This window comes from Bos grunniens, chromosome 23 (genome assembly GCF_055505025.1).
Source record: "Bos grunniens cultivar Pamir isolate PY7600 chromosome 23, Bosgru_T2T1.0, whole genome shotgun sequence".
Classification (NCBI taxonomy): domain Eukaryota; kingdom Metazoa; phylum Chordata; class Mammalia; order Artiodactyla; family Bovidae; genus Bos; species Bos grunniens.
The window spans coordinates 43,638,033-43,926,390 of record NC_141187.1 but is presented as its reverse complement, the minus strand read 5'-3'; the positions used below and the strand labels follow the sequence as shown (position 1 = coordinate 43,926,390).

At 44.7% G+C, this 288,358-nt stretch overlaps 3 long non-coding RNA genes and 1 pseudogene across 4 annotated transcripts; 1 reads left to right on the top strand and 3 right to left on the bottom strand.

Annotated features, from left to right (window-relative positions):
* The first annotated feature begins 8,127 nt into the window (after window positions 1-8,127).
* LOC147347723 (uncharacterized) lies at window positions 8,128-23,141 on the top strand. Its single transcript, XR_015152773.1, has 2 exons — window positions 8,128-8,263; window positions 22,318-23,141. It is a non-coding gene; the product is annotated as an uncharacterized LOC147347723 (long non-coding RNA).
* LOC147347724 (tumor suppressor candidate 2 pseudogene) lies at window positions 17,951-18,262 on the bottom strand (annotated as a pseudogene).
* A 106,387-nt stretch (window positions 23,142-129,528) lies between the features above and the next one.
* On the bottom strand, window positions 129,529-242,723 carry LOC147347721 (uncharacterized). Of its 2 annotated transcripts, XR_015152771.1 has the most exons (8): window positions 242,591-242,723; window positions 232,414-232,534; window positions 160,018-160,180; window positions 158,957-159,036; window positions 158,253-158,317; window positions 157,412-157,521; window positions 156,270-156,524; window positions 129,529-130,665 (listed from the first exon to the last, which is right to left on the bottom strand). It is a non-coding gene; the product is annotated as an uncharacterized LOC147347721 (long non-coding RNA). The 2 variants fall into 2 exon arrangements; XR_015152770.1 differs by lacking the exon at window positions 129,529-130,665 and having other exon boundaries at window positions 155,795-156,524.
* LOC147347722 (uncharacterized) lies at window positions 191,133-192,544 on the bottom strand. Its single transcript, XR_015152772.1, has 3 exons — window positions 192,189-192,544; window positions 191,827-192,084; window positions 191,133-191,428 (listed from the first exon to the last, which is right to left on the bottom strand). It is a non-coding gene; the product is annotated as an uncharacterized LOC147347722 (long non-coding RNA).
* Window positions 242,724-288,358: the final 45,635 nt, after the last annotated feature.

Genomic DNA, 288,358 nt, shown 5'->3' with positions numbered 1-288,358 from the left:
TTCATGTATGGTGAAATCTATCAAAATGTAAAAGGTGGACATAACTTCTTTGTCCCCCAAGAAAACAGTAGGGTCACTCAGGATCCAGCTGTTTTGTTGTTGTATTTCAGTTGCTCAGTCATGTCTGACTCTCTGTGACCCCGTGGACTGCAGCACGCCAGGCTCCCATCTCCTCCTGCCCTCAATCTTTTCCGGCATTGGGGTCTTTTCCAGTGAGTCGGCTCTTTGCATCAGGTGGCCAAAGTATTAGAGCTTCAGCTTCAGCATCAGTCCTTTCAGTGAATAGTCAGGGTTGAATATCATCTAATAATCAATGGCCCAGACTCCAGGGTCAGAAAGCTCACGATCTGTGAGAGACTTAGGCTGCTTCCCTATCCTGTGTCTCAGTTTCTGCATCCGTCACAGTGGTCCCTGTGTGAGTTTCCTTGCGCCTTAACAAATGATTACACATTTGCTTACTTAAAACAACAGACACTTATCCTCTCACAGGTCTGGTGGCTAGAAGTCCAAAGTCAGTCTATTAGCAAGTCTGTGCTCCTTCTGAAGGCTCTAAGCGACGACTCTTCCTTGTCTCTTCCCCAGCTTCTAAGTGTTGGCCAGACACCCTTGGTGCTTCCTGGCTGTAGGCTGTCTCCACTTCTGATCTCTTTTTCTAAGGACCGCCTTACAAGGCCCGCCCTAATCGCATATGACCTCGTCTTAACCAACTGCTTCTGCAAAGACTTGATTTCCAAATCAAATCACATTCATAGGTGTCTGAGGGTAGAAGTTCAACATATCTGTTTGGGAGACACAATTCAACTTGCAATAGTACCTCATGGGGTTGGCTTTGAGGATTAAATGAGATAATGTGAAGAGTTTACACTAGTGCCTGGCAAAGAGTAATACAAACTATAAATCATTGGTATTTCTAAATTTATAGCAGGCTTATAAGGGTGGGCATTATTGTTCTTCTTTGACAAAAGAGGAAGCCCTGGCTGGAGGTTAGGGCCAATGGCCTAAGGTTACCTAGTCAGTGAGTATAAGAGCCAGAACACATGAACTTTTTTTAGTCCATTAGGCACATTCATTCTAGAGCAGCTTGATTTCCCATCATGACCTAGTTCCCTCTTACTATACTTGTAAGACTTGCTTTCTAATCAACACTGAATGTTCATTGGAAGGGCTGATGCTGAAGCTGAAGCTGAAGCTCCAGTACTTTGGCCAAGAGCCTACTCATTGGAAAAGACCCTGAGGCTGGGAAAGATTGAGGACAGGAGGAGAAGGGGACGACAGAGGATGAAATGGTAGGATGGCACCACCAACTCAATGGACATGAGTTTCAGCAAACTCCAGGAGATAGTGAAGGACAGGGAAGCCTGGCATGTTGCAGTCCATGAGGTCACAAAAAGTCGGACATGACTGAGAGATTAAACCACAAGAAATCAGCTAGATCCTGAGTGACCTCACTGCTTTATTGGGGGAAGTGAACTTTAAATAAAATAATCTAAATTTTATTCACTACTTCAGAACCTAAAATTTAGAAGGAATGAGCTAGAATAGTACTGATTCTTACATTACACAGGTCATTAGTCCTTCACCGCTGTAAGTACCATGCTAGGTCTGAGCACCAGGTAACTCAGTGAAGGAAGTACTAGCTCATTTCCATTTTTACAGAATAGAATATGTAGGCAGAGAGAGGCTAAGATGGGAAAGCTGGAAATGTGCCAGAATGGTCCAGAACTTGGACTTGACCCGGGCCGTCCGACTTTAGGCTCCAGAGTCTGTGCTTCTTCGTGTGGTATCCCGTGTGAAATGGATATATTTAAACCTTCTTTGGACATTGTGTGTGCTCAGTCACTTCAGTCGTGTCCGATTCTTTGTGACCCTATGGACTATAACCCACCAAGCTCCAGTGTCCATGGGATTCTCCAGGCAAGAATACTGGAATGGGTTGCCATGCCCTCCTCCAGGGCATCTTCCTGACCCAGGGATTGAACCCGCATCTCTTACATCTCCTGCATTGGCAGGTGGGCTCTTTACCACTAGCGCCACCTAGGAAGCCCTCTTTGGACATTAGCTTACTTTTAACTTTTTGACATTAGAGACAATACTGCAATAAACAAGCTCAAGCTAAATTTTTATGTGCATCCTGAGTTGTTTTTTTCTTGTAGGAGATGGGCTGTGTCAGAGAGTAGGCATGCTATTAAGGCTTTGGTATATAACGTCAAATTGCAAGAATGAGGGAAGGAGTTCTCAGGAAGAGAAAATGTGATCAAGCAAAAGTATGAAATGGAAAATGGCAACCCCTCCAATCTGAGTGGAATGTAGAGTGCTTGAAGACAGAGACTGAAGCACTGCCTCTAAAGTGGTCTAGAGCCAACTTGCAGAGAGGTTTGAATGTCACACTGTGGAATGTAGACTTTTGCCCAGCAGCACTCCAAAACCAGCCTCAGCTTCTGAATGGGGCAGTGAAATGATCAGATTCTGTCTAAACTAATTTCAAAAATAACTTCCTCTGTCTTCCAAAAGGAGGGTCATTTATCACAATTCAGTGCAGATCGATTGAGGGAGGAGGTTACTAGGAGGTAGTAAATATGATATTTTACTTGTTTTTCAACAAAGTACATTCTTGAAATCATCTATTTTGACATATAGAAATTATAGGGAATAATACGAAAAATAATATGATGTATTAATGATATATAGTAATTCTATATCATATACTTTTGTGTGTTAGTCGCTCAGTCATGTCCAACTCTTTGTGACCCCCATGGACTGTAGCCCGCCAGGCTCCTCTGTCCATGGGGATTCTCCAGGCAAGAATACTGAAGTGGGTAGTCATTCACTTCTCCAGGGGATCTTCTGGACCCAGGGATCAAACGCAGGTCTCCAGTTGCAGGTAGATTCTTTACTGTCTGAGACACTAGGGAAACCCCAGGGAAGCCCATATATTTATGTGTAGTCTATGATATAAAATATAATATGTAATATATATAATTATATATTTTGGCATAGTAATCATGTTATAAAGAATAAAGGATAGCCACTCTTCTGACTCTGGAGTTTATCATCCTCATGCATTTTTTATACTTTAACTATGTAAGTCTATATGAGCAATAGATAATGGTTTGTTGAGTATTTTAAAACTTCATAGAAATAGAAATATACTCTGTGAATTTTACTGCAATTTGAGTGTTCATTCAAAATGAATTTGTTTATATTTGCCTTTGTTAATTAATATATGTGGCTCTAGATTGTTTTCCCCACTGTTGTACTACAATATTCCATTGCAAGAACATACCAGGTTTCATGCTTTTTCTCTTCCTGATGGATATTTAGGTTGTTTGAGATTTTTTTCTTTTATAAACAATGTCTGTTTATATGTCTTCTTGCGTACCTGCCAAGTGGACAGCCCTTCTCAATCAGGGTTCCTCCTCTGAACTGCAAGACAGAAGCGGTAATCAGAGTAATTCTTAAGTTCCCATGGCTAGTGTGCAACTAGCACCATTCTAGATTCATAAATGAGAAGTTAATTTCTTTCATACGCCAATGCCTGAGAACATAAGTTTAATTCTATGCAAGTGGTTGAGATGTCTTAGGAGAGGAACTGCTGCTCAGTTTGAACAATTTCAGTTTTATCTGATGGTGCCAAATTGCTCTTCGAAGTGGTTCTACCAGTTTACACTCACACCAACAAAGGAAGAGATGCACTGCTCCATAGCGTTGCCAGCCAATGGTACAGTTGGGTTTTTTATATGCTTGTTACTCCTAAAGGAGTGAAACAGTATCTCAGTGTTTTGAACTTGCATGATTACTTGCATGCAAGTAATCACTTCCATGATTACTTGTAAGGAAAAGCTTTCTTTTTTATTTTCATGGATCATTTGGGTTTCCTCCTTTGTGAACTTTCTTTTCAAATGTTAATCCATCCATCCATTTCTCAATGAAATTGTCTATCATTTTGTAGACCTTCTTTACATATTCTGATAGTAATCCTTTATGAGTGATACACATCATGGCAAGTATTAATTAAAGTAATCCTTTATGGTGAATTTTAGGAGGTTCTGAGTTCTGCTATAAGGCTAATACATGGCAGAAAGAGAGGTTTCCCAGAGGGACGGTCAACATGTGGATCACGACTCATTCAGTTCAAATATTGCATATTTTAGATGGATGAGGCTCTGTGGTGGAAGGTCTGGGAACATGAAAATAACCAACAAAGTATTTCTTCATAGTCCCAGAACTGAATTAGAAGTTTCAAGCCTCATTCAATTTTTTTTGAAGACCAGTAAGATAATAAGCTTTCTAGCCTTTTAGCAGTAATACTAGATGCCAGAATAAATGGAGCTATGTCAAAGCTGTGAATGAATATAAATTAGAACTCTAGCATTCTATTCGGATTGGGATGGAGTTCCAGGGATGGACGATGATGGTGGCACAACACGGGGAAAGGGCTTAATCCTCTGAAGTGTACACTTAGAAACGGTTAGGATGCTGCTTTCATGTTATGTGTATTTTACCACAATAAACACTTCAAAAAGAAAGAAGGAAAACAAACAAGACAGAATCTCTGCCTTTAAGGAATCTGCAGTCTTAGAGCACGCAGACAAATAGCCATCTAAATTCTGTTACAACCTCGTCAGCACCATCCTGGTTACCAAAACAGTGCTGCAGGTCTTACCACAGTGATGTCACTGGAGGTTAAAAAGGATAAAAATGCTTCTGCTGGCCATTATCCCATGACTGAAGGAAGAAGAGCTCAGAGGGGAAGGCTTCTCGCCGGGGTGTCGGGTCCCATCTCCCGGGGTAGGGGCAGGCGGCCAGTTCAGGGGTAGGGGCCGTACCTGGCATCCTCTAGAGCTAACACAGCTGGCGGGACCGAAGGCCTGCTTAAAATTACATGCTCTCAAGAATATACGTGTTCTTTGTTCCCGCGCACCTCTGTAAACAAGGCTTTTTGCTCCTGTCCCGATCAAGCTGCTCCCTGTGACTGTGTCTGTAGAAAGACTGTCACAACAGCACTTGTCAGGAGCTGCAGCGGAGCAGGCCGTGACAGCTGGTGGCACGAGGGGGCCAGCTTTCCTCTCTCTGCCAGGCCTCCCTGAATAATGTGAGGTCTTGTGTACACAAGAATGATGCTATTGATCTGCCAACAGTGCGCCCCAAGCTCTGTGTCAGGTTTGTGTTTTTTTCCTTAAATAGCTGGGGGTTGCATTTACACTGGCCGGCTCACACACTGTCACTTCATTCTCCCTGGGATCCAAGGAGCACATTTGCACTTAGTTATAAGTGCAAAGAGCCCCAGAGTGCTTATTGAGAGGATGCGGGGGCTTGATGGTGGCCCTGTCACATACTAGCTGGGTGGCCCTGGGGAAGTCATTCGGCCTTTCCGAATCTCTTTCCTCACGTGGAAAAGAGGACAATAATACCTGTTCTGTCTCTCTCAGTATATACATCTAAAATTACTTTTTAACGGCTTTGTGTGCTTTAGAGTGTGAAGCAAATATGAGGGATTTAAAAGTATTTGCAAAGATAGAGCAGCTCTGCACTTGACTGTGGAAGGCGCCATTCTAAGGGGTCCATCAATTGCATCTTGTGGTTTCTGAGCCCACATACATGTGACTGATACACACGGGCACAAAAATCTCTCCTTGGACAGCCGATGCACTCAGTCCTAGTGTGGGAGTTTAAGGAAGACAACTGAGAAGGTGCCTCAAATACATATAATCGTGGACTATTAGATGCAAAAAGCCCTTCCCATCACCAGGGGAATGACTGGGTGGGGTTATATCTGTGACCTCCAAACTTTCTGTTCAGTTAAAGCATTTTTCAGCATGCTTTTTTAGTAACATGCATGTGTGTTCACTTATAAATGGTAGACATGTGCTTGATGATGTTCAGTCACTCAGTCGTGTACGACACTTTGCAGCCCCATGGACGGCAGCACGCCAGGCCTCCCTATCCCCTGTCCCGTTAGACATGTACCAGTGATTGCAGCCATGAAATTAAAATACGCTTACTCCTTGGAAGGAAAGTTATGACCAACCTAGATAGCATATTCAAAAGCAGAGACATTACTTTGCCAACAAAGGTCCGTCTAGTCAAGGCTATGGTTTTTCCAGTGGTCATGTATGGATGCGAGAGTTGGACTGTGAAGAAGGCTGAGCACCGAAGAATTGATGCTTTTGAACTGTGATATTTGAGAGTCCCTTGGACTGCAAGGAGATCCAACCAGTCCATTCTGAAGGAGATCACCCCTGGGATTTCTTTGGAGGGAATGATGCTGAAACTGAAACCCCAGTACTTTGGCCACCTCATGCGAAGAGTTGACTCATTGGAAAAGACTCTGATGCTGGGAGGGATTGGGGGCAGGAGGAGAAGGGGACGACAGAGGATGAGATGGCTGGATGGCATCAGTGACTCGATGGATGTGAGTCTGAGTGAAGTCCGGGAGTTGGTGATGGACAGGGAGGCCTGGCGTGCTGCGATTCATGGGGTCGCAAAGAGCCAGACACGACTGAGCGACTGAACTGAACTGAACTGATGCTGGTATATAACATGCACTGTAAAAACATAAACACACTAAGAAATTTAGAAAGCTCTAACGTGGTCTTCCTGAAGCACAGAGTGGATCCATCGTGCCCACTCCATGAAAGGGCAGGTCTGTAACTTAGGAGTCCGTGAGACAGAAGAAGAGATGGAGACCCAGAGAGGTGACATGATTTATTCAAAGTCACACAGCGGTCTGAGTGAGACAGCTGCTTGCTGACGACATGCGGGATCCTGGAGTTGACCTTCCATTGCAAATTGAAATTGTCACACTCATCACACTTTGTTCCTAGTTTATTCCTGATGCATTGAGAGGTGTTTTTTTTTTTTTTTTTTCCCCCTATCTTAAAGTTCTTTTTGTTTTTCTTTTAATTTCTGGACACAGACCTGAAAGAGTGGGGTATAGATTTCTTTCATGTAACAATGTGAGAAATAATAGAGCAGGATTGTATGTCACAGATGAAAATGCTGTATTTATGCCTCATTGTAATCCATTCATTGCTTTATGGATCCGAAGTCCCCTCGGGAGTGTCACAAATCCACATAATGTTCCCGAGTGCCGGATTTGGCATTTGGATCTCTGATTTAGCTGTCAGATATGTAAAATCACATGTAGCCAGACAACTCCCCAGGGACTCCACAGCTGCGGAGGCTGAAGCACGCCGGTTATCCCAACAAGGTCGGCATTCATTTACGCCCGCATCACACTCCCCCCAGCTGCCCTCTTGCTGCCCCCTCTGACTTTAAGTGGGGCTCAGAGGGCGGGGTGGCACGAGTCTACAAGAACTCTCTCCTCCAGCCCCACAGGCGTCACTTTCAAAGGAGACGCTTGCCCATAAGAGAGACAACAGCCAACCTAAGATTGCTGGACATCTGAGCTCTGCTTACAACCGACGCGCTCCCTCACCTGCCTTTCAGTGTCCCAGGCACCTTCACGCGGTGACTCCCCTCTCAGGACCCCGCACAGGCTGTGTAAACAGCTGGGAGGGCGGTTCTCCACCTGGACCAGGTAACGGTCAGCATGCTCTCCCTTGTCTGTGCCATGCTCCATGCTCAGTTGCTTCAGTCGTGTCCTACTCTTTGCGACCCCATGGACTGTAGCCTACCAGGCTCCCCTGTCCATGGGATTCTCCAGGCAGGAGTACTGGAGTGGGTTGCCATAGCTTCCTCCAGAGGATCTCCCTGACCCAGGGATCAAACCCATGTCTGTTGTGTCTCCTGCACTGGCAGATGGGTTCTTTACGTTAGCGCCACCTGGGAACCCCTACAACGCACCATGCACGTGTGCATGCCAAGTCGCCTCAGTCCTGTCCAACTCTTCGCAACCCTACAGGCTGGAGCCCACCAGGCTCCTCTGTCCATGGGATTCTCCAGGCAAGAACACTGAAGTGGGTTGCCAAGCCCTCCTCCAGGGGATCTTCCCTACTCAGGGACCAAACCCACGTCTCTTATGTCTCCGGCAGGATTCTAAGTGCCACCCGGGAAACCCAACAGTCCACCATAGCTGACTTTAAACTGACCAGAGTCCTGATTCTGCATCCTTCCTCTTCCCCTCCTTTTTGTGGGAACTCTGTCTTCTCCCACCCTCAGGCTTCCAGTTCCTCCCTGGAGCTCCAAAGGAAAAGTGGCTCCCCTGAGCCCTCTCATTTACTACACAGTGAAGGAACCCCACCCGCTCTAACACGCTGGGCTCAAACCTGATCTCTGCTCCCCAGAAGGCACTCGGCCGTGGGTAAGTCACTTCTCCTTTCTGAACTTGAGTCTTCATTTGTCAACCAGGGATAATGCGCCCAAACTCACAGGGCTTTCTGAGACTCTGGGGACCAGGTGTGTGAAGTGCTTGGCACAGAGTGAGATTACTGTTGTTCAGTTGCCAAGTTGTGTCTGAGTCTTTGTGACCCCCTGGACTGCAGCACGCCAGGCTTCTCTGTCCTCCACTATCTCTCTGAGTTTGCTCAAATTCATGTCCATCCAAGTCAGTGATGCTATCCAGCCATCTCATCCTCTGCCATCCCCTTCTCTTTTTGCCTTCAATCTTTCCCAGCATCAGGGTCTTTTCCAATGAGTCGACTCTGGGATTATAGCAAATATAAATTGGTCTCTGCCCTCAGCTCCTGGCACAAAGCTTCTAAAACCCTTGTCATTTCCTCAGTGATAAGAGCACTGAGACGTCTTTTGTTCTGAGACAAAGCTGGGAGGATCCTGGATGGAGTTAGTCACCAAAACTAGAGATTAGGGAATTTTCACCTCCACCCTCCCACTGTGCTTTGTCCAGAGAGGAAAGAAGGGCTATAAATGGAGTTAATAACCAATCAAGCCTACATGAGGAAGCCTCCATACAATTCCAATCGTATGAGGTTCAGAGAGCTTACAGGTAGGCAAACACACCCACAGCGGGAGGGGGACACACCCCAGCTTCACGGGGATAGAAGCTCCTGCACTCAGGACCCTCCCACGTCTTACCCTCCCCCTGAGTATCTCTTATGGATATTCACCTATGTCCTTTATCATATCCTTTGATAAACTGTAGATGTAAGTGGGCAATTCCGAGTTCTATGAGCTACTCTGGCAAATTAACCAAACCCAAAGGGGTATGCGGGAACCTCAGCTTCACAGCCAGTTGGTCTAAAGCACGGGGGAAGCCTGGCCTTGTGACTGGCATCTGAAGAGGGATGGGAGCAGAGCTGTGGGACTGAGCCCTAGGCCGAGGGATCTGGCACTACTTCCAGGCAGAGAGGGTTAGAACCGAGTTAAACAGTAGGATGCGAAGAGCCGACTCATTAGAAAAGACCCTGATGCTGGGAAAGACTGAAAGCAGTAGAAGAAGGGGATGGCAGAGGATGAGATGGTTGGATGGCATCACTGACTCAATGGACAGGAGTTTGAGCAAACTCTTCTCAAGTGATGAGTTGGTGATGGACAGGAAAGCCTGGTGTGCTGCAGTCCATGGAGTCGCAAAGAGTTGGACACGACTGAGTGACTGACAAGAAAATTGTAGGACACCGAGCTGGTGTTGCAGAAAACTGCTCTGTATGAGGGGAAGATTTCTATGCATTTGGGGATCAGAAGTGTGAGTGTTTTGCGTGAATTGTAAAGGAGACACAGGAGAAAGACTCATAGGAGGAAAGAAGTAGGTCTTTCTAATACAGCACCCAACAAATCACAGACCTGTCTCCCTCACTCCTGAGTGTCACCTGAGCCAGGTCTTGTCAATTTTAACTGGAGTCAGTTCCTTGAACTAAAGGGAGCAAGCACTAATGATCAGTCCTTCCCCTGGATCTCCACGGGGAGGCCAACACCCTTATTTTATAACCCAAGGCGCTATGTATCTCTCCACCGAGCACTTGCAGAATTTTTTAATTATGTGTTTATTGCTACAATCCTGCAGTTAATATCTGCCTCTTCACTAGCCTGTATATGTTTCATGGGGGCTGGGATCAGGCGTCTTTCTATCATATCCCCAGCTGTGTAATGCAGGAAGGAAGGAAGGGAAGTGGGATGCCAAGTGTTAGCAACCAGTTGTGGGAAGGGGATATTTTTGGATATCGTCTTTCTCAGGACCCAGGGCTCTGGTAATGCTGGGACTTGCAGAGAGAAGGGGTCAAGATCTTTAATTCCCTTCTCCCCTCCTCCATCCTGTTCAGCTCCTAGCCTCACTGCATCTCCATCTCTACTGGTTAAAGATAATCTGTGGGGATATTTGTGAAAACAATGGCGTGCGTTTCCAAAGCCCCAGGCATGGGAAAACTAGGAGCTAGGAAGGCACAACAGCAGCTGAGGCCCTCCTCTACCCATGCTCCGCTGTTCTTGAGAGCAGGAGAAGGAATGGACTTTGGTCTTCAAGGGTCTAGACAAACTCAGAGGACGTCTCAGATTTTTTTTTTTTTTTTCAAACTCTGGATATTACACATAGATAGACCCAATTCACAGATAACAGATACCCTCACAGGCACCCTCCAGAACACAGATAGCAACATTCCACCTGGGTTTCTCTCACTCCTCCAGGGGGCTAGACCTGATATTCGGATTCTCACTCAATCCAGATTGTCAAGCCTATGCCCCTGGCACCACTCTGCAAGCTCAACAACTAGTTGGCTTCTCACAACACTAGCCTTCACAGAGGTTTTGCCAAGTACCATCCTGAAGTCTCTTGAGCCTGAAGCTTCTCAAGGCCAAGTCCAGGCAGAAGAAGGTATGTCATCAGTTGGAACCCACGGCCTATACTAGCTCTTCTAGAACAGTTGATTCTGTTGTAAATGCTTTATGGAGGCAGGTTTTTTCTTTTTAAAGGGCAGGAGAATGAAAAGATTGCCCCAATAAATAACTCACTGGTGTCATAAAAGTAAAAAGAAAAAAAGAAGAAGAAGAATTGCTTATATCTCTAAACCAAGGTTTACAGAAGGCTAAGAATTGCCCCAGTGCACCTTCCTCCTCACAACGCAGCACAATTTTCTAGCATCAGAATCAGAACAGTTACCGGAGTCTGAATAGTCACATCAGCTCCCAGAAGCCAGCCTCCCAATGGACCACACTGCACAGGCACACCATGCTCACTTCTATTTTACATTACAACTTGGGATTTTCACTTGAGGTTTATCTATTACACAGGCCCTGATGCTGGGAAAGATTGAAGGCAAAAGGAGAAGAAGTTGGCAGAGGGTGAGACGGTTAGATAGCATCACCGATTCAGTGGATGTGAATTTAAGCAAACTCCAGGATATATTGAAGGACAGGGAAGCCTGGGGTACTGTAGTCCCAGGGGTTGCAAAGAGTTGGACACGACTTAGTGATTGAACAACTGAACAACAAAAATTACACAGGCTAGTGTTCTGTCTATTGCTGTTGCCGTGCACGAGCATTGACATATTGATGAAGACTGAGACAGAAAAGCGAGGCCTGGTCCTCTTTTAGGACACATAGTCTGGCAGATACAGAATCAACCAAGAGATGAAGAGCAACCCAGGAGCAGGGACTGAGTTCCAAAAGGGCGGAAGAACAGAAACCATTGTCAAGGAAAACATGACTCTTCTATTAGTTACTGCACTGAGGCAAAGCTACAAATGGGAAGACAACACTCCGTCAAACCTTCTCCATACCAAGTATCTCCATACCAAGAGTCCCCATACCAAGCACAGAAGCCAAAGCTGAGTATAGCCTGTGGTTGAATGAGTGCTAATGAGCATAATCCAGGGCCCCTTTCAAAGTGTCCCTTTATAATACTATGCAAACATTTGAAGAGTAATTAGAATGTCTTACAGAAATTTTACAAAAACCTTGTGATCACCTCTCTGAACCACCAATTTCCTCATCTATAAAATAAAGAGACCAAACTGGACAAACCCAATGATGTTTCAGAGACGTGAATAAGGTTTTCCTTTTGTTTCTGACAATAAAAGTAAGGTGGATTCTTATTGTAAAATAATTAAGGTGATAAAGAAAAATGCAAAGAAAAAAGCAAAATTCTTCCAAGATCCCATCATCTGGAAATAACCACTATTAACTTTCATATGCATACTCTTTGAGATATTTTTGCTAATAGTTTTTTCTCCTTTTTATAAATATGTGATTGTATACTGCATAATGTGTTAACCTTTCAAAATCACATATATTGTGGACATATGTCCAGGCAAGTGTAGCTATCTTGATGTTTTGTTTTCAAAGACTGCATATCTTTCTACCAAGCAAATCCATTTAGAGGCTTTCTATTTTCACTATCAAAAATGAGACAGCAATAAATATCATTTGACATGTATCTTTGTCCACTTGTATCTTTACGATTTATTTTTAGAAATGGGATTCCTGGGCCAAATTTATGTGCATTTTTTTCTTTATTTATTTTAAATTGAAGGATAATTACAATATTGTGTTGATTTCTTCCATACATCAACATGAATCAGCCATAGGTATATATATATGTCCCCTCCCTCTTGAACCTCCCTCCCAACTCCCACCCCATCCCACCCCTCCAGGTTGTCACGAGTCCCAGTTTGAGTTCCCTGAGACATACAGAGAATTCCCGTTGCTATCCATTTTACATATGTTAGGGTATACATGTCCATACTACTGTCTCCATTAGCCCCACTGTCTCCTTCCTACCAATCGCCCTGAACCCACAAATCTGTTACCTATGTCTGCATCTCCATGATGCAAGATGGTACCCAGCCCTCCAGCAAGGCTGCGGTACCCTCCCACCCCGGGAGTTGAGCCTGAGAACACCCATTTTCCTCGCATCACTCTAGGTGTTAACCATTCTTCTTTATCTTTGCCAGTCAAATAGTTGAAAAGGAGAAACCTTTGTTTTCGTAATAGACTTTTTATAACTCAAATGTCATTCATTGTTTAGCATGATGCCCAGCAAATAACTGATACACAATAGGTCCTCATTCATTTCCATGGGCTCTCGGGTGAAATTAAGTTGTGTGTCCATTAAATGTCTCCATACCAACTCCAGGGTAACTTGATATGACGGAATGACTAATAAATGGACTTGGTAGAGTGTCAGTGAGGTAGAGCTCTCCCCATCACTGGAAGTATTCAAGTATCCTATAGACTAGGGAGAATAATAAAGAATCTGTCAGGACTCCTGTATTAAGAGAAGCGCTTCCTGCATTCCTAGCTGCCAAAGGTATTTTTCATTACCTTAGACGCTGTCGCTATTTGATCAGTCAATTCAGCTCAACAATTAAGTAGGAAGAAAAAGACTCAAACTGATTGTTTTACTTTTTGTAAGAATTGATTGTTCAACTCGGACAAAAATGTTGATCCCATTTTGCATGTGGAGATAGTCAATTTAGAAGAATTGTTCTTGCTGGCCTAAGCCTGGGGAGACAAATTAAATCTGACACTGCAGCAGAGGCTGGCAAGTGGGAGAAGGTGAATAAATCACTAAATCCTTAGAGTTTTTCTCTCTGGTTCCTCAGCGTTTTGCAATCTGGTGGCTGTGGTGGAATAGTGTTACTTATTGACAATTCAATAAGCATTAAACAAACATTTGCAACTGGTGGTAATTTGACGGGGCAAAATCACCAGGTGGTCTTCTGACCAGGGGACCTGTGGGAGTTATCGGACGATGGGGTGACTAAAAAAGTAGTCCTGAGAGCATGGTGTTCCAGAGTCTGGGATGGATATTCTTCCTGTTGGACTCTCAACCCTAACTGGGAAGGGTAGAAGCCACAGGAACTAGACTTGTGACCTGCACTGCGCTGGTGGGAGATGCTTGCAAGGGGAAGCATTCGCTGTAAATGCAGACCACTGTTCAGAACTGACAGCCAGTGAAGGGCATGAGGACTGTCTCTATGGATGTTACATGTTTGGGATAATCTTGAAGAAAACGCAAAGGATAATGCAAAAAGAAAACAAGGAAGTTCAGAATGTGTTGGGTGGGGAGGGGGTTGGGGAGTTAAAACTGGAATCAGGAGAAAGAGATTAAGAAAATGTGACATAGGAAAAGCCAAGGGAAAGAAATTCTTCACTCTCAGAGCTTTGCAGGTGATTTGAGAATGGCCCAGGAAAGGTGAAGCCCAAACTTCTGGAGAAAAAAAGTACAATGATGAGGAGTGTGATCAATCCTTAGTGTAAGGGAACTCCCTAAGAACTTCAGACAAGAGGGGCATGCCATGGCATTGGGACTCTTGGTTGAGGAGTGGAGGGAAGTCCTTCTAGAATAACTGTGATTGACTTTCCGGGATCAAGTATTTGGGATGTAACAGGAGGTCCTTCAGATTAATTAGTTATAAACCACATCCATCTTTACAACTCAGTTCAGTAGCTCAGTTGTGTCCAACTCTTTGTGACCCCATGAACTGCACCATGCCAGGCCTCCCTGTCCATCACCAACTCTCAGAGTCCACCCAAACCCATGTCCATCGAGTCGGTGATGCCATCCAACCATCTCATCCTCTGTCGTCCCCTTCTCCCCTTCTCCTCCCACCCTCAATCATTCCCAGCATCAGGGTCTTTTCAAGTGAGTCAACTCTCCGCATCAGGTGGCCAAAGTACTGGAGTTTCAGCTTCAACATCAGTCCCTCCAATGAACACCCAAGACTAATCTCCTTTAGGATGGGCTGGTTGGATCTCCCTGCGGTCCAAGGGACTCTCAAGAGTCTTCTCCAACACCACAGTTCAAAAGCATCAATTCTTCGGTGCCCAGCTTTCTTTATAGTCCAACTCTCACATCCATACATGACCACTGGACAAAGTAATGTCTCTGCTTTTTAATATGCTGTCTAGGTTGGTCATTACTTTCCTTCCAAGGAGCAAGCATCTTTTAATTTCATGGCTGCAATCACCATCTTAGGGGTACAAATAATACCATTTGAAGTGATCAGAAATAACTTTTTAAGGATTATAAAATTTGAAGCAAGAAACTGAAGGATTTGGAAGCCCAGGTGCTATTTTCACTGATCCTTCAGATCAACACCTAGGATTTAGGAAGAGAGACAGAAGTCAAGAACATGAGCAATGGACTCTGCAGGTGGTACTGGGGCAGGATCTAGACTGCTGGGCCACGGTTTTAGATAGCAACACGATAGGATCCTGGCTGAGAATAGAATGCATTTCATGAGGACAGGAAAGAAAGAATTTGCCCGGAAACTCACTGATCCAATCAGGAGTGTTTTAATAATTCAAGACTTGGAAAATGTTGATGATGATCTTTTTAGAGTAGACATGGAGATTTACTGGTTGCCTCTAAGAAAGGCTGCTTGGCCCAGCTGCAAAGAGAGTGGTTAGAGACAGCCTTCCCTTGTTAACTCCTTCAGGTCAACTTCAGCTTTTGAGTCAAGGCCACATTCTTCTCAGTGTAGTCACAGCCAGTGACTAAGGAAAACTGTGGTCCAAGGGTTTAGCCATTTAAACCCAATGCAGGACTCCTTTAATGGGTAATTTTTGCTCCAGACCTCTCCACTGGGCTGGCAGAAGGGAACACGGGTGGAGCCAGGAGATCCACTTGGGTGCTTCTTGGGCCAAACTTGCTCAATTGCAATTATGAATAGAAAAGTGCAGCAAGTTTAGAGCTGTGTGGCTAGCAGACATCTTTTAGTGGTTAATTCCTTCAAGGGTACTAGAAGTCACAGTCTTCTCAAGATGGCTCTAGCAATAACCGAGTAAGACTGTGACCCAAGGGCCCAGCCATTTCTGCCAATATAAGGCTCCTCCAAAGACAATCGATCCAGGGCCTCCTTGTTGAACTGTGATGAACTTTGCCTGCCTTGCATCACCCTCTAAAGGCTCCCCTTGCTCCATCCTGCTTCCTCCCATTTCCTTCTGTGGGTGTCACTCCCCAATAAGATGTATGCTCTCCTAACTCCATCTTAGCATGCTTTCTGAAGGATTCAACTGGCATACAGCTGAAGCCAAGAGAGGTACCTTAAACTTCATTATATTAGTCCCTATACTTTGAAGTATTTTTTAGCCTTTTCACAATAAAATGTTTTTTGAAAGGAAAGAGAACTGAAAGGGGAAGAATGCCTTAAACATAAAGTACAGACGACAAATAAAATGTCCAGATAAATCCATAAAACTTATTGCTGTGAAAATCAGAAGATATTACATACAGCAAATATGTAAGAATGAATAAAGTGTCTGGTGATGTTTTTTTAACTAGAAAGCAACTGAGCAGGGGGCAGAAAAAAATTGTTCTAATCTGAGAAGTCTTATTTTATGCTGTCAGCAAAGCATGAGTAACAAAATAAATTGGGGATAATTTGAAAGAAATTCTTAGAAGATAGGGCAATAAATATGAACTTGTTTCATTCACCAGGCTTGGGAAAGAAGAGATACAGAACTGAAATAGGCTGATGGAAGCATATGCTCTATTTAAGACAAATAGGCCGGTTACAGGAAGAGACTGACCAGACACTGTGCCAAGAAGACAGACATCTTTGTGGAAATTCATGGGCCTGTGGATGGATACGAGCTGAAGAGCCAAGAGATAAGGGGACAAGAATAGAAGTGATGTTGTTGTGGTACAGGTCAGGGCTTATTAAATCTGGCCCATTATCAACATTGTTCAGGGGACTCTTCTTTTTCAGGGTCTACAAATAATTTTATTGAACAAATAACACAACAGCCTTCCTAGATTGAGGAGTACCCTCCCCAAACCATTTCTCAGATACTTAAAGCACAGAGTTTGCACAGTAAGGAATTTAAAAAAAATAATAATTTCTATGTAGAAATCAGACTGTACCCCAACAACATCATGGACTGGACTATACAAGCTTTCACATTTTAAATGTTTTCTCTCCTTTCTGCCCTCATCCCAAGGGCTCCAGTACTTTTCTCTTGACTGATCCTGAAGGGATGGGTATACTGTAGGGAAAGGGGTGGTGGGTTCCTCAGAGCTACTGGCACCAGCCCTAGGGTGCTGTGCCTTACCACAGGGTGGTGGATGTGTAAGGGCAAGGGGGATTAGATACAGTAGGTGGGATGGGGCACAGGCATCCGGAGCCCTTCCTGCTCCCCATCGTATGTGCTCTCAACTTGGGGTGGAGGGGCAGCAACTGGTTACAGTGGGGAGGGATCAGGCCAGCCCTGGGTAGAGGGAGAAACCTCCCACACCCCAGTCCCTACTCCTAATAACAGACAGCAAATTGTCCATCCTGGGAACAAATGGGCAGGTAGGGAGGAAGAATCAGGCTTGTTCTGCCCCAGCCTCTGTCCAACACAGGAGGAATCAAGGTAGCAAACGGCTGGTAAAGGAAGGGAGGGAAAGGACGTTCCCACTTTTGTAGAGCTCCGGTTGCCCTGGGGAGGGAAGAAGGCAGACCCGGCTTGTAAAGTGCTGTAGCCTCTAGCAGGGCTGGGCCCTGGGCAAGCTTGGAAGAATGTAGGCCAGGCAAGGGCACAGGAAGCAGGCATTTCTGACCGGCAGGTGCCCGGCCATGCTCCTTGTTAGGGAAGTTGGACTGGTAACTCTGCCATCAGGCCTTGCCAGCTACCCGTCCATCTCTGCTGCTGCTGCTGCTAAGTCGCTTCAGTCGTGTCCGACTCTGTGTGACCCCATAGACGGCAGCCCACCAGGCTCCCCCGTCCCTGGGATTCTCCAGGCAAGAACACTGGAGTGGGTTGCCATTTCCTTCTCCAATGCATGAAAGTGAAAATGAAGTCGCTCAGTTGTGTCCGACTCTTAGCGACCCCATGGACTGCAGCCCACCAGGCTCCTCCGTCCATGGGATTTTCCAGGCAAGAGTACTGGAGTGGGGTGCCATTGCCTTCTCAACCAGTCATCTCTAGTCCACTTACAAACCAACACCCAACCAGCGCTGTAGGACTGCCTGGCTCACAGCTGAAGGTTCCAGGCCAGTGGAGTTTATTCACGGCTGTGGCCGCAGCCTCGGTTCCTCAAAGGCGGCCACACCTTGAGCCTGGGGGTGTCTTGCTGCAGCAGGGGGTGTTTATGCCTGCCACTCCCGCCCCAGTCTCATACCTCATAGAGAATCACAGGGAAATCCAGGTGGGCCCAGCTTCACGGTGCCCTGAGGAATCAGGTTCTGATGCACCCGCCTCAGCTTGGCCCGTTCTTGGTGACGACTGTCTCCTCAGAGACTTCGTGAGGCAGATCTTCATCCTCGTCATCGAACATGGAGCCGCGGGGCATGAATGCGAAGGTGGGGCACGACTCGGCCTGGCTGTCGCACCAGAGCTTGCGCAGCGACCACCGCCTCTGGGCCACCGCCCCTGAGGCTGAGGTCAAGGGCCACAGGCCCCGAGCTTTGGAGCCGCTGGCGCTCATGTCAGGGCTGCCATAGCGGGCCCCGCGGTAATTTGGCTCTGACAGGGCCGTCGGCGCCGCCATGCCCTGACTGGACTCTGGCTCACAGATGCCGCCGCCGCCGCCTTCCAAAGGCTCCTGCAAGGGGCTTTTAAAATGAAATTTCTTGTTACGATTTCTACTAAATCATACATTCTGGGATTGGATCCTAAAATTTGTATTTTTACCACTCTCTGAGCAGCTCTAAGGAAAAATTAGGTTTGTCTGGTGGCTTAGATGGTAAAGAATTCACCTGGAATGCGGAAGACCTGGGTTCGGAAGATCCCCTGGATGAGGGCATGGCAACCCACTCCAGTGTTCTTGCCTGGAGAATCCTACAGACAGAGGAGCCTGGAGGGCTCCAGCCCATGGGGCTACAAAGAGTCTGATATGACTGAGCGACTAAGCACAGAACAGCACGTGCAAAATATGCAGATCGGCTTCCCCGTGGCTCAGCAGGAAAGAATCCGCCAGCAGTGCAGGAGGTTCTAATTTGATCCTTGGGTCGGAAGATCTTTTGAAGAAGGAAATGGCAAGCCATTCCAGTATTCTTGCCTGGAGAATTCCATGGGCGGAGGAGTCTGGAGGGTTACAGTCCATGGGGTCGCAACAGTTGGACATGATTTAGCCACTAAACCACCACCAATGTATAGACTGGACCAATGTGCCAAATAAATAAAAAGTGTAATAGGTTCCCAATACATTTAAAAAAAATGACTACAAGCATGATTTGGTAATGATGGGGAATTTCAACTCTATAAACATCTACTAAAAGCCTCATTTGGCCCAAAGCAGAGCAGCCTAAAACTTGCCTTGCCCAAGTTTCCAAAAAGATTAAGCAGACAAATGGAAAAACTACTGTCCTAGATTTAATTCTGACCTACGAGGATAAAGTAATGTTTATCAAAGACGACGAAAAAGGAGTCTTAGGGCAAAGGTCACCGAGCTCACAGACTGGGAGCCAACAGACATGGCGACAGTGTGATTCCCAGATAAGATTCATAGGTAAAGAAAAGCAAAATTCCGAGGCATAGAGAATGAAGGTCCATTGCACTCAAAATGTTTCCGAAATTTCTCAAATGGTCAAATCTCACAATGCAGATACAGGTAAGGTCAATGATAAAGAGAGAGAGAGAAAAAAAATCGAAAACGAATAACAAAAACCTGCACACAAAACCAGAAACAAACAAAACTAATATCACTCCGTTACAGTCCCAGCTTTGGCTGTCTGTTGGGGGACTTAAAAAAAGAATACAAACGCTTGCATCACTCTCTGAAGTTTTGATTCAATTTGTCTAGGGTAAGAAATCAGCATAACTTTTTAATCTCCCTGAGTAACCCCAATATTCACTTACAATTGCAATACAGTGCTCTGGAAGCTCTGATTTTAAAGGACAGGATAGGAAGAAGGACACACATTTAAGAGGCATGTAAGAAAGTGACAGAGACAGTATTTTAGCAAAATGACCTCAGGCTGACAAAAAGGCAACAGCAAAAACAAAATGCCTCTCAGTTCTATTTGGGACGAGTTGGGAGATCAGGGACAGGATAGGCATGCTGTTTGGGAAGAAGTCAAGAGATCTTAGAAGGCTGGAAATGAGTAAATAGCCTTCCAATTTTCTAAAATGGAGAGAAAATGGATTCTGTAAACTACGGATGATTGAGCTTGATATGGATCTCAGACAAGATTCCAGAATGTATTACTAAAGCGCTGTTATAATGGGCACCCAAATGACAAAGCAGTGATTATAGAACCCAGCATGGGTTCACAGGAACACACCCCGTTAGTCCAGCCCATTTCCATCCCTCAGTGGGAGGTTGGCAGATAAAGACAATGTTCACACATTCCCATTCAGGCATCTGGACACTAGCAAAACACTTGGTGATGTCTCTAATGATATACTTGTGCTTAACGTAGAGAAAAAATGGGTCTGGTGCTAGAACATGTGAGTGGGTTATTAACTGTTCAGAAATCATATCCAGAGAATACTCATTAATGGAGTTATGTCAAACCTAGTGAGGGCTTTCTAGTCTTCCGGAATCTGTCAGAGAAATGGTTCACAGGCCCTATATACGCTTGAATACTTCTGATGGGCTGGAATGATAAGCAGAATTTAAAAATAATTAGATTTAATAAAGTTAATAGTCCAGGATCTGAGTGCTAAAATCTTACAGTACATGTAGAGGAGAAATTCGATGTAAAGGCAGCTGACACTTTTAAAGAGCCTTGAGAGTGTTAGTCAACAATTGATCCAATATCAGTTGAAAGCAACGTGGCTGCAAAATATTGAAAGTGACCAAAGCTGACTCTAATAAAAGTAAAGAATTGATAATGGAGGGCAGCATTTCCATCCTGTACTATGTGCTACTCAAAACATACCCGGAATTTTGCATTCATTTCTGGGTTCCACATTTTAAAAGTGAGGCATACAATCTGAAGTGCATTTCAGGGAGAACGGCCAGCAAGGTGAAGAAAACTAAAACCAAGCTATACATAGAACAAACGAAGGAATCATCTTGCTTATTAAGAGAAGACATAGAGGGATAGGATGCCTGTCTTCAAATAATTGAAAGATTGCCTTATGGAAAAGAAATTAAACTTACCTTATGTGTTCCAAAGTGCTTAAACCAGAAGAGTACCTGCAAGCTTTGGGAAGGCAGAAAGACTTTCCATGTGTAGAGCCAGACATCAGCAATAAGCTATCTGAAAATAGAAACAGAATCCTAAGGAAACCGAGTTCTCCATCACTGGCTATATTAGGGCAGAAGCTGGGTGCTCACTACAAGGGATGCTGTACAGGAAAATCAGGTGGCAGATGAAACTGGGTGCCTCTGAAGGACGTTTAGACCCTGACACATCATGTCACTAAGAATGCAGAATAGACTTGGACAGCACACCTCTGTCTCTCGGGGAAGATGGGAGGTGTCTCTGCCTACAACGAGGGTAGGGGCAGAGTCTTACCATCTCCTTGGATGGGAAACTGGTCATCCATTGATTGGCAGTCCTCTCTACCCAGCTATCTAAAATAGGACAGCCCTTTGCCCACCAGGTGGTTTTGGAATAGGAGTTACGCTTTTCCACCAGGTCCATGTGCCCAGATTAAATACATACTGAAAACCAACGGAGAACTGTAACTATCGTTAAGAAATATTCAACCTGAGAAGTTATTATAAACCTGGAGAAATTTTTAAGGCATGCAGGCTTGAGAATAAATTGTAACTTGTGCATTATAATTATATTACTAATTATAGCTTCCGTTTACATTGAAAGCAGAAAACCAGCAAATGGGAGTAACGATTATAGACGATAATGATGGTGATGATGGTGACAAATACTCTTTTGGCACTTATTATGTTCCTGGCACTGTTCTAAGGGCTTTACTTGTAACAGTTTAACCCTCACAACAACCCTATGAAGTAAGCACATGACCCCCATTTTACAGAGCAGGAAACTGACACAGAGAGTTGTTAAGCCACTTGCCTGTGGTCACATGGCTAATAAGTGGTAGATCTTGTGCTCAGATTCAGGCAGTCTCTTGACCACTATGGCACACCGCCTCTCCCAAGCTTCTGGGGGCACATTCTCAACCTCAGGAAGGGAACACCAGATTAGGCTCAACCCTGAATATTCACTGGAAGGACTGATGCTGGAGCCAAAGTTTCAATACTTTGGCCACCTGATGCAAAGAACTGACTCACTGGAAAAGACCCTGATGCTGGGAAAGATTGAGGGCAGGAGGGAGAGGGGGCAACAGAGGATGAGATGGTTGGATGGCATCACTGACTCAATGGACACGAATTTGAGCCAACTCTGGGAGATGGTGAAGGACAGGGAAGCCTGGAGTGCTGCAGTCCACGGGGTCAAAAAGAGTTAGACATGACTTAGCGACTGAACAACGACAGCATATTGATGGAGAAGTTGATCCTCAGGGGCAGGGTCCCTAGGGGAAGGGTCTTGGTGTGGTCCAGGGAGGGCAGATCTCACATGCCTTTGCCCTTCCTCACAGTCTATATCTTTTCTTCTTTTATACCCCCAGAAAATCCTTCCACAGGAGGAAAGAGGCTGGTCAGACAAGAAGATACAGGAGTGAAGAGCAATGCATCGGATACCCGACTCTTCTGGCCTCTATCCTATCCCTCCAGACCCAAATCTAGTTCGATGACAAATCTCAGGGCTATTCTGAGACTTGAATCTCACTTGTCTTCCCAACTCTGTGTCCAGTGACATCACAGTGATACCTTGAAATCAGCCTCTGGGGGAGTATTGACACCATGAAGTCAGCAGATGCTACAAACTAAGGCATGTGTGTGTGTGTGCATGCATGTGTGTGTGTGTGTGTGTGTGTGTGTGGAGCAGTTTACCAGCCCACCACTCCACACACTACTGGCTGCCTCCCCTAGAGACAGAATGACAAGCCTCGCATCCTCCCGCTCTCTCCAGTAACTGCGTCAGGATAATGCACAGCACACACTTGTCTTCCCTCGTGAATCCCTCCAGAGCCTTTATCATCTGTCAAGCAGAACTTTCATTATGAACATTTTTACTCCAAAGAGGCACCAACCACCAGAGTCAGCCCCTCACGACTTTCTCTGGTCATGTCCTTGTGCGCAGACCCGGAATTTCTTCACATCTGCCAGCTCCTTCCTCAAATCCCCAGCTCCCAGGCTCTTTCACCCAACTCAGCCCTCCTGAATTCTCCACTCCTGATGTCAGTTAGAGTCAGCCCTGCATTCAAATCCTAGTTTCCTCCCTGTCGATCCCTTTTGGCCTCAGTTTCATCAACTGTAAAATGGGGATTATGGTAATGCTTGACCTCACAGACTCAGTTTGAAGAATAAACTTGTAAACGTATGCAGAGCACACAGGAGTCTCTGGTGGAGATGGCTATTGTTACACACTCTCTCATAGGCACCTCTGGGCACTGACTCTCGTGGGCTGCTGTCCCACCCAGGGATATTATAGACAGGGCACCTGTGCCACCCACTTTCCCACCCCCTTGACTTGTTCCCATTGCCCCCTTATTCTGGAGGGCCTTTCCCCATCTATTGAAATCCTTCACGTCCCTCAAAACGCTACACAACGCCCCTGCTGTAGGAAGTCTTTGCTCTCCTCCCAGTTGTACTCTTGGCTCCCCAGGAGGCCAAAGGTGACTCAGATGGCAGCCTCCACCCCATCTTTTTCATTTGGCTGAGAGGCTGATGAAACCCCACTTCTTTGGGCTAAGGTGAGCAAAAGCTTTGCTCAAAAGGTGAATGTGTGCAGGTAGGGAGCCTCCCATTCCTACACTGGTGTGTTGTCAGGAGATCCTTAGCACCCACCCAGCCCCCAGCCGCAGGGCATCTAGTGCTGGAAGGTCTCCCAGAGGTCATGGTCTGCCTCCACATTTCACAGATGAAGGCACGGAGGCCTAGGGAGCCGCCTGGCCGATGTCGCGCAGCTGGACTTGGAACTGGCATGCTATGCCTCCCCACCCCCCCTGATGCTCTGGCCATCCTGCCAGGCTCCTGGATGATCAGGACAAAGCCTGACGGAAGCAGGTTGAGGGATAACAGTCTGAGCATGGAGCTTCCAAAGAAGGCTGGTGGAGCCGCCAGGAGGGCCAGAGAGCCAGGGCAACATGAGGCCGTGGGCCTCAGGGAGAGGAGAGACTCGGACATAAAGGCTCATAAGAGTTTCTGGAGCCAAAGTCCTGGAGACCCCTTATCTAACCTGCATCATCCTGTTGTCCAAATTTTTGCAGCCTGCTTACCCACAACCTTGGCCCGGCCACAAATGGCTGCGTGCAGAAGGCATCAGGCTGGGAGCTCATTCCGACTCTATTACTTAGGATGTGGGCTTTTTCCATTTCCTAATGGCGGCATGAGTTCCTGTCCTTGGAAGAATCCTGAAGTCTAAAATAGCCACCACCAACTCGCCCTCTCTCCTGGGTCTCTGCTGCTTTACACTGCTGCATGTTCTTCAAGTTCAATGTGCTTCTCTCCTCTTGTAATTGTTATTCATTCATTCATTTTCTTATGTACCATCTGGTCCCAAGAAGAAAAGCTTGAGGGTTAGGATTTCGTCTTTTCCTAGTACATATTAGATCATGCTAAGTTGCTTCGTTGTGTCTGACTCTTTGTGACCCTTTGGACTGTAGCCCATTAGGCTCCTCTGTCTATTGGATTCTCCAGGCAAGAATACTGGAGTGAGTTGCCATGCCCTCCTCCAAGGGATCTTCCTAACCCAGGGATCGAACTAGGGTCTCCTGCATCTCTTGCATTGGCAGGCAGGTTCTTTACCACTTGTACCATCTGGGAAGCTCTCATTTAACATATCATTTGTATCTTTATTTGTGGTTTGAGACCACAATATGGGTGAGTACAATCTTTTGAAATCCAGTTTTATGGCCTAGCATTCCAACAATCTGCATTACTATTTCATATGCTTTGGGGGAAAAGGACATTTTCTCCTACAGTTGGGTGCAATGCTCTACACAGATCCATTTGGTCAGGGTCACTAATTGTGCTGATTCAATCTGCATCCATTCCTTTTTATGGATCGGTGATTATTTATTTCTTTTCCTATTCCACTTTGTATGAAAGTTAAAGGCTTTGGTCTACTCTTTAGCGTTTACTTTTCCAGTTAAATAAGATAAGGACCTCATATCTCTTTAACTGTGGTCAAGGTTTTTCCAGCTTACATGCTGTTATTCTATAATACATTAGCTTTTCTGATCTAGATTTCCACACAAACTAGACATTATTTTTATAGTTTTACACAGTCATTACTTTGGTTTACCTAAATCTTTGCTGTTTATTTCTACTTGTATCTCAGAATGCTCACCTTGAATGATTTTCCTTCTTTGTTTATTTATTTATTATTTTTTTTATGATTTTCCTTCTTAAAATGATCTTTTGAAATTTTCTAAGGTGGTAGTCTTTCCATGGGAAGCGCCACCAGATATGGTTTGTCTGTAGAAGTCTTTATTGTGGCTGCATACTTAAAAGGTAGTTTTACAGCACAGTATTGTAGATTGACAAATTTTCTCTAAGTACATTGAAGATATGGATCCTTTGTCCGGGAATTTCCACCAACGTCAATGAGAAACAGCTATCAGTCGCCAATCCTTTGTGGATGATCTGGTTTGTCTCACTGGCTGCTTTGTAAAAAACCTTCTTTTTTCTCTTTGGTATTCTGCGGTCTGCCTATGGAGAGGTCACAGTGTATACTTCTTTTCATTTAATTTGTTTAGATTTAAGGGCTTCCTAGAATAAATATTGGGGTCTTTATTCTGGAAAATTCTCAGCCATGATCTCTTTGGATATTGCCTCTTCCCCATTCTAATTATCTCCTTCTGGAACACAGACTGCTGCTGCTAAGTCGCTTCAGTCGTGTCCGACTCTGTGCGACCCCATAGACGGAAGCCCACCAGGCTCCTCCATCCATGGGATTTTCCAGGCAAGAGTACTGGAGTGGGGTGCCATTGCCTTCTCTGGGAACACAGATTAGGCAGAGGTAAACCTCTCAAGTCCAAAATAATAGTTACTAATCACAGGTAGTGATTTGGGACACTTCCATCAACAGAGAAGATTTTACTGGACAGCATTGGCAGAGATCATCATTCTAGTCCTGTTTTCTCTTAACTTTCCCTTCATATTTTCCAAATCTTTGTCTCACAGGATCACAGACTGAATGACACTTAATCTCCAGTTTCAAAATTTCTCAGTTTCTTGAGTCTGCTTCATAATTTTTTAAACATCAACTATTATATATACATATATATATATATATATGTATATATATGGAGAAAGAAATGGCAACCCACTCCAGTGTTCTTGCCTGGAGAATCCCAGGGATGAGGAGTCTGGTGGGCTGCCGTCTATGAGGTCGCACAGAGTCGGACACGACTGAAGCGACTTAGCAGCAGCAGCATATATATATACATACATACATGAGGCAAAACATATCAATCTTTCTCTTGAATAGAGTTTGTTAAGGATTGAGTTGTGTCCCCAACCCCAAATTTAAATGGTACCTCAGAATGTGATGTTATTTGGATACAAGGTCTTTATAGAGGTACTCAAGTTAAAGTTGAGGTCATTAGGGTGGGTCCTAATCCAACACGACTGCTGTCCTTATAGACAGGGAAAACCTGGACACAGACACGGGCACAGCGTGTGAAGATGGAGGCAGAAATCAGGGCGATGCATCTACAAGCTGAGCAGCACCAACCCACAGAGCCTAGGAGAGAGGCCTGGAGCAGATTCTAAGACCTCACAGTCCTCAGAAGAGACCAGCCCTTTTCACATCTTGACCTCAGACTTGCAAAGCTGTGAGACCATACACTTCTGTTGTTCAAGCCCCCAGCCTGTGGTTCTTTGTTGTGTCAGCCCTAACAAACTCAAACTCTACATAATATCTTCTAGGACAGACAGCCCACCGGGGTCTCCTCTGTGGTGCTGGTTCAGACCACGTGTTGTTCAACAGTCTGGAGGAACCTGGAGGGGCAAGAGCGTTCACTGCCGCCTTCTGCAACATCCCCAGAATTGGGTAGCGTCCTCTTCTATTAATATCCAGTATCCCAGAAAGGCGTGGAACACCATCAATTACTCTCCTTCAGAGTGCTCTCTACCTGAAAAAGCACGATGTTCTTATTGACACTGCACTTAAAAAAATGTTCTGAAGTAAATCTACAGCACACTCTGGCTCTTTAGATCCGGAAACTGGTTAACCAGTAAGGATATAAAGACACAGAGAGATGCTTTGGCAAGGTTGCAGAACAATTTGTGCCAGAGATTAGAACAGAATCAATGCTCCGTTGCAGCATATTGGCCAAGGGCCTGGATAACCTCCAACTATTGACTTTGTCAGTCCCGGGGTTATTGGCCAGTGGTAGGCTCTTTAGACCTGGGAGCTCCTATCATCTTGTCTAGTCCAATAAAGCCCAGTTTCAGCCTCTCACAAGTCAAAAAGATAAAGATAACGGGTTACCCCAAAATTCACCTAGCAAGAACCCTAAATCATATAGAGTGACAGAGACTTGCTAGAACCTCAGACCTTCTGGCAGAGTATGTGGAATATGTCCTCAACTTTCCTAAAGAGATAAGATAGACCTTTGCTCTGCTGTCTTTATGGGTGCCCCTTCCATTTCTCTTAGCAACCTTCTTCCCTCCCACTCCATCCCATCCATGCTCTAATATTAGCTGCAAAAGCGATGCCAACACTCCAGAGAATCCTGAACCAAAAAGCTTTGGATGGGAGGAGGGTATAACTAAATCATTATCACACGTTACTCACTAAGAATTCACATCAACACCACAGTCACAGGGCTGCTCGGCACACACGCCCCCTCCTCTGGATCCTGAGCTCTGGCACCGCCTCTTCTCCAGCTGAGCTCCCTCCGGCCTCACTCTAGACCCTCTCAGCAGAGTGAAGGTAGAGGAAAGCACGCTGGCTGTGGTCCTCCCGACATCCCTTGACCCCGTTCCTTCTTCCTCTTCCACAGTGCTGATGCCAGAGCAGCCTCCAAACCAGCGCTGCCCAAGAGGGAGATGGCACAAGCCACGAAGACAGACCACCGAGAGGATTTTAAACTTAGCGGCCCCTTTAAAAACATAAAAAAGAAATAGCTTAAATCAATCTTAATTAGGTATTATTTTTAATTCATTATATCAAAAATACCATTTCAACATGTAGTAGATACCAAACGTTATTAACAGGATATTTACCTGTTTTTGGTTACGTCTTCGAATTTTGGTGTGTATTTTACACTCACAGCACATTTAATTTGGACGACCCAGATTTCAAGAATGGACTGTGTTCTTCTGCCTAGTGACTACCATACTGAACAGCACTGGTCTAAGAGTTTCGACAGATCTGTTTTGAAGCTTCGAGTCTTGGGAAGTGTGTGATTTTAGAGGACAGATGTTTCCTCCAATATATATTTTATTTTTTCAGTGGAGCCCATTAAAATGCCAATAAATTCTTCTTTTTTCCGATAAATCCTTACTGATCCCAATTCCCTCTCTCTGTATGTCCAGTTGTCTGCCTGAAAGGACCCCCTCTCCCTTCACCTTTCCCTATATGCCTCAAAGGCACCTACTTTCTTCTTCTTTGGTTCAAAAGGGTCTTCAGCAAACCAAAGTTGAAATGTATGTAGCCTCCTTGAATGTTCCTGGAAAGTCTGCTTTTTCCACTGTTATCTTACACAGTATGGGCTTTCCCTGGTGGCTCGTCAGGAAAGAACCTCCCCCCTTGCCAATGCAGGAGATGCGGATTTGATCCCTGTGCAGGGAAGATCCCATGGAGGCGGAAATGGCAACCCACTCCAGCATTCTTGTCTAGGAAATCCCATGGGTAGATGAGCCTGGTGGACTACAGTTCATGGGGTCACAAAGAGTGGGACACAACTTAACGACTAAGCATGCACAATTATACAGTACCCTGCACAGCATTTACTTGAGAACATTCTGTCTTCTTAAGAGACAGAATTACATTAAAAAGAGGGGTTTTGCCTTCTCTCTTGTGTTCCCCATACTTAACACAGGAACCCACACACGGTTGCTCTTAACATGACAGGTCGGTTCCCTAGGGGGTGGATGGTCTGAGAAAGAAAGAAATGTGAGCAAGCATCCAAGACAAGAGCCAAGGTGTCTTTCAGAACTTGACCTTGGACGTGACACACCATCACTTCTGCCGTATTCTCATGATCACACAGATCACCCCTGGCCCAGTGCGGGAGGAGACTACACAGATGTGAGTACCTGGAGGTGGGCATCCTTGGGAGCCATCATGAAGGATGGTGAGCAATGGAATTCACCACTGCTAGACAACAGATCCCTGAATTCAGGCCTTGATGGCACATAAGTCACTGATCTTAAGAACCTATGCAACTATCGAAGCCCAGCCCTTCCTGTTCTCTCCACGCGTGTTCACCTGTCACACTGACCCTGCAGCGCAGTGTCTGTGCTGTTCACTTCTTGCCTGCTTCGGCGTGACCTCACATGAATCCACCTCAGCAAGGCAGCCCTGAAGTCTGTCTGGTGAGTCAGCAACCACAACGAATGATGTGTAAGTGGACCTTCCTGTGGATAATACAGTTCCATTTACTGTGAGGAATGAATTCCTTTGTCTGGGTTTTTTCACATTTCTGAAGATTTGGAAGAAATTTTGAAAATGGAACCTATAACATCAAGGCTTTCTGCTATTGAAAGCAATTAACTACACCGCAGTTGTAAACAAATGTAAAAACAAAACAAAAAAACCCAGCTGTTTCACAAGTTGGAAAAAATACTGAAATTTATCTCAATGAAGGCAACAAGATTAGTTAATAACAGTATTAATAAGTTCAAATGTTATCTGTTTTAAATTTTAATGTTTGCGTGGACCTATTAAAGACTTGGTAGGCAAATGTGGTGTGAATTTCCCGAAAACTCAAAAGCAAAACAGTTTTGCCACCCTATTGATAAATAAAAAAGAGTAAACAGGTCTTTCCTGGTGGCTCAGTGGTAAAGAATCTGCCTGACAGTACAAGAGACACAGGTTCGATCCCTGATCCAGGAAGATCCCACATGCCTCAGAGTAAGCCTGTGTACCACAACTATTGAGCGTGTGCTCCAGAGCCCAGGTGCTACAACTGCTGAAGCCCACATGCCCTGGAGTCTGTGCTCTGGAACAAAAGAAGCCACCACAATGAGAAACCTGCACACAGCAACGAGAGAGAAAAGCCCACATAGCAGTGAAGATCCAGGACAGCCCTAAGTAAATAAATAAAATTAGTTTTTAAAAAGAGTAAACAGGCATAATATCCACATGAAAGTGTACCACGGTGAACCTACAAATGTAAATTATTAAATACACAAACATAATGAGGGTTCTGAGGCCTCTGAGTCCCCCAGGTCCATATTGTGGACAGTACTGGTTTGCCTACCCTAATTTTAAACAAATGTTCAAAACAATGTTTGACCATGGCTAGTACATAGTAAAACATGCATGTAAAAAAATTTAAAGCATGAGATTAGAAAATAAAGAGAGATCCCAGTTTTTAAAATTTCCATACCACCCTGTGAGGCTCACACAGTTTTGCCTTAGACAAAACTGTCCCACACGGCTGTAGTTGGACTTGCCTGTGGGACATGGCTGGCTCCTGAAATTGGGACAGAGGGGTGGGGAAGGGTGACTGACCCCCCAGCTCTCATCTGAATTTAGACATCTATGTAGAAATTCAGTGGAGGGAAAAGTGGATTGAGCTCTTACATCCCTTGGGTTTCTAGAATACAGAAGCATGGCTGGTGGGGCTTCCCAGGTGGCGTTAATGGTAAAGAACCCACCTGCCAATGCAGGAGATGGAAGAGACCCAGGTTCAATCCCTGGGTCGGGAAGATCCCTTGGAGGAGGGCATGGCAACCCACTCCAGTATTCTTGCCTGGAGAATCCCATGGACAGAGAAACCTGGAAGGCTGCAGTCCATGGGGTCGCACAGAGTTGGACATGGCTGAAGCAACTTAGCACACAGGCCCCGGTGCAGAGTAGCAGTCCTGGGTGGAGGCTGGTAGAAAGAGCCTCCAGTACGTCTCAGAGAGGAAACTGACTTGAAAGGGCTAGAACGTGAGTGAGGAGGCTGGGTGCTGGGGTGGAGGTGGAAGTGTGAGTGGATACAGCCGATTACATCAGCTCCGGGCAAATTTACTGTGAACCTCTTGCTGTTACAATGCAGCTGGGCAGGGCATGTGAGGAGGGGCGTCATTCTCTCTCTTAACCTGGAGACCTTGTCTGGAGAGACTGACAAAGGTCTCCAGAGAGGGGCCGGAGGTCTCTGCCTGAGGGATGCCCCATCCCAACAGGTCTGTTAGGGCTTGAGCTGGAAAGTCAAAGCTCAGCCACACCAGGTTAGAGGTAAGTGGTAACATCCAGACCTGCCCCAACACGGGAACTTGTTTCTCATCTCCAAAGGGCAACTGATATAGGGGCTCAGGGATCTGCCTCATTTTCTCTGCTTTTGGGAGTGGAAGGGGACTGTTCTCACCAACAATGAAACCTCTAACTGCACCGCAGTGGGAAAAATAGTCCAGCTTGAGAGTGACCACCTAATGGAAATTTCCAGCTCGAGACTATTGTGTGGTCCTGGCTTGGCCAGCAATGGATTTACAAATGGCCAGAACTGATTTCCAGACACATGTGAATACCCCTAGGGATTCTTAGAAAAAACTGAGAAAAGAATCCTGGAAGCAAATCATTTTTCTACAGCCAGGAAGGGTATGTTTATAACCCTGGTTTCCCTTGTACGAGCAGGCGAGTAGGAATGCAGCAGGAATTGAGGGGTAGGTTCCTGTCAAGCACCCGTGACTGTCCTTCCAGAGCCACCAGATGAAGCCTGAAGACAGCGCCGTGAAAATGGACCAACGAATTCTGGCCCCCTCACAGATATCCTGCTCCTCGACAGAATAAATAATGCAACGGCAGCTAGTACACTAGCTTTCATTTTAGAGCAGCACAAAAACATCTGTAGGGGAAATAAACAATCCCATGCCTTTGGCGAAAGAGTTGGACAAAGTGAGTATGGAAACCAAGTAATCAAGCTGCCGGCTTGGAGGCGCTGACACACCCATTCTTCTCTCGCTGCCGGAACGTCACTAAAATGCAGGCAAGAAATAAAAAGTGGCTCCAAGCCACGTGGCCAAAGACACCTGAAGAGGAGACGACAGCACACAACTGATGTCAATAAAAATTGAGAGCCAAAAGGTAGATTGCAGCTGATTTAGAAGCCCAGGGAGAGCTGAAATGTAAACTTGCAGCCGAGAGAGCCAAAAAAAAAACTGTTTCCCCTAAAAGATCTTGGAAAAACCCAGCTCTTTGAGTTCCAGCCCCCTTAGAAGGCAAGGAAAACAGGAGGACCAGTTGGAAGACTTTGTAAGTAGCACCAAGATCCCCAGATTTCATCCCTGATTTCGTGCAGTCATGTGACTCTCCCCCTCCCCTCCACGCCCCCTGAAGACTAGAAGTTTAGAGAAGTAGACTTTGATTTCCAAAGTCAAAAAGTAATCCGTACTCAGAACAGCTGAGGGCAGACCGAGGGCCTTGCTGCAAAAGGCAATTTAGGTGTAAGTCTGTACCCTGGATAGTGAGGCCCCCAACTTTTCCTCCATCTTGGTGAGGAGATGATTAGTAGCCAATGCAGAAGATTAGAGTTGAGTTGTCCAATATGGTAGCCACTAGTCAAAATAAGTAGCAATTATTTAAGCTTAAATTAGGTAAAATTAAACAAAATTTAAAATCCACTTTCCCAGCCATACTAGTCACTTTGCTAGTACTGAAGAGCCACATGTGACTACAGGCTACCATATTGGATGGGGCTGATAGTGAACATTTCCATCACCACACAAGTTGGACAGCATTGGATTAGAAAATTTCTCTGGGGAAACTGATCAGACTGACAGAAAAAAACCTACGGAGACTGACAATTTTTGATCACTCAAGAGTGAAACCCAAGGGTTAACAAGCTCCATTCATGCAAACAGAGCTTTCTATCAGAAATTTGGTGACTCATCCTTAAGCATAGATGGCAAATCTGAATGACCTAAAATTTTAAGTAAGTCCTAATCAGACTTTATTTTTTGGGGCTCCAAAATCACTGCAGATGGTGACTGCAGCCATGAAATTAAAAGACACTTACTCCTTGGAAGAAAAGTTATGACCAACCTAGATAGCATATTCAAAAGCAGAGATATTACTTTGCCAACAAAGGTCCATCTAGTCAAGGCTATGGTTTTTCCAGTGGTCATGTATGGATGTGAGAGTTGGACTGTGAAGAAAGCTGAGCGCCGAAGAATTGATGCTTTTGAACTGTGGTGTTTGAGAGTCCCTTGGACTGCAAGGAGATCCAACCAGTCCATTCTGAAGGAGATCAGCCCTGGGATTTCTTTGGAACGAATGATGCTAAAGCTAAAACTCCAGTACTTTGGCCACCTCATTCGAAGAGTTGACTCATTGGAAAAGACTCTGATGCTGGGAGGGATTGGGGGCAGGAGGAGAAGGGGACGACAGAGGATGAGATGGCTGGATGGCATCAGTGACTCGATGGACGTGAGTCTGAGTGAAGTCCAGGAGTTGGTGATGGACAGGGAAGCCTGGCATGCTGCGATTCATGGGGTCCCAAAGAGTCGGACACGACTGAGCGACTGAACTGACTGAACCATAGGAGACAAAAGGAGATAATATAAAGTATGTTGCATCCATGAAAGAAAAATAGGAAAGTATAAAAATGCATGTTTAGTTGCTAAGTCATGTCTGACTCTGTAAAACCCCATGGGTTGTAGTCTGCCAGGCTCCTCTGTCCATGTGGTTTTCCAGGCAAGAACACTGGAGTGGCTTGCTATTTCCTTCTCCAGGGGATCTTACCAACCCAGGGATCAAACCCACATCTCCTGCATCGTCAGGTAGATTCTTTACCGCTGAGCCACCAAAAGAAGCCCATTATCAAAATATGATATGCAAATAAAAAATGAAATGGATTAGGTGGTAAAGTCTCTTGGAGTGCCAAACAAAAAGTTTAAAAATAAGAGGAAAAGCTCAAGATAGTTAACATACCTGTCCATGAGATTCATCTTTCAGCTAAAAGGATTTCCAGCAAAAGAGAAGTGGAAATAAGGGGGAGGAAGAAAATTATCAAAAGAACAAGAAAATAAAATTCTCAGAACTTTTCAGATGGAAGGGGCCACTGACTGTATAGCACTCTGAGTAAGACAAAATAAACATGTACCAAAGCGCAGCATGACATTTTGAAAACTGGAGATAAAGAGCAGATATCTGCGTCTTCCTCAGAGTAAATGAGTCTCATACAAATGATCAGGCATCAGGATCACACTCGTGTCATCAAAAGTGACCATGAAAGCTGTAAGGCAGAACCGTACCTCTAAAGTGCTAAGAAAAAATGACTTTCAACCTCAAATTCTACACCCAAGGGTGAGGATGGAATAAAGATATTTTCAAACTTGCAGTGAATTCAAAATTTACTTCTTGTGTCAGTCAGAGTGGAAAACAGCGGGCTCACTCAGACTGGGGAGATTCACTATTTATTGGGGAAGCCAACTAGAAATGGTAAGATTCCCCAGGGCTGCCCAGAGTCGAGAGCTGTCACAGAGCTGAGTGCCCCAAACTGGAGAGAGCTGCAGCCACAGGAGACAGCCACTGACAGAGGCGATGGCCACCACCAACTCATAGCTCAAAAAGAAGAGAGCCGGAGAACAAAGACCCCGAATTCCTTTTCCTCCCACTCAACTTCCGTATCTCCCACTCACCAAAGTCAACTGGAAGTCAGAAGGCAAGGAGGTTACCAATGTTGTCTCCATAAATGTCAGCCTCCCAGGCCACAGAGCAGGAGGAGATGGCTCTGGGGTAAACCACTGGAGAACTTCCCTCTCTGTGTTCTTGCTCAAGATGCCACTGAAAGATGTGGTTCAGTAACACAAGAGAGTAAATCAGAGGGAAAAAAACACAAGATCCTAGAAACAGAGAGTCTAAAACTATACAAAATGGGATCAGGGGCAGCCATTGGGAAATTGCAGGATAATAGTGAAGGAAGTCTCACATCTATGTGCCATCCCCAAAGAGCAAAATTCCAAACTGGAGAAGACAGAATGCTCTGGAGAAGTGGCACTAAGAAAAGAAAGATGAAGACTAGTTGGCATGTTTGGGCTCCCCAGGTGGCTTAGTGGTAAAGAATCCACCTGCATTGCAGGAGATAAAGGTTCAAACTCTGGGTCGGGAAGATCCCCTGGAGAAGGAAATGGCAATCCACTCCAGCATCCTTTCCTGGGAAATCCCATGGGCAGAGGAACCTGGCCGGCTACAGCTCATGGGGTCGCAAAAGGGTCGGATACGACTGAGCAACTAAACAACAAAAGTTGGCCTGTTTAGGACTTAGGAGAAGATTATCAGGTTTATCAGACAGGAACGAATTAATGAGATAGTTGTTTAAAAAAAAAAAAATAAGCAAGTGGGGGAAAAGATAATTATTAGCTTCAAAGAAAACTTAAAAGTTGTAGAGAAAGGGAATACAATGATTCACCACGACATACATTAGAGTAATGTAGTGAGCGGTATTTACGTAGCTGTGGTAGGTAGAACAATGGCCACCAAGGATGTTCACATCCTAATCCTTGGAACCTGGGAATTCTATCAGCATGGCGAAAGAGATTTGCAGATGTGAACAAGTTAGTCTTGAAATGTGTAGATTCTCCTGGAGGACCTGGCTGGGCCCAACCTGATCCCAAGAGGGAGAGGGAGGCAGAAGGACAAGTCAGAGGAGACATGATGATGAAAGCAGAGGTGAGCGTGAGGCAGTGTGAGAAAAAGTCAATCCACCATCGCTGGATTTGAAGACGGAAAGGGGCTCCAAGCCGAGGGCTGTGGGCAGTAAGTGTTACATTTGAATTTTAAACTAAATGCATCCTATTCTTTTCTACAATAAAAATTTTAAAAGCAACTTTCATGGGCTTCCCCACAGGAGCTGGTGTCACCTTGCTCAGAGAGAAGTAAGTTTCCAGCTCTTTGATTCAAGAAGAGTATTAAGAGGGAGCACATTCTGAGATGAGTGTCCCAGCATCCCAGGAGGAGAGACTCTGGGAGAAGAGAACCAGAGTTGGATGACCTATGTGCTATGACCAGCACAGGTCATAAAGTCTAGGAGATCCATAGCAATGTGGAGACTAATAATGGAGCATGAAATAAAGACTAGGGTCCTTGTGTGGAAAAGATGGCCAGGAGATGTCAGACCAAGCAACAGAATCCTTCCAGGATCCTGGGGAGGATGTCGATACTAGTGAAGCAGAACTGGACCAAGTTAAACTATGGGCACTGGAGAAATACTTAACTGATTTTACGTATCTTTACTGGACATCTAATGTGACAAATGCACAAAGTGGCTCTTGTTCTGCGTTACTACATTATCATCTGCGAACAGATGATGCTAGTACACCTCCTTCACTAAAAACTCTCTGCTGAGTGGACTGCGTGTGTGTGTGTTGCTCAGTTGTATCTGACTCTTTGTGACCCCATGGACTGTAGCCTGCCAGGCTCCTCTGTCCATGGGAATCTCCAGGCAAGAATACTGGAGTGGATCCTTCTGACCCAGGGACTGAACCCGGGTCTCCTGCACTGCAGGCAGATTCTTTACTGACTGGGCCACCAGGGAAGCCCATGCTGAGTGGATTGCTTTAAACAATTCACCTTCCGGTTACAATAGTTGACATTATTATTATTCCATATAGTCTTGATATTGTATTTCAGGGGAATGCGTATTTTAAATTGTTGAACTAAGTCCTGGAATTCATCGCTACATGCCCAGAAGCACTGTCTTCTGAATCAAGGCCAGATTCCCATAAAATGAATCACCAGCACCATAAGGTTTTTAGTGTCTCATATATGCGATCCTCCATTGCCAAAATGACGATCATTGTTATCTTAATCTACTCTGAATCTTGTACCTTTCCAGGGCAGCTTCTGCCATGAGAAGCTCGTGGTGGTCTGCTGGGAACGGTTCCTACAACCCTCTGCCCCATATCATGAAGGAATCGCTTAGCGGGGAAAAGAGTGGAACAATAACCGAAGTCTCAGAGACTTACTGCTTCCATTGGGTGGCCTCATCATTCACGACTGCCTGAGGAAGTGCAGACAGGAGAACAGGAAAAGGCCACCCATACTGAAGGGAGGGCGAATCTCGGGGCTGATAGTCCTTATTTGCCTCACACGGCTCCTGGCTTTCACTTGACATGCTTTTAGGCTCTGCTCATTCTTTATTCATCTCCCCATCTCTCTTGTCTCGTTGCATCCAGCCTCTCCCAACCTATGCACGATGCTCTGGGCTCTAGCCTTGCCTCTCAGAACTGGCTGCCCCTCCTCCAACTCTTCTTACCCTACTTTCTTCTTTCTTACCTCTTCCTAGCTGTGTCTCTCTGCTCTTTTGGCACCCAATCACCAATGCACACTGAAGTATGTGATGTGAATACAAGAGCATTCTGAATGTCCTCTTCGTGCACCTCCACATCCATCTCCAGGTCTCCTTCGACCCCAGGAACTCCTCACTTCCTTACTCATGCCAGCATAACCTAGGATGTCATTTCCAAGCAGACATTCGTCCCAGCCAGATTGGCTCAACCAACTTGCTTACTTCTGCATTTGCTAACATCTACTAGATGGTTTTTAAATACAAAAAGACATCTCCCTAAAGGCCCATGGTAAGGATAAAAGTGTTAATTTGTTAGCAGAGAATTAGGTACTTTTCAATGGTAAAGCCCCAAGTCAAGCCATAAACTATTTCTCCATTGCTGTGTAGACAATAAGGTCTGGGCAATAAACCCCATCAACAAGCAAGGAGACAGAAGAGCAGAAGGGGAGTTCCTGCCCCTGGAGGGGCCTTGCATGAGTTCAGGAAAAGACCCAGAGAAGCAACAGTCGTTTACAGCAGGCATCAGAAGGACATAGAGGTCTTCATAGAAGTCTAACACCTACTGGAACCTAAGAAGCAGACTGCAGTTCAGGATGGGGACATATCAGGGAGGACACGACCCCTGTAACAGGGCTAAAGGAGGAATCAGCAGACAGTGGGAAGGTTCGGCAGGTCCACCTTCAGAAGAGGACCAAAGTTACCTTTGAGGTTTCCACTCGTGAACCTAGAGGGAGTTAAAAACTATATCCAAGGGATCAAGACAATAAGAACTTCGTTAAGATGTTGAGCTACTTACTGCTTCTCCATCTTGGTAATTTTTTTTGGTTACTGCTTTCCTTTTTCGATCAGTAGTCAAGGGCCTTACAAACAAAAAGCTCTTCTGCGGTTGTCTTTGGAGGGTATTAATGTGGCAGCTTCTGAAGGAGAAGGGAAGTGGAGCTTCAGCATGGCGGGCAAAGGAGACAACGGCTGCTGAGTGGGATCTTAGGAGAAAACCTGGAGCTGCAGTAGATAATACATCTCGGAGTTCCACCAACCTGGTGACAGAGCGTGTGGTTCTGCGACGCCTTTGCTCCAGAGGACGAACGATGTGACTTTCCCCTTGGGTCTCACCGCCCCTCTGAGGAGCACTGCTTTGGGCTGGAAGAGTGTCCAAAGCCAGTTGGTGGCATAAAAATGCTACAAGGCCCAGAGTCCCCTATCCCTCCCGGCTGTCAGCTGCATTCCTCTGGCCCTGTTACAAAACCATCAAAAATGCACCTTCAACCTCGGGCTGGGAGGGGTCCGTCCAGGGTCAGGACACACTCTTTATCTGCATGGAAAATCTACCGAGTTCATTGCGTGTCCAGCTCCACAGCAGCCTCTAAGACTACAAGGGAGCCTTAGAGATTTGTGTTTTTTCTTTAATATAAAAGATAGACTGTTCTAATGGGAGCAGTTGCATGTGTAAAGGTTAGGAGTGCTGGTTTGGGAGCCAGTTCAGATCACAGCTCTGTCTCTTACTGACTCTACGATTTTCGGTTAGTCATCTGACCTCTCTGTGACCAATTCCTCATCCATATAGTTGAGACAGGGCACCTACCCCGTTCATGGGGTAGTGTTCTCAGGAAGAGGTGCACCTTGATCTGAGCCTGAAGGAAACATGGAACATGTTTAAGTAAGGAGACAGACAGGAGCAGGCCAGGCAAAGGGGTCGGCCGAAGGCATAGTCGAGTCTGAAGCAGAAGACAGACAGACCCCACGCAGCACCTAATTGCTTCTGTGACCCTCCAAGCTGACCACAGGAAGCGTGGACTGTGGAAACCGAACACACGCCTCCAAGGCTGGGATTGTCGTCCTCCCAGGACCCAGTGCGGCTCACACACAAAAAGAGGGGACCCTCTTGTACAGAAGAATGATAACAGATGGACATCTTAGTCCTCGGGCCCCACCTTCTTTCACTGAGTACCCTGGGGAGGTGGCAGAGGAAGGACAGCTCAAGAGGTTGGTCTGGCTCAAAGCCTACTCTGTCACAGATTTAACTTCACCCTTGGAGTCTCAGTTTCTCTCAGGAGAAATGATTCTGCATGATTCTCCTACAAAACCATGCAGACCCAGGGCTCAAGTGAATTCATTGGTTTGCAGCTCCTCAAACTCCACCCTCTCCTGCCGCTGTGCCTTGGGAGATGGCTGTAGTGGAAGTGGGACCTGGGGATCCAAGTCCATCAAGGGCACCCTGTGAGCTTCACACCTGCTACAGCAGGGCGGGGCATGTCGAGAGTGGTCAACACCTACATAAAGACGCATCAGAGCCATGTCTCTGAAACCTGGGCTCGTGGCTCATACATGAACTCAAATCCGCATGGGCAGACTTCAGGCTAGTTTTCCAAGGGACCAGAAACCGCCCCCAACATCTCAGGAGAGGCTGATAATTGAGCACAGCAGCTCCTGCTCTCTCACACGCACAATTGCCCGGGTTTTCACATGCAAATAGCCATCTGCACATGGTTTCTTTGGTAAATGCCAACTTCATAGGTGCAATCCAGGTGCCCGGATTTGAGAACTTGGCATAGAGAGGAGCACGCAAGCTTTGAGTCCGTGACGGCCTGGCATCGTCACTGTAATTAGTCCCAGTGGACGCGTCTGTCGTTCAGTAACAATGCTGGATGATTCGGCCACGCTCCCTCATCTCGGGGGCCCCCTTCCCCCATTCACCCCTTTTATAAGAAAAGCCAGCCACGTCTTGCTTCACTTTCCCCCCACCCCCACCCCTGCCTTGTGAAATGAAAAGCCCAGATGTGGGTGACCCATCTGTAGTGTGTGTCGCGTTGCTAGCGTCTTTATTTAGAGCTGGGAGAAAGACTCATTAGAGAGGAAGTCCACAATGAAATTAGGAAACATTTGATCAGACCATTGTCCCCACACAATATGTGCAATGAGGGAAATGCTGGAGCTGGCTGCAAACCTTCAACGAGTTCCAGTCTCAATGGCTTGCTCATCCCCATGCTGACCAGAAAGGGGAGCCTGACAGTTCCCTGACCAGAATCCAAGCTTCTGGAAGAGGGGAGCACCATCAGGGCAGGCAAATTCTCTCTCTCTCTCTCTCCTTAAAAGACTTCGAGTTTTTGGAACAGCTTTAGATTTGCAGGAAAAGTGAGAGGAGGGTACAGAGGTTTCCCAGTGACCCCCCGCCCCCACACACGCACAGTCCCCTTCCCATTACCGGCATCCCCGACAGAGCGGGACCCCCGTTAGGACTGATGAGCCTGCACTGACCCACCAGAATCACCACAGTCCTTATGTCCATCGTTCACACGCCGGTTCACACTTGCTGTTGTTCAGCCCCTGAGTTTGGACAAAGCATGGTGACATGTATCCACCACTACAGTATCACACAGGGTACCTGGGCTGCCTGAAAAATCCTCTGTGCAACGCCGGTTCATTCCTCGAGCCTTCTTAACTCTGGCAACCACCGATCTTTTTTCACCGTCTCCATGGTTTTGCCTTTTCTAGAATGTTGTATAGTTGGAACTGTGTGGTATGGAACCTTCTCAGCTGGGCATCTCTCACTTAGTAATGTATGTTTAAGTTTTTCATGCCTTTTTGTGGCTTGATAGCTTGTTTCCTTTTAGCCCTGGATAATCCCATTGTCTGGATGGACTACAGTTTATTTAGCAAGTTCTCTTTTCCCTGTGGCTTCACTCTGCCGTGGAAGTCGTCAGGACACCCTGTGCCTCCACCAGCCTCAGTCCTTCCCTGTTGTCTCAAGAGGCATCTCCAGGGACCCACTGGGGAGGGTTAACTCCTCCCAAAGCTTCTAGCCTTTGGCAGCAGGGCTTTCCTTCAGCCTCTTGGCATTTAAAAGGCAGAGGTTTGCTCCTGGGGACCGTATGCCAAGGACTTGATGCATGAAAACCACTCTTGAACTCCAATTCCATTTCTGGTATCCCAACTCACTTACTAAACAAAGCAGAAGATCAGAAGTATATAGACTCCAAAACAGGTGCACGGACGACACCTTTCAAGCTCAGGGTAAACCATTTTGCTACAAGGACGTCCAGTCACATCTCTAAATGCTTCATCTGCATTGCATCAAATTCAGCCCAATTCGACATAAGGAGAAATTAACCACAGAGAAATGGACCCTAGAGCCCTGAGTTGAGAGGGAAAAGTCTTAATTTCAAAAAATAAAAATTGGCTCTAGCCCTGACTTGGTCATTAGGACTTTTGACCTCACATGTGACAGAGTTCAGACTAGCTGTCCTAACTTAGAAGGTTGTTGTGAAAGTACCATATAAAGATAGTTATTAAAGCAAACAGGAGGATTAAAACATCACATTAAAGTGTTTAGTTTTATTACTAACAGATCACATAGCAAATTCTCTGCTATTTGTGGGATGAGAATTCACCCCCCATCTGCTAAATCCATCTAAGTGACATACGAGATTTGCCATTTTTCAGAAGACATGGAAAATCCATTTCTTGGTCCAAGTTATATAGCACAAAGTTTAGCACTGAATATAGGAACCTGAGGAGAAGCAGTTGACCAAGTAACTCAGTGCCAGAACTGAGTGATACAAACTTAGCATCTGGCATGCAGTAGGGACTCAATACAGACCCTTTCTGAATCTGTTAATGAATGAAAATTGTGTAGAGAAAAATCCTACTAAAGATAAAGGCAAGTTTATTCAACAAATACTTGGCATCAGTGAACACCTGATGTGTACCCACCTTTGTTGTTTAGCTAATGTATAAGCTGAATCAGAACTCCTTTATCCATGGTTCTCCATCAGCTTTCTCTGCATGGAACTTTGGTGAGCACCGCCAACTGCCATTTTAAAGAAGAGAAGGCCTTAAATAGAGAGACACACGGAAAACTTTGAAATGACAATGGACACTGCAGCAACCAAAATGAGGTGGCAGGAAATCCGGAAACAAACCTATGCCAACAATGAATTCCACGTAAACACCTCCACACATCGCCACAAACCTCGGAGGCGCCATTGTACTGATTTCCTTGAAGGCGTTATCATGGACAAGTCCACGTTTCTTTCATTATTGCATTAATCACGGTAACACCGAAACTAACATAACCTTTTCTTAATAACTCCCCGTGTACTGTTTCTTAAAAGACAGGAGACACCTGCGGTCTATTTTAATGGCGCCTTATGTTAAACGCAGAGGATGCAAGAGGGACGGTTAATCGTAACACAGAAGAGCTTTACTTTTATTTTCCACTATTTCTTTAAACCTGTTCTTTAGGATAATGATTTCACTGTTCCTGGATGAATCTTCAGGAAATCTCCACGACTCTTCTGGCTTTCTTAGGTGAGGAGAGAGCCTCCAGTTCCTTGTGCCTTCTGCCTGCAGAGGACACTCATCAACACTGATCCCATGGAAGCTCTTCCTTGATTACAGGGCAGTGGTTGCCTTATTCTAAAAGCCTCCTCGTAAGATCAGCGGGCACTGCACCACAAGCTGGGCGAGGGGCTTCTGGAGATCAGCGGGCACTGCACCACAAGCTGGGCGAGGGGCTTCTGGGAGATGGGCCCAGAAGTCGTGCAGTAAGTTTCCAGCTGTTTTCTTTCTGCGTTTGTGTCTCGGTGCCCTGCTGCACACCTGCTTTGCTATCTGATTTCTGTGATACCTTTTGCCTCAGTCCAAACTTCCAATTTAACATTTGATTACATTAGAAACTTTCCACATAGAATAACATACATTGGGGAGGGGAGTTAAGTGTTTAACAAGATAGCCATTCAACATGCAGAATTACTCATTTACCAAGGGGTTTGGGTAGCTTTTTTCTTCTTTTTTTTACTATATTTGGAAACATTTGGATTTTTAATGAAATGTTTCCAATTTAAATCCAGATGTTTGAGATCATGTAAGTAGCCAAAAGTTGGAAAAGTAAATTACAGGATAGCAAAAGAGCCCTGTTTTTGCTATCATTATTTAGATGTGATCTGACCGCACATAGAATTGTATTTTCTTATGAAAATCTGGATCCAAGTCGAGTCAGACAGTGAACTTTTCTCTACCTGGAAGAAGCTACTTGGGCCTCTGAACCCAATTTCTCCACAACCAATAAACAGATACATACACTGTGTTCTGAGAATACAATAATGTAAGCAGCTACCCCTACTGTGAAAAACCCATATTTTGCTTGGAATATAAACAATAAACATGCAATGTATGCCAAAGAATTTTTTTTGGTTTTAAAATATGTCCACAAGTTTCTCTGATACACTTCTGTTCAAAGAGTAGAGTCTAATTTTCCTTCCCTTTAAAAGAGTGATCTGTACTTAGCAAACTGACTTTTCATCAATAGAACATGGAAGAAGTGACAATGTATGGTCCCCAAGATTAGGATGGAAAAGGAAGTGTGGCTTTTTCCTTTCTCTGTGATCACTCTCTCTGGTAGAAACCAGCTGCCATGTCATGAGGACGCAGAAGCAGTCCATGGAGAGGTCAGTGTGGTGACGAACTGAGGCCTCCTGCTCACAGTCGGATGAGTCAGTGGGCCCTCCAGCACCAGTTAAGGCTTCAGATGGTAGAAACCCTGGCTGATCAGTAACTGCAACCCTATAGAAGACTTCAAGCCAGAACCACCCAGCTTATCCACTCCCTCATACCTGAACCACAGAAACTGCGGTTTAACAAAGGTCTACTGATTTAACTCAGAAGAATTTATTGTGCAAAGATAGAGAAATAAAACAAAATTGATCATATTTTCTATTCTAATCTGAGAATCAACAATACTCGTGAAATCAGTGATTTTAAAACAAACAAACATGAGCTCTCACTTGGAATAGGAAAAAATTGTCATTTTCAGATGTTTATCATTGAAATTCTACTAATGAAACAGTTCTTGAATCTGGTCCCTTTAAACCAGTAGTTCATTGAAGGTACTGTGTATATATATAAAAAAAATTCACAAGGTAACTAAAACTGTTTTTAAATGGATGGTAACAGCACAGGTATTCACACCCTAAACTGCGCTGGGTACACAGCTGACGCTGAAAAAACCTAACAATGCACCTAAAGCTACTTCTAGCTGTTTCTTGTACTAATTAAAAAATAAGAGCATTGATTTGCTTTTTATTTGTTTAGACACTTATTTTGTAAAAGCAAGCAGATATATGTTTATTCTTTTGTGAGAATAAGATCAAAGAATTTGTACTCAGGATACCATTAATAAATAACACGTATGCCTCACAGACAATCAGAACGCCGTGTACCTGTGGGGAGTTTACAGTTACTTGTATTCGTCTCATTTAATCTCCTCAACAATTCCAGAGAGCTGGTACTGTTTTGCTCATTTTGCATATGTGATGGTGCAAAAACTGTTAATGTGAGACTCTTCTAGGACGTCCGCACTCTCTGGACCACCAAAGATAATCTGTGCTGTTGTCCAGTCACCAAGCGGAGTCCGACTCTTTGTAACCCCGTGGGCTGCAGCACCCTAGGCTTCCCTGTCCTTCACTTCCTCCCAGAGTTTGCTCAAACTCATGTCCACTGAGTTGGTGATATCATCCTCTATGTCGAAGCCCAATTTCTCCTTTCCTTTCAGCTCCTAAAGATGTAGCATCCTTTCTAGAAAGAGACACATGTTGCAGTGCTGGGGTTAAGCAAGCTGGGGTGAAAGAAAGTTTTAACAGCTACAGTTAGGAGGATGGAAGAGAGGTCCTTGGAAAGGAAGTTAAGGAGACAGACTCTGGAGCAGCTATGAGGTAGGAGGGATATTTTAATATATTTTATGGAAAGTGTATTTGGAGCCCCTTTAACTTTATCTGAGAGATGTGAGAAATTAATAGAATTTGTTTTAATTATTTTTGCTTATTGAACTGTGCTTCAACACATCACTTTAAAACTCCTGGGTTTAAGGTGACACATGGGGGAAAGTTCAGGTGCAGAGAGTATAAATGACCTTCCCACGAATCCAGATCTTTTCAAATCAAGTGTTCTCCCCACTTTATCACTTGGCTCCTCCTTCATTCATTCATTCATGCAACAAATAGTGACTGCTCACGTAATAGACTCCAGGCACTAACTTAGCCCTTGAGGAAATAACTTGGTTTAAAACTGCATTTTGAAAGTCAACAAAAGAGTAGAGACTCGAATTCAGTCACCTCTCAGTCCGTCTGTTTCCATGTTTGGAACAAACAACCTGGGTGGACTCTTTAATTACCCCAATGCAAAGCAAACACCCATCCATTATTCAGCACTAAAGCTGTGAAATGACAGTAATGCCATGTTTTAGAATGAGAACAAAAGCCTCTCTAATTGTAAATTTTTACCTCTAGTTGAGCCAAAGCTTTTGTTGATTTTTTTCTTTTGTGGTCGTTCTTTGCTTTTTTTTTAAGAGATTGAGTGACAGGAATATGCCTTTTCTTTATATAGAGCCAGGGTACCCTGTGCCAATGAATCTTTGTTTCTCTTGAGGAGAGAAAGACATTCAGGCGTGATCCTAACTTTAGGATAAAGAAAAAGAAGCTGTGAAGAGGGTTCCTTCTGGTTCAGGATGTACCAGGATGTGGCTGTCCTGCACATGGCATTATTTAAGACCAGAAGGCAATTGCACCCCACTCCAGTACTCTTGCCTGGAAAATCCCATGAATGGAGGAGCCTGGTAGGCTGCAGTCCATGGGGTCGCTAAGAGTCTGATACGACTCAGCGACTTCACTTTCACTTTTCACTTTCATGCATTGGAAAAGGAAATGGCAACCCACTCCAGTGTTCTTGCCTGGAGAATCCCAGGGACAGGGGAGCCTGTTGGGCTGCCGTCTATGGGGACGCACAGAGTTGGACACGACTGAAGCGACTTAGCAGCAAAACACATCTTGGGAAATTCACCCGTGTCAGAATACTGTCTTCCAATGTACCAGCCCCATTGGGTATATTTCCACTGCCTTCAACTATATGATGATATCCTGGAAGGAGCACTGAGCCAAGCTAAGGAGGAAAACAATGTACATTTCTCTGTCTTCTTATCCAAGTTGCCCACTTTCCACTTGAGGTCTTCCTCTCTCTTAATGCTGTCTCCCCTCTCAGGTTCTAAAATACCACTCTTTTGTGATTTTCCTCCCTCTGTCGCTCCAACCAAGTTCAGTGACATTAGGACTTGGTTGCAGCTTTTTCTTTCATAGTTACACTCTCTCCCTCTGCAATCTCATCAGTGCTGGGGCTTGAACTACCATCTGTATTTTGATGTCTCCTAAATTTATATCTTTAGCCCTTACCTTTTCCTTAAACTCAAAACTTACATATCCACTGCCTTCCTAATATGGCCACTTGGATACCCAAGAAACATCTCAATTTGAAGATCTAAAACCCCAAACCTATTCCTTCGCCAACATCTTCCTTCTAAGGAACTGATGCCTTTGCCCACTCATTAGCTCAACTGAAAAACTGGGAGTCAAATTGTGTTCTTCCCTTTTCTCCTGCCTCCATAACTGGTCAGCAAGTTGCATCAGTTTCATCTCCCATACTCACCTATCCCCCTCCCTCCGTACTTCGACCCCCATCTTATTAGGCTATTCATAGTCTCCCCATTTGACACACTGCTGAACTACTCCACTAATCTTTCAGCAGTCAGAGTAATCTTTTAAAGAAAATGTTTCAAATTACGATCCTCTTTTAGTAGTATCTCCCTCTACATTTCTACTAAAAAGCAGACTCCTTTCCAAGTCTATAAGCATCTCCATGGTCTAGTTCCACCTGCCTCTCTAAATTCCTTTCCATTTTATACCACTCTCTCCCTCTCTCGTTTCTGCCACAGTATCTTCCATTTAGGGGAAGGGAAGCCTGGCCATCACACCCATGCCCCCATGCCAGAATAGTGCTAACAATGCTGTCCCAAGGGGAGTGAATAGCTCTGACCTGTTGGGTAGATGACAGCCAGACTCAGTGCAAATTTTGATAAAGGGGAGACAGAGGCAGCACCACAGCCTCGTTTCAACTGAGCATCATGAATGTGGAACACCATGAGATGTCCTAGAAGCACTGGAGAGGCCGGGGACATCAGAAGGTGGGGCAAGTCTGCCACCGATGAGACAGGACACTGACCTCCCCCGCCGCCCAACCATCTACAGTATTAGTAGAAAGATGACCTCACCACTTGGTGGCAAGCACCTAAGACATTCAGTTTTTGCACCAATGAATCAGATAGAGCCTCTGCCCTCCAGGACTTTTCAGCCTAGTAGGAGAGACAGACAGATAAACAAATAATTCCAACGCAGTGTGATAAGTGCTCTGACAAGAACAGATGCTAGTCAGAACGATGGTACAAAGATAGCAGCGGGTAATCCTCGCTCTAGGGTGGCACTAATCAGACAGCCATCCAAGGATTATTCTGCTGTGGCTCAAGTTATGGCCCCTTTGGGCTTTTCCAGAGAAAACTTACAAATGATCAGATTTTAGATTTCAATATTTTCAGGAAAAAAAAAAAAAAAGAGCAGTGCTATGTTTAGAGAAACGAAAGAGACCATCTTTATCAGAGGATGCTCTTGATTTTAAAATGCCACTGGAAAACAGGAGTTTGCAATTTTTATAGAAGTGAATAAAACCATATAAGTTGAGCTGTGGTTTTTGTGAACATTTTTAGTGCCAGGCCAATTTTATTAACGTTATTTCCTTTGGGGGGAAATACATTTTTCATCACAATTCCTGAAAACCAGGGACCTGGCAAAGGGAGCAGTGGAGGTGACAGAATAACTACAGTGCAAACACTGCCATTTCGAGAGTGGCACGTTTCCAAGTGTCATTTCAAAGGTGGGCACAGATCAGCAGACAACAACTCCAGAAACCAAGGGATGCCAGCAAAGCCTTTGCTTTTTCTTCAGCCCTCTGTGGTCCAAATGACACATTGGAGTCTCATGCCAGTTTTCACCTTTAGAAAAAGTTAAAAAGAAAAATTTCACCCTGAATATTTATGGGTTTTCCCCTTCTTGGGATCAAAACAGTCTCAGAGAGATAAAACATGATGCTTTTCCTAACAACCTCATATGGAAGTTCCTAGACACACCTCCACGCCTCCCTCTATCCCATTCCAAAGCTGTCATAACGGAGTAGCCTTCGAAATGTACAATATCATTTCAGTACACCAGCCATTTGCTGATAATAAGGAGCACAATTAGATTGGTTTTCGGGAGGCAGCAATCAATATCCTGGTGTATGTGGACCCGACTAGACATTGCTAATTAGAGCTCTCAGACATTAATCAAATACCATGTATGGGACTAATCAACCAATGTGGGAAGCAAAAAAAAAAAATCTATAACCTCTCCTTGAATTCTCCCAACCTGTTCACCTTGAAATCAGACCCAGAGACAGAAAGCCTCGCAGAAGGTCTGCTAGAACAAGGCTGGGAGGCTGTGCTGTATCGTGGGTTCCCGAGCCTCCTGGAGAGTGAGGCTGCCATGACATCATCAGGATCCTGCTTAAAGAAGCACTGGCTCCATCCTGCAGCCTGGACACACTTCTCATTGACTCCCTGGTAATTGTGGATGTGTCCCAGCTGCAGGCTGGACCCAGAGAGGCGGACCAATATGCCTAGGCCTGAACAATAAACAAAGCTAAATGCTCACTAACTAATGGATTATTCATGAAATAGCCCAATTGCCCATCATGCTACGTACTTGTACTCATACAATTATTCCTGTGTGTTTAAATAATGAATGTTAGGTTTGTGTTTAGTAACACAAATTGCTAATTAATCTGTATTCAAATCAAACAGTGCCTTATATGAACTCTTCGAAATACTGTACTGGATGGCAGCGTGTCTATCTCAGTTTAGAAATAGTTTCTATAATGCTAATTTTAAGGCATGTGGTTGAGCCCTTCCATTGGCCAAAATCTTACTGGATATACCAGGCTTGGCTAAAGGTTCTACTGCAAATGCTGGGCAAATCCAGATGTGATTTAAGATTTGTGGAGTATATGGAAAATATTTCCAGCAACTATGTCTTTAATTCCTGACTCTTCAATGCTTCCTAATGTTATTTTGCAAAAAGCTATACACTGCCCAACAAGCTCTTTCAGTCCCATCACAATTTCCTTTAAAAAGATATCTTGCTAAAAAAAAAAAAAAAAAAACCCACAACATGTATGCATGCTATCAATATATTACTTTTTTTTCAGGAACAGATAGTCAGCTTTAAAGGAATTCAAATTCCAAAAGGTTTACTTGAAATTTGAAATTCACAACCTATAAATTGATCAGGTTTTAGGCTCTAAGAAAGCTTGCTTTACCAACCATTCTTAATAGTGTTAGTTTTAGACTTAAGTAGTGAGATGAAAATGGAATTCCTAGAACTTAATTAAAGGGCAAACTGAACAGTGCTGGAGGAAGAAACAGTATAAAATAGTAAAAATAAGCATGGGATCAAATCTTGCTGGAATCCTAATTCACAACACATTAGTTGTGTGGCCTGGACAAATATTTAATGTCCTTGAGCTTCTAGAGGACAGTAATATCCAATGTCATAGTGTCGTTCTGAAAGTGATCTGAAGTGATGCAAGTGAAGACTTGAGATAAAGGTTTCATCAAGTTCGACCTCGTGAGTGCTTAAGTTCTCTTGGTTGTTGCTTTTCAGTCACCAAGTCGTGTCTGACTCTTTGCAACCCCATGGACTGCAGCATGCCAGGTTTCCCTGTCTTTCACTGTCTCCTAAAGTTTGCTCAAACTCATATCCATTGAGTTGGTGATGCCATCCAACCATCTCATCCTCTGTTGCCCGCTTCTCCTCCTGTCCTCAATTTTCCCAGCATCAGGGTCTTTTCCAATGAGTCGGCTCCTTGCATCAGGTGGGCCAAAGCGATGGAACTTTAGTTTTAGGATCAGTCCTTCCAGTGAATTTTCAGGGCTGATTTCCTTTAGGATTGACTGGTTTGATCTGGTTCTCTTGGCCTCTACCCTGGTTCTATGGACCATAATGTTCTGGAAAGTAGGATTTGCATCCATAGAGCCTGGCACTATGGTGGCACATATTTGACTCAACAAATTATTGAATGATTTGGCTCAAATCATTCTTGAGCCAAAATTAACTTGAGCCAAAACCACTAAAAGATATTTGGGGGACAATGCGACTGTTTCTTTACACTCCTCGCCAAAAGTCAATATTGGCCAAAATCTCCAAGGCAGTAGTTTTCAGAAATTAGAGGAAACAGTCCAGAAAAGGCAAAGCAAATAGCTTCCAGCATTGAGAAGTGTGATTATTTAAAAAAAAAACAAAAACAGAAAAGTCTCTCTCTCTCACTTCTCTGACCTCTTCCTCTTATAATTTTTGGAATATTCATGCGTGGAAAATGTCAGGCAGGGCATACAATGCAAATATGATGAGTATCCAAAATATTGGTTTTTATGAGCTACAAAATATGAGTCTGGGTGGACTGTTGGTGAAAACAAAAAAACAGAGTATGGTGCATAGATACTGGAGAAAGGGCAAAGGTTAAGTGAGGGACCTCATTAACATCTGAGGCGATTCTTAAGACAAGCACCTCAAATGGGAAATACCACAATCCGATTTCTTGAGTTTACACCATAGGCTTCCACTGAATTCAAGAACTGAGAGGATAAATAAGACTCTGGGTCCCTACACTGTGTCTCTGCCATCAAAGAAAGGCAGTGCAGGATGTCCAAAGTTAAGAATCTGCCTTCCAGTGCAGGGGCCATGGGTTGGATCCTTGGTTTGGGCACTAAGATTCCACATGCCTGGAGGGCAGGGCAATTAAGCCACAGTGAAGAGCATGAGTGTCACAACTAAAACCCAACACAGTCAAAAATAATTAATAAATAGTACCAAAAAGGCAGTGTATTCATAAGCAGAGTGAGTAGCAAAGTGTCACTTACTGAAGGGACTGGTCTTAGAGCAGGGGCATAGAATATAACCAGCAACATGTCTTTCTAATTAAAAATCATATTTTCATTTCTTAAAGTAAGCAAATCCATACAATGTACACTTTAAGAAAATGTAATTTCTTAAAAATTATAAATATAAATGATAAATATAACATTTATATTATCCACATGTGATGGTAGCAATTAAAACTTGAAAAACTTTATAGAAGTTAAGAATGTGTTACCTCATCATATGTTGATTATTTAACATATTATTCAGCATTTTCTTATGTCCTACCAAATCTTACTGTGACACTCATTTTACAGGAAAATTGGGGAAAAAGATGGCCCACAAAAGAAATCTCTCCTGCCAAGTTCTACATTACTGTGGGTCTCTGCTGAACTGTCATTTTTTTTTTTTTAAACAATGATCCTTAATTTAGTCAATCATAAGTCTTTATTTACAACCAAAGCATATCTAAATCGAATAGTTGGCATCATCTCTTTCGGTGTGTTTAGGAATTAAATCTCTACCATTTGGAATCCAATTTTTAATTCCAAAACTATCAGGAGTCCCCAGATGAGTGAAGTCCTCACCCAGAGACTGTAGAGGGTGATAGAAATTCAACTGAGTCAACAAGCAGAGCATCTGGCAGCTAAGCTTTTGCTGCAGTGGTTGTTCCGTCTTTATTCAAATGGATATGGGCTCTGCAAGCCACTTTGTGTTCTAGAAGAAAAACAACAGATGCTGACGCACAAGGAGAAAGGGCTGAATTTTTCCTTAAAATTCTGAGCCTCTGAATACATGGTTTCATCCCCAAATCCCTTCTCCAGCGCCACCCCTGCCAGAACTCTATTCATTAGACTCCATCATTCCAAGTCAATTCAAATACACACCCAAATGTCCTGTAATGAGACCCAAACACTACACAGCTGCACTGAGTCTCAGGTTCTCATATTATGTTGGCATAACTTTAAATATTAAGCAACCCTCCCAGCCTCTGGTTATTGTCACTCACTACGGGAGACACATGTCATGTTATCTACCCCACACCATTTTTCCTTTTTCTGACAAGAGCACCCCCTTTTCCTGGAGGTAATTATCCTCCCGCCACTCCTGGCAGGTAATGGCTTCCCCAGCACACCCAGCAGAGACCCTCCCCAGATTTCACAAGTGGACACGGAGAGAAGAAAATCTTGTTTCCTGAGTGCCTATTCTTGTGGCTTAGAAAGCCTGGAAGCGCTCTCTGCAGACTCGCCCACCCCACACCCAATCTTTGGCCCTTTGAAAGTCAACCAAAAAAAGTAAGTAGAGAGACATCATGACATCATCCGAATCCTTGGAGCCAGGAGTGCCTGAGCCTGGCCTGACCTCTGAACTTGCAAATCACACTGGCTGCCACAGGGCTTTTGGTAGCTTAGCATCCTTTCTACAACACGTGCATTTTTTCAGTCCACAGATGGCACTTTTAGGATCCTCAGTGGTTATTCAACACTTCTCCTCCCCACCAGGCTGGGTTGAAAACTTTCCTCCCACACACCTAAATACAGAACACTGGTCTTTTCCTCTTTTGGTTACATATTCAGCCAATTTTATTTCATGATGGAAGTGTTTCTCACCAATTTAGCTGCTATCTTTGGGGAACTGTCCTCCTAGAAAGTTGTAGTGAAACTTTCTTCCCATTAAGGCGTTGGGTTCTTGCTTCACTTCCCTGGTAAAACTGTCTCTAATTATACTCTCTACATTTTTTCCTTCCACTACTTACTCTGCTGTTCTTATTTTCTTTCTTCCTTTGCTGTCTCTTCCTTTAATGTCTTCCTAAAGCAGGGGTTCTTAACGAGGTCCATACTTTAACCATCAATGGGGCTACAGGGATTTATCAAACTCTCTTGAAATTATATGCAAATTTTACATGAATTTGCACATATGCATATGTCATCAATCACTGTGTAACAAAGCACCCCATAATTTAGCAGCTTAATAAAACAAGCACTTATTAACTCACAGTTTGGGTGGGTCAGAAATCCAGATGCAGCTCAACTGGGTCCCTCTGTCCCTTGCAAAGCAGCAATCAAGGTGTTAGTCTGGGATCTGAAGACCCTGGAGAAGGAAAACACACTTCTAAGCTCACTCATGATTATCGACAGGATTGAGTTTCTCCTGAGTTGTTAGCTGTGCACGTGTGCTTACACCGCTCAGTCATGTCTGATTCTTTGAGACAATATGAACTGAAGCCCACCAGGCTTCTCTGTTGATGGGATTTTTCCAGGCAAGAGTATTGGAGTGGGTTGCCACGTTCATCTCCGTGGATCTTCCCAACCCAGGTATCAAACCAGTGTCTCCTATATTCGCAAGTTGATTCTTTACCACTGAGCCACTTGGGAAGCCCCGGGTTGTAAGCTGGGGATCGACCAATTCCTAACCACATGGGTTTCTCATAAAGTGGCTCACAGCATGGCATCTGGCTTCCCTCAGAACCAGCCAAAGAAAGAAAGAGAGGGTGAGCAGGGCAGGTGTCTCTTGTGATCTAATTTCACTAGTGACATCCCACATCCTGTACTGTTCCTGGATTAGAGGCAAATTGCTAGGTCCAACTTATTCTCAAGTGAAGGAGGTGCCAAAATTAGGAGGTGGGATCACTGGAGGCCATCTTAAAGCTTCCTGCCATAAAATATTGTGAAGAGGAAGATGATTCATATCTTTCATCAATTTTTTATTTCTGAATCAACATTCATATTCTCTGTTTCTGTCTCAACCATCAGTTTCAATCAACGTCTTCTCTATTTTCACAAAATCACTAGAAATCATCTCTCCAAAACATGCTGGACTTCACCCCCCTCTCTTCTCTTAAATTTTTATGATGCAAAAATCTTATGTTGTCACTCATTCCCATCTCTCTCTCTCTCTCACACACACACACGCTCATGCACACACACACACACTTTATTCCAAGGTCACTCAATTAGTTGTGGACTGTTTTGATCACATAAGAACATACGACAAGAACTCTATCTTGTAGAACACTGGTCCTTATACTCTGGGACTCCTTTACACACTTAAAATTATGGTTAAAAATTATTGAGACCTCTAAAGAGGTTTTGTTTATTTTGTGTGTGGTTAGTTGCTTAGTCATGTCTAACTCTTCGCAACGCCATGGATTGTAGCCTGGCAGGCTCCTCTGTCCATGGAAATTTTCCTGGCAAGAATACTGGCACAAAAATCACGTTTGTAAATATCATGACCAATCTCATCATGAGTCTTTAGGTACTGGAAAGCAGTCAGCTTGCTTCATGGTAAAGAAAACCAGTTTTCCAGAATTCTAAATTTCTCCAAATTTTATCATGGGCTATATACACACTGTTAGTTATTTCCCTTGAAGTAACAGGCCCACTTCACTCATTTTGGGGGAAATATCTGCCTAATAACCAAGTCTAAGTAATCATAGTTTGTCTGATCAGTTGTTCTTTCAAATGAAAATCACGTCCCATGCAAAAATGGGGCTCAGTTCAGTTCAGTTCAGTCGCTCAGTCGTGTCCAGCTCTTTGCGACCCCATGAACCACAGCACGCCAAGGCCTCCCTGTCCATCACCAACTCCCAGAGTTCACCCAAACTCATGTCCATCGAGTCGATGATGCCATCCAGCCATCTCATCCTCTGTCGTCCCCTTCTCCTCCTGCCCCCAATCCCTCCCAGCATCAGGGTCTTTTCCAATGAGTCAACTCTTTGCATGAGGTGGCCAAAGTATTGGAGTTTCAGCTTTAGCATCAGTCCTTCCAATGAACACCCAGGACTGATCTCCTTCAGAATGGACTGGTTGGATCTCCTTGCAGTCCAAGAGACTCTCAAGAGTCTTCTCCAACACCACAGTTCAAAAGCAGCAATTCTTTGGCGCTCAGCTTTCTTCACAGTCCAACTCTCACATCCATACATGACCACTGGAAAAACCATTGCCTTGACCAGACGGACCTTTGTTGGCAAAGTAATGTCTCTGCTTTTGAATATGCTATCTAGGTTGGTCATAACTTTCCTTCCAAGGAGTAAGCGTCTTTTAATTTCATGGCTGCAATCACCATCTGCAGTAATTTTGGAGCCCCAAAAAATAAAGTCTGACACTGTTCCCACTGTTTCCCCATCTATTTGCCATGAAGTGATGGGACCAGATGCCATGATCTTAGTTTTCTGAATGTTGAGCTTTATGCCAACTTTTTCACTCTCCTCTTTCACTTTCATCAAGAGGCTTTTTAGTTCCTCTTCACTTTCTGCCATAAGGGTGGTGTCATCTGCATATCTGAGGTTATTGATATTCCTCCCGGCAATCTTGATTCCAGCTTGTGCTTCTTCCAGCCCAGCGTTTCTCATGATGTACTCTGCATAGAAGTTAAATAAGCAGGGTGACAATATACAGCCTTGACGTACTCCTTTTCCTATTTGGAACCAGTCTGTTGTTCCATGTCCAGTTCTAACTGCTGCTTCCTGACCTGCATATAGGTTTCTCAAGAGGCAGGTCAGGTGGTCTGGTATTCTCATCTCTTTCAGAATTTCCTACAGTGTATTGTGATCCACACAGTCAAAGGCTTTGGCATAGTCAATAAAGCAGAAATAGATGTTTTTCTGAAGCTCTCTTGCTTTTTCGATGATCCAGCAGATGTTGGCAATTTGATCTCTGGTTCCTCTGCCTTTTCTAAAACCAGCTTGAACATCAGGAAATTCACGGTTCACGTATTGCTGAAGCCTGGCTTGGAGAAAATGGGGCTAGTTGAACGCCAAAGTGCCTTCCTTGAGACAACCGTCACACATAGCACACAGCAGAATGCTTGATTCATTCGTGCCATTTCGTCACACAGAACAGGACAAAGATGCACTGTGTTGAGATCTGACCTGTCTTACTGCTTTATCAAGGTCACTGTTGAGCGACATGGACTTTTCTTTCTCCAGCCAGTGTGGGAAAGCGTACATCCACCAGCAGTGCAGGCTGCTGCTGCTGCCTGGAATCACCCAAAGATGCCAGCATTTTACTTGCCATTGCTTTTGCACGAACAGTGCAGATGCCAATATGTTGAAAAGAGCAAATAACATCTCAGTATTATTATGAAAATAGTTTTTGACATCATGGACACATTCAGAGTGTCATGGGAACCCCCAGGGATGTGTAGACTATACTGAAAACTATTGTAATAGACTGTTTTATATTGTTTTTTTGATCCTAACACTCATTACACTGAAGGAGCAGGATTCGATATACCGTGTGCTCACTTCTGCTTAACTAGATCTGATGGGAGAAGGAGCCCTATAATAAAATTACTCTTTTGATTTACTGAGCATGACTCATCCATTGTCTCCCAAATGTCACGAATTCACAAGTTTTGCCAGAAAAATCATTTTTTAAAAACTTAATATTTAAAAGGAGCTTTTATCCAGCTGAAAACAAGTATACTATCTTGCGACAAATCTAAGAACTATATTAATAACCATAATACATAAAAAATCCAATTTTTGAGGAAACTTTAATCCAGTGTATTACTTAAGGTCATTCCAGGTACCAGCAGTGATAGCTCATGTTTGAAAAAATGGCAATAATCTCTTTGTGTCTTTGAGCTCCTTCACTTTGCCAAATTCCATTGTATGCAAATTTACTTCCATATTTCTCTTAGATTTTTACATCTACAGATTGCAAGTCCCTCCGGTTGGGGATAATTTAAGAAAAGGAAGCTGGGGATTGGGAAAAAGAAAAGGGAGGTAAAACAGATGGCAGTGAAGAAATAGAAGTTTGAGCCTGAAGCTCTGGGAGAGAGAATCGGGGAGGAGGCGGAGCCGCAGGAAGGAGCCCCCGCGCTGCCCTCTTGGGTCTGGTGAGGCGGGGAGAGGAGGTAAATGGAAAGGGACTGCTACAGAGTTTCCCTTGTGACCAGCGCTGGGCCCTGGCGCTGGAAACCAAAAACGCCTCCCCAGATGTGTTAAATAAAGCTCGCCCCCAATTTTTTCCATTTGAAAAATCCAAGTACTTTTGTGTCTATGAGACCAAGGCTGGATTTAGGACATGGAAATAACCAAATCTAAGTTATAAAATCAGAAGAGCATTGAGCATTTGGAAGAAAGAAGAGGGTAGGTTGCCATGTGTGTACACGCACAAACACACACACACATCATCTCTTCGTGTGCATGTGTTTGGTAGTGAATCAAAATAATATTGAAAGCATCTTATAACTCGCTCACAAGATGAGAGAGACCACGCAAAGTCGCCATTGAGCAAGAGAGCATAAATGGCAATTAATAGTATAATGTCCATTATAACCCATTCAAGTTGTGAAAATGCCTTTCAGGGTCTTATGTCTCCTGTTATCTTTATTGTTAGCAAATATTTCATAAAGTATTTATGAGGATTTTTATTGGCTCACTTGTTATCTTGGCTCTTAAAAACCGTCTTTGCTATAAGGCAGTGTTTTCAGGTTCACTGGAATATAATAGGGGTGGTGGATGGGAAGCGCGCTGAGAGTCTCTGCCCTCCTCTGAGAACATCTCTGCTTTGACCTAGTTTGCATCTTGGTCTTCTCCCTAAGATTTCATCTCAAGAAAGGGCTCTGGTACTATAATAGATAGACACATTTTTAAGTAAGAAAGCCAAGGTCATAATGTCTAAAGTCCCTTTAAAATGAACAAACACTACATGCCAAAAATATCCGCAAAATAACATACAGAGACATGAACAGGCATGTCATAAAGAGGACGCTCAAATAACCATCAGGCATATAAAAACTATTCAACTCCATCAGTCATCAGGAGAACGTGAATCAAAACCACAAAAACAACGCCATTGCACACCCACCGGCCTGATTACTGTTGATAAGACAGCAATACTAAACTGTTGGCAAGAAAATAGGAAGATGGGAGCTTCAACTGAATGCTGGTGGGTGTGCTAATACCCAGATTCTGGGAAAGACTGAAGGCAGGAGGAAAGGGGGCGAGATGGCTGGATGGCATCACTGTGAGCAAACTTCAGGAGATAGTGAAGGACAGGGAAGCCTGGCATGCTGCAGTCCATGGGATGGCAAAGAGTTGGACACGACTTAGCCACTGAACAACAACAAGTCAGAAAACAGCAGTATCTACCGAAGCTGAGAAGGCACATGCCTGGCAATCCTGCATTGGTCTTCATACATGCTTATACCCAATTTGTGGGCATGAGAAGACATTCAAGAGCATACATCATAGCACCACTGTTAATAGGCAAAAACTATTAATAGAAAAAAACTATTTTTTTCCTAAAAAAAAAAATAGGAAAGAAACAGTTGCTGTCAACAGTAAGGCAGACAGTTAAATATAGTGGCAGACCCATAAAGTGGAAAACTACACATCCATGAAAAGGGTGAATTACTGTCAGATTAAAATAGCAGTGCAGGAAAGAAGCTAAGCATAAAAGAGAACATGTTGTATGATTCCATTTACATAATGCTCAAAACCAGGCAAAACTGCAGGAATGGACATCAGGATAAGAGTCATTTTGTAGGGAAGGGTCTGGGGTGGTTTCTGGTATACCAGCCGGATGGTTTCTTCATCTGAGGTCTGCCACCCAAGTCTGTTCCCTTTGTGAACATACATCAAGATGTATATGCTCCCGACAGCTTTGTGATTTGTGTACTCAATTTATTGTATTTCAATAAGAAATTTACTTGAGAAAAAGAAAACTAAGAAATGTAATTTTCATGTATGTAGAATTTTAGGATCCTTTACTATCCCAATCCTTCTGTGTACTTTCCCACCCACCTCCCCACCCCCACACATATTTCTGGTTTTTTTCTCCTAGATCCTGGGCCAGTTTAAAATTTGTTCACTATGTTTCAATAAGGTCTATTTTAAGGGATGGCTACTCTACATCACCACCACTACTCTATAAGCAGAAGTGCTTCCTCTCCTCCTCCTGGTACACCTGCCCTGAAGAGATGAGTTAATTAACAAATTCAATGCATGTGTTTTGAACACCTACCTGAGCCAGGCACTGAGCTTGACTCTGGAAATGCACAGGTGAATGGGGCGGACTCAATCCTGGCGTGGTGGTGGGCAGGAGGGTGGGTTACTGTGTTAATGGGGAAAATCTGCAGTTAAAATCAGTTGTCAGAGAGCGTGTTAAATGCCGAGGTGATTGAAAGTCAGGCACTAGCGGGTCACACAGCAGGGTGGATGCCTCTACTCAGGTCTCTAGGACCACATTTCTCTCCCCTACTTTTGAGGCCAGTTGTTCTTACACTAGCACCCAGAGGGTGATGACTCATGATTGTTCTCTGTTTCCTGTTGTTAACCTGTCACCTTGAATTAAGCATGGAGAATCGGCCTGATTGGGTATCTTCCGTTAGCTTTAATTCTGCGCAAGAATTAGACCCTTTAAAGTACCTTATGAGGGAAGGAAGGAGAAAGTGGGAAGGAACATCCATCAAGAAAGAGAATTTTCAGCAGAAAAGACAGGGACATTGCTGAGATGCAAACAGAAGCAGGAAGCATCTTTGTTGCAGCCTGTGGATGGTGGCGATGGTGGCCTCTCAAAGCTCGGGTGTGTAGGTGCTCAGGACCTGGAGAAGGAAGGTTCTGGAACCACCTGCCTGACTAAATTCAAATAAGAAAAATGTTCTGATTTAACTTTTCTGCTAAGGAAACCAGGATATGTTTGGGGAGAAAAGGGGATCAATCCAACACGTGTCTATACGGCATTAGAAGCCCTCTGACACCTCATTGGCTGTAGCCAATGTCTTGACATCTTCCTACCACGGGGATTTAAGAGACAGCACAGGGCTCACTTGATAAGATGCGTGTAAAGACCTTGCACAACACCAGGATTCCCAGCAGCAAAACACTAACAGCTTAGGCTCCAGGAGAGATAAAAATGGGGGTGGGGGAGGAAGGAGGGAGAGGGAAGGGAGGGGGCTGGGAGAGAGAGATTGCTTGCCACAGCCAGAAGACATCAGGATGCTGAGAAATAAAGGGAAGGGAAAGGTGATGAGAGGCAAAAAGTGATGCTGCCTTCATTTCTTAAATTACCAGGGAATGAGCCTAATTACAGTTCTCCATCTGGTAACCTAGCTAGAACATTCTCTAACCAGCAGGGCCCCCATCAAGCTGGGATTATTGTGGTTATTATTATTATTTATTACATGGTGATATTCAAATACCTAAATTATGCAACTAATCCCCCTTAAATGCCACATTCTAAACAAATGCTTTCCAGAATACCATCTCTCGTTATCATAGTTTATCAACTAATTACGCCAGGTCCACCTACCTCTTTATCACAATATAATATTCAAAGCAATTACATTAAAAAAAAAAAAAAAAACTTTAGGCAGTATGTCTTCCCATGTAACAGAAATGTAAGTTCCTTCAAAGATTCTCCGAGCTGCGGTTCCTGCCTTTGCATCCATCCTCTGTCACCAGCCGCGTGGACACTGGTCCCCTAACGAGCAGTCCCACGCTGCAGAGTGCAGGTTCCTGTGTGGCGCATTAACCCCACTTTGCGGTTCCGGAGCTTCAGCCTCGAGACCCCCTTCTCCATGGCAGGCGCCTGAGCTTCCAGCAGCTTCCTATGGCAGGATCCGTATTTATAATTCATGCCTCTTCTTTGGTTTCCTTTCCAGGTCTCTCTGGGCTGGTGCTTAAACAAAATCTCTACCCACACCAGGCACATGCTAGTCCTTCTTCAGTTAATAATTAATAGCAATGATGATATTCAGTGCAGTTTTTGAGATTGGTTTATCCTCTGTCTTGCATCTAAGGATCACTTCTTTCCTCTCTTCAAGGGGTATTACTGAGGCTAGGCACAACTCAGACATCCCCAAACATCACTGACTGCATTTTATGTCGCAGTTAACAAAAAACCCAGAGAGCCCATAGGGGAAATGCGTTCTTTGGCCAACAGATCTGATCTGTCCTTAATGTGGCAACAATGTTACAACTTGTTCTGAGGGCCCCTCTTCCCTATTCCTCACTAGACTCAGCTCTTGTCCTCAGTCCAAGTCTACCCTCAGGCTGTATGGATGGAAATTGCCATCTAAGTGAAGCCAACAAGCCTAGTCTCAGGTACAGTCCTTAGATCAGCAGCCTCAGCATCACCTGGGAGTTTATTAGAAATGCAGAATCTTGGGTTCTCACTGAGACCTTCTGAGTCAGCATCTGCCTTTTAACAAAATTCCCAGATGATTTGTGTGCACATTGAAGTTTGAGAGGCCACAGTCAATGCCTCTTTCACAGTAATTGTCTCGGGGCTGACCCATTCAGCCAATTATGACCAAGGGGCTCCAATTTCCAAACCTTCGTGTTATTAGTAGGCAAGTCGCTTCTCACGATGACTGGATTTGAACCTAGATGTGTGTATTTTCCAGTGGCTGGCAGCGCTCTTACAAGCAGTGAGGGAGAGAACGCATGAAAATCAAGCCCACCCAAAGGAAGAGAGAGTGACCAACCTCGATGACATGATGGAGCCTGTCTTCCCCTGTGCCAAAGGCCACGTCTTTAACAAGACAGTTAAGATACCCAAGACACACATTGTTTTTTGTAATAAAATAAATTCAAACTTGGCTTTCTGTCACTTGCAACTAAAAGAATCCTAAATGATTCAGGGCCCAACTCCCAGAAGAATGTATCCTCTGCCCATCCACCAGGGTAGACAGTTTCTGACATTTTAAAGGCAAGTCTAAGTTTAATTGTTCTTTAACCTGGTCTTTCAAAACAGCTCCTAGGTTAGGCCTTTAAAATACATACGACCTCAGTGGGGAGAGAAGACCCACAGGCCAAAGGGTACCACAGGCTTCAACGTTTCCTTTCTGCTTTTAATATATTAGATGCGACCCCTGCTTCCCCTTCTCCTCTTAGAGATGAAAGACTCCTTGGAAATGCCAGGCACGCAGCTGTCATTTGGAAATGACAGCCAGCCTGGAGAAGGTTAATGCTCTCATCAAAACCGCCCATCTTCTAAGTTGGTTAAATGGATCTTTCTGGTTCACCTGACTGCCTGCTCTTTTCCCAGATAGCCCAGCACCTCAGTGAAGTATTGTTGCAATGTAGGTGCCTTTGCCCAAGTACTTTGGGCATCCAGGTTATCCACGGGTCCCAGGTTTAGCAAAACCCAACCACAGAGATGCCTGGCACAAGCCAGAGGAGGCAGAGCAGGCCAAGTACTACCTCTGCAGGAACAAAGAAAAAGGGACTCTAGAGTGTTTGTCACAGAAAATTTGTCCCCGAAAAATGAAGGTCTCAACTGCTTGCCTCTACCCACTCCATCGGCTTCCCAGTCCTGCCAACGCTTCTCATGGAGGAGCCCATGTGCCATGTGTCCCAACATCTCCTGGGGTGTGTGCTACAGCTCGGGCCCCCTGGGCCTCACGGTTCCTCCTCCAGACCATACGAGCCCCGAGTTAATTATTTCACTGGAGTTGGAATTGATGTGCTTAATAAAGCTCCATTCTGACTCTGAAATTCAATGACCCTGTCAAGACAGAGGATAACCCCGTCTCCGAGAGGCTGGTGTTAAAAGTGCACAGTTAACCCAATGAGAAAGACGCTTGCAGGGAGGGAAGAGGGAAAAGTAGTCTTGAATCAAGTACACAGCCTTGTATGTGTACTTGTATGTGTACACAAGTATGCAGCCTTACAGTGAATGAAACACAGAACCAGGCAGTGTTAGGGGATATCGAGGTATGAGTGTGGAACTGGAGAAGAAGCAAAAAGGGACTGAAACAAAGAGAGGCTCCATGCAACTCCCATGGCAACTTCTTACCTCACCAGAGCTCAGACATCCCCAGAAAAATCAAGTACCTCCCTGCACAAGTTAGGAGCATTTCTGAAGCATCTTCAAATGCAAGTGACTCTAAAACCCATGGACAGACATTTGGGGGCATTTTATCTTGTACTTTGGAAGAATTTCCAGATAATATTAGCTTTAAAATTAGAACTTTTTCTAAGATGCTTAAACAACTAACCTCTTTACCTGGGCCAGGAGGCGCAGATCAGAGCACAAACACTCACTCATTTATTCTACGGGAAGAGCCATCATTTGCGAATGCTCTTCCTTTCAAATAGCTCTGCTCTGAGAGTTGGCCCGAGTGTACACACTGGGAATATGGGCACTTACCTCCCTGAGATCATGCTGCCAGTGTTCCGCATGGCAGCTCTTCCGTGTGCCAGGAGCAGTCAAATGAGAACCAGAGAGCCGTTTTCCCTCATTCTTCAGCAAATCAGACGTGAACAGTGTATTGGTGTCCTATTACTGCTGTAACAAATTACCATAAACTTAATGACTTAAATGGAGAAGGAAATGGCAACCCACGCCAGTATTCTTGCCTGGAAAATCCCATCGACAGAGGAGACTGGTGAACTAAAGGACCCCTGCTGGAGTCACAAAGACATGACTGAGCACACACACACATGCAATGACTTGAAACAACAGAATTCATTCTCTTAGAGTTCTGGGAGCCAAAGCCTGCAAGGAATCTGGTGGGTTAAAATCGAGGGATGGTGAGGGCTAGATCCTTCTGGAGACTCCAGGGGGAGAATCTATCCCTTGTCCCTTCCAGCTTCCACTGGCGGCCAGCATCCCTTTGCTTGTGGCCACATCTTTCCAATCTGACACCATCTTCATACTAACTTCTTCTCCCCTGTAGTCAAATGTCTCTCTGCCTCCCTCTTACAATGACACGTGTGATTTCAGCTGACCCTCGAACAACACAAATTTGAACTGTGTGGGTCCACTTATACACAGATTTTTTTCTCCCATAAGTATTACTTTGGCCACCTCATTCGAAGAGTTGACTCATTGGAAAAGACTCTGATGCTGGGAGGGATTGGGGGAAGGAGGAGAAGGGGACGACAGAGGATGAGATGGCTGGATGGCATCACTGACTCGATGGATGCGAGTCTCAGTGAACTCCGGGAGTTGGTGATGGACAGCGAGGCCTGGCATGCTGCGATTCATGGGGTCACAAAGAGTTGGACACAACTGAGCAGCTGATCTGATCTGATCTGAAGTATTACAATATTACACTATATGAGGTTGGTTGAATCCACAATGTGGAATGACAGTAGGTCAACTATGGCACTTGAGCAGCTGAGGATTCTGATATTGAAGGCCAGTCCTAGAACCAATATCCCATGGATACCAAAAGACAGTTTTAATTTCAGAGCTGATTCAGACAATCCAGAATAATCTTCCTATCTTGAGGTCTTTAATGTAATTACAGCTTCAAAATTTATTTTTCCATGTAAGATAACATTCACAGGTTCTCAGGGTTAGAATGTAGATATCTTTAGGGACCATTATTCAGTCTACCATAACCAGATTTGATAACTGAAGAGTGGGCTTGTTGGGGCTGGGGAAAATACAGTGTCATCACTTGCTGAGAAGCAGCCAGAAATCAAAGATCTTGTTCCTCTATTACCTAGAAGGGCACATTCGAGCAGCTACACTGGCTCCATCTCATCTCACAGAGCTGGAACATTTATAACCCTTAGAGTTGCATACACGAAGGTGATAGTGGTTGAGCTTGACTCCAAGAAGTGGAGTCGGGAAGGAGTTCCCCACCTCCACATCATCATTCACTCATATTGGCCATGTTACACTTTTAGTTTTTTTTGGACACACTGGACAAGAATGAAAGAAGGGTTACAAGCCTACTTTACAAATCAGTAGAAAACACTAGCAAAGCACCAAGAATTGACTCAAAATTCCTTCCATTGCTGATTGTCTTCTCATACGGAGCTGGTTTGACAGGAGTTCCAAGAAGGGATAAAGGGAGGGAAAAAATCTACTTTACAAGTTTTTAATGGATGCTGAGAGATGTGTATTCTATGTTTGAAAGGGATGGTTTAAGACAGTCTGACTTTGTGACTGGAGCAGGCACTTAATTATGGGGTTTTAGGTCTTTTTATGTTTGCCTATGAGAGGACTTCTTTGTAAATCAGTAACATTAGCCATATGAAAAAATGACTGATTCTTTGAACTGAATTCCCACAAAGTAAAACCGAACCTAGTCTAAACACATTTTCTGATGTCCTGACATCATTTTATGACTCTGTACCATGCTGAACACGTCAGCTGGTGTTCAGGGCGGTCCATTTCTCACTGCCTCGTGGTCTCAAAACCACAGGTCAATGTGCCAGTTGAAATTGTCTAAGTCTTGGAGGATGAAGTTCCCTAAGTCCCAACCTTTCCCATTTCTCTCCATTGCTGCCACTCCCTCTGGCTCTGAAATGCATCCCAAATACTTCACCCCAGAGGACTGCATCTTCCTGCTAAATATTGCAGCCGAGCACGGACAGCCAATGTCACCCCTTTCTTCCTTTCTCTGTCAAACCTAGACTCCCCTGCAGGCCCTTTTTAAGTCTCAATATATTCTCTCCTTCTTCTCTGTCCCTCAGAAAGCTAGACCTTGCTTCAACCTCTCTTCTATTCTAGATCTTTCTCCCTCAGCAAAAACTTCAAGGCCCAGGATATTTATTTACTCAATCAAGTAGCTTTACATGTGCCAGAATTCCACCCTGTAGAATTGCAGAGTTGATTTTTTTTTTTAACAGCCACCTTTGGACATTCAAACATTTGGAGAAAGTTAGAACAGGAAAAGCCCAGAGGTAGCAAAATCCCTTTGAGGCACTGACAGCTAAAACGTAGATTTATTTGGTTGAATAGAAGCAATGGATTTCTGGCAAGATCAGTTTCAGCTAGAGGCTGATAAACAATCCTGCAGTTTATACTACTTCATAGAAGGACAATGAGAGGAGAGCGAATTGAGAAACAAAAATCCATTGCTCAAAATTCCTTGACCTTAAGCACAAAATCACTCCAGAATGGCCACAGCAGTCTGAAAGGCAAACAACATGGTTATTTTTTTTTAAGTCTATAAATGTGCTTTACCTGCCAGCAGAGCTGTTAGAATTTAATAGGCTCATACCGACACTCAAGTGTTTTGAAACACCTATTATAAGGGGTGTTTTCAAAACCAACTTTTGCCCAACCAAAGGCAAGGGAAATTAACCCCATGAGAGAGACAGGAAATTGACTGCATGGATTTGACTTTAGTGACGTAGGCTCAAAGGCTCTAAGCTGGTGTACACACCATTTAGTGGAACTCCATCTCTGCAGGTCTGTTGGCTGTGCACAAAGAGAGACGTTGCTCAGACTCTCTATGACACCAGTAGGTGGGGACCCAGATTATGAGGAACATCAGTGGAGATCCATCACCTGGTGCCCCTTTCATAGTCATACCTGATCTCTTGTGGAATGGTCATATGGAGACACAGAGGTGGCCTTGAACCAACAATGAATGTTCACAACAACCTCATGGGTTGTGAATAGTAATACATAATTGCTATTATAATTATTCTTAATTATATGGTTTTTCCAGTAGTCATGTATGGATGTGAGAATTGGACCATAAAGAAGGTTAAGTGCCAAAGAAATGATGCTTTCAAACTGTGGTGTTGGAGAAGACTCTTGAGAGTCCCTTGGACTGCGAGGAGATCAAATCGGTCAATCCTAAAGGAAATCAACCCTAAATATACATTGGAAGGACATACTTTGGCCACCTGATGCAAAGAACTGACTCATTAGAAAAGACCCTGATGCTGGGAAAGATTGAAGGTAGAAAGAGAAGGTGACAACAGAGGATGAGAAGGTTGGATGGCATCCCCGACTCAATGGACGTGAGTTTGAGCAAACTCCAGGAGATGGCGAAGGACAGGGAGGCCCAGCGTGCTGTAGTCCACAGGTCATAAAAAGTGACACGACTGAGGGACTGAACAATGACAATTATAAACAAGGAAGCTGGAAAAAAAAAGAGAGAAGCAAAAACAAAAATGGAAAAAAAGATCAACAAGGAAGTTGAGGCTCGGGGAATCCAATCTCTTGCCCACTCACACAGTCAGTAAATGACAGAATTTGGGTTATTTAACAGTGAATAACAGAATTAGGGCTCACCCAGGGCTTTCTGCCTCAGGAGACACAACCCCTGAGCAACCTTCCCCGGAAAACGTCTAAGGACGGCTGGACTGCGGGATCACTGAAGTACCTCTCTGGACGTGTCTGATTCTTCTAATTTAACAATTTCTCCCTCCAAAATGTCTCTTCTGTGCCATTCTATATTGCAAAGCACAACCTCTCCCCAGCTCCACCACTTCTCTGCTCTTCCGTACTGGAGACTACCCTCTGACCTTTGAGGCAAAACACTGATGCAGAAATAAGCTCAATGCTCACAGAATGGACTAGAATAAAGCCCCCAATAGCTAAGGTACTCTTTTTTGCCTTCTCACTGATTTTTTTGCATCTGATACCTCTTTTCAGCCTCCCAATAACCCATGAGGTAGGACTGCTATTACTTCATTTTACAAATGAGGAAACTGAAGGTGCGAGACATGAAGTCATCTGTCTAAGGTTGTGTGATGAGTTCACGGCAGAGGCAGGATTTGAACCCTGTTCAGTGAGACCTCACCACCTACATTCTCTCGCCTCCAGTGCTCTGCCTTTCTGGCTCCCAGAGCAGGAAAGTAAAGTGTGAATTCTCCTGGTGGCCTGGCTTCTCCTGGCCAGCTGCTGGATGTCCTGAGGTGTTAGATCACTTGCCAGTCTCCACAGGGAGGTTCCAGTGCACAGAAGCAGTGTCTGCCCAGCGGAGTTGGCAGTTCTCTGTCAGCCCTCCCTGTCTGCAGGGACAGCCCTCTGGTTAATTTACAACGGGTATCATGAAGCTGTGGGTGCACACGCTGGTTAGGGAGCCAGTGTCCGTTGGTGGCACGCGTCCTGCCATCCAGGGCTCAGCTGCCCCAGGACGAACGAAGGACTCTTGCCCCACGGATGGATGAGCTTCCTAAAGCAAGGCAGGCAAACTAAGATGCCAAATCCTTGCTAAGAGGAGAACTGATTGCTTCTCCTCTCCGGCTCAAAGGAAACCCAGAACATGTTACCCTGGATCAGGGGTCATGAGGACTGTGGGGTCAAGCCTTGGGGTCACAAAGGCACCCAGGCTCACCTTTGGCGTTTGTCCAAACGGATACAATGAGATTAGCCAGGTGACTGGAGTGGGCAGCAGTGGTCCGACAACTTGGAACTGAGCTCTCCTTACAAGGCCACACTACTTCTAGTATACAGTAAATGAATAGTTGCAATAAATCTAGTTATCTTGTTATAATGCAAGCACATATCATTGGCTTTGGGGGCTAATGACAGAATGTTCATTTGTTATCGGGAGCAACCAACCTTTTCTGTAGGACCAGTTAGTAAACATGTCAGGCTTTCTAGGCACGTACAGTTTCTGTAGTACATTCTTTGTTTTTAATTTTTTTTGTTGTTGTTTTTAATGACCCTTTTAAAATGTAAAATCCATTCTTAGCTCATGGGCTGTTCAAAAACAGGCTGCAGGCCAGATCTGGTCTGCAAGCCATAGTTTGCCATCCCCTAAATTCAAACATATAAAATATATTACAACCATTTTATTAAACCTCGTTTTTTTTTTTTCACTAGATGCCTCAAAAAATTATATAAGTGGCTGGAGTTGAGGTTCACCAGACTCCAGCCAGACCTCATGGAAAAACTCTATGGTCTATTCTTAACGTCCTAGTCAATGCTTCTTGCACATTCCATGGAAATATGAGGTAATCAGTGAGAGGAAGATTTAGGAATAAGCGTAACAAACATTAAACTGTGAGTTTTATTATTGCCTTTGGATGAATCTTTGGAAATCATCCATCTTTCCACTTAGGTTTCCCCATCTGTACAATGAGTGTAATAACATTGGCACAGATTCTGGGCAGTAACCAACAGGTTATTTGTGTTCCTGTGGTCTGGCACATTTCTGCTCAGAAACTACAAGTTTTTAGGTCAGTTCCTACTCTGTGGCTTTTCAGTGGAAGCATTTACTATTTCCTTTGGCAAGAGTAGGAACTTGTTGATGGGAAGGTGAATAATCCTGGGTCAGCAAAATACTTTAGAGCCTGTGGAACGGCATTGCTCTGTGCCTCCCATTGCAGGAGAGCTTTGCTCATGGTGCAGTGACCTGGGGTGACCCTGGATGACCTTTAACCACTCGAGGTTTCCCTCTGCACTGACTCTGCACCTCTTAATGGACCAAAGACCCTGGAACCAACCTCATCATCCAGTTGGTCAAGAATCCCAGGAGGTCTTACCCAAGTCTGCCACCGCAACTCCATCCTCCTAGGTGGATGTAGAACAGTGATGCACCCTCAGGGATGCAGGGAGCATCCTGCAGAGCAGTGGTCCCTGACCTAAGAGCCAGCAGACCTGTATCCGAGTCTCAGCTCCACCCCTCATCAATATACTACCTTAGGAAATTCCTCAATCCTTCCGTGTGTGTGTGCGCGCGCACACGTGTTTGTGTGCTTGGTTGTATCTGACTTTTTGCAACCCCATAGCAAAGAGTATTTTGTAGTCCACCAGGCTCCTCTGTCCATGGGATTTTCCAGGTAACAATATTGGAGTGGGGTGCCATTTCCTCCTCCAGGGGATCTTCCCAACCCAGGAATTAAACCCGCATCTCTTGAGTCCCCTGCATTGGCTTTACACTGGATAAAATGAGGACCTGGAACTTAATGGTCTCTAAGAAACATCTGCTTTTAACTTTCTAAGTCCCATTAAGCCAACTGCTTCCCCTCTCCCCAGTAAATGCCATTAATTCCTGCTTCCTAAAAAATTCCTACTTCCCAACAAAATAAAAGGTCAAGAAAGCTGAACCTGCCCACACCCTCTTCTCTCCCACCCTCTAAATGACTGACATCCTCGTTTCCTCCCCAATTTCATAAAAAGGAAGGAAGGTGTCTTTTTCTCTGGGGATAAGAGCCCCTTAGGCCCACTTCCCTCTGTCCCACCCATCTCAGGATCATATTCCTCCCAGGGCATCTCCATTCTCCCTCTCTCCATCTGTCCCCTTTCCTTGAGGAAATGCATCCCAGTGGCCCCATTTTGAAGCCCCCACCATCAGCTCTGGCGGGGCCTCCTGGAGCGGGAGCACACAGAGCCCTTTAAGGAAGGGCCCTGAAGAGTCTGCTTCTCAACTGGCTCACCCCCGCCCTGCTGAGAAACATGTCTGGGGAGGAACCCTGTGTTCCCCATTTCTGGATCTCAGAACCAGCCCAGTGCTTGGCATAGAGTAGACTCCCCATCACATGTTTCAAGTTATAGGGAAATAACTGTACCACAGAAGGAAAAATCAATAGTCACTTCTGGAAAACCACGCCTCTCTTCTGCTTGGGAAAGCTGGCCCCTGCGAAAAGGACCCACTTAGTCCCAACAGATGAAAACTAGGGACCCGCAGTGAGCTGAGCTCCTTAGTTTTCATCTATTGGGAATTCTTACTGCCAGCCGAGAATGCAGGGCAAGCTAGCAAGGATGGCTTAAATGGTTCTTTTCTTTTCTGGCCGTTTCCCCCTCTTTCCTCCCCTCTTAAAAAAAATAATAATAATGGGGGCAGGGGGGCAATTAAGGAGCTGAGGTTTTAAACCTCCCCAGAGGTCAAACAAATTGCATTTTTGCTACAGAGAAGGGGAGGCGAGGGGAGGGGCAGATGGTAAATCGGCTCCGGAGACCCTTCGGTGATGTCTTTCTCTGGGCGTCCAGCTGGCAAGACCGCTGCAGCGCTAGGGGCAGCCCCTCTGGTGGGCAGATCCGATCGCAAACAGAGAAACAAGGCATGCCAGCAGGAGCCTCGCCGGCTGGGAAATTATTTCCTAATAAAACTACAAAGGGAAGGACGGTAACTGGACACTGCTGACAAGTATTGTTGTCTTGTATCAAAATCTCTTTATAAACCTGTTTGAAGAACAGAGCTGGCTTCTCTTTGAAGTCCCAGTTCAAAGCCTCAAAGCCATTGACTTGCGGGGTTCCTGGCCCCCGTGGGGGTGGCCGGGAAAACAGGAGTCAGAGGAACTTAGCAAACTTTTCAGCACAAATCTGCACTCGGTGCTCCGGGACAAGTTTTTGGTTAGACTTCCCGTTGGGCTCCTAATGATTGATAACACCCACCCCCAGACACCAGGCGTGTTCTGCCGGTGATCTCATTCAGCCCTGGGAGGTAGACACCACCACCTCCCACCTGAGAGGTGAGGAAATGAGAGCCGAGGCCCCAGCTCACAGGCTGACTCCACACCAGGCCCGTCCTCCAGTCCATGAAAGCCCGGCCTTTCATCCCTACACGTGGGCTACGGTGCCACACGGACCCTGATGGCCAGTTGTGTTGTATTAGCAGCACCAGGAGAAGGTCAGGATGGAAAGAAAAGGTTACAGGGCAGGTTGTGCCTCCCAGCAACCTCTCTGTTTAAGCAACACAGGACCTCTACGCTGGCCCTAAGGACACCGAGAGAGGGTCCCTGCCTCAATTTCCCAACACCCAGGTGGGAATCAGGCCACTAAGGGCACAGGCCAAAACCCTTCCTGGAAAAAGGAAAACCTCCCGTTGTCAGTTGAAGGGTTTCCTACCCCCCACTCCCCGCCAAGCGGTTGAACCCCCAGGACTTATGGATGTGGCTTAATTTGGAAGTCAGGTCTGTGCCGATGATCAAGTTGAGGTCAGTAGAGTGGGCTCTAATCCAATGGGGCCGCTGTTCTTAGTACAAGCGAAACTGGGACACAGAGGCAGACAGGCAGAGAGGGAAGATGAAATGAAGACACAGGGAGAAAGCCACCTACAGACGCCTGCAGCCTCCAGAAACTGGGAGAAAGGGCTGGACAGACTGCTCCCCACAGCCACAGAAGGAACCAACCCTGCTGACCCTGTGATTTTGGACTTCCAGCCTCCAGACAGACGGGGAGAACGGAAGAGCTGTTTAAGCCACTCAGATGGTGGTGACTTGCGACGCCCTAGGAGCGAATGCACCTCCCAGCCCTGGTGTGCGTGCTCAGTCACTCAGTGGTGTCCGACTCTTTTGTGACCCCGTGGACCCCATGGACCTACCAGCCTCCTCTGTCCATGGGATTTTCCAGGCAAGAATACTGGAGTGGTTACCATTTCCTCCTCCAGGGGATCTTCTAGACCCGGGGATCAAACCTGTGTCTCCTGCATCTCCTGCAATCGCAGGCGAGTTCTTTACCACTAGCGCCACCTGGGAAGCCCTAGACCTAATAAAAATGTCTGCTCTTCTGACTTTATAAGCGAGGTCATGGCTCCTAAGATCCCTGCACCGTGGACGCTTAGTCAGGGTCTCCCACCAGGAACACAGGAGACAAACAAGGGGAGTCCTCTTGTCTCTAGGAGATAGAGGAGGTTTTCGTTGTTTATTCTTTTATTTTTCTGGTACAAAATGTGCAAAATTCTGTCCAGACCCAGTAGCCACGTTGGTGTCCCTCCCCCGCCCCAAACTCGCCGAGCCTTAGGGAGGTGTTCCTCTCTCTTCTCCGCTGGTCGGTAGGAAGAGGCATTCGTTGGCAGGACTGTTTCCCGAACACATGGGCCAGGGCTGGTAAATATTCTGCAGTTCTTTTGCCTCGTCAACCAAGGAGGCGGGAGGGAGGCGGGAGCATCTGCTGAAGACAACAGTCCTCAGACATCTTTCCTCCAGGACCAAAACCTCGAAGAGCTGACACCCGTCATGTCATGCAGCCTAGCTCAGCACGGGTCTCTGCTGGACGCTCTCACTCTCTGCCTGGTGTGGTTGCTGTTTCGTCCCTAAGTAGTGACTCTTTGGGAACCCACGCACTGCAGGACACCAGGCTTCCCTGTCCTTCACCTCCCAGAGTTGGCTCAAACTCTAGCAGCAGCAGCATGTCCATTGAGTTGGTGATGCTACTCTCTGCCCAGCTGGATTATAATTTTCCTCTTTGCCTTTAGAGCCACGGGACCCTTTCCACATATAAATGGGGGGCAGGTTGTGGTTTATTGCAGTCTCCATGAGCCAGTGACCTGGCCTGTTGGTGGCCGTTTCCCCCAAACCTAAGTTGGCACCCCATCTTCCCAGGAGGACTTGTTCTCCCACACATTCCCCCCCCCTCTTCAAACAGGCCCCTCCCATCCCACTCTGGAAGAGACAGACCCAAACCTACACCGTATTATTAATAGTGATCTCCTCGGAAACAAAACAGCCGGCTCAGTGGAAAGCTTTTGGGTGGGAGGGGCGTCCCTCAGGCCGCACCCCCAGCCATCAGCGTGCTCCCGCTTGCCATCTCGTAAACACCTCACCTCACCCGGCTTCTCGGGCATCCGCTGCCAGGGGAACAGAGGCCGCGGACCCCGGGGGGCGCCAGAAAGACGCGGGAGGAGGAGGCTGGGCGTCGGGACGGGCATCTGTCGTCTCGGCAGGTCTCGCCTTGGCAGAGCATCCCTGAATCCTTCGTGCCATGCAAATGAGGTGCCGGGGAGGTCACTGCCTTCTGCCCGATTATTATCCCTGACATTTTATTCATAATAATTACAGAGCCTTTCCACCTTCAAAGTGCTTGGCAAACAATAATTAATTAATTAACACTCGTAACACCCTGGCGAGGTAGCTTAGTGTTATTAATTTATCTCTACAGTGTATTATTATCTGCCGTTTCCTCCCTCCCCGCCGAAGCCGGTAAGCTTGTGCGCTGCGTTTCTTCTTGTCTTTTCTGGGCCAACCCCCAGTTTCCTACTTCCGTCTTCCACTCTCAGCAAGGATGCTCTGCAGCGATGCGCCTCTGAGTGCCGGCTGGCCTGCCCACCCCTCTTTGGCTTGCTTCGCTACAAAGCACCGCTCTGCTTGTCTGTGTGGGAGCTGGGGCCTTGGATTGTATTTGTTTCTCTCCAGGCCCAAGACTCCCACTCCCAGCGCCTCTCGTTAACTCAGTTCTCACCTCTCTCTCCCCCAGCCCGCTTTCATTCTGTCCTGGTCCCGCGGCGTCCCACCCCCGCTCCAACGTCATCTTTTTTTATGATCCCAGCACAAAAGGGACTCTCTCATCTCCATTCTTAAGCTCTGTGCTTCCTTCAGTCGCTACAGTTATATGTACCACTTGGCTCACCATCCTTTCTCCTAGTTATCTGGATTTTAATTACGAAAATTAGTCTTCTCTGAGGGGTGCTTCAAGGAAAGCTAACATTTAACTCCTCTCTCTCTGCTCCTTATTCCCCCCCGCCCCCCGCCCCGTCTTTAATCTCATCTTCTTGGTGCCTCTTGCCCCCTCCCTGTCTAATTCTCTCACCCCTCAGCCAAGGCTTATCCTTCGCCTATTCCACGCTGGTCCTTGAGTGCCGGCTACAGGCTAGGTTCTGTGATGGAGTAGGGGGCAGGGGGTGGTGGGGAGTAAGTAACAAAGATAAAATTAGAACCCAGGCTGCCCAGTCAAGGAAGATGAGATAAGCAGGGCAACATGAGGCCTTGAGAAGAGCTGTGGGAATTCACAGGTGGTGATTAATGGTGATCCTGCCAAGGAAGAGAGGAGGGGTCACAGAGATCTTCGCAGAAGTGAGGACATTTGAAAGATGAGTGGGTTGATGCTTGCCTGGCAGAAAAAAGAGGCAAAGGGCATCGCAGGCGTTGGGAACAGCGAACAGTGGAATGTAAGCGTGACCTTGGATTGCGCAGCCTCTGATCTCACCTTGGACCGTCTGTAGGCTGGTCCTCCACTGTCGCCCACTGAATGAAGAGGAGGGGAGGTGGGGGAGGAGTGGCGAGGAGAAGGGAGCCGGTAGGAATTGAATGTCACACGCTTGGAGGGGGCAGTGGCTTTAGGGAGGATTTCATAGGGAGAGAGGGCAGGGACGATTCATATCATGCAGCATTTCTCTCCCAAAATCTCCCCTCGGAAACCAACCCAGGTTTTTCTTTCCCCAGATCATAGAGCCTCCAAGGCTCAAGTCCCCTGCCTTGCAAATTTCCCCAGGCCTGTCACATACTCCCTTTCACAACCAGAGATACCCACTGTGTGGCTTTTCTGCATCTTCTCACTGCCTCGCCTCAACTGTATTCTGCAGGACAGACACCCCACAGAAAGGAGATCTAGGTATTATTAGGCTCTTGGCAGATCGGGAGGAATAATTACAAATATCAAATAATTTCTTCCTGTGACAAGTAATTTAGTCATTTTTATTTGCTGAATTACAAATAGTCTGATAGCATAGTATGCGGCTAAAATACTGTGTGTGTGTGTTTAGAAAGTAGAACGGACCTCAAACACCATGCTGACAAGTTTGCTAGTTCATCCTACAAGAACTCCCGCTTTGTACCCTTTGACCGCCATCTCCCTGATTTCCCTCACCTCCTCGCTCCTGGTAACCATCATTCTACTTTCTACCTCTATGAATTTAACTTTCTTAGCTTTCATATACAAGATCGTGCAGTTTTTTCCCTGTGTCTGGTTTATTTCACTTATCACAACATCCTCCAGGTTCATTCATGTTGCAAATGTCAAGATCCCCCCTTTTAAGGCTGAATTTCATATAGATGTGTGATATACACATAATATATATGTATCACATCTTCTTTATCCATTAAATCTGTTGATGGACACTGAGGTCCATCACCAAAGCACTGGGGAGTCCCCTCCCGTCACTGCTCAGTCCTTCCTGGTCCCCATTGCCCCAGCCCACGTGAGCATCCAGGGCCAGAGTTTCCCCTGCCTCAGGGTCTCATCTGGGGAGTCTGGGGTGAGTCTGGGATGCCTGTGCCTCGCCCACCCTCTAGGTCTGCTACACCAGCGCTTGTGTGATCTTTCCCCATTTCCCCACCTCTCTTCCTTCCACCCTCTCCTTCAACACCCTCAGAGCCAGCCTCTTGCCCGCAGAGTCATTTCTCTTTTCTCCTGATGCCCTCAAAGGCCTCCTCTCTCTCCCCTCTCCCCTTGGGATCCCTCGCATCCCTTCTTCAAAGAGCCTGGGAGTTTTACAAAAGCCTTTGACTTCAAGCAGCTTCTGTTTTCTGCCCTCAAAATATCTCGAGGCAAGGACAGGCAAAGGGCCCATCTACCTGTTGATCTTAGGGAATGTCAAAATAGAGCAAAATACAAAACAATCACTCAGAGTCTCTTTTGCCACCTTTATATGTTTTCATACTTTTCTCCCTACTAGACTGGACACTTTCAGAACTGGGTGTCGTCTTTTCTCTGTCTCTCTAATTTCTCTGCAACCAGAGTAGCTGTCAGCAAACAGGGTGGAATATAGAGGAGTGAAGGTAACTCAGGATTTGTCTGCCCCAGACTTCTCTCCCTTTAGTATGCACAGACATGTACCACAGACCCATTCCTGGACTCAAGTAGGGGATATACAAGTGTAATCCTACTACCGATAATATTTATTTTTTCCTTGGGTTTCCTCAACCTTAAAAGTGTGCACAATTCAAGATTTTTTAAAAATAAAAAAATATTTTATTTAAAAATCTGGGTCATTGGGAGAGAGGGCGGGCAGAGAAACAAGGAGGTCCTTACTCTACAAGGGAGTGCAGGCACCCTCCCCCACAGCACAGCGCAGAACCGCTTGTCTGCCCCCAGTCCTAACCCAGGAACGGAATGCCCCACGTCCATTCTTCTTGTGGGGTCTTGCTCTGGGAAAAAGCAACAGGAGGGAGAAAAAGGAATGGACTCATAGATAAAGGATTTCATGTCAAAACTAGGAGCGAACCTGGACACACCAGGGCATCAGGTTAGCAGATTCATCCCCGTTGAGAGTCCTGATAGCTCATTTGGTAAAGAATCCGCCTGCAATGCAGGAGACCTGGATGTGATCCCTTGGTTGGGAAGATCCCCTGGAGAAGGGAAAGGCTACCCACTCCTGTGTTCTGGCCTGGAGAATTCCATGGACTGTATAGTCCATGGAGTCACAAAGAGTCGGACACAACTGAGCGACTTTCACTTTGAGAGTCCAGGAACCCACAGTCTTTCTGGAAGCTGGGCCAGCCCTGATAGAAAGCTACCCTACCTGGTGCTCAGATCTCGCAGGGAATCTCGGCTCCTGCCGTGGAGCAGCGTCCAGACGGGGCTCTCTGGTCTGGCCATCTGGAATGGCCGGTTCTATTTACTGACCCCTGATTCATCCTCTCCTATTCAAGAATGCCCCAGGAGGCAGAGAGACAAAAGGCCATCAAGGGGACCTGGGGGAAGGGAGGGAACTGGCTAAATAATTAGCCCTCCGACCTTCAAAGTACTCTATAATCATTCATTAATCCACCCAACCGAGATCTCCAGGCAGATGGACTGCTCCCCAATCGCCCCGACACACCCACTGCTAAACGCAGCCTGAGGGCTGAGCAAACGCACACAGGAGCCGGCAGCGCACCTGCCACGGGAGACCAAGACCGCAGCGCTTCAGCTCCAGATTTGCTGTTAATAACAATCTCTGGATAACCCGAATGAGGCAACACAGGCCCCAGGAAGCTTTTGAGAGAGAATTCACCCTAAGGCTGGGGGAAATAGAACCAGTGGGTGGGCTTCCACTCCAAAGGCTCCAAAAGTCAAGTGGGTAATCGCCTTGAGTCTGCAGAGGCTACCCTCACGAGAGTGCATTTGAGTTCTTGCCGGGCATCTCCCTGAGGAAGCAGACTCCTGAAACCATGAGGACCGCTGATGGGTCCCATCAGCAGCCTTAACAGCAGCCGGCACCACCTTGAGCAGAACTGTGGGAGATGCCCAGGGAAGATGCTCCAGACAGACACGTGTGTGCTCAGTCGCTTCAGTCGTGTCTGACTCTTTGGGACCCTGTGGACTGTAGCCCACCAGGCTCTTCTGTCCATGGGGTTCTCCAGGCAAGAATATTGGAGTGGGTTGCCGTGCCCTCCTCCAGAGGATTTTCCTGACCCCGGGATTGAGCCTGTGTCTCTGTGTCTCCTGCATTGGCAGGCAAGTTCTTTACCACGAGCGCTACCTGGGAAGCTCTGTGCTTGAACTGCAGGGGCCACCAGACCCACTCCATCCCTCTACTGTGGAGCCTGCCACAGGGGAATCTGCGTATCTGGGGGTCATTCTAGATTGCTCTGTCTTCACCTTTTTATCAGGTCTCCCATCTACCACTGTGCAGTCCCTGTGATACAATAAGGTATCAGCCTAAGATAGCTGTTTACCACATGTGAGCTCACACTTTCAAATTCTGTATTTTTACCAATGTTTAGAAAGGATGGTGAATGTTGAGACTGAAATATTGACAAGAAAGAGAAACTGCTGATTTCTCAAGACTCACGCGGTTATTATTCATCCCAGTAGTTTCACAGGAATGTCCAGCCCTTGGGCAGGCGTGCTCCCAAACTCAAGGTCAAGTGTCTTAAAGTTTTCTGGACTGAAGGAAAGTGAGTCATACTAACAAAACCTACAAGATACTGAAATGTAGCTTCGATGTGAATTATTGCCATCACTGTTTTATGGGACACTGACTGTGGGGGAGCATCTTCTGGAGTGCTCTGGGGGAGGCAGAGCACTCCTCTGTATTGCATATCATTCTCCTTACTCCTCATGCTCACCCTGTGACATGGGACTCTTCTCATCTCCATCTTTCCCAAGTGGATACTAAACTCCCCAGAATACATGAAGCTGCTCCAGCCCTCACCTACTGTAAATGGAAGAATTGGGCTTCAAACTCAAGAATCACTCCTGTATTCAAGTTTTGGCCACTCCTCCCTATGGCCAAGATAGGTGTAAGTGCCGATCCCAAGAAGTAGGCTGGCCACTGTGTTCCATGTCTTCCCACCTACAGGTTCAGTGAAGAGTCAGATTTTCAGAAGGCTGCTCACTGTCAATGAAATTCAAACGGGAAGCACTGTGATTTGACAATTGTAAGCCTTCCTCCATTTCTGCAGCCCTTTCCACACTGGGGGTGCCTGAAAAACCATCCCCAACAGAGCACCACCCTCTTGGGCTCAGGAGAGCCTGTCCCTTTTCTGTTTTGCCACTGAAAGTTGCCACCTGCTTCTGAGGGACTGCATCCGCCTGCAATGCAGGAGACCCTGGTTCGATTCCTTGGTCGGGAAGATCCAATGGAGAAGGGATAGGCTACCACTCCAGTATTCTTGGGCTTCCCTTGTGGCTCAGCTGGTAAAGAATCCGCCTGCAACGCGGGAGACCTGGGTTCAATCCGTGGGTTGCAAAGATCCCCTGGAGAAGGGAAAGTCTACCCACTATTGTACCCAGTAATACTACCCAGTATTCTGGCCTGGAGAATTCCATGGACTGTATAGTCCATGGGGTCAGAGAGACATGAAACACAATTGAGCAACTTTCACTTTCACTTTCTGAGGGGCTGACTGCCAACATAGCCATGTGCAGGCTTAATCTTTTGATAGTCTTCTATCTCTTTAAGGAGACTTTGCAAATCTATGTTCTAAAGTAATCTGTGCCAAGAACAGGAGAGACAGTGCATGATTCCACTCCTATGAGGTACCATAATGGGCAAATTCATAGCCAGAAAATGGAGTAGTGGTCAGCAGGGGTGGGGGACTTAGTGTTTAATGGGCACAGAGTTTAGGTTGAGGCTGATGACAGGTTTGGAGTACAGGTAATAGTGATGGTTACACAATACTGGGATGTATTCAATATCACGGAATTGTACACTTGCAAATAGTTAAAATGATCAATATTATGTATGTTTTACCACAATAAGAAGGAAAGAAGATTCTAATACATGGTTAACATGGATGAACCTTGTAGATATGTGAAGTGAAATAAGCAGACACAAGAGAACAAATACTGCATTTACGGGAAGCACCCAGAGGGTCACAGTTCATAAAGGCAGAAGCTGGAACAGTGGTTGCCGGGGGCTGGGCAGAGCGGGAGGTGGGGAGCTATCGCTCAGGGGATGGAGCTTCAGGTGGGGAAGATGAGGTTGGAGACAAACGGTGCTGACAGCTGCACAGTGCTGTGCGTGGACTTAATGCCCCTGAACTGTACATTTCCAAGGGTGAAAATGGGAAACTGTGTGACATCTATTTTACCATGATACAACATTTGTTTTCTTAAACGAGGAGGAGGCTGTTTAGTCCAGCACACCCTCTAAAGGAGTCCCCCCCATAGCTGAGAGGCCTGGGGGTCCCAGTGCTGCAACACGGGTGATGCCCCTCCATCGCCTCCAAACCCTGGGAGGGGCTATCCAGCATCTCTGCACGGCTGACTGTTCATGACTCCCCTCTTTCTGGGCCACGAGCCCCTGGCTCCCTGGTTCAAGTGTCTGGCTAAGGAGCTGTGTTCTTGGAGATTGTCAGGGACCTGCTCTTGGCGACTTTACAGCTCCAGAAATCTCTGCCGTCTTGTTTCCATTACCACTATCTCTGCTCTCAGAAAACTCAATATTCCCAACTCTCAATTTACAAACAGATAAACCCTGATTGCAATTCTTCAGGGTTCTTTCCCTGAAAATGAGCCTATCTTCTATTTAAGCTGCAACAATAAATTCTTTAGAACACCCAGACGCCATTCTCAAGATCACGTGCTTCTCGTAAAGTAAGACACACCGACCACTCTCCCAGAGCTCCAGGATGACGGTCACTGTCACTACTCCCAGCCCCGAAAAGGCGGCAGCCACCTCCGCACGGGGCTTCCCCGGTGGCTCAGCGGTAAAGAATCTGCCTGCCCATGCAGGAGATGCGGGTTCAATCCCTGGGTTGGGAAGATCCCCTGGAGAAGGAAATGGCAACTCACTCCAGGATTCTTGCCTGGAGAATCCCATGGACAGAGCAGCCTGGTGGGCTACAGTCCATGGGGCTGCAGAGTGTGAGACATGACTGAGTAATTAGACACACACACACACACACACACACACACACCTCTCCACATCCCTCCCACTGCCAGATGGTGACCCCAGCTAGAACCCAACTTGCACCCTGCATGCTCTAACTTTTCTCAGAAACATTTAGAGCTACTGGGCCTCTGCTCTGGTACCGCTCTGAAAGTTCTGGGGAGAAAGGCACCGATCTCCCCGAGGATCCCAGCAGGTGCCCTGTAAAGGGAGCAGCCAGCAGGGCCCAGGGGCCGGTGCAGAAAGTGACTCACTGATGCCCGGCCTCCTGTGGACCTCCCGGAGCTGGCAGGGAGGGGGCAGGGCCCCGGGCAGCCCGTTCAGACCCCTCCTGATTGCTGCTACCTGACAGCACCGCCTCCCCCAGCCCCTGGCTGCTCCCCCGGCCTGGGCTCCCCTGCAGCTATGGAGAGCTTCCAGGGTGTTGGTTTTATGACTGGAGCTGTCGGCTGGAGAGACACGTTTTAAAATTCATGACCTTTCCCATCAGGGTTCAGAAACAGATCAGACTCCAAGATGAAAGCTGAGTTTATTCCTTCCCTGGTCCTGGGGGCCCCCTCCCCTCTCCCACCACATCCCCCCTCTCTCTCCACTTCTTCCTCCTGGAGTGCGCACTGTCCTCCAGGATCTTCTGCATTGATTGCAGTTTTAATCCCACCTCCCTGCAGAAGCCAAAGTGAAAGGAAGAATTCTGCTTCCAAATGGGAGCGTGTGCTGCTGCACTATAAAAGGTATCTCCTTTTCTCAGGTGGGGCAGGGCCACGGAAGGTGCGGCTGGGCAGCTGAGATAGAGCAGGGGTTTGAGGTGATCTGAGCCGGGTGGTGGGGGCTGCGGCTGTTTCCTTTTTCCAGGAAAGGCATGGGCTTGTGAGTGTGTGTGTGTGTGGAATGGTGGGGGGTGCCCACCTGAGGCTGGCGGAGGTGGGGGCACAGCTCGGGCCCAGCAGACGGGCTGGCAGCCACCCGGCACCGCGGACCCTGCCAAGGAAAATTAAAGAGCAGTGTGTTTGCTTCTTGCCACGAGGATAAACAGCAACAAAGATCTCTCGGGGAATTTGTGCCTTGCAATTTCAGTGAGCTGTCCTCAGCCGCCCCCTCCCACGGCTGTTTCTCCTCTTGGGCCTCTGCCGAGGGTATCTACACCTCGTATCCGCCTTGATCCTGGGGGCCAGGAAGGATCAACTTCCTCTCAGACTCCGCAGCCACAGAGAAGGCCCACGACTTTATTGCGGCCCCAGGAGCCTTGGCCCAGCAACAGAAATGACATGTCCCAGCCGAAATGAGAGGACGCATGTCCACTTCTGGGGAGGAGGGCCAGGTAACACTTCGCCAGAGCATATCTGTGTCGAGCAAGTTCTAAGCTCTGTATTTGCATCAGCTCATCCACTCCTCAGAATCCACTTTATAAGTCAGATCTTGCTAGCCTCACATGATGGTTAATTCCAGGAGTTAACTCAGTTAGAGCAGGGTTGCCAGGTATCTGGTCAGATGCCAGACTAGATATTGCTGGGAAGGTACTTTTTAGATAAGGTTAACATTGAAGTCAGTAAAACTTTAAGTAAAGCAGATTACTCTCCATCATGTGGGTGGGCCTCATTCAATCAGTTGAAGGTCTTAAGAGGAAAAAGCCTTGAGGTGCCCCCAGAAAGAGAGAATTCTGCCTCCAGACGGCCTTAGGACTCAAACTGTAATATCAGGTCTTCCCTGGGTCTCCAGACTGCTAGGCTGCTCTGCAGATTTCAGACGTGTCAGCCTCCACAAACACTTTGAGCCAATTCCTTAATTAATTCCTCCCTCCCTCCCTCTCTCATACACACATATACATACACACATCCTATTGGTTCTGTTTTACTGGCGAACACTGACTAACACACTCCACTTTACAGATATGGAAACTCAGACATGGAAGTTAGTCCCCTTGGCCAAGGTCTCACGGCCAGTCCATGGAGCAGCCAGGACAGGAATGCATCGGGCTTGGCTCCAGAATCTGTTCGCTTGCCCCCAGACTGCTGCTTCTCTCAGCGACAGGAAGTGACAGCCACATCTCCGTCAGCAAACTAATGTGGGGACGGAAATGTAGTGGGAAATGCATTCAAGTATAATGTAGCTGGGTCAGTGGACATGGCCAGGACAGATTTTGAAGTCAGTGAGATTTGTCTTCAATCTAGGCTTCATTTTGATGTCTGTGACTTTGAGCGTGGGATGGAAATCTCTCAAGGCATCCATTTTCCTGATCTGCAAATTGCCATGAAAACTTCTCAAGGATTTTGATGTCTGCGACTTTGAGCGTGGGATGGAAATCTCTCAAGGCATCCATTTTCCTGATCTGCAACGTGCCATGAAAACTTCTCAAGGTTACTGAGGGATTAAATGGGATAATAAACAATATTTCTACCATATGAGTGAAAGCACATAGATTGTATGATTAAACAGTGGCTCCAGTGGCTCCAGACTCAAGTGTTCTAAGCCCGCCCTTGCTTATGTGAGATAAGTCTCCTTTAATTACCTCTCCCTCAAGTGTTTCAGTTCCTCGAGGGTCCTGCCCTGCGTCCATCTCAGGGCAGGGTCCCCACCAGTGGAGGTCACCCCACCTTGAGTTACTAGCTCTGACCTAAGCAGCTGCAATTCGGAGCACAGCTGCACCGACCACAGGCCCAGGCTGAGTTCCAAAGTGGGGTCAAGGGTCCCAGCTTCTCGCTCACCTTCCTCCTGGGCCTGCTGTGCATACAGACTCCTCTTGCTCGTGGGCACCGCTCACCTTCCCTCCTGGTCCCCATCCCTACCCACCAGTCTACCCTGTCAGTCTCTGCAAGCTCGGAGCCTAACAGTGAATAGAACTTGTGCGTTCCTCTCTCAGGGGAGACACGCACACACAGAAGGAGCCATAGGTAGAGGGAACTTTGCCAGTGACATCTCTGGGACAGATCCAGCCATGCCAAAAAGAATGAGGAGCCTCATCTGAGGTGGGTGGCGGGGGGAGGGTGCAGGTCAGGGGTAGATGTTCTGCTGTGCTTGCTTTTGCTTTGTTCCCTTTTTGGCTTCCTTATGTGTTCAGAGACATTCCACAGCAAAATTATTGATCTGCACTTTCTCATAGAATCCTCCCGACACCTCTGTTGTGCCATTATTGTTCCCATTTTACAGATGAGAAAGCTGAGGCTCAAAGGAGAGAATTAACATACCTCTGCCTCACAAATAGGGTCAGATCCTAGGCTTGTCTGGCTCCAGAACCCTCATCTTTAACACTATACAGCACCTTCATAATGGTTGTGTCTGTCTATCTACCTCCAACAGACATTAGTAACTTTTGGGGAGGCAAGAGACATCAGTTCAACCCCAGGTCTGTCTTGTAGACGTCAAATGACCTGAACAAGCCACTCGGTCCTTCGGGTTGTTTCCTCATCAATAAATGGGGAGAAATGGAACAGCAGGAGCAAATGGTCTCTTGAAGCTCTAAACATTTACGATTCTAAGAATTAATGGCCAGAGAGCCTAAACTAATACATTTATACCATGCTGTCCTCAACTGGTACTCAGCATTAGGGAAAATTCTTAGAAACAGAAATAAACAAAAATATTAAGTATTAGCCATCTATTAGATTTACAAATTATGTTGCAAAATTTACTGTGCTCTATTTTTCCTTTGAATGGGAACATCGAGGTCTAGGATACACAGTCATAATATTGCTGAGATCAGACTGACTGGCCAAACACATTCTCAGTTCCAAGAACCTTCTCTGAAATTACAAGCTTGATAATGTCAATATGAAGATCCTCCCTTCACCCAGTAAGCAGTATGGAAAAACATTTGTCTTTTTTATTTCAAAATAAACATTGAGACTCTCTCTTTTTAAAATGGAGAAAACAATCATGGAGGTAAGTATAACCAAAAGAGTCTTGGAGAAGAAATACTTGCTGTGACATTGTCTCCTGTACTTACCCCGTTCCTTTGGTGTACTGCCACCTCCTGCAGCACAGAATTGGAACCCAGGGCAGATGAAGTCTTAGCCCTCGTGACTGGGTAAAGGCTAACACTTCCCGATATTACAAGGGAGGAAATGTTGGGGATGCCTGTCAGGCCACTGAGACCAATATACCTCAACACATGCATTATTCCATTTTACTCCCTACACCTGGAACTTTGCCCTTTGCCCTAACTCAATAAGGAGTTTATCATTTTGATTAGGAATGCCGGTAGTATCCTTCAGAAATCCACCACATCCCCTCTGGTGCACTCACTCCAGAAATCTCTCTTCTCTTTAATTTTTCATTTTCTGCCATCTTTAATTCATTCGAGTGTTTATTTATGTATCACCAACGCACAACATAAAGTGTTCCCACAGGGGCAGTCAAATTCCAAAAGAGAGTAAACCGTTTGTTCTCTCTACAAATATTTACCATGTGCCTACTATGTCAGGAGGTGTCTGTACAGAGACAGAAAAGACATGGTTGCTGCCTTAAGGAACCACCTTGCCCGAGTCAACCCGGGGACCACCCACTCCAGGGCCCTTCAACAGCGCCCGTGTCAAGACAGAGCAGAAGCACTTCCTCGGGGTCCCGGGTCAGTGGGTCCCTCATGTCCATGACCTGCATGCCCTGGAAGGCAAGGCAAGCTCCCCTTGCTGCAGATCCAGTGGGAAAGTTTTAAAGAGGGCACATCTCACCACATCTTTGGACAAAGAATTGCAATAAGGATGATGGCGATAACGAAGACGTTGATGACATAAAAAAAATGCAATCCCCTTTTCTAGAAGAGGAGAAGGACTGCTTACCTACCCCCTTCTGCCCCAAATCCCTGGGTGTGCCGACTTGCTCACTGCTAGGGGAGTCTGAGAGGAGGTCAAAACGCCCATGTGATGTCAGTTTCTCGCGGGGCACTGCTCTCTGACCTGTACATCCTGACTAATGTACTTCAGCTGTATCGGCATGAAAAATGAACAGGAAGGAGATCTTGCTGCTGAAACATACGTGTCAGAAAATCATTATGAGTATTAAATTACAGCAATAAAATGAGCCAGAACTAATTTTGCAAATTAAGATCCAATAAATTTTTTTCACAGCCACACCTTTTCTTTACAACAAAAAAATTAGCAAAACAAGATTGAGCCTAACAGTATGAAAACTGACTGTATCGGGGTTGGGGAGGGGTGGGAATGCGTATAGAACCAGACATTTCAATATGACAAACAGATTGGCATTTGGGGGGGTCTGAGTGGAGGTTGTCTGGACCATGTGCCAAACGGCATAATGATCAGTTTTTGAGTTGATGCACCTATGTATTTTACATGTAAAATTTATGTATACACATTCCCCTTCCTCTCTTCTTCTCCCCCCAACCCACCTCCCCACTCCCAAGACAGGGTTCTGCTGACACAAGACACTAGCGAATTTCTAAATTTCTGACAACTGCTTATTTTTAGAAAAGACTACTGCTGTCGGTCAAATTAAATCTGAAGCTATAAACAAACCTTTATAGCTTTGCCTGATCTGGAGAATAACAGGATATCACCCTCCACCCTCCAGCCCCGAGAAACAGACTGTAATTAGCTCATTGTCCGGAATCCTCACAAAGGGGGCGGGGCCGAAGACATGCTCCCTTTCAACCTTTCCAGAGAGATCTTGGGGCAGATGTTAATTAATTAACTTCCCCCATCTCCTGGGAACAGGGTTGATCACAACACCTCATTCCATGAGGGACACTGAGGATGAAGCTGAAATGTTCTGACCAAGAACTCACACACCGGGTCCTGCAGGAAGAGGGGGAAAAAAAACAGGATTTACCCCCTGCTGTTACATTCCTCCAGGCACAGGGCTCTGGCTGTACTGCAGGAAGCTGCCTTGCCCCACCTGTGGAACCAAACTATTTATAGCCACACAATCATTATAAATAAAGCTGTTTATACCCTCAGACCCCTGGCCCTGCATTAGTTAAAATCATAACTGGGCAGCTATACATAACTCCGTTCCAGGCTCAAGTGTGGCCCCTGGTCGATACTTCCTCAAACTGTGACAAATACTGACAAGTTTGTTTGACAAACATCCCACTGACATTCATCTGATTTTGAATAAGCGTGCTGTTTTTTTAATTTGGTCCCTAAGGGCCAGGTTCAGGACCTTCCTTTATTCCTTCCCTCCCTCACCTTCCGCACTGGGGAGACTCTGTCTTACGTGGTAGCCGTTTTCCTCCCTTAATCACTTGAAGGGATTTGGGGCCATTTAAGGGGAAGCTTATTAAACCCACGGCTTCTCTCCCAGGATGGTTCTGCTGGAGGGGCTTTGCAAGGGTCTGGGGAGTTTTGTTAATAACACAGCAGTGACAGACAGGGGGAGGGGAATGTGGGCCAGGCCCAGCATGGGATAAAGGTAGGGAAGGGGTTGGAACGGAAAGGTTGATCTGAATGTGGGGTTGTTGGAATCCATCTGCAAGGGAGACCTGAAAACTTACAAATGCCAGAAGTTTATCAATAGAAAACAAGTCTGGATGGAGGGATTGACCTCTTAAGACCCCTGACCTGAGGGACTTCGTTAGCCCTAGACTGGAGTCCCCAAGGCTTGGGTGCTCTCTCTAGGGGAACAGACAGTGATGTGTATCAGGAGTCACAGGGGATTTTGGAGTTCTGGGGGAACTTTGAGATTGTCTAGTGGAACTCAAGTCATTTTACAAGTTATTGAGTTGAGCCAAAGAAACTCCCACAGCTAGTTAGTGCAGAACTAGACTAGAACTCAGCTCTCTGGCCTCCAGGCTGGGGGCTTTTCCCATCATCATTAAATTAATTAATACATGTAAGTGTTGGAACCATTCCTGGCCCTTGGTGAGCACTTCCTGAGTGCTAGCAATTATGGGAGCGGTGAGCATCAGCCAGCCAGTTCTGACTGTCGGTCTCTATGCATTAACTTTTTAAAAAGAACTCTTACACTGCTCCTCACCTTTCGTGTTCCACATCTTCCTGTCTGATTTAACTCTTACTTATAACGTACACAAGCTCACTCCTCATCCCTACTTTTGCCAGTCTGTCCTAAATATGGCTTTCAGAGCAATCTATTAAATATACAGCCCTAGTCCGTTCCCCCATCTCCCGGCCAGGCTGGAAATATAGCCGGGAGGTGCCCTTCTCCTCCGGTCCCAAGCACTCGGTCTGCATCTGTGAGAGCAGCTCCTTAAACCTCTAACCTTACCCCAGCCTCAGCCTTGTTTTCTCCTCCTCCAGAACAGAAACCCAGCCACTGGTTCTGGTTCCAGTTGGTTCCGTGTCTGCCTAAATACCTACAGACTTCTTTTCTCACGCTGGCTGACCGCGTCCTCCGTTTCAGGTCCCACCTTCTTCTCCAGTCCAGTTCTCTGTGTTAGCCCAAAGTGAACGCCTTGCTCCCCTAGAACACACCCCCTGAGATAATTCCCCATTGCCTTTGACAAGGAAGCCCCTTCCTCTACATCTCAACCCTTGACCTTTCAAGACTAAGGGAGGCTGTGCTGATGGATCAGGCAGCTGTGACCACCCTTTCCCTGGGAGCCCCATCACCCTTACTTGTGTGTCTCTTTCAGCAGCAGCCTGTCTTTAATCCTGCCTTCTAGTTACTGAGCACGTGTTTATGTTCAATCCTCTCTCCTCGTGGTGAGGGGAACTCCTTCATCACTTTGGCATCTAGCCTGGTGTATAATTAGGAAGGGGTAAAACTTAAAAAAATTCTTTCTAAAAGTGTAAGCAGAAGCAAAAAAGACTTTGAAAGTGATAAAGAACATACCAACTAGTGAATATTTGCTGAGATATGTAAGCAAGCAAAACCTTACAATGAGCCAAGGAAGCTCCACGAGGGATGGTCACCTGTGAACCAGCGCATCCTCGGTGCTATTGGCAGAGGCAAATAACGAGGCAAGGTACCAAGAGAACTGCAGCTGAAAAAACCCAACTAACTGGGCAACTCAGCAGTTAAACAAGCTCGGGGAGAAAGCAGATAAGTGTCTCATCAACCCATCAGTCAGCTGCCCTCAAACATTTATTTAGAAACTGCCTGCATGTGGTGTACGTAACAGAGAACTACCCTTAAAGGATAGATGTTTTCAAATAAACAGACGCATAGAAAAGGAAATCCTATCTGTAGTCACCAGAGGGGGTACTGGATGAAGGTGGTCAAAAGATACAAATTTCCTGCTGTATCTAAGTCGAATCATTATGCTGTACACCTTAAACTTAACAGTTCGTACGTCAATTATACTTTGATGTATGCGTGCTACGTCATTTCTGTTGTGTCTGACTCTGCCACGCTATGGACCATAGCCCACCAGGCTCCTCTGTCTATGGGATTCTCTAGGCATGAATACTTCAATAAAACAGGATTAAAGAAAGACTAGATGTTTTCCCCATTTTCTGAAAGACTAGATGTCTGGAATTAACAATCAGCTCGACTTTTTACATTTTCCCCCACCTCTTAAGCTTTTATAATACTAAGACCTATGGAACCCCAATTCTCTGGTTCGCCCCCAAATTCTTGTCTTTACGAGGAGAAAACCTGCCAAGCTTTGCCGGGCCTCCCTGTGGGTTCCACATCCCTGTGCGTGTCAGCCCTGGCCTATGGGCCCCTCGAAGCCAGCCAGGGCCCTGGGTCATTTGAGGTCCTATAATACTCCATGGACACGCGAGAGAACTCACTGCATCAGGACTAACCCATCCCCGGAGGAGAAGCAGACAAGAAAATTATCAGCTGACAAGCTAAGCACCAAAGAGGAAAAGCACAAACTGAACATTCCTACAAGAGTCTTCTTTCTCCCTCAAAAGCGACACAAGAAGGAAGGCGCCAGGCAGGACCAGGGCTTTCGGTCCCTTTGTGCAGCCCGTATTAACACAGTCACACTTTGCTATGCAGATGTCACTTCCAATAAACACCAGGGCTTTCCCGGGCCTGGACTCTAATTGAAGGGATTGTTACTGTTGCTGAATGGCTGGGGAATTAATTAATGCAGAGCCAACCACTTCATAAATGCCCGCTTTGTGAGGGGTCCTGGCGTCCCGGGGACCGCGACTCCTGTGGTCAACACAGCCCCAGGCCTCTGTGTCAGCAAATGATATTTATTATTGCCGTCAGCCGCTTTCTGAAACCACCAGGAGAAGGAAGCCTCACCGGGAGCAAGGTGGGCATAGCCAAGCATCTTCCCACTTCTCGGGGGCTGAGCACACGGTGTTGGAAAAACTCCCTCCCAGTCTTCTGGATTCTTCACATAAGACCTGACTTAGTTTTTGAAGAAAGGCTTCATTTGCAAGTCGTAAGGATGGGAACGGGCGTGTAAGTTGATTAAAAAGCTTTCCTCAACCCACTGTATCTCTAATTTGGTTACTTGAGGTCTGTGGAAGTACAAAAACTTAGGCACACGCTTGAGCTGGAAACATACACACCCCCAGAGTACCTCTGACGTGCGTTACTCTAGTCTTCACCTAACTTAAAAATCAGCTGCAGTCTGAATGAAGCAAATGGACTCTTCACGTTAACCCACTGCTTAGGAATACAGGAGGGAAAAAGGAAGTGGTGAGTGAACATAACAGGCTCTCTGCCTGAAACACACACACCTCACTGAATACACATGGGGTGGACGGTTTATATTCTCCTCCCAGAAAAATCCCCAGTTCTGCTGACGGAGCACGTGCAGGCCCCACATCTGCCTTTGCCATGGTGGCTTTGTAGTCTCCTCAGTCTAAATTGCCGTGGATGCTATCCTGAAAACGTCCTTTAAAATTAAAAAAGAAAAAGTGCCTTGATGCTAACATAATCAAGAAAGTTTTTTTCTCCTTTATGCTTTATTGCGATATCTAAAATAATCAGTGGTGAGGGTATATGCTTCACATCCGAGAAAATAAAATGCATGATATAAAATAATTATTTTAGGTTCCTAAAATCTCTCAAGATCTTTAGGTTTTCTTTGGCAGCTTTATCCGATTTTTGTGGAAGTAGAGTTCAGGTCTTAAAAACCAGCCTGGGTCATAAAGCACGGAGAGTATGACATTCTCTGAAAGTGGATCCTCCACCACTGGTTTCTGTCCAACCTTAGTGAGAAAGAAGTAATGGAGAATTTATCTTTGGAAACTTCATTCTCCCTTTTCCATGGTCTTATCCCTCTTCCCATTGCCTTTGCCACCCTTGCAATTCCCATCACTTTCCCTCTTTTCCTTTGGACTTTTCCTTACTATTACCTTAAACACACTCTGAGGAGGATAGGGTCTAGTGTCAGTCATTTACATATTTGCTGTTGTTCAGTCGCTCAGTTGTGTCCAACTCTGCGACCCCATGGACTGCAGCATGGCAGGCTTCCCTGCCCTTCACTATTTCCCGGAGTTTGCTCAAACTCGTGTCCATTGAGTCGGTGATGAATTAAAATGGGCTTCCCTGGTGGTGCAGTGGTAAAGAATCGCCTGCAAATGCAGGAGACATGGGTTCAATCCCTGGGTCAAAGAAAATGGCAACCTATTCCAGTATTCTTGCCAGGAGAACCCCATGGACAGAGGAACCTGGTGGACTACAGTCCATGGGGTTACAAAACAGTCAGACACAACAATAAATGAATTAAAAATAATCATCATTGATTTCATTCCAATGTTATAAGGGCATATTTGCATTTTAATTCTAAATTCAGTTGTATCATGAAAGGTATCAACTAATACATGAGAGAGCTCAGCACCTCCCTGCATCTCTGAAATCAGACATATAGGCTCCTGGATCCTCTGTGGGAAAGGCAGGTGTTGGGAACAATCAGAGAGCTGACTGCAATTAATGCTTCCACTTTGGCTATAGAGTATCACCATTTAATATCTCTATCCTTTTCAAAATAGCACACACTCCAGGGATACTGATAAATGTGGGAATGGTTGAAATAATGTGCAGTCTGGAAAACAGCCACAGGCTCCAGGCTTTTGAAAAAATATAGTCTTTATTCTTACTTAGAAAATTATATTTGCCAAACTTATATGTCAAGCATGCATATTGAGTGTCTGGTCAAGGAAAATGAGTAATGTTTTACATGCTAAATTTTGGAAACAGGTGAGGAAACTGTATCCCCCAAAGTTAAATAACTCGTTCAAGGTCATTCACTGGTCAAGGCTGGGCTTGAACAAGAAAAGCTTTCTGAGTCCTAGCCTCTGCTCTTCTTGTTTCAACACATCATCTTTCAACCCACTTAATTAAAATCCCAGACAAACCTGACTACTTCATGCTGAGGGGACAACCCTCCTAGTGTTGTCTCCTTCCCTTTGAGGGAATTCTTGGCAAGCAGGCTAAGAAATGAGGCTGAATGAGCAAACATCATATTTCTGACCTTCCTGAGCCTTCTCTACAGATCAGATCATGCTCTGCAGATCAATGGGTGATACAGAAGAAAGGGAAACTTAGAAAGAAATAATCATTTGTCATTGTTGCCTTTTCCATCATTCTGATCCCTGATCCTCCACACACTGTTCAGGACCCAGAGAGAGAGAGGCAGGGTCACCAAGGAACTTCGTAGGGAACACCCTCAAGGCAGACTTTCCCTGTGGCAGTCCACCTCCCAAGCCAAAGGGGGTGACTTGGTGGTGGTCTTCTATTATCACAGAGGGTAATCAATAGTCGACTGTCTACTCATGGTTGGATCTGGGGTCACCTTCCATCTGGTTCCATGCAGACAGCATCTTGGGCCCCCAGTCACTGTGTACTCATCCATATGCCACACTGGCCTGCCTGCCGTCACCTAAAACAAAGTAAAATCTTGACCCTGACTCGCCAATGTATGCCACATAAAGGATCCCAGTACTAGTCGTTTATAGATTTGTTCCTTTATTCAGCTAAAATATGGCAGGTGGTTACTGTGAACCAGGCACTGAGCCAGACGCTTGGTATATAAAGAAACTGGACACACAGCTCTTGCTCTTGACAACTGGTGTGACAATCAGAGAAAAAGGGACGAAAGACAGAGTCAAGTTAATTTAGACCCAAATTGACAAATGCCTCTTTCCTCCTTAAGACTCAAATCAGATACCACCCTCTTCAAAAGGCTTCCTGGTGGTCTACAGGCAGCGATGTGCTTCTTCTTCTGTGCCTGTTATCAGGCACAGATATTATTATTTGGATTGTCTCTTGACACTAGAATTTCTCATATGGTTAAAATTATTTCTAGGTATATCTACTTCATTCCTTGGATTGCATGTGAAAGGCGGAGGGTGGAGGATGGAGGCAGAAAATGTCTTTTACCATCTCCAAACACCACACTATCTGGGACTTGTCAGTTGAATGAATGCATGATGGGTAAATGGATGAATGAATGAATGGGTCAATGGATGGATGAATGAATGGGTCAATGGATGGATGAATGAATTCGTTGCCAGGCTCTCCTGTCCTCTGGATTTCCTTGACACAAATGAGTGTCCCCCAATTTAAACAAGGTTCTAATGGTTCCTTGATATTTGGAGTGTGTTGATTTCCAGTTCATTACACAAACCTGCAGAATCTGAAGAAGTGAAGCCTCATCTTAGCCAGCAGCACGGTTTGGCCTTCTTTGTCTTTTTCCAGGCATACAACTACAGCATGTGTGAGCAACGGTGAGCGTGGGTGTGTGTCGGTCCTGCACATAATCTGGTGGCATCCTCGATAACAGGTGTCCCTCCCGTAGGTCTCAGTGGTGATGGAGGGCATGGAGGGGTGTGCCAGGAAGATGGGGAGACGCCGCCTGCCAAAACCAATCACATTAAATCTTAATGCTCATTCAGGGCCTGTCACAGAAGGAGGAATCTGACGAACGCTCACATGTCAGGGTGGTTATAGCGTCTGTTAAATGGCTTGTTAATGTGATTGTTGAGAATTTTACACAGAAATGACACTGGCTACAATCAAAGCAAGGCAGGCCTGGCTTCAAGTCAGTTTCTACTAGGTACTGTCACCACTTCAGGCCAGGTGGATGGAGGGTTTTGCTGCTACCTGGCCTGGCTTTCTGCTGTCATTTTGAGCTTTCTCTCTCTCTCTTGTAATCTGTTTCTTTTCAAGAAAAGACTAGCAACCTCCCTCCAGAATATACACAGGGTCATAATTTTTGCCTGTTCCTGCAAGCGAAATAAAGATCTTTTACACCAGAAATAAGGACAGTTTGGAAACAATTTGTCACTCTCATCTCTTTCCATGAAATAAAGAAACAAGACGTGAATAGTTAGGCCAGGTGGTACCTGAATCGAAAGGAAGAAAGTGAAAAACACTGAAGGGCAGAACACAGTGACCCCCTAAGTAGGTTCTAGCAGCTCTTTCCCTTTGGTTTTCTGGAGAGTACGGAGCACAGATGATAGAAATCGATACCAGGTGAGTGAGTCATCAACGCTAACTGACCATCTCCTTGGGCAATGGACTGCCTTAGCAGATTTGGGGGACAAAAAAAAAAGTTACATGAGCCTCATCTACAAGGAACTCCTGACTTAAAGAGGACAGATAAATAAAATAAAATTTTGTTATTGTACAGATAAATGATGAAAATGACATTTGGGGTATTAGTAAAAATATTTTACAACCCTCACTCATTCATTTCTTCGACATCCATTCATTGATGAGGAGGTCAAACCAGTCAGTCCTAAAGGAAATCAACCCTGAATATTCATTGGAGGGATTGATGCTGAAGCTGAAGCTCCAAGACTTTGACCACCTGATGTGAAGTGCTGACTCTTTGGAAAAGACCCTGATGCTGGGAAATTTTGAAGGCAGGAAGAGGAGACGGTGACAGAGGAGGCAGGAAGAGGAGACAGTGACAGAGGATGAGATGGTTGGATGGCATCACCGACTCAATGGACGTGAGTGTGAGTAAACTCTGGGAGATAGTGAAGGACAGGGGAGCCTGGCGTGCTGCAGTGTCCATGCGGTCGCAAAGTCAAACATGACTTTGCGACTGAATAGCAACTATGACCATGTAGCCCTTTTCTTAGGAACAGATGTTCCATTTTCATTCTATTCTATTCTATTACATTACATTTTGGGTAGGAAGGGGGTTATATCAGAAAACATTTCATATTGGTTTGAATATCTCAGTAAGAAAAACCTTTCCACGGATGAAGGTGGTTCATTCAACATCCAGGCAGCAATCACAGACTCTTAGGGTTATCGATGCTGGAGGGGATCGAGCCAGCCTCCAGGAAGTTGAGCTCCTTCTGCAGAGTACCTGCTGCCACTGGGAGGTGGACTGGAGCAACAGCCCAGGTCTGCTGAGAGTCAGTCCCGCACACTTACCCCCTCGCCCACTCCCCAACTTCATAAAATTCAAATGCCTCGCATTTGTCTTCAGTAACAGGGGACACAGGCTGCTCTCTCTGATCTGGCCCTGGTCCCAGCACATTTTGACATTTCCCAGTCATGTGCCACTCTGGTCTCTGAAGAAGGATGCTGGCTCTTCCAAGTGCCATGAAGGGCCCCCCACCTGTGTGCAGAGCGACCCAGGCTGGGCAGCGCAGGACAATCCTGGGAACAGATGGGCCAAGCCACACAATTACCCTTGCTTCCTTGGGATGACTAAACCCTCTCTGCCTGCGTCCTTTTCTTTCAACCCCTGGTAGTAGCAAAAGATGGTTTCTCAAAAGCCTGGCTTAGAGGAACAGCAGCCCTTCCCAGACCCACACTCTGCTTCTCACTGAGCCTTCTCCCTCCTTATGGGCAAAGTCTAGAAGCATTTTTCTGGTCTATTTAAGTTTGTATTACAGTGCGAGCTCTGGGTCTTAATGACAAAATCACACGTAGGTGATAAGCTCCTGCTATTCCAACTCTTTAGCCAAGGCTGAAATTTCTTTTAGTTCCTCAAGGCCTCTAGAAATTAAGATCCTCCCTCCCAGCCTCTCTTGACAATCCCGTCCCTTTGCCACGGCTTTGCCACCAGGAGTCCAGCCGTCCTCCCCTCTGCCTCTTCTTTTCAATATAAGCCCAGCATCATGTGCTGGTTTTAATGGCTTTTCTTGAAGGCAGGTTACTCTCTGGGTTAGTTTCCTAGAACTTCCTTCACAAAAAATGACTGCAAACCGGACGCTTAAAAACAACAGAAATGTCCTCACTCACAGTTCCGGAAACCGGAAATCCAGAACCAAGATGTCACCCACGCTCCCCGCCAAAGGCTCCAGGATAGGATCCTTCCGCACCTCTTCCAACTCCAGGTGGTCCCAAGCGCTCCATGGCCGTGGCTGAATGATTCCAATTTTTGCCTCCTGCCTCTCATGGCCACCTCCTCTTCTCTCTGTGTCTTCTCCTCTTCTTCATCTTTGGACACTTGTCACCTGGATGATCCAGGGCGATCTCATCCTGAGACCTTCGACATAATTACCTCTGCAAAGATCCTTTTCCCAAGTCAGGCCACATTCCCAGGTTCTTAGGTTTACTATATGGACGTATTTTTCTGGAGGCCGTCGTTCAACCCACTACACCCTCTTCTAGTGATGTGGTTCACCCAAAATCAAACTTGAAACACTGTGCTTCAGAGTTGCTGAGGCTGAAGCTCCAATACTTTGGCCACCAGATGCCAAGAGCTGATTCACTGGAAAAGACCCTGATGCTGGAGAAGATTAAAGGCAGAAGGAGGAGTGCCAGAGAATGAGATGGTTGGATAACATCACCAACTCAGTGGACATCAGTCTGAGCAAACTCCTGAAGACAGTGGAGGACAGAGGAGCCTGGCGGGCCACAGTCCACGGGGTCGCAAAGAGTCAGATGCGACTGAGCTACCGAAAGACAACAATGGCTACGACTTCGGGGTTATTGAATGATTCATCCAGGAAGTCCTGAGTGTTGCTCAGGCACTGGATGCTGGATCCCAGTTTGCCAATATAGATACAAGATGAATATCTCCTGCCCCCTAGATGTTCTTAATCTTATAAATCAGATAGAAAAGCAAACAGGTCATTCTGACACAGCATGAAAAACATCGGAAAAGTCCCATCGCTCCAGAATTCCCTGGCACGTTTGCCTGATAATTCCCATACTCCAAGCAGTGTCTCTCCCTTTGTGCTCATCTGCCACTGAATCTGCTTAACCAGAAAAATGAAAACTGATGGAAGAAGGGGAGTGTCAAGGGGAACAAGGGAGATGTCTTCCCTGGAGAAATTTCTCTCAGCCACAAATATGTCTGTCTGAATATTAAAAATAAGGGCAGACATCTGGTAAAACAGTGCACTGGGGGGCGTAACGTTTCTGAAGTCTGAGCAGAGAGCATCTCAGAGTCAGAAATGGCTCACCCGTGGACAGAAGTGATGGCTCCCTGAAAAGGCTTCTACATATTTGTGCACAAATCGACAACCTGGATGGATGCCAAGAAGCAAGCTCACTCTTTCACTGTTGAGTTGTTTAAGCATTTTAATATTTCAGTTATGCGGGGCCATATCTGAGCTCCCATGCGAAGCCCCCCACATTTAGCACTCTACATAGGAGACGGGGAAGCAAAGCAAGCACTTCCCTCCACTTGTGAACAGAGAATCCTAAAGCCTGCTCCTAAATTTCCTGAGGGGTGGCAGAGGGGGGCGGGGGAGGAGGCAGGTGGAAGATGATCTGGGATAATAAGGAGGCCAAGTGGAGATAAATCAAACACACCCCTTGTTAAGTGATTCTAGAAGATTCCTACTTCACAGCAGAGATTTTCTTCAGTAGCAAAACCTTTCACAATTTAGGACGCTAATGGTGGATAGTATTTATCCTTGAAAACTGAAACATACAGATACAAAGGAGACAGACAAGTAGGCCATGTGCAAATTAACTGGAATACTGGAATTTAGAAATAAAACTCAATTTTGTTTGTTAGAATGACTCCTTTGCTCTGTATTTCTTAAAAAAAAAAAGTGTAGTATCTTATAGTAAAATGATTTTTCTTCTGATTTTTTTTTAAAGTTGAGATTCAATGAATAAAAGATAGATCATCATCCTAAATCAGCCCTTATCTATGGTTCTCTGCTATTATCTTTGAAAAAAAGAATTATGTCCTGGAAGAGGGTTTCTAAGAAAATTGGCAGTGATCCACCAGCTGTCCAGAGAAAGTTGAAAGCATAACAGCAAAATTTTCTAGAAAGTTATGCTTTGGTGACTCTTCCCAGTAAAGAACTTTTTCTGCCCGAGATAAGTGGCAATTAGAAAACACTCTATTACAGATCCCAATCTTTGCTCTAAAACACAACTCATGTTAAGTCCTGAGTATAATATTTTGACAAATAAAAATAGTTGTTATAATATCCTCGATACTACAAAGGAGAATACTTCCACACACCTGCTCATACAGCTGAGAAATATTATGAAGGGGGTTGACCTGGCTGACTCCTAGTTTCCCCAGCTTATACTTCAGCTAAAAGAAGGTGATTAATGCTGACCTTATCCAGCTCTTACAGATCAGGGTGACCTCAGCCAGATACTGGTTTCCATTATGCAAGTGAGTTTGCCACAAATATTGGTCTGAATCCATTTCTCCTTCCTAATTCAGCCTACCAGAAAATGCAAGAGATTTCATCCTTCAAAGAACCAAGAGAAAAGCAGGGGTGAATGATGTCTACAGATCCCATTGAGGAAAATGTCAGCTTGACCTCCTGTTCATCAGCCTAGGGTGACCACTGCAAGGGCTCCTTCTGCCCCAGACTGTGTCCACTGTGTCCTTCCACCTCTCAACCCTGCCCAAGGACTAGGGTTCTAAATCTCAAGACTCACCAGTGCGACTGCCACCTCTTGGACAGCAGGGCCCTAAGCAAGATGTGAGCAAAATAAGGCCAAGTGCAAGAGGATCTATCGGTTGGTCTGTTCTCACTTTATGCAGCAGGTTAAATGGAGGCCTTCATAACGGTAGGTCCGTGCCCTGAGCCCTGTGTTGTTCAGTCGCTCAGTCATGTCCGATGCTCTACAATCCCATAGACGGAAGCACGCCAGGCTCCCCTGTCCTCCTCTGTCTCCCAGAGGTTGTTCAAACTCATGAGCCCTGTGAGTGGGGCTTTATTTGAAGAAGGGGCTTTTGGAGATGTGATTAAGTTAGGAATCTGGACATGAGATCATCCTAGATTGTCCAAGTAGATACTAAATCCAAGGATGAGTGTCCTAAGAGACACAAGGAGGAGAGACGCGTGGAGAGGAACAGAAGGCCATGGGAAGATGAGGTAGAGACGAATGATGTCGCTACAGCCAAAGAATGCCTGAGGCCACCAGAAGCTGGAAGAGAGGAGGAAGGATTCTCCCTTAGGGCCTTTGGAGGAAGCTCTAGTCCCTGCCCAGAGCTGTGAGAGAACACATTTCTGTTGTTGAAGGCCACCCAAGACTGTGGTGATTTGTTATAGCACCCCAAGGAAACTCACACACCGTACTTCATTTTCATGGACAAATGACATTCTTATGATCCAGAAGGCAAAGTCATACGATTACCAAACTCACAAATTTGAAATTTCACAAATTTCTTTCACTTTACAGTTGATTATAGCTCTCAGACTGATCAATTAGTCAACAAATACACTTCAAATTTACTAATGTGTTGTAGCAAGAAAAAGACAAGTGAACCAGAAAACATTGTTAGACATGTGCCTAAGATTTTCACTACAATACTTTATATATATACATGTGATACATCTTTGAGTCTGTCTGTCCTCCGGAATTTCATCTTCTTTCTCTGAAAATCACAGCCCACCACCAGAGACTTGAGCTCCAAGACATGTCTGAATCACATGACTCCTTTCCACCCACCTTTAGACTAGTTATAAGTCACTGGTCCAGGGATGGACCTTGACTCCAGCCGTGACCAATCACACTATCTTTCCTGGCAATTTGAAACTGAGATGAAGGTGGCCAGGCTAACTAGGCTGATTGGGTGCTAGAGGAGTAATAAATTCAACAGCTACAAGAAAATCATCTTCCTGCATTTTTACAAATGGAGAAAGTCAGTCTGAAGAGGGGTAAATGAGACAGATGCCCGAGAACAAAGATAAGAGATACAAAGAGGGGCCTCTCTGGGTTTCTCCTGGCTCCCCGAGACCTCATGATATTCTCTCAAGGAACCTCTCAGCCCCTGGATTCTGTGCAATGTTCAACCTCCTCCCTATAATTTCTTTTTGGCTTAAACCAGTTCAAGCTGATTTCTGATATTAATTTCCAGGAGAAACTTGATTAACATGGAAATGAGCACCAACAAATAAAATTAGTGAATAAAAATTTACATTTCACAATGGATCCATGTAGAGATAGATCGATTGATTGATCTATTTATAGATATCTATACGTGAGAAAAAGTGAAAGTGAAAGTCTCTCAGTCACGTCCAACTCTTTGAGAGTCCGTGGACGGTAGCCCACCAGGCTCCTCTGTCCATGGAATTCTCCAGGCAAGAATACTGGAGTGGGTTGACATTCTCTTCTCCAGGGTATCTTCCCGACCCAGGGATAGAACCCTGGTCTCCCGCACTGCAGGCAGATTCTTTACCGTCTGAGCCACCAGGGAAGTCATATACTTTTATCTATATACAACACATACAACATCCCCTAACCAGGCACAAAGTACTTTTGGATCTAAAAATTTAAGAAGTCCTTAAGCATTGCATCCTTATTTTAAAGAAACTATTAATTCTATTCCTCCCATTACTCATTAAATTAGAATTTAATAAGTGGTTTTTGAATGCATACGAAAGAGGGTTCTGCAGAGTTTTTCTGAAAGTCCTTTCTCCCCCTTGAAGCACTTACGATCTAATTAAGAATATAAAATATACACTGTGACGTAGTGCCCATATTTCACCTTGTCGTTATTACTAGTAGTTTTCAACTTTTATAAACCGAAATGCTCTACCCCATCCATTCACATATTTTACACTGACACCTCTCCACCAGTTTTTGCATGCCAAATTCAGATCTTTATAAATCAGCGGAAAAATGAACATTTCGAGCTTACTGCACGGCAGTGCTGTCAGCCAAAAGTTGAGTTTTGGCAAGTGTTGCCATTTTTATCTGCACAGCAATGTTTCTGCAATTATTTGAAATTTTTATTGCATTTTGCCCCTATGGTTTTATAAAAATAAGTGGGGAAATGGAAAAATGAAAGCACTTAAGCGTCATTCTCGTAAATTTAACACGATCAAGAAGAAGCTGGAAATGGGGCAGTCCAATGTGACTAAACACTCGCTAGATTTAAACTGGGGAAGAAAAATAACAAAATGAAGGAGCTTTTATGAAATGCTGTAAACATGTCTTCAAAGAGTGGATCTGAAGCAGAGGGATGACTAGAGGCTTGATCCTTTTCACAGCCTCTTGGGAATGGAATCCCTTCCTCTTCTTTTGTTCGACTTTCACACGTCCCTGTAGGACGGAAGTTTTCAGGAAGGCATTGCTGATAAAGATAGGAAAAAATGCCTGGGGGCCAACATAGGTCAGAAGCTGTTAAGTTGCTTGTCTGACTCTGTGCGACCCCATAGACAGCAGCCCACCAGGCTCCTCCGTCCCTGGGATTCTCCGGGCAAGAACACTGGAGTGGGTTGCCATTTCCTTCTCCAATGCATGAAAGTGAAAAGTGAAAGTGAAGTCACTCAGTTGTGTCTGACTCTTAGCGACCCCATGGACTGCAGCCTACCAGGCTCCTCCATCCATGGGATTTTCCAGGCAAGAGTGCTGGAGTGGGGTGCCATTGCCTTCTCCATAGGTCAGTAGCGAGAGCCTTGAATCTGACTTCCACTCCTCTTGGTGGAAATTCTAAGAAGCTCTACGGGAAATAGAAGGAAGGCATTTGTTTTAGGCTAATTCAATTCTTCGTCTTCTTTGCCCAGTTCCTTCATTATGCCTTGCTGCTATAGCTCACAACTGGAATCTTGATCTAGCCAGTGATTCTCGACCAGGAAAGAGACTCTTGCCCACAAAGAGACACTTGACAGAGCCTGGAGATATTTTTGACTGTCTTGGGGGAGGGTGGGGATGTAGCTCTACTGGTAGGTAGCGAGCGGAGCTCAGGAAGCCGCTCAGCGTGCTGCACAGGACAGGTCCCCACCACAGTGATCGTTTGGCCCAAAGTTTCAAATAGTGCGGCCAAAGTTGAGAAAATCACTAGCTCCTCAACTCTGCTTTTGATTTAAGAATTAATGTTCCTGTTTTAAAACTCCCTGAATCCAATTAACTACAGGCACATCTTAGGAGATATTGTGGCTTTGGTTCCAGACTACCACAGTAAAGCAAACACAAACTTTTTGGTTTCCTGATACATATAAAAGTTATGTTTACACTATACTGGAGTCGAAGTGTACAATCACCTTACATCTTTAAAAAAAAACAAACCCAGTGTACCTACCTTAACTTTAAAATAATTTATTGCTAAAAAATATTAACCATCATCTGACAATGCAGAGTTGCCACAAATCTTCAATATGTAAAAACCGAAATACCTATGAAGCATAATAAAGCAGCATGAAAAAAAATGAGGTTATGCCTGCAGCCTCTCTGGATGATGGGCTTTCCACTCTAATTTGTGTGTGAGAAGAGACTGTGTAAATGTGGGTGGAGACGGGGTTGGAACGGAACTGAATAACACCCATCGCTTACTGAGCACATGCCATGTGCTGGCCACGCTCTGTTCTAAGAGCTTTGCATCCACAATCACATTCAACCCTCATAAAAGCCCTATGAGTTAGGTCCACTATGATCCTCATTTTACAGATGAGACATCCGAGGCTAAGAAAGGTTAAGCGAGATGTTTGAAGTCACAGAGGTCTGAAGTGCTGAGCCAGGACTGGAATACAAGGAGCCTGACTCACCAGCCAGAGGAACTGGCTTGGTGGATCCAGGAAAAGCCAAAAAGGCAGAAGAGTCTTCCAGGCAGCGTGGATAGGAATGAGGAGAGGGGGGTCCAGGGAGAGACGCACATGGGGAGACCTTGCAGGGCAGGAAGAGATCCATGCATGCCCACACGGTTCTCGGTGCTGACTTGGCTGCAGAAGTTGCAGTTCTTCGCCATCAGACTTGAACTTGGGGTCACACTGCAGGCCCATCATCTAATGCTCTCATACCGTGGCTCTCTCATGGCCTGTAGAGAAGAGGCATTTTCCTCCCCTCCCCACCCCTGTTCAGACTCATTGCCTTCTGTTAACTCAGGACCTGTTTTGTGCAAAAGCTGCATACTATGAAGAGGAGCAGAAAGCATGTGATATGTTTCAATATGCCGAAGTAAGATGCTGACCAGCGAGGTTTGTTTATTAAAATCTTTATGTGGGGTGAAGCCCAATTGAGCTTATGTCAGCTGGCTTCTGGAGAGGCCCTGTTTTCAAGATCAGGCCGCAGTTTGTCTTCTTTACTGAGCTGACAGAGGACATTGTGGAACATACATTATGCCAAAAACATCTGTATTACAGAAAATCAACAATGAAGGGTAACAGCTCCAAATGGGGTTGGTACTTTGAAAGGCTTTTATGTGTCAATAGATTAAACTGCTATTTTTATCCCAGGAGGAAATGAGAGGAAGTAACCAGTTTAAGAACAGCAGAAACCCGCCTCTTCTTTCTGCCAAGTTATTTTGCACACTCAGGAGGACACAGGGTAGGTTTTTGTTTTGTATTGTGTTTTTAATCAACGTTAAAAAAAATAGTTGGCGAATCATATCCCGAGTCAGAGTACTTGGGCTGACTTTCCTCTTTTATCTTTTCATCCCCTGGGATGTGCAATTCTGGATGAGACATGATGTAAAAGGGCTTGCCTCTGATGAAGAACTGAGCACTTTATATGCCTTCCTATTTAAAAACCCTCGAGTGTCACTGCATACCCAGGTATGACAAAGGAACTAACTTTGTCACCAACCCCTTCATCAGGAAAACAAGAATAATAACAATAACCAACTACTAACATTCCCAGGTGGCGCTAGTGGTAAAGAACCCACCTGCCAATGCAGGAAACATAAGAGATGTGGGTCTGATTCCTAGGTCAGGAAGATCCCCTGGAATGGGAAATGGCAACCCACTCCAGTATTCTTGTCTGATGAATCCCAGGGACCGAGGAGACTGGCAGGCTGCAGTCCATGAGGTCACAAAGAGCTGGACACAACTGAAGCAACTTAGCACGCATGCACATTAAGCCCTTACTATGGCTTGGTATTTTTCATTTGTTACTTCATTTAACCTTCTTCTCTCTATGAGCTAGGTACTATTATAATCTGTCCTTTTAAGTTAACTTTTTATTAAAGTATAATATATATAGAAAATTACATGCATTTTAAAGCATAGAACTCAGTACATTTCACAAAATGAACACACCCAAGTAATCAGCACCCAGAACAAGAGACAAGACATGTCCAGCCCTGTCCTGCTCCTGTCCGGTCACACCCCCTCGAGTGTAACCACCAGCCCAACCCTGAATAGCATAAATGAGTTTCATCAAGCTTTGAACTTTATCTAAGTGGTGCCATAGCCTTTTCTTTCTGACTTCTTACCTTCAACATTCTGTTTGTGAGATTCATCCTTATTGTTTCGTGTAGCTGTATTGTGCATTGTGTGTGGTTGTAGATTTCTCATGTCCATTGTTGTTCAGTTGCAAAGTCGTGTCTGACTCTTGACCAGCACATGGACTGCAGCATGCCAGGCTCCTCTGTCCTTCACTATCTCTCGGAGTTTGCTCAGATTTTCCATAGCTTCAGAATACCCCCTTAAGTGAATCTGCCACAGTTTATTTTTTCACTTTGCGGTGGATGGGTTTTGTCTGCTTCAAGGTTGAGGTTAAAGTTGAAGGTTAAGATTGAAGACTAAGAACACTGAGACTCAGGAGGTCACTGTAAGAGGCTGTTAAATGATAAAAATTAAACTAATAAATGTCATTTCTAGCATTTAAAAAGAAAAAAAGAAAAAAAATAAATAAATAAAATGGATAACCAACAAGGACCTCCTGTATAGCACATGGAACTCTGCCCAATGTTATGTGGCAGCCTGGATGGGAGGGGAGTTGGGGGAGAATGGATACATGTATATGTATGGCTGAGTCTCTTCACTGTTCACCTGAAACCCTCACAACATTGTTAATCAGCTAAACCCCAATACAAGATAAAAAGTTCAAAAGGAAAAAAAGAGGTTGAAAATAACTTGCCTAAGTCACGAAGCTAGAAAATCAAGGATCTGGGTTCAGGGACCTCTCGCTGAAGGGTGGGAAGGTCTTTTGTGTAAACAATTTGGGAAGACCATTGAAAGTGAATATCTGAGGGACACGACAGGATGCAAAACCACCTACTTCTCCAGAGCTCATTCCTGTAGGCATGTCTCTCTACCTTTGGCTCCCATCTAACACTTTCTCCCTTTTTTATTACTTTGATTGACTGTTTCAATAGTCCTATCGGAATTTTAAACACTGCAGGACCTGATTGAGTTGCAGAGATAGGAAACGCAGCATTGCACCTGAGACCTAGAGAAAATGTTGAGTGTAAGATACATCCTTAGAGAAGCAGCCACAAAAAGGGGTGAGGGCTTTGATGAATGTGTCAGCCGAAGAGGGTATGGGGCTCATCCAAATTCAGTGTGCACCGGCCACGTTTGTGGGTCTTCTCTAACCCGTGTGCTGGCTCACTCTCCTCCCATCTCTAACATTTCTCCTACAAATAGTTTATTATGCTGTTGCCAGGTCATTCCTAGGGTGAGTGTCATTTAGGCACATCCAGTGAACCGATTCACTATTAGGATAATTGTATCCTAATCTGCATTCATGCTTTCTACATGTTTTTTAGGAGGACAGGATAAGGAAAGAAAGAAAAGCAACACTTTTAAGGAATCACAGTAACAATGAAGGAAACAGGAATGCTTGTTCTCACCCTAGTAGTTTGTTCTCTTCAGATGGAAGGGAATCCAACGAAGAGGTGTCGTTCAGCCCCATAGAGAGAGAGATCACCTTGGGCAACCTTTTTGGCGCCACACTTCATATCCTTCTCCAACCTCATAATTAGCAGTGACGATGGCTAGAGACACAGGGAGACCAACCATAGAATGGACAGGAGCCTCAGGGAAGACTCAACAGCTCTCACTCAGAGTCTCTCAGCCTAGCTCACTGGTGATTTTCCTGCAAACAGGCACAGAACGGACACGTGTCTGCTGGATTATTTAGTCAGTTTATAACAGATCTTGCATTAAATGCTTAATTATTATGGGCCAACAAACACTGTTAAAATGGCAGAAATCACTGAATCAGCTGATATAGGGGCCAGTTGTTTCATTGATATAAATGCCATTGGGGTTTCCAGGTCTTAAACAGAAGAAAACCACATTGCTTCGCAGAGTCTCAAGAATCCTTCTTTTCTCTACGCTCCCCTGAAGGAAAGAAGAGGCTACTAGCGCTGGCTAGTCCATTGGTTTGCTGTGGCTGCTGCAACAAAGTGCTACCAATGGGGAGGCCTGAACGACAGAAACAGCTCTGGGGTCTGAAAGTCCTGCGTCCAGGTGCTGGCAGACCTGCACGAGTTTCATGCTTCCATCTTCGGTTTGCACACGGCCATCTTTGTGTTCACACTGCATTCTCCCTGGGTGCGTGTCCCCATATCCAAATGCCCCCTTCTCACATAGACACCAGTCCTTCTGGATCTGGACCCACCCTCATGCTTTTACTCTAACTTGATTACCTCTGTAAAGACATACCTCCAAATAAGGTCACATGCTGAAATCCTAGGGGTTAGGCCTTCAATATATGAAATGTAGGGGTACCCAGCTCAACACTGACTCCTACAAAGATGTCTTTGCTTCTCCTCAGTGCACCATGGGGTCAGCACCTCCCAGCATCTCTCAGGTCCACACTCTGTATGCTCTGACCCCAACCAAGTAAGCCTGCTGAAAAGAAGGGAATGAACTCAACATGGCTCCAGCTCCAATTTCTTTGTGGTCTTCTAGCATCTAATCACCATAGGGAACGCTGTTCTGTGTGTCAGGCTCTCCTGAGGTCAAAGGAATCAGGGCGCCTGTCTGACTCCTGGCTCGGTCTTCCGCATCTCCGTCCACACACCTGCTGGTCTCACCGCCCTGCCTCACCCCTCCACGCAGGCTCTTCCCTCCCTTGCTGATGCTCCTCCAGCTCCTTTCTCCTCTTTCTCTGCCCCTGAGCAGTCTTCTCAGATTTTACTCAATTCACATCTTCTGTGACAAGTTCTTCTCACCCACATCATCGGAACAGACAACATCTTGTTCCAGTTTGTTTCACATGGTTTGATGAAGGAAGAAGGAAAGACATTTTCTCCTTCCCTCTGCAAAGCCTCAGTAGCTCACAAGAGCTGTCACCGATACTCAGTTCCACGATTCAGTTTCCTGGAGCCACGGAGTCCTCTTCCAGATATCCTGTCTTTGAAGCTGCTTCCAGGCAAGCAGAGATTGGAAAGCTTGATTGCACAGATCTTAGACCAATAACTCCAAACATCCAGGAAATGTTAGCCATGGTTAATGAGAGGAGAGAGTTAAAGCTTGATTTTTACTTTCCTATGCTAAAAGACCACTTTTTCAGAAACCCTGTTTTGTCTCCAGTGCCATTTCTCATGAAGTCTTTTCTTTCAAATTTACTTTTAATTTCAGGAAGCTACTTCATCTCATAAAAATTCCTCCCATTCAATTTGAAAGCAGAAACAAGTTGCTGGAAATCATCACAGGGATAGAAAGGAAGAGGTTTGCTGCTGAGAGTGACTTGTAAAGGGTTTAAAAATATAACATTTGACCTTATTTCTTTAACAATGTAAAACTCGAAGTTTTCTTCTGAGCATTTTGATGCCCTCATGAGTGGATGGATGGATAACTGTATTGATTAGGAGACTTCAAAACCATTGGCAATACCTGACTTAGTCTTTCCAGGGAATGGATACCTTTCTAGTGAAAAACCAGGTGCTAAGGGAAGCAGACTCTTTCAAACTGGAAATCCACTCTTTACAGCTCTATTTGCTAACAGACCCAATTATTATCCCCACCTAACTGATGAAAACCTGTGAGAAAGACAGAAAAAGTACAGACACACACACACACCCCTATCCCCATGCCTGAGACATGACTCTCAATATATGTTAAGCTGTTGTTCAGTTGCTAAGTCATATCCAACTCTGTGACCCCATGAACTGTAGCCCACCAGGCTCCTCTATTCAAGGGATTCTCCAGGCAAGAATGCTGGAGTGCATTACCACTTCTTTCTCCAGGGGATCTTCCTGACCCAGGGACTGAACCCTCGTTTCCTGCATTGGCAGGCAAATTCTTTGCCACTGAGCCACCAGGGAAGCCTACACGTTAGGTTAGGCAAATCTTAATCTGTGCTGAAAAGTCAAAGGTAAAGATAGAAAGAAAAGATCTATTTCCTAAGCCAATTAAGTTCAATTCACTAAATAAGCTGGTGTTTTCATACCAAAATGTAAAAATGAGTAAATACGACTTAAAAACATACGTTTTTAAAATATTTTGACCCCTACCTTTGTAGTTCCTCTGTGCAATAACAATGTAACCACCTACGTCTTATATGTGGACAATGAGAATAATGTGCAAACAGAAAAGTTTGATGCGGGAAACAAGAGTTAGGATAGCTGCAGTATAATGTAGAAGAACATACAAGTGAGGCACTTAACCCAGTCTTGGAGAGGAGAGAACTGTTGAAAGGAAGTGCTGTCTACTGGGAGGCCTGAAGTTAGCCGGAGAGACTGCAACAATGTGCAACCAAGACGAAAGTGGCCTGAGCGGTGTGTCCGCAGGGGAGGTGGAGAAAAGTAGTCAGATCCGTGAGATGTTAGGAGAAAGATCTCCCGGGTTGGTGGGACTGCTGCCTCTGTTGTCTTCCAGGCTGTGGCCCTGGAGACAGAAGAGGACGGATGGGAAAGTGATTAATCTCAAAGCGACTAACTATACACTAATACATCTGCTTTGTCGATCTCTGTTTTCACACAGAGCAGGCTTGTTTGCAACTGAGTATCAGATGCGCAGCAGATTTGACTCCACTGAGTCTTTTCATACCAGTAAAAGTTTCTTCCACTGTCTCACTCAGGTAGCCTCGCTGCTGGGCTGGACACCTGAATTGAGAGTGCAGCTCTTCCACCTCTGGTCCTTCGAAGCAGGAATCAAAGGCTCCTTTAGTCTACACACCATGATACGGTGAAGGAGCTCGCTCAAGGTGAGCACAGACCGATGCGTTCCGTGCGGATAAGACGTCATTCACGTAGCAACTTCTGTGGGTTAGCTACTGGAGATTTTCTAAAATGGATCGTGGGCATGCCCTTGAGTTTACAATCGAAGAGAAAAGAGAAAGTGTGGTAAGTGACATAAGAATGCTCGTACTCAGTAGGTCAGGTGTGTCCGACTCTTTGAGAGCCCATGGACTGTAGCCCGCCAGGCTCTTCTGCCCATGGGATTTCCCAGGCAAGAATACTGGAGTGGGTAGCCATCCCTTCTCCAGGGGATCTTCCCATCCCGGGGACTGTGTCTCTTGCACTGGCAGGCAGATTCTTTACCACTGCGCCAACTGGAATGCCAAGTGTGGACAAATTCTCACAAGCGTGAAGTGGAGGCACCAGCCTTGCGCCTGGGCGTAGGGAATAACAAGGAGGGAGTTCTCAGGCAGGAGGCAGCAAGGAGGCTCGACCCACACAAATCAGTAGGAGCTGCCCAGATAGACGGGTATACGTGTGCATTCCAGGGAACCAAACCAAAGGAAGGTTGAGGAGCAGTGAACAGACCCTGAGAGAAAGCCCGCGTGCCCAGGGTCACTGAGGAGAGCGAGAAACAGCCTGAAGGAAGGACAACAGGAAGGGCTGTGAACGCCAAAGAAAGGGGAGCCACAGACATGATGGGGGCATGAGCGACCATCAAGCAACACAGCGAGGTGACCAGCCCTGCTCTCAGGAGCAGTGTGTCAGCGGTAGACTGAAGTCGAGAGAGATGAGTGTCGAGCATACCAGCTAACAGACTCTGAAGCAGCCCTACTAAGATTTGAGGACGATCTGAGCCGAGGCTTTGACAACGATAGTAGAGACAAGGAGCAAGGCCCGTGACACTTCTGCAATAGTATCTGGAAAAGTTGACGACCAATAGGCTATCAGCTGGAAAAGAGAGAACAGACCCTAGAGTTTCCGTCTGAGTTCATTCGGGCAGCTATAATGAAATACCATACAGGTGACTTAAAACCAACAGAAATTCATTTCTCATAGTTGTGGAAACCAAGAAGTCCAAGGTCAAGATGCCAGCAGATTAGGTGCCTGGTGAAAACCTCCTTCCTGGTTCACAGATGTCCATCTTCTCACTATAACCTCACAGGGCAGAAGAGGGGAGGGAGCTCTCTGGGGTCCCTTTTCTAAAGGCACTAATCTCATTCATGAGGGCAGAGCATTTTACATGGAGTCCAGGTGGCTTAGTGGTAAAGAATCTGCCTGTCACGCAGGAGACCCAGGGTCAGGAAGAGGCACTGGAGAAGGAAACGGCACCCCACTCCAGTATTTTTGCCTGGAGAATTCATGGACAGAGGAGCCTAGCGGGCTACAGTCCTTGGGGTCGCAAAGAGTTGGAAGCAACTCAGTACAGCACAACACAAGATCTAGTCAGAGAGGCTGGCACCAGTCTGGATGTAGGTGCGGGAGACAGCCACTTGCCACAGGTCCACCAAGAGTCTTCACCACTGTCCATCAGGTGCCTCCCAGTTTTTTCTGCACAGACAAGGGAAGGGCAAGGACGTCAGCCTGGTCCAGCCTGTGCCACTCAGGGCCGTGGAAGTCTCTGGACTCTGCTGAGGCCAGCGGCCTGGCCTCACTCTGCGGCCAGCCCTGGAGGTAGGAGGCTGAGTGCCTCTCCATCTGATCATCACTTACCCACTGTCTTTACTTCTGTCTTACCCTCAGGGAAAACCCTGGCTAGATTTGGGGGTAATGATGGGCTCAGGGAGCCTGCCTCCTCTCCTGACATTTCTCCCTAAGGGTGTAGTCCTTTGAACTGGTGTGAGACAGCAAAAAGCAGGCAGGCCATTTGCTCTCCACTCTCCCACATCCTTCCCCCAGGGCCGGGAGCATCAGATGGCCTGGCCGCTTTTGAGTAGGGGCAGAGGGGCTGGGGGCGGTGGGGGTGGGCCGGGGCTGGCAAAGGAAGAAGGAGGATGGGCCAGGGGAGACAGGGGATGTAACAGAGTTAACTTTCCAAAACCATCATCTTAGCAGAGACCCAACAAGTCTCCCTGCGCCTGCAGGCTTACAGGAAGTGCATATCCATTATTAATTCACCTGGACATTCTTATCCTTTCTAGCCGGTATCCCCAGGTCTCTCTACTCTCTGCCATGCCAGTTTCTTCAAGCCCAAAATTGGAGCAGCTGTCATGCCCTCTCAAGCCAAGCTCAGTAGTTTGGAGATAAGGACATGCCAGTCCTGCAAAGGAATGATATATGCCCAAAAGCACTGCATTAGGCTCTTCATTAACTGGAGGGCCAATACGTTTAGGAAAATTGTGAATCAGTTAATCTACTACTTAAAGCAATTACTGGCTAATTAACACGAGGATGGGCCTGACCCTTCTATTCATCTCCATTCACTCCTGAGCACCATGCAGACACGGGCTCCAGGGCAGGAAATGGAGCTCTGGCTGCCTGACCTCTGTGTATTAGCATCAGATCCTGGGAGGCACCCGGAGATGGGATAGACTGAATGTCACCTTCTCTTCCTGTTGGAACTTCCCCTGAGGGCTCGTGCATTAAAAAAAAATTTTTAAAACCTTTATTATGAAGATAGTCAAACATATGAAAAGCACGATGAACATTAACTATCATCAACAGTTATCAAAAAAAAAAGTTATCAATATATGCTAAATTTTATTTCATGTATACATCTTGTTTGGATTATTGTAAAGCAAATCCCAGGCTTCCTACTATTTCATCCATAATTATTCAGTACATATCACTAAAAGAGAGGGACTTTTAAAAACATATTCACAACACCATTACCACACCTAAAAATTAATATGAACGATAATTCCTCAATGTCATTAAATTTTCTCAAGAATCTTATAGTTTTTAAGTTTGTTTAAAATGGGATATAAATGTGAGCTCGACAAAGTAATTGGTTGAAATGCCTCTTATTGTAACTCTCTCGATCTCTAGGTTCCTCATGTGTCACTGCTTGTTCCTTACAATTTTTTGCTGAATAAAGTATGTCATGTGCCCTTAGCGTTTGACACAGTCCAGATTTTGCTGATCGCATTCGTGTAATGCTGGTTAGTGTGTGTGTGTGTGTGTGTGTGAGAGAGAGAGAGAGAGAGAGAGATGTCTATGGAAATTATTGGGTTTCCATAACATCTTCTAGAAAAAACCAGAATGAATTTCTTGGTCAACCCAATAGAATAGAGACTGAGTTCAGACCAGTTTGTTTTTGTTCTGCTTTGGTAAGAATTTCCAAGGTGGTGGCGTGTGCTTCCACCAGGAGACGCATGAAGTCTGGTTATCACTCTTTTTGCGATGTCATCACAGCCACGGGTTGTTCCTGCCTACAGCGCTGTTTCTCAGCCGAGGGGCATTTTGTCCTCCCTGGGAACACCTGACGATGTCCTGTGACGTCTTTGGCAATCCCAGGTCGGGGAAGAGATGCCCCTGGAACCTAGTGGGTGCATGTCAGGGATTGACAACGCACAGTCCCCCACCACAGAGAATCTTCTGGCCCCAAATGTCAATAGTCCAAAGTTGAGACACCCTGGCCTGGATCCATTTATTCATGGGGGGCTGCAAAATGTTACATTTTTAATTTCATCATTCATTTTTTATTTATTAGCACTAATACTGGGATAAAGAAAAACTTCCTAATTAACTATTTGGTTTCCCTGAGATAGGATTCATAGAGTAAATGTAAGCTAATGTTTATTTCTTTCATTTACCAGTTTTCAAAATAATAAGGTCATTTCCTAGACTTGTCCAAAGCTGACCAGTAAGATTTTTTCCTTATAAGAATTGTGTATAACTTGAAGTATAAAGGAACTGAGTGGGTTCCAACCACTTGAGTGATTATCTTTTCTGATGCCTACATTGTCCCATCTTTGGATATGTGGAGCTTATTCAGGTGGGCTTCTGAGTCTTTTTGACACACCTCTGTAGTCTTGAAAAGTTTGCTTACATTTCAGGATGACAAGATCCTCTAGGGTCATCTTGTATATTTACTCCACTGGACTGAAATCAGCCACTTCTAGGAGCCCCGCTTCCTTACAATGGTATTTAGCAATCACTATCTAATTATGCGTGTTAAGACATAAATAGCCCTTGTAATATTTTATTTCTCTCCGACCTGTTTTACACATAGAAACATTTCTACAGTTGACCCTTGAACACCAATCCTCTGCACAGCTGGAAATCCAAGTCTAACTCTTCAATCAGCCTTCAGTATGCGTGGTTCCACACGCACAGATTCAACCTCCCCCCAGATCATGCAGTACTGAAATGGGTATTTAGTGACAGAAATTCATGGATCAGTGACCCACATAGTTCAAACTCACCTTGTCCAAGAGTCAACTGTACACGAGAAAGAGGTTTCACCCCAACTCAAACCTAAAGCCATTAGAAACTTTTGAAAGCTGGCAACAGCCACGTGCACTTCCAGATCCTCTCTTTCAGTCATCAGGCCCAGAAGTGGAACAGACTGTCCTGAGAATCCAATATTGAGGATAAAAGAGTCTGGATTCTGGCAGCCAAGAAGGCCTAGAAATGCCAGAGTTGGTCTGAACTCCAGGCTACTGGTCTCTCCGAGGCTAAGACTTTCCCACTCCCCTTCTCCTGGGCTGCAGATGGAAAAACAAGCCTCACAGGCAGAGGTGCCAGGCAAGCCTGGCAGATCTTGGGGAGGAGTGTCAGCCCTGCCAGAAGTCTGGGCGGATGAGCGGAACCTCTGCAATATCACAAGCCAGGTACAAACTTCCTATTAAACAGACAGGCTATGGAACAGGATGCTAGAGTATCACTCACACTTAGACTGTGTGACCTTGAAGAAACTTCTACTCACTGTAAATCCTGCTGAACTACCTTTAGACCCTGGGGTCCTTGGGCATCAAGGTGTTTTAGGAGAAAGAATGAGAAGCACTGTGAGGCCGCACAGAATGCGCTCTGCTGTAATAAAGGGCTTCTTATTTTATCATAAATTTAGGTAGGTTAAATTATATTGAAAAGTCAGAAAGTATATCATTTGTTTAAAGTCAAGAATTGTTTTACCAAGAGAATTGTTATCTCCTATTTTCTCTTTTCTTAAAGAGCTGCCTAGCTCAGGTTTAAGCTGAAGAATGTCAGGTTGAAGGGCTTCCCAGGTGGCACAGTGATAAAGAATCTGCCTGCCAATGCAGGAGATGCAGGTTCAATCTCTGGGTCAGGAAGATCCCCTGGGGGAGGGAATGGCAACCCACTCCTGTACTCTTGCCTGGGAAATCCCATGGACAGAGGAGCCTGGTGGGCTACAGTCCATGGGTCACAAAAGAGACATGGGACATGACTTGGTGACTAAACAACAATCTGTCAGGTTGAAACTGGCCATAAATCCTTTCGGGAACAAGGCAGGCAAATGATGTAGAAGGAGAGGTAGAGAGATATGTCACAGACATATATATTGTGGAAATATACCTGCTGTGTACCAAAAAAAAAAAAAAAAAAAAGTGCCTGAAAGCCCTGCAGCCACCTCTGAGTGAGCCCAGTAACAACTCCACTGCCCAGGTGATGAGCTCAGCTCAGCGTGCTCCAGCTCTCTTGTCCTGTGCTGAGGGAATTAGAAAGGGGCCGATGGTGCTGGAACGGGGCTATTTTGCATTTCTCAGTGACATCCTCTAATGAGCTGACAGCGCGGAACACCAGGCTGCTGTCTGGGAGAAATGAAAACAATCCAGTGGTCATTTCACATCCGATCATCCTAATGACGACCCATGAGCTGCCTTCTCCTTGCTTTTGATTAAAGTTCCCCGGCCGGGAATAAGAGCTCCAAGAGGGAAGGAGACCAAAGGAGGCTGTATTGGAGGGAAGGCGGAGCGCCCCACCGCCCACCCCATAGGGAAAAACACATTTGGAAAAGTCAGAAAGGTCAAGGGTAACTAGCCTTGGTATTGCTTGACCCTCGGGCTCTTGGAAATCATCACCTACGCTGCCTAATTAACTTTCTCCAGCAGAGCCAGTGAGGGATTCCACCAAAGAGATCCTGTGCTATGTCGTGGCTCAAATGTGGTTCAGTCCTCACAGAAGCACAGATTACAGGGATGATGCTCCAAGGCGGGAATTCAGCCAGCACACACCAGGGCAACTGGACTCGCTGCTAAGGTGTTGAGATGCTGCATATTGGTTGACCAAGAAAATCCCTCCCCAAGCCATCTCCCAGCCACTGCCTCAAGCTGTGCCCACTCCTCTCCTAAAACCTGTGGTCTACCCCCAACAACCCCGCATCTTCATGAAACGGGCCAGGTTTAATGCAGAGGGCGCCTGCCTGCACCCGGATTTAGCATGGTAGGCGATTTCCATTCTGACTGGTCAATGTCCAGGCCAGACCCATGATTAAATAGTTTTCATATTCCATCAGACATGCTCCACGAGACTACCCAGAACGGCTGAGCCTGCTCAAGCCCAGCCGACAGCCCACAGCGGGTGGGGCAGCCTCTGTAGGGCTGCTCTGCGCCGTCTGCCCCCTGGGGCCTGCGGCCAGCACCATGCACTGCCCCCACGCCCCGACCCAGTGGAGGAACACAGGAAATGAGAGGCCTGGGATCCGCCTGGCTCTCAGAGGACTGGACCATCTTCTCCTGCCTGGCAGGCTCATCACTGGGATTTTTTTTTTTTAACTGCCCTTTTCTTGTCTCCAACCCTCTTTAAGCTTCCTAAATTAATAATGATGAAGCTCTTTAAGCTGTATCTCCAGGCTTTGTTTTTGATGATTTCCGTTCTCTGGGGCCTTTTTCTCCCACTCCTGTAGCCCTCTACTCCTCTCTCCTTCATTTGTATCCATTCTCAGATATCCACAATGATAATCACTGATTAGGTCATTGGCGGGGGAGAGGGAGGAAAGACAAGAAAAGGAAAGAAATAGCCATTTGGGTATTGCCCAGTGGAGGGTTTGGGTCAGAAACAATGTGAAATTTCAAGAGCTGTTTGCCCAGTGAAAGGACTCAGGAGGAGGAAGAGGGCAGAACATCCCTGAATGATCAGGCATAACATCCAGCACGCGGCAAAGAAGGTACAAGAGGGTGATGTCTTCTCACCCGACAAGAGATCTGAGTGGGGACCTGGGACATCACCCTCAGTGATGGCCAAGTCCCACGCTCCTGTGTCCCTTTGCTTTGCCATCCTTGATCTGGGACTCTCATTTTCATGATCAAAATTCCTACTCCAGACCCTGTGCTTTTTTTTTTTAATCAAAAATGCTAGAGTTCTCCCAAAGCTTCATTCAGTAGGCTTAATCTTACATCTCATAGACTCATTAGGAATTTGCAACATTCCTGCAACAAACAAAATTAGTGCTTGTCACCAAGGGAGAGGGGAGAATGGATGCTGGACAGGGAAGCCGCGTTTCGGGCTCTGAGCAGAGTCCAGCCCCTCCGGCCTCTCACACTCCATCTGCACTGGCTAGGGCCTGCTGCCTGCCACCTTCCAGTTCCCCAGGATGCGCTGGGCTAAACTACAAGGCGGGGCTTAGAGTTTCTGGAGGGAGGAGAGTAGATCGTCAGCATGATCAGCTGAGCGCTTTCCCATGGACAAGGGGTTGGTCGGTTCCTCTGGTTCAGCGGTGAAAAGTCCCCACTTTGGGAAGAGTTAGAAAGCCCTGAGTATTCACCCACCCCCACCCGCCATGTTCCAGCACTCACAGCTGCAGCAGGCTCTAATGGAAAAGGATCTGATGCTCTCATTTCCAGGCCTGCCACAAAGACCTTCTGCAGAAACTTCAGCCTCTCAAAAGGGCTCAAGAATAAATTATGCATTAATCACCATCTGAAGATGAATGGAAATGATCAGACACGTGTAATTTCTGAGCAGCATTAACCCGGAAGTTGGTGGAGGGCAAGAGGAAATATGGTGAGATGAGAAGCAAAGAAACCTCTCGGGAGCACTGACTTTTCTAGATACATCTCTCTGATCCTCCAGGTCGCTCTGGCTGGACAGGCCCAGGTGACTTACAAAGCTGGATCCTGAGATATCTTTTTTCCTCTATTTTTTTTTATATTGGAGGATAATTGCTTTATAATACTGTGTTGGCCTCTGCCATACATCAACACGAATCAGCCACAGGTATTCATATTGCCCTCCCTCCTGAACCCTCCTGCCATCTCCCACCCCACCCTGGGATATTTTCACCCAAGAAAAGAGCCTCGCATGCACGGGTGGATGCTGAGGCCTGGTCCCCTGGAGCTTATGATGGGTTTGATCACTCCTCCCGCATCTCACACTTCTGAAGAAGGGGTGGTGTGAACCTCACCCACAGTGCCATCCCCCCAGGCCCAGACTGCTCCCTGCTCTGTGAAGAGTAAACCTCTGAGGATCCTGGCTAAGCATTAACCATCTTGGGTTTTTAGCAAACATGTTTAAAATTGAGACTCTAGGGGGAAAAATGTTCCGTGGGAAGTACTCTGTCATGGGAGGACTGCAGACCTCAGGGGCAGTGGCCTTGGATTCCGGACCCAGATTCTAGATTCACCACGAGCCTCCCTGGTCCCTGGCCATCCGTCAGTCTTCCCATCCATAAAAGGAGGGTTGGAATTATTGGAGACTAAAGATCACTTCTGGCTCCCATTCTATGACTCTAGGGATGGACTCTGTTACACTCAAGTATGTGGTATTTCCTTTCTGTATTCATTTTCTCAGAAAATGTGAATTAATCAAGGATATTCGTGACAGTAACATTTGAGTGGTTACTATGAGCTCTGGCAAAGTACTTTAAACCTCATAATTCTTCACCCTCCCAGTAATCCTCTGGTGGAGTAGATGGGTATTATTAACAGGTCCAGTCTTCGGATGAAGTAACCAGGCTTAGGGAGATAAGTAATCAACCACTCCATTTCCACTGGGATGTCTTAGAGGCTACTCCAGTTTAGTACTTTGGAAACCGAACTCTGGTCTCCCCGACCCCAGCCCAGCTAAACGTGCTTCTCTCTCCACCTCCCCCTGCTCAGCAAGATGGCAACTCCTTCCTTTCTTATACACAGGCCAAAAGGCTTCAAGTTTCTCCTGCCTCCACTTCATCACAAATCATTTCAGCTTTGCTCTCAAAATATATCTGCTGTTTCTTACCACTCCCTGTGCAACTAGCCTAAGCCTTCATCATGTGTTGTCTGGACCTTGGCAAGAGTCTTCTCACTGGTTGCCCATTCTTAGCCTTCTATTCCCCATCGTGTGCACACACATACATGCACACACACAAGCAGATGTGCACACATGTACATACTATGAGGGCTTTTTTTTTTTTTTTGGCTATACCACAGCCAGCATGATCCTTTGCAAACGTAAGCTGTATCACGTATGTGCTTCATGCTAAGTCGATTTAGTCGTGTCCGACTCTTTGCGACCCCATGGACTGTAGCCAGCCAGGCTCCTCTCTCCATGGGATTCTCCAGGCAAGAGTAGTGAAGTGGGTTGCCGTGCCCTCCTCCAGGGATCTTCCGGACCTAGGATCAAACCTGCGGCTCTTGTATCTCCCGCATTGGCAGGCAGGTTCTTTACCACTGGCGCCACCTGGGAAGCCCAAGCTATATCATTCCTCTGCTCAAATCTCTCAGTGATTGCCCATCTCACTCAGGGTGAAATCCAAAGTCCTTACTCTGGCCTCTAAGGTCCTCCAAGATCTCCTCCACCCACCCTCTGTCCTCTCCTCCCCGACCCTCTTCCTCCAGCCCCCAGGCATCCTCCTGGCCCGGCCACCCTTCCCCTAGATATTCCAATGGCTTGCTTCACCACCTCACTCTGTCTCTCCACTGATCCGTTTCTCGGCCTAAATAAAACAGCACCTCCCTCATCTGTCTTGTCCCCCTTGCTTGGTTCATTTTTCTCTTTAACACGCATCTCCACCTGCCATAGTTTATAATTATTTGTTTATTTTTGTGTCCTTCTCGCCGCTACCAAAGCTCTACAAGGACAAAGACTGTGTGTTCACTGTTGAGCCCCCAGGGCTGAAAGAGTGCCTGGCATCTTAAACAGTCCTTCAGTGTGACCTATGGTGGTGATCATTCGCAGTGTATAAGGGCATCAAATCAACACACTGGACACCTTAAGCTGACCCAGTGTAATATGTCAATTATGCTTCAGTACAGCTGGGGAAAAAATAAACCATTCAATAGATACAGGTGGCCCCTGTTATCTGAGTCTAATCCGTACCTGAAATTCCACTGGGTAGGGAATTTGTGGGCAACAGAAGCCCATATTCTCTTACATTAAAGGGGAGAGTAACAATGTGTTCCCTGTATTACCTATATTTCTAATCACCTATGAAACAACTCACTGTGGATTTCTGCATGATATAGGGCATTTAATACACCAATTACCTAATTATTTGACTCTTAATGAACTCATTAGTGAATATGCTTGTGTGCAGAATGCTACGATACTGAAAGAACTACATTTTCCTTCTACGCAGAAAGGAACTATGTACTGTAACGTAAATAAACAAAAAAATGATTTGTTAAAGATACACAATGAATGCAAATATAATTACCAAAACAAAATAAACAGCTTTTTAAATGCTTACTGACTCAACCCAGAGCTGGCTGAGTGAGAGGTAGAAGTCACTGAATGGCATGGCTTTGGGGAGAGAAAAGTCAAAGTGAACTGGGGAAGGACCTGGTGAGACCATCCAATACCCAAAGCACAAACTACTTCCTAATTACGGAAGTCGTAATCAGTCTTCTCTTCCCGGTGTTCAGGAATCCGGAAATGGATAGATGACTGTGGAACATTGCCGCAAGTTATAAATGAGACAGCAGGATTAAAAAAAAAACACACACACTAAAAATAGGCATCTGTTTTTAACTACTATGTAACTATGTAATTTATAATCCACACTGGGGACAATTTTGAAAGTGAATGAGAGAAAAATATGCTTTAAGTATTTAAAAAATATATGTTTAAATATGCATTCATAGATTGCCAAGTTGGTTTTATCGTAACGGTAGGCCCATAAAATAATTTCAGCCAAAAATTATTTTCAAAAATAAAATCATTTCTAAAAATTAAAAAAAAACACAGCATCTATTCATGCAAAATACTTAAAATTTTTTAGACCTAAAGAGTTAAAAATAACATAAGCAGAATAATCTTATTCATAAACATTTTTTGTAATAAATTCTAGAGTCAAATCTATATATAATACTATGGAACAGGTATTTTTCTAAACAATGGATTTTTAACATTTATATTTCTATTTTTTCATAAAATTGCCTGCAATCTTTTCAAAGTTGCATTTCATATTGAGATATTTAAAATTGTTGGAATTTCCCTGGCAGTCCAACAGTTAAGATTCCGTGCTTCCACTGCAAAGGGTGTGAATTCCATCCCTGGTCAGGGAACTAAGATCCCACGTGCCACGCAGCAACCTTTTCCTCAAAAAACTTACTGACCATAGATTCGAGATGGGTTTGGGACCTGGGACCTGGGACCTGGGTCCCTTTGCTGTAGCGCTTGCACCTGGAAAAACCTCTCCTTGAACAATAAAATACAAAGAAATAACATGGGACTAAAAATAGCCGCCGGCATGGGCAGTTAGGGCAACTTATGGACAAAAAGACCAAAAGACCAACCGCCGCTTCTGAAGAACCGGAAGCAAAAGCAGGGTTCTGGGCCTGCACCCTGCACTCACCACCACCAAAGGGGCAGGCAAACCACCTAAGCCATCCCTTGGCGCTGGAGCCTTGGACACACCCCTACCTTCACGCCGTATAAGGAACCACGTCACCCCTGTTCAGTGAGCGAGTGAGCAAGCAAACGAGGGAATTTGTTCCTGTTCTCCATCTGTTGGCTGCAGCAAGGGCCCCAGTAAAGCCTTGTCTGAATTTCCTGTCCTGCCTCTTATCAATTTCAATTGATTGTGGAGGCTAAGAACTCTGGTTAGTAACAAAATAACTCTTCTCAGTTGACCATGCTGTTTCCAATTAAGAAAAATATTCTTTCTACAGGTGCTGAGGTATCTGGTAAGTGAAGAAGTAATTCTGATAAATGGAAAATAGTCCCAATTCTAATTTTTTAAATTGAAATGTGTTACTATTTCAGTGCCAAGCTTTTCACAGGTGTCATCTTTTTGTCATTCATGGAAATGGTGACAAATATTTTATGGGATGAAACTCATCAAGTAACTTATCTCTATTTATGATTTTTTAAAATGTTTTGCCAAATTTAGATGCTACAAAGTCACAGACTTTCACAATTTCATTCCATTCCAGTACAGAATATAAACTCATCCAGTTAAGTATAAGTGAAGTGAAAGTGAAAGTCGCTCAGTCATGTCCAACTCTTTTCAACCCCAAGGCCAGAATACTGGAGTGGGTAGCCTTTCCCTTCTCCAGGGGACCTTCCCAACCCAAGGATCGAACCCAGGTCTCCTGCATTGCAGGTGGATTCTTTACCAGCTGAGCCACAGGGGAAGCCCAAGAATACTGGAGTGGGTAGCCTATCCCTTCTCCAGGGAATCTTCCTGACCCAGGAATCGAACTGGGGTCTCCTGCATTGTAGGCAGATTCTTTACCAACTGAGCTATCAGAGAAGCCCCGTTAAATATAAGAGCTCCAGCCAAATATTCTTCCCATAAAGAAGATATCTCAAAGCACAAGTATTAACTCTCAAATTTTAAATTATTTGATTGCTTCAATTCCTTCTTTGTTTTTGTAGGTACAAATCTTGTTTTCAGTAATTAGTTTGCTAAAAGTTTCCAGAGCTGGTCTTTTGGCTCACCATTCCTTGAATACTTGATAAAAGATTACCAACTTATTTTAAGTAGGAGGCAAACAACATTTTGAGGACTCATTTGTTTAAAAAAAAATGAAGTAGAAAGTCATTCTGTATTGTATTATTCTTGAGTTGATGTATAAAACAGCACTTCAAAGGTCCAACATATCTAAAATCTAAGAACATGCAGAAAAGAAAAAAAAAAAAAGCACATACTGCCAGGCTGAGGCACTTTTTAATTCTACATCAGCTCTATCACCAATATTTTGTAGTTCGGTTTCTCTGTGTATAAATAAAAATATTTACAACGTCTGTCAACCGTAGCTTCTACTTTGTTGGTAGACTCTCACAGCTTGTTTGGATGAAGTTTTGATCTCTGAATGCACTACAGCTAATTCCAAATACATTTCTGCTTCACAGATTTCTTAATTTAGTAATAACACTATTTTTTCCCATTATGCTGGGCTCCACTGAAGTTGGTATTTTTAGTACCAACACCATCTTCACTGTTGAATTATTTTTAAGTGAAGTGATAAACTATGATAATATCAGACGCTTTAATCTTTGACAGAATGATCTTTCAAAAGCTTTGAGTCCATGAACTGCATTAAAAAAAAATAATAATAAAGCCATTATTTAAATTAACTGACTTTTTCTGGAAGAAACTGATATAAAACTACATCATTTAAATGTTTGTGACATTTTTTAGCTAGTGGGCCCATTTCACAAATTTCCCTTTACTTTTCCTATGGGCACCAGAAAAGATGATGTCAAAATTAAGCAAAACTAATTTGGAAGAATAATCATTTTACCTAACTGAAAAGCCAAACTTCTCAGAGTGATATAAAAACACTACCACACATGTGAAATCGTTTTCATCAGGCATAACTGTCTTTAAAAGTTACTAATTTTTTTAAATAGATGGTGATGCTTTTTCATGAGATTTTGTCTTCTGCGTTTACCTGTGGTCAGTGCTATTATTACAGCTCCAAGAGCATCTGACAAATGTTAACAAGTTTCACATCCATCAATATTCTTGAACAAAGCATACGCAGTACTGAATTTTTCATTCAACATGCACTTTTTTCTAAAGCCCAAGGCTGCAGGAAGAGTTTGGGTTGGGGGTTTTCTTTTCTTTTTTGTTTTGCAAAAAACTCCCCAGTGTTATCACAAGATAAAAGCACATAGATTTACACAATGTAATAGATGACAAGCCACTGAGGTAGCAACTACAAGAACATTCAGACCATTCTGTCTACACTCCACAGTGGCACCGACCGCTAAACTCTGTTTCCAGCAGGTGTTTCACATCCACCCAACCCCCTATACCTCATGGGTCCTTCTGACTGCAATGACTCTATGTCCTGGTGGCCCCAGGGACTCCCCAGAGCTGAAGCTCATAGCCCAAGTTGTCAGCAGGGGCAGCAGCAGTCAAATGTGGTCAGACCAATGTATCCACTATCCGTGGATCAAAATTGTTTAAAAAAAAAAAATCCAAAAAGTTCCAAAAAGCAGAACTTGAATTTATCACACTCTGATAAATATTTACATAGCAGTTGCATTGTGTTTACAATTATTCACATAGCATTTACATTGGATTAGGTATTATAAGAAATCTAGAGATGATTTAAAGTGTGCGGGAGGACGTGCATAGGTTATATACCAACACTAAGAGTCGGACACGACTGAGCGACTGAACTGAACTGAACTGAAGACTCTAATGCTGGGAAAAACTGAAGGCAGGAGAAGAAGGGGACGACAGAGGATGTGATGGTTGGATGGCATCACTGACGCGATGGACATGAGTTTGACTAAGCTCCGGGAGTTGATGATGGACAGGGAAGCCTGGTGTGCTGCAGTCCATGGGGTCGCAGAGTTGGACACAACTGAGTGACTTAACCTAACTGAGTCCCATTTTACGTAAGGGATTGGAGCATCTGTGGATTGGGTGTCCTTGGGGTCCTGGAACCAACCCCCGGTGGACACCGAGGGATGACTGTGATCCTCCCGTCACTGAATACTCAGAGGAATCACTAGTCCCTGCCCACTCAGGCCTGAGGGGAACAGGCTCTCCTTCGAGTCCCTCCAGAAGGAATCGCTCTTGCTGACTCCCTGCTTGGCCCCCAGAACGGTGACAGAATGAACTTCTGCTGCAGTCCCAGGAAACCAGGACGCTGCCTTCATCCCTGAAAGGACTCAGATCTGGTCTTGGCTTGCAAGCTCTCTGCTTGGCAAATGGGCCCTCACAATTTTTAAAGATTTTGGACTGTTCTGGAACTGACCTGGCACAGAAACAATCTGTATATCTTCTCTCGCGGCACATCCCACTTTAGGGTCCACTCACCCAAGGAGAGGTGAAGGGGATATGGTGGGTCTAGGTAGTGAGGGTAACAGGATTAGTTCTGCTATGTCAAATATTCTGGGGGACATCAAGATAATTACACAAAACTATATGGTTGCTGTTGTTCAGTCGCTCAGTTGTGTCCGACTCTTTGCGACCCCATGGACTGCAGCATGCCAGGCTTCCCTGTCCATCACCATCTCCCGGAGCTTGCTCAAACTCATGTCCATTGAGTCAATGATGCCATCCAACCTATGTAGGCCTGCCCTTAAACCCTGCAGCTCCCCCTCACCCCCGAGGTCTTACTCTCCCGGAATACTTCAATAAATCAGCTTAGTAAGACATCCATGAATTTTTAAAACGTCCAGAGCTTACATTTTCCAGGACATTTAAAAATATTTTTATTTTATGTTGTAGCACAGTTGATTAAGACTGCTGAGTTCGTTTCAGGTGCACAGCGAAGTGATTCAGTTGTACATATACATGTATCTATTCTTTTTCTAATTCTTTTCCCGTGTAGCTTTAGTCCAAATTCCTGTCTCCACTCTGGACACCACCCTTCATTACTTCCTCAAGGCAGACTAATACCAAGGAGGACAGGGAGGAAGAGTTTACTGCAGGTTTGGGAAGAATGGAGAAGCTGGGTGCATAGCGTGGACTAGGAAACAACCTAAAACTGAACACCAGGCGCCGCTTAAGAGGCCCTTGGCATCTGCTGCTCCTGACTCCCGGTCTGCTCCCTCCCTGTGCTCGTTTCCCCTGCACTCCTTTGAGGCAATGCTTCTCAAGGACACGGGCTTCTCAGGTGGTCTTCTGGGTCCAGATCCCGCCTCTGCTGTCTCCTTCCTGTGCCATCCTGGATGCGTTAAATAGCCTTTATGTGCCTCAGTTTTTTCATTTGAGAAACAAGTATATTACTTACCTATAAGGGGAAATAAGTATTGATACAGGCGACACGTGGATGGACTTCCAAAGCATTATGCTGTGTGAGAGAAGCCAGACACAGAAGGTCACATATCGTCTGATTTCCTTCATAAGAATGCCCAGAGTAGGTAAATCCATAGAAACAGGATGCAGACTGGGGGTTGCCCGGGGCTGGAGGACAGGGGAATGAGGAGTAACTGCTTACGAGGTATTATAGGTTGAATTGTGTGCCCTCGAAAAGATGTATCGAAGTCTTAACCCGCAGTACCTCAGAAGATGACCTGATTTGGAAAGAGAGTTTTTACAGAGGAAATCAAGTTCAAACAAATTCACTCGGGTGGCCCTGACCCAGCATACGACTGGTGTCCTTATAGAAAGGGGAAATTTGGACATAGAGACAGACACGTAGAGGAAAGACAACGTGAAGATACACAGGAAGAACACCGTGAGCAGAGGGAGGCAGAGACTGGACTGATGCAGCGGAAACCAAGGGCCACCATGGGCTTCTGGCTGCACCAGCCGCTGAGAGAGGCAAGGAGGGCTCCGTTCAGTCTCAGAGAGAATGGGATGATTTGAGCGAATAGCATTCATCCTCACCATATGTGAGACAGCCAGGGGGAGGCTGACGTGTGGGGTAGGGCACCCACAGCCAGTGCTCTGGGACAACCTGGAAGGGTGGGACGGGGCGGGGGGGGGGGGCGTTCAGGAGGGAGGGGACACGCCTATGCCTGTAGCCGGTTCCTACTGCTATATGGCAAAAACCATCAGAGTACTGAAAAGTAATTATCTTCTAATCAAAAACAAACAAACAAAGTCTTAGAGGGAGCCCAGTCACGAAGACACATTGATTTAGGAGCCCCAAACTGTTGTTTTAAGCCATCCCAGATCCCAGTTTGTGGTACTTTGCACCGCAGGCCTCAGAAGCGAACACAGTGGGTACAGGGTTTCCTTTCCAGGTGGTGAAAGTGTTCTAGAACTAGATAGAGGGGGTGGCTGCATAACGTGGTGAATGTCACTGTACTGTTCACTTTCAAATGCTTTGTGTTCTGTGAATTTGACCTCAACACACAGATATACATACAAGTATAATAACACCTATAAAGGTTGTGAACATTCAATGAGTCAACATGCAGGAAGCATTTAGAACAGGCCCTGAGACACAGTAGTTGCTCAGGAAAGGTTAGATAATATTACTATTTTCGACAGTCTCTCTCCAGACTTCCCACCTCCAACCATCAAATAATGAGCAGTAGTTAATCCCCCCAACCCTGTTTTCTCTTTATGCAGAGCATTTGTGCTGTCTCCTTCCAGAACAAGCTGAGTTGAGTCCTGAGTCTGAAATGCCTTCTCTTTACACACAGCCTGACCCTCAACTCATTTTCCGCAGAGTTATTTCTCACCCACAAGAGGAAGGGTACCTCCCATCCACCCACCACCCCAACCACCAAGTATTCAAAGCACAGCAGCAGAGAAATTTATAAAAATGGCAATTATTTCCACCCCACTAAGAGGCTGCATGTAAAAAAGGACTCATTTCTCTACTACATAAGGTTAAGCATTTTGAGTCCTGCCTCTTGGGGGCGTGGGTGGCACGTGGGGAGGCGTGACTTTAGGAGACCCAAGGCACTCTCCACCTGCCCCAACTAGCATTTCTGTAGACTGTGATGGCAGGAGCCAGGAAGGTGGGTTACCCACACGAAAATCAGACACCTAACCCAGGGCTCTGGGTTCTATAATCAAGTGAGTGACTGTCCTGTAATCAGTTCATTCCACCTAGTGGGTGGGTGGTCAATGTAGTAAAATAGTGGAACACCCAGAACTAATAACTAAGGTCTTGATAAAGGATAAAGAGACCAACAAAAAATTACTTCCTGGGGAATTCCCTGGCGGTCCAGTTATTAGGAATCCACGCTTCCTTGCCAAGGGCCCAGGTTCAATTCCTGGTCAGGGAAATAAGATCCCATAAGCCACACAATGTGCCCCCCCACCAAAAAAAAAAAATTAAATAAAAAAGAAAGAAAATTACTTGCTGACATTAAAGCATTCTTGCTTTTCCACCCTACCCTGTAGAATTACAGAATAGAAAGAGAAAGCTTTGCTAAGTACTGAGAAACCAGGCTTCAAAAGATTTGATGCTTTGTACGAGTAGGAAATTGATCACGGAGAAAAGGAAAAGAAAAAAACTGTGCAAGCGAACCGAACAATGAAAGAAAAAATTCAAGGAGACACGTGAGACCACAGCAGCCGATTTGAATCAAGTATGCCATAGATTTGGGGCAAGCACCTTTGATAACAGATGCCTCAAATCACATTTCACAGAATTGCTATTAATGCCCTACAACTTGTTGTAACATGTATACTGTAATTTTTATACTATGCACCCTAGGACTGAGTATGTAAGAGTAAAAATGTTATCAGCCATGCATCTGGCCAGCAAAGCCCTGATTTGAGCGATTCTATTACAAGCTAGATACATATTTATAGCTTAGATGCTTTCTTCTTCGTAAATATTTCCTCTGGGGTTTCCATGGTCTTCCCTATCCTTTTAGGGATCAGTTAACCCCCAAATCAAACCCCATTGGGTGAGCTATGGAAACAAGACCACTGTTTCTCAAACAATTGCAAAAGGAGGAAAAACAAATCAAAAGTGCCATTCTTATCACAGTACTAACTGGTTGCTGGGAAAGGATATCCCCTCCCTTTCATCTGTTGAGGTTATCAGAAAAATCGAGGCTACATTTAGGAAGAAAAGAAGAGTCCTTACTACAGGACAGAGCAAGTGAAAAATTTTATGAGTCAAACAAATAGTGATGGTATAGCTATCAAAATAATTGCAGTCACCATTTATGGAGCACGCAGGCCAGGCCTTGTGCAGAGTGGTCCACTTGCTTTGTCTCACTTAATCTTTCCAGCCACCCTATGGTGGGTAAACGTCTTTATACCTCTTTCACAGATGAAGCAACTGAGACTCAGAAATCATTGCCAAATTCACAAGCTATTAAGTGGAGCCAGTCCTCTGATTTAGGTTTATCTGATTTTGAAACCCATAGGGTTAATTATAAAGCTCCTTGCCAAATTTAAAGTTCTCACATGCCCAAGGACAATGCCACCAGTTCTCTCCAGGTGACTCGTATTCTTTGTGTCAAAGGGTATAAATAATTTGTAGCTTCCAGGGCTGGCATTCCTACTGGGGGTAGGTCTCTTTTTCTGAAACTGAGAGAGATCATTTTCTTCTTGCTACCCAAGGTAAGCAAAGCACACTTAGTCTTCGGGATTTTAAAAAAAGCCAACAGATATAAACAGGAGAATACAGTTATTGCAAAGACAAACAATAAAAATGGAGTCCCTGAATGGAAAGATGATTGCCCTGCAGTCAAGACGTAATTGCTAGAGAGTTAAAGAGAAGAGAAAGAGGAGGGAGGGAGAAGGTGGGAAAGAGACCCACTCAGAGCACAAGATAAAGGCAGAGAAAAGTAAATGCTTTTCTCAGATAATTAAAACCGGGATCTTACAAGATACGAAGTTAGACACTGGGTAAATTATATATCTCTAATTCCTCTACTGAAGCGCCATGGGCTAGAGACAGCCTCCCAGGTATTAATGAAAAGGCCTCAGCATGGTGCTCTAAATTCGCCGCAGTGTGCCAAATCTAACAAAATAAGCTCGGAAAAACCCGCAAAAATGGCAAAGTCGAATCCTTTGATCAGTTGTTTCTCTTACTGGCAACTCTTCTTAAGCTGACCGCCCCTCCTCTCCACCACTCCACCACCATCCCACATACACACATGTACAAGCACGCACGTGTTCATGCACACACAAGACAAGAGACAATTCTAAGGATACTTTCTGGATGGCTGGCTTTGCCTGTGAAATGTGTTTCATTATTCTTCAGTGAAATTTAAGCCATGTCATCATCCTGCTGACAAACTGAGGCCTAATGACCTGCCACACTTAGCAAGAACAAGCCATTCAGTCCTTAGACAATGGAGGTGCAGCCTAAGACAATAGAATTCCACTTCCTCTTTGGGCAGCTTTTGTTTAATTCCATTTCTTCTAAGTGGGTGAAGAGCAGGAGGGTTAAAGGTCAGCCATGCTTAACACTTTGAAGTATGCAACTCACTGTTTCCTGGGCTGTCTCCTCCTTTACTCAGAATCTTCAAGTTTCTACACTTTTCTCTTTCAAAAACCTCTCTAATGTCTAAGGCCCACTCAGATCCTACTGGTAGGGGTATAAATTAATACCACCTTTGTAGCAAGGCATTTGGTCATGTGTATCAAAAATCTCAAGAATATCCTTTCCTAAGAATCACATAAAAATATAGTCCACACAAAAAATGTATGCACAAAAAAAAAATTGTTACAGAATCATTTAAAACAGGGGGGAAAATACAGTGCCCAATTACAGGAGACAGTGTGGCTAAACAATGATCCACCCATTTATGCAACGATGTTTTTGTCATTAAAAGGGATTATGACATATAAAAGTTACAAATAGCTACACAATTATTTATAGGATAAACTCAACTATAATATGAAATATCACCCACAGAATGCGGAGACATGTGAGGTGTAGTTACCTCTAGTTTAGATGGCAGAATTATGATTATACAGAAAATCATAAAGGAAATAATATTTTTCTTATAGCCATCTTTGCCTTTACTGTCTAGATTTCAGCAATGAGTATTAATGTCTTCAAGGCAGGAAAGCATAGCAGCAGTTAGGAGCAGTCTCAAGTGATGACTAATGACCACATGACTTTAAGCAGGTTATTTAATTCCCTGGACTTGAGTTCCCTCAACGACAAAATGAGAATTTTATTATTGGAAGGATTAAATGAATTAATATACAGACATACTTCATTTTATTACACTACACTTTGCTTTACTGTACTTCATAGACATCATTTTTTTTTTTTTTTTTGCAAATTGAAAATTTGTCAACTCTGTGTCGAGAAGTTGACTGGTACCACTTTTCCAACAGCATTCTCTCACTTCATGTCTCTGGGTCACATTTTGGTAATTCTTGCAATATTTCAAACTTTTTCATTATTATTATATTTGTGATGGTGATCTGTGGTCAGTGATCTGTGATGCAGCTATTACAAAAAGATAACAACTTGCTGAAGGCTCAGGTGATGGTTAGCATTTTTTAGCAGAGTATTTTTTTAATTAAGGTGTGTGTGTACATTATTTTTTCAGACATAATGCAATTACACACTTAAGAGACTACAGAACAGTGTGAACATAAATTTTATATGCATGGGAAACCAGAAAGAATTTGTGTGCTTGGCCTTATTGCAGTCGTCTGGAACTGAACTCGCAATATTTCCTGCATACTTCTGTACGTAAGGTGCTCAAACAGTGACCTAGAATACATCCTCAGGAAACATTACCCACACTCTTAAACATTTATTGAGTGCTTGTTGTGTGCCAAGTTGAATGTTAAGCACTGGCTAAAAAGATGACCACAGTTGATCCTTGTTCTAGAGTAGGGAAAGCAGACATGTAAAGAGACACAGTTCAGTGGGTATCTCCCAAGATACTGTGGGAGCAGAGAATACAGTCCCTACCCTGCCAGGGAAAGAATTTTCACTACCACTGGGATTAGAGCTCCTCAAATAGTTTCAGATTCTTCTGTTACTTTATATATTTTGGGCAATTCGGTAGAGAATGAGTATCTGTAGGGTAGCTGGTATCTTAAATCTTTAGAGCATTTTATAGTTTCCAGACTGCTGTCGTCTACACCATTCAAAATCACTCTCATGTGACACCTACAAGGCTGGCTATTTTTCAGCAAGGGCTTAGAGAGATGAAGTGGGCTAAGGCTCCTCGGATAACCAGGGACAGAGATGAGACACAGACTCAGGTGCTATGGGACAGAACTGGATGTCACACCAGAGATGTTGCAGAATGGACTTCTCTGTCAGTAGAGGCTCATGTTTTCATTCATTATGTTCACAGTTTCTGTTACTACAAAAAAAAAAAAAAAAAAGTCATAGGAGGAAGAAGGCAGAAACGAAAGATCTAAAATGGAGACTTTGAGCCAGCCAACCATATGACTGTCTACACAATGAAGTCAGGATCTGAAACGCATGCTCCATAATTGACAAGGGAGTCTCCCATAACAAAGAGGCAGCAAAGGGGTTTGGTGCATCAGCGAGCTGGCAGAAGTTGGGGAAAGCCCAATATGAACCCCTAGAGACAGAAGGTTTGGACAAACTACCACCAAGAGCTCAGACTATTTATACAGATTGCTTGTTGATCCAAAGACTATGGACCCTCTACTCCCTCATGCCCGCTAATTTAATTTAGGCTTCCATTTGCTGGCTGCCTTCGAACCTATCATTCATCCATAAGATTTTCTGGTATGTACGCAGCTATTTAGAAGCAGTGTAATCTAAAGGAGATAACAATGAACTTGGAAGCCAGTGACCTGAGATCAAACTTGGTCGAGCTGTTCATCAGTTGTTGGGCTTCCCTAGTGACTCAGACAGTCAAGAATCCACCTGCAATGCAGGAGACTTGGGTTTGATCCCTGAGTCAGGAAGATCTCCTGAAGAAGGGAATGGCTACCCTCTCCAGTATTCTTGCCTGGAGAATTCCATGAACAGAGGAACCTGGCGGGCTACAGTCCATGGGGTTGCAAAGAGTCAGACACAGATGAGCGGCTAACATTTTCACTTTTCATTAGTTGTATGACTTTAGCAAGAGTCTTTCACCTCTATGAACTTCAGCTTCTTCCCTTATAATACTGAAATAATAATGTCTACCTCCTAAATTTGTTGGGAGATCAAATGAAATATATATTTCTGAAGCATTTAGCAAACTGGCATGGCTCACAAATACTACTTACTCTTCTGAATAAGGGAATAGACTCTCAGTGCTATTCAAGCACATCATTAGCATTATGGGTTAGTCATGTGTCAGGAATCACAGAGTCCTAACTGTTCAACATGCATGCCAGTCGGTTGGACTACTACCAAGTCACCAACAGAGGCCTTTTCCACCGGAACTGAAGCCTCACAGTGAAGAGTTTCCTTTTTATCCAACTCCCATGGCCTTCACCCAACTGGATGGATTAATCCACTATTTTGAACATCTAGGTCAATAGCCTTCATTGTTGTCACAGAAAATTGAGAGCTGCTCTAGGATAAAAATAAATCTCTCCCAAGACCTACATTCCTATATGGAATCTGAGATGCACTGAATTGCTCTTGATCAACACATTTTTCCATTGCCAAAATGGATCTTCTTCATACAATAACAGCCACGCAGACAGTCATTTCACCAACCATATCTCTGTGTACAATTGTCATGAATGATGAAATATGATTAGCAAATTACAGTTCTCGTGTTTTAAGGGAATTTAAGGAAAATGAATGAACTGAGCTATTTTGCATTTTCAGTAGGCTCATTTAAAAGAGGTGGGTAACAGAGAACTCAAGACTGATGGCAAAAAAAAAAACAACAAAAAAGCACAAATAATGTTGCCACTTCACAACCTATCAGCATAGCTGATCTGTGCCTCCTGTCCTGAGCAGTTGCGCAAGATCGTTGTACATGGTTAAACAGCTGCTACTTGTTTCTGGCATCTTTATTTTAGTACTGGATGAACTGACCTGGAATTTGTTAAAAATTACTTTCTATCTAAAGGTGTGAAAAAGAGGAGATCATTATCATATTTCCCATTGTGCTTGCTTTCTAAGTTAGGTCACTTGTAACAATATTTCTGTGACTTGAGTAATGAACTAAACTCCTCTGCAAGGTACAGAGTGTCTTGTTTTAATCACATCTATTTTACAACGTACTGTACTGTGGGAAAGGTTGGGGTTCTTAGAACTCTTGTTAAAAATAAAGCTGCTTTCCTACTTTCAAATATCTTTTATTGATAGCAACAGTGCCTTGGAATTGCTAACTTTTTTCTGTCTTCAAGTCCTAGGCTTATAATTCTTAAATCTCTCCCATGAAGTTGGCAGTAAAGCAAAATTCTATACAGCCTCTTTTATTTTTCCACTGATACCATTATAAAATTAGAGGAACATTTCTAAGAAAATAATTTGGCCCTGAAATGTAATCAAAAGCACATTTAAGAACGCAACACATATTTTAAGTACATGTTTTAAAAAATAAAGATAACTGTGTTAAGCAATATTCAAAATAGCCATACAACAGGGGAAAAAGCACTGGATTTGGGTTTGACTCTAAGCCCCAACACTTAGCAGCCATGTGATTTGGGGGCAAGGTATTTACCTTAGCAGTTTTGTTTTTTTAACTGGACTAAGAATACTTACTTCATGGGGTCATCATAAGGATTAAGGGACATAAGAGTATAACATCTGTTATATAATATAGTTTAATAAGTATTACTCAAACTAAATGAATGATTAAATATAAGCTACGAAAGTAGATACATGAAGTGGTAGCAATGATTCAAAAAACTGAGTTTCTGAATATTTTTAAAGTACAAGCCTACGACTGTCCATATTTTTAAAATCTTGGTTGACTTCTTCACAAATTACACATGTAATACAAAACTGGACAAAATAAAACATTTCAGAAAAACACAATACAAATAATGAGAGTTTCTCATAATGAATCCATAATTTTTGAGCTTGCAGTCACACCCAGCCAGGTCCAACGAGGGTAACTATCCATTCTGCCTTACCTGAAGCTGTGTCAGTTTACATCTCTCAACCTGGAGTAATTATGAACGGTGTCCCTTTCACGTTCAAGCTGTCTCAGTATGGATGAAACGTGTCCCTTCAACCCATATCCTACCTCCCGAAAAGAACCACCACCAGCATTTGTGTGCCATGTTCTTCATCTCTCTGCCCGTCTTCATATTAGGTACTCTTAAAAAGCATTATTTGCTTGTTTTCCACAGTTTAACTTTTTCTCTAATTCTACAGATTGACTTTTTGTAGAAACATAACTCCCATATGTGTTGATTTTCCTATTTGAAGTAAGACTGCATAATTTTGTTTTAAATGCACTTTGTATTTCCAAGAAAGCATGCTACTGAGCAAAACTGAAACATGATACTAGTTAATGCTGACTTTGTAAAAGTTCCATGAAAAAGGTAATTTTATTTGAGTTCTGCTCTGTAAATTTCATCCAAGTGAGCATAGATGCAGAAATAAACATTATTCAAATAAGTGAAGTGTAGTAAAATCTCACTAGTTTGGAATCCAACAATTTGGAATTTGAGATCACTCGTAAAAGATCTGAATTGAGGTTTATTCTTGCTTAAGAAGTCATTTCTTCATGACAATGAAAATGAATATTTTCAAATATGATTTTAGGGCCAAATATTTAAGAGATCAAGCTGCATGTTATAAAATGGTTATAAAAGAAAAATATATGGTTTAGTCTAATTTGACAACGCCTGAGCTTAAAAGTTTTTTGATTATCTATTACACAACTCTGTAATTCAGGTTATTCCTTAAATTATAAGGTCTATTGAGATGCGAGGGCAAACTTCATTGATTAGATACTCAACACCCACCTTCTCCCTTGCAGCCAGATACATTCCCAGCCTGCTTTGCAGCCAGCGATGAGCCTGTCCTAACCAAGTCCCTTGGGGGTAGAGGTGGAAGGGAAGAGCACAGGTCTTCTAGGAAGACTTGCTTTCCTGAAGCAAATGGAGCAGCTGCCTGCTCCCCACATTACCTGCCTTGTATGTTTTAGAGTTGCAACTGCATCTCACAAAAACAAAGGAAAGGCTAGGAGCAATGCAGAGATGTCAACTCTAATAACGCTGAGCAACGAAACCAGTACAAGCAGCTGCTTCGCTCCAGACCTCTTACTATATGAGAAAAATAAACCCGTATTTGTTTAAGCTACTGTGAGCTGGATGTCCTGTTACTGGGGGCCAAGTGCATGCCTACTCAATGCAAGGGTTTGGGGGCCTAGGTTCCTACAACATGTCAGTGCCCATACAGGCAAAGCAAAAGCAAAACTGTGTACAAATCAGTTATGTGGTGGTTTAGTCACTAAGTCATGTCCTACTCTTGTGACCCCATGGACTGCAGCCCGCCAGGCTCCTCTGTCCATGGGATTCTCCAGGCAAGAACACTAGACTGGGTTGCCATTTCCTTCTCCAGGGGATCTTCCTGACCAAGGAATCAAAACCAGTTATGAGATGCCTTCAAACTGTCAGTGCACAGATGGAAGTAATAAGGTTGACTCCAAAGTAGAGTTCAGAACTCCACAGACACAGACACACACACAGTGCAAGGGGCTGAGCACTAGCTAATTCTTAGTCAAGAATTCAATAGAGTCCTGCTGAAGTAAGCCTTTTACTTTAAATTGTGTTTTGCATCCTTCTAAAAAGTAATGTGGTTTCTTTCCAGCCATTAAAAAAAGAAAAGAATAATTCCTCTCAAATCAGTTTAGCCTTTTAACTTCAATTTGGACTCCACTATTCTATTTTGAAGTAAATATTCTCAGAACAACAGGCAAAGCTATATTCAAACATAAATGTTAAACCTATTCCAGATGTAATTCTTTTTATTATTAACTGCCATTCCACTAAATCATGGTAATAAACACGGGTTCTAGAATTGGAATGCCCAGTTCCCAACCCTAGTTCTATCAAGGATGGACTCTGTGAACTGGAATTTGAACTTTCGTGCCTTAGTATTCTCATCTGTAAAAAAGAGAGAAATAGAGTTCCTCTTTAATGAGTAATTGTGATAAATTACTGAGATGTACCATGTTTGAAAAGCATATGGAATAATAAGCACTCAGTAATATTAGGCATTATTATGAGTATTCCAAAGTTGACTCTATTTCTTATATACAAATACACAGACTATGCATATATGTATGTGCACATGTGTAAGTAGGCGTGTGTATGTACAATCATTTTTGTTTTACTCTGTATTCTCATCTAAAGCATGGATTAACATAAAAATCAGATTATCCAACCTCCCTCACCCCAATGTAAATCTAGACTAAGCTATAATGAACAAATTTCCCTTAATCTCTTTTGCTTTTTCTTTTTTAATTCTGTGTCTAAGTTCATTTGGTTAAAATTTGTGTAATGGAACTCTAAAAGCCATTTATTCTTATTTCCATGAAAAACCTGAAGAAGTATGGGTACTTCTTGAAACGTCTTCTTGGGCTAGCCCTTTTGAGCATCAGCTGTCACTATCGCCCATTAGCAAACATGTTTGGGGTTGTGTTTGATTGGATTTTGTCTTTTTATCTTTCCCCTTCTTGCAAAACTGCTGTTAACGTCTATCTGTTTCTCACTGTCTTCATCTGTGCCCTGGAATCCCTTTCCATCTTTAAGTTTAAATACATGACCTTTGTACCTCTTAGCATCATGCTCTTCTTAATATTTATTCTCCGTCTCCTCTCCTGAACAAAGTGCCTCTGGGTGCTTCCTCCTCCCTGGGTCAGGCTTTCTGCAGGCTGTTTCCTCCACCCGGCTTCTTCCCCACATCCCAGCGTTTATCATCCTGAATGCTCCCACTGCGAGATCACTATCTTTCAAATTGCCTCCCTGAGCCGCAGCTGCCACCACTCCTCTGCCCTGGTCAGTGTCGAGTCTAAGAGACCTGTCCCCTCGTCGGCTTCCCTATCTTCCACATTAAAAAGTTGTCATCGTCACATTTCACTTGTCAGCAACATGATGCGTGAATCAGATATTTCCTTTTACGCTTTCATCTTTGCCACACGTAAGAATTAGTGTCTAATGACACAGAGGCGAAAAGTTAATGGAAATTTAATTGAAAAAACTACCATCCCAGCAGGAATTGAACCTGGTGGCCTTAACACAGACGGCAGATATTTCATCCACTAGGCTCTGGAATTTGGTTTAGCATGCTTGGAGAAGGATGGTATCACTTTGGTAAACAGATAATTCCCACATTTTCCTAGTACTACTTTGGTCAACAGAATAAAGAAGGGAGTGGGTTCTGATTTAAATGTAAGGGCTATCCACTTTCAAGATTCCAAACAGGGGAGTTTTAATGAAAATAGGATTTAATTTCCTGTAAATGTTTGAGTTCTTCAACCCTAATATATAGAAATAATGAATATTTGTGCACATAAAACATACTTGCCTCTTAGTGAGAGCAGCACTTAGTCGCTTCTGCCCAGAAGAACTCCAGGAGAATTTTTCAAGGATTATAAATCACACCTCAGATTTTTCTAGAAGAAATGATGCTATCTGAACACTTTTGTCCCTCCTCCTTTCATATTTTTCTCCAGAAGCCTAAATCATGAAGAAATGGAGAAGGTACACAGTTTTGATGATTTAACAGTAATGGAACCCTGCAGGAATTTAGACCATCAGGCTATCATTACATATCTTTATGTAAGAATAAATTAATTAAGCTTAGCAAACATGTATTATCCAGATTAACCTAGAGCTTTCACCCAGTGTGTAATATTCAAGATTGAGTGAGGCTTCCTGAAAGATTGAGAGAGGTATCTACCCCTCAGCCTTTGGTTCGCATTCAGCATTTTAGAATATTTTGCTATTTCCCTGTGCCTGGTTAAGCAGCTGTATGCACCACAATATGTAACTTTAACTAACTTAACCTTCAAATCATTGAAAAAAATATAAAAGATTCACAGAAAAAAGCCACAGGTTGAAAGTACTGCCAATAACATCAGCCCAAGCAAACCATGAGAAAACAGCAAAGCTCGCAGCTCTCACGCTTTGACAAGCTCTACAACAGTCACATCACAAGTGAGCAACAGTGAAGCCTTCATTTCCAAAAGGTCAACCAAGAAAAGATCTCAAGGTTATTTTTTAAAACTTGTTTACAATGGGCACCAACACCCACAATCATTAACACTGAACCTTGCATTATGACTTGAGATACTAGCCAGTGATGGTATGGAATCTTGGTGATTAGCAAGACATTAAAAGAAAAACACGCAGAACTAGAAAGCAAATGTCTACAGTTTTAATTAGGCTTAAAGTTATGTGAAACCCAACCAGGATTTATAAAACTTGATTAAGCTTAATGATATTTAAAAGCCTCTCTATCGTGAAGCAAAAATGTTTTTGAGTTGCTAACAAATAGAAATCATGTTGCTTTTCCAGTACAGTGCACACCGGTAGAGAACACAAGTTGTGTTTTCCCAAAAGGACATGGATCTCATTGGCGTACACAATATAACATCCTCATGCAAACTACTGATCTAACATTAACAGTAAACCCATATTCCAATGATAGGCTTATCCTTCCAACAAAAATCATAAAATCCATCGGCGTGATTTTCTGTTAATGAAAATTAGGAAGATGCAAGCTTTTCTTCTTTTCTTTTTCTTATATTTCACAGTGACACTCACTGACTTATAGCTGGCATTTGTGAAACCTACAGTAAAGTGACATCACACGCACGTTTAACTTGTACATATTCACTATATCCATTCAAGGGGAAAAAGCAGTGTGAGAAAGAGGAGAGGGGCACGCACAGGGCAACAGGAAGGAGAGAGAGCAGGGGAGGGGAAAATTTTCCAATAACGAGTGATTCTACCCACCCTTTCTCTCAGTGTGTGAATGCCCTGGAGAGCACAGGAAAGCAGAGATGTGAATCTACTCTGCCCTAAATCAATCTTTGCTCCTGCTTATCTCTCAGAGCCTCTTGCTGAAATGCTGATGTTTAAGGATCTGGCGCTGAAAAATTAAATATTTCGTACATAGTCTTTAACTGTATACATGTTTTCGTATACACTAAACATACCAATGCTATAAACTATGTATACTGCATGAAAATGGGCAAATCATAACTGAATTTTTAAAAATATAATAGCTTCTCACCTTCTATGCCGACTTTAGAACCTAGTCCTCCCGTATGGTGTGATCCCAGTGAATGTATACTGGGATTGAAAATTCAGTTAGGTTAGCAATGGTGTGCATGTGTGCTCAGTCATGTCTGACTTTTTGCGACCCCATGGCTTATAGACACCCGCCAGGCTCCTCTGTCCATGGAATTCTCCAGGCAAGAATACTGGAGTAGGTTGCCATTTCCTTCTCCAGGGGATCTTTCTGACCCAGGGATCGAACCCGTGTCTCCTGTGTCTCCTGCACTGGCAGGCAGATTCTTTACCACTGTACCGCCTGGTAAGCCCAGTGCTGTAACAGTGGGGAAAAGGAGTTTACCATCTGGAAAGCAAGAGTATGGCTAGCCTTAGCTTCAGAAAGAGAAGCGGCAGGGTGGAGGGTGGTGGTAAGAAGCACTGCTGGAAATGAGTACAGCTTCAGGGTTTATCCTCAGAGGGTGTCCCCGGGATGTCCTGTTCCTGTTTTGAGTTTCCTCATATGACTAAATCAGTTGCTTCCTTCTCTCTGCCTCAGCTACTCCTCCTAAGAAACAGGGCAGAATATCTACTCCTTGTTTATTGTCACAAAAGAATATAGTGGTTGGTGATTAGATCTAATTACTAGGTCATCTGTTCACTGATGCTCAAGTATTCAGCACACTGGAGAATCTAAGAAGACAGTCAAATTTTCACTAGAAAAACCCATCCTGTTTTATCCCCCAAAGAGGGCTGAACGTTGAGGCGTAGAGACAATTATGATAGAGTGAGTGTCCCTTTGCGTGACAAACATCACAGTGACGCTCTTACTTAATTCAGTGCATCAGGAGAAGGTTTTTCCCAGTGTTAAACCCAAATCCAAAAGGCTTCATCTGAATTGCTTCAGCTTCCTAATCTCAACTGAGTGATATCCAAAATACATAAACAACCAACCAAACAATCTGGGAAAATCTTACATGAGCGCCTGCAGTCTGAAAAGCTGCCATGAGTAATAAGCCCTCCTCACTCCCCCTGCCCCGAACTCTGGGCCCCTTGCTGCGCTCCACAGTCCAGTGCTCGCTAACATGCCAGGTTAATGCTGAGAAGGAACTCTAACCACAAAGGATCAAAAAGCAAATATTTTTGCCCAAAGCTAATGTAGCAAATTACATGCAAGATCTCAACTCCAAGAACCTTTTAAATGGTGCAAGTCCACACAAACACATAGCATCCAGTCTGCCAAGACTTAAAAACTAAATTAAATCTAAGTCAAGTCCCACTGGGGGACTTACGGAACCAGTTTAAAAGACTGGGGTTCTGGTCTTGGCAGGACCGCTAGCTTGTATTGTCCCCTAGGTAGCTGATTTCTCTCACTGGGCTTCTGTTTGACTGGCTACGAAGCCAACATTCTGCTCTGAGGGCACAGTGACTATCGGTAAGGTGAGAAGGTGGGCAGGGCACTCAGAGCTCCACTCCAGAAAGGTGTCTACGCACCGTCAGAAATTCAGCTACACTCTCTGTCGCCCTAACTGGGCTGCCACGGATGACTGTGTAGTCTGAAATGCAAAAGGGCACAGGAGGAGCTAAAGCCAAGCCTCTTTCCACCTGGAGCAGGGCTTCATCCAACTAGAGGAAAGGGTCTTAACCTTCACATATATGGTGCTTTGTGTCTCCAGGCCCAGACAAAGGGTTGATGTTTCAAAATTCCCTTAAAGATAGCCAGGCTTTCCTGGTGACTCAGATGGTAAAAAGTCCACCTGCAACGCCGGAGATCTGGGTTCAATCCCTGGATCAGGAAGATTCTCCTGGAGTAGGAAATGGCAACCCACTCGAGTATTCTTGCCTGGAGAATTCCATGGACAGAGGAGTTTGGTGGGCTGCAGTCCATGGGGTCGCAAAGAGTCAGACATGACTGAGCAAAGGGATGAAGGTTTAAAGATACCTAACAGATAGTGGCCCAAGCCTTAACTGGGGATGGGGCAGCGGTCAGAGTTAATGTCATTTTTCAGAAAGCAGAAGAAGGAGTCATTTACAAACAAAGCTGCTCTGGTGGGAGTCACGTTCGCAATGAACGTTTGTGGTCAGAAGGCTGGAAACAAGCAGAGACCTTGGATTGAGAGCCATCTTGGCACCATGGCCCCACCACCCAGCCAAGTTCTCCACATCCTGCTCCTTCGCCCACAGCTGCTGCTCCAAAAAGCAAAGCAGATGAAGCTAGGGAAGCTCAGGGAGAGAAAGTAGGTGCAGTAGGAAAGTGGGCTATGGCGACGGGGCATCGGAAAGCCTGGAGGTCAACCGGCTGCGTCTGGCTTCGCTCCGCCACACACTCGGTTGGATACTAAGCAGCAGAGCGGTGATTATTTTTTGAGCACTTAGGGGAAAATGTGTTTTTGTAAGTCAACGTGTACCATCAGTTCTGCGTCATTCTCATTCCTGACTCTCTTTATGCTTAGATTTCAAACTGTATTTCAATGAGGCATTTTCATCTTTGTCTATTAGTAGGGAAATAGACAAGCATAGATCACAGACTTCCAAGGATACTGTGGCAACAAATGTGACCCTGAGAAGCAAGGCTACTAGACTATCCTCCAGTGCCCGGGCAAGAGCTTCGGTGCCGAGAGCAGCAAGCAGCTGGTCACCAACAGAAGGCCCAGGGGCCTAACCTAGATTCAAGTGCAGAAGGGTAGCAACAAGGAAAATCTCACATATACTACACGCTGGTCAGATACTGCCATCCAAGCCAACATACAGATCTACCAACAAACTGTGGGATTTTTGTTTGGTTGGTTGGTTTTGATTTTCATGGATTCTGAATGTTTCTGAGCTTGGACGGATGAGGAGAAGATGTAAGAGACAAAAGAAGGGTATTCCTCACTCCTTGATATAAACCAGTATCAGGAAATTAGTGAGAACGATTACACCTCTGACAGCGGGTTATTTTTGTTATCTCTAGTCTTTCCTGTGCTTCCCTAATTTTCTAACACAAATGAGTAGCTTCTAATAAGTGAGAAGCGGGGAGAAGACCCTTCATTATCTAAATTTATCTGATGCCCAGTGTGTCTCTGGACAATGAGTTTGGAGAGAGGGCAATCTATTTGGTTCTGAGTTTCAGAAAACAAGACTTGAGATTTCAGCAAGTGATGGATTTATCTGAATCAACTTCCTTCCAAAGTTCTGAGAGGGAAAATTTGGATGACCAGAGGTCAAGTAGCAACAGACATCTATATTGACCTTTGAATAAACAACCCTTTCCTACCCCTCTCCGCACATAAGCACCAAAAGTCTACCCCGAGGGGCAATTTTGCAATGTCTGTCTCTGAAAAGTTTTAGCCCACAGTACTTGTAACAAAAATTTACACATTTTGGTTGCTTCTTAAGGTAAGGGAGTTTCTGAGGTGAGTCATAGAAACAAAGAAATGGGGGACATCGCAAGAGATGTAGGTTTCTCTGTCAGATCCACACAGTGGAAATACCTGAGAACAGTTGTGGTTTAATCTGTGTTCTCTCAACTGCTTTGTCAATGATCTGAGGTCCACAGGCAAAATGTGTCAGGCAAAGATGAAGTATGATTTCTTGACCTCAGCTCATGAAGTCTCCACTTATGCTTTAGACAAATTAAATTAGAGAGAACAAAACCCTGGCCAAACCTATGACTGTTACAGACTGTCTATGCCAAGGAAGTAGAACTCATCAAGAACATGAAGTACTGGAAGGGAGGGCTCACGGGGGTCGAATGAACACAGTATTGCTAATATCCCTCAAAAAAAAGACGTAACCAGAGAACCAAAATGGTTTCTAGAAAAGTGAAAGGGGAGATCAGACCCCTTGGAGAAGTTCTTCTCTTCCCTTAATATCTTCTAAATATATTTGAACTTTGTTTCCTGCTTGGACTCACTTAATCTCCCCTGATCTATTCCACAGATGTGAGTTATACTTGGAAACACAGCGCAGGACTGCGTGGTTCCGACCCACGTGCTGGGCTCGTGAGCACCTCGGATTCCCACGGCACTGACGTCATTCACTGTCAGCACTGCCCACCTCCCTCCTGGCAAAGAGACACGTGACTCAGCCAACAGTGACCCCTGACTCAGTCACTGTGGGAGGAGAGCGTCATCCACGTCTGTGTGAGAGAAAGATCCCAAAAGGCCTGTGCGGGCTGCTGGGACTTGCCAAACAGCTCCTCTAACAGGTTAATTCCCTCATCCTCCCTTATTGTGCTTAAACATGGCATAATTTGTAATGTGTCAAAAAAAAACCCACACTGGCTGACTTATAGTTACCTGGGCTCAGCACTCCACGTTCCAAATCACAAATCTAAGTAGACGTGTTTACAAGAGAGCAAGGCGTGCGGAAGGACAGAGGCAGGCGGGCGTTGCCAGGCCTGAAGAGTAACTTGCACTGAAACACACAAACGCTCTGAAATTCTGGTTTTAAAATAACAAGCGTCCCCACTTGCTGAAACCTAATGTTTATGCTCATAACAGCCCCAAGGAAACATACTGTCATTCCCATTTTAGAGATGAGAAAATCAAGAGCAGAAAATTAGGTTAAGTTGCCCCAAATCTCACAGTTAGAAAATGATGGAGCTGAGTTTTCAAACTAAATTCACTCTCTGCTCTTCTAATCTCTAAAATCTAACAGAAATATTAAGCTACGAGTGTTAAATAAGTTTGGATGGAAAAAAAATGTAAAGAAATTTAGAGAATGGTGTGATCCAAGATATTCTAAGTCAGTTGTCTCATCATCATGATGTTATTCATGCTACTGCCGACAACCTAATTCAACCTAACTTCCTTCATACCAAGGAATATCAAATGCTGGGTGTGCTGCTTTCTGCTTAAATAGCTTGCTTCCAGCTTCCCTTACACTTCTTCCTCTCAGCCCACTGCTTGTGGGCCAACAAGGTCTCCCCAAGGCCGCATCAGTGCAAGATTGCCTCTGCTCCCTGCTCTCCTAACCCGGCAGGCCCTCCTCCATTCCTCAGAACCCACCCACCTGAGCCCAGGGAGCCCTGTGCTTAGCTGTGAAAATGCCACCTTCCTCAGCACCCTGGCTCGGCCCACTCCAGGCTAAAAATGGGCTCCACACAGTTTGACCCTGGCACATGCTTAGCAATCCTGCTATTTGCCCCTCATCCACACATGGCTCCTTTTCCCAATATAACTGCTATAGACCTTTTCGCCTTAAGACCCACATCCCGGCCAAATGCCCATGTCCTTCACCAAGAGTGCCCATCTCCTTCTTCACCAAGAGTCGGACATCTCCGAGAGTCAGCCTTGCCCTTGAGCTCCGCTTCACCTGCCATAATCCCTTTCTTCTGCCTGCCTCCCCTCCTCTTCCCTCTCCTAAGGCCACGGCCCTTCAGCACTCCTCCATCTAGCCTCCCCTGAAGTCCTGAGGCACGTCTTGGTTGTACCTCTTATCTGACTTGCGAGGTACAGTTGCCAAGTACTTCTTATCTTTCTGCCTTTGAATCATCTTTTAATATTTTTAATTGCACAAACAACAGTCTGACTTATCTTTCTGTGTGCACATATCCTGTCTGCCCCACTGGATTGGGTGTCCTCCAACGCTCCGTCCTTTCCCATCTGCTCACCTCCCTCTCTAATGACTCCCCCGGAGAGAGCTCATCCACTTGTGAAACACTGTGTGTGTTGCACAGATGCCGTGTGTGCTGCACATGTTCATGCCACCAAGCCCCTGCTCAACCCTGGCCTGAGGGGCCTCTCCTTTTCTTATCAATCTAAACCCACACTCTTTTCTCAGGCCACTTCAAATTCCACTGAAGCTTTTTTCAGCAAACACAGATCCACGGTTATCTACTTATTCTCCGAATTCCTACGGCACTCCTGACTATACACATTGTGATGCTTATGAATAGTCTTGCTTTACTGTGTCTATGAAAAATGAAAGTGAAAGTTGCTCAGTCGTGTCTGACTCTTTGCCATCCCATGGATTATACAGTCCATTAATCTCCAGGCCAGAATACTGGAGTGGATAGCCTTTCCCTTGTCCAGGGAATCTTCCCAATCCAGGGATCAAACCCAGGTCTCCCACATTGCAGGTGGATTCTTTACCAGGTGAGCCACAAGGGAAGCCCAAGAATACTGGAGTGGGTAGCCTATACCTTCTCCAGTGGATCTTCCTGACCCAGGAATCAAACCGGGGTCTCCCACATTGCAGGTGGATTCTTTAGCAGCTAAACCACAAGGGAAGCCCATGTCGATGCAAGCGTAGCTTCTATTTCCCTAAATAGGTTGTGAGCTTTCTGAGGACAGTAACCAAGTCTTTGGTTTCAGATTCCCCATGAATATCCATGACAGTGCTATGTACTCTGAGAGTACTTATCAATATCCTCCTACCCACACACATCCTATATTTCAAAAATTAAAATGTAGCTCAGATTTCTTGTTTCAAATATGGCACAGTAAACTAAGGCTGCAGTAGCCCTAAACTACTTTTCACTGGAAAAGACCTTAACGCTGGGAAACACTGAGGGTAGGAAGAGAAGAGGGTGACAGAGGACGAGATGGTGGGATGGCATTATTGACTCAATGGACATGAGTTTGAGCAAACTCCGGGAGATAGTGGAGGAAAGGGAAGCCTGGTGTGCTGCAGTCCATGTGGTCACAAAGAGTTGGACATGACTTAGCAACTGAACAACAGCAGCTCTAAACTAAGTAATATCTGGAGCCAAAACTGAGCAAAATCTTAGCCCTTGTAATTAGAAGTTTTACGTGCTTAATGCTCTCCTTTCACAGGACACCAAGCTTGGTGACACTATAGACAGCACCCAGCTTCACAGGGTTGTCTTGCTTAGTTATTTAAGTCCCAAAATACAACACCTTGAAAGAATCTGTCTGAACCAAGAATTCAGCCCTCATTTGCTCGAGTGCAAAGCTGCATGCAGCCAAGCAAAGCTGACCTGATGAAAGCCAGTGTATTCAGCTTCCTTTTCAATCAGCAACCATAATTGCCACTGGTGTTCAACATGGCACGAACCACACCTGTGTGCTGGGGCCAGGATCAGCGGCCAGCTCAGCACCTTCCGAAGCCCGGGTGGCTGAAATCCAAGGCAAACAAGGCTGAACAGATGAACTGCGGCAGTGAGAACTGTAAAGTGCCACTGTGACCCAGGGAGCTTCCCCACGATCCGGCAAGGCAGGGTGTACCCTGTAACGTGCTAGATTTCGGGTTGATTCAGCCTCGCACCCTGGGAAGGTGGGTCTCCACTAACTGCTAAATGTGAAGAAATTCTCTTGCCTCTTCCTGGCCTGAAAATGTTGTTAGCCCTCTTGAATTAAGAAGCTAAGTGAAAGCCAAAGTGTTAATCACTCAGTTGTGTCCAACTCTGTGACCCCACAGACTGTAGCCCACCAAGCTCCCCATTAAGAACTAGGCCTCACCTTTGGGGCGAAGTGTAGCAAGCCCCTCAGCAGACCCAGACTTGAGGAGATAATTCTATACACAGATGATAACAAGCCAACAACCAACAATCTCAGGTTCTTTTGATATGAATTAAAGTCCACGGGAGCTGGAAACCACTTAGAATGTTCCATAAAATTATCAGGATAGTATTTTAGGAAGGCAGCCCCTCGACATCTATTAGTTCAAAAGCCAGAGTGGAGAGGGAAGGTAAAGAGGAGATACCATAGACTCAGCAGACCGCAGGTACTTTCTTTGGTAATGAGATACCATAACTCAAATTTTGTTAGTTGTTTCTCGCTTTGTTTTCCCCAGGTCAAGCAATAGCAATTGGTAGAAAAGAGAGAAGAAATATAACTTACTCTTCACAAGTACATACACACAAGCCCATGCACAGTGGGGCTACAGACACTGCTAGTTCCGCCCCCTCCCCCTCCCACATGGAGAAAGCACTTATTCATTTTCCTATGATGTCAGCATCCTCTTTATGATCCTCCCCGAGGCACAAGGACGGAGTCACCTGTGCCTGGGGCACCTCTGTCTAAGTCCTGAGATTCTAGAACTCCAATCACTCATCCACTGGACCAACATTTATCAAGCATTTACTCTGTGTAAGTCCTGTGCTCTGAAGTCTGGGATATGCAGGCAGTAAAGGATTGATGCTTTTGAACTGTGGTATTGGAGAAGACTCTTGAGAGTCCCTTGGACTGCAAGGAGATCCAATCAGTCCATTCTAAAGGAGATCAGTCCTGGGTGTTCTTTGGAGGGAATGATGCTAAAGCTGAAACTCCAATACTTTGGCCACCTCATGAGAAGAGTTGACTCATTGGAAAAGACTCTGATGCTAGGAGGGATTGGGGGCAGGAGGAAAAGGGGACAACAGAGGATGAGATGGCTGGATGGCATCACCGACTCGATGAACATGAGTTTGGGTGAACTCTGGGAGTTGGTGATGGACAGGGAGGCCTGGTGTGCTGCATTTCATAGGGTCACAAAGAGTCAGACAAGACTGAGTGACTGAACTGAACTGAGCCCCATTTTTGCATGGGACATGATTTTCATTTGAAAGAACAACTGATCAGACAAACTGTGATTACTTAGACTTGGTTATTAGGCAGATATTTCCCCCAAAATGAACGAACTGGGCCTGTTACTTCAAGGGAAATAACTGACAGTGTGTATATAGCCCATGATAAAATTTGGAGAAATTTAGAATTCTGGAAAACTTGTCATTTACCAGGTAACTGAAAGAGGAAAGGACAGCAAGTCCAGGGAGATGTCTCCACCCTGAGGGCTGGGCAAGTGAAGGTGAGCTATCAAAACCCAGAGGCTCCAGGCCCCTGCAGAGGGGGCGTGGCCACTGGCTCTGATGGCCCTGAGGAAGCACAGCCAGATGGGTTCCTGAGGTCGAGATGAGTGGCAAAGTGGACTTAGCTGCTGCTACAGGAAGGAACTGCCTCTGCCGGGTTGAGGCAATAGGACTGGGGTACTGCTCACAGGAGATGCAAGCTGACCGGAAACCTACAGACAGCTGAACAGGAGGGAGCAAGTCCCTTCGCCCTTCTCCTGGGTGCCATCTCCTTCAAGCACCTCCGGCTGACCGAGCCCGACAGGGAGCCAGCTGACCAGCAGTGCAGAAGGACGGGTTCAGGGCTGAGGGGCAGTAACTTAGTACCTGTTACTGCTAGTTGCTTATTTGTCTCCGACTCTTTGTTAACCGACAAATTCCTCTGTCCATGGGGATTCTCCAGGCACGAATACTGGAGTGGGTAGCAATTCCCTTCGCCAAGGGATCTTCCCGACCCAGAGATCAAACCCTGGTCTTCTGCATTGCAGGCAGATTCTTTACCGTCTGAGCCACCAGGGAAGGGAATGGCTACCCACTCCAGTATTCTTGCTTGGAGAATTCCATGGACAGAGGAGCCTGGTGGGCTACAGTCCATAGGGTTGCACAGAGTCAGACACGACTGAGAAACTTTTTTTACTTACTTTTTCACTTTTACTTTCAACTTAATAACTGACAACCTGAATGGGACAGGAAGGCACCACGGGATTTGAGCAAAGGGTGACAGAGGCTGACTCACTCTGAGGTGGGCGATGAGGACAGACAGTGGGAGGGCGGTGACAGTGCAGGGGGGCAGAGGCAGCTGGATTCGGGATATTGTTAGTCCCCATGGATTTGCCGATGACGTGCATGTGGGCTGGGAGAGAAGCAGAGGCGTCAGGGTGACTCCCGCGTTTTGGCCTGAGTCACTGAAAGGAGACACATCTATGTAGAGAGAGGAGACCGAGCAGAAGCACGCTTTGGAAAAGGGAGGGCGATATGGGGCTCTGCTTGGGGCAGAGCGTGCTAGAAATCCAGAGATGATGTGGAGAGGCCATCAGATACCTGAGCCTGGAACTCAGGGGAGGGTCTAGGTTAGAGGTGTAGGAGTGAGAGTCACTCACTGTATGGATGGATTTCAGAGCCATGTGGCTAGACGAGGTGCTTCCCAGGTGGCGCTCGTGGTAAAGAACCTGCCTGTCAAAGCAGGAGACATAAAAGACGCAGTTCAATCCCTGGATCGGGAAGATCCCCTGGAGGAGGGCATGGCAACCCACTCCAGTATTCTTGCCTGGAGAATCCCTTGGAGAGAGGAGCCTGGTGGGTTACAGTCCATAGGGTCACAAAGAGTCAGACGTGACTGAAGCGACTTAGTATGCACACAGCGTGTAGCTAGATGAGATCACCAGAGATGTGTTAGCATGGCTCAGGATGCACACGAAGACTAGATATAAGATTTGGAGTCAGGATAATGTAGACTTGAACCCAACTCCATCACCACTCATATTCCTGGGCAGCTCTGTATCGAAGCCTAGATTCCCTCATCTGTAACATGAGATGAGAGCGCATCAGTCCTCTGTGAGGATCCAACGCGGTAAAGTGAGGGAAACACTTACCGGTGCCTGACATGAATCCCAAGCTGGAAGAGGAGGCAGCAGTCGACTTTGTCCCCCTCAGTGAGAAAACTAAGGAGGGCAGAGGGGGACTTGAGTACCTCCTGATGTGCATGGGCACGAAGGTGGAGGAACAGCTCCTCATACTTGTGAATGACTGGCCGGGATGACCGTCGGATATGAACAGGAAGGGAAAACAGTGTCACAGAAGGATGCTCTTCAAAAAAAAAGCAAGACTGTAAAATGCCAAAACTGAGTTTGCAGGCCGAGAGCAACAGAGAAACAGAATTCTTGCTGCAGGATGAACTATTGAGACGTCAGCGTGTGCCTGTCGTCAGCCGGGTGAGCTGCAGTTGAGTCAGGCTGAGCTTCGCATCACGACTCTCGGCCCCCACACACCACGCACTGCACGCTCCAGAACTGCCTGGGCACGGAGCCCCGACCTCTCGCTAATTGCTCACCTCTCATTAAGCATGCTCGCATGAGACAGGCATTTCTTTCCAAGAGCTCAACTGCAGGGTTATGTAAGCCTCTACTGAATTTCTGGCCCAAGAACCACGACCAGCTGCTTACACAGGGCACTCCCCTTCTAGGGGCTAGGTCAGTTCAGGAAACCGAACAGCAGATGACAAAGCTCAGAAAACGCAGCAGTGGTGGAGTGAAAGAGGCTGTCTGTCCTCAGGGGCTGCTTTCCTCAAGCACAGTGAGCACACTGCTTGCTGGACGCTTGCTGTGAAATCAGAGGTCCCCCTACCCTGTCCACTCCCCCACCCCCCTGCCAAGGTGTGACAGACCTTTTAACAAAGTCTCTCCACGGTCACCTTGTCTGATATCAACGCTCTTTACACGGTTCTGCTTATGACAGCCTTTTCCCACACAAGTTTCCAACACTTTCACAATGTAGAAAAACTCAACCGTCTAGGGATGATATTCCAAACAGCTGCTCCTGGATGCTAGGGCAGACCCATCTGGAACCGGGATTCTCGACCTCGGCTGCAAGTGGAGTCTCTAGGGGAGACTTTGAAGTGCTGATGCCTTGGCTCCACCCAGGCCGATTGTTATGGGATGCCTGCCCCACAGGTTCACATGCTGAAATCCTAAATCCCAGTCCCTCAGAGTGCAACTGGTGTGATACGGGGACTTGAAAACATGACCAAGGTAAAATGAGGTCACTAGGATGGGCCCTCATCCAGTACAACTGGTGTCATTACAAGAAGAGGAGATCAGGGCAAAGACATGGACAGACAGGGATGACCACATGGAGACACAGGCAGAAGACGGCCGTCTTGGAGTCCAGGAGAGAGGCCTCAGGAGAAACCCAGGCGGCCAGCACTTTGATCTCGGACTTCTAGCCTGCAGAACTGTGAGTCGATAAATCCCTGTTGTTTAAGGCATCCAGTCTGTGGAGCTTTGCTATGACAGCCCCAGGAAACTAACACACCAGTCAAGTCAGCATCTCTGGGAAGGGGGCCCAAACATCAGTATTTCAAGTTCTTCACGTGTTTTGACTGTGCAGCTGTATTTCAGAATTTGCTGTTTTGGATTATAAATCCCCTCTGCTAAAACCAATGACCCTTAAGATCGTTTCACTAACACTGTATCATGCATGATTCTTGGTATAGTTTCTTTCCCTCCTTCCCTCCCATCAGTCCTTCCTTGACGACAATGAACAGGACAGATCACAGCCTTCACCTCAGCCTCATGCTCAGCATAAACAAAGGGCCACCTAAAATCCTTCTGTTAAAATTGGAACCGCTGGGTGGCTCCTAAAGTGTCAGTTGCCCAGTTGTGTCCAACTCTGTGACGATGGAGCTCTGTCCATGGAGTTCTCCAAGCAGGAATAGTGGAGTGGGTAGCCATTTCCTTCTCTAGGGGATCTTCCTGACCCAGGGATCGAACCCAGGTCTCCCTTGTTGCAGGCAGATTCTCTACCATCTGAGCCACCAGGGAAGCCCAGGCAGCTCCTTTATTTCTAATAAAGCCAAGGACCTAGAAAGTGGCTCTAACCTGGCCAGAGACTCCAAATGAGAGCAAAGGCTGCTTCAAAGGCAAACAGGGAAAGATGAGGCAGTACCATCTCTCTTTGGGGAATGCCGCTGCTGAACAGAACGTCTTTTTTCTTTTTTGTCAACAGTAACGTTGTCCGAGGAATGTCAAATGATCACCACGAGTGCAGGCAGACACAGAGCTGGAGACAGACCTGTGTGATTGGCCAGGCCTCATTTTTCTGCCCCTGGTCACCACACTTCTGTAAATAACCATACCAAGAGGGACTGGAGAGCGTGAAAACCTCCTCGCCTGCCCTGTGCCTCTGTGTGCCTGCCTGGAACACAGACCCAGGGATCTGGACCTCAGAGCACCACCGGCGGGAAGGCAGATTGCCAGGAGTTTTAACCCTCATCCTTTTCAACAAGGGAACCTTATCCTCATGTGTTTCCCTAGCACGTCTGTGTCATCCCCTCCCCCTCTTTTTTTTTACTCATTCCTGAAAGCTTCTATTATTAATCACTGCATGGGGTAAATTTTCAAATCAGCAGTCAGGGTTTTTAAGCCTCATAATTTTTATTGCAGTCAAAAGGAGGCAGGTGACCAACACTGACGCTGTCTCCAAAATCTACCAGCAGCTTACTTCCTTATGTTCATTCCTTCATTCTCATGGCCTTAGCAAGGCTGGGAATTTCCTCCCATCCAGCCATTTGGACCTTGGTGTCTGACCTCATCTCACGCCCAGACCCCGCCTTTCACATGACATCCAGAGGTTGAGGAAACCTTCCTATAACCTTGCGGCCACCCCATTTTAGGCCACTGAATGTCCAAAACCTTCCCTGCAAGTTCAGGCAGTTCAGGCGGGCAGCCTCACTGCTTGTGATCCCCACACTTACACGTACTGCTTCTGGGCTGCATCCTATTGAGCCCTCTATTCAATCCCACTCCTACAAAACGATAAGTACCCAAGACAGGGGAGCAGAGGGAAAGTCTATTATCAGGCACAAATGAAGAATCCATGATGTGTTCTCAAATCCCTCTTGGCGACTCCACAATCTGGGTGCAGATGTCAGGGTTGGTTGTTGTTCAGTTGCTCAGTCATGTCTGACTCTTTGTGACCCCATGGACTGCAGCACACCAGGCTGCCCTGTCCATCACCAACTCCCAGAGCTTGGTCAAACTCATGTCCATTGAGTCAGTGATACCATCCAACCATTTCATCCTCTGTTGTCCCCTTCTCCTCCCGCCTTCAATCTTTCCCATCAGGGTCTTTTCAAAGGAGTTGGCTCTTCACATCAGGTGGCCAAAGTATTGGAGTTTCAGCTTCAGCATCAGTCCTTCCAATGAACGTTCAGGACTGATTTCCTTTAGGACTGACTGGTTTGATCTCTTTGCTGTCCAAGGGACTGTTTGACCTGGGGCTTCAGAACCCCATGAACAGTGTGAAAAGACAGAAAGATATGGCGGGGTTGGGGGTGGGGGGGTTCCTCTTTCTCTGCCCTCCTCTGGCCCAGCATCCAGCTCTCTCTAGGATTTCCCCCAGAAACTTGAATCTTCTCCCTCCACTCTGGAGAGGAGCTGAGGAAAAGCCTGTAGACAAAGCCCAACACAAAGGTCTCCCTCCTACAACAGCCCGAGGCCTGTCTGTGATGAAGGAGCCCTGCCTCAGACAGTTCCTTACCCAAAGGCCGCCTCCACCGCCCAGGATCCTGTCTCCACCATCCTCCCCCGTGAAGAGCGCCCCGGGGTCAAACAGAAGCTCTGCCCAGAGGGAACCAGCGCCAGGCGGTGACCCCTCTGGTCACATCGGGTCTCCCAGGAAGCTGGGTAGTGGGCTCAGTCACAGTCGAGACGGGCCGCCACTGAAGGGGTTCAGGGAGCAGCAAGCCAGCCTGGAGGCATGCCCGGGAGATGTGGGAAGCAGACGCCAAGGAAGCCTCAAGGCCCGAGGAAGAAAATCCGTGAGGAGTGGAAGGAGACACAGGAGGGTCTGCAGTCGGGAGCGGAGGCCAAAGCAGGGACAGAAAGAGCCGGCCTCACAAGACCAGGCCAGGCGCTGTGGCATGAAGAGGGACCCCTTTCCCTGCTGCTGACTCCGTGTCCTGGGCTTGCTTCCTTCCCCGGGGGAGCAGGCAATAAATCCTCATCTCCTCGGCACCCCAAGGATGTCTCCGCCCCCACAACCTAAACCCGGGGGTCCGGGGCCCCTGCTCCGCACAAAATGAGCAGACGCTCCCCGTCTGCCCACCCCCGCCCCGCCCTGGAGGCAGGCTCTGCTTCCAGGTCAGACACACAAGCTGAATTCACGGCCTCCAGCACAGAGCTGCTTCTCAGAGTTCAGTTTTCTTCCATCCAGCCTTCTACACTATGCCTGGGGGTGCGACCCTAATTTCCTACGATTCCTCATATGCCATGAGGTGAAAATAAACACTGTAAAAAAATACATGCTCCAAAATAAGACCTTCAACCTTCCTCCTCCAGGTTGACAAGCAAACTGCAAGGGGTAGTTAAACTAGAATATCAACCGGTGCCCACGGAAGGAAAGCTGTAGGAATGCAAGCTGCGATTCCTTCACCCTCACACTTGCGGAGCCATCCCATCACTGCAGCAGCAAACTGGAGACGTGGGGGACAACTGGGGTCTCCGGGGTGAGGATGAACTCTAGGATGAGCAAGCCGTCCTTACCTCAAGTACAGAAACTAGGAGTTCTCTGTGTGTGTGTGTTAGTCACTCAGTCATGTCTGACTCTGCAACCCCATGGACTGTAGCCTGCCAGGCTCCTCAGTTCATGGAATTCTCCAGGCCATGCCCTCCTCCAGGGGATCTTCCCAACCCAGGGCTCGAACCCGGGTCTTCTGTATTGCAGGCAGATTTTTTACCATTGAGCCACCAGGAAAGCCCCAGGAGTTTTCTACTTTTACCAAGACCATTCTCCACACACACACACAAAATCTATGGAGGAGCTGATTCTGCAAAACTCAGAAAGGGAGAAAATGGGTCAACGAAAGCTATACAGGAAGATCAAGAAACCCTACGCCTACAAGGGTGACCCTTACTATGGAATGGGCTGATGCCAAAGAATCAGGGCTAGCCTTTTGCCTTCAGTCAGAAATGTACCAAAGGAACAGACTTCGGCTGTTTTTTTTCTGAAGGAGACCTTTCTTCTCTGTTTTCTTGAAAATTTATGACTCGATAGCCGATGTGTGTATATAGTTTATAGTGTATAGGTTCATGCCACATGGCATTTATATACATAATCTCAATTGAGTCTCAGCTTCAGAAATTCAGATTATGGTGGGATTGAAGTATGTAGACCCGTTCTCCACCATCAACCTCCTTCCTTCCTCCCCATTAGCTAGAGAGGTCCAGTGGCCGCTCTCCAAAGGACACCAACCCCATCCTCCCAAGGTGAGTTGTGCAGACGCAGTCTCTCACAGCAGAACTCTGCCTTTCTTCTGACCGAGCTCACAACCCAGATGATAAGGGGTATGTTATAATAACAATAAGATGATATTGTTCACACCAATAGGGCCTCACAGGCATGCCTGCAGGCCAGATGGACACCACCCCTTTCTGAATCTAAAGAGCAGTATTTTTAAGGGGACTCAGTCTAAAATGCATTGCAATTTATCAAGAGAGTAAGTTATTCAAAACTTTGCTATTTCAACAATTATCAGTTAGCATATTCCCTCCCACATCCTGTGTGGACACTGGGCTGGGGACACTGACTTCTCAGACTCCAAAGCTGCCTACTGCTAGAACTGCTGGCATCTGACAACAGAGCAAAGAGAATAAATGCTACTATTAACTGACTCATGGGAGATCCCAGCACTTTAGAGGGAATCAAGACACCTGTCCCTTTCTCAGAACATGTTCACAAAAACGATGTACTCTCCAATGATGATAGCAAATGTAGGATTTCCCAAAAAAAGTATCTATCACCCTTGAAACAAAGGAAATAAGATAAAGCATGGCAGTCTTATCATCATTAAGGACAATGTTTATTTTATCCGGTCTTGTATACTTCCTGGGCTTCCCTGGTGGCTCAGAGGTAAAGAATTCACCTGCAATGCAGGAGACATGGGTTCGATCCCTGGGTTGGGAAAATACCCTGGAGAAGGAAATGGCAACCCACTCCAGTATTCTTGCCTGAAGAATCCCATGGACAGAGGAGCCTGGCAGGCTATAGTCCATGGGGTTGCAAAGAGTCAGACTTGACCTAGCAACTAAACAACAAGAACAACAAAAACTTCCTAATCTCCTTAAAATAAACATCCATTACCTTTTTAATGGAATATTGCTTAACATGTTACATAAAAAACAAAAATATTTTCAGCAGTAGGAATGGAAGCTCATGTGATTCAAGGAGATTCTACAGGGCAAGAAGAAGAGGGGCCATTTAAAAATATCTCCAAAGGAGGGGGCAAAAGATCAATCACTTTTTACAAAAAGATTTCTTGACTGCCTCCCAGTATGACGGATATTATAACAACACTCCCAGCTCTCAACAAACAAAAGACACCTCCTTCTAAGTGTCTACAACGTGAGGCATGACCTGGAGGACCCCCTATTTCAATACATGTGTACAAGTCTCCTACGGCTGAGCTCCTACGAGTGAAAGGCCCAAGCTTCTAGAAAAAGCATGTCCCAGTATTGGCAATGAAAGCTAATCAAAGGTACATATGCCGCTAACCAACACCAAAATCTGTCTGGTCACTGAGAAAACAAGGGCTCAGGTTATTTCCTCCCCACTGTCTGGGCAGGCAATCAGGTGATTAAGATGCCAACAATCCTAAGGGCCACTGAATGCTTTTTCCATAGAACTCACCATTTCTTGTGCTAGAGGATGTGAGCTTTGAGGTTGGGTGGTAGCTAGGTAGAGGGAGGAGGGTAGCAGGAAATGGGGGTGCAGTTACCTGGAGGCACATGGTCACTACAGGAAGAAGAATAAGAATCAAGAGAAAGAAAAAAGGAGGCTAGAGATAAAAATGAAGACAAGAACAGCATTCCTTGTTACCAACATTGGGAAGATGATCTGGGTCTGCACTTCAAATTCATCAAGAGCAGGAATGGTCACTCACAAAAGTCAAAGGACAGAGGAGGCCCCAGGGTGACAAAGACTTTGTAATAAAAGAAAACACACCGGGGGAACCGAGTTTACAGATATTTGTGAAACAGAGTTGGAGAGAATCTCCACAATCTCACAGTCTTAGTCCTGTCAAATGGCAAATACCTCTTTTATGTGAGTATCAAACGATATCGGAGACAGTACCATAAGCAAGACTTCAATGACATTGATTTTGCATGTTCATAGAGTTGCTTCTAAAGAGGAACTCCCTTGACAGCCGGAGAGTTTCTTCACCTGAAAACTGCGATTGTGCCGCTCACTTAGCCACCACGTACAGGCCAATGGGAACAAATTCATCCAGCCCTCCTGACAGCATCACGCTGACACTTCAATTACCTGATAACTGCAGCCATGTTTTCCTGGCTGAGCAGGAAAACTTCAAAAGATCTTCACCTTTTTTCCTCTCCAGCTTCCGCTAACCTTCCACCTCCTTCTGCTTTCACGGCTGAGTCTCCACAGTAAGGTTGTAACCGACACACAGACAGAATACAAAGAGTCCAGACCTAAATTCAAATCCTGATTCCACTGTTTATCAGTGGCACGACCTTCGTCAGGACTTGCCTAGATGCTAATGAACTTCAATTTTCTCACCTGTAAAATAGAAGTTGCAGTGAGAAATCAACTAAGAACTCTTTGGAACACATAAGTACTGTGGTGATTCATTGTAATGCCAATAATAGCAAGAAAATAGGGATTCAGCTTTACTCTCAAACCTAAAAGGAAAAGTACATTTCTTCTCACCTAAAATGCTCACTACTTGAGCAGGTTATATGTAGCCAATCTATCTTTGGTTTTAAGTAAAAATAGTCTGCTCCAATTATCCTGAAAACTTCTCAAGGGAAAATTACTGTTTAATCTGATAACATCATCCTCCCAATATAAGCAAAACAAACAAACAAAAAACAAATTTTCTATGTTCAAGAAATAATTATAGGTGATTAACATGATGATAATGTTAATGATAAAGAAAAATATGGTATAGTCAACACCCCAAATTTACTTATAAGGAGCTTGGGGTTTTGTTCAGTCTAAAGATGGCAGCAGAGAATATTACAAATATCCCTGGGCTCCACTCTACTGAACACAAATTTCTTTCCACTGAAGCAACTGAAGCGCTTTCACCACATTGGTTTGTTTGCCCCTCACTGCCATGCGAGCTCCTACAGGTAAGACCTACATCTTAGTGACCTTTATATATCTGGTATTCAGCACAGAATGGGCCAGGATCGTGGATAGATGGTCAGTCCACCTGCACTGACAGGGAAAATAAGATACAATCTTAAAACAAAAGCTATTGTATACGTTTATATTATACTTACATCAGTTAAGAGTAAGCTCAGATGCAACTATCAAAATCCTAACAAAAATGGCTTAATCAAAACAAATGTGTATTTCTCTCTTACACAGAAGTCTAGGGCTGGTCTAGCTACAGCTCCACCTTGCCAGGGACTCATGTGCCTTGAGTCTCACCTACTTACTGTTCAGCGGTGTGTGGCTTTCATTCCCAAGTTTACATCTGGGTCCAAGATGGCTCTGAAGTTCCACTGCTACACCTGCAATCCAGGTAGCAAGAAGGTGGAAGACAGGTCTGCATGGGTATTTGGGAAACAAAATGAATAACCTATGTCAAAGAATGCAGTTTTCTTCTAATATCCATTTCTTCCCTTTTAAATACTAGACTCTCAATTTTCACTCTAGCTAATTGCCATCCACAAAAAAATACTATATTCCCCAGCCTATCCTGTAGCTAAGTTGGCCACACAATTAAGTTGTAGACCATAAGATATGAGCAGAAGAATTGTGTGGAATTTCTGGAAAGTTCCTCTTCTTTAAAAGGAAGACAGATATGATGGCTGGAGTCCTAGCAGCCATCTTGAACCATAAAGACAAAAGCTACATTCTGAAAATGGCAGGCTAATAAACTAGAAGAAAACTGAATATTTGAAATTCTCATAGAAGAACTGTACCAGCTATGGACTGCCAACTCTGAACATCTTTTCAACAAGACAGTAATAAATTTTATCTTTTCTATGCTACTATTATATTCCTGTTTCTCATTAAGCTGAATCAGGACAAATATTTTTTTTTCCTCCCCATTCTTATCTACCAGTTCCCAGTATCATCTTCTCCACCAACAATGGCCATCACTGAATGTTCTTTCTCTATCTTAACCTTTCTCACAGGGAGTAGGAAGTAAAGGACACACAGCTCGTAACTTTTATTTTTGCAAACTGTGAAGATTTTATAACAAAAGGAAATAAAACATGAGCATCAACAATTCCCTGTACAACTGCCATGAGATAAAATTAAAAGAATCACCTCCAAAACCGCAGAAGCATTTCCCATTGCTACATAATATCTATGGTCATGTTTGCAGTATGTACCTGATAAGGAAGAGAACATATCTCTAGGTAAATGGTTCTTAATTAACTAACATACTATAAACTCAGCAGGAAAAAATAGTTATTATTCTATATCAAACAGGTAGATCAAGACATCTTTGCAATCTGACCTAAAACCCATTTGAGCAAGATTATTTCATTTTATTTCCTATAAATCCCTATAGTAGAAATTTAAGACATGTACATTATCAAAACAACGTTAGAAATAAGCTGCTGTACACATATCATGAATACTAAAAATATTTTCCACACTACCAGCTATCTTCCCTAAGATTCAATTGGAGTTATGCCTATTGCAATAACCTCAATTCTTATTTTATTTTATCTATATTTAAAGGAGTTCAGTGCATGGCCAAGTATAAGATAAAGACATTTCTAAATTGACACCATGGAAAGATCAACATTAGTTAAGTTTTATGAAGATAGTGAATTGGTGTATGCTCAGTCGCTTAAGTCATGTCCAACTCTTTGCAACTCCATGGACTGTAGCCCACCAGGTTCCTCCGTCCATGGGATTCTCCAGGCAAGAATGCTGGAATGGGCTGCCATGCCCTGCTCCAGGGGCTCTTCCCTACCCAGCGATGGAACCCACATCTCCTACATTGCAAGTGGATTCTTTACCTTTGAGTCACTGGTGAATCGGTAGCTTCTTTGAATCTTTCTGCAAGGTGATCTCTGACTGCAAATGATCGCTACAGATCCTGTGGTGGAGGAGAAAGACTGGTGGACCTAGAGTTTACTTCAGTGACCTGGATTCTTGTCCTAATTCCACTTCCAACACATAGTGTAAATTTGAACAAGTGTCAATCTCTTTCAGCCTCTTTTCTGCTAAATGAAAATAATACCAACTTAATAATTTTGATGAGATTCAATAGCATGTTGAAGCAATTTATAATGGTAAAGAGTTGCATAATATATTATCTGTATGTCTGTATTAGATGGTAATGTTTGGGCTCTAAGTAGCAGAAACTAAATTGTGCCACCTCAAGTGTTTATATGTGTGTCTAGGCAGATAAGTGTGTGCTTCAAGTATACAGAATGTCCTGGGAGAAAAGGAAACAGCATTTATTACTACCATGACTGAGGGTTTTTTCCATGATAAAATGGGAGAGGGCCAAAGCAAAGGGATTTAGAAATAGCAAATCCCTTATTTCTGTTCTTTCAGGGATAATAATGAGTCCCCATATCTACAGTCCTGAAGGTCCCCACCCACGTGACCCACACAATGCCCACTTCAAATGCACGTTAATGGTAGGCTGGCCCCTGCAAGAGAGCAACAGGAGTTAGGAAACAGAAGCACTTAAAATCACTTGAAGAAGCCCCTGAATATTCAACATGAGGGTTTTCTGGCAGTCGGGGCCAGCAGCGCCCATGTTTCTGAGGACCACCTTTCTAGGCAGGCAGCACCTCTTTCTGCGCAGATGCTACTGGAAAGCAGTGTGTGGCCTCCACAACTGTGTCAGCGGCTTCTCCTTCCCTCTGTCTTCTTCACTGTCTGTTCTACAAATACCCCCAACACTTTTAACTAAAGCCCCGTGGAAAATTTGTAGGTGATACGCTGAACAGGTGTTACACCTCTGAATAATACCTAGTAACCAAGGACCCCTTTGCCCTCCATTCTCCTACAAATAATGCAAACTCATTCATCTTTGTGCAAAATAAGCTACTCCCGCTGTCTTTACCACAGTCTCCAGTGTCCACTGTGAACAACCACGGCTCCAGCTTCTGCTGCCTTATCAGCTCTAAAGCCCCGAAGACAGGCACCTAGAGAATCCAGAGCACCATCCTAACAACAGCCACCACCTCGATCCATCTCCTCTTCCCCGGGGGTCACCCAGGACGCTGCTGAGGAGGAAACAGTTCAGGTTAAATTGATGTCAGAATGGAGATACTGCTATCAAAAACTGAACGGCGGTTCCTCAGAAAATAAAAACAATACTACCAGTTGATGTAACAATTCTATTTTTGAGTATATACCCCAAATGACTGAAAACAGATCTTGAAATGATATTTGTATACCCACGCTCATAGCAGCATTCTTACTATAGACAAAAGGTAGAACTCAAGTGTCCATTGACAGATGTTTGGATAATCACTACGTGGTTTATACATACAATGGATATTATTCAGCCTGAAAAAGGTAGGACACTCTGACACCTGCTGCGTGGCTGAACCGTAAGGACACAATGCCGAGTGGAAATAAACCAGTCACAAGATGACGAATACTGTATGACTACTTGTATGAGGTACCTAGAGCAGTCAGCTCATAGGGACAGAAAACAGAATGGTGGTTGCGGAGTAGGGTTATTGTTTAATGGATATAGAGCTTCAGTTTGCAATATGAAAAGAGTTCTGGAGACGTTACAAAACTATCTGAATGTATTTAACACTACTGAGCCGTAGTGTTACACTTAAAAATGACTAAGATGGGACTTCCCTGATGGTCCAGTGGTTAAAAATCCACCTTGCGATGCAGGGTACACCAGTTCAATCCCTGGTCTGGGAAGACTGCACAGCCACAGAGCAGCTAGCCTGTGTGCCACTACTACTGAAGCCCATGAGCCTAGAGCCTGAGCTCCGCAACGAGAGAAGCCACCACAATGAGAAGCGCATGCGCTGCAACAGAGGGTAGCCCCACTTGCCATGCCTAGAGAGAGCCCCTGCGCAGTGATGAAGACCCAGGGCAGCCAAAAATAATAAATAAATAATAAAAATTTTAATTTTGAAAAGTGGTTAAGATGGTAAATATTATAATATGTATATTTTGCCATAGTGTTTTGTTTTGTTTAAAAAAAAAAAAAAAGAGGCCAGAATCTTCTATATCCTCCCCTGGAGCCATGAGTTCCATAAGTCCAGCTCTGTAAAGCCCAACCTCAGAAGGCCAACCCAGCTCACACTCAGATCCTGCCATGACCCAAATCCCTTCCAGCCGATGGGAACCTTTCCATCACTGAACTTGTATAACCAGGTAATGAACGCAATCTCAGCCCCAAACTGTGTTGTAGAAGAATATTTTCAGATGTAACGAGGTCCCCACATGGGTAGGACTTTAAGAAACTGCAATGATATACTGTTTCTTGATCTGGGAACACACAAGTGTGTTCCATCTGCAATACCTCATCAAGCTGTATCCTTAGGACTGTGCATTCTTCTTTGTGTAAGTATTTTCTTTGTTTCTTTAAAGTTTTTAACAAAATTTCAGCCCTACTTTGTTACTGCTTGTTTTATTCACATGATCCTTGGTCTCTGGCAAGATGAAATGTCCTTGAAGGCCTCACAAGAGCCTAGCAGAGCACTAGGCTTCTATTAAGAGCTACATATTTGCCTACCGATTTCACTGAAATCTGGAGATCCCAGGCATATCAGAGGGAAGAGGCAGGGCCTGAGGCAGTAGAATGGTTTTCCAAACTCTTTCAGCATTAGGGAAACAAAACCTTCCTGATCCCAAAGTTGCAGATTAATAGAACAGCCACAGCAATCCAAACAGGCTCATAGAGGGAAGTTGGCTGTGCTGATGACAATCCACACCTTGGGAAGGTAACAATTCTGATGAAGAAAAAGTTACATACATACACACATGTATATACACACACACACAAAGTGCAGTAACAGTAGAGTCTGACTCCAGCCTTCCCACAAGAAAAATTAACATTTTGCTGTTGTTAACTGGTAGTACCTATATTGAGAAGTGGCTTAAACCAAAATAGATCTGCAAGTGTCAGGCTCTCCTGAACAATATGGTAAGTCCATGATGGCTGATTCTCAAGGAAAGTCAGCTTGAGTGAGAGTTCCTTGATTTTGAAAATGCTGATGACTACCATTTACTCCAAGAAACACAAGGGCTGGCCCCAAAGAAGAAGACAGGCTGGATGCAGAGGACCCTGAAAGGGTAAGACGGAGCCCCCAGAACCACTGGTAAGAAGGGGTCAGTTTGAGTCTCCAGTTGGAGTCTTCCAGACTCTAAGCTGCTAAGTCTTAGTACATTCTCGTGCACTGGGAAGTGGCGGGGTTGTTTCTCTTTCCACTGTTTCTCCAGGTGCTGGAGAGCAGAGTCCTGTCCGGCGCGGCCGGACTGTCATCTAACAAGCAGACCTGACTCCAGGAGAAGCTGGGAGACGCCCCCAGGCTCTGCCCTTGCCCCTCTGTGCCTGGGCAGAGAGGAAGGAAGGGGGTGGAGGAAAGCAGGGGAGCGTTTGGTGCCAGGGGGATGACTGAAGTCTGACAAGAACACCATGCGTCTGTGGGACTCGTGAGACAGACGGGTGTTCTTGTTGTGGGGCAGGGAAGCCCCCCAAAGCTCATCAGGGGAAAGGCGCATTTAGCATCTGGGTCAGTCTGAAGCGGAAGGGGACCCGAGACGCCCTCGGCTCCCCTGTTTCTCTCTTTCTGGTTTTGTCTTGTTTGACAAATCAAACCGAATCCCGAAGGACAAGCATGGGAGGGGAGAAGAGGCTCCTTCTCCCCGCAGATTTATGGCATTCTGGATGCAGCTTGCGTCTGTCAGGCCAAAATGGTGAGGGTGGGCTAATAGAGCAGAATTACAGCTTCCTATAATGGGGAAAGTTAAATAGACAAGCTCTCCTACCCCGAGGAGAACGAAGCAGAGGTCAGTGCTGCCGCCTTTGAACATGAATGGCCCCTTCCCCTCGGCTCCCTTTCACATGTGGCCCGGCAACAGTAGCAGACAGATGCGACACAAAGACAGACACACCTGATTAACCATGAATACGACAGCTGTCGCTTCCCCACCGCCGCCACTGCCCACACCCTGGCTCTTTCCGCTGAGTTTTTTCCCCTCCTTTCAGCCAGCGTGAGGAAATTAAACCTACCATTAAGACCCAAGTTAGTGGGAGGGTGTCCGCGGCAGCGGGGGCCTTTGTTTCTCTGCTCACAGACTTGTGATAGGTGCCTTCTGATTTGTCCTTTCATCTGAGCAAGCATAGGGGCCTCAGTCAGCTGGGGACCCAGAACCCAGGGAAAGGCCAGCAGTGGGTCGGGGTGGGACCGGGCTGACTCAAACAGGAGGGAGAAAGTGGACTGACTGAAAGCCGCACGTTCTGTGCATCTGAAAGTGGGTCCCCCTACTCCCCTCTACCCCATCCCACGCCCCCCCACCCTCCCCACACCTCTCCGTTTTATTCTCTTGCCTCCAGCAGCCAGAATTCCCTGTTGCTAAGAACACCCACCCTTAAAACAAGCTGGCTGTCAGGAATGGACCCATAGGAAGCAGCACTCAATGCAGCACTGTCTTTCCATGAGAACTTATTTATTTTGCCCTTCTGTGAGCTGACCTTAAAACAGAAGAACCAGGGCAGGTGTCTGGGGTTTTTATTTGTCCCCCTCTCTCAGGTAGCCAAATCCTTGAGTTCCAGTTAACTTTTAAGACCTCGAGAATCACGTACAGGAGGAAATCTAAGTGTTGAAAGGCAACTTTATTTCTAATGACATAAAGTGTAATGTGATTATAAGAGCTTCCAGAAACCTTTGCAATGGTAATTAAAGCCTTGAGTGTGAACCCTGAGTGTTCCTCAGAATTTTTTTTTTTTTTGGTCAAGCTTGGGTTAATCATTTGACTCCTGTAAGCTTGCATTTCTAGACCTTCAAAGGTTCTCTCCATTGTCAGAAAGTCCCTTAAGTATTTGCAAAGAGAGACTAATAAAAATAACCAGAAATCACTCAGTGAACATCCAGCCTTATAACATAATGATGGGACGGTAACTGGGTAATTAACTCAATCTCACAGAAATTCAACAAGCATCCCCGATTTCCTCATGAGTGGAAACATGGTGAAATAATTCAAGCCTATCACCTGAAGGCTCAGTGTTTCTCATGAAGCCTCAAGCCCACCATGTGCCTCTGACTTCTCCTAAGAAATCAGGGAGATATTTCCATCAAGGTAATCAGGGAAAGGGCTAACTGAATTGCCTAGAAATTTTTGTTATATGTAACACAGTAGAAGTTCCTAAAAGCCCTGTTTTGTAGGACATTGGGATTTGTTCTAGAACACAAAGGTAGCCTACAGGGCTTGGTGACTGGAGGCTCACCTTTCATCTCACTGATGAAAAGCTATATCCACTGTTATTAATAAACCAACTGAGGGTGTCTCACCTCAGAGCCATCTGCAAAGCCCTTACTCACTTTGCCTTCCAAACCATCTCTACAACTCTTCTTCCAATCTCCAATCTCTTTTTCTTGCTTCACAGAGCCCACAGTTTAAGCAGAGTAAGCCTGTCTGTTTTCAATTCTTAACTTTTCACACACACGGCAAATGAGAGGAACTTCTGAACACTGCGATCATCTGGCTGATGAGCAAGCTGTTTTCCATTTCTGGCAACAAATACTTTTGGCTTATCTTGACGGGAAGAAAAGGGATGAAAATATACTTTGGTTGGATATCGTTGATAGCATTTGTCATCTTTGCAGCTAAAAAAAATTAGCTTAGAGAAAATTTCCCTCAGTACTGCAGAAGATGGCAAAAGAATTGACACCACCGCTGAGATGCCAGCTGAACCGAATTCATAAAAGAAGTAACCTACTGTGATATTTTTCATAACAAACACAACATCTCATCATGAAGTGTGCTGAGGGCTGGACCAGCAGTTAGGATCCGCGGAGCATGGGCTGGGGGTGGGGGTACGGGGGCACACAGTACCTATCAAGGCTCACTTTACATGTCTGTAACCTGTCCCCCTTTGTATCAGTTTGCTGGGGCTGCTGTAACAAAGTACTACAAACTGAGCAACTTAAGGGAAATGTATTGCCTCATAGCTCTGGAGACTAGAAGTCCAAGATCAAGGTGTTGGTAGGGCTGACTTCTCCTGAGGCCTCTCTCCTTGGCTTGTAATCAGCCATCTTCTGTATCTTTACATGGTTTTCTCTCTTTATGTTTCTGGCCCTAAGCTCATCTTCTTATAAGGACACCAGTCATATTGGATTAGGGTCCGTCTTAATGACTTAATTTTAACCCCATTATTTCTTTAAAGACTCAATCTCCAAATACACTCTTGGGTACTGGAGGTTAGAACTTGTAGGGGGATGTGATTTAACCCCTATGACCCTTTGAGGCACTCAACTGAGTAAGTTCAGCTCTATCTCAACTCAGACTCTGAGCCTGTGGTCTGGATCCACAAATAAAGTGAGTTGAGTAGGCATATGGCATCACTCTTGCCATGATTTACTCACAACAAAACATGAAGGAAGTAAAACAGATGGGCATGTTGTTTGAAGGCAGGAGAGTCCATCTCGTGGATTCCAGGGGCCGTGAGAATCACAATACCACCTCTCAAAAGAGTCAGGAAGACAAATAAGTGAGATTACTTCCGCTCTAAGGTGAAAGTGTTTTATGACTGCATTTTCTCACCCTCATTGACCATGCCCATTCACCAAAGCCCAGAACAAAAGGGTTTTTCCCCCATTACATTTAGAAACAGCAAAGAGCAGAGGAATGAATCATCAAACAGGCAGAACACTCTTCCTATGACTCTGTTACCTGAGTGAAAACATTACTTCCTGAAAGAGTGAAAAAAGAGAAAAGTGGCAGGAGATGACTCACAGCAGTGACAGCGTCGAGGCAAAGAACTTTAGGACAGCTCGAACTTTAGAAACAGGCAAGGCTAGATGATGAAACGCAGCGGGGTAAGCACACTCCCTCGGGGAAACAAGGCTTGGACGGGGGGAGGAACTATGAATAAGAGGTTCCCAAAAAAAGATGTGTGTGTGACTTACTTAATAGTTCCACCAACGTGCAGCCGTGGGTTGGGTATGATGGTTTTAAATACCCTGTGACACGTATTTACAAAGAAATTGGGTGGCTTTACTTAAATGACACCTTCTTATTCACCACTGCCTCCTGCAGCACTGCCAGTCACCGAGGCTCCTGGAGCAGCACTGTTTAGTCATGAGCCATGTGCTGGCAGTGGCCCGGAAGAGAAGAGAAGACCACCAGCTCATGACTATGGAGTTCCACAGGAAAGATGTAGCTCTTGTGATGGCGTGAGTTGTGAGTTGATTTGTGTCTCCCAAAAAGAAGTGTTGAAGTCCTAGCCCTCAATATCTCTGAATGGGACCTTATTTGGCAAAAAGATCATTGCAGATTTAATTAGTTAACATGAGGTCACATTTCAGTAGGGTGGGTCCTTAATCCAATATGGCTGGGGTCCTTAAAAGGATAAATCTGACCACAGAAATAGAGATATACATGGAGAATGTCATGAGATGATAGAAGCAGAGCCAAGGAATTCCAAAAATTGCCAGCAGATACCAAAAGCTAGGGGAGGCAAGGAAGGATTCTCTCCTACTGGGCTCAGGTGTCTGCCAACACCTTGATTTCAGACCTCCACCCCCCAGAACTGTGAGGAAATCACTTTCAGTTATTTAAGGCATATGTTTCGTTGTACTCTGTTACATGGCAGCAATGAGTTCAGTTCAGTCGTTCAGTCGTGTCCAACTCTTTGGGACCCCATGGGCTGCAGCATGACAGGCTTCCCTGTCCATCACCAACTCCGGGAGCTCAAACTTGTATCCATTGAGTCGGTGATGCCATTCAACCATCTCATCCTCTGTTGTCCCCTTCTCCTCTTGCCTTCAATATTTCCCAGCATCAGGGTCTTTTCCAACGAGTGGGCTTTTTGCCTCAAGTGACCAAAGTATTAGAGCTTCAGCTTCAACATCAGTCCTTCCAATGAATATTCAGGACTGATTTCCTTTAGGATGGACTGGTTGGATCTCCTTGCAGTCCAAGGGACTCTCAAGAGTCTTCTCCAACACCACAGTTCAAAAGCATCAATTCTTCGGCCCTCAGCTTTCTTTACAGTCCAACTCTCACATCCATACATGACCACTGGAAAAAACATGGCATTAGCTTTGACTATACAGACCTTTGTCGGTAAAGTAACGTCTCTACCTTTTAACGTGCTGTCTAGGTTGGTCATAGCTTTTCTTTCAAGGAGCAAGCATCTTTTAATTTCATGACTGCAGTCACCATCTACAGTGATTTTGGAGCCGAAGAAAATAATGTCTGTCACTGTTTTCATTGTTTCCCCATCTATTTGCCATGAAGTGATGGGACCGGATGCCATGATCTTAGTTTTCTGAATGTTGAGTTTTTTCTGAATGTTGAGTTTTCTGAATGTTGAAGCCAGTTTTTTCACTCTCCTCTTTCACTTTCATCAAGAGGCTCGTTAGTTCCTCTTTGCTTTCTGCCATAAGGGTGGTCTCATCTGCCTATCTAAGGTTATTGATATTTCTCCCAGCAATCTTGATTCCAGCTTGTGCTTCATCCAGCCCAGTATTTCTCATGATGTACTCTGCATATAAGTTAAATAAGCAATATACAGCCTTGATGTACTCCTTTCCCAATTTGGAACCAGTCTATTTTCCCACATCCAGTTCTAACTATTGCTTCGTGACCTGTGTACAGATTTCTCAGGAGGCCGGTCAGGTGGTCTGGTATTCCAATCTCTTTAAGAATTTCCCACAGTTTGTTGTGATCCACACAGTCAAAGGCTTTAGCATAGTCAATAAAGCAGAAGTAGATGTTTTTCTGGAATTCTCTTGATTTTTCTATGATCCAGTAGATATTGACAATTTGATCTCCAGTTCCTCTGCCTTTTCTAAATTCAGCTTGAACATCTGAAAGTTCTCAGTTCACATACTGTTGAAGCCTACCTTGGAGAATTTTGAGCATTACTTTGCTAGTGTGTGAGATGAGTGCAATTGTCCAGTAGTTTGAACATTCTTTGGCATTGACTTCCAAAGGAAGGCAATGGGATTGGAATGAAAACTGACCTTTTCCAGTTCTGTGGCCACTTCTGAGTTTTCCAAATTTGCTGGCATACTGAGTGCAGCACTTTCATAGCATCATTTTTTAGGATTTTAAATAGCTCAACTGGAATTCCATCACCTCCACTAGCTTTGTTCATAGTGATGCTTTCTAAAATCCACTTGACATCACGCTCCAGGATGTCTGGGTCTAGGTGAGTGATCACACCATTGTGGTTATCTGGGTCATTAAGATCTTTTTCGTATAGTTCTGTGTATTCTTGTCACCTCTTCTTAATATCTTCTGCTTCTGTTAGGTCCATACCATTTCTGTACTTTATTGTGCCCATCTTTGAATAAAATGTTCCCTTGGTATCTCTAATTTTCTTGAAGAGATCTCTAGTCTTTCCCATTCTATTGCTTTCCTCTATTTCTTTGCACTGATCACTGAGGAAGGCTTTCTTATCTCGCCTTGCTATTCTTTGGAACTCTGCATTCAGATGGATTTATCTTTCCTTTTCTCCTTTGCCTTTCACTTCACTTCTTTTCTCAGCTATTTGTAAGGCCTCCTCAGACAACCATTTGCCTTTTTTCATTTCTTCTTTTTGGGGATAGTTTTGATTACCTCCTCCTGTACAATGTTATGAACCTCCATCCATAGTTCTGCAGGCACTCTATCAGATCTAATCCCTTGAATCTATTTGTCACTTCCATTGTATAATCACAAGGGATTTGATTTAGGTTATACCTGAATGGTCAAGTGGTTTTCCATACTTTCTTCAATTTAAGTCTGAATTTGCAATAAGAAGTTCATGATCTGATCCACAGTCAGCTGCTGGTCTTCTTTTCACTGACTGTATAGAGCTTCTCCATCTTTGGCTGCAAAGAATACAACAATATGATTTTGGTGTTGAACATCTGGTGATATCCATGTGTAGAGTCGTCTCTTGTGGCGTTGGAAGAGGGTGTTTGCTATGACCAGTGAATTCTCTTGGCAAAACTCTGTTAGCCTTTGCCCTGCTTCATTTTGTACTCCAAGGCCAACCTTTCCTGTTATTCCAGGTATCTCTTGACTTCCTAATTTTCATGGCAGTCATAGAAAACTAGAATAGCACACTGCACACTGTGGTGAAACCCATAAGACTTACTCCCCATGTTTTTCTGCTCCATGGCTTCTAAACAATATCCTTCCAAAGGCCTCCACTTTCAGGAACTTGGCTCTTTTCCAATTTTTAAAAACCTTTACTGGTCTTCCACCCTCTAATGCCAACATGTTGCACCCTCAGTGGATCACAGCTGGAGATAGACTGTCTACCTTGTTTTCAGTGGTGACTTCTTCTGTAATCTTAACTTATCGTAAAGACCTTGGGCAAGTCTGTAGGCCTTCATCTCTTCATTAGAAAATGAAGGACTTTGAACTATAGGAATTTCTAGTCTGAACCACTGAAGACCATAACCCCCATTTTTCTTCCTCAGTGTTTTAGACTCCTAGAACATAAATGAGAAAGGGAGCAAAAATGTGATGTTTCCTTCTCTCCTGTGATATTTTTAAGGTTTTGTTACAAAAATTAAATGAGAAATATTTCTTGAATAAACTGTTTAGCAAGCTGCAAGAGGAAAGAGAAAGGATATCAAATCAAAGGAGATGTTTCAAACCATAGAGCTATCAGTTAATCAACCACATGTATTGATGCCTAATGAGAGACAGAACATACAAATGAACAATGGCCACATCATGCATGAAAAGTGGAGTTCTGACCTACACGCTGCAGTAACCAGCCCAGGAAAACAGCCCATTTTCTACAGTAACCAGTCCAGGAAGTCAGCCTCCTGTGTTAGGCTTATAGAAGGTCAGACTCCTATCAGCAGTAACAATCCAAAATGACTAGAGCTTAATAACTGGCAGCTTTTCTTATTTTTGTCCACACCCTTCCAACGTAGGACCTAAGAAAATCAAATACACACCCCTAACTGATTCCACAGGACGCCTTGCTTCTAGGTACCTGCCTCCAGGTTCCCCGAGCCAACAGTCTACAATTAAGACGCGCATGAAGCCTTTTCTTTTTTCCACTATAAATCTTTCCCATTCTTTCACTTGCCTTTGAGTCTCTGCCAAAACATAAGTGATGGTGGCTAATCCCCTTGCTAGATCAAGTTCTAAATAAACACCTTTGCTCGTTCTTATTTGGGTGGTCTTCATTTATTTCCACACTAACAAATACAAATAAATCCTAAGGAGACTCTTGGCAGGTAGGGAAAATTACAAGGAGGTATAAGACGTGGTCTTTATACTTAACAAACTTTTAAAACCTTGGGATTTGAGATAAAATGCACAGAGAACGAGAACATCTACCACAACAGACAAGTAAGTGATTACTTTATTACTAAGCAAGTAATAAAAACAGTCAGGAATAATGAGTCCCCTGAGTGTAAGTTCTAGGCAATGAGTGTAGAAGTCTGGAGGAGAGAGATTACTTTTGACTGGGGTGATCAGATATGAACGGGACCTCAGTATTCAGAAAGGAATTATTACAATAAGTGAGTCCCTTTGATCACATAATTACTTAATCTTGGAAGTCTGGGGAAACAGGAAGGAGCCCTAGCAGGAAACCTGTTTGTTCTATGACTACTTTGTCACTTAGAGGAGGGTGACTTATTGGGAAGCCCCCTCCTTCCTCTTCATAAGCTCCAAATGAGTTAGACCTTCCCTGAGTCACTCAGACTGCAGATGGGATGAACTCAGCCAGCTGGCCTCTGTGTTTCTGTTCCAAATCTCTGCCGCAAATTCCTGGCTGCCCATTAAGAGAAGACCTATATCCCCACCAAGAAGTTGTTGAAAGCCAAGCAGAGGAGTTCTCTCTGATGCTGAGGTTTTAGGGAATTGTATAAACAGGACCCTTCTTTCCTGACCAAGTTGTGGATCAGTTAAGAGGCATAAGTATAAGACAGAGGTAAAAATGGCATCTTTTTTTCTTTTTTCAAATTGAGAAAGTCTTGATTAGAGACCATGACTTTAGGTCTGTGGACTTGTTAATACTGTACCACTGAAATGAAATCCCCTAGCCAGAATCAGGCAATGCTGGAAGACAGGAAACTTGGCCACATGGGGAGCTGCCCCTTAAAACTTGAGACTTAAAGGAACAGAAAATGTTCACTTTCTCCAGTCAATTCCCAGACAGAGGGAGGAGACAGTGAGACACACATCTTCAATTGATTCTCCCAGACTAATCATTTTCCTCTCCCTCCAAGGAGGTGAAGGAGAGGATGGAGAGAGGCCCGAGGGTTTACTCACTGGAAGCACATTCCCCTGGAAACAAGAGGAGTGCAGAATAAACATTCCTATGTCACACCTACAACAAGCAGCACTAGGTCTCTGCAGGTTTGAAGTCTTTCTCTCTCACACATACACACATGCACTTCTATGCACACACACATGTGCACACGTGGCTACCAATGCTGTGGTCATATTTTTTACTTTTTTAACTTTTTTAACTCTAAGAGGAACAAATGTATTAATAGAGAAAATCTCCCAAGTAAGGGATGCCCTCAGCATGGACCGGTGTTAAGTGCAGACCCTGAAGTCAGGCGTCTAGTCCTGGCATTAATGGCTCTGTCCCTAATTATGCACTGGGACTCATGGCACTTGCCTTGCTACCTGTGAAAGATGGGAGATAAAATGAGAGAGAGTCCCCATATAACTCAGTTCTAATTCCCAGAGGCACCGAGATGGGCCCATAATAAGAGAAAATAGTCATTTTTTTTTTCCTGAAATATGGGATAAATGTGGAATAGCCTGGAGAGAAATGAATGGAAAAATGAAGAAGGAAGTAGGGCTGAGGAAGGAGGGAAGAAAGAAGGGTTAGTCTTGCAAATATAAGACAGGAAGAAAAAAAAGGGGGGCAGAACTGGCATTTGCCAAGGTTCCCCTGGAAGGAGCTACAGGGACCTCGAAGTCAGAACTTCGTTCACTGGTAGATGCACAGGAAGGCTCAGCGGGAAATGCAGCTTCAGCTGGAAGGGTATAGAAGGACCACGCTGTTTCCTTCTGTCAATAAGGGACTCGTTCAGTTTCTCCACCTGTTCTCTCTGCCCTCCGTTTCCCTTTCATGTGCTTTCATTCAGCACAACTAGGCACCAGATGCTGTGACAGGTGCTGTGCACGCAGAGGAAGAGGACTCTCCCTGCTACCTGCAGGGGGATTCAGGTCAGGTAGAGAGGACGAGAGCCGTGTTCTGTTACAGTGCGATGGGATGCATGCAGAGAGACACAAACAAGAGGCAGCAGGGACCAGAGGAGAGGCCTGAACTTCGGGAGCAAGGGAAGGGACCACCGGAGGGCTCCTTCTCAAGGCTCTCCAAGACACAGACACAGAGAGGAGTGGGGAGACGTGAGCCAGGAGGGTGGGTAGCCAGGTCATAAGGAGCCCCACTGGCCACGCTGAAGAGTCTGGATTTTGCCTTGAAAATAGGGAGAAGCCAGCAAAGGGTTTTCAATACGGCTTACAAAGTTGTTTTCAGATTTATACTCACAAAGTTTGGAAAAAGAGCTAACTGCAAAGGATAAAATAAAATACACCCACAATCCCACCACCCAGAAATAACCATAATTAATATTTTGATGGTTTTCCTTCTGGTATTTTTTTACTATTTATAGCTATATGTATCTAGGCAAAGAGAAAAAGGTTTTCAAAACATCAGACAAATTATACCATAGCTACAGTTCTATATGTTGCTCTTGTGATTTATACCATAAACACCTTCACATCATTAAAATTTTTTCCAAACGTGTGATCTAAATAATGACACAGAATTCTATTAATTGGATTTAACTAATGCTTTCCTTATCGTTAGTTTGGTTTCTTTCCAGATCTTTATCTATAACTCTTATTATATCCCTAAGATAAATTTTGCCCAAAAAGGAAATCATTGGGTTAAAAGATATGAACATTTTAAGATTAAGAGCACCAATATAGCAGGTTTAAAAGATAAAGATGGACGCATAGAAATTTATATTGTTTATTTCCTTTATGTTCTGTTAACTCACTTGTTTGTCTTCAGTGAAAGATAAGGAGAAAGATCTAAGCCACTTATGGGTGTTTCAGTTAATGGAAGGTTCATCATGATTATGAGGTTATGACAGGAACCCACAGGGATCACATTCATGCTCTGACACTCTTGAGGTTGCAGAGATCCCATGGGATCTAAAATTTAATCTGTCCTGACCCTCAACCAATTGGAGTACTCAGAGTTCATGTTTTCCTTCCTGTTGGAAAAAAATCTCAAGGTCCAAAGCCCCCCACTGGATGACCTTTAAGGTTCCTTTTCCTGCTGAAATTCTCTGCATCTCTGTGAATGTTCCTTACAAGTGAGCTACATTATTAGCAGTGCTTTTAACATGACGCTCCTTCTCCAAAGGCAGACAGAAGGAAGAACATTTAAGCCTTCTATTGACATAACAGAAATTTCTCAAATGCTCTCAAATTTGTCTTTATTTGTGTGCTGCTGCCTATAAATTACTTTCTTATGGGGTATGGTTTGAATTACAGAAACAATCCACCCCTTCCCCAGGGCTACAGAATACGTCTTTGCGATGTTCATATCCTAACTGCAATCCCACTGTGATGTTTTGCTGATGGTCCCTGGAGCTTACATCAGACGTAATTCTTGGGCAACAGAGGCTGGGTTCCGGTAATGTGACCAGTTCTGTTCGTTAGAACCCTTCTGACAACAAGCTGTCTCTAAACAGCCTTTCTAACATGTGTTTATAATCACTTGGAGTTATCTCTATGGCACTTGAGTTGCCTTCCATCTGAAGTGGCCCTTAGGGTAGCGTGCACTCATCCAGTCTGCCCCTGGCTTTGTGGTTTTTTAATATGGCATCTCAGGAGGCAGAGTGCTCTAACTGAAAAAGCACCAAACTTGTCTCAAGAGGTCTAGAGTCTTGGCCAAGTTCTGCCACTGACAACCCAAGTGACTGAGGAATCTGCCTCTCATCCACCCGTCTCTCAGAATTGTCATGAGGTGTAAAACCAAATACTACTCATCAGAATAGAAAACAATGCACACACTTGCCTTGATGAAGTTGGTACAGTCGGTTCCTGGACTCCCTGAGGATACCAAACTCTGAGGATGTTCAAGTCCATTATATGAAATGGGGTGTCCAGTCAGCTCTCCATATCCACGGTTCCACATTTGCAAATACAGAGGGCTGACTACATTTTATTGCAATAATCTCATTTATATGAACAGTGCAAGAAATAATACAGTCCATAAAGAAAATGTATTCATTCAAAAAATTTATTAAGCCCACCAGGGATAACAGCAGACACTTGGCAAACCAAGAAAAGCAGAATACAGTTCAGGCAGTCAAGGGGTTCAGAGAGGAGTTGGAAAACAGCACCTCTGGCCATGAGAAGCACTTTCTGTGTGTAGCAGGATGTGGGGGTGCAGAGGAGCAGGCAAGGAACCTGCCAGGGGAAAGTCAGCAAAGGTCAACTGGTGGTGTTTGAACGAAGTCTTGAAAGATGTAAAAGACAAGGTCCAGGCAGATAAGTCAGAAAAGGAAGCATTACTCACAAATCCCCCAAGAAGCAAAAGGACGCAACACGGCCAGGGTAAGAGTGCGCGAGTGTGTTGGGAAACGGCAAGGCTGAAGACTTGTGTTCTGGGCAGGACAGAGCCAGCGATGAGCACGGTTATATTAGTCACGGTCCAGGCAAGAAACATCTGGCACACTGAATTCAGTAATTTAAGAATTATTTGCAAAGGGATTACGTTCAAAGGTGTGGGTGGGGTGTAGGGAAACCACGTGGGGCCCTGTTGCCATCCTTAGGCCTGAAGGGTGAGGGTAAAAACACAAACTTGGAGGAGAGAGTCATGTGCAGAAGGCCATCTGATAGGAGTTGTGGGTATCAGTCGAGGGATGCAGCCAGTGTTTGGAGATCTCCAGGGAAGCGGGCAGGGGTTGGAGGGAGGTTCAAGAAGGAAACATATGTAGAGCTGATTCACTTTATCATAAAGCAGAAATCAACACAACAATACAACAATGTAAGCTATCATATATGTCTGAGCTTAAGAGTGAAGTTTAAGAGAACATTTCAGATAACTGTTTTCCCCTATAAAAGTAAAAAATGTCTTTTTTTTTTTGGATGTATCTCTTTCTTAAGTGGCTCAATGGTGAAGAATCCACCTGGCAATGCAGGAGACTTAGGAGATGAGGGTTCGAACCCTGGGCTAGAAAGATCCCCTGGAGAAGGGAACGGCAATCCACTCCAGTATTCTTGCCTGGAGAATCCCATGGACAGAGGAGCCTGGCAGACAACAGTCCAGGGGGTCGCAAAAGTCAGACTGAGCAACTATGAATGCACATGTACCTATCTCTAAATGCCATTTATTTATATATCAAACACAGAATCTAGCTTCCCTTCTATATAGCTCAAGACTTGCTTCTTCTTACTGAAAGCAAGTTTTCCATTTGAATCCAACTTGTCCCCATCCTCATTAGTCTAAACCTCTAAGCATATTTCCATCCCTCTTGTTAGAGCTGAAGACTGGCCATGTGACTCAATTCTGGCTAACAAGATGGGCGAGCTAAAAGCTTCCTGGGAAAGGAGGTTCGTTGCTTTTCTGCGGGAAGTACTAGCAACTAGCCCCCTCTGACTCACACTCTCTGGTCACGATAAGGGAGCACTACCACTAATGCTATTGGCAATCCTTCTGTGCACGTAAGGAGAGCCAACCTGAGGATCAAGTCAACACTGCACACACAGAGATGGACATAGCATGAGTTCTTACACGTAGCACTGAACCACTGGCTCAGCCTTTCTGGAGTTTCTAGATGTCTTAACCACTTCAGCCACTTTCACCTTTTCTATTAACCGCCAATGCAAGCACCCTAACCCATCCAGGTGTCTCCTGACTACCTAGACCCTTCTGGTGAGGCTCCCAGGAGTTGTCATTTCTCGGTGACAACAAGACAACATGGCTTAAAGCCCCTAGCACGGAACTTAGCACACGTGGGGCTCTGGGCAAGTGTCCGCTCCTGTCCTGTTGGCTTCTGCTCAGCCTTGAGCACTCTCCCACCCAGATCCCCACCACTATTTCTGATATGCTTTGTGTGCCAGGAGCCGGGTCCCAGCAGGCCTCCTGATAGTTGAGTGCTCAGAAGCCTCACCACCTTGATGGAACTCCGTGACCATGGATGGAACTCTGTGACCCAGAAACAGCAGCGAACAAGCCACCTTCCTTATTCAACTGCCAGCACAGCTAGTCACAGAGATTCTTGCTCTTTAAGGCACTCAGATACAGTGGGGTAGCATGAACACCACCATTAGAAGCTCAGAAAACTTGGTTTCTGATCGTTCACAGCTAGTTCAAGATGTTCACACCTGAGTCATCATTGCCAGTATCAGTCCTCGCATTGCAGATGTGCAGAAAGACTGATTAATAAAGAATTCTGATGACTGTAATGTTCACAGTATCACTAAAGGAGAAGGTTGAGACTCTAGCCAGTAATCTCTTTTGAAAAAGAGTCCTCTGAATTTCCCCTCCCATCACCCTGAATGTCTTAGTTCTGGGATTTTGGCCCATCAGAAGTTGAATAAATCCTCATTTAGAAGGACGTTTCAAACTTCCCTGAGCTACACTGCTCGAGAATAGCCCATACTATGGTAATGCATCCTAAGAAACCTTCACAAAATGGGAAGGTTTTTGTCCTTTTGGTTTTTTGGTTAAAATTCACTTGAATTTGACATGGGAACCTTACAGTACTCTCTTACAACACTTGAAGAGTCCTTGGGGTACTGTGGAAACAAGTGCTGAAAACGCTGGTCTGGGGACACCAGCCTGGGTGGAAAGTGCTTCCCCATCTTGCCAGTGACACTCTGGTGACTCAGTGTTTGTCACACCAAGACCCACTGTACCTCATCTTCTTCTGCCTCCCTGCAGGGAGAGTAGGGATTCGTTGGATCACATATATAAAGTGCTTTCAGTTTTCCAGATCCAAGTTAAGTAAACGTAAGGCCTTGTCATCTCCCAGGTGTTAAGGAAGGAGGGTTGGGAGGATAGCAGGTAGGATCTTTCTTTCACAAAAGTGCTGACTAAGCCAAAGGCCCAGACAAAGCCAAGACCCAGAAACTTCTAAAATGGAGAAGATTCTGATAACTGCTTTAAGTATCAAATTTCTAAATTTCCTGAAAACTTTAAGAAATCTTATGAGCTAGTCCAAATGTCTCTGTCATATATGTTCAATTCCTTTCTTCCTGAAAGGCTCAAGTATCCAGCAATATTTTAATATTTACATGTTTATTTCTTTGCCATATAATCATATCAACTTGGACTCAATGCAAATATGTGAAGTTCTAAACACAAAGAGAAGCCAGGTTACTCACTGAAGGGAAACCCTGTGTCAGCTTTCATTACCACATGCCAAAAATGTTAGGCAAACACACTAATTTACTAAACCAAGACAAAACTAGCCCACCCGCACTCAGGAGTTCCCTCTCAAACACGTGCACTGCTAACAAAATACTGAACCTTAAACTCATTTGGAAAATGAGCTTGTGAATTTTTTTCTTTAGCAAATGCCACAGGCTGACCCCGCCTTCAAGTCAAACAGCTGAAACTCAGCTTGTCTTGTTTCCCTTGAGTACTGAGTTGTAAAGGCCACTAGTTTCAATGCATTTTGCCAGAAATAACTTGAAGGCACTTCTGAACAGGCACTAAAGCTCTTGTAATGATGTAGTCATTTTAAATTAACAGCTTCACTTAAAATAACTAAACCTGATTTTTGTGTGTGACCAAAATTTATATTGGAACATCTCCATGGAGGTGAAATCTAGTGCGTTCACCCCAGGCAGGCGTTTACTGACAAACAAGAATTGGAAGAAGAGGTTTAAATTCAGATGCCAAAAAAAACAAGACTGTTTCTGAAAAGAGAGTCTTATCTACCTTGTCAGTCCCTCTGGGATGAACCTAAGCCTTGGTTAGGTAAAAGAACCAATGCACGATTCCTCTCCAAAACATTTTCTTTACCTGGAAACATGTGCTAGAAAGTAGCAGTGTCAAGTAAAAAAAGGAAAAGAGAGCGAAGATTCTTTGCATGCCAAAAACCTGTAAGCAACCAAAATGTCCTTCAATACGTAAATGTTCGGAATACTGCTGCTGCTAAGTCACTTCAGTCGTGTCCAACTCTGTGCGACCCCATAGACGGCAGCCCACCAGGGTCCCCCATCCCTGGGATTCTCCAGGCAAGAACACTGGAGTGGGTTGCCATTTCCTTCTCCAATGCATGAAAGTGAAAAGTGAAAGGGAAGTTGCTCAGTCGTGTCCGACTCTTCGCAACCCCATAGATGGCAGCCCACCAGGCTCCCCCATCCCTGGGATTTTCCAGGCAAGAGTACTGGAGTGGGGTGCCATTGCCTTGGCAATAAATAGAAATTGACTATCGATACACACAACTTGGATGGACTTCAAGGGCATTATACTGAGTGAATAAAAAAAAAAAGCCAGTCTCAATAGGTTGCATACTGTATTATGCCCTTTGTACAGTACTTTCAAAATTACAGAATTGGAAAAATCTTAGTGGTTATCATAGATTAAAGATGGTGAGTATGGTTATAACAGGTAGTGTGAGGGAGAGCTCCATGGTGATGAAATCATTCTGTTTCTTGATGATTACAGGAATCTACACGGGAGTGACAGAAAGGCTCAGAACTCTGCACACACTGCCCCAACGTCAGTTTCCCAGTGTTGATATAATTACCTAAGAGGCCACCTTAGGCGACACTGGGTAAAACAGATACGGGAACACTCTGTACTTTCTTTGCTATCATCACAGCTTTTTACAAATCTATAATTATTCAGCATAAAAAAAGTAAAGAGAGCGTCAAAAGGAACAAGGAAAGAAGTAGGAGAGAAAAAGGAAAAGAAACAACTGGGGTGAATACTGCCAACTTCAGAGACGAAAGGTGACAGGGAAGACTTGAAGGAGAAGACAGTAAGAGTAAACGTTAGAAGTTACAGGCAGGCAAGCTGACAACCGGAAACTGTTAGGGTCATACACTGTAAATGAACTCAGTGGGCAGAGAAAGGAAAGATCGTTGAACTGTTACCCTTGAATGACAAGGATAGAAACGAAGCACAGTGAGCAGGAAGACATGGGGTAACTGCGGCAGCAGGAGCTACAGGGGGGTCCAGTGGGGAGCAAGGAGGAGGGGGTTGCGGGTGGGGATGTAGCGGCTGATATTCCTTAGAATATGACATATCTCAAATGAGAGAAAAAAGGATGACTGAGGACAATGTCTGATCTAGAAAGAAATACTGGGAAGGAAAATGCGCCATGGAAGTCAGTAAATTGAGAAAGAAGAGCCTCGAGCAGAATTACTGATCAAATAATGAAGAGGTAACATGTAGGTGAAACAGAAGGAGAAAAGCACACACCCAGTCCTGGGAAAATAACAGAAAACAGGAAGACAAGTGATGAACAACAAAACACAATGACCTCCACAAAGGTGTTTCCTACATGGGTTTCAAAGCCAACAACAACACACCTTGATTTTTCCAGATTTACTTAACAAATCTCTTTCTTAGGCAGCCTAGTTCACATCAAGTATACATCAAGCCTGATTTTCATTTCAGAAAACATGACCTTAATGAGTACAGTTCATGTAAAAGTAACACAAAACTGCAGGAGGGTGGATTCTGTACCGGAGGAAAGAGTTTACAAGCCATCTCTTGGGCAAACATCTTGGAATCTCCCGGGGCTATGGATGAGCATTACTAAACTTCAGTGTCCCCAAGAGCATAAGCAAGACACCATTAAAATCAAGAAGTTGATATAGTAATTCTTAGATCTTTGAGATTTACTGTGGTCATAAAGGAGTTTGTAGCACATGGGGAAAAGTGAAGTTTCTGATTGCTGCAAAAGACGGTGGGAAATTCCAAGGAGGCCAGCCCCTAAGGAGAGAAAAGGAAGAAAGATGGCTGGCCACTCTCCATAGATGGAGAAGCTAAAAAGCAAAATACTGGTTTCTCTCCCAGCTTCTGGGTAAATGTCAACTCAGAATTCTTTGGACTCACTCACTCAACAGTGGGCAAAGAATTGATGTCATCCTGAAAATGCGGTTGGACAGGAATCCATATCTCTCCACTGCCTCCGAGCCCAACCTCTGGCCCCAGATAAGAGGTCAGCAAATAATATAAAAATTAAGAACCTAAAGCACATGGTAAATGTTGCCAGATATTATTCCCCAATAAATTATGTTCCTGCGGCAATACAAAGAAAATCCCATTCTTCTTGGCAGTTTTACATCAATTCCTTGGAAGAAGCAGAGACATGCATTTTTAGGAGGAATGCTTTGATAAACCTGATCTAAGGCTAGGTGCCCAGGGCCTGTGGGTGGCTGGTGCCAAGGACTCAGAGAAGTGAGGAATGGCTAAATGTTTCTGCAGAGTCAAGGGTGAATGGAGGGGAAGAATTCTCTCAACTGGTGAATTTGAGAAGCTGTTTGGTAGGAGGTTTAAAAGATGCAAAGGTCAACAGCGGAGAATAGACTTGGGGGGAGATACCTAACGGCAGTTGGGGCATGAAGTCTGAGCACTGTGAGATGAAAAGCCCCCTCGTTGTCTTCCTTATAAAATCTTTAGTAAAATCTATATTCTCAGCCTTGAGGAGTAGATTTTCATTGAGGGGAATGTGAAGAATAGAAGTCTGCTTCAAGGTTGGCACAAGCGCAAAAACATAGCCTGTAGCCGTTACTTATTTATTAACTATTATTTAAGATGGGGGTTCCCTAGTGGCTCAGATGGTAAAGAATCTGCCTGCAATGAGGGAGACCTGGGTTCGATCCCTGGGTTGGGAAGATTCCCTGGAGAAGGAAATGGCAACCCACTCCAGCATTCTTGCCTGGAGAAGCCCCATGGACAGAGGAGCCTGGCGGGCTACAGGACACGGGGTCGCAAAGAGTCGGACATGACCGAGTGACTAAGCACACACATCATTTAAGATATGAAGGGCCAGAGGAAACAAAGCGGGGGGAAAGAAAAGAAGGGATTGTTGTTGAGTACTTTCTTCTTTTCCTCAACTTTTTAATTCTTGAGACACTCGGTTTCCAATCAGGCTCTATGGGAAAGGTGTGATCGCCCAAGGTTCTCATTCATTCTCTCCAAACCCTTAAGCAGCTTCAGGTATGACAAAGATCCTTGTCGGCTCTATTATTCTTTCCCTTACCAGCATCTCAAAAGCCTTGTCAGCCTCCTCAGAAACAAATCTCGGTGTCTTTAAAGAGATTACACATACTTCTGTTGTTCTGTTGCTTCTTCTGCCTATGGGTTATCATCTGATTACAATCCGAAACAGAAACGCAATGCACGAAGTCCCTTATCACCAACCACACAAACATTAATTGACAAGAAAAGCAGTCTATGACACTCTGCTCTCCCAGCTCGTCTATGATTTCTCTATGTCACTCTTTTTTTAATGTTGTCTTCTCTCTGCCACAATTCTGCGTCTTGATTTCTCTGTATTTCCCTCCTCCAGGATATAATTATTCTTCCCGTTCTCAGAAGAAACAGAGCTACAACCACTTGATATGAATACACTCACCAGTGCTGGAGATGCCCTGAGTTGGGGGATGCTTGGCTGCTGAGTGGGAGGGATGGCAGGGTCGGGAGTTACTCGGTGTGAATACTGAGGCAGCGGCGACCCCATCAGAGCACAGAATTGGTTATGTCCCAGGTATTGAAGGTGGCTTATGCTCCTTGTTCTCCCACACAACACTTCCAATATCTTCTTCGTAAAGTATCTTTCATCACGCAGTCTCTGCTCAAAAATTTGTCAGTCATCCAACCCCACAAATACCTATTGATTCTCCCAGGCTCTCCCCCAACCATCAGTCAAGATGATGCTGGCTTTACCCCAACAATAAAAGATCAAGGCAAGTGCTATGCCCACAAGCCTCCATGCCTGTCAGAAAGCTCCCTTTTCCCGTCTCTCCAGACTCCTTCCCAGTGTGCAGGAGGAGTCCTGACTGCAAGAAGCCATCATAAAAGGCTATCAATAAAGAAAACCGCAAGAAGCAGTTTTCTAATACTCTTCTGCTTTTCTGCAGTTCTGGAGCCAAGCTTTTCGCTTTAGCATCAGAGTCTCTTACTGGCTTGTGGCCGTTCCCTTCCTGTCCTGACTTTTTCACCAGGCCTGATGTTGTTTTGCATCCCCACAGCTATGAGCATGTTGCCTTGCAAATACTTGTAGGCACAATGTTTTGATTTGATTTCTCCTAGGATCTCAACTTGACTGGCTTGGTTCTTAGGCTTTTGACTCACTTGATGGGTACAGGTGCCAGACTTGGCAAATAAAAATACAGAATGCCCAGCTTGATTTGGATTTCAGATACACAATAGACATATTTATATGTTCCATGCAATATTTGGAGCATATTTATACCAAACAGTTCATTGCGCATCTGAAATTCAAACTGAACTGGGCATCCTATATTTGGTCTAGAAACCCTACTGGTGTGTCACCCAAAACTGAGCAAGGGAGCAGTCTGTATACAGTCGGTGACAGCTGGACAACAGGATGACTTGTGTAGCAAGACTCGTAATGCCTGACTCCAGGAGAAGAGAGGATATACCGGAGTTGTCTGGTAACTTGGCATATAGGAATAATCTGTCTGGAAAGGGGCGCTTTGTCCCGCTCTAGTGAATTGAGGTGACCAATGGTATTTTATGTGATGGTGCAAGATGGGTTGGGCAGGGAGGCGTGGAGGCAAAGATGACTGCGGAAAAGTGACATTCAGCAGCCACTGCCCTTCTACAGTAGGGCAGTTCTGTAGAACCACTACGGTCACAAAGTAAGTGATTTCTTCCATAAGATTTCCTGCTGTCTCTGCCTTGCAAATATGTCCTAGATCAATGTGGAGTCAAGGTGACCGGTGTGGTCCAGCGGGCTCCCTGGAAAGTCATCACCATCCACTAACACACCCCACTCCCTAGAGTCACAGTCTCAGGTATTTTTAGACAACAGAAAAGTGAACACCTGTGACCAGAAGTCAAGAGCATCTCCAGAGATTCTGGGCAACTCCCACAGCATCCCAGAGAGTGGGCAGCCTATTTTCTACCTAGAGGATGAGGACACTTTTTCTTTGGTAATGTGATTTCTTGGCTGGAGAGGAAGTGTTAGGCACCCTGAGATGCTCAGTAGAAATGCGAGATGATATTGTATTGTATTAATGTCACTTAATGGTAGCTGTCAATGATGATGATGGAATAAATATGGAAAAGGAAATAACTGTAATTGATTGACAGTCTGGAATCTTCCATATTTGACCTAATGAGAGAAACCTATGAGCAGCAGCTTCCAGTGCAGGCGATTAATGCAAATCATATGCACCGTACTGGCATGCTGAATTATGCAATGCCATGTGAATGTCTAATCCATTTCACCAGGCTTGTCTTTATCCAGGAAAAAAAAAATTCACTGACATGCTGATTAGTATATTAGGATAGTTTAAGAAGTTTGGTGCTAATGTAGGTGCCATCACGGTGTTATTAATTTAGTTCTGAACAAGACAAACAGCTCTGTGCAGCCATCAAAATCACTACATAAGTCTACAAGATAACTTTGTCAAGACTGATGGGAATTTACAGAAAAGTCTTGTGATATGTGGAAGGAATTAGCAAATAGATAAGGAGCACATCATTTTTCTAGAAAACCACTGTCAAGGACTCAGCACCCAGGCAGGACCAGACACCTGCCAAGACATCTACCGTATCTGCACGGTTGCTTTCTCAGATGCTCAGAAACTTGTGGAAACTTAGAAGCAGAGGTAAGAGGTCAAACAAACACAGGTACAAATAAGGTTCAGGGCCTCCTCTGGGGACTCCACGGAGATTTAAGCATTGCCCAGGCATCCTCAACAACACAACACTCCCGGGGGAAATAAATCAATATATCTTATGTGCGAAGAAGTCTGCTGGGATAGAAGAATGAGTTGCCATTAATTATACATCCCAAGAATTCACAGCTTTGAAAACTCCATAGCTGTCAGCTCTTTACTCCCTGTACATATCAATTCTTAAAATTTGGATCAATAGACAACGAAGTGCCTAGACTCCTATCTATGTAACCCACAGCTTCCTACGAGTCAATTGTGACCTGACTGCTCACAGGACTCCAAATGTCCCCACATTGGAAAGCCCTGGGATGGAAGGAAAAGTAAGAGAGGGTGTCATACACTGAAATTTTCCACTGGTGGTCTCGAGATAGTCTGAGGTCAGTACACAGATGAATTTTTTATCTAATCCCACAAAAATTTTTTGAATACATTTTATGTTCTAAGTACAAAGCTATCCCCTGAATATATAAGTACTGCTCCTGGCCTTATAGAGATTCTAATCTTGTGGAAGAGGTAGATATGAGGCGATAATGACAAATGGGGTATGATTATTGAGAGTGTTACGAAAGAGGAAGCCAGGCAATTCGGCAGGGGGACAGACTTAGTCTGGGGCGCTAGCGACTGTGTCATGGAGGAATGGCGCTTAAGTCCAGACGCCATGTTTTTATTTTTTTAATTTTAATGATCGTGTAGTAATAAAATGTATATTGGAGAAAATATGCTTGACTGACTCATGACCTCATTGTCATATATAGCAATGCACATTTTTTTCAAGTAAACCAATTTAAATTTAAAAAGTGAGTCAATCAAGAAAATATTAACCAAATAATAGTGCGATTGGTATTCAAATACAATACAAATTGCGAGTTTGGTACGTGAATGACTAAAGTTTGGGAAACCTGTAGGAGGGAAAATGACAAGAAAGGTGCGGGCCTGCCTGGAGGGAGGGGCCTCGGGCAAAGAGCTGAAATAACGAAATGAAGGTACAGAAAGGCAGACAGAAAGTTCCTCGATGTGCTTTCCCACGTGTTGTTTCATTCTTTCACTACGGTCAGTCCCCTGTGGTGTAATGTATTCCGTTGAATTTTCTGTAGAATAATTGAAGCCCTTACGAGGTTAAGTAAAACATTAAAGGTCATCCAGCAAATTAGCAGCGGAGGTAGAATCATAACGAAGGCCTTCTCTCAGCCGGTGGAGAACAGTGCCTCTTGCCTCCAAAGTTCCAAGTTTGCACCAAGATGGGAGATGAAACTTCATATAAAGCAAGCTAAGTAAAACAGAGGGCGTCTAAGGGAAAAATAAAGGCTGCAATTGTTTTGAAAAACCTAACTCTGCTTTTTTGAATATTCATTGGAAGGATTGATGCTGAAGCTGAAGCTCCAATACTTTGGTCACTTCTTTGGTGCGAAGAGCTGACTCATTAGAAAAGACTCTGATGCTGGGAAAGACTGAAGGCAGGAGAAGAAGGGGACAACAGAAGACGGGATGGTTGGATGGCATCACCGACTCATTAGACATGAGTTTGAGCAAGCTCTGGGAGATGGTGAAGGACAGGGAAGCCTGGCAGGCTGCAGTCCATGGGGTCGCAAAGAATCAGACATGACTGAGCGACCGAACAACAACAAATTCTGTTTTTAGTACTTGTGTGTCCTTTGAAATGACTCCGTTTCAGGGTCCACGTAGAAGCCTGCATAATGTTTGTTCTGTATCTTTTTAAGGAAAAGATAGTCCCCTAAAAAGCAAGGAAAGGGCAAGTCCATGTCCCATGCAGCCCAATGGCTGGTTTTCATGGGGACACAAAGGGCATTTTGTGGAAGATGGGCTTGTCCTTCTTAATATCAACTTTACAGCTACGTTTTCCCTTCTCGGCTCCCCATTATCCAATAATTCAGTATAAGTCAACCTGTCATCCATCAAGCACAAGCTCCCCTTAAACCATGGGAAAGCTAGTTCTCTTCTCGAGTCTCTACTGATATGGGTTTAATGAATTCCCCTATGAAGAAAGGCGGCTCCCCCAAAAGCACTTCAGGAATCCTGTCCTCTCCTGTTTTGTGGGCTGAGAACGGTCAGGAAAGTCCAGCCGCTGTTAAAAGTCACGGCCCTACAAGCGCCTTGTCACCTCTCCCACCACATATCATAGGCTCTGCCTTCTCCCTGCCCTGTCTCCCTGCTTTTCTTCTCTCCCTGACCCCAGGCATTTCACGGTTTTCAGTTCTGGGGTTAGGATTCATTTATCCAACCTATTCTGTGCCAGGCTCTGCTGTGAAAGTGAAAGTTGCTCAGTCACGTCTGACTCTTTGCAACTCCATGGACTATATAGTCTGTGGAATTCTCCAGGCCAGAATACTGGAGTGGGTAGCCTTTCCCTTCTCCAGAGGATTTTCCTAACCCAGGGATCGAACCCAGGTCTCCCTCCTTGCAGGAGGATTCTTTACCGGCTGAGCCACCAGGGAAGCCATACTGGAGTGGGTAGCCTATCCCTTCTTCAGTGGATCTTCCCGACCCAGGAATCAAACTGGGGTCTCCTGCATTGCAGGTGGATTCTTTACCAACTGAGCTATCAGGGAAGCCCTGATACAGGCTCTGCTGTAGATCCCGGGCTTACCACACAGTCCTCCTCCCATCAAACTCATGTTCTAATGGGAAGAGACAAACAGATAAAGTAACAGGTTTTTAAAAATCAAATAGAAGTAATGCTATTTGTGCAGGGGTATTTTTTAAAGACTTATGTGACAGTGAGTGAACAAGTGGATTCTTTACTAGAACGCCTCTCTGAGAAGATCACATTTGAGTTCTGATTTAACCCACATAAAGAGCAGTGGGGAACATTCTAGGCAGAGGCCCCAGGCGAGCTAGGGGGAATGGGGGCAGTTTCACAGAATGGACTCAAGGCCAGCGTGGTGCAGGAATTCCGGTGATGTGGCCATCAGTGGCTATATTGTGGGGGGCTTTTCCATGCACTTGGAAATTTCTAATATCCCTGGCCTCCCCTCCCATTAAATGTCAATAAAGCCCCTGACTCTAACCACCACCACTCCACCCACTTTTCCCGTTGCCATTTGGGCAGCTGCAATGTTGTCCAGTCAAGAAGTCCAGTGACTTAGCAATGAGCATAATTCAAAGGGGGGCCCTACAGGAAGGGGAGTGCAGACCACACAGGCTTTGTACGCAGGCGTGTTCGTTTCTGGAGACTGCTGTAACACGCTGCAAACCAGGTGGCTTAGAGAAGAGACACACGCTGGCTCACAGCTCTGGAGGCTGGAAATCCAAGCTCAAGGGGCTCATAGTTGGTTCCTCCTGAGACCATGACGGGGAATCTCTTCCAGGCCTCTCTCCTGCTTCTGTGGCCGCAGGCATTCCTGAGCTTGCTGCTGGTTTTGCCTTACATCTTCATGTAACTGTCCCTCTACGTATGTCCGTTTCTGTATCTGAATTACCCCTTTTATAAGGACACCAGTCTTATTGGATCAGGACTCTTTTAGTTATCCCATTTTAACTTGATCATCTGCAAAGACTATTTTCAATAAATTCACATTCACAAAAACTCAGGACTTCAGTGTCTTCTGCGGAGGGCATAGTTTGACACATAACACACGGTGAAGACTCTGGATTTTATTCTAAATGCAACCCCTTGGAGGGTTTTAAACATGTGAATGATGAGATCTGAGCTCTGCTTTCAAAAGATCACATAGGTTTATAAGCAGAAAGAGGCTTATCCTGGACAGCAGCTGGGCAAGAGGGATATAAGTTAGCACAGAAATCCTGGCCAGAGCTGATGCTGGACACCTCGGAAGAGGTGTCTCGATTCCTGCAGGTGGTCAGGCCTCTACAGTGTTTAGCCAGGCGTAGCCTCTCAATGAATTGACCAGGCAATAGACACTTCTATCTGGAGAACCTCTGCTTGCTGAGGGAAAGCTCTCTGGGGACAGTCCACCCCAAGAGGTCAACTGGAGTCTGAAGACCATCAACCCCCATGTAGAGACAAGAAAATGACTTGGACAGGTTTCTGAGGGCAAAGGGCAAAATTTAAAGGTAATTTGAGCATTCTTCCAACTGTACACAGTACTAGCAACTTCTACAAGCCAAGGACCTACATCTGCCACCTTCAGCAATCAGGCCATGAGCAAGCAATGGCACCCCGTCTCCTCGTCCCCCCACTCCACTCCCAGGTCCACGATGGTACTTGCCAAGGCCGCACACCGCCACTGTCTTTTCAAAGCTGTGCTGATACACATCCCTTCCAATGAATTAATAGTTCCACTTCAGTGAACAAAAGCAAGTTAACTCACGGACAGTGTGGGCTACCTTCCAAGGTTTGTCTGCTGACAGATTAAAAAGTGTGTCAACATGGCTGTATGTTAACAAATGCTGCAAGGCAGAAACCTTTGTTCCGCTTTGCTTTGTTTTCATAGTTTCACAGTAATATTGGTGAACCCACCCCTGCATCCATACAAAGGCAGATGAACCATGGTACTTCAGCCTGGCTGGGGCACCTTTGGACACGGTTCAACCCACAACACAGGGTAGTGAATTTGGATTTTATTCTAAATGTAACCCCTTGGAGGATTTTTAAGCAAGTGAGTGATGTGATCTGATTTCTGCTTTCAAAAGATCACTTGAGTTTATACATGGATTTATGTGGAACAGGAGGAGAAGCAGGGACACTGGTTAGCACAGAAATCCAGGCCAGAGATGATGCTGGCTTGAGAGAGGGGTCCTGATCCCAGCATTTAGCCAGGCGTGGCTTCTGAGGGAATGGCAGCAGCGCATGGACTCCTGACCATCTGGAGAACCTCTGTTCAGTGAGGACAAGTCCACCCAGAACCCAAGGACCATCGGCCTCCGTGCAGAGACCAGATGATGACTTGGACGGATCACTGTAACAGTGTCAGCAAATGTCAGCAATCAGTGCCTCACTCAGGCCAAAGGATCAGCCTGGAGAGCACAGCCAGGTGAGAGGGCGTGTAGTTTCTTTATTATGCATTTTGGGGTGATGACACAGCTGTTTTAGGATGGCAACCTAACCTGTCACAAGATCCACTTTTAAGTCCCTGAATTTAAATTTCAGTATCAAAGGAGGAAGGTGTCAATGGAAGGGCTGAGGGCTAGGAGAGCAATTTGGCAACTTTTCATGAAAAGTTTAAAAGTAAATAAGATATCATTTAATTATGTAACTAAGGCACTAACTCTGGGCCTTTTCTCACTCTCCACTGCCAGTGGCTGCCTATTTACAAAGAGTGATCAACTGGCTAACCTTGATTCAATGTCACTGGACAGGCAAGGGGACAGAAATACTCTAAAGGGGGGTCAGCCAACCATGGCCTACAGGGCAGTTCCCGCCCCTGCCTGCTTCTGTACAGCCCGAGCTAAGAATGGTTCTCCTATTTTTAATGGTTGCCCAAAATCATAAGACAAATGTAACACATGAATCACATTGCATGTCACATGAAAATTAACATTCTATGAAATTCAAAGTCCATAGGTAAAGTTGTACTGAAACACAGTCATGCTCTTTTGCTTCCTTATTAACTATGGCTGTTTTTTAAAAAAATAAGTTATCTATTTGGCTATGCCAGGTCTTAGCTGCAGCATGTAAGATCTCGTTCCACAAGCTGAGATCAACCCCTGCGTTGGGAGCATATTCTTAGCCACTGGACCTCCAGGGCTACTTCTATACGACAGCAAAGCTGAGTAGCTTTGTCAGAAGCCACACAGCCTTATAGAAAAGGTTTGCCAACTCCTCCAGAGGTCTGAGGAAGAAACCCACTGAATCCTAGGACGTGGTCACCCTGAATTTTCAACCACTTTCCTAACTCTGTGTGAATTACTGTTTTGTTTTGTTTTTCATTTGAAAATACATATTGAGCTCCTACTATGTGCCGGGCACTGAGCTAGGTCCAAGGGGTACACCTGGGAATAATAGCAGACACTCTGAGCTCTCAGAGCTGAGTCCAGTAGAGGGCAGGTGTCAATGCAATGGCCTGAAGATGTTCTAGACGGGAGCTAAATGCAGCTTTTACAGAGAATAGGTGAACTGGCCTCCTGTTCTGAGACAGCAAGTAAGACACAGCTAAGTACAGATTAATGATTGATTTGGGATTTGGAGGAAATGTTGACGGTAACAATGAGACGGGAAAGAGAAAAATGCCCTACTTACATTTCCTGAACACACCACCTTATAACTCTCCTCAGCCCTTGACTGTACCTCTGCCTGGGGTGGAATACAGAAATCCAGGGGGGTGAGGAAGGGAGAGGATGCAGAGATGGAAGGGCCAGGTGATAGAGACATTTTGAGGCCCTCTGAAGGATTCTGTCTTTAGCCTAAGTTTTAGTTCAGTTTGGTTCAGTTCAATTGCTCAGTCGTGTCTGACTCTTTGCAACCCCATGGACTACAGCACTCCAGGCTTCCCTGTCCATCACCAACTCCGAGAGCTGGATCAAACTCATGTCCATCAAGTCGGTGATGCCATCCAACCATCTCATCCTCTGTCATCCCCTTCTCCTCCTGCCTTCAATCTTTCCCAGCATCACGGTCTTCTCCAAGGAGTCAGTTCTTCGCATCAGGTGGCCAAAGTACTGGAGTTTCAGCTTCAGCATCAGTCCTTCCACTGAATATTCAGGACTGATTTCCTTTAGGACTGCCTACCTAAAGAACATTTTACCCTAAGAACAGTGTTCTTTACCCAAAGAACAATGGGAAATTATACAAGAATATTCTTAGCACCACTGTTCCTGCTAACAAAACTCTAGAAGCAACCAAAAGACCCGTCTCCTATAAAGCAGATAAATTATGGCATAGTCATAAGACGAAATATTATATTATAAAGGTGTTAAATCTACCACACCTATGTGCCACACTGTAGGTGAATCTTAGCAACGTATTATTAAATGGAAAAAGCAAGTCCCAGAAAATAACACTAGAATGATAAACTTTTCATAACATTCAAGGTAACTAAAATTTAACAGGGCACTTTTAAGGAATACATTTAGGTAATAAAACCATAGTTAAATAAAGCAGGGGAATAATTAAATACAAGGCTCAGAAGAGTGAGTTGGCAGCATTATCGGATGCAGCTCAATGCCTAAGTAGATGAACATTCTTGTTAATGTTCCAGTTTTCTGTGGGCAATGGATTCATAGGTATTTATAATATTTTTTAAAAATTTAATTGCAATGAGAAGCCATTAAAACAATTTATAACAGAGGATGACATGGTCTGATTTGCAATTCAAACAGTCTCTCTGGATGCACTGAGGAGGCTTCCTGGGAACAGGGCAAAAGTGGAAACAGGCAGACCAGGCGAGAAGTCACTGCAAACGGCCATCAAGACAAGGGCTCTGAGTAGAGGGACGGTGGCAGAGACACTCTGAGTTGTTCCTTTGCTCAAACTGACTTGCTTTCTCCTTCCACATTTAAAGTAAAGAAACAGCGACTCAACACTGCATTAAATGGATGGTAGGAAAGGCAGATGGACAAGAAAATAAATCAGGAGAGTGCCTTTAACCAATAGATCTCCAAGCCTTCCCACTAAAAACCATGTTATCAGATGAATAAACATAGACCCCATCTGGATAAGGATTTGGAGACCATTAGAGTCATTATCAGCAAGGCCAGCTCACTTAGAGGAGCTCACAGAAAACCCTCTTATCTCCTGGAAAAATAAATAAGAGAAAATCACCACAAAACTACACCCAAACAATGGCGCCCACCCTCCCAGACAAGTTTTCTCCCCTCACTTGTATCTCCCACCTCCACAAATGTACTAAAAATTCTCTGAAGCACCGATTCTGGGAAACTGATTTCCCAATCGGCATGTTTACTTTGGCCAGCCACTCACTTGTGGGTGCAATCTGAGGTACAAAGGTCAAGGTTAGAGTCCAGCAAAGGCAAGTGATGATTCTGATGTCCGTTCTCACAGGAATGCTCTGCAAAGTTAGTAGAGAACTGTCTTCTTCATCAGGCAGCGGTCAGGCCATCAGAAGGCAATGAGTTTCAGGCCTTTCCAGTTTAAGCGGCTCCATCTCTCACATGTTCTTTACAACGAGCGGTCCGGCCAAGGGGCCCTCGCTGGCTAAGGGAGTGGGTCAGTGCCAACCTGTGAATATGACAATACCGGGTCCATGAAGACCCTAACTGTTGGCTACCCTTTCCTAAGAAATAATTGATCATCATGCTATCAAAAGATAACAAGCAACTTACCCAGCTTAGGGGTACCCTGTTCTCTGCATCATTATTAAATGGTTCAGAATAACTCCAACTTCTCTCCCAACTGAGCAGAAGCCAATGAATGCTATTCCTGGAGGTGACCGGCTCTTGTTTTACACCCTGGTGTGTCCAGCACAACCCCGCCCCGACCCTGCTGAGCTGAGGACAGGCCGTATCCTCTGCAGTGCTGAATGGCTTCTCTTTGTTTTCTCTTCTGCTTCGTTTTCAGTATCTGATTACTTGCTGGTTATTATGCTTATAAATCAAACAACTTCAAGGCAAAACAAAAACAAGTTAATGGGTCGACCGTCCTTCCGTCCACCACGTCCACCAGCTCCATCTCCTTTACTGACAGACTCCCTTCTCTTCTTCCCTCCTCCTTCCCCAAGAAATAACACTGGCCTTATTTACAAAACAGCTTCCACTGTGTCAAGCTTTAAAACCTTTCAAGTGAGTTTTTTTTTTTTTTAACTCTTGGGGCAGTGGCAGGTGGGGGGGGGGGCGGTCGGCGAGGGATGTAAGATAAAAATCTGCCCCTCCAATGATATGAATAATAATAACGATAATCTTCTAAAATTTGCCACAATGACAAAGGTTGTTAAAGCCCTAAAGAAGAACACATATTAATTCTGAGAAATTCAGAGGGTGGGTGGTTGAAGCAGCCTCACATATGCATGCTCCAGTGATGCTGGGGGCGGTGGAGGGGGGGTGTGCGGGGTGGGGGGGTACAATTCTCACACAAGAGTTTCCCCGAGCACACATTTACATGCCTGCTGGGAATGTGAATCACACACACGGGTAACCCTGGCGACACACAGTTGACGCATTTACATTGAAAGTTGAACACGTTTGCCCCAAGTAACAGATAAACATATTAACTTGGATTGTAACTCATAGAGCTGCAGAGCTGGGAAGGGTCTAGAGATCATCTCAAGGGGTCCCCAACCCCCTTGGCACCAGGGACCAATTTTGTGGAAGACAATTTTTCCATGGACCAGGGTGGGAAGGAATGGTTTGAGGTTGATTCAAGTGCGTTACGTTGATCATGCACTTCATTCCTGTTACTAATACATCAGCTCCACCTCAGATCCTGGGGCATTAGATCCCGGGGGTTGGGAAGCTCTGATCTAACCAAACTTATTCATGTTACGGAAAAGTACACTGAGGCCCAGAAACCCCAAGTTAGTGGCCCCGCTGCCTCCGGCGGCAGAGCTGGGCCCACATGTTGCCGTCCTGGCTCCCAGCCAGTCCACTGTTCTCGCCAGCCTCTGTGTACCTCGGAACTTGAATGAAATGATTCTGTTATCTTAGAACAGACAGAAAAGCAATGAAGGAAACAAGATGGGGGAAAAAAAATAAATTGAAACAGAGAAAAGGATGAAGAAGATAGAGAGTGACAGAAATTACAGGACTCTCCTTCCGCCCCTATGCGTCTCTATCTTTCTCTGTATCTGCCTGATCCTATTCTCTGCTGTAACCTGTTTCTCTTCTGTCTCCCACACGCTGGCTCCTGAAAGAGCACAGTGTTGTTCCATTCCTTTTAAACATCCTTCTGAAGAAGCCCTGCACGAGGGCAGCTGCTGGCAGGGCTGGGAGCCGTCAGGACGAATTCCCGAGACTTCTGTACCACGGCGGCTCCATGCCCACCCCGACCTCCCCCTCCACTGCCCATTAGGAAGGAGGTCCAGTCATGTAGGCCTCCGGCTGTGGCTTCATGGGCACCCCATGAAGCTGGCAAAACTGCAGCATCTGCAGCCCCACCCTGAACCAAAGGGCTCAGAATCTACATTTTAAGGAGATGCTCAAGTGATTCACGGGACTTTCAAGTTTGAGAAGCAATGACATGGAAAACACTGGAAATATTTCCTCACAAGTATGCCTCCTTCAGTCACAAACTTTCTTCCAGGCCCAGGGAGGAAGATGGTAAAGACTGTAAGATTTACAGTCTTCTTTAACATTTTTATTTATTTACGGCTGTGCTGGGTCTTCGTTGCCGCCTGGGCTTTTCTCTAGTTGTGGCGGGTGTGCGGGGCGGCGCTTCTCTCTAGCTGTGGTGCGTAGGCTTCTCACTGCGGTGGTTCCTCTGGTTGTGGAGCATGGGCTCTAGGGCACACGGGCGTCTGCAGTTGCAGCCCCCAGGCTCTAGAGCACAGGCTTGGTAGTTGTGGTACACGGGCTTAGTTGCTCTGCAGCACGTGGGATCTCCCCGGACGAGGGATGGAACCCGCATCTCCTGCATTGGCAGGAGGATTCTTTACCACTGGGCCCCCAGGGAAGCCCAGATTTAGAGTCTCTTAGATGGTAAAATCCATCCTGGGGCCTGCTCGAGAACGGCTGTGTTCATTTCTCCATAGTTCACCCCATGGCGCTTGTGGTCTGACCCTTTCTCCTCAGGCGGGTTGTCTTCTATGACCAGCTCTCAAGAATTCCTGTGACAGGTTGGGTTTTGCAGAATCCAAAGGGAATGCAGATTTCCAATATTTCCAGCCACTCCTGAATCAAAAAAGTATAAACAGCAGGCAGGATTCAAATATTGTTTGAACTTGGCAAATTCTGTGGCAAAACAAATCTCTTTCCAAACCTTGCTGAAAAGGGAGGACTCAGGTGGTACCACGTGGGAAGTAGTAGAGCTCCACTGCTTAGAGGAGGCAACCTTGCAGCTAAGGTTTTCCAGTGAGCAGCCTTGTTGCAAAAGCAATAAAAAATTAACAGGAGAAAATTTTCAGGTGTCACTTTCCATCAGGGAGCAATAGATAAGAAATATAAAGCATCTTATGTGAAAGCATTTCCAACTTTGAAGCTTGTGAGAGAATACTGACTTACATCTTTCTTTTTCCCAAGTGTGATGTCATCCCACATGTCACGTTGAAACTGACACGGATTTCTTGTTAAATAATCCCTTTGCCAACATTTGAGAATAAAATAGCCTCACCCTTTGATCTAAATAGATATGATCGGGAGTTACCTTGCTTACACATCTCCAGTTAGGCTGCTCAAAATAAGATTTCTGAAATATGACAGGATGAGGAGAAGAATACACATAAAAGTAGAATGAGTAAGCTTCAAAGAGAGGGAGAGAAAGAGAACAAATTCTAGAAAGTGCATCCTATGAATACACTGCCAATGTGCGATGTGTATAAAGTATTTTACACCCTTCACAGATTTTATTTAATCTGCAGACTTTGCCAATCACGTTCATATTTATAGCTGCGTGCAACTCTTCATAACACAAAATCTACAACAAAGGACAAAACTTCTACTCCGGAGAATCTGAATTCTGTTGCTTTCCCTTCTTTCTAACACACACACACACACATACACACACACCACTGTCATACTAAAACTCTCCTGTGCCCACTCATGGTGCCACGTCTGAACCAGCACAACAGCTTCAGCCACCAAGACTAAAAGCAAATCTCTCTGCCACATTGGATTCCCCCTTGTCACATGGAGACGTTAAGCTTGGCTTCTGAATTAGAAATACTCAGGGGGAAAAGAAAGCTTCAGGATGGAAACAAAACCCGAAAGTTACCGCTTCACTCCCTGCAGTGACACCGTAACAGGAGACCCACACACACAAACACACACACTCATGCCTGCATAGGTTTCCTGTGCCTTCAAACTGTACTTTGCTCTGTTTTTTGTTTTTGTTTTTTTAAAACTTTGAATCCACCACTGCAACACTGAAAGTCTGAAGCAGTTCTAATCTGTTTCATATCGGAGCTGGCTCCAGGCAACACAAGTAAATTGTTAAGTGAGTTCCATCCTGCTATAAAAACCAGCGAACCTGAGCTTGACGTCTTCTTTTCATAATGGGCAGGTTGACTGTGGCCAGGGCCCAGTGCTAAACACCTGAGGGTATTTTGTCTCTTCATGAGACGTCTGGGGGACACAGAGAGGAAAACTACTTTAAGCAAGGAATAAGCCCTCTGAAATGGAAAGTCACCCAGGAAGGGGGAGCTTGGCTCACTGCCACTGTGCAGAGGTGTTTTCAGAACCAATTATAGCCCAGCGCATGGGCAGCACCCCGGCCCTCCGCTGGACTGCTTACACCAACAAGCTGGGCGGGGCTTTCCTGGACACCCCTCATTCCTGGGAATGAGGGGACAGTCTACTGTAGAAGCCTCTGGAGAGAAGAGAGGATTCCTTTGAAAAAGGACATCTTTTACTTCCCCATCTGTTTCTTCTCACAGTACAATTTGCGGTCAAATCGGGTCTTACAACATTCTGGAAAACGATTTAGCACTTTCCTCCTGTAAAGTCTGAATATGTGAAAAGAAAAGGGCTTATTTGTATAACCTCTTTCAGCGTGGACCCTCTTAGAACGTGGCTGGGGGAGCACTCCCCAGCAGACTCTACATAAGAATCTGCTATATATAGAAAGGGGGTGAACAACTTTTGAAGGGGACTAAAAGGACATCCCCTCTCAAAGAAAAGGGTGTGAACTGAATGTGTTTTCAAAAACTGCAAGTGTCCCTGTCTCTGCTGAAAGCCAGTGAGGTTTGGGCCTGACGCACAGAATGGCCCCAAGTGGAAGGAGAGTGGATGGCCTCTGTCACGTGGCTATGGGATCTTCTGAAATGGTGAGGTTTGGTCTTCAAGGTCAAGCTACTGGGACATGGAAAGAGGTCAGGGTGGACACTCAGTCACAAACAACTTGAAACTTTTATAAGAATCCAAACAAAAGAAAGAAAAAAGCAAAGAGATTTTTTCAGCAGCTGCTAAAATATGACTTGGCTCTGCTCCTGGCCTCCCTCTCCTCACATTAGCCAGCGTCGGCAGGGTGAGCTTCCCGAGTGGAGAGGTAATCAAGCTAAAGACGTGCCACCACCACGGGGCTCAAGTCACCCAAAGAGCCATACCACCTCCATCACCACATCCCACGATCCCTAGCTAATCCCCAGCAGAAGACACCCCTCACCCTCCTCTTCATCGCCAAAGCCCAAAGGTAAGCGAAGCAACACCTCCTACAAGCACAGTCCAGTTTTTTGTTTCCAAATATAGTTCTAAAGAGAAACTGAAAATGAAATCTCCTGCAACAAAATGGCCCTTGTGAAAGGAACACCAGGTCCATACAATGACGGTGTTGTACCCCCAGCCAACAGAGAAGGGGAAGAAACAAAAGAGACAGAGGGATTGCTTAAATGGACAGGGAACTTTCCCAGATGGTGTCAAAACCTGGATGAAATTAGAACATTACATTCTGAAACTTGAAACGAAAGTTTTAAGTCTGTATCACATTACATCATAACTAGATATAAAATCTAACTTTTACGTTAATATAATTTTTAAAAGTTTCATTTTTAAAATGCTTAAGTGCAGGGATGTTTTTGTTTGTTGGGGGGGAGGGGGGAGTTGGTCAACTGGAAAGTTCCAATTCCTGCTGTCCGGTTCCAAGTTAAAGGCCACTACGTTGTTTTAGAGATAAGATAGAGATAAGTAGAGATAGTCTGCTTATAAAGTACTTCAGCCTCCATCTCCAATCAGCTCCAATCCCCATCCCCAGTGTGCTGGCCTCACCAGAAAGGGACTCCACAAGGCCCCAGATTTCTGGAGGCTGGAGCTGACCCAGCAGGAGCAAGCTGGGCGCAGAGAACTCCCCGTTCTACCAGCGCAATGTGAGCTGAATGTGTGTGCACCCTGAGGCTCATCCATTGAAACCCTAACCCCCAGAGAGATGGTATTTGGAGGTGGGGCATTTGGGAGGTAATGAGGGTGGGATTCATGGTTTTATAAGAAAAGGAAGACAGATTCTGTCTCCCTTCCTCTCTGCCCTCACCCCTTAACCACCGAGAAAAGGCCATGTGAGGACACAGTTAGAACGTGGCTGTCTACAAAGTCACCAGAACCCAGATCTGCCAACATCGTGATTCTGGACTTTCAGCCTCCAGAACCACGAGAGAGAAACATCTGCTGCTTAAGTCCCCATCTGTGGGACTGCTGCAGCAGCCTGAGCTAAACACGTCCCTCCCGCTACGGTCATTCAGCTGCCGCGGGAGGTCACCTTCCTCCACTGCTGAAAATAATCCACGCCTCCATCACGCCCAACCGACCTCTACTTCCTTCCCACTAAAGATCATGGGATTGAGCTTCTGGCTTCTGGGAGGGAAATACAGAAACAGAAAGTAAGCGTGTGTGTGTGTGTGTGTGTGTGTGTGTGTATTTGTATACGTGTGTGTGTATGTGTGTGTGTGTACGCAAGGCAAAGAACACCCTCTTTCAAAAACTGTGTGTGTGTGTGTGTGTGTGTGTGTGTGTACACGAGGTGTATGTGTACAAACACCAGCTAGAGAAACACAACAGCCACAGACGGGTTGCCCTGAACATCACTCCAGACAGAGGTACACAGGCTCTGTGTGCTTGGCCTCCTCTCGAGTTATCTTTCTAACATGTGTGCCGAGTCTGGTTCTTATAAATATCCCCTTGAAGAGGGTGAAGAGGTCATCCTGATTCACATCAGCAAAGACAAGAGGGCATTTGGTTGGGCTTGTCTCCATCAGTGATCTCCTTGTGAAACCTCCCAGCCACAACAAGCTTCTTTGTTACTGAAGTGAGATGTTTTTGGAACATGGAGCCACGGAAAATACACAAAGTCGGGGTACATCCAGGCAACACAGAACTCTCGCACTTGAGAATGCAGTTACATTTCAACAGTTAGTTCAGTGAGAGCTGGCGGGGCGGAGAGCAGAAGGACAGGGTCCAAACTGCAGACGTAGTCTCCATACTACTTCCCCCTACCTGTCCCTAAACGGGGCCCATTTCCACACTGCCTGGAGTTGTATCTCTAGGCTACACCAGGTATTAAGCCTTGGTTTTCTCAAGCTTTCCCAAGGTCAAAAGCATCATGAAGGATGCTGTCACAAGGAAACCTCAGTTGCCATGGCCCCCACATGCTGCAGTAGAACATGGAGGTATGAGGAGGAGGAGGTGTGGTCTGGAGGAAAATGTTGAGAGAAGAGAATTTTAGAGAAGAGGGAAGTGCTGAAGAATGTGAGGTGTGTGTAGGCCCCAGACCTCCGGGGAAAAAAAAGAGAAGACTTGCTGTGTAGACAGATGGAGAGCCTAAGGGAAGATTAAATATAACCCTAAGTGCACTAGGCCCTCAGAAGTTTCTGAAATGTTCACAGGAGGGTGTGAAGGAGAAGACCTAATTACACAGACAGGGGAACATTTGCTGCATCTTCTAGATGGTTCTGTCTTGGGACATGGGCCCCCACAGGCTATGTCCTGCTGTCTAGACAGGACTCAAGAGCATCCAGTAAGGATAGTTTCATCAGGTCAGATCTACTGGGAACTGCTCACGTCTTGTGTGACAGAAAAGTAAAAGGAGGGCAGGAACTCCCGGGCAGGGACTGTGCTCTGCTTGTCCTGTTTCTACAGCCCCGTGTCCAGCCTTCATGAGCCTATGGGTCTTCGGTGCTCTCAATTCTTTCTTTTCTGTGGGCCTCCCTGCCCCCCATTTCCCTGTTCTTTCCTCTATATTCTGCTTTTTTTAGTATGCAAGAGTGGTCTTGTTTCTGTCCCCAAGATTACCTGAGTGGTCTCCAGACCCTTTTCTCTTTGCCTCTGAAGAAGACTGTAATGGTGGTCATCTGTCCCCAGGGTCGTCATCACCCAACTCTGACGGATGCTTGCCAAAGAATTCCTGACTGGTGGGTCAGGGAAAGCTTTTCTAACCTTAGATGTGGAATGCCGATGGATATCATCATGCTTGATCGTTCCGGGCACAGTTTCATCTTTGGTCCATAGGGGGCCCTTCTCCTGTCTTTCTGGTTTTTGTTTGTCTCTTGTCTTTGTCACCATGATCCCCATTAACTCCTCCCCACAGGCGATTATTCCAATGTGTTTAACATCCATCTTTTCGCCCGTGTGCTCTCTAGCACAGGGTTTATTGCTCTTTGGTGTACGTATATTTGTAACTTACAGAAATGATTTGTACTGAGCCTTTTATCTGTTTCTTACTTTTTTCAACCAACAATATGTTTTTAAGAGAATCTGTGTTCATATTGGGGCTTCCCTGGTAGCTCAGCTGGTAAAGATTTGCTTCTAATCACGGCATGGTATTTTTAGATGATGTAGGTCTACCATGCTTTACCTGATAATTCTCCTGGGGATAGACAGACAGTCTCTAACTCTCAGTTTCCCTGTCCAGAGCAGTGGGGAAATGTCTCTGGGATATATATCTGCATGTATACCTGCTAAGTTGCTTTAGTCGTGTCCGACTCTTTGCAACCCTATGGACTGTTGCCCGCCAGCCTCCTCTGTCCATGGGACTCTCCAGGCAACAATACTGGAGTGCATTGCCATTTCCTCCTCCAGGCATCTTCCCAACCCAGGGATCGAACCCACATCTCTTACATCTCCTGTATTGACAGGCAGGTTCTTTACCACTAGCGCCCCTGGGTGCTAGATATATAGACTGTATCTATCTATCTATATAGAGATATACAGACTTGGAGGTATATATCTAGTCACAGAATATCTGGGTTACAGTTTATGTAAATGTTTGATTTACTTAAGCAGTGCCAGATTACTCATTAAAATGGCTACCAGTCAATCTACACTCAATCAGAGGTGCATGAGAAATCCTAGATAACCCAACTCTCATTCTCCATCATCAGCTGACATCAGCGATTGTTTTCCTAATGTTTTCCAGTCCAAGTTCATGAAAGCAAAAATCTCACTGTTCTTATTTGCATTTCTCTGCTTATTGATATATGTGAGTGTTCCTCTATGTTTATTTCCTTTTCGGCTTTTCTCCTTCCTAAAATGCCTGTTCATAACTTTTGTTTGTTTTTCTGTTGGAGTTGATTTGCAGACCTACACTGCTTACACTATACATACTTCGTCATTTTGAAACATTGCAGATATCTTCTTCCACTTGAGTCTGTGTCCACCTTCGAGTCTTCTGTTCCATTAGGTCTATATGTGCGCTTGTAAATACTATTTGTCTTACTATGGCTTTGTTGAATGTTTCAGTATCTGAATATATAAGTACTCCTTTTTACTTTTGTATTTCTTTTTTATTTTTCCCTTAGCTATTTGTGAATCTTTCTTCTTTTATAAATTTATTAAGATCCCTCCCCAAAATTCCAGCTAGACTGCTGATTGAAAGTGCATTGAGATTATAAATTAATTTGGGAGAATTACAACCTTTATAATATTAAATTATTCATCTAAGAACATGATATTTATTGATACAATTTTCTCTGTCTTTTATTAGAGTATTAAAGCTTTTCCCCATGGAGGTCTGATGTAATCTTGGTTAAATCAATTCCTAAATATTATGTTGTTTTTGTTACTACTGGAATGGCATCTTACTTTTCTAACAAATTTTCTGTATGAGTTAACTGTGAAAAGACCAGGATAGCCATAGCAGGAACTGAAATGGGAACTTCCTTGTCTGAGTTATTCCTTCTTGCTGAGAAGGGGAGGAGGTCATTCTGAAGCAAGGGAACATCCCATCTTGAAGCTCCACCTCACACATTTCTCACTTTCTCTTCAGTTCCCCTTCTTTTCCATAGTCCTCTTCCTCAAGTCTCCCAAGAGGAACATTCGTTCTTTCTGAAAAGTCCAGCCCTTTCAACCAGCTGAGGACTCCAACAAAGTGCCCTTGTACTCTTGCTTCTTGCAGATGCTCAACTTCAGCTGATACAAGCGGAGTGTGAGGGCATGAGGAGGGCAGGAGTGTGGCCAGGGATAGCTCCAGTTCTGGGAAGGGGGAAAAAAGTGGGTGCTCGGTTCCGGTTTAATATCTTAATCACCACCAAAAAGCACTCTGGCTAAGCCCCAGCTGGTTTCCTTAGTAATCGCAAAAAGGAGAACACCTAGACAAGACAACACTGGAGACATCACAGTGTTGTGTGATGTGAAGAAGGGCATTCTCACAGTAATGTGACTTTGACCTTGCCCCTTGCAAAATAATGGGCGGGGGGGGGCGCCTCTTCCTCTTTCCTGGGCCCACATGTACTGCAACAATCATCACAGCAGCTATAAATGGCTCTTTCCATCATCCTCAATGGACAGCACTAGCTCTAAGTAAGTTTTCTGGTTTGTTTTCTTTTGATGCTCAAGAGCCCTCTGCTAGGTGGGGTGAGTGTTAAGGAGCAGGGAGAGGTTAACCTCCCAGAATCTCTCTCCTGACCCTAGCAATGCTATGGACACAATGGGATCCAAAACTTCCTTTCTCCCTGCCTCTCCAAGATCAACCTAGAAAAGACTACATCCTATTGATAAATTTCTACAGGCTTCAAGGAGACAATGGTGAGAATACAAAACATTAATGAAGCTCAGTTGCAAGGGAACTCGATCGTTTACAGTTTTACCAAATTCCCAGTTTGTTGTTGTTCAGTCACGCAGTCATGTCCAACTCTTTTCGAGCCCCATGGGCTGCAACATACCAGGCTTCCCTGTCCCTCACTGTCTCCCAGAGTTTGCTCAAACTTACGTCCATTGAGTCGCTGATGCCATCCAACCATGTAAGCCGGATCACTCTAAACCTGAAGAACATGCCCCTTGCTGAAGATGTTAGCTCCATTCATTCCCATAGCTGTTCAATGCTCTTCCGCCTTCAATCAGACCATTCTCCCTGTTTTCCCTTCCTTGAATCAGGCTCTTAACAGCCTTCAAAACCACCCCTGGTTTGAGAATCACTGAATAAGAGACACAACTTCAAATTGTAAAGTTTACAGTGAAATTCAACAGGATTTTAAAAGCCAACCCCTTCAGGGCCCTTTATATGCCTCTGTTTTCTCAGCAGAATTCACCACTTCCTGTCCTAAATCATTCGGTGCTGCCCTTGGGCAAACACACCCATCATATCCAATTAGGCAAAGCCAGGAATCTCAAGGAACCCAATTCTCTCCTCCTTCTTTGCTCTCTTACACTGAACTGTGGCTGAACACAGCGTTTTGGTGCTTAAATATCCTCAGCCTCACAGCTTCCCTTAAATCTGCTCACACTCCACCTCTGCTGCTCAGTCGTGTCCAACTCTTCAACCCCATGGACTGTAGCCCTCCAGGCTCCTCGATCCATGGAATTTTCCAGGCAAGAATACGGGAGTGGATTGCCATTTTCTCCTCCAGATCTTCCAGATTCGGGGATTAAAACCGTGTCTCTTGTGTCTCTTGCACTGGCACGTGGATTCTTTACGAATCGCATCACCTGGGGTCACCTCCGCACTTACGTCTGCAACTCCACAGTGAGCTCCACGTGGAGGATGCATATCTGTTAGACTGCTTCTGGGCTCACCCCACACATTCCCTGGTGGCTCAGACGGTAAAGCCTCTACCTGCAAGGCGGGAGACCTGGGTTCAATCCTTGGGTCGGGAAGATCCCCTGGAGAAAGAAATGGCAACCCACTCCAGTGCTCTTGCCTTGAAAATTCCATGGATGGATGAGCCTGGTGGGCTATAGTCCATGGGTCAGACATGGACTGAGCAACTTCAGTCATTCCCCACACAGAGGTCCAGCCTCAGGAGTTCTCATAACATGTCCGACTAACGGGCCCAGTCAATCGCTAAAGCTTCCTTGCGCGTCTGGGGTGTGGTGGCAGCCCTTCCACTCAAACCCAGTTTCTTGGGCGAGCCGTTTCATTCACGGGCAGGGAAAAACTGGAGACAGAGGGAGTGTTTGTATGTGTAGCTAAGTCAGTGCACTGTATGTTTCTTGAATCCCCGGGGTTTCACCTTTTCTCTTTGAAGAGGGGAGTCCTGTTAACATGTTCTCCTGTCACATAAGGATTTACTCACATCTGAGTGTGAAGGGGAGACAGGCTCCAGCCTCTACTACTGGTGCCCACGGAGGGATATCGTGGCCTGGAGGACTGAAAGCCCCCTGATGAACAAACCATTCCACCTTCGCATGAGAGGCGCATTGTTATGTCTTCAGCAGCCTGTGAGGAAGAGGCCCTGCTGGGCCGGATGAAGAAAGCACTGGCAATTAATTGAGAGAGTTGAATTGTTAACATTCTCTCCACCGTGTCCCGGCACAGGGCTCCAACAGAACTGCTGGAGAAAATAATCAAATAAGCTGGGGTGGGCAGAGGGTGGAGCAGGGGAGAACACTTTTCATTAAAATCCCAATCAAGCCACTTGAGCACCTTTTTCCCACAAGGCACTGCTTGGAGGGCAGAATGCTACACTTGTTGCATGCTATTTTCATGACAGATCTCCGCTTTGTCCTACAACCTGAAATTATTTGCTTTCCTTGGGACACTTTGGTGTGTGTGGGGGGGCGGTGTTGAAAAGCTCATATGCTGGATCCTCAGAAGAGCATATGTTTGCATTATAGTATGTCTGACGATATGAATTTCTGTATATGGGCACACATATGTACATACCACATGCGACAGACATGTGTGTGCGTGTGATATAACAGTACCAGAATTCGTAACAGATAACGCGTACTGTCCTTTTTTTTCTTTCTTTTCTTTTTTTTTCTTTCTTGCTGTTGGGATGAAAAAGAATTGTCTGTTTCTTAAAAGTGGGCCTTAGGTTCGAGCCTAGGAAGTAGTATAGTGTGCGCTCAGTCGTGTCCGACTGAGACCTCATGGACTGTAGCCCAGCAGGCTCCTCTGTCCAGGGAATTTTCCAGGCAGGAATACTGGAGTGGGTAACCATTCTCTTCTCCAGGAAATCTTCCTGACCCAGGGATGGAACTCATGTCTCTTGCATCTTCTGCACTGGCAGGTGGATTCTTTACCAACTGCGCCTAGGAAAACTCTCCTCATATAAAGATGGCTGTGATCAAAGACACCTATTAGAATGTATGTGCCAGTCTCCTTTCTGGAACTGCCCTCCAATCTCCTGCCCTGGTCACAGGGAGATCCCAATCGCCGTGTCTGTTCAATATGGTCCTTTAGCCCAAGTCAAGCTGACTGGGACAACAGAAAGAACCAGGCCCATTCCAGAACAGTGAGAATCTCGAATTACAGATCCCAGGACTCCAGGATAGGAATTAAGTGGTGGACACCAGGGTGTGTCTGTGTTCTCCACCATGTGGACTGAAGCGATAGTGAAATCATCCTACTGAAAGAAGAAGAAAAATAAAGCAAGCACACACAAAGAAATGGAAAAGCAAGACACAGGAAAATTGCTGCCTGAATGCCCAATGGCCCATAGCATCTTGCCTCTGGGGCCAGCCTGTCCAGGTGATTTCTGAATCTGGAGTGAGCATCCATTCACTAAAGTTCACAGCAAGGAAGAGAGGTCAGGAAAGGAAATCCCACTGAGGATCTCAAGAAGGGTATCATCCTGGGAGAAACATTCCTTTGTATCCTCTTTAACCATATTTCCACCTTAACACTGAACTTATGGCAACAAAACATATCATCAAATACATCTTACTCTGAGTGAAAGTATCAGTGTATCACTGACATGATGAAATTTAACCCATATCAGCATAACTACTCAGAAGTTCTATGTGCAATATACTTAATACGCTTTTACTGAGAAACCTACAAATATAAAGTGTAGAAGAAAAAGCCAACTTTTTGGTGAACATACCAGACATATCCCTAAATACTGATATTTATAGAAATGCAGTCATCTGAGTGACACTGAAAGGACTGGCTGACCCCAAATATCCCCCACCCTTTCTAACCACCATGTTGCTACCAGCAAATTCCATCATCATCATTATTCCTGTATATTACGAGTCCTCTGTTTCCAGGAATCATCTCATAAGGTGTAAATAGCGTGTGGAAGGTTTTACACACTAAACCAGTAACACAGTAGTATGGATTTACTCTTCAGATTAGTTGCTTGATCTTTTAAAAGTGTGAGGATCCTAGCTATTAGATGGTAATCTACAACGGGCGAGAAAGCAGACCTCTCATCTTGGAGAGAATTATTGAGTCTCCACCATATGTCTGAGATTCTATTGCTGATACATAATGAACGTGGCCTGTTCTTTCCTTAAGAAGCCACAGCAGGCAGACACAAGTACGAGACATCGCTATACAAGCAATAATTAAGGTGCACACTTAATACAATAAAAGCACCTGGGACCGGATAGGGTGAGTATGGAGTTTTATGGATGAGATATAGCTTGGGTACAGGTAGAAATCCATCAGGACACCAGCCTGTGCACACAGGTAGCACGCTTAGGACACCTGCAGCATGAATTTCATGTGACTTACCATCAAATAGAAGTGGGAAGAGGTTAGAAGGAGTAAATGAGATTGAAACTATTGGAGGTACATCATAAAGGCTCTTAACATACAAAGGAATTCTGATTTTTATTAAATACACACCACCAACACCCCCCAGAATCATTACTAACTCTAATGAGCTCCCTGCCAGCCAAGGCAAAATATGTGGAGCTAACATTTAGGTAATTTTATGGTTAATACTTTGGGACTCTCTACATTAAACCTCAACTGAGTACCTCGTTCAGGCATGCTAAGGTCCACATCTGGGTGATGCTATCCACAGCTACGTCTGAAAACATAGCAACGTTTGCGTTAGGGTGAAAAGCTACTCACTTTTGTTCATAATTAAAGGATCATTTCAGTTCAGTTCAGTTCAGTCGCTCAGTTGTGTCCAACTCTTTGAGACCCCATTTAGGGCTATTCAAAACTAGTCTTTGTAATACGTTTTTGGAGAAGAAAAAAAGTGATTTTTTTAAAGCAAAGGATGCCATGGACAAAGGTAACAAACAACTTCTTGAAAGAAGATATTTGCAATGTTAAAACCAACAAGGGACTATGATCTAGAATATATATATCACTAACTCCAGCCAACCTGCAAATCCAGGTAGCCATTCTGGAGAGAATCTGGCAGTACTCAGACAATGCAAGGACATATATATATACACTGTGACCCAGCAAACCTGCCCCTGAGTCCTAGGGCATCTGTGCCACAGATTCTCACGGATTCTCCTCTTAGTCAACAAGGGGATGTGTTTTTCACCAGGGTGTTGGTGGTAGTGGGGAGTGGGAAGCAGTCACTGGGGGAACAGATGAGTGAAACCGGGATGATGCCCAGAGCAAGGAGGTTGCCTGTTAACATGCCAAACAGAAAACGTAAGAAGCACAGTGAGGTTTCTTATGTGCCATTTATGTAAACGTAGAACACATGTTCACAAAACAGAAATACATGTTTTAGAAGGATACACGCAAATAAAGTAAAGACATATAAACACATTAAACTGATGGCCTATGGAGAGGACAAAAATGGGGTTGGGGAATGGGAAAAACAAAAGCATCCCATCAATCAAGAGATGGGCCTTCTAGAAGAGACTACAGTGTGCTGTGACTGAGCCTCTGCACCTGAGCTGCAGAAACAAACAAAAAGGGGGCAGGAATGCCACCAGGGTCTCAGGCCTTGAAGACAATGGGCACTGGGCTCCCTTCCTAATCCCCGGCGGCAACCAGCCCCATGTCTTATCTTTGGGCCATGTCTGCTCTTTGGACAATAGATAGTTGACTGATAGATGTATAAACAAATGGGGGAATACAAGACACAGACAATCTAATGGAGGGTGGCCAGGAGACACGGAGCCAGTCTCCATAAATAAAGATGACTGATGCTCTTGACATGCCGGGCACCATGCTAGATCCCGGGAATGAAATGAATAAGGAGTGAGACAGTCCCTGTCCTCCTGCAGCATTGTTGAGCTGGGGAAATGGATGGGTCAGTAGCAGTGACGACACTGTGCTGACGGCTACGATAAAGATCAGGCCTGGGGTCAGTGAAGAGGGGCTCCTAACACAGTTGTGGACGTTCAGGAAGATGCCCCGGAAGAGACTGCACTGAGTCCCAGAAGATAAGTCAGAGTTATACAAGCAAGGAGGAGGGAGGGAGGGGGCACATAAGAGACAGCAGAAATCACATATGCTCGGGTGCCTGGAGTCAGAACTTCACTTCAGAAGGGCCTGTCTTCCCAGCCTTAAGACATAACATCGCAGTTGTTTAAACAGACGAAGCTGCACGGCATTTATTAGTGTTCTCAAGGCCTCTTTATCAAACAAAGAACTGATGCTTGGCTAAGGAAAAAAAAAAAAACTTTCAGTTCTCTTTTTCAGAGCAAGCAAATGTGCACACCCGAGTTGATTTTGCCCAGAGCCGTCCACCAGGAGATGAATGCTTATCACCATCCTGTGAAACCATCTCAATTCCACTGAAGCAAGAGAGAGAATTCTGAACAGAATGGCTTTCAACCCGCCAAGCTAGTTCACCTTTCTAGAGTTTTCCTTTCATCGCATGATTATAATTCTTCATTTATATATCAGCAAGGATGCTGGCAGCTGATACACTTGACAAGTCTCACTCTGGAAATGTTATCATGTGTCTGTAGGGCTTTGGGTTTGTACTGGCTTGATGAGCTGAACTGAAGAAGCACATATATGCCTGTGCTAGGAACACCATCCAGGGGTTGAATGTGCACCAGCGTCTCTTGCAGGCCTCATTGAAACCATGCAGACGCCTGGGGCCCACCCAGGGGACTGGTTCAGTCTCAGTTGGGGTTTGAGAATTTGCATTTCTAACGTGTTCCCAGACAAGCTGATGCTGCTGGTCTGGCGACCGCATTTGAGAACCACTGAACTATTCTAATTTTACTGATGAAGAAACTGAAACTCAGAGAATGTAGGGGGAAAGCAAACCTATACTTCTCCTCCTGTGCTTCTCCTTTACTCTCACACGACTACCACACTCACAACACTGACACCAGATGTGTGGTTTTTTTCCCACACCAAGCAACTGTGCAACACCAGCTGGGTGTCCTGCAACTTCACTCAATTCTGACACTATCACACTGTCAGATGCCACAGGTGAAGGGCTCCGTCCCACACAACTGGCTCTCCCTACCCCCCTTCAAGTGCCAATTGCAATGTCACTTATGCTTCTGACCCACTAGCTATAAATCAGAGGTTCCCATAATCCCCTCTTCAGATTTGATTAATTGACTAGTGCAGCTCCCAGAATTCAAGAGCCTACTTTACCAGTTTATGATGAAAGGATGATAAAGGACAAGAATGAACATCCAGATGAAAGAGATGCATAGAGCAAAATATTCGGGAATGGGCACCAAGTTTCCATCCTTTTCCCTGAGCATCACACACACACACACACAATACCTTCACATGTTCACCAAGCTGGAAGTTCTCTGAACCTCGCACTCTGAGGAATTTTATGGAGGCTTCCTCATATAGGCATAATCAATCATTAGCTCCATTTGCAGCTCCTCTCCCTTCTCTGGAGAATGAGGGCATGGGGCTGAAAATTTGCAGCTTCTAATCAAGGCCTTGTCTTTCTGTTGACTAATCCCTACGCAGCAGCCCACCAAGAGTCCTCCCATTAGAACAAAAAAGTACTGTGAACACCCAGGAAACTCCAAGAGACTTAGGAACTCTGTGCCAGGAATCACAGTCAAAGACCAAATATGAAAACAAAAGATGCTCCCAGTTCTCTTATCGCTCAGGAAACGACAAGAGTGTTTTAGAAACTCTGTACCAGGAATGGGCACAGAGACTAATATATATACATTTTCTATTATCTCACAGCAAGCATCTTAAGTAAGATCACACAAATTCTTGTCGACCCAGCCCAGATTTTAAGAGAATACAGTAAATGGGAAGCAAAGAACTATCAAGGAAAGATCAAACCAGTCAATCTGAAAGGAAATCAACCTTGAATATTCATTGGAAGGACTGATGCTGAAGCTCCAATACTTTGGCCATCTAATGCAAAGGAAACTCATTGGGAAAGACCCTGGTGCTGGGAAAGACTGAGGGCAGGAGGAGAAGGGGGCAACAGAAGATGGGATGGTTGGATGGTATCATCAACTCAATGGACATGAGTTTGAGCAAACTTCAGAAGATAGTGAAGGACGGGGGAGCCTGGCGTGCTGCAGTCCACAGCGTTGCAAAGAGTCAGATATGACTGAGCGACTGAACAACAACAAAAAGAACTACAGAGATTTTCAAATGAAGGAGATCTCGATTAGTGGTTCATAGGTATGTATGAGACATTTTGTCTGGGTCTTACAAACTACTTTCTTCATCCTTCATCCAAGAAGAACACCACGTTTTGGGGCCCTGGGGGTTCACCAGCAAGAAAGAAAGAGGAGGCAGAGACAGGATCAACAAAGTCCTAGAGGTGCCCACAGGTCAGACTGCAGGCCATACTTGGCACTCTGTCCCCAAGCACTCCGTCAGACTGAGGAAACTGGGGAGGACTCTGCCTGGCTGACACTGGGACAAGATGAAAATGCGTTCCTGCAGATGAGCTTAGAAGAGTCTGCTCCACCTGTCGGCCTCCAGTGCCTAAGGAGGACGGCCTGGCATGTCTCTGAAGCCCTTCAAGGCACAAAGCTATCAGCGCCAGCCTCCCCCACATTGTGCCCCTGCCATTGTGCAGGCACTTTCGGGGAGAATGATGGCCAGAGCAGTTGAAGGACTTGCTGAACTCAACAAACGGTGTGTGTTGGGGGGGCGTGGGGGCGGGGGTGGCAGAACTATACAAAAAGAGCTACTGCAGGCCTGTTGACCAGTGAAGGCTTAATGGGCTTAGAGAGAAAGGGCAGGAAGTCTGTGCTTTCACTCTCATTTGTCAGCCTCGCAGTGAAGAGTCCAGACGGATAAAGATTCTGGTTTGTCACCCTGTTCTGTTTTGTTGTCCACGGACCCCTCTTCGTCTTATGAGGAATTTGATGGGACAGGAGAGTAAGTCATCACTGGGGACTCTCGCCATCAGCGATGTCAGTCATTGAGTTGGAGGTGCATTGTTTAGGCATTAGGAGTTCAGAGGTCAAGTCTTTCTGTTTATTACACCTCTAGCCCAGAATGCAATGGCACCCCACTCCAGTACTCTTGCCTGGAAAATCCCATGGATCGAGGAGCCTGGAAGGCTGCAGTCCATGGAGTCGCTGAGGGTCAGACATGACTGAGCGACTTCACTTTCACTTTTCACTTTCATGCAATGGAGAAGGAAAGGGCAACCCACTCCAGTGTTCTTGCCTGGAGAATCCCAGGGACGGGGGAGCCTGGTGGGCTGCCGTCTATGGGGTTGCACAGAGTCGGACATGACTGAAGCGACTTAGCAGCAGCAGCAGCCCGGAATGCTCAGGGTATCTAAAAGTCTTAACTGAAATATCATTACCAGATTATTTCCAGTGGAACTCATAAAATTATTATTACAAAGATGGAAACATGTTCTGCAAGAAGCACAATTCTGAATTCCACCAAAAACAATAGTTCTGTCCCATGACCAGTTCTATTCAATGAAATGTCACAAGAGAATGATCCCAGCGCTGCTGAAGAACTGGTGTCACTTTAAAGCTACAAGTTCTAAGTTTGCTTTTGGTTTTCTTTCAAAGCTGTAGAGATACCAAATTTTTCTTCAGAGGTTTCTAGTCACAGTGTGACTTAAGAGGAGGATTTAAGTATTTCATTCCAAACGGATTATAGTTTTAGCTGACTAGCTAGAAGCTGAGCAAGCCATGCAACAACAAATATTTCATTTTATTGAGCAAAACCAATTGTCAATCTAATTTTGAAAGCTGATTGCTGGTGGATAATTATGGGGATATGACCAGTAGCCTGAGCTACAGTACACCTGGCCACCTATGGCCACTGCTGAAAAGGGTGGAGGAATCAGGACCAATTTGCTCAACACAAAAATGTCCTACATGTTGGAAGCTAGGGATTCCAAGGTTCACTCCAGAAAGTGAAACTCTCTTTACTTCACCTTTATTTCTGATTTTAACAGCCTAGTTCAGAATTTGGAAAACTGAGGCTCCCAGACAGCAGCAGACACCACAGTGAACCAGCCTCATATTGTGCTATGCTGGTGTTGTTCTTGTCTCTATGTTGTATCCGACTCTTTTGCAACCCCAGGGACTGCAGCCCGCCAGGGTCCTCTCTCCATGGGATTTCCCAGGCAAGAACATTGGAGTAGGCTGCCATTTCCTCCTCCAGGAAAACTTTCCAACCCAGGGATAAAAATGGCATCTCCTGCATTTGCAGGCAGATTCTTTACTGCTGAGCCACCAGGGAAGTCCCATATTGTTTTATAAAGAGAATTAAAACCTCCCTCCAAAATTAAGCCCATTCCTGTGGTTTGCATCCTTCACCCTGCCCTTCCGGCCCACAACATTGTGCACACAGACAGAACTCTGATGTGGTTTTAGGTTTTCAAGGGTCATCACCTGACCACCCAAGACTTGTGTAAAAAATGCCCTCTATAAAATCCTTTACACATTTGTTTTGAAACTGTGGGACTGGCTGATTTACTCCTAAAGAACGTTTGGTGATTCTCAAGAGCTATGCAAGGATCCATAATTATTAACAATCGCTAAGGCAGCTTAACCCTTATGTAAAATACGATGCATACAAATGGGTTTATTTTGAACCAGTTCACACTATTAAACTTGAGTCTGGTACGGGGTTTATCCCAAGGCAATGCTCATAACAGACTGTAGCAAACACCTTGGCTATATGTCTTCCTATTTGGTTGGCTCGCTTTTATATCTTTGCATGTTTAAATAGGCAATGGGAGTGCTAATTAAAATGCAATCATGCAGATAAATTATACCATGTTTCTAAAAGGTAAAATTAAAACCCTTTTGATTTCAAAATCTTTGTGATATTCAAGGCAAAAACACAGTGTGATACTGAACACAGAGAAAACCTTTCATGATTATCGCATGTTTAAAACCAAAATTCATTTTTGTTTGGGGGTGCTTTTTAGATGTAACAAATTAATTATGAGTAATTTCTTATGGGAGTCAAGACTCAGGGTTTCTATGCAAATGTTCAAGTTGTAGGTCACTCTTAATAATTTGTATTGTCTGTGTTCTGCCTGTAAAATGGGAAATGTAACATGTATTTCAAAGCCTACTTTGGTCTAGGGGCCACGGCGACCCCTACGCTGGTGGTTAAGGTTCCCCCAGTGGATTTTCCCTTCCACCTACAGCTTACCAGCTCTCAGGGAACCTCACTGTCAGAACCAAAGATAAAAACAATATGCTGATATCCAGTAAACTATTTCACCTCTCTAAGCCTCAGTTTCCTCTCCTGTAAAATGGGCCTCAGGGAAGCACTGCTAACTGCTTTTGAGATTAGAGACTGATTTGAGAATTTGAGGAAAGCCATTCCCACTGAGGCTTTCTAGGTGGCTCAGTGGTAAAGTATCTGCCTGCAATGTAGGGGACTTAGGAGACTCAGGTTGGAACCCTGGGTCAGGAAGATCACCTGGAGGAGGAAATGGCAACCCACTCCAGTATTTTTGCTGGGAGAATCCCACTGTGTCCATGGGATTGCAATGAGTCGATACTACTAAGTACCCACTCCATTCACACTGTTCCCAAAATAGAGGTGTACACATCCCCACGAAACTGCGCACACGCATCCACTGGTCCTCTGACACCTGTCCACAGACCTCCAGTGAAAAGACTCCAGAGCTTTACAGCAGTGAGATTCTACGTTCTTTATCCAAGACCTGTTCTGGGATCTAACCTGCTCTTTTACTTACTATTCACTGCAAAATTAATCTTTGCCCCCCAAAACTTGTATGAAAAATAATCTTCGGGCTTCCCTGGTGCTCCAGTGGTTAATAATCTGCCTTCCAATGCAAGGAACACAGGTTCAATCCCTGGTCCAGGAAGGTCCCACACGCTTCAGGGCAACTAAGCCCGTGTGCTGTAACTACTGGGTCCATGTGCTGCAACTGCTGAAGCCCTCCCGAGAGCCCATGCTCTGCAACAAGAGAAGCCATCACGATGAGAAGCCTGAGCGCTGCAGCTAGAGAGTAGCTCCTGCTCTCCAAAACTAGAGAAAGCCCATGTACAGCAACAAAGATCCAGTACAGCCAAAAATAAATAAATGAGTAAATAAAATAAATTAAAAAATTTTTTTTCTAAATTAATCTTTGCTTCAGAATGAGGGTATTCTGTTGTATATACCATTCATAAGCCTGGATATAACTAGAAGCTATCTAAGTATCACAACTGAAAGTGAAGTGAAAGTGTTAGTCGCTCAGTGGTGTCCAACTCTTAGTGACCCCATGGACTGTGGCCCGCCAGAATTCCAGTCCATGGAATCCTCCAGGCAATAATACTGGAGTGGGGAGTCATTCCCTTCTCCAGAGGGTAGTCATTACCTTCTCTTCGCCACCCAGGAATTGAACCCGAGTCTCCTCAGTCTCCTGCATTGCAAGCAGATTCTTTACTGTCTGAGCCACCAGGGAAGCCCAAGTATTACAGCTGGTTTGGTCTAACTGGAAGCGTCAGATTGCCTGGGAGTTCTTCTGCGTGCACTCCCTCCTTTTAGAAGGCATGGACTTTACCCTGGGCCTTCCCTTCAAGGTCCTGATTTCTCTGGCAGATCCCCACTACCTTACAGCTGCACTTGCAGTCTCACCCCTGCTCTCAGCCAGTTGTGGTACTGCTTGTGTGCTGGGTTCTCACCTTCCAACTCTCCCCAACATCCCTCAAGAGGGTCTAAAGCACACCCTGAACTGTCTTCTCCCTTCTCTCCAGGTGTGTTCTAGGACAGCATTTCCCCTGGAAATGTGTGTTCTGTGGCCACATTAATCTGGGAAATTCTGTACCTTGGACATCCAAGAAGCATTGTGTCAATAAAGGAAAGAAATGGTATGGACCTAACAGAAGCAGAAGATATTGAGAAAATATGTGGCAAGAATACCCAGAAGAACTGTACAAAAAAGATCTTCACAACCCAGATAATCACGATGGTGTGATCACTCACCTAGAGCCAGACATCCTGGAATGTGAAGTCAAGTGGGCCTTAGAAAGCATCACTACAAACGAAGCTAATGGAGATGATGGAATTCCAGTTGAGCTATTTCAAATCCTGAAAGATGATGCTGTGAAAGTGCTGCACTCAATATGCCAGCAAATCTGGAAAACTCAGCAGTGGCCACAGGACTGGAAAAGATCAGTTTTCATTCCAATCCCAAAGAAAGGCAATGCCAAAGAATGCTCAAACTACCACACAATTGCACTCATCTCACACGCTAGTAATGCTCAAAATTCTCCAAGCCAGGCTTCAACAGTATGTGAACCATGAACTTTCAGATGTTCAAGCTGGTTTTAGAAAAGGCAGAGGAACCAGAAATCAAATTGTCAACATCTGCTGGATCATCGAAAAAGCAAGAGAGTTCAAGAAAAACATCTCTTTCTGCTTTATTGACTATGCCAAAGCCTTTGACAGTGTGGATCACCACAAACTGTGGAAAATTCTGAAAGAGATGGGAATACCAGACCACCTGACCTACCTCATGAGAAACCTGTATGCAGGTCAGGAAGCAACAATTAGAACTGGACATGGAACAACAGACTGGTTCCAAATAGGGAAAGGAGTACATCAAGGGTATATATTGTCACCCTGCTTATTTAACTTATATGCAGAGTACATTATGAGAAATGCTGGGCTGGATGAAGCACAAGCTGGAATCAAGATTGCTGGGAGAAATATCAATAGCCTCAGATATGCAGATGACGCCACCCTTATGGCAGAAAGAGAAGAAGAATGTAAGAGCCTCTTGATGAAAGTGAAAGAGGAAAGTGAAAAAATTGGCTTAAAGCTCAACATTCAGAAAACTAAGATCATGGCATCCAGTCCCATCACTTCATGGCAAATAGATGGGGAAAGAGTGGAAACAGTGAGAGACTTTATTTTGGGGGGCTCCAAAATCACTGCAGATGGTGACTGTAGCCATGAAATTAAAAGATGCTTACTCCTTGGAAGAAAAGTTATAACCAACCTGCTGCTAAGTCACTTCAGTCATGTCCGACTCTGTGCGACCCCATAGACGGTAGCCACCAGGCTCCCCCGTCCCTGTGATCCTCCAGGCAAGAACACTAGAGTGGGTTGCCATTTCCTTCTCCAATGCATGAAAGTGAGAAGTGAAAGTGAAGTCGCTCAGTCATGTCCAACTCTAGCAACCCCATGGACTGCAGCCCACCAGGCTCCTCCATCCATGGGATTTTCCAGGCAAGAGTACTGGAGTGGGGTGCCATTGCCTTCTCTGATAACCAACCTAGACAACATATTAAAAAGCAGAGACATTACTTTGTCAACAAAGGTCCATCTAGTCAAGGCTATGGTTTTTCCTGTGGTCATGTATGGATGTGAGAGTTGGACTATAAAGAAAGCTGAGTGCCGAAGAATTGATGCTTTTGAACTGCAGTGCTGGAGAAGACTCTTGAGAGTCCCTTGGACTGCAAGGAGATCCAACCAGTCCATCCTAAAGGAGATCAGTCCTGAATATTCATTGGAGGGACTGATGTTGAAGCTGAAACTCTAATATTTTGGCCACCTGAAGCAAAGAACTGACTCGTTTGAAAAGACCCTGATGCTGGGAAAGACTGAGGGCAGGAGGAGAAGGGGACGACAGAGGATGAGATGGTTGGATGGCATCACCGACTCAATGGACATGGGTTTGGGTGAACTCCGGGAGTTGGTGATGGACAGGGATGCCTGGCACGCTGCAGTCCAAGGGGTCGCAAAGAGTTGGACATGACTGAGCGACTGAACTGAACTGAACTGTGCCATGTTAAAAGCACTGAGAGGTCTCCATAAAGAAACCAAGTTAATTTTGCTGCCCCAATATTTTTAAAACTTGGGTGGATCATAGAATAATGTTGTTCCTATGACATTATTGGAAAACAACACTTAGAGAAGCTCAAAGAGCTGGTTTCTACAATCAGCAATCCCTCAATCCTGTTTTCCAGCTTCATTGGTCATCCCTTTCGTATTAAAAGTCTTAGGCCTTTCCCAACCTTGCTTGCTGGTGTTGTCAAGCCACCTGGGCCCACACTCTTCCACCAGCAGTTCACATCCACCCTCCCTTTTGGAACTCACAATGCGTATTTGCATATAAAAAGACAGCCATCATCCTGTCCAGGAAATCGCCCTCATTGTCTCTTCTTCAATAGAGACAAGGTTTAAATAGAGTCTTCTCGATTTGGAGCTGAGGCGGCTTTAGAGATCCCTCAATCATTCTCCTAACTTTACAAATAAGAGAAAGGACCTGAGAGGTTAACTGACTTGAGAGAAACAACACAGGAGCCAAGATTTCCTGATCCCCAGTCCAGTGTCCCTAGGAAGCGACACACGTCAAGCTTCCCAGAGGCGCATGAAACAGATTCCTACCAGAGTGTAAGTTTACTAATTTACAGTGAGGAGTGACATGTGCCTGGCACAAGACCAGTTATCCAGAGAGAGATCTGTGTTGTTGTTTTAGTCACTAAGTCACGTCCGACTCTTTTGCAAGCCCATGGACTGTAGCCCGCCAGGCTCCACTGTCCATGGGATTTCCCAGGCAAGATACTGGAGTGGGTTGCCATTTCCTTCTCCAGGGGATCTTCTTGACCGAGGGATAAATCCCTGTCTCCTTCGTTGGCACGTGGATTCTTTACCACTGAGCCACCTGAGAAGTCCCAGAGAGAGATCTACCCAATGATTAAATTATAGTTGGATGCTTCCAGGATAAGAGTGGGCTTAGAGGATGAAGAGTTAGATTTTCTTTAGGAAATGATGTACTAGAGAGAATACTGAACTGGGAGCTAGGAGGCTGATTCTACATCTTACTCTCCCACTGCTAGATCTTACTGTCATTGGGCTTCAGTTTCATCATTCACTAAAAGAGGAGATAAAACCTTTAGATCCCTTCTAGCTCCACGCTTTAAGATTCTGTGAGTCTACGTTCTTTCCTTCCAATTACTCTGCCTTTATATCTTCAGCATCCCTTATATGCTAACCCTAGCCCCTGATCTGAGTGTCTTTCAATCCATAATCATTCAGTTTGGGGAGTGCGTCCTTTTTGTCTCAACATGAGTATTAGATAAATCATCTCAAGACTCTCTAATAAAAGCCTTTTAAACAAATAAGCAAGCAAACCAAGTATCCACAGCTGCCTCCAGATCTTGAATAAGTATTAACATACCCGGCTCTTCCTGGAACCCCTGAATTAATACAGTTGCCCACACTTACAATATCTATTCCTTCTCTTTCTACTGCAGGACCTAGAGCTCCCAGGGAAAGCAGAGCCACATTGTGGAGTCTAGACAACTTCATCTGGTAGTCTCCGCAGCTTCCTGCAACACCAAATCAGTGTCATTAGCTACAGATGATTATGGCAAGGTCTCCTAATTCGAGTCTGTCATAGTGCCTTTAAATCACAGCAACTACTAAATTGTTCTGCTTATTTAAAGAATGTCCACTGCCCCCGGGGCCTTTGGGCATGGATTCAAAATACTGCTATCAGGAGTCTATTGCAATTCTCAGCAATCAACTAGCTGCTCATAATCACACTTTTACCGCAACACTGAGTACATCAACAAGGATGAACTATCAGAAACATATGATTCCTGTTCACACTTACATAAAATGTGACAGTGCTGTTAGTAATTAGTTACCAGATCCTCAACTGCTTTGTTCTTTGGCATTAGTAATATGCCACTCGAAGTTTTACACCAAATTAACATTACCCACATTCAACTGTTTCCAAGTCCCTTGAAAATGTGCTGTCCTCCTTCAGAAGCAAGACGATGTGCCCAAGAATGAGATGAGAACTGCGCTGTTTGCGCCCAGCCTCGAGTAGGCGGCGTATGGCCCATTTCAGTACAGGATCCTGTTGTTCTGACCCTTAGCAACTGTCCACAACTCTGAAAGATCATTTCACTATGTGAAGCTAACTAACCTGTCTTGGAAATAAATTTTTTAATGTGTAACTCTCAAACTATCAAGCCTAACAGATTAAAGTGAGGGAAAGCAAACTGAATATAATCAAGGCACTTAACCTCAACTAGCACTCACTCTGGTTCCACGGTCAGCTCGTACACAGAAACAGCATGTCAGAATTTTAGGGATTAGTTTTGTAATCAATGCTGCTAGATCCCTTAAATTCAGTGTCTATTTTTCTATTTGTAGAAGGTTAATGACATCTGTTGATAGCTGTATTTTTTATGATGATGAGTAAGGTGGTAACTACATGAATCACTTCCATTTAAAAGGAAAAATAAATGCTCTGGGAAGAAAGAGGATTAATGTTGGTTGACCAGACAAAGTCCCAAAACCAGCATCCAAATTCCATTCCAAAAAAGTGGGCATCCACATTGTCAAGAGGAAAAGAAACAGCTGTCTCTCATTCCATCTGGAGGAACTACCCCCATCTTTGTCTTATAAATGACTCTGTAGACAGTGTTTATATAATACCTAGGGATTTGTTTGTTTTCCACTGACACTGTAAATCAAATGTTTCCACCTGACACTGAAACCAGAAAACGGCATCTAGATCTTCTCACTGGTTAACACAGCCTTATATGATCCACAGTCTTGTGGCTTCATTTCCAAATCCATCTGAAACTCCCAGATATTTGACTATCCATTTCCAATTGAAATATGAATGTGTCAGTTAGCTATCTGGCTGAGAGAGTACATACTGAATCCAGAAACTCCAGATTTTGCCACAGGATTAAATATTTTATATGCTATAAATGCAGATCCTAGAATTACATTCAATCTTTTTCTTTCCTGTATTTGAATGTAATCAAGTGCAATGTTGTTCTTGTTGTTGATTAGCTAATGGTGCTGTCTTTCACGTATGTAAGTTCTGATTGATCAACAGAAAAACATGCTCTTGAGGTTTTCAACTAGAAAAGAGAGATTCTGTTGTTACCATCCACCATTCCACCAAATTCCTCTTGCAACCATATGAAAGATCACTGGTTGGACAAAGAGGCCCCTCTGTTAAACTAGAAGAGAGGGTTTGAATGTTTTTTTTCATTAAGTAACATGAAAGAGGTTTAAATTCATGATCTTTTGTTCTTAATATCATGGTCGAATAAACAACTAACTATCCCAGATATTGTAAGAATGTGATCCAACATTTATTGGGGAAATATTCCTTAATATTTAGTTCATTACAATATTCTAGATTATAATGTTTTCACAATGTTGACAAACAGAACTATAAGATTAGTAACAAATGTTTTGCTCCTGCAAGTAATTATTTCACTTAAAATACTCAACTTCTTTTTTTCTCTTCCACAATGTGCATTCTTCAATCTTTTTGGATAAAAGGCTTAGATGATCTGTTGTCTCAGGCCAGAATGACTGCATATGTTCAATAATATATCAGTTTCATCAGCCGCCATAGAATAGGCACACATGACAATAAATCATTTTGGGAACTTCCTGAATCCCAGCCAAGTTGTAGACAATAAAAGATCCTGCTTGTAAAGGCAGCTATAAAAGTTAATTTCATACAGGTTCCCCAGCACACATGCTACGGTTCAGTTCCAAACAGATGTGGTCTTGGAATAGCAATGGAAAATGGCAGGAAGCATTTTTTCTAACTTTCCGTATCAGGAGATTCACGTACGAGGTGTCCTGTGTAACCTTTGGTCATTAACACATTGCAGCAGGTATGAAAAAGAAATTCTTCAAGCTTTTCTAATGCTTATGATCCTGTTGTTTCCAGTCTGAACTATTCTTCCACGCTGGAAAGATTATCCATCAAGCCAGACATGCAAAGACAGAAAATCCACCCAGCAAAACAAAGAAGACAACAGCAGACATTTGGGGCTACATTCTAAAAGAACCTCCTGAAACAAGAACTTTTATTTATGTCCTTATTTGCTTTTGCCTGTAGATGCCCTGGCAGATCGCTGTAGACACAGCGCACCACTCCACTCAGCCATGGAGTTGACAGGAAGAAGAGACGTGAAGGACAGGAAGAGACTGGACTAGGCATTGGAAGACCAATTACCCGAACTGATTTTTAGTTGGTGTTTCAATACCAAACTCAAAAATTAATAGAATGAGTATACAGAGAGGTAGAAGGATATAGCAGACCTGAAAAGCACTGTGAACCAATTCAACATAATTAAGATTAATACAATTTTCACACAACAGTAGGATACAAATTCTATTCAGGTTCCCATAGACTGTAAACTAGGAGACACTGGAACACATCCAGGGACATAAAACAAGAAAATATTCTGTTTGCTAAATATCACACTTGGTCCTTGCCCTTATCTAAGGCCACTGTGAACACTTCCCCTACCCAGGTCAAGGTACCACTGCCCACCCTCATTCATTCCTAAGATCCCCCATGATATGAGGCTAAAATCACATTTCTTCTGATTTCAAACAACACTTGGAATGCTAGGAAGTTCACGTTTGTCTGAATTTTTATAATTGGATCCATTCTCTATACAGGTCTGTGTAGCAGAGCTCTCTAGTAATAGTTCTCTGGAAATGCTTTACAACAGTAATGATCAATCTTTTGGTTAATCTTTTTCTGGAAGGGAATTTTCAAAATGTCTCAAAGATACACCCTCTCCACAAAAGGCCTGCAGACCTTGAGAGGATAGAGGACAACTAGAGTCAGAGAAATTGTAGAACAATTAAGTGCTGAAGGCTGAATCAGTTCAGTTGTCGCTCAGTCATGTCCAATTCTTTGCGACCCCATGAACCGCAGCACACCAGGCCTCCCTGTCCATCACCAACACCCAAAATTTACCCAAACCCATGTCCATTGAGTCAGTGATGCCATCCAACCATCTCATCCTCTGTCATCCCCTTTTCCTCCTGCCCTCAATCTTTCCCAGCATCAGGGTCTTTTCAAATGAGTCAGCTCTTCGCATCAGGTGGCCAAAGTACTGGAGTTTCAGTTTCAACATCAGTCCTTCCAATGAACACCCAGGACTGATCTCCTTTAAGATGGACTGATTGGATCTCCTTGCAGTCCAAGGGACTCTCAAGAGTCTTCTCCAACACCACAGTTCAAAAACATCAATTCTTTGGCGCTAAGCTTTCTTTATAGTCCAACTCTCACATCCACACATGACCACTGGAAAAACCATAGCCTTGACTAGATGGACCTTTGTTGACAAGGTAATGTCTCTGCTTTTTAATATGCTGTCTAGTTGGTCATAACTTTCCTTCCAAGGAGTAAACATCTTTTAATTTCATGGCTGCAATCACCATCTGCAGTGATTTTGGAGTCACCCAAAATAAAGTCTCTCACTGTTTCCATTGTTTCCCCCATCTATTTCCCATGAAGTGATGGGACCAGATGCCATGATCTTAGTTCTCTGAATGTTGAGCTTTAAGCCAACTTTTTCACTCTCCTCTTTCACTTTCATCAAGAGGCTCTTTAGTTCTTTACTTTTTGCCATAAAGGTGGTGTCATCTACGTATCTGAGGTTATTGATATTTCTCCCAGCAATCTTGATTCTAGCTTGTGCTTCTTCCAGCCCAGCATTTCTCATGATGTACTCTGCATATAAGTTGAATGGAGTTTCATTAACATATTAATCATACACCTGAAATTAATTAAGGCCAACCAAGGGATTAAGGTGCTCCAGGCCAAAAAAGAGAAAAAAAAAGGGGGGTGGGGGGTGAGTGGATGGGTGATGTTATACAGCAGATAGTTATATAATCACATCTTATGTCAGCAGATTGCTTTCAAATTACAAACAGCATTTTTCCATCCTTCAGTTCATATGAACATGAGCCAACCTCATACATTTGTGAGGGATTCTTATTTTGAGGGTTTGAAGAAACAGGCTTCATGACATTAGGTGATGATTCCTCTCCACCCCCTACCCCCTGCCCCACAAAACAAAGGGGACAGAGTCCACAACCCCAGAAGCATAGCCTTGAAAGTGTAGTAGACTAGGACTTGTAACATGACTCTGGGGAACAACGCACACTGTACTCTGGGACTGTACCCCATGGAAGACACGAGTTCCTCTACCGGCTCAGCCACTGACCAGCCATGACCTCAGCAAGTCACTTTAACTCTTGGGCCTCTCTCTTCTCATCTTTAAAAGTGAAGGAGGTGACCTAGAAAATGGCCCTAAGTCCCTAAGTTCCCTTCAGAGCTGACATTCTACAAGCAGCCTCTGGGTGGAGGTGGCAGAGATGAACAGTTGTTGGCAAACAGGCACTAGGAACCACGCTTTGTGGGCCTTGGGTTGATGGTACCAGTGCCCCTCTGCCATTTTTTTCACAAGTGCTTTGCATTTTCAAGTATTAGATATGACTGTGTCAAACCATGGGTCAGTTCAGTTCAGTTCAGCCGCTCAGTCGTGTCTGACTCTTTGCGACCCCATGAATCACAGCACGCCAGGCCTCCCTGTCCATCACCAACTCCCGGAGTTTACCCAAACTCATGTCCATCGAGTTGGTGATGCCATCCAGCCATCTCATCCTCTGTCATCTCCTTCTCCTCCTGCCCCCAATCCCTCCAAGCATCAGAGTCTTTTCCAATGAGTCAACTCTGCCTGAAGTGGCCAAAGTATTGGAGTTTCAGCTTTAGCATCAGACCTTCCAAAGAACACCCAGGACTGATCTTTAGAATGGACTGGTTGGATCTCCTTGCAGTCCAAGGGACTCTCAAGAGTCTTCTCCAACACCACAGTTCAAAAGCATCAATTCTTCGGCACTCAGCTTTCTTCACAGTCCAACTTTCACATCCATACATGACCACTGGAAAAACCATAGCCTTGACTAGATGGACCTTAGTTGGCAAAGTAATGTCTCTGCTTTTTAATATGCTATCTAGGTTGGTCATAACTTTCCTTCCAAGGAGTAAGCGTCTTTTAATTTCATGGCTGCAATCACCATCTGCAGGGATTTTGAAGCCCCCAAAAATAAAGTCTGACACTGTTTCCACTGTTTCCCCCATCTATTTCCCATGAAGTGATGGGACCAGATGCCATGATCTTCATTTTCTGAATGTTGAGCTTTAAGCCAACTTCTTCACTCTCCTCTTTCACTTTCATCAAGAGGCTTTTTAGTTCCTCTTCACTTTCTGCCATAAGGGTGGTGTCATCTGCATATCTGAGGTTATTGATATTTCTCCCAGCAATCTTGATTCCAGCTTGTGCTTTTTCCAGCCCAGCGTTTCTCATGATGTGGGGTGACCTCAAAGCCAGAGGATATTATTATCCTTGTTCTGGAGTGAGAGACAGAGCAGAAGCCAAAGAAGCAAGGCAGGAAGTAGAGAGGCAAAAATAGGTCAGTCCCACTAGCCCCTGTGCAACTTTTGGTTGGTTTCACCTGCGGTTGGTTCCCAGTTTAGTGGGTGTTTTCTTGGAACTAACAGCAAATGGTTTGTTTCAACAAGCAGATCAGAAACCAAATACCTGACCTGTGACTAGCCTGATGCTAAGCTGACTCCAGTCATACAGCCTCCACTTTCTACCAGAGGGGCTGGTGCCACAAGCGAGAATGGATCTCATCCTCAGTCCTACCTCTAGTATCTATCCTCTGCTTTCTCCCCTATGTTGCAATTCAGAACACAGCACGTCTTCTCTGGCAATCTACCAATGGAGTATTCAGGGTCCCAACTGTTTAAACTGTAATCTGTAGCATTCAGTAGAAGTAGGACTGACAGACTCTACAAAGAAAATGACGCCTTCATTGAGCAGTTCGATGAAAACCATAGTCCTGTGTCTACAATAACTAGAACATCTGTAGCTCATAGCAATTACTGTCTATCATTGTCTGTTGTCAACAGAACAGACTCATTTAAAGACAATAGAGCTGATTTTGTTTTATTTTACTTAATGGGTCAGCTCTCTGGAAAAAAAAACTTGGTATTCTGTAAGGTAAGAAACAGTAGTTTAATAAAGAGTCCTCATCTGGCTCCCAGGGCATGGCCTTCTACCTAGCAGGATATGCATCACTGATTTTCAGTTCATATTACTTCCTAGAAGGTGTGGGCTGCAAAGGAACTCTCTTATACATTCCAGTGTTTGAGTACATCTATTTCAGTCAACAGAGTGAACTAAACCAAGACCAGGTAGTTTGAAGCAATTTCTACCCTCAAATGCCTTGTAGCACACCCACAGAGCACCCTTGTGAGGCAGGAGTCCAGCAGTAGGCTTCCCATTCAAAAAATAAAGAACCTACCACAGAGAAGAGATGGGCCATTTGTCCAGATCACATGTGTCCAGACACATACTTCTGGCTCTCAGACTTTTCACTCTGCATTACCAGCTCTGGGTGATAGCCCAGAACAGTTCAAAGGAACAGCCTTTTGCACAGATCATGGATTTCCTTTCATCTTAGAATCATTCCGTAGATAACATAATGGTGCTCTGGGCACCTCCTTCAAGTAAGTAAACCTAGATAACATGATAATCTTATTTGAAACACTGTCATTCAGATGCTAGACTTCAAGGTAGCTTCTTGTGGAGGGAGAAGGAAAAAGTCACACACAGGTAGTGTTTATTAGCCAGGAATCTTCCCTGGCACTTTCACCATCACTGGGAAGAGATTTTTTTCATTCCAGTTATAAAATTTATTTTATTACCAATCAATTATTTAAGTCTTATATCTTAAGAAAGAAATTGAACCATGGAAATATCTAAAGAATGATTTCAAACACCTTAGAAAACTTGTGCTATCTCAAAAGGAGACTAGGCAGAGATTTTTCAAGCCTCAATTCAACCATTACAATAATTTGTTAGTTTTATACAATTAGTAGTTGAGCTGCAGAATGCCTGGATTCGTATCAGGCCACTCAAAGTTATTTAAAAGTAAACTGACAATTTGTAACAATAATAGCCATAATGCAATCTAGCATCTATACCATTCTTGAGAGTGAATCTAGAGCTTTCACGCCTAGCATATTTCATCCCACCACCTCTCTAAATTGGCCACTATTATCTCCCTTCCATAAATTAACACCATGGCCAAAAGAGCTGAAAAGTAAGACTCATACTCAAGTCTTCTGAAGCAAAATCTAAAGCTCCTTTTGTTTTACCATGTAAATCTCAGCAGTGCCAGGTCAATTACAATACATATCAGGAAATTCTAAGTTGAATAAAGAGTAATTCTATATTTCTGAAATTGTACACATAGTAATTTTTAAATGGGTAAAATAGCATCAGAAAAAACAAGAGGATGAAGTCCTAAACATGATGTATTCATCCATTCCCCTAAGCTTTAACACTCTGCACAATGCCATACCCATTTGTAATATTTTCCCAATGACCAACCAAAATTACTTTTGTTCTCTGGGGCAAAAATCTCTTGACTTTCCCAACAGTTTGTGTCTGCACCCCATAGGGGGTTTCATCATCTCACTCCATCTCTGTCTCTAATATGCCTCCAGAGGAGGAGACATCAGATTCTGGGAAGAGCTCTATACTGTCAACATCTGTAGGATTATGGGTGGTTGGCAAATAGGATTTGGCAACTGCTGCTTCTATTTCTCTAACCTCCTTGGAAAAGGGAAGGGAAAGGAAGCCTCTTAGGGAAAATTTAGCTTAGGTACTATATCAGAGGCTACTTCTCCATCGATATTCACTCTCTCTGTTTTATTCTGAAGGACATGGTAACCCACTCCAGTATTTCTGCCTGGAAATCCCACTGACAGAAGACTCTGGTGGACTACAGTCCATGGGGTCGCAAAGAGTTGGACATGACTTCACGACTAACCAACAACAAAACAACATTTTTTAAAGTTTATTTATTTTTGGCTGTGCTGGGTCTTCATTGCTATGTGGGCTTTTTCTAGTTGCCGTGAGCAAGGGCTACTCTACTTGTGGTGTGAGGGCTTCTCACTGCAGTGGTTTCTCTTGTTGCAGAGCACAGGCTCTAGGGTGCATGGGCTTTAGTAGTTGTGGCATGTGGGCTCAGTAGCAGCTCACAGGCTCATTAGTTGTGGGACACAAGCTCAGTTGCCCCTCAGCATGTGGGATCTTTCTGGACTAGGGATAGAACCAGTATTTTTGCTTGCATTGCAAAGCAGACTCCTAACCACTGGACCACCAGGGAAGCCCTCTCTCCCTTTTAATAATGTAGTTCATAAGTTGTACCTAGGCAGAGCCCCTCAGCTGGAAACTACATTTCCCAGCCTCCCTTGCAGCTCGATATGGCCATGTGATCATGCTGTAGCCAAAGGGACATGAGCAGAAGGATAGATGCCATTTCCTGGACACTCTCCTGGCTCTTTCCCTCCCTCCTGCTGACTGCAGCTATAGCTGCTGCCTTGCCTCCAGCCCCAGCCCACTGACCTCTGGACTGTTACAGAAGAGAAAAAGAAATTTTGATCCCATTTATGTCACTACATTTTGGGATCTTTCTGTTTTAGTATGTTACCCTGTGCTCTGACATTATTAATTACAGGGGCTCAGAACCTTCATTTTACAGTACCTAGCAGGGCATATGCCTAAATTGTGACTTATTGGGGTCTCTTGTTCAAGTGAGCTTTCAACTTTATGCTAATCAACTTGCTAATCAGTTAATATTCTCTGAGTATGTGCTCCATTCAAAGTGTTCTGCTTGGCACCAGAGATATGACATTATCTGGCCCTTAAGAAGTTCATCATCTAGCCACCAAGACCAGACAGACACAAAAACACTACAAAGGATCACTGTACATTGTTAACCTCCACACAAGTGGCACCAATGGTGAGCATAGAGCCACACTTCTTCCACCTGCACTAGCACCGCTCTGTTCTACTTGGCCTAAGAGGCCTCCCCATTTGAAGTAAGAGTGTGGTGTCCGAATCCATTTTCCCTTTTACAGATCACTTAATTTTCCTCCACCTCAAATTTTCCAATTTTAAAACAATCCCCAGTGTACCTATCCATATCTTCACCCCTTTACAACTCAAGGTTTCCCAGCTGCTCCAACATGCCTTCTCCTCCCTGTCCAAAGGCAAAAGGAAGTGGGCCCACGTGACTACATGTTTTGTCTTTAGGCCATGCACTGTTGACGTTGAAAATAATAATTGCTCAGCACCTCTCTGCCTGCCACCCAAACAGCAAACCTTACACTGCTGTACTGGCCAATGAGTTGCCACTTGCTGAATGACAGCTTTCCAGCAGCTGGAAAAAAGTGGCTGTGCAAACTGTCCTCGGTGCTTGGGCACCAAAACTAGAAAAGAAAAAAATAACTGGGCAAAATCAGGAGACAGACTAATCAAATGAGGAGGGATATACATTAACTTTCGGAGAAGGCAATGGCAACCCACTCCAGTACTCTTGCCTGGAAAATCTCATGGACAGAGGAGCCTGGTATGCTGCAGTCCATGGGGTCGCTAAGAGTCAGGCATGACTAAGCGACTTCACTTTCACTTTTCACTTTCATGCATTGGAGAAGGAAATGGCAACCCACTCCAGTATTCTTGCCTGGAGAATCCCAGGGACAGAGGAGCCTAGTGGGCTGCCGTCTATGGGGTTGCACAGAATCGGACACAACTGAAGCGACTTAGCAGCAGTAGCATAGATTGACTTTCATTATATGCTATCGATAAGTGAGTCTAGAACTGTTTTTTTAAATTAGTCAAATACTTTCATTGTTCACTAAAGGCAAGATTAACATCTGTTCACAGTATTGACCAACATTAAAATACACATGTGAAATGAAGTTTCATCTATGACTTACGATTAATTACATCTACAAGCTAGTTACGTGGGGGAACCAGACAAGTTTCTCGATGTTAGGTGAATTTGAGAGCATCTCCATCTAGCTTTGAGGGAAAACATTTGAAACACAGAGAATTTATTTTGTCTTAGAAGAGCTGCTTGAACACTTAATACAAGTCTAGCTTATCAAGTGTACATCATGTGTGAAATGGGACGGCAATGCAGAGTTTCTATTAAAGTTATTGATAAATGAAAAAGCCTAACACACAGTCTGACCCAGAAGAACTAATTATTAGGTTTAGCTCAAGCAGAAATGGACATTCAAAAAATGCTAACATTTGTCCTAAAATGAAAGCAAGAACCTAGAGTGACGTGGAAGGAAGGGTTGCCAGGAGATGATACGTAAAAACTAAAAAACTGATTTGTGGGAGGAAAGCAATATCCTCTGAAATGGAAAGACTTCAGAAAACATGAGGAAAATGGTGAAGAGACAGCATGAAGTGACAGAGAAATGTGTAGGAATGCTCTGAAACCAGAGGGGATCTCCAAGGACATGAACCCAAAGAAGAAAAAGAATAATTCACTGAAGTTTTCTATGAGCAGGAGATCAGAGCAGTCTGACCCCAACAGAAACTGTTATTTTCAACCACAAATGAGGGAGGGGGCCTTGTGGAATTTCCCCAACGATCAAGGTTGAAAAGAAGCAAAAGGAAACCCTATAAAGGGAACTTAGAGAGAGAGAGATAAAAGCCTCCATTAATTGCATTAAAAATAACACAAGATTCTATATTCCTGCAATTTGCCAAGCTGCTGTAGACTTGATCCCAGGACATTTCCATATGGTGTGGTAAATCACTCTGGACACTGACTGTGTGTGGTATTTCAGAGGTACCAGCTTAGGCGAGGGGGTGGGGCTGTGAGGCCTTGATTTATATTGTATGAGAGAAAAAAACACTAACTCCAAGGGCACAAGGGTAAGGCCCCAGGAGCCCCTACAGGTCTCACCCTTCTCCAGTGATGCTCCAGATTCTGGTCTCCAGGCATACCCTGATCCTGTGATGTCATTGATTTGTGCATTTTAAACCCTGTTTTCAAACAGAGTGAAGGATTGAGACAGGCGTACACAGCAGGAGATCATAGTGAAAACACCCACCTTTGGCTGATGGGTAAATAGCCCACAAAACAGAGAAGTGGCTCCATCAAGGGACTCAAGAGTTCCCGATAACTAGAAAGGAAGAGAAAGAAGAAAATCCTTCCCCAAAACCCTGAGTTCAAGGTCATGGCCACGTCCACCATAGCCATGGTTCTACTTTGCTTTCTCTCAAGAGTTGGGGCGGAAATCCTCCCCAATTCACCCCACCAGTGTCCAGCTTTGTGAACAAAGCTCGGGTCACCTTCCCCATCCCCAGGCCCTGGGGACACAAGGCAACTCTCAGCACACCACAGTGCGATGCACGGTTTCCCCACCAGACGTCTCCAGGTGGACACACCCGGCCTTCACGTTCATGTGCCTCTGGTCCTGCCCCCACCCAGCATCCGCACCTCATCCTCCAGGAGTCTGTCCTTAAATCCCACACCCATGGAGGAGACGAGATGACGTAAGACAGGACCACAGCAAGCAAGCTAAAACAAACCCAGGCGAACCACGCTCTGACCCCTGTGGGGCGGCCAGATGGCTCTTTTTCTGCCTGGGTACACAGTTCCTTCAGAGAGCCCCAGGCTCCAGGGCAGTGAGAGCGCCTGTCGCTGCATACGAACCCCAGCCTCACTTTCACACCCAGTTCCAGCAGAGCTGGGAGACCCTGTTGCACCCCTGCCTCTCCAGACTCTCAAAAACCTCAGAGCAGTTTATTTGCCTTTGCTCCAGCTCACCTTTTCGCCACCAGGACAGTGTGAAGTCTGGAAATCTGTGCTCAGCGCAAGACAAACAGAGGGAGGAAGAAGCCAGCACAAGATGTTTGCTCCAGCCCACTGCCTGGGGAGCCAGGCCTTGACTTTGACATGTGCTGGAGGTGTGGTGTCCAAAGTAAACCTTTGAACTATTTTTTTGGAACCTCCAAAAAGACCCTGCACATCAAAGGGGGATCTGATCCCTGCTCCGTGTGTTGCAGGCATGGTTAAGCATTTTGCATGAATCAACCACCTTCTGAAAAAGAAAGGAAGCCCAAACTCAAAGCACATTGCCAGCCCTTGGACCCAAATGTGGCCCCAAGCACATGCTCACCACATGGCTGCCCCCCTGGTTCAGTGGAATCAAACCCTGTAGACACGCCCGGGTGTGACGGTCTCAGCAGCCGTCACAGAGCTGCTCTCTGCAGCCTCCCAGCTCAGGATACAATGGGGCCACTTGTGGGAGCAGCCACATGCCCCTCCCCACGCCCACCTCGAGGGAGCCCGCATGACCTCGAACTCCAGCTTTGAGGGCAGACCTGCTGGGCAACCCCCTCCCCAGCACCAGCACAGGATGCAGTTTGGGGCTGAACAGGGAGTCCTGTGTGAGCTCCTTGGCACCATGCCCAGGGAGACACCTCTTCTGCCAGGACCAGCACTGATGGGCACGGCAGAGAATTCCAGTCCCTGAAAGGAGGCAGACCATGGAGCACTTCCTGATTCTCACGATTCTTCTGCCTTCTGCCCTCCTGGAATTAATTCAGTTCACTGCTGGCAGCTATGGTGCTCAGCAATGGAGGCGCTGAACCTCAGAGGTCAGAGCTGCCCAGCAGGTCCTAGAAATTGATATTTTTCTTCTTGACCAGCCCAAGTAGGAAAGTGTTTTCAGGCCCTTCCCTACCAGCTGTCCTATCTACAGACCTGAGGCTGGAGCCATCCCTGGAGGGCAGCAGGCAGTGGCCTGGGAGGCTACTTGTGTCCTCTCCAGCCCCTCATGACTTTGACCCTCTCACAGCTTCCAAAGCACTGGGAAGATACCTGACCCTATGATTTCACTGGAGAGTCAGGACACAGTGCTGGGGACAAGACAACGTCACTCTTGGCTACTGTCTTTCTTAAAGTCATTTTCTCTGGCAAGCAAAGCTCCAGGTTTAGGGAAAGCAAAATGGTTTAAGACTGCTAAAGTAACCTGATTGGTACGGGTTTTAATCAGCAGTTCAAAAACCGCCCACGTTCTGTGTTTTTCATTAATAGGCACAATTTCTGTTGGGTTCTATTCAATAGGAGCTATATAAAGCCAATGAGTGGGTGACATTATTCCATTCAAAAAAGAACTATAAGAAGGGGGAAAAAGCTGATTTAGGAGGTACAGAGAAGACAAATGAACTGTTTCTCTGGGTTATTCTGTTATAAATAAACACTGTTACCTAACACCTCTTGCTGGAAACCCTTCACCCCATGACAATCAGTCCCTTGAACCATTTTAATACCTTGACATTCTGATCCTTGAGTCCAGACACTGGGGATCCCTGCCATACACCCTCATTCAAAAAAATACTGATGGAGCATGTTATGTGCCCAGTGCCAGGCAGGTACCAGAGATGCTGAGATGAAAGGGCTGGTCCCACCATCCAAGGAGCTCACAGTCTTATAGAAAGTGAAAGTGAAGTCGTTCAGTCATGTCTGACCCAGCGACCCTATGGACTGTAGCCCGCCAGTCTCCTCCATCCATGGGATTTTCCAGGCAAGAATACTGGAGTGGGGTGCCATTTCCTTCTCCAGGGGATCTTCCCAACCCAGGGATTGAACTCAGGTCTCCTATACTGCAGGCAGACTCTTTAACATCTAAGCCACCCAGGAATCTAGTCAAATTTGAGGGGAAAAAAAAATGCTGTATGACTGGACTATAAACAACCCAAGCACAGAAAGGCTGTTTAAAAAAAGAAAAAAAAAATGCGTATTTACCTGGCTGTGCCAAGTCTTAGTCGCGGGCATGCAGGGTCTTTAATTGCAGCATGTGGACTCCAAGTTACAGCGTGTGGGATCCAATTCTCCAACCAGGGATCAAACCCAGGCCTGCTAGGACCTGGGAGAAACAAGTTCAAAGAGTTTGGAGATGGACAAGTAGGAGGATGTGAGGGGTTGGGACAAAGGCACTGGCAGGGGGTTAGAGAGGATGCATGAGTAATGGGGATATTTGGGGGGCAGGTTATCTTCAGACAAAACTGAAGAGACTGCTCGATGTGAAGGATGAGAGAACAAAAGTTTAAAATAACTTCCATTGTTCTGGTTCAGGTAACTGGGGAGATGGTCGTTCTACTAAGATGACAGAACACAAACGACTCCAGGCTGGGGCAAGGAAATGATGAATTTCACAGGGTGAATGTCACGACAGATGGTACGATGGAGCGATCCAGAGTGGGTCCTAGAGTTCTAAAGCTCAGGCAGGCAGGAGATCTGTCCTGGAGAGCTGGACCTCTACTAATCTGGGATGGCATGGGATTTTCTTCTACAGCCACATACAAACACAGACACACACATATACACCCTGATAAGAACATTTCCACGTTTGACGAAAACCTGATACTAATGCAGAAGGTGCTACAGAGAGCAGTGAGCAATTACAAAGTGGTTATGACACTGATGAGCTAGTTATGATGAAGCAGACTCCAGCGAGACTTCCAAATAGGGAGAAATGTTCAAGCTCCATGTCTTCTCTGTGTTCCAAACAGCTCAGAAAGAAAACTCAGTGCTCTCAGTAACCTTAAGGAACCCGTTCTCCCTTTAAAGAAAAAAAGATATAACGATTTTTAAAAAAGGAAACCTCCTTAGCACACATCATCAAAGACTTAGTCTCTGCTCAGTTGCTCAATCAATCTAAAACAAACAGTGATGATCCAACCAGACATCTACCTGTTGAACTCTAAAGAAATCCTGAACAATCAATAGACGGACTGCCTTATGATCTCCTTCCCTTCAGATGATTTTCTTATAACCCTGGCTTTCCCAAGAACCAAGCAATTCTTACTAAACCTTCACATCAATTAATCTGCCCCAGATTCAATGAATCTACTCTTATCTGGAGCACACCAGAATTGCCAGGTGGAGAGTAAAACCCAAGAAAAGATCCAAACCTATATGGTTGTAGCATCATCAAAGGGACTTCACGTTCACTTTGATCTTTCACCAGATGTGCCTATAAATTAAGTCCATCCTATTAGAGTCATTTTAGCACCTGGCTGGGGCTCGGGGAGAATAAGCAAGTTCCATGAAATGGTACAGCAAATTTGTTGTGAGATAAGAATTCCCAATTATCATGACCAGGGTTCCTTGTTATTTTGAGAAGTGAGTTCTAGCCATCCTGTGAAGACAGCAGTCTATACACAAGTATTACTGGACCCTAATGCCAAACCAGGTGAGATGCCCAGAAAGTGGACAGTGAAGGGTTTACAAGATCCTGTGTGTTACAAATATTACTTGATCTTCATCATTGGTGGTAATAATATTCTATAAAGTTACTGAACCACTGCTCCCAGCAGAAATGCAAAGTTAGGCTCCAGAGAGGCTCTGGTCCCAACATCAACCAGTCTTCAACCAATCAATATAGAACTTTGTTTTATGTGAGTTTCTGCTCAAAGACACCTCATTAAATATATATTGAGTGAAAAGTCACTCAGTAGTGTCCAACTCTTTGTGACCCCATGGAATAGTCCATGGAAGTCTCCGGGCCAGAATACTAGAGTAGGTAGCCATTCCCTTCTCCAGGGTATCTTCCCAACCCAGAGATCAAACCCAGGGCTCCCACATTGCAGGTGGATTCTTTACCAACTGAGCTACAAGGGAAGCCCTTAATATATATTTCTGATTTGTTAACTCTGAACTCTTAACCAACAGCCTTATTGCTCATGCCTTAATGAGGTTCTCTAACAGACATATGTAAGTCACAATCACAGCCTTCTTGCACTCAGAGCACTAGACATCACATCAACACTACACGAGGGGGCCATTTTAAATAGTGAAATCACCAACAAAAAAGCACCAAACTGTGGGAAATGTGGCCCTAAACAGACCACGAGAAGGACACTTGTTCACAACATGAGAGCCAAAACCAGAAGGCAGAGCATGACCTCAGCTAGAAATCTGTGCATTGGGCAACTCAAATTTTTCACCACTCTGAACATGTCCACAAATGACTGAGAAAGTACTGTAATTACTGATTTGGCAGTTATAAATTTTAGCCAGTAGGTGAATTCACAGATACAGATCTGTGAATAACGAGGATCAACTGTAGGTTGTACTGTGACCCTTTCCAGTAACCCAGCTATTCTACAGGGAATCTTGGCTAGATGTTTAAACATTATCACCACTTAAGTTTATCTTCAGGGTCATTCAAGCCACTTTCACTTGGGGGAGGGGATTTCAGTATTAAAATATTCTTTAAAACAAAAATAATAATGAAGAAATGATCAACAGGGTTATTTTTTTAATGTAGTCTATTTTAAACGGTTATGTTTGACAAATTAAAGCCTTTTAACTCACAACATGGATATAATGCAATGCAACTGGCATTAACCATAAGATAATTTTTTAATATCAATTCACAGATCATCACAGGTAGTATGGTTTGGAGGAGAAATGCAAGTTTTTAGAGTTATATGTCAATCATCTTTTACTTCATCTGGATCTTTCTGTGTCTGTAACCTCATCTGGAGAGAGTCCAATGTCTATGTTTGAACTCCTTGGTGAACATGTGGCTCCAGCATGTGATTTTCCCAATGCTCCCCGTGATGGGCTCATAACTGAATATGACTCAGGTCTCTTCAAGGAGTCCATCACTCCCTCTCTAGTCCACAATGCAGTTAAAGAAAACTATTGTTTTATCTTCTGGATGAAGATCAACAGAGGCCCTAGGAAGGAAAGAGGCCCAGACACAGTAAAGAAGCAGATTAAACCAAAGCCACAATTCAGACTGTCCTTCTAGGCTTTGTGATCTGCCCCAAGTCACGTTCTGTCTCCAGGCTTCAGTTTCCTCAACTGGAGCTAGAAGGTGTTTTAGGCCAGAGGTTGGCAGATATTTCTAAAAAGATCCAGATTGTAAATATTTTAGCCTTAATGAGTCAAGAGGCAAAACCAAGGATATTTGTAGGTACTTGTTATAACATGAAAGAAATTAATGTCCACAATTTTCTTCCAACCATTTGAAAATGTAAAAACCATTCTTAGTTCACGGGCTGTATAAAAACAGGCAGAGACTGGATTTGGCCGTTGGGGTACAGTGTGCTGACCCTTCTTTAGATCAGATCAGTGCCGCCCAGCAGAACTTTCTGTGATGATGGAGACGTTTTCTCTCTGCACTGTGGCTATGAAAGACTCGCAATGTGGCTAGGGTGACAGGAGAATTGGATTGTTAGTCTTACTTCATTTCAATTAATTTAAACGGGCATACACGGCTAGCAGCTACACACAGCTTCAGCCCTTCCCTTCACCTCTTAAAGCCCTAATACTTTTTGGTTCCACAGGTCACTGCCTTCAAGAGCTTCTGTTTCATGAAGCTGGCAGATGTGGACAGGTGTTGAAGATTTTGCCCTCACTGATTACTTTGGCCTATACTGACTTTCTCTTCTCTAATTTCTACTACATCTTTAGTCTGCCATACCCATTCCAATGCTAAATTCCGAAATGGGCAGGGATATAACCCAAGGTGCCCTAACAAACTCAAGGGATACTACAGAATATTTTAAATTTGAAGAACCACACCATACTCAACATTTGTCTACCTATAGCAACGCAAATGAATACTAACTCAACATTTATCCAATAGTTTACGCACAAGAACTGGCTTGCAGCATCATCATTAGATAGAGCCACGTTCCTTTCAGTGAAGTCATATCTTTGCAAAGCTGGGTTTTCAACAGCTATTATAAGAAAGGAATGCAGTGCTGCCTTAGCCCACTGCTATAACAAAGTCCCACAGCCGGGGTGACTTGTGAACAACAAAAATGTAATTCTCACAGTTTAAGAGGCTGGAAGTTCGAAATCAGAGTGCTAGCACGGGTGCAGAGAGCTCTCTTCCAGGCTGCAGATGGCCCACTTCTCATATTGTCTTCATGCGGTGGAGTGAGAGAACTCTCTACAGTCTTTTCTTACAGGGGCACTAATCCCATTTATTAGGTCTCCACCCTCATGACCTAATTATCTCCCAAAGGCCCACCTCCAAATACCATCCCACTAGGGATTAGGGTTTCAACATATAAATTTGGGTAGAGAGGGGAAGATAGAACATAAACATTTAGTCCATTGCAGGTGCCCAATCTGATTCCAAGATTTTCTTAAAGCACAATTTATTTATCCCTTTTTTTTTCTTTACCTCAAAATTTTGAGGTACCTTTCAATTTTTCTGATCCACAAAGTTCAGCAACTTACTTGACAAAACTCCCAATACCAATGGGTCCCGATAAGAACTGGATGAATTTTCCCTGCCAGTATCTCGCTAAGGCAAGATACTGCCTAAGGTTTACACAAAAACCTTATTGAAATATTTGTCAAATGTAAACTGGGGTTCCTTAATTCATCATCAGGAGTATCTGTTTTATTTTTAGAGCCTTTAGGAGAAGTTCTTATTTTGTCTCTTCAGTGGTTAACTTCAATTTATTCCTGCTTTTGGAAGGAATGGAGAGAAGCCTGGATCTGATACTGATCAACATTCTCCCTGCCAGGGAATAACAGCCCATTACAAGATCCTCCCTGCCAATGAGCAGCTCTTTCTCCACTTAACCTGCAGACTCAGTAAGTTTAAAAAGTGACCTGAAATCTTTATGATGTTCTTTCCAACTAACCGGGTTTCCCTGTGTCTGGCTGCTGCCTGCATAAAGAGCAATGAACCTAAACCATTAACATTTTTTCCATTTTGATCAGGGGAGGAAACTGGGATACAGAGCAAGTGCCTGTAGGAAAAAAAAACAAAACATATAGTCTGTGCCCTGTTTGTTCCCTAGAGCCTCCATCAAGAACCTGAAATCCAAGGTGCAAGCTATGTGAGGGGTCATCTCTGCCAACTACTGAGGCAGCTAAGGGCTTTCTCCAGTTTCATGGGGAAATTTCTACGATTAAAGCTGCTGTTGCATTCCACCCTCACCCAGGAGAGTGGGCCACTCACAAATACCTTTTACCACAGGGTCAGGTTTTGGATATTCTGGCTTTCAATTTACAATTTCCCTTGGTTGAGATTAGCCCTTGGTTGAGATTAGGGACTTGCTACTGTGTCATCCTGGAGGAAAACCTCTCTTTTACATTGAAAACAAAGGAAGACCATTAAATCCATTTTACCAAAAGTAAAAAAAAAAAAAAAAAACAACTCAAGTCCTGTTACAGCACTTCTGAATTTTGGCAACACCCACTTATGGGCTGATGGTGGCAGAGAGTGTCAGAGGAAGTATAATCCAGTTTCCTCCTCTGAAAAAAAAGTGCTTACATTTAAAAAGCTAAAGGACAGCTGGATGACCTTCTCACTCTGAAATTTCATGATTCTATGAGTCGTTCTGAAGGATTTCATAGGCTATTTTTGCTACATAATGTGGACAAATTCTCTAAACTTCTATTCCTTAATTTGGCTCAATTTAGAAATCTACTAGAGGCCCAGCAATGTTAAGTGCTAGAGATATAAACGTGAGCAAGCCCCAGTTCTTGTCCTCACATAACTCAAAGAAGAGGAAGGAAAAATACATTAAAAAATAACTCTGAAGGTCCTCCAAGAATGGGGCAAGGGAGTCAAGGAGCTCTAAGGAGAGGAGAGCTCTAAGGAAAGGTGGAGTGCACATGCTTCTCCAGGAGCACCAGCTATCATGGAGGAGCAGCTTCTAAAGGAGGGAAGTGTGCCCACAAGATGGATGCATGTGAAGCATTCAAGTAAAGGCAAGGTTAACGTTTCTCAGCCTCCTATTGCCCAACCCTAGACTTCCCCCTCCGATCCATTCTTCACGCTAAACGCTGCCCCCAGTAAGACATCTTTCTCCACTCCCAAGGCTGGGTGTGTCCTATAGCACACATCAGACTGCTGTGCTGTAATGCTTGCACGCCCACACACACACACACACAGGACTGTCAGCTACTAAGGGTACCTGTGTGCTCAGTCACTCCATCCTGTCCGACTCTCTGCGAACCTCTGGACTGTAGCCCATCAGGCTCCTCTGTCCATGGGATTTTCCAGGCAGGCATACCGGAGTGGGTTGCCAGTTCCTCCTCCAGGGGATCTTCCCAACCCAGGGATCAAACCCGTGTCTCCTACATCTCCTGCATTGGCAGGTGGGTTTTTTACCACTGAGTTATCTGGGAAGCCCCTGCTTAAGGGTAAGCACTCAATAAATATTTGTAGAAGGAAGAAAGGAGGGAGGGTGAAATGAAAGGAAGATAGGACCCTAGAGAAATCTCAAATGTAAGATGTAAACTAAAGAAGACCTAAGAGTCGAGGAAAAAGTAATAAGAAAGATGGGTGGAAAGACTGATATCATGGAAGTAAAGGAGAAGAGAATTAATTTTCAGTAGGAGGCTCTTCTGTTTTTTTTTTCTTTTTAATATTTACTTATTTTGGCTGCACTGTGTCTTAGTTGCAGGATTTTCTAAGATCCGGGCTTCTTCATTGTGGCATGTGAGATCAGTTTCCCAACCAGGGATAGAACCAGGTCCTCTGCACTGAGAGTGCAGAGTCTCACCCACTGGGCCACCAGGCCAGTCCCTGGCTCTTCTTATTGTACAAGAAACACTCTAGTGAAATCAGATAACTAATGATTAAAACTAGGTTCTTTGCCTTTTCTATGTCCCATGGACCTCCTTGGCAGTATGCTGAAACCTATGGGCCCCTTCTCAAAATAATACTGTTGGATATATAAAATACAATGCATGTTATAAATTACTTATATTCGAACACAGTTATTGAAATATTATGATCATATATATGCTTCTTGCCAGCAAAGGTTCGTCTAGTCAAGGCTATGGTTTTTCCTGTGGTCATGTATGGATGTGAGAGTTGGACTGTGAAGAAGGCTGAGCGCCGAAGAATTGATGCTTTTGAACTGTGGTGTTGGAGAAGACTCTTGAGAGTCCCTTGGACTGCAAGGAGATCCAACCAGTCCATTCTGAATGAGATCAGCCCTGGGATTTCTTTGGAAGGAATGATGCTAAAGCTGAAACTCCAGTACTTTGGGCACTTCATGAGAAGAGTTGACTCATTGGAAAAGACTCTGATGCTGGGAGGGATTGGGGGCAGGAGGAGAAGGGGCGACAGAGGATGAGATGGCTGGATGGCATCACTGACTCGATGGACGTGAGTCTCTGTGAACTCCGGGAGTTGGTGATGGACAGGGAGGCCTGGCGTGCTGTGATTCATGGGGTCGCAAAGAGTCGGACATGACTCAGCAACTGATCTGATCTGATATGCTTCTTTATTAATGCATTAAGTAACAAGATCCAGCAGTAGGTCCAACAACCATTGCAACTTCTCAATGAAAAAACACAGTACTTCATGATATCTACCACAACTGTAATGTGAGACTGAAATACCTAGGGTCAGTATTAATACTTCTGTGGTTTGTTGCCTATACTCATCGTTGAAAGAAATGCTAAATTTCAGCTAATGGTTAGTATTCTCCCAACCAAAACTGACGGACTGCAACCAAGTCACTGAATTGGCAAGGAGGTCCTAGCTGACCTTTGCCTTAGCAGTTTCTGGCAAGTGAGGGGGTAAAAGCCAGAGTGAAAATTAAGTGACAAACAAATGAAAGAAGAGAAGAGGGAGGGTATGGTTACAGGCTCCTCTTCCCAGATGTTTTTGTGGCCAAAAGAATGAAAAGACCTGGAGTAGCATGAAGGAGAAGAAATGTCCAGGGGATATAGAAATAGGACATGCCCTCTCTTCGTGACCCAAAAAGTAATGTTAGGAACGAGGCTAAGTCACTGTTGGCGTAGTCCCCGCAACATGAACAAAGGGCAGTAAATCAGGACATGGAGTTATTAGCACTGTTTTTACTAGTGTAGGCAGATCGTGAAGATCTGCACAGCCTTAGAGGCAGAATTGCAGGGGAAAAGAGGCAAGTCAATGCCAGGGGATTCTTTTCTTCTGAAAAAATAACTAACTATCGTTGTTTGGAATAAAACAGATAACGGACTGACTGTGGAGTTAGCCCGTGATTTCCACTCTTCACGGACAGCTGATTATAGAAAGGACCATAAAAAGAATTCTCCTCCTCTATGGGGAAGATAGAGTCTCCCAGATACCTGCTCCAGATAGACCTTTACTTGCACGGATATGAGAGGGCCTCAGTGCAATAGAAGTTATTTAACCTAATCTTTTTCTGAGTCAACACTGAATACTATTAACAGCAGTTGATATCTGAGGCATCAGATGCTTTAAAAAAAAAAAAAAGAATGTGTACATGAGATACAGAAACAAAATTCAAGAAAATAGCAGCACAGACCCAACAATTACTAAACACAGAACAGAACTAAAACAAAAATAGACAAAGTTTGGGTTTCTTAATAACCATCCTTTTAGAGCCAAAGCATGGGGCGGGGGGGTGCAGGGTTGGGAGGAGGCTCCTGAAATCCAATGAGCTGTGCAGTGGGAGCCGTCGCAGAGTGTGGGGAGAGAGTGAACAGAAGGAAAGCTGTGCAGATATGCAAATACCCTATTCAAACCCAGCTTCGCTTTTCCTGCAACTGAGGGTAATTAAGTGGTTAGAGAGCTGCCATTGAGCCTCTGCTCCTCAGAAACAATCGCAGATTTGTTGGCTAGTTGACTTCATCCGGCCTATGCCAGACCAAGATAAATCAAATTAAATGTCCACTGACACAAAACCCAGAGCCTGTGTGATCCTGGGAGCGACTATACAGCCTCTGTGGGCGTGGGGAGAGGGCCGTCTGGTGTGCAGCTCGGTACTGTGACTGGAGCTCAGGTGCTGTGAGGCATAAGACTAAAAGAACAATTGCACCACTCTGTATTCACCACTGGACATCATTTATTATGCTTTCCTGCCCAAGGAGCCCACAGCCCTTTCCAGAAGTGACCTCCATCAGCCTCCCCCATACCTCAGTGAGCCCCACCAGCCGGCAGCCAGACTGTATTAGCAGCCCACATTCCAACCCCAGGGTGAGTGGGAGAAGGATTTACTCAAGGTCACCCAGCAGATGGAGGCCAAGCCTTAGGTAATACTCACCCCTAACCTTGTGTCTTATCTGTCACGGCACGCTTCATCTCAACCTGCCGCTTCCAGGGAAAGAGCACAAAAAGAGCTCTTTTCCAAGAGCGTTCAAAGTCATCCTTTGTGGGATCAACCCGGAGGTCTCAGAGGACCTAACACGGGGTTTAAGGGGGAAAGATCATATTTTCCAAACCTAATCACTTAGGTTTCCAACATCCCACCTACTAGCTGCATGGAATAAACTAACTCTGGATTTCCAGAGACAATATGAATTGAACACAATATAGAAACCAGAGAACTACAGGCTTCTAAGGAGTCTGAGATGCCATCAACACTCGGCTTTGGGGTAACTCCAGATCTCAGGGAGCAAGTCTTCAGAGAAAGGCATCTGTGCTTTGCTCCAAAAAGCCCCTCAGCACCCTGGGGAGGTTAGGAGGAGCACCCCTCCAGCACTCTCCGCTCTGTTTATGACCAGAGTTCCCTGCAAAAACCCAAACCAAGTGAAGCTTCTGCCCAGAGGAGGATGGCTCAGTGCAAGGACAGGGAGATGGGCCAGACTGCTACCCAGTGGGGAGGCAGGAGGAACCTTCCCAGGCAAGCTGTGAACTCTGACTGACCTGCCCTTAAACCCTAGCTTACCAGTCCTGAGAATTTTGACCTGCCCATGAACTCTGACCTGGCCTTGATTTCTGACCAGCCCGCGAATTCTGTGAACTCTGACTTGCCCTTGAACTCTCACTTACCAGCCCGGGAACTCTGACCTGACCTTGAATTCTTACTTAGCCTATGAACTCTAACCTATCTGCCCGCCTCGCCCCGGAGGTTTGCCCTGGGTGGCTGCCCAGTAACTACCTAGTAAGGGCCCACAAACATTCGGATTCTCTCCTGTCAAGAGAACAGCTGAGAGAGAGCAGGAAGGGCCAGGGGTGATAGCAAGTATCTGCACTCACCTGAAGGGCCCGCCCTCTAGCGTTTTCTCCGAGCAGGCTCTGTGTAGAGGTTCCTCCTCACAGTGCACAAGAGGCCTGGACCCGGAGCCCTGCCCCCCACGCTGTTGGTGCCTCGCTCCTTCCGGTCAGGACCGGAAGTGCTAAGAACCGTCCTGCTTTTAAATGGCGGCTCCTGTATCTGTGAGCATTGTTTTTGCCTGAAACCGGTAACACCTCGACCAGTTAGTTACCCCTCAAACACACAGATCATAGGGACTTTATTTCAATTAGAGCAAGCAATTTATTGCCCGCCCCCCACCTCCACATTTAGTACTTTAGAACTTCTTTAGTTCTCAACATGTATCATAAAACGCAAGAGTCCAGTGACCAAAGGAAATCTTGCTTTCACCATCTGTTCGTGGGAAATAAAATGGTCGCCTGGAAACATCTACTAAAAGATGGCTAAAAATGCATCATGAGATTCTTTCTAAAGAAGAGATGGGGGTGGGAACCTCCACATCTCCAAGAGACCTTTTGCCTCCAGGTTACTGTCAAGTCCAGCTTCCAGTCACGACTGGAAGCCCGTCACCAGGGCTTATCTGCTCGGCTCCAACAGAAGTCAGAGGGCCCTGAGGAAGAAATAGTCACGCGCAGCTCTGCTCCCAATGCAAAATTCACACCCAACAGAAAAAACACCTCTCTGCTGCCTTACAATCCTTGATTCCTGCCCACCCCACACATTCCCCGAGGGCTCCAAAGCTCCTTTTACCCTCGCCTCCTGCTCCAGCCTGTTTTCCTCTCTACTGAGCATACCGATCTTGTCTTGTGTCCCTCTTGTCTTGTGTCTCTCCGGCCCAAGAAGTACAGATTTCCTCCACTCTAAGACAGCAACCCCTCCTCTTATGCTTTAGCCCTCTCACACCCAACGGACTTCACATCCTCGACCATTCTTTCTCCATACCTTTATTCTGGCCTTTTCTATAGCTGCTGCCTTTTTGCCCTGAAAGGTATCATTCTTCCCCTCCCAGGGTATGAGAATGGAGAGTTCCCTTTGAACTGCTTCACCGCCCTCCTCAGCCAAAGTTCAGCTCAAGTAATCTCTCCTTCCTTACATCTCTTTAGCACTCATTTTTTCCTTACTCTAGGCAGTCTGGTCCACACCACAAGGCACCCCTGAAACCATGAGCTCTTAAATGTCAGCAGTAATCCTAGACCACATCTAACAACAACCTTTTCTCGTTTCTCATTCACCTTTAATTCTCTGAAACATTCACAATTTGGTAACAACCACCTCCACGCTACTTCTCAGGTGTCCCCCATTTTGATTTCTATGACACTCTGCCCTCCTGGGTTTAACCCTCTGGGGGTTTCCCTTCTGACTCCTTTACAGTCCTCTTCCAAGGGGGGAACAGGAGGATCATCCATCCCCAAGCCTTATATTATTTCTCAACCTTGTACTTCTCTCATCATTCAGCTTCTCTAAAGTAACCCGTTGATCCTCACTGCTAATAGGACAAAATACCAATTTATTATCCTAGCCTTTGAGGTCTTCCACGTGACCCTACACAGCCCATTTATCTCCAGCCAGGCTGTTGGTCTCCTACGTGGACCACATCTCTTCTATCAAAATTTTATTCCTATTTCAAAGTCTAGCTAAACTCTCATCTTGTCTCACTTGTATCACTATTATTAATGCACAGAAAACCAGAAAAGTATCTTTATTCTTATAAATCTCCTCAAATCTAAGGCAGACATACAGAAGCCAAAGCCAAACCAAAAATGGCAGTAAACAGCTTATTTAATAAATATACTTAATGCATTTAATAAATATACCTAACTTATGCATCCTTTTGTCTTGATTATCAGAGTAACAAGCAAAATGAAGGACATAGTTTTTCTTCAAATATTGCTTACTGTGAAGACATTAGTGATCATAAAGTCTATCATTATACATTACAGTTTTCATTTCATAAGTTTAGGTTGACAAATTCAGTGCTAAATAGACCTCTTTGTTTCCCCTACTTATTGAGATTAGGGTAAGTGGTCATTAGCTAGTGGCAATGTGTCACACTTGATTATGTGGCTTAAGTGGATGGCTTTGCCATCAACATAGTTTATCTGAAATAGTGATAAGCAGACTTTTCCTATTTTACGAAATAGAGCTCTTTGTTAAAGCATCTAATTGTAAATATCTAGTAACATTACATCAAACACTATGTTTAAAAGGCAACCCTGGGAACTTCCTTGGTGGCATGGTAGATAAAAATCCACCTGCCAATGTATGGGACACAGGCTTGATTCCTGGTCCGGGAAGTTCCCACATGCCTCGGAGCAACTTAGCCTCTGTGCCAAAACTATTGAGCCTGTGCTCTAGAGCCCAGGACTGCAACGACTGAGTCCATGTGCTGCAACTGCTAAAGCCCACGGGCCCTAGAGCCTGTGCTCTGCCACAAGAGAGGTTATCGCAATGAGAAGCTCAGGCAACACAATGAAGAGTAGCCCTCGATCGCTGCAACTAGAGAAAAGCCCAAGCAACAACGAAGACCCAGCCCAGCCAAAAATAAAGGAATTAAAAAAAAAAAAAAGACAGGACTGGTGTAGTTTACTATTAGAGAAAACAAACACCTATGAAAACAGTATCTTTTTTATTCATCTTAATCTAAAGTTTTATTATTTCACATATTGATTGAAGTATCACTCTGCAGACCACATCTGCCATATCAGAAACAGCTAATGATCCCCCAATGTCCATTCCCTTAACAGGTGAACCCCCAATTTTTAGCTGGCCGTTGCCCAGTCTGTCTTTCAGCTAGATATGGCCATGACCATGTCTGCCCAATAGGATCTAAGCAGAAATGTCATGTGCATCTTCTGAGAAGTAGCCAAAGGGAAGGAGTGCTCCTTTCTTTCTCTTTCTTCCTGATAATCAAATGTAGATGAATAACTTGGGCCCTACAAACCTGCTGGCCCATGAGTGGAAGCATGTGTGAGGATGGACAAACTGGCCCTTGATTTTTACAGAACAGACACTAATCTTGTAATACCTGCCTCCAGAGTTCATTTCATGAGAGAGCGCAGATACCTATTTAAGTCATTTTTATTTGAGGTTTTCTGTTGTGCTCCTAACTGATAGACCAACTTGAGAATCAAAACTTATAACTCAAACAAAAAACAAACAAAAAAAAAAACTTATAACTCAATCCAGAATTTCCAAAACAAAATTCTGCCCAATATACATGTACACAGCTTTGCTTCCAAAGTCCATGTACATACCATCCCCCTGCCTTTTTTGTATACTAAATGGATCCATGGCTCATGTCAACAAAATAGACCACAATAGTATTTCTTATTGTCTTTCCCCATCCTTGTTCTTTTGTGACTTTCTTTACCCAAATACAAGAGAGGCAGAGTGTGTCACGGAATATTCATGCAATGTGCTGTACCAGAAGTTACCTCTCATCTCTGCCCTTTTTGAGCCACATGGTCCTAAATAAATGACATTCTGTATTCAAAAAAGTGGGGTGAATTATTTCCATTTGAATCATTCAAAATCCCCACTGGGGTTGCTGTGAGGATTTAATGATATAAATACATTAAAGTGTCTGACCAGTGTCTGATATGTCGGATGGAGCTTGATAAATGCTTGTGAAATCTAAAAACTAAATCTCAACCACAGGGCAAACAACTCCCAAGCCACTGACTTTTAATCAATAATTAACAATTTCCTCTTTTAAGCAGAGAGAAAAACGGTACCTCCCCCCTAAACAAGTATAAGGATCTTCTGTATAGGTCTGGATGCTGAGGCTGTTGGCCTTGCAGCATTAAGGCTGTGAAGTCCAGCTCCCTCATAGGTAGTAAAGATTGATGGGGATCCAAAACAAGAGGCCTCATTTGGTGTAAGTGTAGAGGGACAGTGGGTCATCTACAAAGATGGCAGCAAACCACCCTCTCAACTCCATCCACACATGTGCACCCTACTCTTCACAGCAAGAGGCAGACAATATTCCCCTCCGCTTGTGACTTGCTTTGACCAATAAAATGCAACAAAGGAAAACCCTATGGACAGAGGAGCCTAGTGGGCCGCAGTCCATGGGGTCGCTAAGAGTCGGACACGACTGAGCGACTTCACTCTCACTTTTCACTTTCATGTATTGGAGAGGGAAATGGCAACCCACTCCAGTGTTCTTGCCTGGAGAATCCCAGGGATGGGGGAGCTTGGTGGGCTGCCATCTATGGGGTCGCACAGAGTCGGACACGACTGAAGCGACTTAGCAGCAGCAGCAGACCTTAAGAGCCACTGCTGCTTCTATTTGCTTTCTTGGAAACCAGCCATCAAGTAAAGAAGCTTAGGCTACACTACTTAGTGAATGATGAGAGACCTTCTGGAGCAGGTAGGCCTTTCTTACTCCAGGGGATCTTCCCGACCCAGGAATTGAACCTGGATCTCTTGTGTCTCCTGCATTGGCAGGCGGATTCTTTACCACTGAGCCACCTGGGAAGCCAAATCAAGTAGGACCTTCTAATCTATGACAAGGACGTAGGCTTCCTGAGCTGAGAAGGCAGGAAGAGTTTTGAACTCATCTCTTTAAAGAATGACTCTGTCTACCATACGGTGGGGTACGGAGGGACTGGTTAGGAAACTAAGGTAATAATAATAACAGATGGTGACTTGGACCAAGGGGGCAGCTGAGGACATGGTAAGAAACAGAAAGTTTCCAGAAGTACCTGGAAAGCAGAGATAGACTTATTACTGTTAGCATGATTATGCCTATTTCACAAACGAGGAAACCAAAGGTAGAATAACCTGCCCAAGATGATACAGCTTGTACACCTGGAGTCAGAATTCAATGCAGAGTTTGACTTCAAAAGCTCATCTTCTTCACCACACTGGCCTCAGTTCAGTTCAGTTGCTCAGTTGTGTCTGACTCTTTGCAACCCCGTGGACTGCAGCATGTCAGTCTTCCCTGTCCATCACAACTCCCAAACCCTGCTCAAACTCATGTCAATCAAGTCAGTGATGCCATCCAACCGTCTCATCCTCCTGCCTTCTCCTCCCGCCTTCAATCTTTCCCAGCATCAGGATCTTTTCCAATGAGTCAGTTCTTTGCATCAGGTAACCAAAGTATTGGAGCTTCAGCTTTAGCGTCTGCTGAGTATGCTGACCTACTGCCTGATAAAACCTCTGAGCTGGGACTTCCCTGGTGGTACAGTTGTTAAGGCTTTGCCCTTCAAATGAAGAGAGTGCAGGTTTGATTCCTGGTCAGGGAACTAAGATCCCACATGCTGAGCAGTATGGCCCAAAAATTTAAAAATTATTAAAAATTAAAAAAAAAACAAACCCTGAGTTTTGTAAGTCAGAAATTTCATGGGTCAAACTGTCCCAACTCTAATCTACCCTATCCACACATAAAATAGAAATAGCCAAATGCCATATCTGTTCAGCAGTTTGTTGAAGGAGCACGGTGCCCTTTATGTGAAAAAAACTCATAGCCACGGACAAGCTCTTGGCCCCAGCCACAGCAGGCATGACCTATTCCCCAGGATTGCCTAAACTCTGTAGGTGAATGGTTCTTCTCTCTTTAGGAGGCAACAAAACATTTCCTCACAGCTGATGACTTACAGAGATCAGAATGACAACATCGTAAAACAGTCCTAGAGGAGACTTGCAAAACCGTATGTTTTTACGTGTTCAAATAATTTTATCATCACCTGCCACTCGGTAAATTAAAATGTGAGGTTGGAAAGGAAGGTTTCCACTAACAATTTCCATGAGTTGGAGAGGTTTGATTCTCTTACTCGACTGGGAATTTTCTGGCTCATCAACATTTACATTGTGATCCAGTGATGATCCAAATGTATTTGTGTGGGTGCTTCTTAGAAGAAATTTGTCTCTACAAAAGCCCTGACACAGAAGAACACATCACTGGAAGTTATCAGGTGGTCATGACCTTAACACACTGTTTTTAAATTAAAAAAAAAAACACTTTTCATATTAATTTAAAGCCTTGTTAAAATTCTCTAACATGAGATAGTTTCAATAAAAGGAACCAAGTCCCCTTGCCCTGCTTTCAAATCTCATATCAAAGACAAAAGGCTTTCTCTCTCTCTCTCCTTCTTCTTTTCAAAGCAGAGGACTCCAAGATTTTCAGCTGCAAAGCCTTGGAGACCCCAGAGGTTCATCTGTTAAGAACACCAATTTCCGACCAAGGAATCACATGCAAAGAGAGTGAAGGATATCTGACATCACAATTTATTGCCCCAAAAACAACCTTCTCAACTCAAAGCAAAACCATAATTATTGGTGAGAAAGACACTGCCTGTTAACTGGCTGTGAAAGAGTGATTTACAATGCATTCTCTCTCACAGTAGAAGGCCTCCTGGCAGCCACAAATACCGGTTTTGTGTATTCAGAAGCAAAGCTCAGAGGAGCAGAAGAGAGTAAAAAGGATATTCGGCACCAGAAGTGTGCCCTTTTCCACCACATTGATTCCATAAAGTCACAGCACTGAGAGCTCTTGGAAAATTCCCCATTAGGAAAACAAACTTTCACCATGATAAGGACAAAGACTGAACACTTTCTTTTTTTCTCTTAAGTAGTTTCATATCCATTGAGATCTTGAGCCCGGCATTTACGGCTTACAGGAAGACACCCCTGGCACAAAAGAGGAAAATGCTAATACAATTTTGAGTCACAGAACGACGTGACCTAACCTTGCTGGAGACAGATGATGTAAAATAGTATTAAGTTCTTCTATCTGAGGAAGCTGTCAAGCATTACAGCTAAAACAACACTGTAAGATAAGCCGGCGTCTAAGAGGACACTTTCCTGACGTTACCCGGAGAGGGGTTAGTTCAAAGAGATTGCGGAAGGATCTGGGAAATAAAAGGATAGAAAGATAGAAAAGGCCTCTGGAAGAAAGAGAAACCTGCCTGGTGAGCAGACCTTCAGAGGAGCTGCCTAGAAAGGAACTCTACACTTCCTCCCTACAGTGTCTACCCCAGTAAAGATTTTCAGAGGGCACTGGAGCAGGAACCCACCAAACCTTCTCCCCAAACCTGGAGCACTTCTAACAGGTTTGCCTGAGTTCTTCCAACCAAAACAGATACCCCCGATGCAGGGGCACAGGACTCATTTTCCTCCTAAGACAGACATGGTCTCCAAACAGGATTAATCTTTTGGGAGTTAGCCATGTCCTGGGAGATGGCTGGATATTAAGAGAGAAATGAGTGTAGATGGGCTTCCCAGGCGGCACAAGCGGTAAAAAAAAAAAAATCTGCTTGTCAACGCAGGAGACATAAGAGATGTGGGTTCGATCCTTGGGTCGAGAGGATCCCCTGGAAAAGGAAATGGCAACCCACTCCAGTATTCTTGCCTGGGAAATCCCACGGACAGAGGAGCCTGGTGGGCCATAGTCCATAAGGTCACAAAGGGTCGGACATGACTGAAGCGGCTTAGCATGCATGCTCAAGTGTAGATAACGGTTTTCTTTACAGAGTTTCTTTAGCAGACATGAATGTGTATAACCACAGGGTGAAGAGGTGTGGAATCCAGAAAAAAAATGAAACATAGGGTTCAAATGCAGTCTGTCTTTAAGCAAGTAACTTAAACTCTGTGTCTGATCTGTTAAATGGGGTTGGAGGATGTCCCAGGTGGTCCAGGGGTTAAGATTCCACCTTCCAATGCAGGGGATGTGGGTTCAATCCCTGGTCAGGGAATGAAGATCCCACATGACTCACAGTGCGCCAAAAAAAAAATAGGATAAATAGGGTTGGAATAACTATATCCAGGACTTGCTGTGGACCTGACAGGAGGCCCTTTATCCAAAGTGCCTGGCACGAGGCTGCCATTGAGTTGGGACTCAATGCATGGGGGTCACTCCTATACTGCATGGCCTGAGTTGATCCCCCCAAACCCTGACATGTGGGATCAATAGGGCTGAGGATCCATTGGCTATACTGACTGTGCTGAAGCTAAGAATGAGAAGAAAATAAAATACCTAAGAAAAAGAAGTAGATTGTCCCCAGTCAAGAAGGCTAGATGATATAATGAGAGGGGGTGATAGCTGACAGCCCACTGGCACACCAGCCGAGGGTCCTGACTATGCAGGGGGTCATCAAAGTACAGGATACCTGGGTACCCTTGAATTACAAGTAAACAAGGAATAGTTTTTTAGTATAAATGTATATTTGTTGCTGTTGTTGTTGTTGTTGTTTGGTCACTAAGTTGTACTGGACACTTTTGCAACCCCAAGGACTGTAGCCCGCCAGGCTCCTCTGTCCATGGGATTTCCCAGGCAAGAATACTGGAGGGGGTTGCCATTTCCTTTTCCAGGGAATCTTCCCAACCCAGGGATCAAACCTGTGTCTCCTGCATTGGCAGGCAGATTCTTTACTGCTGAGCCACCAGGGAAGCCAATACCCCTAATGTATTTATGTGAAAAATGTATTTGCTCTTTATCTGAAATTCAAATATCCCTAGGCATCCTACATTTTTATTTGCTAAATCCAGCAACCCTGATCATCCAGTCCACCAAAACAATTTGGAAAGAGATACAAAAAATTGTTTGGAAAGTCAGAAAAAGAGAAGTTCAGGGAGCCCCCATGCACTTTGCACACATTGACCCCAGAGTGCTCCGACCACCTCCCCTCCCCATTCCCAGGTAGAATCCAGTGCCTAAGGAGTGGAGAGTCTGTCTTCCATGAGTCCTTTCCAGAAGGCAGGGGGTTAAGGACCAGGTTTCATCATCATTGCAGCATCACTAAGCCTCTCAGGGAACCGAGACGCAGCTCAGGTTCCACAGCAAGAAGCTGGGGTTTCCGCACTCAGAGGATTGCTTTTCTCAAGACACCCTATTGCATTTACCCTAACTGCTATGTCTCTTCCCACCTGAGGATATAACTAACACACACACACACTATCATCACCACAATCTCATCAGGTCCTGGGCTGGTCCTCCCATCATCCAAGGTACACACCACATCTGCAGGTTGTCAGCAGCAGTTCCTCTCTCTCCAAGCCTGGCGTGCAGGCTAAGCTGAGAAGGGTGTGGAGGTGAAGAAAATAATATCAGAGCAATGAGGCCTTCCCTTGAGGGGCCATAGTCCCGGGCTGATGGACAAACAGGAGACAGCCTTGCAAGAGCAAAGTACAAATGAATGCACTGTAGACAAAGTTGATTTGAAAAACCCCAGCCTTGAGTTCTCTAGGCCACAGGGAAATGTCCCACTCTTTGTGGCATGTTCAGACCTCCCCACTTCAATAAACATAGTCCTGGGAAGCTGGACCCGGGAGTAATACAGGACAAAGCGACCCAGGGGTCCCAGCAGCAAACAACACGGCTGTTTGTTAGCTGTGAAGAAAAGACCAACTCTTGAATTTCCTCCTTCCTGCTGTGGGAATGCATCATTAATGAATCCCATTCCATCACCCACGACCCACACACATCACAGAGCGGAAGACACCAGGCTGAGAGTCAGAGGAGGAAGGTATGGGAGGAAATTGCAAGGTCAAAGTGACCACCTGGGGAAGTCTGATGACCCGACATGTTTAAAGACTTCTTAGATGGTCTGGAAGGAATAGGAGCAGAATGAAGGTGGTGGGAAGGGCAGTCTGAAGGGCTGCAGAATGAGAATGGGCCATAAACTTGAGAGTACCTCCTGGAGTTTTACTGAACGGTCTACAACCTCCCAGGGTTCAAGTTAAGAAAAGGCAAATGGGCAAGGAACCAGCCAGCCAAAATAAAAGGAGAGGAGTGTGGAGGAGAGGTTAATTGTGGCCGTCAGAGATGAGTGGTTACATGGGGAGCTTCATTTAAAATTAACGAGGCACTGGTTGCATTTTATAGGTCATGGTCAGGGCAGAATGGAAAGGCTCCTTGGAAACTTTTCCTGACCAATCCCTTCAGGCCAAAGAGACCGACATGGGGTCTCCATGCCAAGAAGCACAAAGGGACATGGCTGCCAAGAGTCAAGGAGAGGAGAAGGGTCCCATCCAAAGAGCACGGGCCAGGGTCAGTCCAGGAGAGGTCCTGGGGGAAGGAGAAGCCAGGAGGCCCAGAGGATCGCCATGCTTGCAACTTGAACCTGAATCCCCTGCTCTGCCCTCAGATCATGTGCAAGAAGGAAAACCCCAACCCCCCGCATGCTGCCAAAATCTGGCTTAGGACGGGGGTGAAGGTTGACTGGCCTCTTGATGGCTCCATTAGGATGATCCTAAATCATAAAACAGGCTAAAAGTTGCTTCCTCTGAGAGGGCTCTCCTAGAGCCCAGCTGGAGGGAAATGCTTCTTTTCCTCTGTGTCTTCTGTTCAAATTTCTATTATCTCATTTTCTGGATTTTTTTTTCACCATTGTTTGATTCAGGAATGAGAACGTCCTCTCATTTATCTTTATCTCCACCACACAGCATAATAAAAGCTTGATAAAATTGTCCATAGGTAAAGGAACCAAAAGACAGAGGGAGTTCCTAGCTATGGTAACTAACTGTGAAGGACAGGGAAGCCTGGCATGCTGCAGTCCATGCAGTCACAGAGTTGGACACGACTTATTGCCTGAACAACAGCAACCAGAGATGGGGACGAACCACAGAAGAAGGAGGACTCGGGGGGAAATGAAATGTACATATCCTAAAGCTGCAAGCTTGGAAGGAAAGAGGAGGCAATGGGCAAGAGGTAAGGAAAGAGGTAATGGGCAAGACCCCCAGAAATATTCTAGCTGAACTAGGAGCCTGAGTCTGTAAGCACTGGGCTGAGGAGTGAGTAAAGAGAAGAAATTGAAATAAAAAGACAAAATGCCTATCTCTTCTTATAGGATCAAAGTTTCCTAACATCAGGAAATAGAGACTCATAAGACTGTCAGGAATCAGAAATCATGTAAACATTCACAGCCTCATCTAGCCCCAAATGCTTTGCCCCTAGCACCAAAACGTCTAAAATTGTAATTAACTGTTCATTAGGTGATTTCTTATCAAATCCACCTTATGAAGAAACCTGAAATAGTTGGAAGAAAAATACTGACTAGCTCATCTTTTTCCTCTCTAAAGAAGATAGTTTGCAGCGTGTTCAGGTAATAGCCACAATCGAAATGAGCTCTTCTGAAGTGATATCAGAATTCAGAGTAATAAATTATAAATGCAAGGGGCTAAATTCCAAGCTGCATACTGGCCAGTCTTACTTCTCTTAGGAAGACCCACCTTGGGCTGCTTTGGGGATTTCAAGCATAGACCCAGTGGCCAAAAGGCCATCTTCCTCTTTATTCAACTGTCATTCCATCCACACAAAAATACACACATTTTCAACCTTCAGGACAAGGAAAGAAGGTCTCTTATTCTTTTGCAAACTTTCTTGCTTTTTAATAAAGGGTAGGCTCATAGTAGGTATTCAAGGCACTGTGAGGATGAAGGGGGAGACAAGCAGTTCAGGACTGTTATTCTGAGTGTAAAGCTAGAAGGAGCTGGTTGGAGAGGAGCCATAGTTCACTTAAGAGGCGTAACTCTTAAGCAGTGGGGAGTCTGGACTTCCCTGGCGTTTCAGTGGTTAAGGATCCGCATGCCAATGCAGGAAACAGGGGTTTGATTCCTAATCAGGGAAGATCCCACATGCCTTGGAGCAACAAAGCTTCTGTAACAGCTACTTAGCCTGCTTGCCGCAATTACTGAAACCCAAGCTCTCTGGGGCCTGTGCTCTGCAACGAGAAGCCACCGCAACGAGAAGCCCACACAACACGAGGAAGAGAAACCCCTGCTCACCACAACTAGAGAAAGCCCCTAAAGCAACAAAGACTCGGCACAGCCAAAGAAAAAGAAATGGGGAGTCATTATGGAGTATCAGGACGGGAGTCTTGAGTCCTTCAGCTCAGAGAGAGGACTCTGCAGAGGGTAGACTGAGGGCAATAAGCCTGGGTGCCATTGTAATAGGACGGACAAAGGCTGATGAGAGCCTGAACTGGGCCCTGCAGTATAAAGGACGGGGGAGGAGAGTGAAGACAGTGTGTGCCAGGCGCTGGGCTAGACACAGCAGCGGATAGTAAGGTGGATCACACAGCCCCTCCCACTGAGTTCTGAAGAACAACTTGACTGAGTTGCTGGGGATGCAAATGTCATCACTAAGTTGGTTTCTTGACCTTGGAAGCCAGACTCATCTTGTGGCTGAAAGCAGCATTTTCTTCTTAAGCAAAAGAATGTTGTCATTCATTTGTTATCAACCACGTTGGGCCATAAAGAGAAAATGAGAGGTTTTGGACTTGGGGAAGGTATAAAGGTATAAAGAGAAACTTCACCCAGCATCCATTTAAAATGGCAAGACAGATTTTATTTGAGCTATTGCAGTAGAGGAAAGAGATTTCAGTGTAGAAGTCAGCTCAACTCTGAATACAGTAAAGACAGCTGGGGATTTATAGCCAGTGGGCAGAGTGAGGGAGTCAGTGGTTAGAAAATCACTAAGAGGAACCTGGTTAGATATTAAGGGTAGGGGGATTCTCACTAAACTGGGATCAGCAGGCCAAGGACATGGCTTAGTCCAGAAAAGTGTTCAAACGAGCCTGACTAAAGTTTGGTCAAGGTGGTGGGGTCCTTGCCAGGGGGAGGACCATCTCTGCTCCCCAGGGCAGAAGGCCCACTGAAAGGGCCCCAAGACCCCTCCTCAGGTATGAAAACCTCTATGATAGAGAGAGAGAGAGACCAACAGAGCAGAGCAGAAGAACCAACAAGGGTTGATGCGTGTGTCAGGTTTAAGTGACAAGATCCCTCCAGGAGAATTTGTGGAACGAGCTGGCAGTCACTGGGAATACCTAGTCTATAAGAGGAACCCTGCAAGAGCCACTGAACTTCTTGCTTCTGAATGTAATAGAGCTTTCACAGTGACTGTGGATAGACCATTACAAGAAATGTGACCTTATTTTATTCTCTAAACTAGTTAAGTAGGCCACTCTGGCTACTACAGATTTTATCTGTATAAATGTCCTATGTTTCAGGGACCAACTCTACTAAAACAGATAAGAAATGTTTTGTTTGGAGAGATGGGAGTGAGCAAAGTTAAGCTGAACTCAGAGAAGTATTTCCAACCGGGGAACTCAAGAGTTTCCTTTGTCTACCCAGACCCCTGAGATCAACAAAACAGGGCTTGCCCAAGTGACCCTTCCAACATTCTGCCAGGGAAAGCTAAATTTACAAGCTAAGAGCTCAGCTTGATTCAATTCAGCGTGTTAAAAATCCCTCCCCCACTCAATACCCAATTTCTCTTGGCTTTATTATATATGATCAAGTGAGTTTGAATGAAACTGTCTCCAAGTCCTCATTTTTATTTCATACTGACAATATTATTTTTATCAAGCTCATATTTCAAGAAGCTTTTATTCTACTCTGACTTTCCTGAACCAGGGGAAATTATCTCGTTCCTTCCCTCGGGTTTGAAAGAAAACCTTTCCAGAACTAATGTTTATCAGCAGTGCAATTTTTTTTGCAAGAAATTGAAACCCCCTTGACACAGAAAGGAAAAGAACACCAGAGCTGGGATGATAGACAGACACCAAAAAAGCTTAAGGGAAAGAGAAGAGAACCTTTCTAGAGGCTGTGAGCTCCATGAGCCTCGCTGGGCAACGTGCTCTGAGTCTAGCCAAGAGCACTCTCAAAATGTGTAACAACCAGTGCAGCCGGACACTGACCAATCAGAACAGAAAAGGTCCCTGGCTGCTTTGCTGTTGGGCAGGCTTTAACTCTTTCACTTCTGGATGGAGGAGAGAGGATTTTTAGGAAGGCATAGCAGGTGGTGTGTTACGCAAGGTTCTCCAGAAAAACAGAACTAACAGGATATACATATATATCGGTATATACAGGCATATACAAGCATATTCAGGCATACCACATTTTATTGTGCTTTACTTTACTGCAGTTCGCAGAGAGTGTATTTTTTTTTTTACCAAACTGAAGGCAGCCTTACATAGTCAGATGACAGTTGGCAATAAAGTATTTTTTAATTAAGGTATGTACATTTTTAGATATAATGCTATTGACACTTAACAGACTACAGTGCAATGTGAATGTAACTTTTGTATGCATGGGGAAACCAAAAAATCTGTGTAACTTGATTTGTTGCAATACTTGCTCCGGTGCAGTGGTCTGGAACAAAACCCACAATATCTCCAAGGTATGCCTGTGTGCATATGGAGAGAGACAGACAGATAGACAAAGACACAGAGAGACAGACAGAAAGGAAGAGAGAGATGATGAGATGGAGACAGAGAGAAGCAGCTGACTTGTCTGAAATCTGTAGGACGGGCCAGCAGGCCAGGCGGGATTTGAGGCTGCAGCCTTGAGGCAGAATTTCTTCTCCGGAAAGCCTGTTTTCACTCTTATAGCTGTCAGCTGATTAGATGAACCCGCTCACATTATCAAGGGAAATCTCCTTCCCCTAAAGTCAACTGAGAGTAGATGTGAGCCTACAGAACGCCGCACAGCAACACCCAGAGGAGTTTTTGATTGAGTAACTGAAACTAAGGACAGTCTAACCAAGGTGACATATGAGACTAACCAGTGGGCATGGAGGCAGGAGGAAGGGGGTCATTCAGGGGATTGGCGGTGGCTGCTGTTCACCGCCCCACAGAGGAGTATGTTACTGTTTTAAATAGAAGCCCTGGTGTCCTCTCTAAACGAAGCTTCTATAAAAGCTCCTCACCCCTGTGTAGTTGTAGCTACAACTTTTTCTCCTGGTTCTGGACATGCAACCTCACAAGGGTTGCTGGTGAGGAAAGCAGAAAGAAATGGGGCCACCCCATAGGGGCTCTAGGAGCAGTGAAAGATGGAATGTCAAAACATCTGGTCTTCATGACAAAACTCAGTCCCCCAAATTCATACTCATCCCAGGCCATTTGCCAAAAATGGCCACCATCACCCTAAGAGGAAAAGCAAATAACTATCATCATAACAACAACTCCTATTCATTGAGAACATGCTGAACAATGTGTCGTGAAACTTTTCAATAATAGCATGTAAAAAGTGGGACGTCCTTATGGTTTAGTGGCTAAGACTCTGAGCTTCCAATGCAGGGGGCCCAGGTTCAATCCCTGATCAGGTAACTAGATCCCACATGCCACAACTAAGATCCGGAGCAGCCAAATAAATAAATAAGAAATGTTATAAAAAATGTAAAAGGTAAGAGCAAGTATCCCCCTTCTACAGATGAAAAAACTGAGATTTGGAAAGATCAAGTAGCTTGTCTAAAAGGATCCAGGTAGTAAGTGGGAGAGCTAGGGTTTAAACCCGGCTCCATTCAGTTCAGAGTCCATGATCTTGGCACAAAGTTATGGAAAGCAAATAGAAGTGCTAACCAGAGGTTGGTGGCAGGGTTTGGGTTACCCTAGCTTTGATAGTCTGGTAAAGGATGCCTAAGACTAAAAGATCAGAGGTTTTAACCAGAGTGGAAAAGTAGTTTTCACTGTTGTTGCTTCATCTCCGGTAATTAAAACTCAGACACTATGGGTAATGCTAATTTTACAGAAGATCCATGAATCTATGGTTTTGCTTTGGTCCTGCTCAATTCTTACATTTCCTTCCAGTTCCATGAGTCTAAAGCTGAAGTTTCTCACAGAATGCTAACTACGGTTGATACTCTAACACACGTAAGTTTCTATTAACAGTGAGGTAAGTATCTAAAAATTTATCAGCATGCTTTGCTGCTATATTATTCTGAATGACATCTTCCTTGCCCCCAAAGCAATAATACTTGGATTGCAAACTATTTCCCTAACCAAATATATACTCCTTCCCACAGAGAACCGCTACCATGGAAATCTATGCAATAGATTTATTTTGTGGCATTGCATATCAAATCTGACCATGTAATTTTGACATTTGGTAAAAGTGCATCTTTGTCTATTCCTCATAAGAAGACTCTGCTTAATAGGAGTTTTCCCAAATGTTTCTACCATTCATATTTTATGCTGACATCAAAAAATGAGGGAGGGGGTTAGTTATTTTAGGTCTTGCTTTTAGATTTATACCTTTTAGACACCTGAACAAGTAGTTTTCACAAAGTTAAAAAAAAACCTGCAATCGAGTTGTAATGAAAATGACTTGCAACTCCTCTACATCCACTGTCATGAAGTCAGTACTAATGACCGATCCCCCCTTTGCATACCCCCAGCTTCATGTGTTCCACAACCTTCTCCCTAATGCCAAACTCCTTTGGAAAGATAACTCTGAATGGATTTATGGGAAACAAGATGGGCTTATTTCAGTCCAAGAAATTGGAACTGCATATAATAAAATAATGCCAAATTATGTTTGGAACCAGGATATGCTTGGTTCTGATTCTTTGTGACAAGAGTTCCAGATTACAACCAAAGCATACAATGTGGAATAAATCTTTTCTTATTTTTGGACATTATAAATATCCCTAGACTTGTGTTATTTGCAAGAGAAATTCTTAACTTTACTCAATCTTCACTATATTACTGTTTCTGAAAGGGCAGGATTTTCTGTAAGAGGGTATCTTGCACATTATCCAAAGGTGTTTATTAAGGTTGCAAAAAGGGCTTTTTATGAAATGGTCTCTGGGTTGATTCTGTGAAACTCACGTAGTGTCTCATAAAGAGACCCTAGTGAATTCCTTTTAAATATCTACTGAACTCAATGTTAACAGCTCACTACTGACAAAATAATCTGTCATTTTACTCTCTGCCCAAAGGAAAATTGTTTCAAGGTTAGTCCTGTTTCAACCTCATATATAAAACCAACAGAGGGGATACCTACTTTCTGGTCTATAGATGAACTCAGTGCCTCAAAAAGCATATTTCCATTCATGATTTTTAAAAATATGTATAAATAAAGCTATTGATATGTTCAGTTTCTATATCCCGATTCATTTGCTAGTTTTCTGTGTCATTATTTGGAGCTTAGACAAAAGGCCAAATAGAAATGATATCCTCCCTTTGTTCCTGCCAAAATACTGGCAGAGAAGTTTTTGACCTGCACTTGTAGTAGGAACAATAAGAGATAGAGATAAGCATTACAATGGTCGAACACTCCAGAAGCTTAAATATCATATAAGATGACATGCATTTGCTTAACGATTATTAACAATGCAGGCCAAAAAAAAAAAAAAAGACAAGTACTCTAGTTGATCACGTCTATCCATCTATCAGGCTCTTGATCCATCGATCAATTCATCTTAGTTTTTTTTTTATGGATTTCAATGCAAGTTTCAGACTTATCCCTAAACACATCAGCATGTAGAACATCAGCTAGAGTTCAATACCACAAAAAATGTTCAACATGATCAAATTTGAGGGTGAGAAAAACACCCAAGGAAAACACTCAGAGGCTGGGGACAGTCAGGGGAGCCACTGCCAAATTTCCAGAGAGAGATGATGAGGGAAGGGCTTCAACCAGGGCAGGGATGGAAGGAGCAGAGAAGAGACAGCAGAATTGGCAACTTTTGACAACAGGTTAGACGTGGCGGGGTGGGGGGATGATACAAAAGTGGGAGGAATTTCCTCCCCAGCTTCTACCTTGAGCCATAGTTAGGAACTGGCTTTAGGTGTCTGAAATATACCTGAGGCGGGGAAAGTTGTAGGTTGAATTTCAGATGTAATTTGTTTTGTTTTGGTTTGTTGCCATGTCTTTTGACTTGTGGAATCTTAGTTCCCCGACCAAGGATGGAACCCAGGCCCCCTAACCACTGGACTGCCAGGGAAATCTCAGGCGGTAGTTTTTAAATACCTGTGTGTGCTCGACTCTTTGCCACCCCATGAACTGTAGCCCGCCAGGCTCCTCTGTCCATGGGATTTTCCAGGCAAGAATATTGGAGTAGATTGCCATTTCCTTTGCCAAAATACTTATGAGACACCCAGATAAATTTGCTGGTGGACAGGTTAGAGGTCTCAGAGAGACAGATTGGAGAGGCAGTAGTGTCTGTGTCGTGTAACAAGGAGAGTATGCAGCCAGGGCCAAGAACAGACCTTAAAGTAACACGCGGATTGAAAGGGCAGGCAGGGGAGGGATGCCCTTAAAGAAGCAGAGAAGTGGCTGGAGAGGAACGAGGAGAACCAGGGAGAATGAGGTCTTGAAAATAAGGGAAGGAGACAGTTTCAAGGAGATGAACTTGCCAAGGGCATAGAAGCTGAAAAGTCGAGAAAGATGAGGGCATTGCAGAGTCTATTGGATTAGCAGTTCATAGAGATCTTGTAGAAAAGTGTTTTCATGAAATGGGAAATGAAAGCCAAACAGGTGGAGAATGGAATCCAAGTACATGAAGACTCACTGTTCTGGATATTTGGCCACGAGAGGAAGGAAAGCTAAGGCACACATTTACAGGACAGGATGGGGGTCACGGGAAGGTCGACCTTACACAGTGCACCCTGGGCCACACGTAACTATGAATGCCACTAGCATTTAGCTGGAGGCTTCCCTGATGGCTCAGTGGTAAAGAATTCGCCTGCCAATGCAGGAGACATGGGTTCCATTCCTGGGTCAGGAAGATCCCCTAGAGAAAGAAATGGCAACTCACTCTAGTATTCTTGCCTGGAAAAATCCCATGGACAGAGGAGTCTGGCGGGCTACAGTCCCCGGAGTCGCAGAAGAGTTGGACACGACTGAGCGACTAAACAATAACAACAAAAGTATTTAGTTGACGCTTAAAATATGTGACCTTGTGTTGACAACTTTTTTTGTGCAGACGCACTACCATCTTGGTGAGTCAGAGACTTGCATGAACAAGCAGATCATGCGCTGTAGTCTACTAAAAGGTAAAAGCTTGAACACGCCAGGATTATTTACTCCAGCCCCTGATCTGTGGTTGAAGGCTCTGAGACCAGAAGACAATGAGTCACGGAAGGTCATGCACTCAGTAGAGAACCACCCAGGCCCTTCACATGGTGTTTTGCAGTAAGAAGAAAGGTTTTGTTTTCCAGCACAGTTGTGTGAAAATTCCAGTCTAGGAATCATCTCGAAGGGACAGCCCTGATCACATGGATTTCTTTCACGTGGACATCTCGAGCTGGGTACAACAAAGCCAATTTCCACCAGTGCCCCCAAGTTGGAATTGATTTGTTGGTATAAGATTTCCAGGCAATGTGGTTTTTTAATTCCTATCACCTCTTAGCTTTGCTCGCATCTGCCCATGGGAGTATTTCACATTGCTAGGGGGAGACAACTTTTGATTTTCCTGGCCTGCCAGTAGCGGACAGAGAGGAGAGCTGTCGAAAGAACACTTGCCTTCAGAACCTCACATACTTCCAGCAAGAGTGTTCCATGGGAGCATTTCGGATTTCAAGTGATAAATGGATATGGGCCAAACCTTTTCACCTTTTCAATTTTCTACTCCTTCTTCTCTAACTCCCTCTTCAACTTCCTTTAATTAGCTCAACTTTAAGCCTTTCAGAATCATCTAATGTCAGGCAAATGTAGCTGCCCTGCGCAGAGAAAGAAAAGTATGAGGTAACCCACTTTCAGGGGAACTGATTTATGACACGCAGAGAAACTCTTGTTAGCTTCCCAAAAGTTATCTTTTCTCTTGTTATTTGGAAAGCACAGTAATTTTCCACTTATTCTCTACTGATGTAAAACAGATTTGTTTGACTCTTAGAGGAAGCTCTATTTTGCACTCCTGTGCGTGTGTGTGTTTGTGTGTGTCTCTCTTCCTGGTAGACTGCTACACTCTTTCGGCCATGCGCAGCTGTATTGGACTTGGTTACTGCAATGTACAACACTTGCAAAAACGTCGTTTTTTAGAAGAAGCCTCCACAAGCTAAACTAATAGCATCTGCCTCTCCCAAATGCCTTAATTGTATTGGCAAAAGAGCATCTCTTATGTTTTAAAGCCTACTTTCGCGGGATTGTTGGAGCAGCACCATTAAAAGGATAATGACAATGTTACCCTCAAATAGTTTTTCTTCAAATAATTGCTTTCCCCCACTGAGTGCTGGCATGGTGCTAGTGAAATTCTGACAGGGTCAGCAGGTTCTTTGATGCTGCCCACCAGAAGACAGTCTCTTTCTGACCCCCTTTCTTTTCTTTTTCATCCACACTTACCCCAGTTTTATTTCACTATTGCAGCTTGTTTTTGTGCTTGCATCTCAGCCCATTCTTCTCTCTTTTTTTTTTTTAACATGGTAAACGTGTAGCTTTCTCAATGAGCCAGCACTTACGGCTGCTTTATGTTGTCTTCACGGAAAGCGTTTTATTCTGGGAGGCAAACAAACATTGATTTTGAGAGCATCACTGTCCCAGAAATGGATGGGTTGGCCACGAAATCATAGGTCTGCATATTCTTATGCTTATCTTGGCTAAACCTAAGAAGCGTGGGGCTGATCTGTTGTGAGCAGGGAGCATCCCGCCCTTGCTGGCAGGGAGCTGGAGTCAGGACAGGCCTGCCCTACCTGGGCTGTTCTTCTGGGGCCGGAAGAGGAGGGGAGTCTGGCTTGTGGATGGGCGTGGGTGAGGCTGGCACAAGACTGCCGAGAGGAAGCAATAGGGAACTGAAGCCTATGTCTCTGAAAAAGGAAGGCTCTAGAACCAAGTCTAAAATGTTAAGCCGCAGATATATGGCAGAGAACTGAGGAGAGACAGGACAGAGAAAGGCGGGGATTCAATGGAGACACATGCATGCAGGTGGAGGGGGCATTTTATACTTGCCATTTGCCCTTGCTCTGGGCAAGGAGGAACTTGTTACAAGAAGCAATTTAGGGACTTCCCTAGTGGTCCAGCTAAGAATCCACCTGCCAATGCAGGGGACAGAGGTTCACTTCCTGCTGGGGGAATTAAGACCCCATATGCCTTGGAGCAACTAAGCCTGTGAGCTACAGCTGAGACCCGACGCAGTCAAATAGATATAATATATATACATTATCTGTTTGTATATTTATATATATATATTGCATTTTTAGGTTAAATATATATAGAATCAATTTATACAGGAGAAAAATTGGACCACAGATTCATCGCTTTATGTCCAACTCAAATGGAGGCAGCCCATCAGCTAATGCAGAATATACTTAACATCTGTAGGACTGCAGTGGCTCCATATCCCTCCACACATGGAATACAAGGCATCGACTTACTTTTGTTGATGTTGGACTTCAGCTGGTGTCATTGGATAGACAGACCACCTCATCGGACAGATCCAGTTATTGAACTAATGGTTTATATCCTATAATGTGAAATTCCTCACTCCTTCCCTCTGTTTATAATGGTATTTGCAATACACAATCAAGCCTGTGAGCACTTGGTTTCTCCCTAAGTGAGGCAGGGACGATGGATGAAGGAAAATCGAAATACTTTTCCGCTATGTTACCTTTTCAACCCATTTGTTTACAATTTATCAGCCACTTACTGGTTTCAAAGAAAACTCACCACCATGTATTGCTTAGAAAGACGGTGCCAGGGAGTTTGAGAGAGAATCACTAATAAATTGATGGCGAAGTGTTTTGTTAACATGGAGTGCTATTGACATGCGTAATGAGGAGTGGCCCCTTCAAGGTCACACAGCTTAGAAGCAGCTAGAACTCTGGATGCCTCACTTCATCTAACAGATGCTAGTGCACAAAGCCTGAATGGAGGATATTTTTAACCCCACTTAGGTAATACCCAGGAGGAGTGGCTACTTATTTCTACTGATAGTCTGGGCAAGGTCAACAAAATAAACAAGAAATTAAGTAGTGCTTCTCAAGCCTTAATGGACAAACAGATCACCTGGAATCTTATTAAAACGAATAAGCTGTGATGCAGGAAGTCAAAGGTGGGGCCTGAGAGTCCACATTTTCAATAAGTGCCCAGGTGATGCTGATGCTGCTTGAAAAAAACCCTGCTCCAGTCTGGAACGTTTGGAGAGGTACCTCGGTTCTTTTAGGAATTCAACACGTTGGAAAAGACCATCTCTGAAGGATGATAAAAGGTTTTCTTATGTGTTCAAGATATAAAACTTAAAGCATACAGGTAGGGGTAACTTGAAGGCCACTGGACATGTAGAATTGGAGTCCAGGAAGAGAGCAGGTCAGTGGATAATGTTCTGAGAACCATCCATGTCAATTGATGCCATAATAATTCCATAGCTAGACTGATAGATAAACAGATGAAATATATGGAAGGACCTCAAACTTCCCAGTTCACAGCACACTGTCATCACTGGCTCATGAAAAGCCCTGTTTTCACTTGATCTTTTAATTCATTCATTCATTCATTCCCTTTATCCCCATCCTCCCCACCAAAAGCAGTGTTCTAATGTGTCTGACGTGACCTTTCATCTTGATAAGTCTTCTCACATAATGTATCTCCTTTTGTGTGCATTTTAAAAATTGAGGTATAACTGCATACAGTAGAGTAAAATGACCTTAATTATACAGCTTGTGGAAGTGACACACATGTACACACCTACATAACCAGCACCCAGATCAAGACAGAATATTTCTCCAGCTCTGTACATGTATTTTTCATTTTCGTAAGTGACATTGTCTAACAAATATCATTGTGTTTCGTACCTCATTCCACAACACAACATTTTCAAGGTTGATGTATGCTTCTGTTTACATATTTGCTTCCAACTATTTCAGAGCATCCTCTTTGTGCATCTGCACATTTTATTTAACATTCCCCAGTGAAGGACGTCCAGATTTACCACAATACATATAAATTCCTAGTTTAACTAAAAGTTGCCAAATTGCCTCCCAGAATGGTTCCACCAATCTGCACGTACAAATACTTTTTTCTAGAGTCAAATGTACATTTCTTGTGAATGTTCATCATGTTTAACAATGAGCAGGGGCTCTAGGGCGTGCTGGCTCCAGTAGTTGTGGCTCATGGACGCTAGACCTCAAGCCCGGGAGTTGTGGCACACAGGCTCAGCTGCTCCGTGGCATGTGGGATCTTCTCAGACCAGGGATCTGGTGTCGCCTCCTTTGGCAGGAGGATTCCTTATCACTGAGCCGCCAGGGAAGCCTTTTTATTTTTATTTTTTTTGGCTTTGACATGCAGTTTGTGGGATATTAGGTCCCCGAACAGGGATTGAACCTGCATCCTCAGCAGTGAAACCAGAGTCCTAATCATGAGACTCCCAAGGAATTCCCAGCTAGGTTTTATTAAAGTTACATTTACATTTTGCCTATGACTGGCAATAGATTCATTCACTGATTAACTATTTATGGAGCACCCATGATATGCCAGCTACTCTTTCAGCAAAATAAAGCTGTGATAGAGATAAATTCCAACCTACATGGACTTTATGTTATAGTAATTAAAAGGAAAGTGGGTGAAATCACTTAAGAAGAGAATATAGAGCAAGAAAGAAGGAAAACCAAGAGTAGAATTCCAAGAAACATCAAAAGATTAAAGGGTAAAGAGAAGAGAAACCCTAGAGGAAGATCAAGAAAATTCTGAGAGGTTGCAAGGGAACCAGGGAAAAGTAATGACACAGAAACCAAGAGAGAAGAGTTTCAAGAAATGTCCAGTCTTCAAGAAGAAATATAATTAGGTGATCGGTCACCAAGAAGCCTTTGACACAAATCACCGGTGGAGAATTGGAGAACGTGGAATAGTGCGCACCCATAAGAATGCTCAAACACCGCACCATTGCACTCATCTCACACGCTGGTAAAGTCATGCTCAAAATTCTCCAAGCCAGGCTTCAGCAATATGTGAACCATGAACTCCCAGATGTTTAAGCTGGTTTTAGAATAGGCAGAGGAACCAGAGATCAAATTGCCAGCATCCACTGGATCATCAAAAAAGCAAGAGAGTTCCAGAAAAACATCTACTTCTGCTTTATTGACTATCCCAAAGCCTTTGACTATGTGGATCACAATAAATTGTAGGAAATTCTGAAAGAGATGGGAATATCAGACCACCTGACCTGCCTCTTGAGAAACCTATATGCAGGTCAGGAAGCAACAGTTAGAACTGGACATGGAGCAACAGATTGGTTCCAAATAGGAAAAGGAGTATGTCAAGGCTGTATATTGTCACCCTGCTTATTTAACTTATATGCAGAGTACATCATGAGAAACGCTGGGCTGGAAGAAGCACAAGCTGGAATCAAGATTGCCAGGAGAAATATCAATAACCTCAGATATGCAGATGACACCACCCTTATGGCAGAAAGTGAAGAGGAACTAAAAAGCCTCTTGATGAAAGTGAAAGAGGAGAGTAAAAAAGTTGGCTTAAAGCTCAACATTCAGAAAACTAAGATCATGGCATCTGGTCCCATCACTTCATGGGAAATAGATGGGGAAACAGTGGAAACAGTGTCAGACTTTATTTTTCTGGGCTCCAAAATCACTACAGATGGTGACTGCAGCCATGAAATTAAAAGATGCTTACTCCTTGGAAGGAAAGTTATGACCAACCTAGATAGCATATTCAAAAGCAGAGACATTACTTTGCCAACAAAGTCCCGTCTAGTCGAGGCTATGGTTTTTCCAGTGGTCATGTATGATGTGAGAGTTGGACTGTCAAGAAAGCTGAGCGCCAAAGAGTTGATGTTTTTGAACTGTGGTGTTGGAGAAGACTCTTGAGAGTCCCTTGGACTGCAAGGAGATCCAACCAGTCCATTCTAAAGGAGATCAGTCCTGGGTGTTCATTGGAAGGTCTGATGCTGAGGCTGAAACTCCAATACTTTGGCCACCTCATGCAAAGAGTTGACTCATTGGAAAAGACTCTGATGCTGGGAGGGATTGGGGGCAGGAGGAGAAGGGGACGACAGAGGATGAGATGGCTGGATGGCATCACCAACTCGATGGACATGAGTTTGGGTGAACTCTGGGAGCTGGTGATGGACAGGGAGGCCTGCATGCTGCGATTCATGGGGTCGCAAAGAGTCAGACACGACTGAACGACTGAACTGACTGAACTGACTGAGTGGTACTCAGTCATGACCCCTCAGACACATCACCGTGACCCTCACCCAAGCCCATGACCTCCACTATTCTGAATTCTTCCCTTGGTGTGCATTCTTTCTTAAGAAACTCTTTCCCTCAGTAAACACATCCGTCTTTTCTATCCATCTGAACAAGAGCACAAATTTTGAATTCTGGTGTACATGCTGCTTATTAATATTTTGCTGGCTATTTCAAAGAGTAGGATTCTCATCCTATCTGAGAATTGTGCAAATTGGTGTTCATTTATGAAAATCAATCTGTAGAATTAAAGAAGATGGAAGAATGAGGAATAAATGGAAACTTTTTTCTAGTCTGAGAATTGAAAAGAGAGCCTCCGGTTATTATTGTTTGATGTAGGACATAACTATGATTTTGTCTCATTGCTCTTATTCATCCCCATAATCATTATATATCATGTACGTTTGATTTTTTTTTTTTTTTCTGTAACATATCCCATGTGTTCAGTCCTCTGTATTCTCACGGGTCTCCCCCATGACTTGGGTGTGTTCCTAATCGTCTCAGGCCTGAATCACACAAAAGCTTCAGAACAGACAGTCTGCCTCACCTCCCCCATCTTGAGCTTCACCACCAGGTGGGACACCCCACTCCCAGAACCATCAGTGCTTTCCCACGGCATCAGGGTGAATCCCACAGTCCTGAAACTTGGATTTCCCACTGCATCACAACTGTAATTCTCTGCTCCTGCCGCCCTAGACTGCCTTGACCTTCCGCAAATATACTGTTCTTTCCATCCCTCATTCTTTGTTCCCGCCATTTGACATGTTTAGAATTCCCACCTCATCCCAAAAGCCCATCAAGCCCCATATCCTTAACCTCCCACTGCTCTGTCCAAACTCCCAGAATGGCAGCTCTCAGACTTGCTGGTTTCAGAACACTTTTACACATTTAAAAAATATGAAGGACCTCAAAGAGTTTTTACTGCTGGATTATCAATTTACTGTTACATAAATTAAACTGAGAATGCAAGAGTTTCTAAAAAGCCATTACATATTATCATAAAAAATATATTTTATGAAAAATAATTATTTTCCCAAGTGAAAAAAAAAAGTGAGAATGGTGTTGATGCTTTAAATGTTTGTAAATCTCTTCAATGTCAGGCTTTACTGGAAAGAAGACAACTAGTTTCTCATATTTGTTTTCCCGTTCAATTTTTTTATGATATGTTGTTTTGGGTGAAGCATGTGAAGAAAATCCAGCCTCACAGAGATTAAGGGAGGGGAATTTTAGTAGCCTCTTCAGATAGTTGTAGACATTCTTTTTTCATACTAATCAAAAATGGAAAAGTCACAGTTTCTTAAAAGTTAACTTACAGTGTAGAGTCTGAAATCTTACCAGTAAAGTTCTTTTTCCTCTTTTATATTAAAATGTGTTTGTTTATCTTGCAGTTTGAATGGATCTTTTATCTACTTATAATTAATAGTATCAAACATTGACCATTTGGAAAATATTGGTTCTGGGAGTTACGCAGAACTTCCAAATATTGACACATTTTATTAAAGAATATAATATTTTAAAAATCGCATGCAGTCACATCATCACTGATCTCATCAGAAAAGCCTCAAGTATTTAGAAACTGTCAAACTCATGATGGTGAATACAAGGTTTCCAGAATTCTACTTTTTACTTGGAAGCTCAGCTGTTCTAATTGGTAACAAAACTGTCATTTGCTTTCCTTGACACCATACGTCCACGCTGTTCATTTCGAAGAAAATGTCCAGCAAATATCCAAGTCTGAAAACCATAGTAATTGCTGTAGGGCTTCCCAGGTAGCTCAGTGGTAAAGAACACATCTGCCGATGCAGGAGACACAGGGGACGTAGGTTAGATCCCGGGGTTGGGAAGATCCCCTGGAGGAGGAAATGGCAACCCACTCCAGTATTCCTGCCTGGAGAATCCCTTGGACAGAGAAGCCTGGCAGGCTACAGTCCAGGAGGGTCACAGAATCAGATACGACTGAGCAACTGCTTATACGTTGCCGTAGGCAGGAAAATTGCCCTCTATGCACCAAAGGTACATTCACTTGCCAATCTCTGGAATCTGTGATTATTACCTTCTACAAGCAAAAGATGTGAATAAGTTAAGGGTCCTTGGGAAGAGGGGCTCATCCTGGGTTATCTGGGGAGACAGAGGGAGAGATGAGAGAGAAGAAGGCACAAAGAGGAGAAGGCAGAGTGAAGATGGTGGCAGGGTTTGGAGTGATGCTGCCACCAGCCAAGGAATTTCAAGACATTGATCAAGGCATGTCACCAGAAGCTAGAAGAAATAGGGAACAGATTCTCCTCCAGAGCTTCCAGAAAGTATATGACCTTGCCAACACATCTTTGGACTTCTTGCCTCCAGAACCATGAAAGACTACATTTCTGGAGCTTCCCCACTGGCAGAGTGGCTAAGAATCAGCCTGCCAATGCAGGGAATACGAGTTTGATCCCTGGTCTAGGAAGATCCCACATGCCCTGCAGCCACTAAGCCCATGCCCACAACTACTGAGCCCAAGCTCTGCTCTAGAGCCCAGGAGCTGCAACTCCTGAGCCCACATGCCCAGAGCCCGTGCTCCACAAGAGAAGCCACCGTGATGAAAAGACTGCGCACTGCAACGGAGAGTAACCCCTCTCGCTGCAACTAATGAAAGCCCACACGCAGCAACAAAGACCCAACACAGCCAAAACGAAGTAAATCAAAAGAATGCATTTCTGTCATTTTTAAGCTGCCAAGGCTACAGTACTTTGTTTTGGCAACCCTAGCACACTATTATGGTCATTCTTGCAAGTAAAAATTGGTGTTCCATGAACAAGACTGCTAGTTCAGATGGCAACTTAAACAATCATACAACCGCCTTTCCTCCAGACGGTCATGATGCTTCATCACGGACAAGTGTGCTTTCTCCACGCTTCTCATTTCACCACTCTGAATATTGAAAAGCATTGGGATTTAACAAAACTAGCATTTTGTACTGCTTCATCAAGGATGCTCTTAGCTGAAGCTGGCATTTTTTAGTACTACAAGTGTGTGGCAGTGCAGAGTACCCTGATTGCAGGTATAGTGGGCGTCTCTGCCTCAGTTCATGCCAAGGCACCGGACTTTTACCTGCTTTCATTTTTGCCTGATCAGTGCAAAATCAACACAGGGAAAAAAACAAAAAGGAAAAGACAAATAACATTTTAGTATCATTATGAAAATTGTTTTTGACTGCCAGCATGCCCTGAAAGTGGCCCCTCCTGGTCTGTGGGCAATATTTGCACTGCTGAAGCAAATATAGCAAGAGACTAACTATGAAACATAGGTGGTAGGGGCAGTCACATTTCTGTTTCCTAAAAACAACAACAACAACAACAACAACAACAAAACCTTATAATAAAAGGTTGGAGGGAGTTCTGTGTGTGTATAAAAAAATAAAATACAATTGTTAACTCATTTTCCGTAGACAAAACTGAAGGGTGAGGCGACTACCCTGGCCTGCTGTGCTCCGGCTCAGGCTCCCTGTCTGGCCTCATCACATCCTCTGACCCTCCGGCCACCTGATGACCTGGAAACCCTGGCCAACCCGGGAGTCAGCTGTACACTGCAGTCTTTCCCGTCCTCACACGTGTCTTCACATGCGACTCCCTTAGCCAGAATGTAGTTTTCTCCCCTTCCATGCCTTCTCCTGCTCCAGGAAAAATTTAATTTAGCCTCTGAGTGTTGGCTCCAGTCCTTCCTCCTCTTGGAGCTTCCCTCCCCAGGGAAGAATGGCTTCAGGGTTTCTTTTTTCTCCCAAAGTCACATTAAACAGCAGAGCAGCTGGGCACCTGCCCAAGACACTCACAAACGTGGTTGGTTAAAACATCACTGGAGGAAATCAGACGAATAATGCCAGTTAACTCGGGTTTCCATAGGCAACCCTTTACAGAACAGGGGAAATATACGTCAGTCATGACTGTTGAAGCTCATAGGGATCCAAAGTGGAATCCCTCTGGCTCCGTGCTGGCCTGCCTCTCCTCAGAGTGCTTGCCCTGGACTTGAGACATCACCCTACACAAACACAGGCCATTTCTGAGACACTTGTCAGAAGTAATAGGTGGAACTTGCAAAGACTCTGAAACAAAATAAGGCAAGGTATGGCAGCATTTACTGGGAATAGGTGGATTATATCATCATAGAAAGCTTCAACACTTTAATATGCCTTCCCCAAAGCTGCCTGGTTTCAAAAACTGTAGTACTAAAAAGTTAACTCTTCTGGCACATTCAGAGTCTGTCTTAAATCCCATATTTTGAACAAGAACAAAAAAGTAAATGGTTTTTATTACTAGAGAATCCTCCTCTCCACATCCACACTGATTACTGGTTGAACATACATTAAAGAAATGTCAGTGTGAAGAATGTCAAATTATTAGCATGTCTGGGACACCCACGTATTTTCAGCCAATCCATCCTTCTGGTTCCCTCTTACTTCACCCATTCATCCATCATTGCATGATTTCATTACAACTGAATCATCTGGACTTCTATTTTCCCTTTTGATAACAAGTTTCTTGAAGGCAGGGACTATCTCCATTATACCAGGGTTTCACCCAATAGCTGGTACCTGAGATATGCTCAATAATGGTTTGTTTAATTAGTGAATACACAATATTGGGAGAGGCCTTGGCACACATAAAACTTCAGATCTCTATTATACAGATACCACGTATAGAACCTGCACTGATCACAGAAGCAGAAACCTGAGGAGAACAGCCAGGTCCTTTGGTGATCCACTTAATCAATCAAGTATTTGTTGAATGACAAATACCAGCAACTTGCCAGCCTCAGAGCTGAATGCTTGGAACAAAGCAAGGTTCCTGCCCTTCTGGAGTGAATAATGCCAACTCTATAGACAGCCAAGAAACAATTCAAGAAAGAGTAAGTGTGTGGAGTTCCATAAAACAAAAGCTGGCAGACAGAGGCCCCTCAGGGGACGCAGAGTTTGAATGTAGGATGCTGCAGAAATCTGCTCCTTCCTCCATCGTATGACACAAATGCAGACAATGGAATAGGAAATCCGAGGCCCAGATTTCCAAGTAAGCTAATATACCATACATTATGTGACCAAAAACAGGAAAAAAATAATAAGATCAAGTTAACAAGAGAGGAAAGAATTCTAATATTTGTGTATCCAAATGCCTATTCAAGAAAAAACACACTTTAAAAAATCTTTTTTCTGGGCCAATTGATTGTTTTCCACATTTGAAGGTAAATGTACCATTTCCCACACCCAGGGGAGATTCACATAATAACAGCCAACCTTCATCAAGTCATTTTAAGTGTCATTTTAAGTCACCGTGCTTAATCCTCCTAACACCTCTAAGGATTACAGTCCTTAGACCTGGCAACTGGGGTCCCTGTTCTGGACCCCAAACCCTGGGCACCCACTTCCCACTCTCCTCCAGCCATGCCCTTCCTGTGGGGCTAGAGGCCAAAGCAAGGGGCCACCCAGAGCCCTTACCCCCATCTGTCTCCCACATGGTGGCCAGAGGCAGCGCACACAGGATTTTCAGATAAACAGGGAATCCTTTCTAATAGTGGCTGGTACTTAGTATCTGCAGGTCTCAGAATAGTGGATTTGCACAGACCTGATTAGCTGAGCCAGAGGCCCTTATCACCGCTCATCCCCGACCACAGGTGGAAGCCATCACCTGCTCCTCCAGGCATCCATTGCAATTAGCTCTACTTTTCTATCCCACAGCACAGGACTGACCCTCCTGTCCACATCTCACCTGCTGTGCTAGACAACAGCTCTTCACTGACAGACCCTACCCTAAGAGGGTGCCTGGCATCGTACATTGGTCCCCTGAGGTGTCTGAGCCTTGCCTGCTGAAACCTCCATCTTCCTCATGTGCTGGGGTTCACGGCAAGCCAGGGTGAGGTCCATGCATAGGATCCTATGCCCCCTGCTGCAGGAGCCCCTCTCCTCAGTGTCGGGGAGTCACTGGGAGCCCGGGGGACCTCCTCCCTCTGTCTCTGTCCCAAGAAGGATGGCTTTCCAAAGAATTGCTGAGCAAAGTGGACACCACAGAGCTGCCTGCCTTCCCCTCATTCTGAAGGATCTTTAACTCTTATCCAGAAACATCTGTCCTGTACAGATCTGTCTCATTTTTCTTCCTGAAATGGGACCAAACTATTTAAATCAACAAGAATCCTAAGAGTTCAGAAGTTGGAGTGCAAGTTACAAGTCAATAAGAAAAAGACAAAAGATCTCTAGTAGGTCAGGCCATGCTTTGTATCACTCACAGGACGTACAAAGAGGCCAAAGGGCATTTAAAAGAGGTTCAAACTCATTACTCGAATAAATAGCAATTATTTTGCCTTTAAAATAGCTGAAAAAAAGTGTTTCATTGTTTAAGACGTGACTTCGGCAAGAGGACATTGAAAGGAGCACTCCCATGTGCTGCCAGAGGAGATGGAAACTTCAAAAACGTCTCGGGAGAGAAGTTTGTCCGTTGGTATCCAGAGTTTTGAAAGTATTCATATTCTCTGACCAAACTCCATTTATAAAAAAACTTCCCATGAGAACATATCAGATAAGCACTTGAGAGCTTTCACAGCTGTGCCATTTAAAAAGGAAAAAAGAAAAAAGTGTGAAATAAATAAATGCCTAACAAAAAGGAGAGGACTACATACAACCTAGAATACACTTATAATGAAAAATTACTGTCATCATTAGAAAACAAGTTCTCAAGCGTGTTCCTGACATCAGAAAGTATTGCGTTAATTGGAATAGGCCAGATTATGCTGCAGTAACAACTTCAAATTCTAAGTAGCTAAACATGAAGGGAAATGTTCTTCTTGCTCACACTTCACATCCAAATGGGAATAGGCAGGTGGGGGTGGGGGCAGGATTTGTTCTCAGCACTGTCTGCCAACCCTCTCTGCTAGGTAGGAGACCCTACTTGGTCCTACACGGGCCATATATGTTCAGTTCAGAAGCCACACCCTCATGTTGCTGAAATCCCATCTTCCTGCAAAGTGGGTGGGGGAAAAAAAAATGTAATCCTACTATGTGCCCAGGAGAAGTGAGCCAACTATGAGGCAGTACTGAAAGTTTCTATTATTACACTAAGGGTATAATAGTAAGAAAAATGGAATATAAAACTGCATATTTAACACAATCTAATTTTAGAGAAATATTTATGATACTTTAATATTTGTATGTATAAATGAAGAAAATTCTTATAATAAAACAGGGACTTGGGTTGTGAAATTATAGATGGTTCTGATTTTCTTCTTTAAACATGTTTGAATTTTTCAGATTTTTTATAAAGAACACGTTAACTACAAGGAGAAAAAAGTTTTATGCTTCAGTATTACTCAGGCTGTCCTGTATTTTCTTGTCTTCAGAAAACAAATTTTTCTTTTCCCTCGTCTAGCAAATTCCTTCAAAGTCTCGGCTCCATCTGTAAAATGGAAATAATATGACTTGCTCCTCTTCTATGAGAAGCGAGCTAAACAAAAAGTATAAAAAGTTCATTTAAAGGCATTTGCATTGGGGGAGAAAATATGTTCATAAGACACAAAACATTATGATGCCTCCTGAGAACTGGAAATTCAATTGTGTACATAAAAGATTAAATACTCTCTCTCTGCCATTTAGTCAAAAGATACGCCTAATTCACTTGCCTTCAGTTCAGTTCAGTTCAGTCGCTCAGTCGTGTCCAACTCTTTGCAACCCCATGAATCGCAGCACGCCAGGCCTCCCTGTCCATCACCAACTCCCGAAGTTTACCCAAACTCATGTCCATCGAGTCGGTGATGCCATCTAGCCATCTCATCCTCTGTCATCCCCTTCTCCTCCTGCCCCCAATCCCTCCCAGCACCAGGGTCTTTTCCAATGAGTCAACTCTTCGCATGAGGTGGCCAAAGTATTGGAGTTTCAGCCTCAGCATCAGTCCTTCCAATGAACACCCAGGACTGGTCTCCTTTACAATGGACTGGTTGGATTTCCTTGCAGTCCAGGGGACTCGCAAGAGTCTTCTCCAACACCACAGTTCAAAAACATCAATTCTTTGGTGCTAAGCTTTCTTTACAGTCCAACTCTCACATCCATACATGACCACTGAAAAAACCATAGCCTTGACTAGACGGATCTTTGTTGGCAAAGTAATGTCTCTGCTTTTGAATATGCTATCTAGGTTGGTCATAACTTTCCTTCCAAGGAGTAAGCGTCTTTTAATTTCATGGCTGCAATCACCATTTGCAGTGATTTTGGAGCCCCCCAAAATAAAGTCTGACACTGTTTCCACTGTTTCCCCATCTATTTCCCATGAAGTGATGGGACCAGATGCCATGATCTTCGTTTTCTGAACGTTGAGCTTTAAGCCAACTTTTTCACTCTCCTCTTTCACTTTCATCAAGAGGCTCTTTAGTTCCTCTTCACTTTCTGCCAAAAGGGTGGTGTCATCTACATATCTGAGGTTATTGATATTTCTCCTGGCAATCTTGATTCCAGATTAATAAGATCACTTGCCTTATTCCCTAAGAAAACATAAACCTTACAAAATAGTTCAGACCTAGGGTGAAAAAATAGGTTAGAATATCCATTCTCATGAGTGAATTCAAATGCATGGATTTTATTACGCGGTTACCAGGTTCATTGTTAATTATCCATACACCTTCACGGCTAACGTGGGTTCCAAGAGTGTTTCCTTTCTCTGTATCTTCATTGTTCACATAATCTATCAGACAAACCAATCCAAAATTACTTAACACCTTATTTCAAGTAACAATTTCCAGGGTTCTTAGAAAACAGTGACCCTTCTGGCTCCTCTCTTTGTACCCTCATTTCAACCAAGCCTAGTACAGGCATAGCTCAGCACCACTTGATAAAGACTGCCCATCTGACCTTATCCCTTAGGGGGAAAAGTCAGTTGTGAGTGTCAATCTGGTCCCTTCCTCACAAGCATCTAATGCAGTGTCTTTGGGCTCCTGCCGGCCACTGTCCATCAACTGACAGACTAAACCCAACCAGAGAGACACACAGATCAGAGATAAGGGCAGAGTAGAGCATGACCCTCAGGAACCAAACTGAGATTCCATTATTAAAGGAAGGAAAAAAAAAAAAACCCACATGTTCTATCTATTCAAAGAGAAAAGATGTCATTTTACAAGCCTGTCAGCTCATTTTCCAATGAAGACTGAAAAGAAAATGTGGCTGAAGGAAATCCCAGAGCATCAGGGACAGATGGGACGCTTGCTTGTGTTGGAGCCTTTTTCATCCTGAATCTGCCCCACTAGCCAAAGGTCTCCTTCGATGTGAGGAAAGTCAATTAGTGGTAGCATCACTGTTATAACACAGCTTTAACTAATGCTGACATGACAGGAATTGGGAAGAAAACAGAAGAGAGCGATGATCAGAAAGCAGGAGAAGTTTTCATCGGCAGTGCTTTGGGATGTCACTTCTTCTGGAACAAAGAATGACCCTTTGACAGGTAACTGATCCAATGCCACATTCACTGCACAACTGCAGTACTTGCTTTATCCAGGTGCTTCCCAACTTGAAGGGGAAAAGTGCTCAGGCGACAGGAACATTCTCTGAGCTTCGTCACACACCATCTCTGCAGACCCAGAGCCATAGAGCTCAGGAGGAGCCTTGCTGGGTGATACATGGGCACAGCAATTTTACTGACACGTTCACACTGGGCTCAGGTTGCACAAAATTGTGTGTTTTTGACACAGGAATCACAATCCTACATTAAAGATGATTACCAACTCCTTTTGACTTCCTAGTTGTAAGTACGAGAAATAATCACCACGCTTGGCTCTGGGACTGATGGATAGCATAAATCACATTGCGTTTTCAGTCTAGTGGTGTCTGCCACAGCTCTAGGAGACCAGAGCACCTGGCATCTTCGGAAGAGATAAAAAACAAGACTGTTTATAAAGATATTTTGGACTGGGGGCTGGAGGAAATGATCCGAGCCACGGAAGTCTTTCAACATTCCCTTTTTCACTGGGGTGTGGGCAGGGGGCTGTTACTGGTCTTCCTCCACCATCCTCTGATCCACCCTCCCCAACCAAACACCAGCACCACTCATCACAGCCTCCCTCGATAGGGACACAGATAGCACTGCTTATAATATCAACACATCTCTGCTTTAGCCTAGCTTGAATTATTCCTCTCCAAAGACAGCTGGGAAAGTTGTGAAAGGAGGACAGATTTATATTGTCTCCTGGCCCTGTGCTGGTTTGGGGAACTCGCAGAGAAGAAAGTCCAAGTTCATGACGCTAATCAAGTAGATGTATTCGAGCTACCTCAGAGCCCTACGTGGACCATTATTCAGCACGCCAAGCCTCTCTCTCCTACCACATTGCTCCCTTTGTTTCTGATCTACATCACACCAAGAACTCACTCCTGGGCCGCTGCAACTGTCGACTTCCTCCTAATATTTAATAATCCAGATGAGGTTTCTTCATTCTGTTTGCTAGCATGCCATGATGAAACATCACTGACTGGGTGGTTTACACAACAGAAATTATTTTCTTATTATTTTATTTTCAGCTCTGGAGGCTGGAAGTCCAAAGCGATGATGTCGGCGGAGTTGGTTCCTCCTGAATCCTTTCTCCTTGGCTTGCAGACAACTGTCTTCTTCCTGTGTCACCCCTGGGGTGTGTCATCTCTGACCTCATCTCTTCTTATAAGGGCTCCAGTTGTACTGGATAAGGATCTATGCACATGACTTCATTTTATCTTAATCACCTCTTTAAAGACCCCGTTTCCAAGAAAACTCACACCCTGAGGAACCGGAGAGGTAAGACCTCAACATATAAATTTAGGAGCAGACACAATGCAGCACATAACACTCATTTTCCCCCAACATCACCAAGGCCAGCATTTACATGTGTGTACACAAGAGAGTTCCAGAAAAACATCTACTTCTGCTTTGTTGACTATGTCAAACCTTTTGACTGTGTGGATCACAACAAACTGTGAAAATTCAGAAAGAGATGGGAATACCAAACCACCTGACCTGCCTCCTGAGAAATCTGTATGCAGGTCAAGAAGCAACAGCTAGAACTGGACATAAAACAACAGCCTGGTTCCAAATTGGGAAAGGAGTACGTTGAGGCTGTATACTGTCACCCTGCTTATTTAACTTGTATGCAGAGTACATCATGTGAAATGCCAGGCTGGATAAAGCACAAGCTGGAATCAAGATTGCCAGGAGAAATATCAATAACCTCAGATATGCAGATTACACCACCTTTATGGCAGAAAGTGAAGAGGAACTAAAGAGCTTCTTGATGAAAGTGAAAGAGGAGAGTGAAAAAGTTGGCTTAAAGCTCAACATTCAGAAAACAAAGATCATGGCATCCGGTCCCATCACTTCATGGCAAATAGATGGAGAAACAAATGTTTCAAACAGATGTTGAAACTGAAACTCCAATACTTTGGCCACCTGATGTGAAGAACTGACTCATTTGAAAAGGCCCTGATGTTGGGAAAGACTGAGGGTGAGAGGAGAAGAGGACGACAGAGGATGAGATGGTTGGATGGCATCACTCACGCGATGGACATGAGTTTGAATAAACTCCAGGATTTGGTGATAGACAGGGAAGCCTGGCGTGCTGCAGTCCATGGGGTCGCAAGAGTCGAAGACAACTGAGGAACTGAACTGAACTGAGCTTCCCAGATGGCTCAGTGGTAAAGAAGTCGCCTGCCAATGTAGAAGACACAGGAGATGTGGGTTCCATCCCTGGGTCAGGAAGATCCCTTGGAGTAGGAAATGGCAACCCACTCCAGTATTCTTGCCTGGAGAATTACATGGTCTGAGGAGACTGGCGAGCTACAGTTCATGGCATTGCAAAGAGTTGGACATGACTGAGCACACACACACACACACACACACTCTACATTTTTCTGTATCTTGCTCACAAATTCCTATTCCAACAGTATGTGGGAGCCGGAGGAGTGAGGGAAGAACTCAGTTTCTTGCGGCTCAGAGCAGTCTCCCTGGAGCAAACCAGTCTCTTCCAGTAACTGTTCAGCTCTCCGGTATCTCCCCTTCCTCATGGACTCACCCGCCCCCTTTCCCAGGCCTGGAGGGAAGCCTGGTGTCCCCTCCATGGGGCGATGGAAGAGGGGGCCTGGGGTCCCACTCTCCCCGGGTTGGGCCGCTGTCATCGCCGCTGCTGCTGCTAAAGTGCCCCAGGTCAGTGGGACTCGAAGTCTGTTCTCCCAGCTGGGGTACCACCTGGCGACTGCCCCCAGGGCCCTCGGCCTTGCCCCTCCGCCGCCCAGGCCCGGCTCAGCTCTCCCCACACCGAGGTCCAGCCCCAGTTCCCGTCAGGAGCTCAGCTCCATCGGTCGTTTCCCCAGCCCTCTCCTGCCCATGGTGCAGCACTCAGCCAGCTCACCGAGCCAGCCCTTCGGCCATCGTCCACACCTCCTGCCAAAAGGCCCCATGACCACAGCCCGGGTCCGGGGTCTAGGCCCCCTGGAGTAACTCCCCACCGCCCTTTTCTTCTCTGCCCAGTGGCACCACCCAAGGGGCTCTTTGGAGCTCTGAACGTGGAGTGGGAGTCCAGACCCTCCCCGCCAACTCCCCTCAGCTTCTCTGAGATGTGTTTACCATCTGCCCCTCCTTACCTGCATAGACCCCTTCACCAAGAGGCAAGAACTCGAAGGAAGAAACAAGAACACCCCTAATATTACTCCCTTTCTGGCTCCCTCTCTCCTCAGCTCGCCCTCGCCCCTTCCCCTCCCACCAACCCCCCTACTGCCAAACTGCAAGGACTTTCCATTTCCAGCTGAATGGGAACTTTCCTTATGTCACAATCTCTCTTCTCAACATCATGGTTCAAAATAATCACTCTCTATCTCAGACCTCCAAGGTTCACTCTTGACGTACAGGTGGAAGCTTTTTAGAATTTGGAAAACACTCCTCTCTCACTCAGCAAAGCATGGATTTAAGACTCTGACTTTTCACATAACAGTTCTAACACGAAACCCAAAGTGGAGCAGAGACTCTTTATTCTGGGTGGCCTGCTCCCACCTTCCCCTGAATTGACAGATTCACCCCCCAAGGACATGCCAATAGCCGGGAAGGAAAATACATTGATAATGTTGGGAGTATGGTTTCTGTGGCATTAGCAGCTCTGAAACAAATATTCTAGTGCATGCGTGCATGCTAAGTCACTTCAGTCATGTCCGACTCTGTGACCCCCATGAGCTGTAGCCCACCAGGCGCCTGTGTCCATGGGATTCTCCAGGCAAGAATACTGGAGTGAGTTGCCGTGCCCTCCTCAAATATTCTAGTCTAAACCCCAGACTAAGCTGATGTGTTCAGGGCATCTATTGATCTGGCGAGCACAGGCATTATTTTCTTTAGCAGAGAGGCAACTAGGGAGGTAATGCAAAGAACCGTAGGATTTGTTTGTTAAGAATTCACCAGCTGGGGCTTTCTCTGGTCCATAGCCAGAAAACTTTGGCATCCAAAGAGCCGAAGCAACAACGGTTACAGCAGTTGTCTTCCCAGGAGCATGAAGGTGACCGCTATCCTTCCTGTTTATTCTCATCTCTTTTGGGACCACTAAGGGCCATGGAAACTGGCAGAAGAAAAGCCTCGGAAAACTTCCAGTACAAACACAGGGAATATGGCCATTATTTTATAACTATCCACGGACTGACTGGCTTGATCTCCTTGCTGTCCAAGGAGATCAAGCCAGTCAATCCTAAAGGAAATCATCCCTGAATATTTTTTGGAAGGACTGATGCTGAAACTTGAAGCTCCAATACTTTGGCCACTGATGGGAAGAACCCACTCACTGGAAAAGACCCGAATGATGGGAAAGATTGAGGGCAGGAGGAGAAGGGGGCAACAGAGAATGAGATGGTTGGATGGCATCACTGACTCAGTGGACATGAGTTTGAGCGAACTCCAAGAGATGGTGAAGGACAGGAAAGCCTGGTGTGCTGCAGTCTATGGAGTCACAAAGAGTCAGACATGACTTAGCAAATGAACAACAATAACAATAAATGGATTATAACATTTAAAAATCGTGAATCACTATATTGTACATCTGCAACATATACATTATAAAACAACTATAAAATTAAAATATATTAAGAATATTTTTCAATAAAATAGAAAAGGTATAATAAGAACACTTTTAGGGGAAAAAAAAAAAACCTGAGAGAATTTTTGGTCATCAGAACTCACCAAAGAAAATCTTAAAGGAAGTTCTTAAAATTGAAATGAGATGACAAACGAGTGAAAACTTGGATCTACTTGAAGTGATGCAGAGTTCTGAAAGTGGTAAACATTTCAATAAATATAAAAAAATAAATATAATATTTTTAAGGCTAGCCAAATACTTAAAGAATGAAATTAAATACAAAATAACAATGTTATGGGATTTATAATATTTAGATGTACAGTATATAACAAAAATAGCGAAAAAAGAAACTCAATAGGGGGAAATGAATGTATAGGGTTGTAAAAGTTACATTATAAATAAAGTGTTAAACAATATTAAAAAAAAAAAAAAGACTAACAGTACAGAAGGATAAGATTGACTGGATCCTTGACCATGACATTAAGACACAAAATCTGACTTAGAGGCAATATGAGATGGTGGGCAACGTGGGAACTAGAGTCAAACTGCTTGGCTTTCTTTGTCACGCCAACCAAGTTACTGAATCTCTATCAGTTTCCTGATCCGGTGCTGTCGCGAAGCTTACAGGAGGTGAAGTAAGTAAAACGCTAGAACAGCCCTGACACAGGATGGATTCTCAGTAAATGCTCATTGTGGGAAACTATCAGATTGTGAGAAAGTGGTTATTATGAACAATATTAATAGCTGGAATTTATTGAGTGCTTATAATATGCCAGGCAATGTTATAAATTCCACACATGTGTAACAGGGGCTAAAACATTATTATTCTAAGAATATTTTTAAATGGCTTTTTCCGTCCCTTCCAACGTGTGTCCACCCCCACTCCCACTAGTAAAATTCTTATTTGGCTCACTTGGCACTTCCCCATATCCTCAGCTTGTGGGCTTTAATCCACAGACTGGGGGAAATACTGGAAGCCTGAAAGGCAAGGAGATTTATATTTGAAATGAAGAGAAACTCTGGCAAAAAAAAAAAAAAAAAGACTAGCTCTCAGAAAACATGGCAGGGAAAACAGGAGAAATTTTCGTTGGCAGTTGAGAGTGGAATAAAGAGAGATTTTCAAGTACAGCTACTCTCTGTTGAAAGTGAGAAGTGGACAAGTTGAAGGCAGAGATTTTTTTTTAAGTTTAGCTATTTCTTAGGCGTATACTACCCTCTTGGAATTTTCTTGAGAAACTGCAGTAAACACTTGAATTGCTTTTGATTAAGCTTCTCTGCTAACTGGTTTTTATAATGTGATTCTATGCAAAGACAAGGCCACTTGAGAAGCCATCTTTATGCAAGTTATACACACAGTTTTCATTTTATCCTCAAGCAACTCTGAGTTGGATACTATCATCATGCCTTATGTGAAGAGAAAACCGAAGTGTAAAGAGCTAATTCACACACAGTCACACTAGAGCTTGAATTTGAACCTACATAGTTTGACCTCACAGTCTGCACACTGACCGCTGTGCTACACTAACCAATCAGTTATCCCTTTTAGCATTCATTAATTCATGCTTCCTCAGTTGTTCTCCTGAGATTGTTGTCAAAGAAAACTAACTCCAGGTTTCTTCCCAGTACATGTTTCCTTTCAGTTAAAAACAAAAGTCAGTATGTGGTCATGTGTGTGCGTGTGCCTTTGATTTAATTATATATTCAGATTGTTTAAAATTCAAAAGGTACAAATGAGATAACACAAAGTCTCCCTTCTAACCTTGTTCCCCCGGTCATCCAGTTCCCCTTTCCAGAGGCAAACAATACTGTCAGGTTCTACTGTCTATTTTCAGATAAAAGCATTAGGAGCAAATACATTTCTCTCTCTCTTTTTAAAATGATACCACAACATATGCAGTGTTGGGTTCTTTGTTTCTGTTTATCAATATATCTTGGAGATAATTCCATATTGGCCTAGAAAGAGTGTCCTCATTTTTCTTTACAGGTGGGTTGCCATTTCCTTCTCCAATGCATGAAAGTGAAAAGTGAAAGTGAAGTTACTCAGTCGTGTCCGACTCTTAGCGACCCTGTGGACTGCAGTCCACCAGGCTCCTCCGTCCATGGGATTTTCCAGGCAAGAGTACTGGAGTGGGGTGCCATTGCCTTCTCCGGATAATAATCTATTAGGATGCACCATCATTTGTTTAACAAGTCTCACTGTTGGCCATTAGAATGTTTCTAAATGTGTGCTATTGTAAATGATGTGATAATGAATACCCCTGGACATAATGCCATTTTGTATGATAGTACAGCCATAGTACAAATTCCCAGAAACAGAATCATTGGATCAAAAAACATGTGCATATGTATTTTTAACAGATATTCCCCAATTGCCCTACATAGGTAATTTTTAACAAAGTACATGCCTACTAGCAACGTGTGAGGTTGTTTATATTCCCTGCCCTCTCCAACGCAGTGGATTATTAAACTTTTGGTCTTTGCCCATCTGATAGATGAAAATAGAAAATCCGTTTCTTCTCTTGCCTCAGGTTACTTGAGTTTAAACTATAACTTTCTGCCCACAAACCACTCCATTCGTTCATTTAAATGTAACAGTATAAGGTATTTACTGCATATTGATAGAAGGCTCTATCCTAGTCATCCCTTTGCCCTATAAACCAGAATCTTTCTCCAAAGTCATATGTGATGGGATCTGAGTAACTCCTGACATCTTAAACATAGAAGAGTAGAATGATTATCGGGGTTTTGGAGGAGCAAATAAATTATATTCCTGCCCCAATTCTTTCCCCTCCCCATCCCACCCAGCTTCAAGCTGGGACCAATCAAGAGACAGTCACTGTAGTCTGGCAGATGGAGATGAAAATATCTGCTTTATGTCTGATAAAGCCGATTGGAGTCTAAAGCTTAGACTCTGAAACAGATGGGTTTTCTAATATCTTCCCTGAACCAAAAATAATAATAATAATTAAACCCATACATCCAGTCACAGGCAGGCCAAGACAAGGACAGGCTCTCATGCAGTAATGGCCACTTATTCCAAGGCCTGGAAGAGAGTGGGTTTCTGAGGACAGCCTGTAGAAGGCTGGGCTATGTGGGCCACCCAACCAGAGCAGCCACACATGTTACCTGTAGACACAGAAGTGTCCCTCCCCTTCTCTCTCCTCCTGAGACAAGAAACTTCTCACACCCATGCAAATGCAAGGAGAGGGGGATAAGAATTCTCCACCAACTATTTAAACTTCAGAGATGAATTATAAAGAAAATGGAGTCTTTCTGAGGGAAAAGGTTTTTGAAGGTGAGAAAAATGAATAAGGCATTCATTACTTCATTCAACACACATTGAGAATTCACCATGCACCAGGATCTGCCCTAGAATGTGGGACTATGAAGGTGAATACAACTCAGATCCTACTTTCTGTAGAACTGATATTGTACAAGAGAGAGAACTGCATAAATAAATCCTCCATATACAAACGCTGGTAAAAGGACCAGACAAGGTTTCGCAGAGAAGGTGCCTTGAGCTGTGCCAGGAAGGATGTGCCTGGGTCTTGAATGGAGTGGTATTCTGCATCAAGTGTCTGTGGGTCGGCACAAGGGAAGGATGTTTCGGGGCAAAAAGGCAGTAGAAAAAAGCAGAGAATGGAATCAGGTCGTGTTTGGGGCCTGGAAAATATTTTTGTGTGGATGGATATCTGGGCAAGGTGGGAAGACAGACGTACAGCACGTACGAAGAGGCTGAGAAAGTACCCTGGGCCAAACTGAGATCTTTTTGCCAGACACACTCAGGAGCTCATGCTCAATTCTTAGGCCATGGGAAGCCTTTAGTGCTTTTTGAGCAAAACAGACATGATCCAGTTTGTTTCAGAAAGATCACTCTGGCCGAAGATGAGGATAGATTGGGAGGCGAGAGCAAGAATGCGCAAGAGACTGAAGGCAAGAGGGCCAGTTAGGAGTTAACAAACTCTTGACAGAGGTTAAGGAACAAAATTAGCACGTGGTGATAGAGACAATTTAAAGAGATCCAGCAGACATTTCACAGGTAGAATGATCAAGACATGGTAATTGACCAGACACGGGAGGTGGGTGGGAAGGAGTCCAGGGTAAATAGGTGTCCTATTTGAATGGTGACACCATAACTGAGACTGGAAGCCAAAGAGGAACAGGTCTGGAGGGAGAAGGAAATGAGTTCAGTTTGGGATACATTTTGCTAGAGTTGCCTGAAAGATACCTAGAATGCGTCCAGCAAGTGCCCCGGAAATAAAAGCCTGAGCTCAGGAGAGAAGGCAAGTCTGCCAGGTGTATCAGTACAAGGGCTATAGGGGAAGCTGTGAGAATACTTAATAAGAGCCGTCAGCAGAGAAAACAGTGAGCCATACGAGAGAAAAGGGATGGTACAGGAGGTCCAAACAGGCAACGGGCATCTGAAACAGAGAGGCCAACGGAGGACAGGTCAGCGGGGAGTGAGGGGGTCGGGAGATGTGGAAAAGGGAGACCCTTTCACTGAGTCGTGGAGGGGGTCACATTCCTCCTCCTCCTAGAGGCTCAAGGCCACACTGAATCTTTAGAAGGGGCAGTTTTCTCATCCATGCTTGTCCTATAACATTTACTATTCTCAGGCTGCCTGGAAAACTGGAAGAGAAAGAGAAGGATGAGGGTGACGGTTCAGCAGAGAGGACCAGCTTCCTCCTCCTGCAGCCCTCTCTGCAGGAAGCATCTCCTCCTCTGCCCTAGAACGAAGGACCAAAGAGCAGGGCGTGTCTGCAGGAACCCCTTCTGACAAAAGCCTGCAGCGGCTCTGTGTTTACAAATGTCAGAAGGAAATCGAATATCCTTGTTTACGATTTCTCACCAGCTAAGCCCGTTCGATCTCACAGTGATCCCTGCCAGCCTCCTTCCTGCCCACACCATCTGCTCCAGTCAACAACCTGGCCCCTCTATGCTCACCTTTCTCCAGCCATCAGATCTGGGCACAAGCTCATCCACGTGCCTGGAATATCCCTGTTCTTTCTATAAAATTTTCGCTGATTTCTTCAAAACCATGTTCAATCCTACCCAGTCTGTGAAGCTTCCCTTCCTATTCTGAGTGAGAACTCAACATATTTCCTTTGGCTAGAAACTTGGCCTGTTAATTTTGTTGTTGTCGTTACAGAAATCATTTCATTTGTTATAATTATTTAGAAGAAATAAACAGACTTTTCTGGACAACCAAAGCTCTGCCTCTCAGTGTCAATATTTTATCCATTCATCCAACTGAACCAATATTTATTGAGCTCCCAACTTTTATGTGCCAAGCCCTGTGTTCTATGACAGAGATTTTAAATAAAGAAAAGTAAACAAAGAAAAAGTAATCATTTCACAAGCTAAGAAACAAACCTGGGCCTTGCTTAGGTGGTGGAAGATTTCTATCCTAACTACCCCCACTGCCTGGTGTGGTAGACCTTGCTGAAGCTGATGATCCTCTTGCCTGCCTTTTTACACAGAAAGGAATGAATGAAATCTGAAATATTTCTGTTGTTTCTGGCGCATCACATTGGACATCCTGTTTTAAAAGAATAGCTTTTCTTTTTTCATGAGAAAAACAATGTCTTCCTTGTGAAAGTTGAAAAGGATTTTCCCAATCACCCACGGTCAAACCTCCAAAAAGCAACTGCTGCTAACATTTTTGTGTATCTCTTCCTAGGCTACTGTCCAACCCATTTTTAGGGAGTTTTGCCTTAATAACAATGCAGTACATGGAACTTGGGGACTTCTCTGGCTGTCAAGTAGTTAAGACTTTGCCTTTCAATGCAGGCGGTGAAGGTTCAATCCATGGTCGGGAAGCTAAGATCTCACATGACTCTCAGCCAAAAAACCAAAACATGAAACAGAAACAATATTGTAACAAATTCGAGAAAGACTTTAAAAAGTTCATAGCTTGCGGTCTTGCGAGTTCACATTACGGTGTAGACAGTAAGATCCTTTCTTGAGCAGTGCCTTGCGGCAGAGTAAACTGAGACCCCCTCCTCTCCCTTTAGCCTTCTTCATCCTTCCCACACAGTCCGGTTCCCAGGTGAGAAATCTCAGCCCTCACGGTTTCCCAACTTCTCTGCACCCTCCACCTCTGTGTAAAGGACAGAGCTCACCCCACCCTCTGCTATGACAGCAGAAGCTTTAAAAAGTGGATAAGTGGTAGACACTTAACAAATGCCCAAAGCTGTGAAATATCTAGGACCCAAGAATGAAACATGAGACATAGTCCTCACTTCCATAGAGGAGAGTTCCAAGTCCCAGAGAGCAGGGTTTGACACCAGGAAGTCCTAGACACTGAGACAGGGAGAAATAAAAGGGAGAAGTTACGGAAGGTGGGAAAAGATGTCCAAAGAAGATGGGGAGCATCCACGTGGGGTGCCCTTTGACTAGTGACGGTGTCCACTGTCCTCCAGAGTCATTGGTGGAAAGTGACGATAGCCTTCTGGAGACAAGGCTGTACTAGCTGAGAGGGACCATCTCTGAAGGCCATCACTCTAGTGGTGACGACAATATGCCTTGAAGACCTACAAATTCCCATTTTTTCTACTTTCAGACCATCTTTGAAGACAAATTTTGCAAGACATAAAAGCCACCTTTCATGTGGGTTATATCTGCAATACAGTGACATTTCCTGGGACTAGCACTGACAAGGAAGCAAAAGCATATCCGAGCTCCCTGTTCAGGACACTGTCTCACCTTCATGCACCCCGAGGAAGACACAGACTGCTTACAGAATTGTGAAGGATAATTGCTCCTACATGAAACAGCCCCAGAATGGTACACAATTAAACTTGCATTGCTCTTCCTTAACCATCAAAGCAGTGACTCCTAGCCTTG